This window comes from Sciurus vulgaris (assembly GCF_902686455.1).
Source record: "Sciurus vulgaris genome assembly, chromosome: 5".
In the NCBI taxonomy this organism is placed as follows: domain Eukaryota; kingdom Metazoa; phylum Chordata; class Mammalia; order Rodentia; family Sciuridae; genus Sciurus; species Sciurus vulgaris.
This window is the reverse complement of record NC_136465.1, coordinates 50,741,573-51,029,930: the sequence shown is the minus strand read 5'-3', so window position 1 is coordinate 51,029,930 and position 288,358 is coordinate 50,741,573. Positions and strand designations below refer to the sequence as shown.

The following is a 288,358-nucleotide window of genomic DNA, read 5'->3' as shown; positions in this document are numbered from 1 at the left end:
CTCAAAGTATTCCATAAAATAGAAGAGGAGGGAACCCTCCCAAACTCATTCTATGAAGCCAATATCACCCTGATACCTAACCCAGACAGAGACACATCAAGGAAAGAAAATTTCAGACCAATATCCTTAATGAACATCGATGCAAAAATTCTCAACAAAATTTTAGCAAATCGCATACAAAAATATATTAAAAAGATAGTGCACCATGATCAAGTGGGTTTTATCCCAGGAATACAAGTTTGGTTCAACATCAGGAAATCAATAAATGTCATTCACCATATCAGCAGACTAAAAGTTAAGAATCACATGATTATTTCAATAGATGCAGAAAAAGCATTTGATAAAATACAGCATCCCTTCATGCTCAAAACACTAGAGAAAATTGGGGTAGTGGGAACATTCCTTAACATTGTAAAGGCCATGTACGCTAAGCCCAAGGCCAATATCATTCTAAATGGTGAAAAACTGAAAGCATTCCCCCTAAAAACTGGAACAAGACAGGGATGCCCTCTTTCACCACTTCTATTCAATATCATTCTTGAGACTCTAGCCAGAGCAATTAGACAAACCAAAGAAATTAAAGGGATACGAATTGGAAAAGAGGAACTATCCTCTTTTCCAAACTATCCCTGTTTGCTGATGACATGATTATATATTTAGAGGAACCTGGAAATTCCACCAGAAAACTCTTAGAACTCATAAGTGAATTCAGTAAAGTAGCAGGTTACAAGATCAATGCCTATAAATCCAATGCATTTTTATACATAAGTGATGAATCTTCAGAAAGAGAAATTAGGAAAACTACCCCATTCACAACAGCATCGAAAAAAATAAAATACTTGGGACTCAATCTCACAAAAGAGGTGAAAGACCTCTACAATGAGAACTACAGAACACTAAAGAAAGAAATTGAAGAAAACCTTAGAAGATGGAAAGATCTCCCTTGTTCTTGAATAGGCAGAATTAATATTGTCAAAATGGCCATACTACCAAAAGTGCTATACAGATTCAATGCAATTCCAATTAAAATCCCAATGATGTACCTTACAGAAATAGAGCAAGCAATTATGAAATTCATCTGGAAGAATAAGAAACCCAGAATAGCTAAAGCAATCCTCAGTAGAAAGAGCGAAGCAGAGGGTATCGCAACACCAGATCTTCAACTCTATTACAAAGCAATAGTAACAAAAACAGCATGGTATTGGCACCAAAATAGACAGGTAGATCAATGGTACAGAATAGAGGACATGGACACAAACCCAAATAAATACGATTTTCTCATACTAGACAAAGGTGCCAAAAATATGCAATGGAGAAAAGATAGCCTCTTCAACAAATGGTGCTGGGGAAACTGGAAATCCATATGCAACAGAATGAAACTAAATCCCTATCTCTCACCCTGCACAAAACTCAACTCAAAATGGATCAAGGACCTCGGAATCAGACCAGAGACTCTGCATCTTATAGAGGAAAAAGTAGGTCCAAATCTTCAACTTGTTGGCTTGGGATCAGACTTCCTTAACAGGACTCCCATAGCACAAGAAATAAAAGCAAGAATCAACAACTGAGAGAGATTCAAACTAAAAAGCTTTCTCTCAGCAAAGGAAACTATCAGTAATGTGAAGAGAGAGCCTACAGAGTGGGAGAATATCTTTGCCACTCATACTTCAGATAGAGCACTAATTTCCAGAATATATAAAGAACTCAAAAAAACTCTACACCAAGAATACAAATAACCCAATCAACAAATGGGCTAAGGAAATGAACAGACACTTCACAGAAGAAGATGTACAAGCAATCAACAGATATATGAAAAAATGTTTAACATCTCTAGTAATAAGAGAAATGCAAATCAAAACTACCCTAAGATTCCATCTCGCCTCAATTAGAATGGCGATTATCAAGAACACAAGCAACAATAGGTGTTGGAGAGGATGTGGGGAAAAAGGTACACTCATACATTGCTGGTGGGGTTGCAAATTAGTGCAGCCACTCTGGAAAGCAGTATGGAGATTCCTCAGAAAGCTTGGAATGGAACCACCATTTGACCCAGCTATCCCACTCCTTGGCCTATACCCAAAGGACTTAAAATCAGCATACTACAGAGATACAGCCACGTCAATGTTCATAGCTGCTCAATTCACCATAGCCAGATTGTGGAACCAACCTAGATGCCCTTCAGTTGATGAATGGATAAAGAAACTGTGGCATATATATATATACAATGGAATATTACTCTGCCATGAAGAATGATAAAATTATGGCATTTGCAGGCAAATGGATGAAATTGGAGAATATCATGCTAAGTGAGATAAGCCAATCTCAAAAAACTAAAGGACGAATGATCTCGCTGAGAAGCGGATGAGGATATATAATGGGGGGTAGTAGGGGTTAGCGTTAGGGTTAGGTTTAGGGTTAGGGATAAGGAGGGTGGTAAGAATGGAGGAAGGAAAGACTGTTTAGAGGGAAAAGATGGGTGGGAGGGGTGGGGGGAAGGGAAAAAATAACAGAATGAATCAAACAACATTGCCCTATGTAAATTTATGATTTTTAATTAAAATAAATTTTAAAAAATATCACTGAAAAAAATAAATTTAACTTTAGTATTGCTGTAAATGGATATTTATCTTTCACTTTACTTTTTGTTGTCTGTATGTCTTATGACCTCTTTGCTTCTTTGTTTCTCCTTCTCTATCCTATTTTGCATTAAGTGAAAATTTCCAGGGTAACAGCTTAATTCCTTTAATGATTTTTATATTATATTTTTATATTATATATAATATAACATTTTATATTATATATTATATATTATATAATATTATAATATAGGTTTTTTATATTATATTTTTATATTATATATTATATTTTTAAGTTATATTTTCTTAATAGTTGGTCTAAGGCTTACAATATACACTAACTTTTCATAATCTACTTGAGACTTTTATTAACTTTGTTCTGGTAAGATAGAAATTCTACTCCTATATTAGTGTATCTTTCTCCCCTACTCCCCATACAGACATCTTTTCTTGGCAGCCTTATTCTGCATGCTAGTCAGCTTTCCATCACTATAGCAAATACCAGAGACAATCAACTTATAAAGAGAAAAGAGTTGTTATTGTTGTTGTTGTTTGGTCTCATAGTTTTGGATGCGTCAGCTGGTTGGTCCATTGTTCTTTGGACTGTGGCAAGGCAACACATCATGGGGGAAGAACATGGCAGGGCAAACTACTTGCTTCAAGGCCTGGAAGTAAAAAAGGAAGAGAGGAAGGGTCTGGATTCCCACAACCCCTTTCAAGGGCACCAAGCCAAGATGGAGTGATTCTTGCTTAATTTTCGTGTAACCACACCAAACAAAATTGTTTATGTAACTTCCCAAGAAGTTGGGAAAGAGAGACAAACAGGCTAGCTCTCTTTCCAAACAGGCTAGGGCTAGCTGGCAAGGTAAGGAAGTCTCCTTAGCTTTATCCTTTACAAGAAAAATAACTACAATTTAAAAAAGTCTAAATTTTGTTCCTCATTTCTGCCTTCCTCAGTCCTTTTATGCTTAAAAAGTCAAACTCTTATGCAAATTCCAGAATCACAAATAAAAACCAGTAAGACCTTTAAATTAAATTTATCATAAATTTGGTTTTTTGAGAAACCAAAGGAAATTGCTGAAAGTCAACTCCTATGATCTGCAAAAATGGTGATTTTTTTTTGTGGTCCAGCTGAATTTATTGTATGTTCTAGTAATATACATTTAATGTTCAGTTTTTGTTGAAAAATTTTTTTCAGGTGCATATTATATGTAAGAGATTGGAACAGAAGAAGTTTACTAAGACAAAAAATGATGATGCTTAACCTATACACTTTAAAATCCAGAAGATTCTAAAGCTCACAGGAATATAAAATTCATCCAGGGTTTTTTTGTTTTGTTTTGTTTTCTTTTCTTTTCTTTTCTTTTTTTCCCCTAATGCCAAGATCATGATATCAGAGACTCTAGTTTTACCAAACACCTACAGTAGGAGTTTTCATACTATCCTTTCTCAAACACAACTTTAAACAGAGAAGTACATTAATGATGAACATGTCTGGGAGTGAAAGAATGGACATTTTTTTAAGCTGTCTGTTTTATCTCAACTCCCTAAGGTTTCCCTCCCAGTAATGGGAACAAAGCCCTTAAAGCTGTTCCAGGAAACAGCCCCAAACAGAGAGTAAAAGAGTAAATTGAGCCTGATAGCCAGATAGTGCTCAAACAGGAGGATTACCAGAAACTATTGACCAGAATCTACACCCTGTTGTAAAACATTGTGAAACATGTTGTCAGCAAACCCAGACCCCCTTTGAAATTTCCTGGCAGCTTTGTTCCCCCTTTTCCCCCTTTCATGTGTGACCCCTCCCGATGTGTGGTTTCTGCCTTTATAAACCTACAAGATTTTCTGCTAGGGACTCGACTCCTCGAGCTGGGTCCCAGTGCGCTGGAATAAACACCTCTTGCGGTTTGCATCAAGTGATGCCTCCTGCGGTTGATTGGGGTTGCCGTCCATCCATGGGACAGAGTTGGGGTTTCCTTTTTGGGGGCCTTACAGGAGGTAAGATAGGTAGACATAAAAAGAGAGTCATTTCTCTCTATGAAGCTCTGAGAAATTCCCAGGATATAGAAGCTCTTATGTATTCCAGATCCTCCCAGAAACAATCAGGGAGGGAATGAATTTTGGTGGAGGCAGGTAGAAAAAAGAGTCAACTTTGTAGGGTTGATAAGACTTCCCTTTGCACTTAAGCCAAATTCTTTTTTCCTCCAACTTAGTAATATTCCTTTTTTCAAAAGTGATCCAGAAACAAGATCTTAGCCTAACCCACTGGCTCAACTTGGTATGGGTGTTGCAAATGACCAAACTTCATATTTTCTAAGTAGAAAGTTTAGATAACTTCTTCTAATTAATTGTAGTACAAAACTTTCTGTATAAAGTACTGGCTTGTCTTAAAACTAGGTCTGGGTTGTTCAGAACTTAATACATTGTCTTTTTTTCTACTGTCCTTCATCTTCTTGGTGTTATCTCATAGTGTTAGTCAGATTTCCTTTACTGTAATGAAATACCTGAGATAATAAACTTAAAAAGATAAAACGTTTATTTTGACTCAAGCTCTAAAGATATTTGTGGAAAGACAGTTTTATCTAGCAGAATCAGGTGGTTCCCTGTCTAGTTTCTCTGAGAGAATGGCTCTTCTAACTCCACCCTATCCTGTCCTTCACAGAAGAAGCTCCTCTCAGTCTTGGCCCCCTTTACCTGTGTCTATAAATAAAAGACAGTTGGGCTACTCCAGGTTGTTGTTGTTGTTTGAGGCCAAAGTTAGTATGGCCAGACAGGTCATGCCCCTTCTCATTTAAAAAGAGTACTGGTTCTTGTGTGTTTATGGAGTAGATAAGTTTTTGGGTAATTGAGTGATATACAGCCAACATCCTCCTCCAGCAGTTAACCCTCTTCTCATTCATGTAAGACGTGGCAGGGAGGACCCCCACATGGTCAATTTTCTCAATTGTTTTGGGCCTTTGGCAAGGCAGTACCCCATAGTATAAGCATGTGGCAGTGTTGCAAGTTGCTCAGCTCAGGACAACTGGGAAGCAAATAAAAAGCAGAAGAGACCAGTGTTCCACATTCTCTTTGGAGTAACCTAATACTTCCCACTAGACTCTACCTCTAAATACTCCACCACCTTCCAATAGCACCAAGTTGAGGACAAAACCTTTAATTCATGGGCTTTAAAAGAACATTCCAGATGGAAAGCATAGCACTCACCTTAATTTCACAACCACAAACATCACAGCTATATCCTGGGCATAACAAAATCAATGCACTACAGTATCCAAATTGGAGCTCCTGTCTGGAGCACAGCTTCCTTTCTAGTCAGTCAGTTTAGAAGATGGAAATAATCCTGTCCATCTCACTGAGGCATACTTTCAGTAAGGCCATAGGTCTTTTGGATAATAAGACTCTTTTTTTTTAAGTTGTCAATGAACCTTTATTTATTTATTTTCAGTGCTGAGAATCAAACCCAGTGCCTCACACATGCAAGGGAAGTACTCTACCACTGAGCCACAACCTCAGCCCAGGAATATTCTTAATAAAAGTTAATCGGGAGATTAACACTGTTGTTTTTCAATGTGTGACCATAGATTAAAAAATAATAATAAAATTAAAATCGCAAGGTTTTTTTCCTATGACACACTGGAAGTTTAAGAAAGCATTTGAAGACAGGGAAAACAAAAAGAAAGAGAAAAATTCTCAAGGGCAAAAGCCAGTAAATGAAACAAAATGTAAAGACCCCAAATACCCATAGGTGAGCAGGTAATGAAGCTACCATTTGCTCTGAAGTGGCGTCTGTAAATCCTGGTCCTGGAATAAGAGAGAAATCTTGCAGACGTCTCACTCATTCACACATACGTAAAAGCAGAACTTGAGTTTAGAGCTGGAATTCACCATATGTCAGTGACACAGGGGAAAAAAAAAAAAAGCTTCAAAGGGAGAATTCAGCTTAAAATGAGCAGCATGCACAGAGTTGAGACTCCCTCTCCTGTCCCCAGTACCTAAAAAAAAAAACCAAAAGCATGTCTTTGTATCTTTTCTGGGTATATCCCATTGAAATTCCCATAGGCAAAATTCTAAGTAATATAAAGAACTATTTTAAAAATCACAGACGTACAAGAAAACAAGCCTTAAGTAAGAATCAAAAGAATAAACTACCAAATAAAACTTGTAAAATTTTACTTCTTAAGATAGCTGTCAGATACCGATTCTGAAAGATATTACACATATTTAAATAGAGAAATAAAGAAGATTTTTTGTTAAGTATGATGAAGGAACAACTGATTTCCAAAATGACCCGAAAGATATGAAAAAGAATCAAAATGTCTAGAAAAGGAAAACATGAAAATCAAAATTAGAAATTTGATGAATAGTTTAGATTAGAATTAGGCAATGAAATAACGTGAAAAATATTTAAAATATAGCCCAGACAGAAAATAAGAAAAAATATTGAGTCATGGAGGATAGGAAAGGATAAAAAGAAGAGAGTTGATGTGACATTTGAAGAGAAAATAACTAGAATTTTCTAGAATTTATGAGAGTATCAAATTCAGGAATTAAACAGAAATCCACGCTACAGTGAAAATGCTGACCCCTAAAGAAAAAAGTTTTAAAAGCAAGCAGGGAGAAAAGGTGGACTGCAAACAAAGAAATGACAAACTAAATGTAAACTTATCTATAGCAATAGTGGACGTCTCAGAAGATGGTGGAATAGCATCTTCAAAGTGCTTAGTGAAAACTATAGTCAACCTACAATTGCAAACCCAGCAAAACTACCTTTCAAAAATAGGATGAAGCAGGTGTTGTGGTACACACCTGTCATCCCAGAGACTTGGGACTGAGGCAAGAGCATCACAAGTTCAAAGCCAGCCTCTTCAAGTTAGTAAGGCCCTAAGCAACTCGGTGAGACCCTGTCTCAAAAGTAAAAGCTAAAAGAGGTGGGGATGTAGCTCAGTAGTTAAGTGCCCCTGGATTCAATCCTCAGTACCAAAAAACAAAACAACAACAAAAACCCAGAATGACATAAAGACATTTTAAACAAAGACAAACCAAAACCCAAGAGTTAACTAAGTGACCCTCACTGTAACTTCTAAAAAGAAGTTACAAGTGAAAGAAGAATAGTGATCACATAAGGAAGATCGCAGATGAAAGAAGAAATATTGTGCAAAGAAAAAGGACATAAGGGTTGGGATTGTGGCTCAGTGGTAGAGCGCTTGCCTAGCACACGTGAGGCACTGGGTTTGATCCCCAGCACCACATAAAAATAAACACGTAACATAAAGGTAATGTGTCCATCTACAACTAAAAACATATTAAAAAAAAAAGAAAAAGGACATAAACATGGATTGATGAAAACAAACATTATTTATCTTGATTACTGAGGGGTTTTTTTAGTGCTTTCTTAAATTTTGTGCCCAAGACACATTCACTTTACCATCACTTGAAGAAGTATCTTGCCATTCAATGTGAATCGTTTTACATTGCCACTCTATATTCAAAGGGTCTCCTCCTCCTATCTCCATCCTCAGTTGACTAGAGTTTGGCTCAATATTTTGGAATAATAAACTTTTGGAGTTTTCTTGGAGGAAGAAAGGAGATCTGGGTCTAGTGATTGTTGTTATACAGACATTCAGAAAATTTCCTTCTTTTATCCTCACATGGGTTATGTTTATAAATACTCAAGTACTTTCAATTCCTGAGCCTTTCTGGGTTATGCAATGTCAACTGACTTCTTCCAGGGCTTTCTCCACTGCCAGCCTAGGTTTCAGCATTTTTTGGGGTTAGTCAAGTCAGTTATCACCTGTCTCTCTCTCTCTCTCTCTCTCTCTCTCTCTCTCTCTCTCTCTCTCTCTCTGTCTCTTGGTTTTCAAAATCGCGTACTTTTCTTCTATGCCCTTGTGAACATCTATTGCTTCAAATTCCTTTTCCTAAATGCAAATTAAAACTGCTCTGAGATTTCACCTCCCTCCCATCAGAATGGCAATTATCAAGAATACAAATAACAATAAATGTTGGCAAGGATTGGGGGGAAAGGTACTCTCATACATTGCTTGTGGGACTGCAGATGGGTGTAACCACTCTGGAAAGCAATATGAAGATTCCTTAAAAAGTAGGAATGGAAATACCATTTGACCAAATATCTCACTCCTTGGTATATATCCAAAGGAGTTAAAATCAGGACACAACAGTGACACAGCCACATCAATGTTTATAGCAGCACAATTCATGATAGCTAAGCTGTGGAACCAACCTACGTGTCCATCAACAGATGAATGGATAAAGAAAATGTAGTTTATATGCACAATGGAATATTACTCAGCTGCAAAGAAGAATGACTTTATGACATTCACCAGTAAATGGATGGATCTGGAGACTATGATGCCAAGTGAAATAAGTCAATCCCCCAAAACCAAAAGTCTAATGTTCTCTCTGATATGTGGATGCTAACACACAATGGGATGGCGGTGGGGGGAGAATGAAAGTTTAATGGATTAGACAAATGGGAATGAAGGGAAGGGAGAGGGATAGGGATAGGGATAGGAAAGACAGTGGAATGAATCTGACATAACTTTCCTATGTTCATACATAAATACACCGCAGTGAAACTCAACATCATGTACATCCACAAGACTGGGATCCTAATTATAATAAGACATATTCCATGTTTGTATAAATACATCAAAATAGTTCTACTTTCATATATAATTAAAAGGAACAAATAAAATTAAAATAAGAAAGAGAGAAAAAAGAAAAACCAAATTCCTTTTTCTGTCATGTAAACGGAATTTTGGTTGGATGATGGGGTTTTTCCCAATCTGCCATATTTAACTTCTAGTCCATCTCATATCTTTACCAGAGATTTCCCCAGCAGACTTTCCCTTTTATCTCAACTGTCAGAACTAAGTTACACACCCCATCTCAAACTGACTCAAACAAAGAACAGCACTGTCATGCTGACTTGGGGTGGCATGAATGTTTGAGATCTACCACAGTCGTCCCTTCTATGGTTTGAATGTAGTTTGTCACCCTAGGTCCGTGTGTTGGGAACTTGATCCTCAGGGTGACAGGATGGAGAAGAACTGGATCCTTTAACAGGTGAGGCCAAGTGGGAGAACTGAGGTCATCAGGGGAGTATCCTCAGAAGGAATTATGAAACCCTGGTTTTTCCTCTGGCTTTCTTTTTGATGATGTGATTGATTTGCCACAACTGAGAGGGCCCTGACAAAAGCCATGCCTTTGAGCTTCCAAAACTATGAACTGAATAAAACTCTTTTCTTTACAAAAAGATTGCCTCAGGTATTTCATTATAGTCATGCAAAACTGACTACTAGGTGGTCACCTTCAAAAACCTTAATTAGGGCTTAGAGATTCAAACTCCAAACCACTACTCAAATGAGAAGATAACTTCTTAAAGGCAATGGTCATATTGTTTTGTACCTTTAGTAATGGCTGTAGATGGTTGACTGAGGGAGTAATCTATTACATAAATACCAGATATGGAGACCATATTTATGGATAAAATGTTATAAAGGCAAAAGTTATAAAGGCAAAATGGAACTGAGACAAGAACAGGAATAGTGGGAAAAGAAAGTTTAAAGTCTGTGTTTATACTACCTGATTTGCAATTGGCTAACCAGGAAGAGTGACCCTTCCTTTTTGTGTGAAGAAGCATTTTAAATGTCAAGGAGCTAAAAACAGGATTATGGTAGCTCTCAAACTAAACACTAATCAAATTATTTCAAGGCCTGTACTCTTAAGGTCATGTTTATATAACAATGGCCACATTGCAGTAGGCTAAAAAGTTTGGGCTGTTTAGTTTACTGTGGTCTTATATTCACACCTGAGACATTCATTTGGAAACTCCAGTTCTATTCTGCAAGGCAGTAAAAGTGCTTGCTTCTAAAAAATTTAATCAAGTGATGTTTGAGTCTGAAATTAAAACTGAACACAATCATGACTTTGGCTTAATATGCAATATTAAAGAGAACATCAATTTACTAAATAGGATAAAAGTCATAAGCATTGTATTTAAGGAAGAAAGAATTTGAGGTCATGAACCTCTCTGACATCTTCCCCCCTCCTCATAGTACTGGGTGTTAAACCCAGGGACTATGCATGCTAAGCAAGCACTCTACTACTGATCTACATCCCCTGCTAGAGGACTCATTTTTATCTTCCCTTTGCAATGTTTTCTGAGAGCAATGAAAGTTTTTTTTTTTTATTTTATCCCTTTATTTTCTTTTTTGAATGTTTAAAAATATGAGAATTGTACATATTTATTACATATAGTGAGATGTTTCAATACATGTATTCAGCATTTATCAATTTTTGTATTGTGAACATTCATTAAATGTACTCTTAAATGCATGTGTTGGCATAGATGTGGATGTGTAAGTATCTAAACTTATCTAAAACTGTTAGTTGAACTTATTCATGCAGAATTCCAAAAAGTCACTAGCCATTTGGAACTGAAAGAATGGACATTTTTTTAAGCTATCTGAGGTCACTCTCCCAGTTATCTTAACTCCCTAAGGTCACCCTCCCAGTCATCTCAACTCCCTAAGGTCACCCTCCCAGGAATGGGAACAAAGCCCTTAAAGCTGTTCCAAGAAACAGCCCCAAACAGAGAATAAAAGGGTAAATTGAGCCAGATAGCCAGATAGTGATCAAACAGTAGGATTACCAGAAACTATTGACCAGAATCTACGCCCTGTTGTAAAACATTGTGAAACATGTTGTATGTTATCAGCAAACCCAGACCCCCTTTGAAATTTCCCGGCAGCTTTGTCCCCCTTTTCCCTTTCATGTGCGACCCCTCCCGATGTGTGGTTTCTGCCTTTATAAACCTACAAGATTTTCTGCTAGGGACTCGACTCCTGGACTCCTGCGTGAGTCATGAGTCGGGTCCCAGCGCGCTGGAATAAACACCTCTTGCGGTTTGCATCAAGTGACGCCTCCTGCGGTTGATTGGGGTTGCTGTCCATCCATGGGACAGAGTTGGGGTTTCCTTTTTGGGGGCCTTACATTTGGGGGCTTGCCTGGGATAAGATGGCCCCCCCTCATCTGCGGAGTCGACCTTGGAGGTAAGAAGGGGTACCCCGAAGTTGTCTGTCTTTGTCTTGTGTTTTGTTAGTTGGTCTGCTTCTCTGAGCGCGCTTTCGGTTTCGGTGGCAACCGTTCGGTCACTCGTGAGAGTGGCCGGACAGTGGTCGGTAGACGTGCCTGGGGGGCCACAGGTTGCAGCCCTGGGGGACGCCCTAAGGGTGGAGGAGAGCCAGGGACGCCTGGTAGTCTCCGTCGGTAAGGGCGCTGATGGGGTTCAATTGGTGGATCAGAGATTGGCGCCCGTCTGTATCTGGTTCTGTTGTGTGTTTGTGGCGGAGGTGGAGGAAGGGTTGGAACAACTGCGGGGTTCTCGGCCCGGGCTACTCTCGGGTGGACCCCAAAGGTTCCTTCTCTGGACTCCCCCTCCCGATAGCCCTGAAGGGTAACTTAGCAAAGTAGCTTCAGTCTCAAAAGTAATGAAAAATAAGGTCTCATAATTTTCTTTAACATCCAACCTGTCCGGATGAGATGGCTAAAATGCCTTAGACACAGAGTTTCTGTTAAAACCTGTTAGATCCTTCCAGATCTCAGTCAAGGCTTACATTGAAATATAAATAAAAGAAGCCTAAAGGCTCAGTAGGAGACCGGTCTCAAACCCAGGGAAAGAAAAGGTAAAAAGAGTCTTTAAAACTCCAGCAAAGTAAATGCTATATTTCTAATTATATGTTTTTTTGAGCTCATGATTTTTTGATCAGTTCTATTTTTTATTCAACTAGAGTTTTTGAACATCTGTTACATTGCAATGGAGATTCACCTATAAAGTTACAAGGGCTTGATTTTGTGTTATTTGTATGTTGTGCTGTCTGATGTCATGTTTTGTCTGTATCAAAACTGAGCGCTCCTAAAATTAAAATTTAAAAATGGATCCAGATACTTTTAATTCACGTGATTTAAAAAGGTTCAAATTGGGTAAACTAATAAAAGTAAAATGTCTTTGAAAATAACTCACAAGTCTCTAGGTGGTCAAGCTAATAAAATATTGATGTTAATAAAGTGTCTAGTATCAATTGTTTCTAGGACTTTTCTTCAACAGGAAAGAGACAGCAAATACTGTACAGGACACTTGTCTGATATCTTGGTTTTTACAGAATAAGTGAATTAGAGTTAACATGTATGGGATTACTCTAATGTGTTTGTAGAGACATCTGATTAATTTACAAAGTTAAAATGCTAATTGTTAAATAACATTGAGTACTTTTAACTCCTTAAATTCCATGGGGTATCATACTTAAACATATTGGTGTTTTCATAGGTTGGTAAATAAAAGGGTTTAAACTTGCTTTGTGTCATCACTAAACTAAAAACAAGGTTACTAAGAGTTATGTCCTAACAAGTGCAATTCTATATACAAAGGGTCCCAAAAGTTTCAACTGTATTTCAATTAGAGTACTATAAACAACAGAATATTTAATCTTATTAAAATAGAGTAATTTATCTAAATTCAGAAATTTCATAAGAGTTGTTTCAGAATGTGAACAAAAAGGGGTCAACAAATAGGAAAGAGAAAATAAAAGGTTCTGGGTATGGAAATATATTTAGTAAAAGGAAAAAGGAAATGTTTCTGGGTAAGAAAGTGCTTGAGTGATGAAATACATGAGGGTCTAAGTCTGTGTAAGTAAAGGGCAAGTTTCAATAAGTTTGTGGGTAACTAAGTTGGTTATATGTATGTGAGACAGCTAAAAATATTTAAGGTTTTTCCTCAGGTGAAATACTAACATTCTGATGTAAACCAAAGTTTAATCTATATGGTAAAATGACATGATAAAATGACAAGAATTTGAAACACTAATTTACTCTTAACTTTGTGTCTATTAAGTTTTATTCTTTAGAACAATTTGTCTTAAAAATTGGGGTGTATACAATTATGGTTAAACAACTATTATAGAGTATTGTACTTTGTTACAGAGTCTACATTTCTCTTTAAAAATTCAATTTGGTAAGATAAAAGTGTCAAGGTATTTGTGAAATGGTCACTAGTTGTATATTAAATGTGTTCATATTTTTCAGGACCACAAGTTTTTAAAGCAAGGAATTTATTAAGCTCTGCTATCCTCCAGATTAAACTTGTCTGTAATGGTAATCTTAAACTTATAAAGAGTAAATTTTATTGGGGATTTATTTCTATCATTTAATGTTCTATTATAGGACCTGCTATCAATAGGGTATGTGTAAAATTTGTTACTTTTTACACTGGGATAAAGAATTTCAAATGTAAATGTATTTATAAACATTAGAGTCTGATTTGTTTAAAGGTTAATATTGTGAAACATGAAAGAAACATGAAAACATTTTGCCACTTAATCACAAAAGGAAAGTTAAAAGCTCTCTCAGCCTTTCTTTGATTCATGTTTTAGATACTATGTTAAATTGTGTTAATTATAAAGTTTATATAGACTCAGGAAACAGTATATGTAAACTACTTAATGATATTTAAGGAAGAAGCAGAGATCAACATCAGAATTAGAACACTTAAGATCTGTAAAGAGCCCTGCCTTACCTGAGATAAGGCTCTGCCTCCCACCTTACTGTGTAAGGCCCCCCAAAAAGGAAACCCCAACTCTGTCCCATGGATGGACGGAACCCCAATCAACCGCAGGAGGCGTCACTTGATGCAAACCGCAAGAGGTGTTTATTCCAGCGCGCTGGGACCCAACTCGAGGAGTCGAGTCCCTAGCAGAAAATCTTGTAGGTTTATAAAGGCAGAAACCACACATTGGGAGGGGTCGCACATGAAAGGGGGAAAAGGGGGAACAAAGCTGCCAGAAAATTTCAAAGGGGGTCTGGGTTTGCTGACAACATGTTTCACAATGTTTTACAACAGGCTGTAGATTCTGGTCAATAGTTTCTGGTAATCCTACTGTTTGAGCACTATCTGGCTATCAGGCTCAATTTACTCTTTTACTCTCTGTTTGGGAACAGAGAACAGCTTTAAGGGCTTTGTTCCCATTACTGGGAGGGAAACCTTAGGGAGTTGAGATAAAACAGACAGCTTAAAAAAATGTCCATTCTTTCAACTGCATGTTAGAGTGACTCCAAAATAAGTCAGACTTCAGCTTATTTAAAGTTATAGTCAAAAGATTGGTTCTTGTTGTAAAAGTACTGTGATCTCAAATAGGGGATAGAATGTAGTTCTCAATCGAAATTCAAGATAGCTATTATACAAGCTGAATATATTTTTACTCTTGCTAATTTCATTTTGTAAAACTGTTACCTGTTAATGTTTTGCAGAAGTAGCTGCTCCAAGAACACACAACCTAGGTAACTTGTGATAATAAGCCATCGCCTATAGAATAGATAGTGGTAACTTCCAGTACTAATGCAGACTCCAGTTAGATAAAAGGGTAAATAACTGTAAAGTTATGGACATTAAAGTTAAAGCCCATTACTCTTAATTTATGACTGGTGAGACTGGCTTGCTGGATAATTAAGATCAAACTTAGAAATTGGAGTTAAATACAGAGGTCAAGAAAAGCCCATATTTGGGTCTTGCCCTCAACGTTAGCCTGAACCCAGGGAATAAGAGAACTTCTCTAAGGAGCGTTGCAACTCTGGGTCACACAACTTCCTGATCAAGGAGATTGTTGAGACTAGAGGACGAAAAATTATCCAGTGCATCTGCTGCAGAGGAGGGTCATGGAAAAGGGGAAACATCCCTTGATGTTTCTAAAGGAAGTCACCTCATCAAGAGACCCTGCCTAACCAAAGTCACTGGTGGAGCTAAGGAGCCGCTCTTAAGTTCTGTACGAGTGACCCCTGTGGGAACTCAGCTGACTCTTTAACAAGACAGGAACCAGGTCAATTTGACCAGCTTGATCTTAGATACCCAGCAAAACAGTTAAAACCAAAATATAGCCATTCTTGAGCATTTAAAGGAAATAATAATTAAATGTAACTTAAGATGTACACTTGTATTAGCCCACTAGAATAAAGGCTGGAAGCTACAAATAAGAGAAAGATTCTTCAGCAAATGTGCCTGATAACTATCAAGAGAAACTGCCAGAGTCAGAAGTTTTTAGTCAGTTTAAGGCCTGCAGACCTTCCTAAGCTACACAGGTAGACTTAATCTATGTTTGCCAGTATGATTATCTATTTCTAAGTAACAGAAGTATAGAGATCTCTACTAAACACAGGTTATACCAATAAAGGGATATTTTACAAAATCAGATGACATTAAGTAGCTTAACTATATTTTCTGGGGACATCTATGACAATGTTAAAGTCCCCAAATAAAGGCCTTGTTCTCTCCAGCCTTTGCTAGGCCTAAAAGATGGAGACGGTTGGCAAGTCACCGGAGAAGTCCGTTTTATTACAAGATGAGGCTTACATATATACTCTTGGGGCTTCCGGGTTAAGGGAGAAAGTGACGTGTGGGTTTCTGATTGGTCCGGCTTGCCGCCGGCGGGAAAATAGGTGGCGGGAAGCCGAGACTTATGGGAAGAAGAAGCCGCTCAGGGGCCATCTTTGGTGTGGATCGGACTGCATATGGAACCTTACAAGGCCTAGTTATGGGAACAATTTCTCAGTTCTTCCACCTCCTGGTGAGAGATTAACTTCTGTCATGATACTCAGTGGCATGTTTCAGATGCTGCAACATTTACTTTGTGCTAATCTCATTTCAGTACTCATGTCTTTTTGTTCTTCTATCATAGAAGCAGCCACCCCAGATGACTTTACAACCTGCTCTTCCCCAACCAGGCTTCTTCCTGGGACCCCTCGATTGACCCGATTTTTTAAAAAAGAGGGAACTCCAAACTGCTTGCCCCTCGCTGCCCCCATTCAGCTTCTTAGCAGCCAGAATGACCGACGCCCCTTTTCATTTCCTTAACAAGCAGTTATGGGTTCCTAAAGCTAAAGGGGGAATGAAGCCAGAATTGGGAATAGGTAATTAGTGCAGAAATAGGGGATCGGGTCAAATCGAGGAAATGGCCATAAAATCATCTGCGTCTGTGAGTTGGAGACTGCCCCTGGAAGAATGGAATGTCAAGGATCTCCAGAGGCCATTGATTACCAAATTTACCTGCCTTTATCAAGGACTGCAAACAAGGGGCTGCTAATTGGTGGCCCGCCCCCTCGGCTCTTGCCTGCCTGAAATCGCCTAGTCACCTTCATCAGGGAAAGAATAAGTGCTGTACAGGTACTAATGCTCAGGCAATAATACCAGTCCCTCCGCCAAGGAAATAGTTTTGGAGAAGAGTATATAGAGACAGAAGTTCCATGATTAGAAATTACCAGAAAAGAAAATGGGGAAATGAAAGAATGGACATTTTTTTAAGCTGTCTGAGGTCACCCTCCCAGTTATCTTAACTCCCTAAGGTCACCCTCCCAGGAATGGGAACAAAGCCCTTAAAGCTGTTCCAAGAAACAGCCCCAAACAGAGAATAAAAGGGTAAATTGAGCCAGATAGCCAGATAGTGATCAAACAGAATGATTACCAGAAACTATTGACCAGAATCTATGCCCTGTTGTAAAACATTGTGAAACATGTTGTATGTTATCAGCAAACCCAGACCCCCTTTGAAATTTCCCGGCAGCTTTGTCCCCCTTTTCCCTTTCATGTGCGACCCCTCCCGATGTGTGGTTTCTGCCTTTATAAACCTACAAGATTTTCTGCTAAGGACTCGACTCCTGGAGTTGGGTCCCAGCGCGCTGGAATAAACACCTCTTGCAGTTTGCATCAAGTGACGCCTCCTGCGGTTGATTGGGGTTGCCGTCCATCCATGGGACAGAGTTGGGGTTTCCTTTTGGGGGGCCTTACAGAACATCTGAAGATGCTTGGCCACAAATTTTTGAAAAATGAAGATATGTAAAATCATGGAGTGGTTTTAAAAAATTGAATAATGGATTACTTTTAAATTACACAAAAATAAATAGTGCAAGTAGTTTAGTGCTTTTTTTCTGTGAATGTCCTGTATGATAACATTGATGATACAATTTACTTTCCTACACATATCAATTTTTACTGTGTTATGTATGTGTGAAAGATAACAAATATCTAATATGACTTCCGTTCCCAGAAAAGGTTCGAGTTTAGACAGAGCTGGAGAAGCTGAGAGTGAGGTGCTCTGGGCAGGCAGAGAGGCCATGTCTCCAGGGGGCTGGTCTAATTGGTGTGTGGTGTGGTGTGGGAATGGACAGCCCTAACGTTGGAGGAGAGAATTCCCACCTGCCCTGACCACAGCCCCTCCCACCTCCCCCAGCAATTGTGAATTTTTGGTCCCTAACACAACTACACCTGAAAAATATCTATGTTGAATTGTTGAGACTGGCAATGATGGGGCCAGGATTTCCTTCTCCCACAGACAATAATGCTCTTGCACCAACCAACTGAGACAGTACAGAAGCTGTGCCCAAGAGGGCCCATCCCTTTCTGGCTCCATGGCCCAGGGATGCACATGGATACAAACAAGATCGAGCAATTTCTGGAGGCCATGCTGTGCCCTTCCAAGTACCCCAAAACTGGCAGCTTGGAACCCTGAGTGTAACACAGCTGGGCTGGTCGTATTTGCCAAGTTTCCTTCCTACGTCAGGAATTAAAATCCAGCACTCAGTGATAATCTAGAGAAGGGGTTCCTAAAAGTTCTGAAAAGTTTTAGACAATTAGTTGACATCCCTCCTTCTGTAAGGCCCCCCAAAAGGAAACCCCAACTCTGTCCCATGGGTCCACGGCAACCCCAATCAACCGCAGGAGGCGTCACTTGATGCAAACCGCAAGAGGTGTTTATTCCAGCGCACTGGGACCCAACTAGAGTCGAGTCCCTAGCAGAATATCTTGTAGGTTTATAAAGGCAGAGACCACACATCGAGAGGGGTCGCACATGAAAGGGAAAAGGGGAACAAAGCTACCGGGAAATTTCAAAGGGGGTCTGGGTTTGCTGATAATATACAACATGTTTCACAATGTTTTACAACAGGGTGTAGATTCTGGTGTCTTAACTGCCTGAATACTATTTTGCTTCAATTACTCTTTTACTCTCTGTTTGGGGCTGTTTCCTGGAACAGCTTTAAGGGCTTTGTTTCCAATACTAGGAGGGAAACCTTAGGGAGTTGAGATAAAACAGACAGCTTAAAAAAATGACCATTCTTTCACTTCCAGAAGTCCAGTTCTGAAGATCATATCAGAGCATCTCCTAGGTGACATTACTGGATGGCAATAAGCCAACCCTGGCTAAGTGTACCCTGTTGACAAAACTCCACATAGTATAGGTGGTGTGTAAGAAGTACAGGGATTCGGCATCTCGGGAACTTCAGGAAGTGCACTGATACTTGAGGAATGGCTATGCTCAAGAAGAATTTGCCTTCACTTGTCCAGATGATAAGAGATCAAACTGGACTATAAGCAAACTCAGGGCCCTGAGGTTAAGCCCTTCTGGGACTCCCTTACCCCCTGCCTTTTTCTTCCACATGGCCAGTGGGCAGAAATCCTGCAGCCCTTATGCAGGGATAGGTGATGGAGAACGATAGGGATATGGGTTAGGTTGTTATTATGGGTTGGAGTTTCAGTACTAAAATACAAACTGGAAACAAACAAAACAAAACTGAGTTTATGACATCTCTTATGGAGACTTGACTCTGTTTCACAGAAGAATATAGGGAATCAAAACATTTAAAGCTAATGGGTGAACTATCTAAGAAAAGAAGAAAACTAAGTTACATTCTTCTGCTATTTAAAAATAATCGGAATGATAAATAAAAATCTTTTTAAAAATTAAAGGCAAAAAACTGTTGATGGTCGAAAATAAATGATCTGATATTCTCAAGATTTTCCTGTTTGTAATTAAAACAGATGACAGTAACATAAAACCAGTCCACTGATATCATGTATCCCATCATGCATCATGAAAGAAATGTATGGGGGAAAACAATTTGGTAGTGATACCGCTGTTTACCGGTGCCAAGTTCTGCTCCCTCTAACGTTGAAGTTTGAACACTAGAGAAGCACGCCAAGGCAAGCATATTAAGCAGCTTTTATTTAAAAGTAGCAATAATACAGACTTCTCCCAAGGGGGAGAAGGTGGCCTTGGCTGATGTTCTAAAGTCCCAAGAAGTGAGTGCACCCTACATCTTTTATAGGTTAAGGTCTCTTTTGTTCTCCAGTTCTCTCCCCACTTATCTCTCCTTCCTGCCTAGGTGACTAGGCCTGGTTTTGCATGTGAGGTGCATAAAGTGAAGAGCGAATGGGCAGAGGGAGGGCCAAAGTGATTCAGCCAGGCAAGGGCCCAGGGGGCATCAATTAGCTGCTCCTTGCCTGAAGTCCCTGACAAGCCCAGGTACATTTGGTTATCAATGGGGTCTGCAGATCCTTGACATTCCATTCTCTCAGGGTTTTTATAGACTAGGATGGGAGGGGGGTCTTGTTGAGTGACAGGTGGGTGTGAAGGGTCAGTGGAACTTTCCATCCACCTTGCTGCGAACTTTCTGGTCACCTTTGGAGGGCTGGTCTTTGTTCTAGCTGCTCAGCTGTGCCCCCTACGGTCGCCTAATTTCCGACCTAACAGGTATTTTATAGGAGACGGCCTGTGCACCGCTCGTATGAGCTGCTTGCATAAGAACTTCCTATGGGCTGACAGGACAAGTAAGGGGATGTTCCAGTGGGGTGGTTAATGAGAGGTGGGAAGCAGAGGTTACACTTTAACTCTTGTTTTTTCCGTAAGTACCCCTGTAGGGCAGGAAAGCCACTTATGGTAAGAATTTAAAATGGCTGCATATATGCTAAGCCTTGAACCTAACATACTGCAATAATCTTAATGCTATCACAAAACTTTTTGGGGGTTATTTCTTGTGGTGTTTCCAAAAGCTTGGTTGGTCCTTGTCCCCAATGCCAATTTAATAACGAGGAAATGATTTTGAGAAAAAAGATAAAGAAGGTTTATGCTCTGCTAGTTAGGGAGAAGCACAGGGGCATTTCTGTCCCAGAAACTGTGAATCTCCCCATAAAGGAGAAGAGAGGTTTTTAAAGAACAGCTAGGTTTTACATTCTAGGTGTTCCCTGTAGGGGGATTGTGATTCACTTGTTAATTTAGGGGAGGGAGAAGAGGAAAAAACTTGTCCATTTTACGATAAGCCTCAGGGGTACAGCAGCAAGGGCTATACTCAAAGAATAAGGTGGACTACTGTTACATTGGCATCAGGGGGTGGGGGTGGGGGGGTGGAGGGGTGTTACTGGAGATGGAACCCAGAGCCTCGCAGGTGCTAAGCATATGCCCACCAAGCTACACTCGCAGCCGGTGAAAACCTGTTTCACAGAAGCATTTAGAGCAGTGGCACTAGGAAAATAAATGGCAGGGCTGCTGTATTGTAAAGTTAGTAATGGTGTTGTTTTTAGGAACCACAGATACTAGAATGCAAACAAGAATGAACAAGTTTTTAGCTGATTCATTTTATTTTGGAGAGTGACTTTAAAGGAGGTATTATTTTTTTATGTGATTAAGGAGAAAATTTATTCTTTCAAAAACTATAAATACCAAGCCTTTCCTGCCACCTACTGACTGCTGGTTGAAATTTTTAAAAAATTTTTGAAGACATGAAGTGTAAAGAACACCATAAACATCAATGTGCATACCACACAGCTTAAGAAATAAAATGTCACCAATAAAGTTCAAAATCTCTTGTATACCTTTCTGAATCTCGCTCCTCTGCAGAAATAGTTATTACTTTGAATGATTTTATCATCCTGATGTGTTTGTTTCTTCATAATTTTTCTACATATGTATCTCTCTAAGCAATACTGACATAGTTCTGCATGTTGTTAGTTTATATCAGTTATACTGTTCTGTGTGGAATTTTCAGTGTGAAATCTTCTGTAAGTTACTTTTTAGACCAACATTACCAGATTCATCCATGTTAACCAGGGTAGTCATTTTCATTGCCTTTTAGAATTTCATTTAATGAATATGCCTTAATATATGTGTCCATATTTCTTCTTATGGACATTTAAGAAGCTTCCAATTTTTTCCTAATATAAATAATGCTTCACTATATTCTAGAATATGTCCCCATGTGTAACTGTCAAATTTCTTAGTTAGCAGCCATGTCATTACTTTGTCGTAATGTTCACGGCATCTCCAGTGTTTCTTCTCATTGTCAAATTATGCTCCAAAATGATTATAACAATTTATGCTCTAACCAGCAATGCATGAAGAATCCCCTTATTCCATATCCTAACTCCCACTTGATATTGCCAGCTTTCCAAGTGTTTGTAGTTCTGATGGGGATGCAATGATATCACCAAGATTTTTATGTCCTCAGCAAACTTTTTTCATAGAATCTGCGAATCAATTGGAGGAGAACCTTTGCTATGAAGGCTTTCTATGCACAAATGTGTTTTATTTAGGTCACCCTGAAAAAAGTTTTATAATTTACTCTTTTAATATCTTGCACATCTTTTGTTGGTCTCATTTTTTAGGTATTTTATATTTTCATATTATGGTAAGTATGTTGTTTTAAAATGACATTTCCTGATTTTTGATACTCTGGACTATATTAATGCAACTGATTTTTATATTGATTTTTGTGTCCAGCAGCATTGTTAAATTTCTTTTATTGATCTCCGATACTTTATTTATAGCTTCTTTCAGATTTTCTATGAAGATAGGAGTATTTTCCATGAATTTTGATCCTTTTTTTCAAATTCAAAGCTAGTTCAGGGTATTTGAAAGACAGGTACTGGAATATGATGGCTATCTAAATACAAATAAGTTTAAAGCCCTAAAAGGCGATAAAACTGTAACTTTGGGGTTATCTCTTCTACCGGACATGCATTCATAACCCAAAAATCCACAAGTTAGCATGTAACTTCAAAGACTGTTAGTTCTGATTAGTAGTTACTAGTAATCAAACAAAAGGCACAGTTTCTCAGACAATTAATTAGTCTTTGAATGGGCCTGTTAGATAATGCTCTGATATGACATGAAAGGGACTTTCTGTCATATTTGCCTCAACTCCATGTTTTGGATAATTTTTCTTAACAATTTTTCTAACTGCCAAATTCCTATTATGTGCTAAGCACCCTTCTATGGGGGTGAGATAGTCCTTGTTTTCAGGAATCTTGAAGTCTAATAGAGACAGCCACATGAATACCAAGTTCAATAACCTACTACAGGTACTACAATCAAGAGTTTCCACAGAGGATGTGAAAAGGGGAAGTAGTCAGATCTACTAGGAGACCAAAAGTGTCAAAAACATTTCCCTGGTGCTGGGTAGGGGAGGTCATTCCAGTTAGGTAGAACAGTCAGTCATTTTACTTGTTATAACCACTGCTTATGGCCTTTAATTACAAATGGTCCTGAATTGTCACTTAGCTGTTTTTTTAATATCATCATTTCAGTAATATTATTTGCTTAGAGTAGGGAAATCCTAGGCAGAGATTTCCTTATACTTTTTGGCAAAATGTTAAGAGGCAGTGAGTAGCCAATGGTATTTATAAAAATCAGAACTATTGACATTTGGAACACAGGTTCATATCCCAACCCTATCGTTTGCTAGCTATTAGACCTTGGGTAAGTTAATGAGCCTCTCTCTGTAAGTCTTTGTGTGAAAGCGTCACAAATCCATCCATCACTAGCACCATGAAGTATAAGTGAAGAACAGTATTTATTTGGAAACTCCCAGGCAGAAAGCAGAATCCAGAGATCCCCTGTCCTTTTGTATCCTGCAGGTAAGAGAGCTAGGTTGGATTAGAGATAGCTGGACACACCATGAAAGTGCCCCAGTAGAAAGACTCCAGTCCCATAATAACACTCCATGTGCAGGAGGGACAAAAGGAATATTTATGGGAAAGTCATAATTATAGGAACTTCCTAGATGAGGAAATGACCTTTTTAGAATGAAGGGCTTCCAGATATAACCCATGATTTCAGCCTGTCAGACCTGCTGGGTCAGTGTTTGGGGAAGCATACCAATATGCCTCCAGAGCCATCTAGATTTGACTCTTCCCATCTCATTTATGATATTAGAGCATTAATATGCAAGCCTATCTTACGAGGTTATTGTGAGGCTTAAGTGTAGTGTAGGTACTTTATAAATGGCAATTGTGTGACCCATTTTACCTCAGTAAGCTTCAATAAGGCCATGTCGCTTTTATTTCTCAAAGGAATCACTCAAATTCACCAAGTCCACATGAACCAATTATTTCTTTCTTGGTTCTTCCTTGTAAAGCAGGAACCTAGATGCAGACAGGCCTTCTGAAACTAAGGGATACTGCAACCTGCCATTGTTACAGAGCTGGGGCCTTCCAGGGAACTGAGGCAATGCAAAGACTCCCCTTCAAACCCTGTTCTTAAGACCAAGTCAGAAAGATTTCAGACACGTTGCTAAGAGTAACAGGCATGAGTTTATTGAAGGGATAGGAAAAAGGAAAAAGGGCATTCCTTTTTTTTTTAATTTATTTTTATTGTAAACAAATGGGATACATGTTGTTTCTGTTTGTACAAGGAGTAACAGCATACCATTTGTGTAATCATACATTTACATAGGGTAATGATGTTTGATTCATCCCGTTATTTTTCCCTCCCCCCCACCCCTCTCACCTCTCTTTTCCCTCTACACAGTCCCTCCTTTCTCCATTCTTGCCCCCCTCCCACCCCCGCATTATATGTCATCATCTGCTTATCAGTGAGCTCATTCATCTTTTGGATTTTTGAGATTGGCTTATCTCACTTAACATGATATTTTCCAATTTCATCCATTTGCCTGCAAATGCCATAATTTTATTATTCTTTATAGCTGAGTAATATTCCATTGTGTGTGTGCGTGTGTGTGTGTGTGTGTGTGTGTGTGTGTGTGTGTGTGTGTATCACAGTTTATTTATCCATTCATCAATTGAAGGGCATCTAGGTTGGTTCCACAGTCTGGCTATTGTGAATTGAGCAGCTATGAACATTGTTGTGGCTGTATCTCTGTAGTATGCTGATTTTAAGTCCTTTGGGTATAGGCCAAGGAGTGGGATAGCTGGGTCAAATGGTAGGTCCATTCCAAGTTTTCTAAGGAACCTCCACACTGCTTTCCAGAGTGGCTGCATTAATTTGCAGCCCCACCAGCAATGTATGAGTGTACCTTTTTCCCCACATCCTCTCCAACACCTATTGTTGCTTGTGTTCTTGATAATCGCCATTCTAATTGGGGTGAGATGGAATCTTAGTGTAGTTTTGATTTGCATTTCTCTTATTAATAAAGATGGTGAACATTTTTCCATATATTTATTGATTGCTTGTAGATTTTCTTCTGTGAAGTGTCTGTTCATATCCTTAGCCCATTTGTTGATTGGGTTATTTGTATTCTTGGTGTAGAGTTCTTTGAGTTCTTTATAGATTCTGGAAATTAGTGCTCTATCTGAAGTATGAGTGGCAAAGATATTCTCCCACTCTGTAGGCTCTCTCTTCGCATTGCTGATAGTTTCCTTTGCTGAGAGAAAGCTATTTAGTTTGAATCTATCCCAGTTATTGATTCTTGCTTTTATTTCTTGTGCTATGGGAGTCCTGTTAAGGAAGTCTGATCCCAAGCCAACAAGTTGAAGATTTGGACCTACTTTTTCTGCTATAAGATGCAGGGCCTCTGGTCTGATTTCAAGGTCCTTGATCCATTGTGAGTTGAGTTTTGTGCAGGGTGAGAGATAGGGGTTTAGTTTCATTCTGTTGCATATGGATTTCCAGTTTTCCCAGCACTATTTGTTGAAGAGGTTATCTTTTCTCCATTGCATATTTTTGGCACCTTTGTCTAGTATGAGAAAAATTATATTGATTTGGGTTTGTGTCCATGTCCTCTATTCTGTACCATTGATCTACCTGTCTATTTTGGTGCCAATATCATGCTGTTTTTGTTACTATTGCTTTGTAGTAGAAGTTCTGGTATTGCGATACCTCCTATTTCATTCTTCCTGCTAAGGATTGCTTTAGCTATTCTGGGTTTATTATTCTTCCAGATGAATTTCATGATTGCTTGCTCTATTTCTGTAAGGTACATCATTGGGAGTTTAATTGGAATTGCATTGAATCTGTATAGCACTTTTGGTAGTATGGCCATTTTGACAATATTAATTCTGCCTATCCAAGAACATGGGAGATCTTTCCATCTTCTAAGGTCTTCCTCAATTTCTTTCTTCAATGTTTTGTAGTTTTCATTGTAGAGATCTTTTACCTCTTTGGTTAGATTGATTCCCAAGTATTTTATTTTTTTTGAGGCTATTGCAAATGGGGTTGTTTTCCTCATTTCCCTTTCAGCTGTTTCATCGCTTGCGTATAAAAATGCTTTAGATTTATGCATGTTGATTTTATAGCCTGCTATTTTGCTGAATTCATTGATGAGGCCTAGAAGTTTTCTGGAGGAGGTTTTCAGATCCTCTAAATATAGAATCATGTCATCAGCAAATAGTGACAGCTTAAGTTCCTCTTTTCCTATTTGTATCCCTTTAATTTCTTTGGTCTGCCTAATTACTCTGGCTAGAGTTTCGAGGACAATGTTGAATAGAAGTGGTGAAAGAGGACATCCCTATCTTGTTCCTGTTTTTAAAGGGAATGGTTTCAGTTTTTCTCCATTAAGAATGATGTTGGCCATGGGCTTAGCATAAATAGCCTTTACAATGTTCAGGTATGTTCCTACTATCCCTATTTTTTCTAGTGTGTTCGGCGTGAAGGGGTTGTATTTTGTCAAACGCTTTTTCTGCGTCAATTGAAATAACCATATGATTCTTATCCTTAAGTCTACTGACATGATGGATTACATTTATTGATTTATTGATGTTGAACCATCCTTGCATTCCAGGAATGAACCCCACTTGATCGTGGTGCACAATTTTCTTAATATGTTTTTGGATACGGTTTGCCAATATTTTGTTAAGGATCTTTGCATCTATATTCATCAAGGATATTGGTCTAAAATTTTCTTTCCTTGATGTGTCTTTTCCTGGTTTGGGTATGAGAGTGATATTAGCTTCATAGAATGAGTTCGGTAGGGTATCCTCCTTTTCTATTTCCTGGAATACTTTGAGAAGTATTGGAATGAGTTCTTCTTTGAAGGTCTTGTAGAACTCAGCTGAGAAACCATCTGGTCCTGGGCTTTTCTTGGATGGTAGATATTTAATGACTTCTTCTAAAAAGGGGCATTCTTAAGAGTGGATCCTCTTAGAGTGGAGAGGGACAGTGCGCCTCTCTTGTGCTCAGTTTTACTGGGGATCCTAGAGAAGTTTTCTAGAGAGTCTGCCCTGGTCCTCCTCTTGACTTTTGACTGACAGAAAGATGACGTAAGACTTTCAAGTACCCACTGCCATCACAACTCTAGGTCACTTTGGCCCATGCTGCCCAGTTCTAATTAGATTCTTTTTTATTCCCTTTTCTTTTTTTTTTTTTCTTTTTTTCTTTTTTTCTTTTTTTTTTTTTTTTTTTTTTTTTTGTACCAAAGATTGAACCCCGGGGTGCTTAACCTCTGAGCCACATCCCCAGCCCTTTTTGTATTTTATTTTGAGACAAGTTCTTGCCAACTTAGAACCTTGCTAAATTGCTGAGGCTGGCTTTGAACTTGCAATCCTCTTGCCTCAGCCTACCGAGTCACTGGGATTACAGACATGCACCACCATCTAATTAGATTCTTAACCATATATTAGAACATATATTTTATGGTCAGGAGGAATTATCCTTATTTCCTTGAGTTTCAAGATCTGGTCTATGAAAAAGTCACAAAAGTTTCTCCCTTCAGGGTAACTTGGGCTCCTCCTATTGACATTATTTGGAGCCTGCATTTCTCCTGCAGATAACAGGTAGTGTGCTGAGAAATGTGACATAGCCTGTTCATTTTGGCCAGGGCTGTAGGTAAATTGCTTCTTGGAAAAGAAAGCATAAGGGGGTCATCACAACAGATCCATTTTACAGAATTATTCTCTTAACCTCATGTTCCCACCATTCTCATCTGTCTGTCCCCTAACACCATGAAAACAGGCTGCAATCAGGGATGGACACTGTCCCTGCTGAAGGAGTTTTGTGCTAAAGACCTGTTGCTGGGAAAAGACATATCCAAAGCAACATGGCCCCTGCTCTTCTGTGGCCCACACAGCAAGTACAAATGCCCATAATAGCTACAGTGCTCCTTAACAGGGACAAATGCTCAGCTGCAGCTTCATCTTGGTCAAGGCCTCAATATACATTTTCATCTACATTCATGCTCAGCTATTATTGCCTGAACACATCCACTGTGAGTTGAGGAGGATGCAGCACCCTGCCTCTCATCAAGGCAGATGCTCCATTTCTTCATATTGAATTTCTCTGCAGGCCCCCTGCCTGTAGAGGGCTCTCAGTCCCTCAGAAAGTCCTGACCATGGTGACTCTCCACAGAGCTGTCCGTGGTATTTCAAAATTGTCAAGGTCATGAAAAACAAAGAAAGGGTGAGAAATTGCTAGACTGGAGGAGACTAATTGGAACAAGTTATCTAGATCTCTATTAAGATGTTGAAGAGAGAAAGAAAGAAGTAACCTCATTCAGTGTATATGCAGCTATTTACAATATGTCTTAGTGTTATTAGAGGGATATCAAATGACTTAGCTCTAAGTGTGATAGTAAAATATTAGATAGTGATTGCTTTAATTTTTCTTGTTATATTAGAGCAATGTGTTCAGGAGTCCCATGATGGGCAAACCCATAAATGTCCATGGATTTTGAATCAGATGAGACCTATACCCTCTAAACATTTTATACAACCTACTGCTTCCATGTGTTTCCCAAGGAAAACCAAGGGGAAGTAGTGACTTTCTGGATATGAAAAATAGGCATTCCAAAAGTAGGGATAGAATCAGTGGGTTTCAAATAAATTATGACTCTCCTTTGAGTCAATGGCCATGACTCTCAGTACAATTATTCTAAGCTAGAAGCTGATCAGTTATTGAACATTCCTCCACATTCCTGGGAGACTTTAGGTAAGAAATACACATTTCCTATATCTTGTCACCTGGCAGGATACTATGATTTGCCTGCTTTAGCAGACCAAATGGTTTGTTCTTTACGGTTCTCTCAAGATAGAGAACACGAACCAGTTAACCACCAAGAGTCCTACCTTAGATAGTGGAAGGGAGAAGGGATTGGAGTAGGCACACTGTAAATTCCTCTGAGTACTATATCCCAAAATGTATTCAATTTTAATTTTTTTAATTAATTAATAATTTTTCTTACCACACGTCCCACATGAGCTAGAGAAAGGGTTCCTATAGGAGGGATGGGCTGGCTGCAAAATAAAAGATTTGAAATTTAATTATCAGAAATAATAACAGAAGGACTGGGGATATAACTCAGTTGGTAGAGTGCTTGCCTTGCAAGCATAAGGCCCAGGGTTCAATCCCCAGCACCACAAAAAAAAAAAAAAAAAAAAAAAAAAAAAAAAAAAAAAAAAAAAAGAAAGAAAGAAAAGAAATAACAACAGAAGACAGAGTTATTTTTAAGGCAGGGACATGACCAATTGAGCCATCCATAAGGGTCTGGCTCTAACAAAGGAAGGAGCTGTGCTTACTTTATTTATATCAATACAGGTCAAAAGGGTAGGACCTTTTCAGCAAAAACAGAATGGCGGGTGGAGGTAAGTAAGCCATTTGGCTCTAGCAGGTCACTCCTACATCCAATGATTGTACTTGAATTTCAGTGGTGAGCTAACACAGGATAACCACTTGACTCAGGTAGTCTTGATCAGTTATGATAACTGAGAGTTCCTAAGACCAGATTTTCCTGGTTAATGGCCCAGTTACACTTGATTCTCATACAAGTCATGGGTGGTTTCCTGCAGATTTTTTTTATAATATGGCAAGGACAGGGGGATTGAACCCAGGGGAACTTTACTACTGAGCTACATCCCCAGCCTTTTTTATTTTTTATTTTGAGGCAGGGTCTTGCTGAGTTGCTTATAGCCTTGTTAAATTGCTGAGGCTGGCTTTGAACTTGTGATCCTCCTACCTCAGCCTCCTGAGTCACTGGGATTACAGGTGTGTATCACTATGCCTGGCATGCACAGTTAAGTTGAATGGCTAAGTTGGGAGGTCTTTCAGTCAAGGTTCTCTGTTTTAAGCAAACAAATCAATTTTGGTGAACTTTAGCAGAAAAGAATTTACCACATTTCATCAGTTCTTATATGTACTTTTTTTTTTTTTTTTTTCCACTTTTAACATCTTTTAAAGTCAGGAGTATCTTCCATTAGGTGGTGCCTTATAATTGCTATTGGTCATGAAACAGTGATGACCTTGTTGTCAATGTCTGAACATAGGCAAACTTGCATGGTTTTCTGCCAGGGTCCAGCCCTAGCGGTCAGGGGTCCTAGGAGCGGTGGAGAAACAGCAGAGACACCAAGTGTTCTGAGGCTGAATCTGTATATTTCTTTTTCTGCCAGCCTTTTTATACATTTTTTCTTTAATAATGATTATATCATTTTATGGTTTATTCAAAGTAAAAAAAAACTTCAAAAGTACAATCTATGCTTCTTCTCAAAGTACATATTCTTTCTGTGTGATAGCTTAGATCAAAACAACCTTATTTCCCAGCTAGATTAAAACAAACTTGTCCCCCAGCTAAATTGAGGGCACCATGATCTGTTAACTTTCAATTTCCAAAACAAATACTTCACTAGTTTTTCTAAGAAATTGCCCTTACCAGGAACTCCAGTGTTTAACAGTAAAAAGCTTTTACTATTATTTAAAAAGGGCAGAGAAATCAAATCATAGTTAATAGTTAGCCTATTCTATTTCATTTAATGGCAGACTACAATTTCATTTTGATTCTCAAAGAATTAGACTAACATAGGAAAAACACAAATTATATTTATGATTAACCTAAATTTTTTTTAATATATAGTATCTCTAGAATCAGTTATTAAAACTAGGAAAGCAACAAAGGCTAAACACTGCATCCATGCTCAGAGGACTGCCTCTTTATCCATCTATATTTAGAAAACCTTATACTAAAGTAATCATAGGCTCCTTTTAGCTCAAGCATAGCTACAATTGTTTATTTTCATATATTTTATCTATGTATTACTACTAAATTTTTATTGTGTACTATTTTGTGTCCCAATACAGTAAAACCTTCCCAATGTTTTCCCAATGTTTCTAATGATATATTGATTATTAATATTAAAAGGCAACTACACATGGAGACATGCCATGCCTATGGCCCCCAAGAGGAAGGATGATTTTTCAGCAGAACCATGTCAAGTGTTTAGTCCTCTACTCCAACAGAACCGTGTCAAGTGTCGGAGTGGTAGGAAATAGATGTGGCAGTTTTCTCATTGCATGACAGAAAACTGCAACCCTGGACATTTGTGTCAAGAAATCACTTTAAGAACCATTTGAGGAAAAAACATCAGCCCTAATTTTTGTCTGGGAATCTTCTATTAACACCTTATTGTAAAATCAAGAAAGTGTTAGCATCTCATCTTGAAAACCTGTATCAGGACCTAGAAGGAACTTCAGAGAACAATAAAGTGTGCTTTTGTAATAAATGCTCTGTCACCTAAGCTCTTAGTGACCTAGAGAACAATATTATGTGGAAAAACATTGTTCTAGGAAAATGTAGAATAAAAGTGCAGAGTGCAAGTTCCTGCGAGACCAAAGAAAGTGGCAGATAGATCCAGGATTGAACCAAGTGCAGTTTATTGGGGACTGACAAAAGTGTGGTCAAGGGAGGAAGCCAGGTCAGTGCATCTCCACCATTTGAGTCAGAGGGAGAGGACTCAGTGGTCAGGACAAAAGTGACTGGGTATCCAAACTGCAGTGTACCTGGGTTATCCCAAGTTAATATCAAAGATGTTCAGCACATAACTGACTGCTAATGTCATCAGGGTCCAGGCATAAAGTTCTACTTACTACTCTAATGGTTTTGTTTTTCCACAGCATGCTGGGAAATGAGATGGGGAAAACAGATGAGGACTATGCAGGAGCAATCATGGCACTTACAATTGAAGATGGCTGCAGTCAGGTTACACTGAATCTCTAAAATATACCAAGAAATATAAAAAGTCAGACTGGATGAGAAATTTTAGAAACACCTACGGACAGCTTATTTTTATAATATTTTCCTTTTTATGTTTCTACAAGTGACAAATGATAAGGAATTATGTCTAAATGAGTCTAAAAATATCACTTTTAATGAGTATATAAATTTAAAATTCTTGGTAGAAAGAAAGCATTGTGTCATTATCAAACGGGCAGCCATTTTTCTTTCAAAACGGTACCTGAAATGATACTCCTATGATGGTAAAATTGACCAAAATGAACTGCAATTGACTGCTCAAGTCTTCCTCTGGAAGCTGCAAGCAATTGAACAGACAGAATGATCCTGCCAGTACAATTATGTGTAGAACTAGTAAAACTGTCTTCAGTCAAACTTTATATATAATTCTATAATCTTATACATAATTTATAATACATTTTAATGTGTTTCAGTTTACCTATGTAAACAATCATATCATCTGTCCTAAAAGTCTTGATTTTCTTATAGTATTATGCCTTTAAAATATCTTGTTTTTTATTTTATAGGAGAAAAAGTGCAAAAATTGAAATTTTGAATCATTAAAATTGATTAATTGATCCTGCAATCTGGGCTAGGTTGTCAGCATCTGAACTTTTAATAAGTGCTCCCAAGTAATTCTGATATACATCAAAGTCTAAGAACAAAATCCTGGTACAATACATTTATAATTCTTCTTCTTGATTAATAACTAACATTTTTTTCAGAAATGAAATTCTGATTCTAAAATTCATATGAAATTTCAAGGAATATAATATAATCTTGAAAAAGAATTAAGTTGAGGTACTCATACTTCCTAATATTAAAACTTACCACAAATTTACAGTAATCAAAATACTGCAGTATAGACATAATGATAGACATATGAATTAATGGCATAAAATTCAGAATCTAGGCATAAACACATAATCTGTAATCACTTTTTTTTTCTTTTTTGACAAGAGTACTAAGACCATTCAATAAGAGAAAAGAATAGAGCTGGGCACTATGGTGTGTACCTGTAATTCCAGATACTCAGAAGACTAAGGCAAGAAGATTGCAAGTTTAAGGCCAGCCTTGGCAAGTTAGAAAGACCCTATCTCAAATTTAAAAAACAAAAAAAATTACTGAAGATTTAGTTCAGTGGTAAAGCACTTGTGGGTTCAATCTCCAGTGCTAAAAACAGAAAGAGAAAGAATAGTCTTATACAAATGGTGCTGGTACCACTGGGAGTCCACAAACAAAAGAATTAATTTTGAGCACATACCTCACACCACAAACCAAAATTAATTAAAAATGGATCATAGAGATAAATGTAAGTTTATAAAACTATAAAATAAGGAATAGTGATAAAGTTCATGCTTAGCATGTGTGAGGCCCCAGCACAAAAAGGAAAGAAAACAAAAAAGAAATTACAAAAAGAAGAGTGAACTAAATCCAAAGTTGGTAGTGGTAGAAAAAAGGAAATAATAAATATTAGAACATATATAAATGAAAAAAAAACTACAAAAATAAAACATCTTAGTTTTGTTTTTTTTTTTCAAAAAGATAAGCAAAATTAGAGATCTTTAGCTAGATGAACTGAGTTTTGTTTTTTGTTTTTTTTTTTTTTTTTTCTTGAAATGAGATCTTGCTATTCTGGCCAGGGTGGTCTCAAACTCATGGGCTTAAGTGATCCTCCTGCCTCAGGCTCCTGAATAGCTGGGACTACAGGCATGAGTCACCATGCATAACTAAGACAGTTTTATTTGAAAGAAGACTCAAATAAAATAAAAAATGAAAGAGGAGACATTACAACTGATATACAAAGGATCTTTTTAAAATAATATTATGAATAATTTCACGTGAACAAAATGGATAATCTGGTATTCAGCAGTTAAATTCATAGAAATGTACAAACTACCAAGACTGAAACATAAGGAAATAGAAAATCTGAACAGAGTAAGGAATTTGAATCAGTAATAAAAACGTCTCCCATCAAAGAAAAGCCCAGGCGCTGGTGATTTAACTGCTGAAATCTACCAAACATTTAAAGAAAAAAACATCAACCACCCCAAACTCTTCCAAAAATTTGAAGAATAGGAAATAATTCCAGACTCATTTCACAAAGACAACATATTCTGATACCAAAGCCAAACAAGGACATAAGAAAAGAAAATTTAGGCCAATATCCCTGATGAAAATACATGCAAAAATTCTAAACAAAATACTAGTAAATCAAATTAAATAGCATACCAAAGAATATCCACTATGACCTATGGGAATTTATCACTGAGGTCAACTTACACAAATTGATAATGTAATGATACACCACATTAACATAATGAAGGACAAAATCATATGGTTATCTTAATAAGAAGAAAGCATTTGATAAAATTTGACATCACTTCAGGATAAAAAACTATCAATAAGTTAGGTATAGAAGGAATGTAACTCAAGATAAAAGGCCATATATGAAAAATCCCATAGCTAACAATATACTCAATAACAAGTATTATTCTTTGCCTGGTATATGACCCAAACTTCATTCTCAAAGAGTCTGATCTTACCATAGTTTATTATGGTTTGGATGTGAGGTGTCCCCCAAAAGCTCACATGTGAGACAATGCAAGACGGTTCCGAGGAAAAATTATTGGGTTGTGAGAGTCTTAACCCAATCAATGATTAAATCACCTGATAGGGATTAACTGAGTGGTAACTGGAGTGGTAGGGTGTGGCTGGAGGAGGTGGGAATTGGGACGTGGTTTTGGGTATATATTTGTATCTGGGAGTGAACTCTCCCTCTGCTTCCTGATCACCAGGATATGAGCTGTTTCCCTCCGCCAGCCATGATGTTCAGCCTTACCTCACACCCCACGGAATGGAGCCTGGTCTTCTGTGGACTGAGACTCTGAAACCGTGAGCCCCCAAATAAACTTTTCCTCCTCTACAATTGTTTCAGTCCAGTCTGATTCTTTAGTCACAGCAGCAAAAAAGCTGACTGAAACAGTCTGCCTGGATTAAGTTGTAGTTTCTCTTTGATCTTAATGACAGGGCATGGCAATACTAAGAGATTCTCTAAGGGGTCTCCTGTAGTACAGTCACACTTATCTCCATGGTGGAGTAGCAGTCTAATTTTCCCTGGTAATCTGGATCAGTCACCTCAGTTGACACCATAGCTCCATTCTTGGCCTGTTGACTCGGATGCATGGAAAGCCTTAAGTTGTCAGGCAGCAGTCATAACTTCCAATCAATTAAATCATTGTTGTGTTTCCCTCTGGAACTAAGGCATCTAGACCAACTGAGCATAAAGTTGGAGGAACGGGAAGCAAAAATTTTGCAAGTAGATCACCAGGAGTAGTGGTGAGTGGTGCCACTCCCATTTCCATCCTTTGATTTCTGGACCTTTGAATCCTGGTCCAGAACTCAGAGGAAAAGTATCTTATATTGGACAAGATTTAACGTACATACAGCCTCAGGAGAACCTTAACGTGTCCCTACAAGGTAATATCACTGAGTTGGCTCTGTAACTGCATCTTCCAAAGGCACCACTCTATCAAGTTCGCTACTTCAGGATGGTGGGAAAGTAAGCCCAGTGCCATAAGTATGAGCCCATCGCCCAGCACTTCTTTAGTTGTGAATTGAATCCTTTGGCCAGAAGCAATGCTGTATGAAATACCATGAGATGGACAAGGCATTTCTGTAAGTTCCTAGATAGTCATTTTGGCAGAGGTATTACATGCAGGGAAGACATATCACATCTGTATCTAGAGTAGGTCTCTACCCCGTTAAAGATAAAATATTGTACCTTCCATGATAAAGATGATATTGAAAGTAATCAGCCTGCCACTATGTATCTTACTGAATACCCTGAGTAAGAGTGATACATGTGGGGCTCAGTGTTGGTCTCTGTTCCTGGCAGATTGGGCACTCTGCTGTGGCCATAACCAGGTCAGCCTTGGTGAGTGGGAGCCTATGTTTTTAAACTCTAATACCAATCATAGTTTTAAAAGTCACAGTCACAAACACCATAACCTCAAATGTTGAAGTCCTGAAAGATCAAAATCCTTAATATCCAAAATCCCCAAATCACAATCCTAAAAGATTAAAATTTTGAATGTTAAAATTCTGAAATCTGGAATCCTCCAAAATGCAGTTCTCACTGGAAAAAAAGTGGGTAGAAAGGAGTAGAAAGTTAAATTCTTAGGAAGAAATTAGTGTATTTTCAATTACATGTAGAATAGTTACATCATGTTAGGTGGAATGAATATCTAGAAACCTTGTAAAGTATAAAAACTTTTGGAGAGTTTTCTTTCATCTTATGCATTTTTTGGTAAAATTGATTCCATGAAAGTGCATGTTCTCACAAAACTGATTTTGTATATAAACATTGTGTACGTATGCAAAGAGGAAATGTCCTTTTGTGTCTCCAGAGAGATAAACTCTCTTGAGATCTCAGCTCTTTGAGATACTACTTATGTGGTGATGACCCACTATGTTTTTTGATTGATCTCATAAAAAAACTTAGGTTGTTCATCACAGTATTTCAGATGACTTCATTTATGAAGTTGAGTACACGCAATTACTATTTCCACATTTTGCTTTTTGACATTTCTTTATAAATAGTTGGTCTGCTCACAACTGTAATACCTATACAACTGTCATTAACATGCCTGAGTGCTTATGCTTAGAAAAATATGTTATTATTGACTATTTTATTATAGAATGTGGTTCGTGAAGGTTTCTGTCATGTTTTTATGTTCCTCAAATAAATTCCCTTTTAAAAACATAAATAATCGCTGGGTGTGATGGTGCACACCTTTAATCTCAGCAAATTGAGACTGAGGCAGGAAGACTTAAAGTTTGAGGTCAGCCTTGGAAACTTGGTATGACCCTGTCTCAAAACAAAAAATAAATAAACAAAAAAGAATGGGATATAAGTCAGTGATAAAGCTCTCCTGAGCTTTAATCAATTTTCTGAGCTCTCAATCCCCAGTACTGAAAAAAAAAAATTAAATAATTGTCTTTTAAAGACTTTTAAAATTATTTTTTCCAGAATTAAAATATTCAAGATTTTGATTTTTCAGAATTTCAATACTTGGGATTATGGCAATGGGATCATGTTTTTAAGGATTATGGTCCAAACCTACTTAAGCCCATGTATAACTTCCATCCCTGTTACCATAGCTACTTTGTTCATGGGCCTGATGGCAGGTTAAGGAAAGAGGCTGACTTATATCCACAGAATGGTCATCCTATCCACTTGATTATTACAATCCTCCTCTGTTGAGGTCACCATTTGGTAAGCATTCACATGGGACAAAAATATCTTCACATAGTTACCCATTCAGAGAGGTCTATTCAAAAAGCTCTTTCCTAAATTTGTCATCAATTTTCTAATCATGTTCCTTCCATGTTACTGACCATCCAGCCATGCCATTTTCTGTTGCACACAAATTAGTATATAATTACATGGCTGACCATGTCTTCTAAACAAAGTGCCCAACCACGTAACTGCCTGAAGTTCCGTCCACTGGGAGGATTTCCCTTCACTATGTCCTTCATAGATGTCCCAGAAAGAGGCTGCTTTGTGCAGCTGTTCACTCTCAGGTGGTGCCTTCATACCTTGCAGACCCATCTGTAAACCAAATTCAATTCTTCTGTCAGCCCATGAGACCATAGATTTAAGCTGGGAAAGAGAAGGCAGCATAGCAGTAGTAAGCACTGTGGGCATTTGGGCCACTCATTTATATAATTTATAGTGCCTTCTGAATCTACTTGAACATACCACTTGCATTTGGAGAGGTATTGCTGTACATAGTTAACTTTATGGCTTGGGGTAGGCATCAGGTAACACCTATTCATAATAGGAACTCAGGTCACATGGTAACTTGGTGGCCTTGCGGTCAGTTTCTTCTAGGACCCAGTAGCAGATCAAGAACTATCTCTAAAAAGAAACATAATTACCTACAGATGTGGGCAGGGTCTTGCTCCAAAATCATAGAGGTCTGCACTGTGATTCAACTATAGGAATCTTCCAAAGGCTCCAAAAAGCATCCCTATCTGCAAGTGAAACCTCAAGCACTATTGTATCTGCTGTGTCTTACAGCCTAGGTGGCAAAGTAGCTTGCACAGCAGTCCAGATCTATTGTAGACCTTTTTTCTGTTCCAGGACCCACTCAAAAATAGAGGATTTGGGGACCATTGATTGAATGAACCTGTTTAACACACTCGTGAAGAATATGTTGCCTTTGAAGTTCAAATAGGACTACTGGGTATTATGACTCTTACTTGGTTGTAGGAAGGGTCAAATGAAACAACTAACTCCACTTTAGAAGGAGTTACTTCCTTTCCCTTCCCTCCCTCCCTCCCTTCCTCCCTTCCTCCCTTCCTCCCTTCCTTCCTTCCTCCTCCCCCCCTCCTTCCCCTCCTCTCCCTACCACTCACTTACTCCTTCCTTTTTTCCTTCCTTCTCCCTAGTGTCTTGTGGTCAATGGTTAAGTTATTGACTTGAGATTCCTGTTTTCCTTCTTTTCTTCTCCTTCTCCTTCTTTTTTGTTTCTCTGTAATGGGGTTTGAACCCAAGTTTACTCCACCATTGAGCTAATACCCCAGTTCTTTTAATTTTATTTTTAAATTTTGAGGCAGAAATGAAATTGTTCAGGCTGGCCTTTAACTTTTGATCTTCCTGCCTCAGCCTTCCAAGTTGCTAGGATTACAGGTGTACTCCACTATGCCTGACCTCTTATTTTTTAAAGCAGATATTTTTTAAAATTTTTTTAATTTATAAATTTCCTTCTAAGCACTGCTTTAGCTGTATTTCTTAACTTCTTATATTTCATTTTCATTTTATCTATGTGTTTTCTAATGTCTCTTGTGATTTCTTTGATCCATTGGTTGTTTATGTTTGTAATTTCCACATGCTTGTGAATTTATCAAATTTATTTGTATTGGTTTCTAATCTTATTTCATTGTGGAGAAAATATATTGTATGATGTCAATACTTTAAATATTGTTGAGATTTGTCTTATGACCCAGTATACACTCTATCCTGGGGAATGTTCTATGTGACTTGAAAATAATATGTATTCTGTTATGGTTTGGTGCAGTTATTTATTGACATCTGCTAGTTCATTTTTTTAGTGTAAAGGCTCCTATATTTTTATTAATTTCCTCCTTACTAGTTCCAACCAGGTGGAGGTTCTATGTTGAATTGTCTATTTCTCCATTTCCGTCAGTTTTTGTTTAACGTATCTTAGGACTTTGCTGTTAGGCTCCTATGTGTTTATAAGTTTTTCTCTCTTTCTGGATTGACTCTTTTAGCAAGCAAACTTTCCATATTTTTTATATTAATTTTTAATTTGTTCTAATTAGTTGTACATGACAGTAGAATACATTTTTATATTTTGATAAATCGTACATAAATGAAGTATAATTTCTCATTTTTCTGATTGTACATATTGTAAAATTGCATCAGTCATATAGTCATATATGTATATGAGGTAATACAGTCCATTTTTCCTGATATTAGCATACCCACTTCAGATGTTTTATTTGCTGTTTGCATAGTGTATCATTTCCATCCTTTTACTTCAAAGCTATTTTTATCTTAATTCTAAAGTATGTCTCCTGTAGACAGCACATAGTTGGAGCTTATTTTTCTTATCCAATCTGACAATCTCTGCCTTTGATTAGATTTTAAAAATCTATTCACATTAGATGCTATTATTGATATAGCTGGATTTACATCTGCCATTGTTTTTATTTTGTTTTGTTTTGTTGTTGTTTTCTACATCTCACGTCAAGTTTCTCTATTCCTCCACTGCTTCCGTTTACATTAAATGAATACTTCTAGTTTAAGATGTCAATTCTTCTAATTATTTGCCTTACTACACTTTGGACTTATTTTCTAAGTGTTGCTATTGGGCTTACCATATTTATCTTATTTTCTTTAATTCAATTTACCAGTGAGATCTGAAAGTACTACTTCAGTATAGCTCTATTATTCTTTCTTTTTGTGCTATTATTAACATACATGTTACATCTATATATGTTACAAACCTAACAATACACTGTTATAATTATTACTGCACATAATTTTATCTCTTCTAAGGAAGTTCAGAAAAGAAAGCAAGTATATATTAATAATTTGTATTATTAACCTTTTTTAAACTATTTTTTCTGTACAGTTTTTCCTGTGGAATCGAATTATTTCTTTAATTTAGTGGAGGCTGATTCCCACTCACTTCATTGTCAAATGAATTTATATTTCTCTATGCCATAGGCCTAACAATACAATTATATACACAGTCTTATATAACTGCCTTTTGAATCAGAAGAAAAGTTAAGAGAAAAAAATTGTTATAATGTCTTTTACAACTAATTACATAATTAGCTTTACTGACTGAAGGGTCATGGAAAATAATATTCCTAAAAGACAGCTCCCCAAGACAAATGGAGGGACAGTGTGGCTCAGGAGGAGGGAGGGGAAATGGGCCAAACATTAAACCTCTCCCAGCGCACCCTTTCCTAATAACAATGGACCCTAAACTTAGACCTTCCCCCATCAAAAAATTAGCCCTAAATGGAGGCACAGCAAATATTGAAACTCTGGGAAACAATGGATCCCAGAATAAGAACAGTGAGCTTCAACATTTTTACAACCACCCTCCTAAGTTAAAGTTTTAACCTGTACAACCAGACCCTGATGGTCGAAACTGCACGCACACAGCTTCCAATGATTACATCATTGTACCTTATGAAACCAAAATCCCCTCTGTAACTGGGGCCCATTTTCCCCATCCAGAAAATGGGTCCCAACGGTGTCCGAGTCCGCAAAGGAATAAAGGCTTCTCTGAATCTGTCAAGGTCTACCTCCCGGCCTTTTGCACTTACACTGACCATCTTGACTTTCTTGATTCAAATTGCTCTTGGAAGTGCTCAGTGGCAGAGTACTTACCTGGCATGCATGAGATCTTGGGTTCAATCCCAAGACTGCAACAATAAATACATAAAATAAGATAAAATAACTCTTGGGAATCACTTGCTTTCAGCCTGAAAAGATTTCTCTAGTATTTATTTTAGGTGGGTGGGCTACCAACAGATTCTCAGTTTTTGTTTTCTGAGTATCTTCATTTTTTTTTTTTTTTTTTTTTGTCAAGCAATCTATTTCTTCTTTTAGTTCTGTCCATTTTTACTTCATATATTGGATGATCTATTATTAGGTACAAAAATGTTTATAATTACTATGCCTTTTGCGGCATTGAACATTTTATTAACATATAATGACCTACTTTTTCTCTTGTAAACTTTTTTGATTTAAAGTCTATATTTTGTCTGATGTTAACATAGCTACCCCAGTTCATCTTTCTTGCTGTTTGCAAGAAATATCTTCTTCCATCTTTTCTCTTTAGAGCTATTTGTGCCTTTGGATCTAAAGTGGGTCTCTTGTAGAGAGTAGATAGTAGGGTCTTGTTTTGTTTTTAATCACTTCTTTCAATCTCCATATTTTGATTAAAGAGTTGTGGGAGCGGCTCTTCCAGAGCAAAGACAAGGCAACAAGTCTCACTTATTGCGCATGCCAACTCTGACATGACTGTGTTGTGACTCTGTTGTAACTAAGTTATGCATAACGCTGTCACAACTTTTTTGCGACTTTAGAGCATCAAGAAATACCCTATCAAAATGTGTATTATTTTATATTGGAGATAAAGAGCTTGCAAAAAGTATATAAGGTGACACCTTCCTGCATATTAGCCTTTGGAAAAAACTGTTATGTCTGTGCTAGCATTAAATAAACACTGCTTCCTGTTGAATTCCCCCATGCCCTGTCTCTCTGTGTGCGAATCCCACCACAGAGTTCAATCTATTTTTACTTAATATAATTACTGATAAGAAAGGACTTCTATTATTTTGATATTTATTTTCTATATGCCTTATAGTTTCCCCCCTCACAAATAAGTGACCTAATATTACATCTCAAAGACCTAGAAAAAGAACAAATCAACACCCAAAATGACAGAAGACAGGAAATAATTAAAATCAGAAATGAAATCAATGAAATTGAAACAAAAGAAACAACTGAAAAAATTGACAAAACAAAAGGTTCATTCTTTGAAAAAATAAATAAAATTGATAAACCCATAGCCACACTGAGAAAAAGAGAAAAATCAAATTACTAAAATATGTGATGAAAAAGGAAATATCACAATGTACACCATCAAAATATAGAAGATAATTAGAAACTATTTTGAAAATTTATACTCAAACACAGTAGAAAATCTTGAAGACATCCACAAATTTCTGGAGATATATGACCTACCTAAACTGAAGCAGGAGGACATACATAATTTAAACAGATCTATTACAAGTAATAAAATAGAAAAGGCCATCAAAACCTACCAATCCAGAAAAGCCCAGGACAAGATGGATTCTCAGCCAAGTTCTACAACACCTTCAAAGAAGAATTAACACCAATACATCTCAAAGTATTCCATGAGATAGAAAAGGAGAGATCCTTTTAAAACTCATTCTATGAGGCTAATATCACCCTGATGTCAAAACCAGAAAAAGACACATCAAAGAAAGAAAATTGCAGACCAATATTACTGATGAACATCAATACAAAAATTCTTAATAAAATTCTGGCAAATAACATACAAAAGCATATTAAAAAGACAGTGCACCACAACCAAGTAGGGTTCATCCCAGAGGTGCAAGGTTGGTTCATCATCTAGAAATCAATAAATGTAATTCATCACATCAATAGACTTAAAATCAAGAATCATACAATCATTTCAATAGATGCAGAAGAAGAATTTAACAAAATACATCACCCCTTCATGTTCAAAACACTGGAAAAATTAGGGATAGTAGGAATATACCTTAACATCATAAAAGTTATATATACTAAACCCAATGCCAACATCATTCTAAATGGAGAAAAAGAGAGAGTGAATCCCTCTAAGAACTGGAACAAGACTAGGATGCCCTCTTTCACCACTTCTTTTCAACATTGTCCTTGAAACTCTAGCCAGAGCAATGAGACAGGAGAAAGAAAGGTATGCGAATAGGAAAAGAAAGACTCAACTATCATTATTTGCTGGTGACATGATTCTAAATTTAGAAGATCCAGAAATTTCCACCAGAAAACTTCTAAAACTCATAAATGAATTCAGCAAAGTAGCAGGTTATAAAATCAACACTCATAAATCAAACTCCTTCCTATACTTCAGTGACAAATCCACTGAAAGAAATTAGAAAAACTACCCCTCTGACAATAACTTAAAAAAAAAAATACTTGGGAATCAATCTAACAAAAGAGGTAAAAGACCTCTACAATGAAAATTACAGAACATTAAAGAAAGAAATTGAAGAAGACCTTAGAAGATGGAAATATCTCCCATGCTCCTGGATAGGCAGCATTAATATTGTCAAAATGACCATACTACCAAAAGCATTATACAGATTTAAGGCAAGTCCAATTAAAGTCCCAATGACATTCTTCATAGAATTAGAAAAAGCAATCATGAAATTCATTTGGAAAAATAAAAAACTCAGAATAGCCAAAGCAATTCTTATCAAGAAGAGTGAAGCAAGTAGCATCACAATACCAGACCTTAAACTAGACTATAGAGCAATAGTAATAAAAACTGCATGGTATTGGCACCAAAACAGACACATAGACCAATGACACAAAACAGAAGACACAGAGACAAACCTACATAAATACAGTTTTCTTATACTAGACAAAGTCACCAAAAACATTCACTGGAGAAAAGATAACCTATTCAATAAAAGGTGCTGGGAAAACTGGAAATCCACATGTAACAAAACGAAACTAAACTACTATCTCTCACCCTACATGAAACTCAACTTAAAGTAGACCAAAGACTTAGACACTAGACCAGAGACCCTGCTCCTAATAGAAGAAAAGGTAGGCCCAAATCTTCACCATGTCGGCTTAGGATCTGTCTTCCTTAACAGAACTCCCACAATGCAAGAAGTAAAATCAAGAATCAATAAACGGGATGGAGTCAAACTAAAAAGCTTTTTCTCAGCAAAGGAAACAATCAATAATGTGAAGAGAGAGCCTACAGAATTGGAGAAAATTATTACCATATGCACCTCAGATAGAGCATTCATCTCCAGGATATAAAGAACTCAAAAAACTTAACACCAAAAATGCAAATAACCCAGTCAATAAATGGGCTAAGGAACTGAGCAATCACTTCACAGAAGAAGAAATACAATCCATAACGAACATGAAAATAGTGTTCATCATCTCTAGCAACTAGAGAAATTCAAATCAAAAACTACCCTAAGAGCTGGGGATATAGCTCAGTTGGTAGAGTGCTTGCCTTGCAAGCACAAGACCCTGGGTTCAAATCCCCAGCTCTGGAAAACAAAACAAAACAAAAAGCACAACTGTGTAGAGACATGCTTACAGCTGTTTGGGGAGGAGGATGCATGCGCGCAGGAGGATGTACCCACCTCCTGGCATGTCGCCTCTTCCCCCGCCCTTACACACGTGTGCTTGTAGCCCTGGCTGCGCTTGCGCTGCGGCCCCAGCAACCTCGCATGTGAGGCATAGGATGATGGAGCATGTGGGAACCTCGGGCTGGGGGGGGGGCACGCTATGCAAGACTGGTACTTCAGCCCACAAGACCTGCACTTGGACTGGGAAGATGCCACCAGTATCTTGTCCCACAAGGCAAAGAGAGGCCTTAACCATCCTGGAAGGTAGAGCTGGTGTTGGCACCAAAGTGTCTACTTGGGGAGAGAAGCAAGCAAGGAAGCAAGCAAGGAAGCACCACTAAAGAAAAATAAAGAAGTCGTTCATTCCCAGTCCACCTCTGATTCTTTCCCTTGGTCTCGTTGCTGCAGGCGGCAACACAACTACCCTAAGATTTCTAAGATTTCATTTCACTCCGGTCAGAATGGCAATTATCATACTACAGTAAAGCAGTCACATCAATGTTTATAGCAGCCCAATTCACAATAGCTAGATTGTGGAACCAACCTAGATGCCCTTTAAAAGATGAGTGGATAAAGAAACTGACATATATACACAATGGAATATTATTCAGCCACGAAGAAGAAGAATATTATGGCATTTGCATAGAAATGAATGGAATTGGAGAATATCATGCTAAGTGAAATAAGCCAGTCCTAAAAAAACCAAAGGCCAAATGTTTTCCTTGATAAGTGGATGATAATATATAATGGAGGTGGAGGGTCAGGGGAGAGAAGAATGGAGGAACTTTAGATTACACAGAGGGAAATGAGGGTGGGTATGAAAAATGGTGGAATGAGACAGATATCATTACCCTATGTACATGTATGATTACACAAATGGTATAAATCTACATTGTGTACAACCACAGAAACAAAATGATATACCCCATTTGTGTACAATGAATCAAAATGCAGTCTATAAAAATAAAAATAAATCCACTCATAATACTGCAAAAAGAAGCTTCTGTGACTTTCATTAATATTATAATAACTCTAATACTCTAGTCTGTCTTCTGAACTTCTAACTTAAAAATAAATTTATTGATATTAAAAAAAAGAATACAAGAAAAAACAAATGTTGGTGAGGATGTGGGGAAAAAAACATACATTCATACATTGCTGGTGTGACTGCAAATTAGTGTGACCACTTTGGAAAGCAGTATGGAGATTCTTAAGAAGACTTGGAATGGAACCATCATTTGATCCAGCTATCTCACTTCTCAATTTATACCCAAAGGACTTAAAATCAGTATATTACAATAATGCAGGACATTAATGTTTATAGCAGCTCAATAGGTAAAATATGGAACCAACCTAGGTGCCCTTCAACAGATGAATGGATAAAGAAAAGTGATATATATATATATATATATAAAATAAATGTGATATATATAATATATATTATATATAATATATATGTATATGTATGATGGAATATTACTCAACCTTAAAGAAGAATGAAATTATGTCATTTGTGGTAAATGGATGGAACCGGAGAATATCATGCTATGTGAAATATGACAATCCCAAAAAACCAAAAGCCAAGTGTTTTCTCTGATATGTGGATGCTAATTCACAAAGCGGGTGGGGCGGCTAAGGAAGAATAGAGTTACTTTAGATTATATAGAGTGGAGTGAAGGGAGGGGAGAGGATATGGGGGTAGGATGTACTGAATGAATCAGATATTATTACCCTATGTGCAAATATAACTCTACAACCAGTGGTATGTATAACCCGAAGAATCATGTATAACCAGAAGAATGAGAAATTATACTCATTATACATGATGTATCAAAGTGCATTCTACTGTCATGTCTAACTAATTAAAACAAATTTAAAAATAAAAAAGATGATTTTCTTTTATCTGTTAGGTTTTATTACTTGGGGAAACTAAGTCTTAAAGGAATTAGGGTTTGTACCTGTTTCAAAGTTTTAAGTGATTACTTTGTACCTGGTTAAACAAACAACTGTTATTTAGGTTATAATAGTATAGTTGGCACCCAAAATATATGTGACTAGGTATATGTATGCACCTGAGAATTGTATCTGTCTAAGCCTTGTCTAAGTGTTATGAAAAAGTTTATAAAATGAAAGTTTATATAAGTTTGCTGGAAGATAACCAATAAGTGCTCTCTTTTATACATTGTATCTGACATAGAAGGGCTAATTGTCATTTGAAGACCTGTCTTATATCTGTCTGCTTTAACTAAGTCAATTTCTGATCATTAACACTGTTTCCTAAGTGTATATGATTTAAGGTTATCATTTGATTTTTGTTAACCCATACAGACCTGTGATTATTTTTACTGTATACTCTGATTCTAAATTGTACTTTAAAAAAGTTAAACTTGGTTAGATGTAAAGCTTAGGAGAGCACTTTGCCAAGTGGTATTATTCAAACTAAAATTATCTGTAGGAAAAGTCTTGGATTTGTATAGAAATAACAAATTTGGTTGGTGTTTATTCATGTCATTTGACATTTTCTACCTGGAAAAAGTAACCTGTTGTCAATAAGTTATATATAAAGTTCTGTGTCACTCTTCACACTGGAATTGGAATTTAAATGCATTTTTGGAAGATAAGGAGATCCTGCTCTGTTTCAAGATGATACTGTAAAACATGGAAGCATTCTGCCACTTTTTCTACAAAAAGAAAGTTGAAAGCTCTCTTGGCCTTTCTTTGATTCATGTTTCAGGCATAATGCTGTGTTATTTGTGAAGAGCCCCGCTGAATCTGAGATAAGGCTCTGCCTCCCTTCTTCTCCATGTTAAAATGGCTCCAAAATAGGCTAGACTTCAGCTAATTTAACTGTGTTCAAAAGATTGATTTTTGTTGTAAAGATTACTGTGATCTCAAACAGGGAATATAATATATAAGTAAAGGTTCAAGATTATAAAAGTCATTTTTCTTGATTCATGCTATTACACAAACTGAATATGTTTTTGCTCTGTTAATTTCATTTTATATATTCCTTGTAAACTTTATAACTGTTGCCTATTAGTGTTTTTGAGGGGTACTGCTTCTAAAAAAAAAAAAAAAAAAAAAAAAACCTGGGTTAATTTGAGATAAAATAAAAAGCTATTACCTACTGGACAGATAGTATAAGATAGTATATAATGCTGACTTCCAGTACTAATACTAACCCCAATTAAATGAAAGTGGTATCTGTAAAATTATAGATATTGAAGTTATAAACTGTTACTCTCTCTTTAAGACTGGTGAAACTGGTTTGCTGGGTGTTTAAACCAAAAACTTGAAGACCAAAGTCAAGGAAGTAAAAGGGCCAAGGAAAAACCGGTCAGCAGTTTGGATCTTGCTGTCTAAGGTCAGCCAGGAAGCAGAGAATGATGGGACCCCTAACTGGGCCCTGCAACTCTGGTGAGTCACCTGATCTGCTGATCAGCAAGATCCAGAGGACCCTAGAGAACAGGAAACCAACTCAGTTTCACATTCTGCAAAGAGGAGGGTCATTGGAAATGGAAATATTCCTTCCAACAGAAGACACATGTGGTCAACCAGACCCCAGCCTATCCTGGCAAGTGGCACCACAGGTAGAGAAACACTAAAGGGGCCAGGAGACTTCACACATGTCACCAGGAGTGATCTCTGAGGAATCTCAGCTGACTTTTAAGAGGAGATAGGAACAAGATCAGTTTTGACCAACTTGGTCTTTAACACCTGGCAGGAGAGTATAGCCTAAAAGCACAGTCCTATGTGGACATTTAAAAGGAAAAGCAATGTTTTTTTTTAAAAAATGTAACTTAAGATGTACATTTGTAATAATTGTAAGGGATCCCACGGAAACTACGCGGGACATGGGAAATCACAAAAGGGAGTTTATTAAGCAAACAGAGTGTCTCCCTGCAGGGTAAGAGAGAAAATGAGAGGAAAAGAAAGGGAACAAGAAAGAGCTTGCGCTAGAGAGAGTGGAAAAGTGAGGAGGATAGAGAAAGTGAGTAGGAGAGAGAGAAGCATGAGAAAAGATGGCAGGGTAGCTACCATGAAGCAGTTGAATTCCGCCAGGCTAACAGGGGACCAATATCGGAGAAGGATACTTGCAAGCTGGCTGATGAACCAATAGCTAGCCAGGATGTTCACAGATTGACAAGTGGTTGGGAGGCGGGGAAAATGGCTGCACCAGAAAGATCAGGGGGAGCAGCTTTGTACATTACAATAATGATCACAAGAGTTGCAAATTTGTCCTGAATTAATTTGAATCTGAGACTTACCAATCTTCCTAAACTCCTACACTGATGAACTTGATCTGTTTTTCACTGATAAGATTATGAGTTACTGTCCTCATCATTTTTCAGAGACCAAGTGAAATACTAACTGTTTTCGTGCTAATAATTTACAAAAAAGTAAAGCTTTGTTGTCCTTATTGTTGTCTTAGAATGATCCCTATACATGCCTTGTCCAGTCTCTTGCCATCTGTCACTGTGGACCTCTGGACTACTCTGATGCTAAATGATCTTCACTGTCTACATCCCACCTGATAAGAGAACAAAAATTTTGGTTTACTTCCCCCCAACTTCGCCCCCTTTCAGCAAGAAGCAGTTTGGAGATGTCATTGCCCATTTTTCCACAGAAATGGAATGCAGAAATTGACAGGGGGGCAACATAACAGTGGTCCACTTTATGCTTTATGCTTTTGCTGCTCTGCCACTGCAACTTATTTTTAAAATGGACATATTTCTTTCTCTTCCTCTCTCCTAGGTCCTCCCTAATTTCTCCCCTCCCTAATCTCAGGGGAAACAGGATTACCTTTCTACCCCATTCTAGGCAGAGTTATCTGTCCCTGAAGACACACCCCACCATGGTAATCTGGATGGTACCAGATGATCTCAGAAGTGACTATCTCCCTAATTAACAAGTGAATTACAACTCCAACAGAGTACATATGGGATGTAACCTTTGGGTCACCTCTTTACAAGCTCCCTGCTCCTGTTGATGGGCCAGAATCAAGATTTTGGGACAGGAGTCCCATGTGTTTCTCCTTTGCGAGCAAAGCAATAAACATTTTTCCTTTTTCTCAAAACTGTGTACTCATTATTGGATTGGCATCCCAAGAAGGGTCTTTGTTTTACAATTTACAATGAGGGTAACTTAATCATTTGAGACTTTAGCAGAAGTGTTGGTTTGGGCAGTCAGAAAAAAAAAGTTGTAAAAGTCTAAAAGTTATTATTGCTGAGAAAGGATGAAAAGTTTCCAACCTGGCACTCATTGCTTATCTTCTTCTCTGGGGTCCATTGTCACTGGGAAAAGATTAATGTTTACCTTCTTCCTAGGGATTGTCATTTTCCATATCTTTCAGTTTTGATGGATATAGAATTTTTGCTTGACAGCTTTTACCTTTTAGCATTTTGAATATATCAGTCCACTTCTGGCCTCCAAAGTTTCTGATTAGAAATCTGCTGATAATTTTATAATTATGTAGGTATGTAATTGTAAGCACAAATGACAGAGGCAGGAAGCAGACCTCAGGTCAGCAAGCTTTTCTTGATTTAGTGGCAGAGTCAGTCAGACAAACACCTGATATGGCTCATTTTGGGGGCAGAAAACAGTGATGGGCTAAAGCAAATTTCTGAGTTTTATTGGCTTCATTTAGGATGGGACAGAGGGTAGTAGTATCTGGGGTTCGTAGTATTGGGATCAGCTGATCCATTAGGGTGGGACATAAGTGTGAATAGGGAATTTCCTGGGGCTTATCATATTGAGGCCAGCTGACCCTTTAGGGTGGGGGGTTAGGTGCCAGTCAGGGGTGAATTCCTTTTCTGTTCTTCCCATTTTCCCTTTCTGCCTTCCCTCAGCTTAGGCCTGGGCTTTTAAATGACAAAAGCTTTAATTTTACCCCAGACAAGGCAGGTGGGGGGAAATTGCAGACACTGGAAATGTCCTGGGATCTATTTTCCATATCCTTCAGTAATTATAAAATTTTATAATAATTATGTAAGATTTCTCACATGTGATGAGTTGTTTTTCTCTTGTTCTTTAAAGATTATCTCTTTGTTTTTGTCTGTTGACAGTTTGACTGAAAAGCACCCAGATACCACTCCTGACGCTGGGACTCACACAAGAGATCTTATTAAGTGGACAGACAGTCTCCTTGCAGGGTGTGTGTGTGTGTGTGTGTGTGTGTGCGTGTGTGAGAGAGAGAGAGAGTGAGTGTGAGAGAAAGAGAGAGAACGAGAGTGAGCCAGAGTGCACGCAACAGTGAGAGCTAGAGAGAGAGAGAGAGAGAATGGCGGGGGAGCTATTCTTAAGTAGTGAAATTTCGTGGGGTAATAACAACAGACCAATGGCTGGCGAGGAGGTTTGCCAGCTAACAGCCTGAAACAATGACTGCTGAGAATGTTCGCAGTCTGACGAGTGGATCAATGGCTGACTAGGATGTTTGGCAGACTGAAGATCTGGCCTGTACAATGGTGTAGGGGGAGCAGCATACAGGCAGCAGCAAAATGGCAGATCTGATCCCATTATCGACTATGATATATTTTAATGTGGGTCTCTGAGTTTATTCTACTTGAAGTTTCCTGAGGCTCTTGGATGTTTATATTCATGTCTTTCATCAAAACTGGGATATTTTCCGTCATTATTTCTTCAAATAATCTGTCCCTTTCATTTTCTCTTCTTCTGAAACTCCCACATGTATGTATTGGTTCCCTTGGAGGTATCCTACACATCTCTTAGACTCTATTCCTTTTCCTTTAATATTTTTTCTTTCTGTCCTTCAGACTTGATCATTTCAATTGTCTTTTGTTCAAATTTGCTGATTCTTTCTTCTGCCTACTCAGATTTCCCTTTGAATTCCTCTACTGAATTTTTCATTTCAGTTATACTTTTCAGGGTCAGAATTTCTTTCTGGTTTCTCTTTAGGTTTTCTATCTCTTTATTGATATTTCCATTTTGTTTATATATTATTTTCTTGACTTTCCCACATCTGCTTCTGCTAGGTTCTTGTCTCCAATGCCAATTCAATAATGAGGACATGATTTTGAGAAAAAGAAAAAAAAAAAGTCTTATTGTTTTGCTAGCAAAGGAGAAGCACAGGGAACTCCTGTCCCAGAGGCTGAGATTCTGCCCATTAGGGAGAACAGAGTTTTTAAAGAAGGGATTCATTCCAGGTGTTCCCTGTGGGGGTTTGTGATTCACTTGTTAATTTGGGAGATAGTGTAAGGCCCCCAAAAAGGAAACCCCAACTCCGTCCCATGGATGGACGGCAACCCCAATCAACCGCAGGAGGCGTCACTTGATGCAAACCGCAAGAGGTGTTTATTCCAGCGCGCTGGGACCCGACTCATGACTCACGCAGGAGTCCAGGAGTCGAGTCCCTAGCAGAAAATCTTGTAGGTTTATAAAGGAAGAAACCACACATCGGGAGGGGTCGCACATGAAAGGGAAAAGGGGGACAAAGCTGCCGGGAAATTTCAAAGGGGGTCTGGGTTTGCTGATAACATACAACATGTTTCACAATGTTTTACAACAGGGTGTAGATTCTGGTCAATAGTTTCTGGTAATCATACTGTTTGAGCACTATCTGGCTATCTGGCTCAATTACCCTTTTATTCTCTGTTTGGGCTGTTCCTGGAACAGCTTTAAGGGCTTTGTTCCCATTCCTGGGAGGGTGAACTTAGGGAGTTGAGATGACTGGGAGGGTGACCTTAGGGAGTTGAGATAACTGGGAGGGTGACCTTAGGGAGTTAAGATAACTGGGAGGGTGACCTCAGACAGCTTAAAAATGTCCATCTTTCAATAGCCATTTCTTAGATTTTCTGGGTGCCATCCCTGAAGTCCTAACTTGGTTCCTGTGGTGGGTATAAAGGTAATTCTGTTCCTGCCCTCAGTTTAGGGTGGGAGAGAGAGAGCTGAGAAAAAGAAAACATGTCCATTTAAAAATAAGCCTCTTGTTTTTTTATTTTTATTTTTGGCAGTGCTAAGGATTAAACCCCCTGATCTTACACTTGCTATGCAAGCATTCTGCCACTGAGCTATCAGGTAGAACCATAAGACTGGGATCCTAATTAGAATAAAATGTACTCCATGTTTGCATAAATATGTCATAATATACTTTACTGTCAAGTATAAGTAAAAAGAACAAAAAATTGGTGTTAATAATATGAAAATATCAGTAAAATTCAAACTAAAAAATAAAATGATTAAAAATCTAAAATTCATGCTATGTGTATTTCCTTTTAAATCTTTTTTTAGTTGTTGATGGATTTTTATTTTATTTGTATGTGGTGTTGAGATTCAAACCCAGTGCCTCACATGTGATAGGCAAGTGCTCTACCACTGAGCCACATCCCCAACCCCTTCATGTTATGTATATTTCATAATAACAAAATAAAGTAAAGATAATGCTAGCTTCAATATAAGAAACATTTTCTTATTTTTTCCTCTCTTAAAAATATTTAAAATTGCCCAGTGTGGTGGCATACACCTGTAATCCCAGCAACTTGGGAGGCCGAGGCAAGAGGATCATAAGTTCAAAACAACGAGCCTCAGCAACTTACTGAGGCACTGAGCAACTCAGGAGAAACTGTCTCTAAATAAAATACAAAAAAGAGCTGGGGATGATGCCAACTATTTTTGTTTGTGTGGTGAGATATTTTCCTGGTGCTTCCTAGGACTCTGCCATTTTCCCAGACTCATCCTCCTTCCCCCCCCCCCCCACCCCCTTTTCTTTTTATTCTCTGGTAAAAAGCTGGGGATTGAACCCAGCTTTACCACTGAGCTATATCCTCAGTTCTTTTTTTTATTTTATTTTGAGATAGGGTCCTGCTGAATTGCTGAGGCTGACCTTGAATTTATGATCCTTCTGCTTCAGCCTCCAAAGTGGCTGGGATTATGGGAGTACATCAGTGCACCTGGTTTACTTTTTTTTTTTTTCCTTTGGGTGGGCGATGGGTACCAGGGATTGAACTCAGGGTCACTCAACCACTGAGCCACATCCCCAGACGTATTTTGTATTTTATTTAGAGACAGGGTCTCACTGAGTTTCTTTGTGCCTCACTTTTGCTGAGGCTGGCTTTGAACTTGTGATCCTCTTGCCTCAGCCTCCTAAGTTACTTTCATTTTTGAAAGTTTTGCTACATATAATATTCCTCTTTGACAAAAATTTTCTCTTAGCATTTTAAGTATGTCATTTGACTGCCTTCTGGACTATAAGCCACCATCCTTTAATCTTGTTGAGGTTCTCATGTATAAAACTAGTCATTCTTCAGATGTTTTCAAATTTTTCTGTTTTTTAACATTTTTATTACATGCCTGGGTGTGGATCCCTGTATTTATCTTACTTGGTGTTCTTTGTGTTTCTTTAGTGCTTTGTGTATGTGTATTTCATCAAACTTGGGAATGTTCCAGTTATTGTTTCTTTGATTTTCTCCTGCTCCTTCCTCTCTCCATTTTCCCCATCCCCTTTCTTCTTTTGGTACTCACTTGTTCTTTTTTTGCGGTGCTGGGGATTGAACCCAGGGCCTTGTGCTTGCCAAGGCAAGTATTCTATCAACTGAGCTATCTCCCCAGCTGGCAGTACTACACTTATTCTTATGTTGGTGTGTTTTAATAACGCTACACATTTCTGAGGCTCAATTCATTTTTCTTTTTTCCTCTCTTTTCTTCAGATAACATGATCTCTATCTTCAAGTTTGCCGATTTGTATTCTATCAATTCAAACTACTGTTGCAGTCCACTAATGAATGTTTTTTTTCTGGGTAATAACAACTCTAGAATTTCCATTTTTTTCCCTCTTATCTCATTTTTTGGCGGGGGGCGGGGGCGGGGTGGTGGTGGTATTGAGGATTAAGCCCAGGGGCACTTAACCACTGAGCCACATCCCCAGCCCTTTTTATTTTTTATTGGAGACAGGGTCTTGTTAAGTTGCTCAAGGTCTTGCTAAGTTGCTGAGCTTGGCCTTGAACTGGCCATCCTCTTGCCTCAGCTTCCCAAGTCACTAGCAATATAGGTATGTGCCACCATTCCTGGGCCCTCGCCTTTCTTTTTAATAGTAAGGTTTATTTATTTATGGAATAACATCAACAATGAAAATAAATGAGTTATATTTCCATGAATACACATAGATAAAATGTTAAAACATGTTGAGTGAAAAGTTTTAAAAGATATACCCAATTGTATAACATGTAAAGCATACAATTATATAATTTTCTATATTTATATATTTTTATATATTTGCCTACTTAATGTTTGCTGCTATGCTCTTACCACAATAAAAAAAAAATTATGTTCAGTATGCATAACAGGTGTAAGATTGGTATACAATTATTTTTTAATTTAAAACTTCAATTTTAGAATGACAGTTTGAAGTAAAATTTATAGTTCTGTAATAAAGAAATGTTTCTTTATAAAAGAGTGGCAACTGATTCTATTTTTATCTAGACACCTGTTTTGAAGAACCTAAGTAGACTATTTGCTTAAAAGTGAACATAAAATGGATGACCACTTACCAAAGATGTTATAGAAGGGAATTCCACAGGGTTTGGAGATGAATGTTTAAGAATTTCTAAGCCACTTTGACTCTAAAACCCTATGAGATTCTCCATTTCTCTCAGCAGTTCAAAGAAACAACTACTTCTTGCCATTTCTTCCAAATTGTTACATGTAAATGGATATTTTAGTATCTTACTATATGTACTTAAATTTCAAGTTTCAAAATATGCTGCGATTCACATTGCTCTTCTAATTTATTTCAGGTTGAGATTTCTTCCCTAGTTTTTTTCATAACGAGTTCCACTATACTTGAACAGGACTTATTTTATCCTAAATGTTCTACTTTTTTTGGCAATGTTATAAACAATGTATGAAATGAATTTTAAAAACATTCAACAAATTGGGCACAACAGAACACACCTGTAATCCCAACTATTTGTGATGCTGTGGCAGGGGGATCACAAATCTGAGATCAGCAATGGGCAAATTTAGGTTCAATCCCCCGTCGGGCAAAAGAAGAAAAACCAACAAAATGTTTGTTACATCTCAAATTCAAAAATAAGCACCTACATTTCAAACTGTATTAAACTATGACATTTCATTTAAATGCAAGCAGTTGTACACATGCTGCTTGTTCAGTTAGATACAAATGGGGATTTATCTGTCATGAAAAGACAATAGCTTTGAATTAATAATGCTAAATAATTATCATTACCCACATTTATAATCTAACCTAGATTCTTGGTTTTGGAGACAGACACACACAGTGATTGTCTTTTATGTAGAAGACAATTTAGGTTAAAGATACACTTTGAAAATATTTACCCACATTTTCCAAGAATTGCTAGAGATGAAATATAAAAAGAAACTATTTGAAGACTTTGAAGGTTCTAAAAACAATTGTGTTCCATGAGTAACCAATGAAAGTGCTTTCATTCATTATAGTTCTAAACATTGTTATCAGGCTATGTAAGTAATCTAAACATTATTTTCTATTTTTGATGCTGATTCATGAAGTATCAAGTCTCCATGAATCAAACTGTCACCTACAGGTAGCATGGCAGTGAATTACAATGAAAATCAATTCTACCAAAAACACTTTTTAACATTCTTGTTTTATATCTTTAATACTGTCTTAAAGGTTCTGTTACTCTTCAACTATCTCAGTGTGCTTTGAAGTATAAAAGTAATAATTTAGTTGGAATAGTTAGTCTAAATCTAAATAATTTCTATAGCAATATTTGTTTTTCCAGAACATATTTTCATTTCAAATATATGTAAAATTTCTCACAAGTCGAACACAACTTATGGTTTGAACAGAAACTGCTGTGTTTAAGTCTCAACATTCAGTAAAACAAACACTACGTATCAGGTTGCTTCTGAATATAAATCACTCATTTGAGTAAGATGTAATTTCTAACATGTTACAAGTGAAAAATTAATTTTTTATGTGAAGTCTTAACCAAAATCAATTAGTCAGGTGCAAGGTTACCATATTATGATACAAACTCTATCAACATATTTGGTAAGACATTTGGATGAAGATAGAACTACTGTTATAGGGAATTGGGTATCCTTTCATCAAGGGACAGGTCCTAATTTTTACTTCAATGGTAACAAATGCTTTACTTAAAGTATGAAAGAAAATATATTTCTTTCATAACTGGGCACTGTGGTGCACAATGCAGTTCTGGTGGCTCCCAGAGACTGGGAGGCTGAGACGTAAGGATCAAAAGTTCAAAGCCAGCCTCAGCACTTTAGCAAGGGCCTAAGAAATGTAGTGAGACCCTGTCTCAAAATTAAAAAAAAAAAAAATGTGGGGGGTGCTTCTGATGTGGCTTAGTCATTAAGCACCCCTGGGTCCAATCCCTGGTCTGAAAAAAAAAGGAAAGAAAGAAAAAAAATGTTTCTTCCACCCGAGAATATATTCTGATTTATAATACTGGGGAAAAAATGAAGGGGTTCATTTTTTAATAACTCACCTTTATATTTATTGATTAGATACAGAATGACTCTTCATTTCCTATTCTGAAGACAGTCAAATCTTTTCAACTGATTTGCCAATTTATCCTTGACAAGTGATTCAGAAAGATAAATGAACCTTCTGACTTTACAGATATGAATGTTTGTATACAAACATAGAGAGGTTATACCCTATGATCTAATCCATACTTCTGATTTAAAATATAACTAAGTTTTCTCAATAAAGAGCATTACTTTTTAAAATTGAAACTTAAATCATCTTCACTGTTCTCACTCTCTGTGCTTTTTATTTTTACATTATTTCTATAAATATTCAAACAAAAATCTCCAATCTTGAAACCAACTTACAATGGCAGTCTGAGGCTTTTTTTTTTAATAACTTTTAAAATATTTTTTAAAATGTAAAACTCTGAAATTACAAACGAAAAATTACAATTTTACAGTATATATCTAATTTATTTTTAAAAAAATATTCTGAATTGTTTTTATACAAGTAATCAAGTGCTATTTTTTCCAAATGAAACTCCTATATAAGCTAAAAGAGGATGTGTGGTCTTGCCCCATTAAAAATCAATACATATTTCATTGTTTTATGCTGGTACTTCAACGATTTCAAAGAAGTCATTTGGTAGGATCACATAACCTCTTTCTGATATGTCATCTTTCTCTTTCTGGAAATGTACAACCTCCTTTAGTTTTTCAAGCTGTCGTTCCTGTCTTCTGCATCGCTGCTGGGCAGTCTTGAGCTTCTTCCTGAGCTTTTCAACTTGTTGTTCTAGTTGATGAATCCTTTTCCGCTGGTGCATTGTATCCTCCACAGTATAGTTGTGGTCACAGAAAACTGAGAGATTATCAGGGGTCTGAAGAGGTGGCATTAGTAACCCAATAGCAGCATCAACCTGGGAAATGGGAGGTGTTAAAGGAGGCGGGGGAAGCTGTTCTTGTGGCTCCAGAAGATCTTCCTTCTAAAACAAAAATGCAGAACAAGTGTGAATTTAGTAACTAAAAATAACAGCTTAAAAGAATTAAACTGTGGAATTTTGGGAATACTAGACGACTGTGATTGGTTATACAGAAACATTCCAAAATAAGAACATAGCTTTAATCTTAACTTTTCTACTTAAAATTAAAGTGGGATGCAGGCAAGAGATAAAAGAATTAATCAGATTTAATTAAATGTGAGGCACTTAAAACAGAGGGTAAAAATAACTTTAAAAAATTCATCAACACATCAACATATAAGTAGAATTATAGAGTGATTTTAAGGAAGTAATAAAGTTAGATAGACTTCCTTAGGGGAGGCTATTTAACTTTAATAAACTCCATTTTGTGTCTTTTAAAAAGTACATCACTGTTAAGAGTGGTTATTTACAAGCAATAGGTTCTAGGTACATTTGTTTTCTTAACCCTTTCCTGAGTTTTCCAAATTTTCTACAATGAACACATTAAACACGTTAATTTATAAATAGAAAAAAGCTCAATAGTTTGAAACACATAGTACCTTGTCATGTGGCTCAGTACAAAGAAATATCGTGGGTACAGCATTCTCTTTCAGTAACTTGTTGTTGCACTCCCTCTTAAAGCAGTCTGGAGTAAAATGTTCTGAACAAATACTGCTGTACTTGGTGGGCTTAAAGTTTTTTCTTCTGACAGCTGCCTCCCACTTTTCACAAAGACTGGGTCGAGTAAGAGGAAACCTAAGAAGACATAATTCAGTTCTCTACCTTTTTAAAAATAAACAAAGGCACCCAAACTTTCTTGCTTAGTAAAGAACTATCTTATATTGGTGTTGACAAACTAAGGAATACTTGCTTAAAGATCAGCTCCACTTACATATTTATCTCACTGATTAATATTTAACTTTCTATATTAATGACACAAAAAAGTTCAAATAAAATATATGCTATAGAACAAAACTGAACTCACTTTTTTTACTAATAATTTTTCTGTGTGTTGCATAGAAAAACGAAAATGGTATATATACATCTAATGTCCTAGGGGGAAAGAGACTTCTAGTTCTATTAGAATCAGTCTGACAGAAAAATATGAAGAGGCTAAATTTGAACTAATTGAGTTATAGGCAGAATATATGAAAAGTAAAGGAAATTATTTTGATTTATCTCTTAGTCAACAGACATGTGACCATTAGGCCCAGGTAAAGGGAGATAGAATTCAAACTGGAAGGGTTAGAAAAAAGTCAAAATAAGATGTTTCAAATCTATATTACAGTTTCTCTTCCATGTAAGGTATGCTAGAGTTTGTGCTATTATCATGAAGATCTAACCAATCTTTCCAAGAGTCCCTTTTCTTGGCACAGCAAGCTCTCCACCTACTGCTACTATTTAGAAGCTTGGAGAAGAGGTGTCTTTGAAACTCCCTGCTAGAAATGGTGTCCAGAAGAACAAACTAAGGTAGCAATCACTTATAAAATTCAGTACACAGGGCCTCCTGGCCCAAGGATTACAAATTTTTTTTTTTTTTTTTTTTTTTTTTGCGGTGCTGGGGATCGAACCCAAGGCCTTGTGCTTGCAAGGCAAGCACTCTACCGACTGAGCTATATCCCCAGCCCAAGGATTACAAATTTTAGATTGTGAGATTCTGTGAAGCTCTTTCCCATCTACTTGCTCCCAAACTGTTCTCTGTTCTTCTACATTAAGGGTTAGCCCTTCTGATTCATTCAACTTTTTTTTTTTTTTTTCTGATGGTGGTGGTACTGGGGATGGAACCCAAGAGCATTCAGCTTCTGAGTTATATCCCCATCCAATTAAAATTTTTATTTTGATACAGGGTCTCCCTAAATTGCTCAGGTTGCCCTCAAACTTGCTATTCTCCTGCCTCAGCCTCTGGAGTTGTTGGGATCACTGATGTGCACTCCAGTGCCCAAGCTCAAACCTTTCTAACATCTAGCAGAAACACAGTATTTCAGGTAAGTGTTGTCATTCTTAACTATTTTCCATACTTTTCAGATTCCCTCTGCAATATTGTAAGAAATGTGGGATGGGAAGGTGGGGAGCTGAATGCATATTCCTGTCATCATCTCTTGACCTATTTCTAAAAGTACATCAATATTCAGAAATTACAGTAACTCCAATTACGTACACAACATCAGGATATTCTAAACTGTCATAATGGCTCAACCCCTTTTCTAAGAGGAAATGTCAACACCCTGAAGATCTCTTTATGCTCTGTATAGTCTTATTTGCGTAGAGTGCAGTTCGAGTTACATAAAACATATAAATATGCATTCAAAATCCCTATCAAACATAAATGATTCCTCATCAAAAAAAAAATTTGAAAGAGTATTTAAAAATTTGCTTTTGTATTACTTGGCTATGAAATACTTGTGTAATTTACCATTGGATCTGATTTCTCAGCTATCACTTTCAGAGTCAGGCATTCTGGCAAAGGAACTCTGATGGAAATCTACTAAAATTTGTAAACACTAAATTTGGTTAATTGAAAACACTGTGTCACGCTGTGTACATCACTTGATTATTAATTTCAATCTTGTAATTTTCCTTTTTTCACGAGAGTATTTTTCACTGTAGCTCTCAAGCTGCGTAACTACAGGATAAAACAGCCATGAAAGCTGTGGGGCAGGTCCCTAACGGCTCACATTGGCCTTTATTATGGCACCTGAGTATTGTTGTCTATATTATCATTATTGTGTGCTGAAAGGTAACAACTCAATGGTTGCACAGGAAGGCTTCCTTTTAAAATCTAGAGATCCTTAAAGGGTGAGTCCTGGAAATGGGTCAAAAAATCCTCACCGATATCCTGGCCAAAACAATCAATAATTGCTATAATGCAAGCCTCCTAACCACCTCAGTTAAGAAAAACTGCGACTGCTTGGTGTTCTTCAAGGTCTTTGTTTCTATTTGATGTTTTGCACCCAGGGTCGGTTCCTAAAGCGCGAATGACCGCCTCGGCAACGCGCCCGAAAGCCCCGAGGCTCCAAAAGGAGCCCCACCTCAGGCACGCCCACCCACGCCAGGCCCGGGAGACCCCAACAGAGCCCCGCGCCCCGCCCCCGCCTCTCTTGTCAGGTCTCGCGCGGACACGCGCCTAGCTCCGCCCCCAGCCCGACCGGCCGCGCGCGCCCCCAACCCCAGCTGGGACCGGCCCCGCGAGACGCTCTGGTTCCATACTTGTGGAAAGAAACAGGTTTATCCTTATCATATCGGTTCTTGCAGCCGTAGGCGGAACAGGACTGCACCATCCTTCCGGTCCTCAGTCACTTCACCTAAGCCGCCCCAGAAGGAAAGTGAAAGGGCTCACAGTGTCGCTGAGCTCGGTTTTGACACTCTCGCTTCTTCTGGAGTTTTGGTCAACAGTTACAATGATGAAAGCCTCACTCGGGGACGACTACCGTGCCCGTTTTGTTGTTTGCATTAGCAGAAGGACCACAGCCATCGCCCGTCTCCCATCTCCAAGATGGCGGAGGCAGCTTCAACCTCACCTCTCGCGAGGAGTTCGTCCTACTGTCTCTGATTAGCCCGGCGGTCAGAGGTAACGTTTCCTGGGAGGCAGAACATTGGCTGAGGCCAGGCGTGACCTGCGGCCTGTTCTGCGTTGCGGAAGTGGGCGGGGCTCCCAAGCTTTTGCAGGAAGGGAGGGGCCTTTGGGGGGAGGAGGCGAGGAAAGGGGCTGTGATTCCAGGTTCTGACTTCCGCTGATGATGGTGTGGGGTTGGGTTAATTTATCCTTTTTCTGAGGAGGCTTAGGGTGGGGATCAAGTGCGGCCTTTTGTGTCCGGTGGTCTCAAGAAAACAGGTGTAAAATTGAAGTCGTTATCGTATTACGCCCATTTCTTTAAAAAAAGCAGGGGTAGACCCTTTATGAATTGTAAAACTTGCTGACCCCTTTCCCAGACTGCTGATTTTTATTCCATTACCTGTCCAGGCAACACAGCGCTCTGTGAGAGCCCAGGTGACCGATTTTTAGAAATGAAAGAAGACACACACATGCTGTATCTTCTCAGCTGCCGAAGCAGAAGCGCTCTTTGATGACTTCTTTGCTGTGATCTCCGTATGCTGTGATGAAAATTGAGAGCTGCTGATGCTCTTTCCACATAGAGGTTTCACCTCCTGATTCCTTGTTTCTCTCTTTTATGTAGGTATAAGTCTGGAAAACGAACTGTTGAATGACTCTTGTAATACACTTTTAAGTTGCCTTAAATGTTAATGTTTCCCTTAGGGTTCCATCTTATGCCCTTCTCCATATCTGAGTAGCTTGCTCTTTAAATTCAGTGAAATGCCATGATTTCCTAAAATTTTTACTTCCTAGGTAAATCTGTTCTCCCTTTTGAATTTTATTTGTGAGTTATTTATTCCACAGCTGCCTGCACCAGAAACTCTAGAATCATTTAGGATCTGCCTTTCCCCTACCCCTAATCCCTGAGGACTAGGTTAATTTTAAATTAAAATAAAATGAATCTGTCAGATCCATCTTGTTTCATCTCATGATATTCCTGACCAGGACTTCCTGATCTTTTACCCTTGCTGCCACCTCTTGATTATCCTAATGTCCAACTTTGCCTCTTGCCATTCTGTCATCCATAGAAACTATCACTCTTGCACATGTGTCCTTCAGGGACTCCCCTGTACTTCATAAAATCCATACTTCTTATGGTAAGTTGCATAGCCCTTTAGGAGCAAGTACTTTTACTTTACTGCCACCTCATCCTGCTTGTCTCTCATATAGCTCTGTGTTTTAAGGGCAGGCTCTTTTGTGACTTCCTTAAAATAGGCTGTTTACTTCCCTGACCACTTTTAAGGTATGGCCTAAGGGTTATCTGCTCCAACAAACTTTATTTACCCTCTCTTCCTGCCCTTTCCAACTAATGTTCCTCTCTTGCTCCAATGAAATCTTGTACTTAACTTCTGTAAACAATTAAGAACTACATTTTAATGTCTGTGTTGTCTTCCTCATCAGAACTGAGAAGCTGTTGAGGATAGGTTTTGTGTCTAACCTAACCCGTAACCCCAACAGTTTGTAGTGTCTGTCTGAAATTAATTATTCCAAAAACGTTGGTTTAATCAAATGTATCTAAAATTTAAGCTGTGTATCTAAAAATAGTTTTGGAACCATAGCTCTGTACCATAGTACTAGAATAATTTTTGTTAGCATTTCCTGAAGTATTGAGACAGGTGGAAATCTCTATGTGGTCCACTGTGCAATAAATAATAGAATGTGATAATAGATGATGAGCTGAAAAAGTACATTTTACCTTTAGTTCATCAGTTGATTTAATAAATTTGAATATCTGTGTTTTATGCAGGCTTCTAGGAGCTTGGAATACATAAGTGCACAGAACAGTGAATTCTGCCCTTATGGGGCTAATAGTCTACCTGGGGCAAGGGGAGATAGAAACATGTGACCACATAATATGTTACAGTGTGAAAGGTGCAGTCTTGGGGTGAAGAAGTTGCAATTTTAAATACAGGGAAAGGATAGGCCTAATAAGGAGATGACTGTTGAGCAAAGATTTGAAATTGGTGTGAGAGTTAGCTAGGAGAGTATCTGGGGAAAGTATCTTGCAGTCCGAGAGAATGGGTAAGGAAAAGCTCCTGAGGCTCAGTGTTCTTGGCCTGTTCAGAGAACAGCAGGGGTTTGTGTAACTGGAGTAGAGTTGAGATGAGGGGACAAACAGGAGATAAAGTTATGGAGGAAGCAAAGGTACAGCAGCATGTAGGGCCTTATAGGCAGGTGCAAGGACTTTGAACTTTGTTCTGAGGAAAATAGGCTCCCCCCCCACTTTTTTCATGGTGCTGAGGGTTGAGCAAAGGGTCCTGTACAGGCTAAGCAGGCACTCTACTACTGAGCTATACACCCTGCCCCAAGGTAGGCTTTTGAACTGAGGGGTAACAGTCTTTAAAAGATCACTCTGCTATATTCATGTAGATAGGAGGGGAGCAGTTGAGAGGCTGGAAGACTGGCATTTGTGGTAATGTAGGTGTGAGATGATGGTGGCTTAGATGTGGGTAGTAGCAGTGAAGGAGTAAAGTGGTCTTTCCTTGTCTCTTCATGGTTTTTCATTCATTTATTAATCTTTATTGAGCACCTGCTGTACTACAAGCATTATGCTGTATCTGGTAATCTAGTAGTGAGAAAAGCTAACAGTCTCCATGTTCACAGAGTTTATATTCTAGTGAGAAGACACAACAAAAATGTAAATAAAATAACATTGTGTTAGGTTACCTGAATACATCAGAATGTTCTAAGAGTGAATAAGGGGAGGGGTGACAAGGGTCACTACCTACTTTACCTAGGGTAGTGTGTGTGAGGAGGACATTTAACCTGAGAACCAGAGGATGGAATGAATGAAAGCATGAAGGTGAGGAGGCTAGAGGGAGCATTCCAGGCTAGAAGTGTGTGTTGAGACCCTGATTTGGTTCAGGCAGTACTGACAGTAAAGAGTTCTGTTTTCTAGGAACAAAATAGGCTGTGGTGGTAGGGCCCAGGGAGCCAGTGGAGAGGACAACATAAAGTAAAGTTATTGGTTTGGATGTTAAGTGCAATGGGAAGCCACTGAACCATTTTAGGCAGGGGAGATGTGATCTAATAAGCATTTTTAAAAAGGTCATTGTTCATTGTGAGAAGAGTTGGGACAACAGTGTGAGTGAGGTGACCAGTTAAGAAATTTGCATGTGAGCACAAGATGGTATTAACTTGCATCAAGGTGGTGTCAGAGGAGATAGAGTGGTAGGGTTCAAGATATATGTAGGTGATAGAAATGCTTGCTAATTGATGGTTATCAGAGTTAGGAAGAGAAGAATCAAGATATCAAGGGGGATGAGCTTGAGTGTCTAGTTTGAGCGTTTGGCTGGAGCCTCTAGATGGGTGGATGGTGATACAAAAGCAATTATTTGAGTTGCAAATGGCCTCATAAAAAAAAAAAAAAAGAACTTGGGGAGGAATGATTTGGTAATTGGCTGTGGCATTGTAGGACTGGGGAGTATCAGAAGAGAAGTATCAGGCAGTTCTAGAAGTTGAGAATGCCTGCCACTGAAGGGCACAAGGACCACCAGCCAGTGTAAAGTGCTTAGTTTCATGATTGTTACTGGAGTGAAACAAAGCAATTTGGTTATTGTTTGATTGTATTTCCCTTAGTCAAGTTCTCTTCATTCCCTATTCTTATTTTCTGTCTTCTAGCTATCCATAACTTAAAAATTAAATACACAATTTTATTCTGTTGAATAAAATTACATTCTAATGTAAGGTAAGCTTATGAATATGGGGAATTATATATAATTTTAGAAGTATTTGTTGAACTGAATATTGATTTTTTGGTAAAGCATAGATCAAATGCCTTTTTCTTATATAACTTCTTAGTACTCAAGGGGTACTGTAGGGAGGTGTTTTTAGTTTTTTAAGATGACTGTCCTGCCTTTTAAATAAGTTGGATGGAGACAGAACAAATGTCCATTAACATTGGAATGAATAAATTGTGGTACAGCTCACATGGAATAATATACAGCAATCAAAATAAGCTGCAACCCACAACAGTGTGGGTGATTCTTACATATATAATGTTGAAGACACACAAGAAAAAAATATGTGATTCTTTTTATAAAGTTAAAAAATATATGGGTAAAACTATAGTCAGGAGAGGTTACTTCTGGGGAAAGAGGCAATGAAGAGTGATGGCCAGACAGATTGTTCACTAATTCATCATTGACTCTCATGGTTTAAACATTTTTTGGTGTTTTTTATTCTTAATGAAACAGCTTATTAAAGGGCTATAAGACATGCAAAATTTGTTCATATGCTCATTTGATCTCATTTGATCCTTCAGTAAAGATCAGAAATCAGTATATGTCTTAGCTTTGTAGCTTTTAAGGGAAAGAAAATAGGAATAAACTAAAGAATGCTTGTTAGAATTCTTATTTTTTTGTCCTAAGAGGCCAATAACTGAATTCATGTACTAATAGAATGCCATGTAGGAAAAAAAGATAACCCTTGACATTAAAAGGCTGTTTTTTTTTCACATTTATTATAAATAGATAAGTTCTGTCTGAAGTCTTTTTTTTTTTTTTTTTTTTTTGAGTCTCGCTAAGTTGCTTAGGGCCTCTCACTAAGTTGCTGAGGCTGGCTTTGAACTTGTGATCCTCCTGCTTCAGCCTCCCCAGCTGCTGGAATGACAGGCACGTGCCACCACGCCTGGCTGAAGAAAAATAGTTTCTTTCCAACTGCTGTGAATTGAATGTGTGTCCCCAAAATTCACATGTTGAAGCCTAATCCCCAATATGGTGGTATTTAAAGGCGGGGCCTTCAGAGGTATGTGGGTAATGAGGGTGGAAACCTTATGAATGAGGCTAGGGCCCTTATAAGAACAGCCAGCAAAAAGGTGGTCCCTCACTGTCATCTGAAGATAAAACAAGAAGTGAGCCCTCACCGAAATCCAGCCATGCTGGCACCTTGATCTTGCACTAAACCACCCAATCTGTGATATTTTTGATAAGAGCATTCAGGCTCTCTGGACCTCATTTTTTTTCCATCTGTAGAATAAGGCTGTGGTACTAAATGAGGAGGTTTAAATCAGGAATCCACAAATAGTCAGGCCCTTTGAATCTCCTGAAAATTAATGCAGAATTATATGTTTGAGGATCCAGCTTGATATGACTACAGACATCTTGGTCATAACAGTCATTTTGCTTCCAGATGACTCTGGCACACATTTCAAACTATAGGATAAAGTTGTTGAGATCCTTAGCCTAGCGTTTTGTACTGGTTCCTGATGCCCAAACTGTTTCTTAACAACACTTGATAATGTTAAGTTTTTGAGATAGCCCGAGTACATTCCCTTTACTGAAGATGTCTTCCTCCTTCCTTGGAGTGCAGGGATCTGTCCACTGCAGCCACGCAAGACATGCCTCTGCCCCTAGATCACCACTGACTGCTTTGTGCAGTCCTGTATCTGTCTGCCTCTTTTTTTGGTCTTTGGGTACCTTGCACCTATGGCAGGCCATCCTCATACACCAGGTTTTTCTGGTGAGCTATTCATAGTATTCATCTGACTTTCAAAAGAAAACACTATAAAAGCTAGCCAGTTGTAAAAACTATTACAACTCTAATATTCTAAGGTTAGTAAAACAAAGATTAGGGTAATAGGTAGATAAAAATCCTAGGTTTTCTGCACAATTATTAGAACTCTTACTATTTTGATCTGAATATTAAGTATTTTTATATTTTTTCTTTAAATTGTTAGATTGTTAAAATCTAAACTGTTAGATATCAGTGACTTTGAAATATCTTTACCTCTTAACTCTCTTCCATCACATATTCTCTCAGAGGTCTAGAGTCTGAGAGAATAAACATTAGAAAGGACCGAGTAGATGAGGACTTGGGTGGATGAGGATGATACTGGCAGATGAAACTCCATATTTGTGTACAGTCAAGGACTGAATGCTTACAACAAGTACTGAGGCCATGAAAGTAGGCTGGTTCTGATAGCAACAAAAGTTTAAGGATACCTCTGAGTACTGCCTCCTGTTAGTAGCTTTTAAACTACTTTTAAAATTTAAAAATATCTAAACAAAATTAATTAAAAATGTGATGAGATGTTAGATGTCCACTAGAGATAAAGCCATCATAGAGTTGGTTACCCACAGCTAGGAAGTGTGGGGGCCTGGTGGGGGGGAAGATTATTCCATCATATAGGGTTATTACTTAATATTTTTATCATATAATTCGAAGTAGCTAGGGAAGGATTATGAACATTTGCAGAGAGATGATAAATGTTTCAGATAGATAACCTAAATATACTGAATTGATTAGTACACAATGTATAAATGTTCTGAAACATCACACTGTATGTACTCTATAAAGATGAAAAATTATTGTCAGCTCAAAAGAAGTTAACTTTATAAAGGGGGAAAATTTTCCCTTTTTGTATTTCATAAATACAGAGTTGAGTTGTCCTTAAGGCAGGTGTTAAGTTCCAAGGTCTGTACTTAAAAGAAAAAAATCATGTATGGCCAAAATTAACATTGAATAAGTGCTTTAAATTGCCGTTAAAACAGTATACATAGTTTTTTGGATGTAACCCCATAGAAGAATGTTTATGTACAAAAGTAAAATGTGCACAGTGGTGTATGGAATATAATAAAGAGTATATATGGAAAATATTTTTAAAAAGCCATAGCAACCATTATAATCAAAGCTCAAGAGTTCTGAATTTTAAAGCAAGTAATATTAAAGAAATGGAAAAAGTACACCTTTTAAAAATTTTTAGATATGCTGCTTTTATTCAAAACAATAAAATGCTTAACAAACTCTAAAATCATGAAGTTTTAACCAAACCACCAATACTTTGTACCAACTCTGTGAGGTAGGTATCTTCATAGCCACAAGGGATCAGTACATGTCCTCTCTTCCCTTGTTCCTCTCAAACACTGAGAACTATATGAGTTGAAACCACTGTTCTAGTGGGCTGTTAGAACAGTTGTTTCCCCTGTCTTATTCCCCACAGAGCTGCCCAAGTTGTGATCTGCTCCTGGGGTTGGACCATCTGATTTTGTGACAGTTATTAATATTGTTAAAAATATCCAAACTGTTGCTTTGATTTATAAGATCTAACTCTGAATTACAGAAGTATTTCTATAATGTTTAAAACATTGATTAACTCTACTTGCTTCAAATTCTCTCTTGGATCCCTTCTGTTTTTGCCATCAGTAATCAGTAGAGATGACATAATAAACAGGTCTAAAAATGTCAACATTCCCTTTTCAGTTTAATAATGACTTCAGACCATGGAGTGTTTTTGTAATGTAGCAAATTTGGTATAACACATCTGTACCAAGAAAGTAATAATTCCAAATATAATAATAAAATTGTTGTAACCAGAAATGTGACACTTGGAGCAGAACACATGCACAGAAAATAAAATCCTTTCATAAAATGATATTGCTGTTGCCCCATACCAAATTTGTAATAGGTAGGAAATGCATTTTCAGTCTGATGTAACAAACTCCTACTCATTAGCTTCTCAAGTTGGAGAGTGAGCTAAAATGTTCTTCTGCAATATATGCTCTCAGACATTTGATTTGGAAGTATAGAATTTTCAGCAAGTCTTTGATGTGTCATCTTTCTAGACCTTTTCTCTTAGGAGCACTTATCTCACTCAAATGAAGAACTAAAGTATTATGAAAGACTTCACAAGGATCCTGTTTTTCCTCCTGATTTCTCTTCTTCATAATAGTCTTCATGTCTATCTAAATATCTGCCAGTTCTTTACTTATCTGCTGCAGAACTTCAGGCAAAACAATAACAATAGTCAACAGCATGGGATTTTATCTTTGTAAAGGTGATGCCTTGCCTTTCTCACAGAATTTTCCTAAGGATAAAATGAAAACTGTGTGAGAAATTGCTTTAATCATGTGCTATGTCCAAGCATTATTGTTTCTATGGCAAGCAACAGCTTTGTCCTAGGTCCAAATAAACTAGTAAACACAAATTGAAATTTTATTCAGAATCTTATTATTTGATGGCTAATCTGATTAGCTTGAGAGAATGTGACAGGTTTTTATCTCCCTATATATACATATGTTTACTAAAATTAAAGGATAAGATTAGTGACTGCAGTGGCAAAGGTAACACTGACTCCTGGTCATCAACTGGTCATGAATGATGACAGCTGAAGTAAGGATCTTGTAATACTTGTGGTATGACTCTTCTCAGACAAAACTGCAGAGAAGGGCATTAGAAAAAAAATAAATAAATAAATAAGAGAACGTCCCTGTCCAGTCACTTCACAATTGCTCATTCTGCACAAGACATGGTGAATGTGGGCTGTATGCTGCCACGTAGGTAACAGTATTATAAAAATTTTCTGACAACAGACAACCAAGTTTTTCCATTCTGTTGCTAGCTAAACAAAGATGGTTAGCATGTTCCTAGTATCTTCCTAAGGACTTTGATGGTAATAGACAAGAAGATCCATTTTCCTCAGAAATATATCACACTCTGTTTACAGGATCAGCTGGTTCCTAAAGAAAATTTCCCTTTACAAGTTATCTTTCTATTCCTAAAAATGACCAAACTTGTTTAAATGTTTTGTGACCATCAAGTGTGCTAACTAGAGATAAGTGCTTCTCATCTTTTTAATTCTATTGATTAAAGTGTTCCATAAACCAAAATATGAAGTAAAATTATAAAGTTCAAGTTTCTTTCAGTTTTAGCTGATAACAAAGAATTATACCAGAATGGAAAAGCAGAACTGCTCCAAATGTACAAAGCTAGCACTAAAAGAAACACTGACTTTTCTCCACTATTGTACAATATTTTATTGTAACAAAATATTTAGATTACTTTCACAGCTACATATTATTGTATGAGTACCCACTGAGGAGGATAAATTGGATAAACTGTACATTTGACAATATTGTACTATATATCCAATTAATGTAATTAATTTTGGGAAAAAATATATCAAAGTATCCCTTTTTAATATAATTCCATATTTTTCCAGAGACTTTATAGACAACATATTATCAAGATAACAACTGTAATCATAATTAAGATCTTAACGTTAGAACTTGCAACATGTAAAAATTCCAGTTATATATTGCTAAGCATTTGTCAAATGATAATCAAACATCTGTCTTATGATGGTTTTTTTAAACTTGTAAGATAATATTTGGATGATTTACACTGCCTTAGGTCCTTCTGTTTGATTTTACACGTTAGCTCAAATTCTAACAAACTTTTTTTTATCTAGTTAGCCTTTGGGTTATCACTTCTCGATACATAATAGAGATGTAGATAAGCAACAAAAAGATGACAAAGAAATCATCTAGAAAACCTAGAATTCCAAACAAGGCTTCAGGTACAAAATCTAGAGGTGATATTAGATAGAAAAAAGCTCCCATCAAACAAAGTATTATCCTAATGCGGAACATCCAGAAAAGACCCCCAACTGAAAACATTTCCCTGAATGCATGTCTCAGTAAAGTAGGTAGATCCATGATTCTTTCCATAATCTGGTAGGAGGAAAAACAGATATTAAGATTTAGCATCTAAAATGACAAGGTAATAAATAATTTTCTTGCAATGTGCAAACTCAGTTAAAATGAATTAAGGAGTTTCACATGATTGAATACCATGTTTTCTAATTATGTGTTTCATTTAAAAATCATTCTTTAATTACTAGGTTCTTATAAAATAGGTCTTAATTGCAGAAAACTGAAAAGTAACTAGTGTCAACAAGGCTAAAATATAGAATATATAGGTTGAACATTCCTTATTTAAAAATCTGACATCCAAAATGCTCCAAAATCCAAAATGCTCTGAAATCTGAGACACTTCAAAAGCTGAAATGTCTTCATGGACACCCAAAAGAATTTTGGATTTCAGAGCATTTCAGATAAGGAATATTCAACCTTAGTCATGCAAAACTCAGGTTATTTCTATTTTGAGTTAGTAAAATAAACCAAACCAAGAAACTAGTGTACTGGATCGGTCAGAGTCTTATGCTCGAGTGTTAGCTTTACAGTTTGAATTCTATTAATTATTAGCTAGGTGAACTTGGGGACAGTTGTTTAACTTACTAGAGATAATTCAACTAAGTGAACATTTAGTAATTAAGAGTAATCCCTGGGCTGGGGTGGTGGCCCAGTGGTAGAGCACTGGCACGTTCGAGTTACTGGGTTCAATCATCACAACCACATAATGAAGTTGTTATGTTCATCTACAACTAAAAATATTTTTATAAAAGGTAATTTCCCAGGGATGGGATTGTGGCTCAATGGTAGAGCACTTGCCTAGAACGAGTAAGGCACTGGGTTTGATGCTCAGCACCACATAAAAATAAACAAAAGTATAGTGTCCATCTACAACTTTTTAAAAAAGTTAAAAAATGTTTTTAAAAAAGTAATCCTCAAAGATTATTAAGAACTAAAATAGATTGTATATGAATCTTTGTAAATTACCAAACAACATCTTAAGTATTTTACATTAAAGACACACAGAGTTCAATGGTTGTTTAATAGCTGTGAAACTGATTTCTTCCAGTGAAATCATTTCTTCTGTTTATTCCTCTGCCTATAGTTCAGTTATTTGGATCTGTATAAAAATCTAACTCTGCCTATATATTTAACAAGTGCCAGATATGCTGAGAGGACAAAGGAGAGAGAAATGCAAAGACTGAGTGAGGAGAAAACAGCTTGATCTCATCTTAGTCCAATTAGAAAGGCTATTATCAAGAACACAAACAATAATGATGTTGGCATGGATGTGCGGAAAAAGGCACACTTTTACTGGTGGTGTTGCAAATTGGTGCAGTCACTCTGGAAAGCAGTGTGGAGAATCCTCAGAAAGCTTGGAATGGATCCACCTTTTGACCCAGTTATCCCACTCCTCGGTTTATACCCAAGGACTTAAAATAATTAGTGTACCACAGTAACATAGCCACATCAATGTTTATAGCAGCTCAATTTACAATAGCTAGATTGTGGAACCAACCTAGATGCCCTTCAACAGATGAATGGATAAAGAAACTGTGGTATATTTACACAATGGAATATTATTCAGCCATAAAGAGTAATAATAATAATGGCATTTGCAGAGAAATGGATGGAACTGGAGAATATTATGCTAAGTGAAATAAGCCAATCCCCAAAAACCAAAGGCCAAATGTTTTCCCTGATAAGTGGATGATGATATATAATGGGAGTTGGGGGTTTGGGGGGTGAGAGAAGAATGGAGGAACTTTAGATTACATAGAGGAAAATGAGAAAGGGGGTACAAAAAATGGTGGAATGAGACAGACATCATTACCCTATGTACATGTATGATTACATGAATGGCATGAATCTACATAGTGCACAACCATAGAAACGAAGTGATGTACCCCATTTGTGTACAATGAATCAAAATGCAGTCTGTAAAAATTAAAAAAAAAACAACCCTCCACTAGACAAAATCTTCTTGTCACTCCTTTTGGAAAACTAGTCACAGAACACAAATGATCTTTTTAGAATGACTTCCTATGTTAATTTTCTCTTTTCTATGGAAGAAACGTTAAATTTTTTTTTTTTTTTTTTTTTTTTTTTGGTGCTGGGGATCGAACCCAGGGCCTTATGCTTGCAAGGCAAGCGCTCTACCAACTGAGCTATATCCCCAGTGCTTAAAAAAAAAAAAAAAAAAAGCTACATAGTTTTCACGAAGTCTGTGATAAACTATTTTAAATATTCTCATGACCAGCCAGTATGTCTTCTGAATAGCTTTCTATCATTTATCAGAGATATTTTGTTCAATTCTGAGTTGGTATCATTTATACAAAATCTGTAATAATTAGGCAAGAAATATGAAATGGTTTACAAGAAACACTTGTATATCAAGTATAATCTTAACTCCAACTTTGGAGGAGGTAGAATATCAAAGAGCTGTCTTTACTATAACTTGATCATAGAATATGCCTTTTCATTAAATATCTGACTCCTACAAAAATAACTAAGCAATGATATGTTTCACATTTAAAAATATGAATAAAAATCTCAAAATGATTTTTAAGTTCAGTGATAATTTAGGGTTTGAAACAGGATGTATTTTCAAAGAATCATTCTATAGATATCCCTGAAGGGTATGTGAAAAAAAAAAAATGTTGGATCAAAATAGCAGAAGAGTCTTCTAAATAATTATGGAGGACAACAATGTTTAAATTTAGTTTTTCTTATTGCTCAAACACCCAAAAATGGTACATGACATTGCAGGAGAAAGAACAAGCGCGCATCAAAGCACACATTTAATACTGAACCACTTTAATAGCTTAATATTTTTGGCTGGGAGCAACAGTATCAATTCTTATCATGATGATAAATCAGTTTATTCAAGGATCTACATCCCAGACACTGAACATGGCACTGGGAATATAGTAGTAAATAAGTATAGTTCTTGCCTTCATGAAACTTTTAATCTACCTAAAGGAATAAACAAGATTAGAGTACTCTTGGTGATAATGCCGTGAATAAAATGTACAGACAACATGCACAGGCAAAACTAGAGAATACAGTTGGTGGTCAGGGGAAGCCTCTCCGAGGACAGCCTGTTTAAGACACTTCTCATCCAAGGGATGAGAAGGTAGCCATGAATAGAGTGTAGGGACAAGTATTTCAAGGAGAAGAAATGTCATGTGTGAATGTCTTAAAGTGGGAAGAACCAGGAGTATATTCTGAGGGCTGACGGGAGGCCTGTGTAGCTGAAGTATGGTAAATGAGAGGAAGTGGCATAAGAGGTTAGGGAGGGAAGACCAGATCAACCAGAGCCTTGTAAACCACAGAAAGGGGTGGAAACAGTACTCCAAAAAATAGAAAGTTTTAAAACACAGGAACACCATGATCTGAAAATACTATTTAGGCTGCTGAGCAGAGAATAAAGAAGTAAGGAGGCCCCTGCAGTTATCCAAAGCAGGAAATCATGGTGGCTTGCACTAGTATGATAGGTACAAGTGATTGAAGAAGTAGACAGGACTTTTTTTTTTTTTTTTTTTTTTAATAAAGTGGGAATGAACCCAGGGATGCTATGCCAGGCACTACAAACCCAGCACACTCCCCACTTTTTTGTTTTGAGACAGGGTATCGCTAAGTTGCTGTTATAGTTTAGATATGAAAAAAAGGTTAAAAACTCATATATGGGACAATGCAAAAAGTTTAGAGATGAAATGAGTTATAAGAATATTAACCTAATTAATATTGGGTTATAAAAATATTAACCTAATCAGTACATTAACCCCCTAATAGGGAAGTAGGGTGTGGCTGGAAGAGGTGGGTCACTGGGGTGTGCCTTCAGGGTATATATTTTGTTCCAAGTGTGTAGTATGTGTGTGTGTCTCTCTCTCTCTCTCTCTCTCTCTCTGCTTCCTTGTGCCATGTTCTGAGCTGCTTTCCTCTACCACACTCTTCTGCCATGATGCTCTGCTTCACCTAGGGCCCAGAGCAATGGAGCTGGCTGTGACCCGAGACCTCTGAAACTGTGAGCACCAAATGAACTTTTCCTCTAAAATTGTTCTTCTCAGATCTCTTGGTTGCAGCAGCAAAAAGGCTGACTAAAACTATTGCCCAGGCTGGCCTTGAACTTGTGCTCTTCCTTGCCTTAGCCTCCTGAGTAGCTCTGATTGCAGGCTTGCATTATCACATCAGTGGTGAATCAGGACATTGTTATGAATCAAAAATAATAGGACTCCCCAAAAAGAGGAAAAGAAATGATGGAACTTATTTATAGATCAGACCAGAAGAATGGAGATTAAAGGAAATCAAGATTGAAAAAGAATGAGTCAAGGAAGGTATCAGTTCAATATGACACATGTGAAGTTTGAAATACCTATGTAACATTCAGGTAGAAATGTCAGCTAAATAGTTAGATAAACAGAGTCTGGAGCTCTCTCAGAAGAGAGGTCTATGGGCTGGGGTTGTGGCTCAGTGGTAAAGCACTTGCCTGGCATGTGTGTGAGTTCGACTCTCAGCACCACATATAAATAAATGAATAAAGATAAAGGTTATCAATATCTAAAAAATATTAAAAAAAAAAAAAGAAGAAGAGAGATCTGGGCTTCCCACATAAGTCCACACTTGACATATGCTAGTTTTTTTTTTGTTTGTTTGTTTTTGTTTTTGTTTTTGTGGTGCTGGGGAGTGAACCCAGGGCCTTGTGCCTGCGAGGCAAGCTACATACCCAGCCCCATATGCTAGTTTTTGAAGTACATGCTCAGTCATATATATACTGATAGAATCATTTGTTAGATTTTGATAAAACCAGAATGAGTCAGTATAATGCAAAAGTTTTCAATTTACCAAATGCTTTTTTGGAGGGAAGGAACTATAGAATTGATGTGTTCTTTAAAAAATTGTTTTTGAAAAATGAAACAAAAATAAATGATATTTTAGAATAGCTAAGAAGATACATAAACTCCAAAACCAGAGATATTTAAGGGAACATTTCAAACAAAGGACTAGGGTAAATAAAATAGAATAAAACCCAAGTATAAAACCCTCTCTAGAAGTTTTCACTTGTAAGTTTTCTGATAAGCTGTGATTTAGAATTCCATAGAGGTCAAGAATTTTCTAGTGTCCTCTGATTTTTTTCTTTCCATCGTTCTTTTTCTTTTTCGCTAGTTTCTCTTTCATGAAGATGTGTATGACACTTTTTGTTTGTTTTTTTATGAAAGCAAACCATGGCCTTTGGAAAAGCTATAACTAAGTGGTTAACAATGATGAAGGTAAAACCTTGTCACAACACAATAAAATTTTTCATAGTCAAAGAATACTTGTCAGTAAATTTCACTTTACAAAAAGTATACTGGTTCCCTCTAAACTTGTACCTGCTGTAACATTACTTACAGATCTGGGCTGCCCTGAGAATCTCCGGTTATAATCATTAATATCTTGATGTAATCTTACAACATCCTGAGACTGATCATCTTCATCAAATACTGTTAGGAGTAAAGTTACCTGTACGTTACAGGAAAAAAAGCTGTTATACCTTCTGTATTATTACTTTTTTTCACTTTGTTATTATTCAATAGAATAGAAAAAGGTTCTGAATTTATATTTCACTCATTTATTTTAATAAAAGGCAACATGGAGGGGGACAAGTAAGTTATTATTGCCTTATAATAAAATCTAATGCAAATGCAAGTAAGATGAAATAGGTACCATATCCAAACACTGGACCTAGTATTATCCTGTCCACACCAGGGATAAGTTCAGTAGTTCTCAATTTGAGCAAATCCTCACTTGAGGATGTGAGGATGATAAGAAAACATTCAGGAGTAAAGTGACATAAAATATATATATTTTTTGTCATATATTTATGTTATAAAACATATTTTATACATATATATAGGTGTGTATATATATATATATATATATATATATATATATATATACCTATTGAAAAAATATATACACCTATCACATTAAGAGGGAAAAACTAGGCCTTTCTGCTTTGGTATTAAAGTAATGATTCCATATTCTCACTGGTATTTGTTATATCTTTGCTACCATAATAGAGAGATTAAGTTATTGCAAGGACCAACTCTCTAACACCAAAATCTGCTACAATAAAAAAAAAAAAAAAAATTTTTTTTTTTTTTTTTTTTTGTGGGGATCGAAGAATTTCTTTTTAAAAATATATTTTTAATTTAAGTTGACACATAGTAGTTAGACATATTTATGGGATGCAGTATGAATTTCAGTACATATATAAAATGGGTAATACTAATATCAGGGTAATTAGCAGACCTACTGCCTCAGATAGTTAACATTTCTTTAGGTTAGGAACATTCAAGATACTCTTTACAAGCTATTCTGAAATATTCAAGTAACTGTTGTCAGTCACAGTTATCCCACTGTCCTTGAAAACATTAGAGGTTATTCCTCCTACATAACTGAACCTCTACCGGTTAATCATAGTTTCTCTGTTCTTTCCTACCCTGTACCCTTCTTAGGCTCCGGTAATCACTATTGTCTATTTTTTTGAAATCAAATTTTAGCTTCTACATGTAAGTAAGAATATGTGGTATTTGTCTTTCTGTGCCAGATTTCATTTAACAAAATATTCTCCAGTTCCATCTGTGTTGCTGCAAATGACAGGATTTCATTATTTTTTATGGCTGAATAATATTCTGTTGTGTATATGAACCACATAAAAAATGTAATTCTTGGTGCTATTATAGAACCACATTTCATCCTGCTACCTTCATGGTTTTGAGAAGAAGGAGCCACAAATGTCCTGGGACCACATTGGGATAATTTGAAGATGACAGATCTTGAAAAATAAATTCAAAAATACAACAACCTATAGAAAATGGTCATTGATGAGTTATGTGATGAGATAAAAATGGGAAGGAGTAGGAACAGATTTAAATCATCTCATCTCAGCTGTTGTTTTTATCTTTCCTGAGTTCAAGCTGTTAAACCAGGGTTTCTCACTGCCTAGATGCTTTCCAAATACCTAAGCAAAGGAGTGACTAAGCTCAGAAGGGGGTAGGAATACAGATAATGCCATCTCTTCCTTCACAGATATGTTAATAAAAATGCATTCTTTCAATAAACATCAAATTGGGCACCTACTGTTGGCCAGCCACTGTATTAGTGCAACCTGTACAAAAAAGATGAAGACGATACAGACCTTCCCCTGGGTGATTTCAGGACTCTAAATAAAAGATCTGTTCCACAGCTTGTTCTACGGTACCGTGGGAGGTGTTATAAGGATGCTTTGAGAGTAAGGACTTTTGGCCTGGGTGTCTACAAAGATTAAAACTTAAAGCTAAACCATGGAATATGGGTAGAACTGTTTGTGTGCTAATGTACAGAGAGAAGTGATGAGTGTGTTCCAGTCAGAGGCAAAGAACCTGTACATTATTTCTATGATCATTTACTAAAAGAGCCCCATGAGAGAGGAGGTGGAGCAGTACCAGTCATCTGTCTTGTGTCTAGGATGAATCACTCTACAATTAGGAAACCAATAGCTATTACACACCTTCATCTCTACCTTATTAGCCTTTAGTGAATTTATGGGTGGTACAAAAGATACCACTGCTAACATACATATGTCCTATGAAAAGTTGTGGGTACAGTCAAAGAGAGGGACAGGTGGTGGAATGAAATCTTTAATGTAAGACCTACTACCTGGTCTCTATGTTCCTGGAAAATGGCAAAAGATGGTAAGAAGTGGTATTGGCAAATTAGCTCAGTGTTGACTGCCTTGTGTCATACATCAAATTAGCCAGAGAGGCAATATGAAAAAAATCAGTTTTCCTCCTGATTATTTGAGAAAATAAACTGTAAATGAGACAGAATTTGGAACTATAGAAACAAGAAAGAAGACCTGGACCTCCCTCTCTGCTCAAAACAAACAAAAAACCCCAATAGTGATGGGGGAAATGGACAGCAAGAATAAAGGCTGAAAGGCATACGTGTGTGTGCGTGTGTGTGTGTGTGTGTGTGTGTGTGTGTATACACACAGACACATAAACAATGCACACTGTATGTATTTGTTACAAAAAGTTCAAGATCAGACAAAACTAAAAATTTTATACATGCATGCTGAAGTAAGAAAACTATTTACAAAATCAAGGGAATGCCTACCATAAAAGTAAAATAGTAGCTACTTCTACACAAGGAGTGGGTGGGGGTTTGGAAGGAGGCCTAGGGGTGCTTCTGGGGATGTTGGCTAGTTTCTAGTTTTCCGTCTAATAATAATTGCTGGAGTGTTGCTTTGTAATAATTTAATGAGCTGTACTTCTTTGTATTGTATGCATGTTTTTAATGGCTTTTATATTTCACAAAGAATTTTTGAAAAATTATTGCTGCTTCTATCGTTTTATATTATTTTTTGGTCTCTTGGATTTATGCCTTTATAAAATTCTCTGTACTGTTTTAGTGGGGTTTCAAGAGGGAGAAAAGTGAAAGTGTCCATTCAACTAGACATCCTTACTTGGAAGTTCTCTATCCTTTTTAGGACTTTGTTTTGCATACTGGAAGACTTATAAAGAAAATGCTATTTTTTAAATGTTCATAATTGTTACCAGAAAATTATATATTTTAAATGAAAAATAAATATAAAGGAAATTATGAAAGCTATATAATTGATAGACTAAACTGTATAAAAAACTAAGAACTTTAGTTTTTCAGAATTGTTCACTTGTTTCTGCAGCTTATTAAAGAAATGGAGAAAACTGGCACATTTCATCTGTGCTAACATTTTAGTCTTCAAATTTACACTTATAAAAACTTACTGCGTCCTTTTAGAGGTGGATTCTACACTCACTGTAATTGTCTAATGTGTAAATATTGTTACATATTAAACATTGAAATGAAAAATATGAAAAAATTGTTATACAACATTTAAAGATATTGGGACCTAAATTAAAAAAGGGCAGATTAAGTGTAAGTAAAAAAAGAAAAGAGTTTTTTCCATAAGTATATATAGGAGATATATGCTTAAGCATGATTAGCTAATTCAGATATTTCTTTACTGGCATTACAATAAAGACTTATGATTTGGGCAAGATTCAGTTTTCACAACTGTAGGATTTCAAATAGAATGCCCTTTTTTGTGGATCTTAATGATGTGTTCTTTTGTTAATCAAGTAAAATTACAGCAGCTTTGGATAAATGAAGTTCTGCTAAAAAATAAAAAGAATTCAAAATTTAAATACAAAAACAAAGTTTGTAAAATGGAAGTATCATAAATGATGCTTTCTGGATATAAAGTATTACCGTTTGTCTACAGATTGGACAACTTATTGCCCCAAGCCATGAACCGTATCTCCAGTATGCAATAATGCAGGTACCTAATGGAAAAAAGAAAACGTTAATACTGATGTTTTAAAGTCCATATATCCTGAGAAAGCTTCAAATATTTAACAGTGTCACCTAATTTAAAAATAGTTTTTAGGGGCTGGAAGTATAGCTGGGGTAGAGTGCCTGCCCAGCAGCGTCTATGTTAGCCCCTGTCTTCCATCCAGAGTTTTACTCCATCCTACCAACTCTACACAAATTCAAACATAATAATAATTCCCAGCCATTAAAAAGTATTTTTATTTAAAGTATTAGTTAAGCAACATTTTTATTTACTCAAAGCCAAATATTAACTGCTTCCATATTGTAAATAGACTTCACAGAAAATACTTTATTTCCTATCTAAAATAAATAAAACAGTAAACATCACTGTAAATAAGACAATCAACAAATCACAGCAAAAACTGTTCCAAATTTGACATGTATGTTACAAAAACACAACTTTCATTTTTTAAGAGTTTAGATAACCATATTCTGGAAGTATTAATAGTAACTAAGTAGTATAAGCAAGGAATCAAAAGCAAATATTATATGCTCTCTGCCCTAAGAAAGTTTAAAATCCAGTTCGATAATTGAATCAACTCTTTACGATATGAATTTGTTTTTTCTGCTTGAAGATATTCAAGAGCAGCAAAACAGGTAAAGATGGGCAACATTGCCTAAAGCAAGTTTATGTGACCTCAAAAAGTGGTAGGAGAGTTAAGTGGATAAGTACTAATCTTTAGGCCAACTGATCTTTGCAGAATACCTGTAATCTTGACCCTCTCAAAGTCCCATAGGCAAATCTGAACAAGGTGCTAAATGAGGTAGGATGGAATAAAACAAACAAACAAACAAACAAAAAAAAAAACAGGTAGAAAAAAGTCAGAAAGGACATGGACATTCATCTTGAGATCTCCACTGATGACCTACATAACTTCTCAGATCCATTTTTCACCAAGTTTCCTTTAAAATAGCTGGGAACCCCCCAAATGCAGCTCTCTTGAAATGGCCCATCTTCTCTCTTGAAAGCATATTTCTTGCTTTCCTAAATAAATCTCTGCCTCTACAAATATGTGCTGAAATTCTTTTCCATCATATAGTATGTCAAGGACCCCACTGAGTCAAGTCCCTGCTCTGAGAACTCTTTGGGACCCTCTTTTCAGAGACATTTCTTTTCCCATGACACTAAGTGTGAATAAGTCTCCCTTCTACCTCCAAAATCTTCCCTGTATTCTTACTCTCACCTTAGCAACTAGCTTAGACCTCCTGTGTTCCTTATTGTTATTCCTCCAGATCAGAATTCAGAATAAGCAATGGTAACTCTATTGAGGAGCAAAGTGATGTATTTAAATATGTTAGAAGATACCTAAATCTTTTTAAAATTTTTGTTGTGGTACTGGGGATTCAACCCAAGGGGCACTCTATCACTGACCTACATCCCTAGCTTTTCTAAAAAAATTTTTGAGACATGGTCTTACTAAATTGCTAAGTCTGGCTTCAAACTTAAAATCCTCCTGCCTCAGCCTCCCAAGTACTGGGGTTACAGGTGAGGGACACCAAGTCTGGCAGAAGGTAGCTAAATCTTGAGCTGGTTAACATTAAATAAAAAGAAGTACAGAGAGGGATGCATTAGAGAGTAACTTGCAGAGAAGAAAGGATCCAAATTGAACTTTGTGAGATACATATGATTTAGATAGGCAGAAAACATGAGAGAGGACAGTTTGGGTTTTATGAACAGCAAGAGATGCTAGGGGCATGGTCAATGTGAGCATTATGGTGAGCAAACAGATAAGCAGAGGCTGTCCCAAATGTACATTAGAGAGCCTGTGGGGAACAAGTTCACCAATTTAAAGATGAGTTTAAAAGCTGAACAATCATCTGATATCTCTACCCTCACAGAATGCTGTATTAGATAACATTTTTAAGTACTTTGAGCAATCTGATTTTCAAATAGAAACTATATGAAAACAAAATTCATTAATCTGTTAGTACTATTACCATTTTTTACAATGTCATCTTTTTTTATCTACTTTTTCACCGAACAAGTCAATGTGTTTCAACATAATGTTAAACTCATTTAAGCTCATAGCTTTTTCACAAATTAGGATGTTAGGTGTCCTTGTTTTACAAATTATGTCATGGCCACCTACCTGCACTGAAAAACTGTAGCCTAGAAAATCAAACACTCCATTCATTTAAATCTGCTATTAAATGCTTGATGTTTTCCTTTTCCTCAACTCTCCCCGTCACATAAAAATGTTTTCATGTGAATAGAGTGGTGAGAGAGATGACTCAGCTTTCATCTGGGTCACAATATCTCTGAATCTGTTTATTTATAAAGTGATGAGATCTCATAAGCCTGCTGCATCATTAAATAAAATAATGTGTGTTACAAATGAAAGTAAGTTGACATCTGTTGCTATTTATTCTTAGTGCACTAAAATGTAACAGGTGTATTTTTTTTATGTAGGAATTCAGCCAAAGTGCTCCTGTAATACATAGTATTAATATACTTGAACTCCTACCCAAAGAAATATATTTGTTTATTGGGGAGTTGAGTAAGTAGGTTTTCTTTTCTTCTTTAAATCTTTGAGCCTACAGACACTAAATCAAAGTGCTTAAGAAGTACAGCAGGGTATCAGAAGCAATCTACCCTAATACCATAGACCCAGAGGTAAAACCAATTACACAACACAAGCCACCTTTCATTTGACAGGGTTATCTATTCAGTGAATTAGCTATACCTGGCTTGGCAAACAATTCATCTTGTTTCCCTGATTGTTAACACCTTCCTGGAGGACTGTGCTAGAGGATGAATGAGGACATATCCAGACTCAAAAGCGAAGAGTGTCAAATTGATTAGGAATATCTACCAAAGGTTTGAGAGGAGAAAGCTTTCTGCTGTCTCTGATGGCTATTAATATTTCCCCATCTGATCATCCATTATTTTGCTGCTCAAATTAGCATTTCCAACAGATAACTACAAAACTAAAAAAACAGATACAAATGCTTTATAATTCGTTAGGTACTTAGTGAAGAGGTTGATATTAATGGATGATGCAAGATGGGATGAGGACGAGGTACATAGAAAACCCAGCATTGCATGATTGGTATTTAAATATTTAAGTCATTCTCCTCAGCATAAATAATAATGTATTTAAGAATTCTATGCTTTTGGGGCTGGGGGCTGCAGCTTAGTGGTAGAGTGCTTGTCTTGTATGTGCAAGGCACTGGATTTGATCCTCAGCACCACGTAAAAATAAATAAGTAAAGATATTATGTCCATCTACAACTAAAAAAAAATAAATAATTCTATCCTTTTTATCAAATATGATAAAAAAGGGAGAAAAACAATTTATAGGATCATTGTATATGAATATTTGGTACATTTTGGGAATAATTAAGACTCCACCTTGCTAGGCATGGTGACACATGCCTATAATTCCAGCTATTCAGGAGGCTGAGGCAGGAAAATTACAAATTCTAGGTCAGCTTTGGTAACTTAAAGAGTCACTGTCCCCCCACCAAAAAAAAAAAAAAAAGAATTTTGATATGTCTGAGGTGATAAGGTAGAGTGCTTGTGATTTAGTGCTTTACCTGTTATGCACTTTTATTTAGTGTATATACAAAGGTTAAAAATAAAAACCCTAGTTATTCAACTTCACAAGAAACACAAAGCAGTACTATTAACAAAAAAAAAAAAAAAAATAGGACTAATGATTAGATAAATCTAAGTAGACAGTTCTTGGAGTGTTCACCATCATGTAAACCATCAATCACATATAGAACTGAGCACAGGACTTAAAGATAGACCAAGGTTTAAGACCTCACGAGCCTTCTAGAGAATTAAGTAAAATAATGTGGGTTACAAATGCACATAAGGTGATTATCTGTTGCTATTATTCTTCATTCACTGTAACAGAACACAGCTCTGTTGCTTAGCAGTTAGGATACCCTTTATAAAGTTTCTTACTGTCTGAAGCCTTCATTTTCTCATTTATGACGAAGTATGTCCTGTACATGTGGGCATCCCTCCAATCTTGTATAGCTATAACAAGCAATGATAATATGATGTGTCATTATTCTCTATGAAATCTTTTTGGAGGGTCAAAAAACCAGTGATGAAGAAAGCATCAATGTGAGTTTAGTACTCCCACTGTTTTAGATTTCTCATTGTCCTTCTCCAACTTTCCTGAGGTCAAAAAGAGAGGTAAACTAAGAACTTTGTACTAACTGAGAGTAAGTAGAGATAGTAGAGCTAAGAGAAGGTCTTGGACAGGGTTCTTAAGAGAAAAACGTTTCTGCCCTGGGTAGGATGAAAAATGAAACTACTAAGAATGAAGAACAAGTTGAGATTCAGTGACTCCTCAATGCTATTGACATACTTGAATTACTATGCAAAGAAAAGGATTGACTGAGAAGCTGAACAATTATTTTTTTAACCTTTGAACCCACAAATGCTAAATTATATTCTAAATAGAAAAAATATACATATATTGTTGATTATTCAGATGCTAAATACACTTGGATGACAAGTACAGCAGGATATCAGAGGCAATTTTATTACTTAGGAAATGTAAAATGTGACAAACGGGAAATCAGGGATCCAGCCTATGTATACATATAGGTCTTTGATTTAAATAGTTACTTCTACCAAGTATAGCATTGTTTGCTTACCACAAAAAAGATGTCCACAGTTTGTTTCAACAGGTAAGGAAGCTTGATGTAAACAGATTGGACAGTACATGTCAGTGTAGAATTGTTGTCGAGCAGCAGCAGGTGCATCCTGATAAGAAGATATGTGTACATACTTATATACAGAGCATTCAAAATTGTTCATGTTAAATTAGATTTAAGAATACTGTCGAGCCAGGTGTGGTGGCACACGCTTGTAATCCAGCTAATTGGGAGGCTGAGACAAGAGGACTGCAAGTTCAAGGCTAATCTCAACAATTTAGCAAGAACCTGTCTCCTAATAAAAAACTAAAAAGAGCAGGAGGTATAGTTCAGTGGTAGAGTACTTGCTTAGCATGTGCAAGGCTTTGGGTTCTATTCCCCAGCACTGAGGGAAAACAGAAAGAAAGAACACTGTCAATAGTGCATAATCCTCATCAATTTTTAGATATGAAATAGTTTAAGGTCTCTTATAAATCTGACAAGTTATGAAGCTATATTGTTGTTCTGGTTAAGCTGTAAGCTATCTACCTTCCCTCCTGAACACAATTAAAGAAATAAATCTAGATTAACTTAAGCATTTCTCTTTTAGCCTTTCCAAATAAGTTATTTTGAATAGAACAAGGCTGAGCTAATATATAAGCTGAAGAGTAAGGAATGTCAGGCTGGAGATGTAGTTTTAAGGCACCTGTTTAGCATCCATGACGCCTTGGATTCCATCTCCGGTACCTTTTTCCAAAAGGAGAAAAAGAAGTGTCAAAATATTTTCTAAGGATTAGCTTTCTTTCATTTTTAACCGTTTTTTTTTTTTTTCGGTTTTAATAGCTGTCTTCCTGACAAAGAGTTGCACAATGCATATATGCTATACCTTACACAAGATCAGAGTTAAACTTTCAGAAAAGAATATTTCCTCATTTTGGAAGAAGAAACATTTAAGATCACTGGTAACTTGAACTCAGACCTTCACATAGTTGTGTTGTGATCGAACAGGAGTGTTGAATTGCCAGAATAAGAAGAATCCAGATATCAAAGATCCCACTAGAAAAGAGTGCCATGAATGCAAGGACTTCATCTGTAAGACCCACTGTAGTACCTCAGGACTTGGGAAAGTGTCCAGTATTGGTATGAAATGCTTATCTTGTAAAACATTTATCAAAACCTGTTTTATACCACTCAGCACATACCTTATAAACAAAGTAGCTGGCATTAAAACATCTAACTTTAAAAATATCAAATGTATTAAAAATGAGTTAATGATAATGAACCAAAGATCCTTGTTTCCCAATATTATAAACCATAATTTAAATTTCACATTTCCTCTAAGTTACTCTAAATTTTAAATCTCTGCTAAGTTATCAGAATATTCTGTAATTTAAGGTCACACCCAGATACTGACTGTAATTATTCATGCCAGTTTTAATAGTACAAAAAGAAAAATGTAAGCACTTAATGTTCTCCTTTCCATCATTTCTCATTTTTTTTTTAGATATTGACCAAAAAAAAAAAAAAAAAAAAAAACAGTGCTTTTTCAAAAGTTCAATAGAACTTTCTGTAATAATAGAAAACTTTATCTGTGCTACCCACTTTGGCAGCCGCTAGCCACATGTGCCTATTGTGCCTAAAGTACTGAATTTTTTTTTTTTTTTTTTGCAGTGCTGGGGATTGAACCCAGGGCCTTGTGCTTTTGAGGAAGCACTCTACCAACTGAGTAATCTACCCAACCCTAAAGTACTGAATTTTAAATTTTATTTAAATTAAGTTTAAATAGCCACAAGTGGCTAGTGGCTATTACGTTGGACAATACAGAATAGGCTAAGTCATTAACTTTGTTCTAGTTCCAAGAGGAATAATGCCATGCCTGAGGAAGCTGGGAAGTGGACAAATGGGTCTGTGGTACAAAGAAATCCAGAAGATTCACTTCTATTTGGGAATCCAGTATAGCTGAACCCATTAATGTAACTGCTAGTGTGAATTTAAGTAAACCTTAGTAATCTAATGTGTTAATACAAATGATAATAATTGCCATACTTAGCATGTTTATAAATCATAAAACATTATCCCAACATGAATTATTGATAACAATTGCTTCGGAACAGAGTGCTACTAATATGCTTAATCTATTCTCGAATTGATGAAGTTTCACGAGGGTATGAATTTTTGTCTGTTTAGTTTTTAGTTCACAATTGAATTCCCAATGCCTACAACAATGTCGGAGATATGATAGAAGTTTGAAATATATTTGGTGAATGGATAAATTATAAGCCTTCATTGGAACTAAAGTTTGGGTAGGAAAGCAATCAAAACTTTATCTTTCTTTCTTTCTTTCTTTTTTGGTACTGGGGATCAAACCCAGAGGTGCTTTACCACTGAGCTACATCCTTTTCATTTTTCATTTGAGACAGGTTTTCACTATGTTGCCTAGAATAGCTCAGAACTTAGGATCCTCCTGGCTCAGTCTCCTGATCACAGGCATGTGCTATCAAGCCCAGCTAAATTTTTTATTTTTGACGTTAGTAATATAGGTATGAAGGTATATAATATCCCACTTATTTGGACCTCCATAACCATATTGTTTCTGGTTCTTAAGAGATTTCTGGTCAAAAGTAGAGGCCAAGAAGAAGTTTTCTTCTTTTTCTAACTAGTTCTGTTAACTGTGATCACTGGAAAAACAGGAGCGGGACAAACATTTCTTTGAAGGTCTTAGGGTGTATGTGTTTTAGAAAATAGCTTTCTACTACATTTCAGTTAAGGCCAATTACAGTGATTATTTCTATACAAATAAATAATAGAAAAACCATTCTCTCTTAAAGCAAGTTAATAAAAAACAAAACAGGTAAACACCTGAATAGATTAAGACTAGGCCAGTATTCTTAATCTGAAAACATACAATCTATAGAACAATTGAAGGCAATCTGAAGCAGGAAAGAAGCCCATGTTTCATCACGACTATACATCTAAGAGGAATTACAATATCTACTCCTTACATAAACATGCATGTTACACAACAGTACCTGTTCTGTTTGAAGTTGTTCGCGAAGTACCCTTACTAGCTCTTGGTTTTCTGGATGAATGTTCTGATGTACATTTCTGTTGAACAGAATATAATAAACCTTGAATATAAAATATTGTCGGATTAATCCATTTACTTTTTGGGTCTAATTTTTAACTTAGAACTATTGGTAGTTTAATAAATGTAATTGATCATATAGAGCTGCACTATAATTCTAGGACTATACATTCCAGGCTATTCTGTGCTGAGTTCTTCCCCAAATCAGTTACCATTGGCTGATTTCGGGTTTAGGTGGCAAATGATAAAACCCCTACCTTTGGGATTTCTTGTAACTCCAAGTTCACAGATAATATAAAGAACAATTAACACGTTTATTTCTTTTGTAAAATTCCTTCAAAATAAACAGCTGTATAACTCCATGTATTATTCAGCATTTAATACTTTTCCATATCTAATTAAGGCTTTTTCCTAATTTTTCACATTTGAGGAAACTAAAACTTAACATATCACTAATATCTTAACATTAACAAGTAAAATGGAGATTCAAAGGCAAGACTTTGATGGCTAATGATATGAGACCACTGAAAATTAGAGGTGGAGGTAAGGCTGGGAGGGTGAGGGAGGGTCATGATTTACATCTGAATCACAGTGCAGCTTCATTTGGTTGAAAACTTTTTTCCCTAAACTTAAACACCTTGAACAAAAATATTCTAATTATATAGTTACAAGCTTACTCTTTAGAAGACCCTTTACTTACTGGGTAAACCATATCAAACAGGACTCTAATCTCATGGAATAGGGAAAGTTCAATCCACCTTATAATTACTCAATTTTTATTAAAAATGCAAATTTTAGAAAAGAAAGCTGACAAAATATAACCATTACTTCAGTGCAAGCAATTTAAAGTCAAGTAACTAAAAAGAAGTGTAACATAAATGTAATGAAATTGCTTGAACTGTGTTTAGAACCCTTAAATTTTGGTAGATTCTTTATTTCATAATGAGTCACATTCTTTTGACTCAAATGCATATGAAAGCAATCAGTCAACTAACAATCTATCCCAGCACAGGAATCATTTCACTTAAATACCAGTGAACATCTAGTTAAACAGCATTTCTCTATTCTTTGAGAGTGGAAAACCATTCCATTTTCATTGGAAAAAAATATTGATGACTTTTCAGAGTACAGACATGAACCAGATGCCTGGCTTCTTTTCATATCAGGAAGATGTAAGAATTCTTAAATCTAGTAGTAGAATACTTGAAAAGTCAAAGTATAGCCAAAGAACAAGAACAGACAGACCAAGCTGCTGAATAGTACCCGGAATTCAAGAATTTAAATGTGATTGACAACTATGAGTGCAGAACCAAAAATTTAGAAAACCATGGGATAATGAACAGTGTGAATCAAAGCATATAAATGTATAAGACACTTTTCACTGGCTTCTGATATGTCAACAAATGGTGGCTGATAGAGACAGTTTGAGAAGGAAGGACAAGCAGGGTATGGTGGTGCACACCTGTGATTCCAGTAACTCAGAAAGCTGAGTCAGGAGGATCACAAGTTTGAGGCCAACCTCAGCAATTTAGTGAGGCTCTAAGCAACTTAGTGAGACCCTGTCTCAAAATAAAAAGCTGGGGATATAGCTCAGTAGTAAAGTACTCCACCTTGATTTTATCCCCACTACCCACTACCAAAACAAACAAACAAACAAACAAACAAAAAAAAAAAACAAAAAAAAAGGAAGGGCAAATAGAAAAGAAATTAATTACAGCTACAAAACAACTGCTTAGAGGAAAAAAAGACAAATGAATGGAAAGATCCTACTGGAAGACTTACTTGCTAAGATGAAAATACTACCTAAAGGATTGGTCTACAGATATAATTCAGTCCCTATCAAAAACCTAATGGCATATTTTGAAGAAATTGAAAAGCTTATCCTAAAATTCATATGGAATTTCAAGAGACTCCAAACATCCAAAACAATTCTTAAAAAGAAAAAAATTAGAGGACACATACTTCTTGATTTGAGAATTTACTACAAAGGTACAGTAATAAAAACAGGGTGATACTGTCATAAGGACATATAAACCGATGGACTAGAAAACAGACCCCAGAAATAAACTCTCACATATAGTCTAAATATCTGTGTCCGACCCTCCTTACCATTTATATGTTGAAACCATAATCCCCAGTGAAAACATATTTGGAGATGGGACCTTTGGGAGGTAATTAGGTCATAAGAGTGACACCCACAGTTAAACTACTTATAAACCAAGAGGTGGTATTGTGCCAGACACAGACCCAACAACACTTAGTATGAATCTTGAGTGTCCCCAAAAGGCGTGGTCCCCAGGATAGCCTTAGTGGGAGGTGGTGGAAACTTTAGGAGGTGGAGCCTAGAGGGAGATCTACTGGGAGTGTGCCGCCCTTGAAGGGGATTTGGACTCCAGTCCCTACCTCTGATTTTTCTTTGTAGATTTGCTCCTTCCATGATTTGCTGCCTTGCCATTGTTCCCAAAGGAGTAGGGCCAATCAGTCATGAACTAGAGCCTCCAAACTCTGAGCCCAAATAAAGTTTTCTCTTTATATGATGATTAGCTCAGGTATTTTGTTATAAAGGCAGAAAACTGACTAACACCCCTTAATCTTGAACTTCCCAGTTTCTGGAATTGTGAGAAGAAATGTTTGTTGTTCAGAAATGTTTGTTATTCAGTTATTTTTTAGTTTATTTTTTTAGCAGGCCAAACTGGGACAAAGGTCAATTGATTTTTGACAAGGGGGCCAAGACTATTTAATAGGGAAAATAGTCTTTCAACAAATAGTGCTGGAAAAACTAGATATCCACATGCAAAAGAATGAAATTGGACCCTTATCTAAAATCATATATCAAGATGATTTCAAAATGGACCAACAGATTAAACTTAGCAGTTAAACTTAAGAGGAAAAAAAAAGAAGATCTTCATAAATCGTCAAAACTTTGGATTTGGCAATGATTTCATAAATATAAGACCAAAAAAAAGCAACAAAAAGAAAAAAATAGATGAATTGGACTTAATCAAAATCAAAAACTCTTGTGCATCAAAGGATGCTATCAAGAGAATAAAAAAAAAAAATCCACAGAACGGAAAATATTTGTAAAGCATATACCTAACAATAACACCAGAATATATAAAGTATACTTATAACTCAAAGACAAAAAAGTAAACAACCCTATTCAATAGTGGGTAAAAGACATAAATGGACATTTCTCCAAAGAAAACATACAAATAGCCAATGAGCATGTGAAATTATGTTCAACACTGGTATTCATTAGGGAAATGGAAATCAAAACCACAATGAGATACAACTTTATCTTGCATGACGATGATTATTATTAAAAAATGATAATTTAAAAAGGAAGGAAAGAAAACCCCAGAAAATAAATGTTGGCAAGGGATGTTGAGAAGCTGGAGTCCTTGTACATTGCTGGTAAAAATGTAAAATAAGACAAACCACAGTGGAAAACAGTTTACTAAAGTTAAACAGACCAGTTTAGGCAACACAGCAAGACCTTGTCTCAAAAGATAAAAACATAAATAAATGTTAAACACAGAATTATCACATGACCAGGAATTCCAAATGAAATCAGGGATTCAACCAGGTACTTGTACATCAGTATTTCTAGCAGCATTATTCACAATAGCCAAAAGGTAGGAATAACTCAAATATCCCAATGTCCATAAATAGATGAATAAATAAAAAGTGGCATATTCATACAATGAAATATTATTTAGCATAAAAAGGAATGAAATTCTTATATATGTTATAAGGTAAATGGACTTTAAAAACATTATGCAAGTGAAATTAGCCAGACAAAAAAGGACAAATATTTTGTAATTCTACTTTATGAATTACCTAAAATAGGGTAAATTCATTGAGACACAAAGTAGAATATAGGCTACCAGAGACTAAGAAAAGGCAAATAGGAAGATACTGTTGTTTAAATGGTTAACAACTTCTGTTTGGGATAATGTAAATTTTTGAAGTGGACAGTGATGATGTTTATACAGCACTGTGAATGTACTTAATGTCAATGACTTATACACTTAAAAATGGTTAAAATGGTAATTTTTATGTTATGTATAATTTACCCCAATATAAAAAAAATTATTGTAATGATTAAAAACATGGGGCAAAAGGCTCCTTTACCTAAAGTATAAACTACACCCTTCTCCAACCCATCACTAATTAGTTACCTCAGTGGTAGAAATAGGATTACAACTGCAATTAAATTTGAATCTGGAGAACTGGACAGGAACTTAAACTGACCTCCTACTCAATCATATGACAGATGCAAGCCAATGTCTAAGTAACTGGGAGCACCCTACATAATTTCAAAGTACTTCTTAAATTGAGCCAAAATATCATTTATCTTTACCAATTGGCTTTGGTCCTATCCATGAAGCCACACAGAGGAAATCTAATTCTTTTTTGTAGTTTTTTGAGATGGAATCTCATTTGTTGCCCAGACTGGTCTTGAACTCCTAGGCTCAAGTGATTTTCCTGCCTCAGCCGGAGTACCAGAACTGTAGAAACACAATATTGCCCTTGCTTCATTCTTTAACAAAACAAGCCCTCTTCATATTTAGGAGACAGTTTTATGTCCAACAGTTTCTTTCCCTAAGCTAGATATCCCCAGCTCCTTCTGGTGTTTTGTGATTTTCTTCCTGTAGCATTCACTATTTTGACAATTTCCCTGAACATTCTCCAGTTTAAATAATTGTCCCAAATTGAATATTACCCAGGTGTGACCTTTAGCTGGCTATTTTTTTCTCCATATTTTTGTATTGGTACATCATACTTGCACCTAATGGTGGGATTTGTTGTCACATATTAGTATATTCATACAATGTAACAATACAATTTGGCAAATATCAATCCAAGGCACTTCCCTCTCCCACCCCAACCCCCACTGGCTGGTCTCACTCCTCTATTCATCTCCCTTTAGCTGGTTATTTTTATAAATGTATCCTTTACTGTTAAGTTTCTGGCATCTACAATATATAATTGCCTTATTAAACAAAATTTTAGTTTAGGCTTCATATCATTCCAGTCTGCAGGGGAAAACTTCTATTATACAAGTAATAACTGTTCATAGTAGAGAAATTAGAAAAGTGGAAATGATATTTAATAATAAGGTTAATCCTATAAAATAGTATTTTAAGTGGGCTAATGTAATTATGGATTTGGGATACTCCTCTGCTCCCCATTCCTTTTTCAAATAATTCATCTTAATTGAAACACCGTATCCTTTGACCAAAATTTCTTAAATTTCATTAAGTCCCCACCTCTATTTTTTTCTTTTTTAGTACTGGTGATTGAACCCAGGAGTGCTTTGCCACTGAGCCACATCCCCAGCCCTTTTTTATTTTGGGACAGGGTCTCACTAAGCTGCTTAAAACGTCACTAAGTTGCTGAGGCTGGCTTTGAACTTTTGATCCTCCTGCCTTAGTCTCCTGAGTTGCTGCGATTACAGGCATGCCTCACCATCCCTGGCCTTTTGCCCAATATTTATCTGGCCCTTATCCCTTCTGCTTCTATGATTTCAACTTTTTTAGACTCCACACATAAATAAGATCACACAGTATTTGTCTTCCTATATTTGGCTTATTTCAGTTTGCATAATGTCCACTAGATTCATATAGACTGTTGCAAATGATAGGAAATCCATTCTTTTTAAAGCTGAATAGTATTCGATTTTGTGTGTGTATGTGTGTGTATGTTTGTCTCTCTATATATGTTTTAAATATACATATATTTATATTTATATAAATTTATCTAATAGTCACTTAGCCTGATTTCATCGCTTAGACACTATAAACCAATACTGCAATGAACATAACACAGATATCTCTTTGAAATATTGACAATATCCTGTCAATATATAGCCAGAAGTGTTATTGCTATACCATGTAATTCTAATTTTAATGTTTTGAGGAACTTCTATATTGTTTTCCACAGTGATTACACCATTTTACATTCCTACTAACAATGTGCAAGGGTTGCTGTCTTTTGTCTTTTTGATAAGTCATTCTAACAGATGGGAGGTGATATCTCATTGTAGTTTTATTTATAATTTTTCATTGTAGTGTTAGATTGCATTTCCCTGATGATGAGTAAGGTTGAACATTTTTCACTTACCTGTTAGCAATTTGAATGTCTTTTGAGAAATATCTTTGTCTTATTTATTCATTCATTCATTCATTTATTGTACTAGAGATTGAACCTAGAACCTCACGTTAGGAAAATGAACCTAGAACCTCACACACGCTGGGAAAAAAGATTTACTATTGAGCCACATCCCCACCCCTTTTCATTTTTCTTGCTAAGTTACCAAGGCTGGCCTTGAACTTGGGATCCTCCTGCCTCAGTCTCCCAAGAAGCTGGGATCACAGGTAGTGACACTGCACCTGGATGAACTAATTTTTATATATGTGAGAAAAGGGTCCAATTTCAATTTCATTCCTGGGCAAGTGAATATACAATTTTCCCATTCTTTATTGAAGAGACTTACCTTTTCCTGCTTGCTCTTGGCAACTTTATCAAAGATCAACTGATGATAAATGAATTTATTCCTGGATTCTTTTTTTCTTTTCAATTGGTCTATGATATCTCAGTTTTTAACAAGAGTACCATGCTGTTTTGATTACTATTGGTTTACAGTAAATTTTGAAGTCAGATAGCTTTGTTCTTTTAGCTCAAGACTGCTTTGACTATTTGGGATATTTTCTGAGTCCACACAAATTTTATGATTTTAATAGTGCTGTGAAAAAATGACATCGGAGTTTTGATAGGAATTACACTGAATGTGTAGATTGCTTTAGGTAGTATGGACACTTTAACAATATTAATTCTAATACATGGACATAGGATATTCCACTTATTTGTATCTTTTTCGACAACTTCATTAATGTTCTAAAGTTTTCATTATACGGATCTTTTGTCTTATGATTTTTAAAATTTAATGCTATTGAAAAGGGGATTGTTTTTCTCATTTCCTTTTTGGATAGTTCACTGTGCAGTATTAGAAATGTTGTGATGTTTGTATGTTGATTTTGTATCCTGCAAGTTTATTGCATTTGTTATTAGAATTTTCTGGTGGAGTAGTTTAAGGGTTTTCCATATATAAAATTGTCATCTGCAAACAAAAATTTACTTCTTTCTTTACTATTTGGGTGATTTTTTTCTTTTTCTTGTCTAATAACTCTGGCCAGGAGTTCCAGTACCACACTAGACAGAAGTGACAAAAGTGGACATCCTTGTCTTATTCTTTGCTGTAAGCTTTTCATTATTGAGTATAGTACTTGTGACCTTGTCATATGTAGTCTAATTTATTCAGTTTTTAATCATGAAAAGACACTGAATGTTGTCAAATATTTTTCCTGCCTATCTTGAGGTGATCATGTGATTTTTGTCTTTCATTGTTAATATGTTGTTATCACATTGATTTATATATGCTGAACCATCCTTGCATCTCAGAGATAAATCCCACCTGATCATGGTGTATGATTCTTTTCATGTGCTGTTGAATTTGGTTTGCTAGTATTTTATTGATAATTTTTGCATATATGTTCATCAAAGAAATTGGTTGGTAATTTTCTTTTCCATAAAGTACTTTTTGAAGGGCTGGTACTGGGAATTGAACCCAGGGTCTTGTACTCCCACATGTTCTGCAAGCATTCCATCACGGAGATACATCCTTGCCCTCCTGAAATGTCTTTATGTGGCTTTGGTATCATGGTAATGTTGGCCTCAGAGAATAAGTTATGTTCCCTTCTCTTTGAGTTTTTAGAAAAATTTGAGAAAGACTAGTGATAATTCTTTAAATGTTTGGTGGGACTGTATAATTTCCTTTTTAATGCTGAATATTATTCCATTATATGTATATGCCATACTTTGCTTAACCATTCATTTGTTGATGGGCCATTGTGTTGCTTACACTTTTTAGTTACTGTAAATAATGCTACTATGAACATAAATATTCAAAAGTCTCTGAGTCCCTCCTTTTGGAACTGCTGGATCATATGGTTATCCCATTTTTAATTTTTTGAGGACCTGTCATATTGTTTTCTATAATGGCTATTCCATTTTACGCTCCTGCCAACAGTGCACAATGGTTCCAATTTTTCTACATCCTATCACATGCTATTTTGAGTATTTTTGATGGGTAAGCCATACTTATGGATGTGAGGTAGTATCTCACTGAATTTTGATTTTGTATTTCCCAACAATTAATAATGGGGAACATCTTTTCATGTGCTTATTGGCCATTTACATATCTTCTTTGGAGAAATTTCAATTCAAATCCTTTTCCCATTTATTAATTGGGTTTTCTTTTTATTACTGAGTTATTAATTCTTTATTCTAGTTACAAGTGCTTTCACAGAGATAAGATTTACATATATTTTCTCCCATTCTTGTGGGTTATCTTTTCACTTTATTGATGATATCTTTTGACGCATAAAAGTTCTTAATTTTGATGAAGTCTGGGTGTAATTTATCTTTTGTTGCCCATGCTTTTGGTACCACATCTAAGATCCTATGCCAAAACCAAGGTTGTGATTTACTTACTCTTAGGTTTTCTTCCAAAAGTACTGTATTAGTCTGTTTTATACTGCTGTAACAAAATACCTGAGGCTAGATACTTTATAAAGAAAAGAGGTTTATATAGCTTATAATTTTGGTGGAAGTGGTGAGGATACTCCTAGTCACACTGCATCATAGTAAATGACCTTATGACAGGAGTGCATGAGAGAGAGAGAGAGAGAGAGAGAGAGAGAGAGGGGGGGGGGGGGCAGAGAGTGCGCGCAGGCATGCATGCTATCTCAAATGGTGAGACAGGAAGCCAGAGATCAGAGAGGGGCAGGTCTTGCTCTTTAACAACTCTTCTTTTGGGAACTAACTGGGGGTCCAACTAGAATTACATTAATTTCTTCTAAGAGCAGTGCCCTTGATGACCTAAAATCTTCCACTAGACCCTAACTCTTAAAGGTTCCACATCACTTTCCAATATCACCACTCTGAAGATCAAACTTCTAATACATGAACCCTTCCAGGGCAAACTGATCACAAGCATTATAGTTTTAGCTCTTATGTTTAAATCTTCGACCCATTTTGAGTTAATTTGGTGTGGTATGGGAACAGTTTCATTCTTTTGCATGTGGCTACCCAATTGTTTCAGCACCATTTGTTGAATTTTTTCTCCACTGAGTGGTAATGGCACACCTGTCAAAGGTTAGTTGATGTACAAGTTGACCATTTCTAAATCCTCATTCTGTTGTACCAGCCTCCTGGCTGATAATTTAATAAGCCTGCTTCTTATGTATTCTTTAACTTAATTACTATTAAAAATGAATGTAATAGGCCCAAGGATAGAGTCTTTCAGTAATACACAGTATCCTCCGATTTGGTTTATATTAAAACATTAGTCAGTATTCTTAAGAACAACTTACACACCAGTTATGAATTCACATATATCTGCTATCACCAAGGCATCATTTCCTCATTAGATCCACAACTTTATCATCAAGTAACACTATGGAGTATCACTCCATAAAATAATCTACTGAAATCAAAGTTATATTATCCTATTAAGAGATTATAAATGCAGAGGTAAAAGAATAAATCACCATTTTTTCCCTAAGTGTCCACATAATGTGTCGTATAATCCTTTCTACAAATATGCTTTACAGAAAACATATTTGCAATTGGGGGATTAAAAAATCTACAAAAATCCAGTGTCTACATATTGGTATATAGACATCTCAGGCCTTTAAAAATTATTCCTGATTCTACAACAGGTCACTAATTAAGGTTAATTAATTGATTCTAATCTTAATTTACTCTATAGTGTCCAAAGCTTTATTTTTTTCTCTTTTTTTGGCTCAGCTTTTTCATTTAAAATCTGAAAACATTTTGCACTTATTATCTATATTCATACTAGTTGGTAGATTCAAATCTGAAAATTAATTTTTTCAAACTATTATATTCCCATAGGATGGGTGATGAATTTAAATATTATCTGGTAAGTCAGGAAATATATGTTAGCATTCAGAACCCAGTGGAAAATAAAATACTTTAGCAAATATACACAATCATTGAGATCAGTTACTTGTTTTTTTGTATTAAGTATTACATATTATAAGGAGTCAAAGAGTCAGTGATCCTTGGAAATATATAATATTTCAATTCATTTTTCTTTCAATCTCACCTGAAAAGTGCATATACCAGGGTAGCAATCAAAGTGAAACTGACCACAACTGCCACAAGTACTTGGTCACTTACTCCTTCTATAACTGAATCATCGTCCAGTTTCAAACTTTGGACTTCACCTTGATATCTGGCCATTCCAGGTCTAAAATATGAAGAAACAAGACAAAAGTACAAATGACACAGTGCAAATGAAATATACCAATAAAAGTAATGTAAGTGTAGCTGACTTCTAACATAATTCGTATTGGTGGCATTCCCTTAATGTAAGCTACATTAACCTCAATTCTAGTGAAGATTCCCCCCCCTAGTGAATTCTTTAAAATTTGTCAGAAACATTGTTTTGGGGAGTACAAAATGCTATTTCCTTTAAAGAAAACAACTACTATAATTTATCATCCATTTACATATCTATTAGACCTTTCTTTTTCTTTTTTTTTTTTTTTTTGGTATAGGGGACTGAACCCAGGGTTCACTGAGCTCCATCCCTGGCCCTTTTTTTATTTTTTGAGACAGGGTCTCCTTAACTTACTTAGGGCCTAAGTTGCTAAGGTTGTCCTCAAGCTTGTGATCCTTCTGATTCAACTTCCAGAGTTGCTGGGATTCTAGGTGTGTGCCATTATGCCCAGGGTTTAGACAAAAATTTTTTGAATATAGCTTCCAGCTTCAAGCTTAGCCCCTTTAAGAAAAAAAAAAATATATTTTTTTTTGTCCAACTACTCTTATCTTTATCCTGAATACCAAAGAATTTCTCCAAGTTTATCAGATTACTCTTCTCCCTCACAGCATTAAATATATGTCTTATGGAATTTACCATGTATGGATGAAAAAGGAAATATATTGTAGCCTTTTATAAATATTCCTGTATTACCTATATTGTGCTCTGTACACAGGACAACCTAATAAATATCCACATAAATAAAAGTCATTTATACTAACAGTGTACTTTGAAACGTAAAAGGCTATAGGAAATTTGTATTTGTATTAAGATTACTTGAATTAATGAAAATTCTGATGCTTGAAAGACTATTAATCTCACTTGAAAATAACCTCAGTTTACTGTTCAGAACTCTGAACTGCCAGGAATATGGAATTACTGTGAGGCTGCATTTCCTTATGAAGAGAAAAGGGAGGAAATGAAACTCTCTTTCCCATACTCTAGGAAAAAAATGGTAGTATCCAATTCTATAGGTATGAGAGGAGACAACCCAACCAATCAGAGTCCAAATATCACAGGTAATGTGTATTTTTTTCAGAAGACAAAACTGTAAAGTTCAAAGTCTTATACTTAAAGGGAAATGAAGGAAATATTCAATTAAATATATGTAATAGAACTCAAATTTCTACATTTATATAACTTATTACATTGGAAAGAGTTTTTTATCCAGTATAATAAAAAATCAGGTGAGTCTCTGTTACGAGGAAATTTTTGAGTGTGAAAGTCTAAAACCTTTGAAATGAATCTGAACTGGATACTAAGAAGGAAAGTACCTCTCATGGAAGAAAACTAAGCAGAAAAAAAAAGATCAAAGGCTGGTTGCATAAGCTTTACACTTAATAATAACCTGATAATCAGGGATCTCTAATGACAGATTTCAAATGCCCTTTATGAAGGTGCATACCAAGAAACTCAGAGAAAGAGCTCTAATTTCAGTATTTTCATTCAAAAGAGTCAGATTAACTGCTAGCTGAAACTGGGGGGTAGGGAGGAACCTCCAATAATATAAGGATAGGCTACCTGGTCAACAAATTTTTTAATTAGGTTTCCTCTTTTTAAGTTAGAAATGCAATGGCTGTGTCAAAAGTCCTAGAGGCAGCAAAACCTACTTGTATCTGTTCAAAGATAATCAAAATGCTATCTCTGTCAAGATTCCTGGTCTCTAATTACTGAATTTAATTACTTCAGAGTTGTGAGAATTAAACCAAATTAAACAGAGGCAAAAGTGCTTTGCAAGTGCACCAACAGACACATTGTTATTATATTATTCATATTTTCTTCCATGTTTTAACATTTAGGCAGCCTACTACTTATTAGTTAAAAAAAAGAAGCTTGCTTAGCATATGTAAAGCCCTAAATTCAATCCCTGGGACCACAAAAAGGAAATAGAAAAAGATGTGTTACTTTTGTTTCCCTGTCTTTGGATGTGCAATCAGTGACAATGTGATTAAATTCTACTGTACAAAATATATATATATATATTCTGTCCATAATTTGACTTCTATGCAATTACACTCTTAAGATATTGCTTCCTACATACTTCCAACAGCTCAGGTATCCCACATATTTTAGGTATTACATGCCCATATAATATTATTTGCATCATTTACAGCAGGTTCCAACATTGTTGAGAGAACAAAAAAAGTTCACTTGTGTGACATGGAAATCTACTAATGGTGTTAGGTCTATGTTGAGGGACTATATAGTACTTATGCCACAGCTTAATCAGAGTTAAAAAGGAATCAAGGGCTCAAAAATGAGGTATTATAAGGTACTATACTACAACCTCAGTTTAGAAAGGGGATGGTCTTATTTAAGAAAACGGGATAAACTACAAAAAGATCACATATTCCTACTCAAGGAGGTGATATAATAACTCAATCTTTCTTTTTTTTTTTTCTTTTTTTTTTTTTTTTGCAGTGCTGGGGATTGAACCCAGGGCCTTGTGCTTTCAAGGCAAGCACTCTACCAACTGAGCTATATCCCCAGCACATAATAACTCAATCTTGAAGATGAATTCCAAAGTCAACCTGGATTATAGTTCTCTAATTTCTGTTTTTCATAGTTAATGCTGGTTGGGAACAGTAAACTGAGGTTGATTCCACCTGCTACCACAGGTTCTTAATTGCAGCCCATTTTGCTGCTTGGACATTAATAGCATGGATTTTAATTTCAGTTCTGCTAAGGAGACCCCACCATCTCTCAGGACCTCTCCACTTCTGCAAAAAGTTAAAGCTGGGCTAGATGGTTTCTTCAGCTTTTTTCACCACCACATTTTTCAGTTTTCAAAGTAGGAAAAAGTCATGGGGCGAGGGCTGTAGCTCAATGGTACAGCATGAATGTCATGAATGAGGTCTTGGGTTCTAACCCTAACACCAAAAAAAAAAAAAAAAAGAAAAAAAAGTTGGGCAAGATAAAAACCCAAGTTGAAAGTGGTTTTATGCATTGGGGGTGCTGGAAGGGGAGAGCCAGACCATCATCTTCCCCAGGATACAGTTCTATAGTTTAAATCCTTTTCAAGTATGTCTTACTTTAACAATAAAATCTGTCTCTTCCACTGAGATGCAAATTAGACCTCCAAGTTCTTTCCATACCCCCCCCCCCCATTTTTCCCATTTTTTTTGTCTTTTCGGTACCAGGGATTGAACTCAGGGGCACTGGACCACTGAGTGACATCCCCAGTCCAGAGACAGGGTCTCACTGAGTTGCTTAGTGCCTTGCTTTGCTGAGGCTGGCTTTAAACTCGATATTCTCGCGCCTCACTTTCCCAAGCCACTGGGATTACAGGCATGTGTCACTGCACCCAGCTCCATACCCATTCTTAACACCTAGTTAGTTACTCTATTTCTTGTTGCTGTTTTCCAAGACATCCCTGAATGGCAAATGGAGGCACCCATATGGACTGCAGGGCATGTCAATTGCTAAGACCTCTGTGTTATGAAGTCCTTTCATTCAGAACCCTTGAGCAGTGTCTTACTTGTTATAGGGGCCACTAAATGTTGTTTACTTGAAACCCAGAAACAAGGTTATTAAATGTATAGAACATAACATTTAATTTAATTCATGGGATCCTGTGACATATTAAAATAAAGTTAATAGTATTCTGTTTTTGAGTTTTTACAAAAACAAAACAAAATACTTGGAAGGTATAACTGACAGAAGTCTGAAGACAACTGGCTTTGCTACTGCCTAGTTAGCTAAATCTTACTGAGGAGTAGCTTAATGTAGCAAAAGAAGCATAAGCTTTGGAGCCAGACAACTGAGTACTTATGTAAAGTTTGAGTCTCAGCTTACTCATATGTAAAAAATGTATAAAATTAGGTTGAATCACATCAAATTGCCATTTTGGACAGAAACTAAAAAGTGTAACCTTGTGAAATTTACTATGAGAATATAAAGATAAAGCACTTAACATATTGCTGGGCACAACTCAGCAAATGAAAGATATAACATTTTGATTACCATTAGTAACTGTCAAGGAAACAGTAGAACTATGATAAAAGTTGTGCCGTGTAATATTGCAATAGCTGTACCATTTAGCATCTCAAACTCTCTTTAATTAAGGTTCTAATTATCTGTTCTCTGGGAAGATTGCATGAATTTGGGAACACCACCATATAGACCACCACCATGTATGTTCACATCAATCTGATAAACATCTACAGATAACAACTAGGATTCGATCCCCAGCACCAAAAAAAAAAAAAAAAAGAAAAAAGAAAAAAGAAAAACATCAGATAACAACTAGCCTCCACTTAGCCATAATAAGAAGACAGTTAAGACAAGTTCCATTCACCTCTCTTGGGTCTTTTCTCTGAGCTTCAGGGAAAGGAGAGGAAAATAAAAACCAAAACCAAAAACCAACCAAACCAACCACAATTATAAGGGAAAATGGGAAATTCTAGGACTTCTTGGAGCAAAGGAGAAACTCAGGGTCTTTTTACTAATGTTCATATAGAAATTTGATGGCCTCATGGCTTCTGCAATTACTCATTGAAAAAGCTTTTAATAAAACTTCCATTAAGTCTTAAGTGGAGCTTAAATAAAATCTCAAGAACACTGCAACATCATACAGTAAAGCAATGTGGGTAAGCAGTCAAGCCTGAAAAGGAAGGCTTTAGATCAACTGTGTCAAAGCCTTGAAAACCTGAACATTGGGAGTAAAGGTGCTTACTACAATATCACAGTCCCTCTGGCAAGGAACAGGACCAGTGCATAGAGTCAGCACAATGTATATTTACTGTGTTTATTTACTTGTCTAAAAGGGCATAGTCACTTACAGTGACTGGTAATCTACAGGAACAACATAGAATGGAATGAAGGAACTCTGGTTTGACAAAGCTTCAGAGGCATCAAAAGAGGAACCAAAAGCAAAAGAGATTCACATTTTAATTTCTAAACAGATAATTTTCCCCCTTTGTGTAAGGAAGAACGTTTGTAAGAAAGACCCTGAAAAGACTTCAGGTGGAGCTGAGTGTGGGAGCAGGATTGTTATTCCAAAGGCTGGAGAGGGTGAGGCAGGAGGTAGCAAGTTCAAAGCCAGCCTCAGCAACTGAGTGAGGCCCTAAGGAACTTAGCAAGATGCTGTCTGAAAATAAAAAATAAGAAGGGGCTGGGGATGTGGCTCAGTGGTTAAGCACATCTGAGTTCAATCCCTGGTACCCAAACAAAAACAAACAAAAGCAAAAAACAAAAACAAAAACAAAAAAATACTTCAAGTGGCAAGTAGTATCTTCTTACATTCACAAAATAATGATAAATCACCATGTGTGAGTAGTTAGCTTGTAATCTGTGAGCCATTATTAAAAACTCAATACCAGTTTGGCACTTCTCAGTGCTGAGAATATCTACTCCCCCGCTTGCAGTACTGGGGATTGAACTCACTGCCTACACATGCTAAGCAAGGGCTCTACCACTGAGCTACGCTTCATTAATGGGAACGGGGTGGGGTGTGGACTACAGGAACCTCAAAATAAAAATGTGCCTAGGAAGTTAATTTTGCACCACTAGAAATAAAAGTTTTGCATTAAGTAGTTATGCCCACACTATGAATCCGCCATTCTTCCAGGACTTCAAGGTTGGTTGTCTTAGAAACCCCAGCACCTTTGCATGGAATCCAGGTATGTTTATAACAATTGTTCTGAGCAGCCTCAAACCACAACAAAATGCACATCAACAGTAGAATGGATACACTGCTAAAATCACACAATGGAATACCAGACAGTGATGAAAATTACCTTATATAACAAATTTAATATTAATTGAAGGTCACAAAATAACAGAATATGGTTCTATTCATTTAAGTTCAAAATCAGGCAAAGGAAAACTATATCGCACGCATACATAGGTGGAAAAATTACTGGGAAGGAATTACGCTAAGAACACACAGGGTATGAGCGAAAGGACTCCTGGGGAGCCGGCAATCTGAGTGTTTCATTCATTAGGCCTTAAACATGTATGTCGTATGCAAGTTTCTGCACATACTAAATCGCTCTAAAATGTATCGGTGAGCCTAAAGAGGCTGGTGCGTCTAAAACGGCGAGAACGCGACAGTGGTCCACCTCTTCTCTAAGGGTAGCCTACTCTCAACAGCAGAAGAAACAGGGCCTCAGCACTGATGCAGTCCTTAAGGACTGGGGAACTAGCGTCCACCCTCTCCTACTTCAAGTAAAGTTTTCGGGGAGTCGAGGCTCCAATAGAGAAGACTGGCTCTCCTCAGCGCAGGCCAAACCCACTTAAAACCACCCAGACGCCCTCCACCTAGCCGGTCCACTGTCGCCGGGCGGCTCGGGACCCGGCCCTGTTTCCCTGGCCCGCAGGCAGAGACTTCCGCGCGCAGCCCAGAGGCTACCCCGCGCATCCGCGGGCCTGGGTTCGGGGGCGTGGCCGGCGACGCACTCGCGGCCGAGGAGTGGGGGCGCGTACCTCTCCACCGCAGAGGGACTACCTCGCCAATTCCTGGTGATAGAGATTAAAGATTATTTCCGGGGAGTGCCCCCGCCACCCCTCCAGGGCAACCACAAGCTGTCCCTTTTTTAATTTGAAGTGCGGGCGCAGGCGCACGCGCACATCTGAGCTTCCGTGAGGGCGCGAGCCGGCGGCGCGGCAAGGAAGACCCGCGCCGCAAGCCCGGGCGCGTGCGCGTCGGGCACGCTGCGGCCGGCGTCGGGGCGCGCGGGCGGAGTGCAATTCGATTGTGCGCAGTGGCTCGCCGCCGCGGCGCTCGCCGGCTGCGGAGTTCGCTGGAGGCGGTGTAGGCGGCCGGGGGCGGGGACGCGGGGTGGCGGGCGTGGCCGTGGGCTCGCGGCGGCGCGCAGTCCCGAGTGAAAGGAGAAGGAGGGGCACGAGGGTGACGGTGCGGGACCCATTGCCAGTGCCGGCGAGTGTACGCGGCCAGGGCGCACGAAGGAGGTGGGCCAGAGGCCCGGTCGGCTGCCCGGACCCTCCGGACCAACCCCAGGCCAAGCGGCGGCGGTTTCTGGCTAGGTGGGGAGGCGCTGCCAAGCCCCAGCAGAGGAAGATGTTCAACGTGGAATCTGTGGAGCGGGTGGAGCTGTGCGAGAGTCTTCTCACTTGGGTATGTGGTGACGGCGGGCCGATGGAAGACCCCCCTCTTAGGGCCGCCTTTCCGGGGTACCCTCACGCTTTTCCCGGGGGTCGAGCGCCGAGGGCGGCGGTGCCGTCACATCCGGGGCCTGGGGCGGGCGGAGCTGAGGACGCTGGTACGGGCCGCGACTGCACCGCGGCCCGGCCGGGGTCAACGGGGCGCGAACCGGATGGTGACAGGCGCCGCCCAGGGTCCGAGAGAAACTTGCCCTGCTAAGGTGTTGGCTGTTCTTCGAGTGGAAACCGGCCCGGTGGAAGCTAATGACGGGGTGCTGGCGACACTGTAATTAGGATTGTTTGCAGCAGCGGCGGCGCTGGCGTTCTACTCTCGAGCTTCTTGGGACACCAAAGCGGTGCCCCGGCAGTCTGTAGAGGCTCTCGGGACCCCTGGTTATGACGCTTCTCGCCTTTGTTTTAACGTTCACGAAGTATAGAGTGTAGCCCCTTGAGCGATGAGCCCTGCCCACTGGAATATAAAAGAAATATTTCTAAGCGAGTTAGGAGAAATATGAAGAGGAACCAGGGGCAGAGTATTCAAAATGCCAGAAGCATTGAGCTATTAGAAAGTAAGCGATGTGCAGGTACTTATAAAAGGTATCAAGATAATTTAAGTAAAAGTGTGAGGTATTTGGGGAATCAGCAGGGGAATGCAAAGACATTTTGGGGCAACCTTGTGGGATTGTAATTTGAAATTATTCCAGTAAAAGTGTTGGGTTTGATGTCAACAGTGCCTGTAGTAGCTCCTTCAAGAGCTGGACAGTAAACTTACATGTTTCATATTCTGGTGGTGGCTACAGGGGTATGCAGAACCATAGGATAGACCAAGTATCCCTTTCGGGAGCATTTGTTTTACTTGTTGCTGAAGATGTTAAATGTCCTTTCTACAAGAACACAAATGTATTTATGGAGGCTACTATAGTATTTGTATTAATTTCATTTATTTATATATTCTTTGGGTGCTGGAGATTGAACCCAGGGCCTCCTGCATGCTGAGCATGGGCTCTATCACTTAGCTACAGCCCTTAGCCCTTTGTGTTAATTTTAAAGGTAAAACACATATTAAGGAATTCTGTTGTGGTGCCTTGGGTTACAAGTTAAGATTCCTGGAGTATATACATTCCTATTTCCTGTGCAGGGGCATTTTGCTGAAAAGGTTGGAGAAGCATCTCCTTGAGTTAGTTTTAACAAGTGAATGAAAGTAATGTCTGAGGTTTTTATAATTTGGCTACATCATGAATCAAATTATGTCTTTCTAGAGTCCAGAATATATACAATGGTAGAATATGATGTATTGATAGTTTTTTATTAAACCATTCTCGAGTTTTCAGATTGTTTTTAATAATATTTAGTTAACATACAACTAATGGTTACAATTTCAGGCAAAAAGATAGGCTTCACTGCTGAGTTTTAGAAAAGAGGATTTTGATAAGTTACATGATGTGGGCAAGATTTGATTAGGCAGGGAAGAGATAGATAAAGGAAAGAATTAGTAGATTCTTTGATTCGGTGGAAGAAATAGATTTGCAAAGGTTGTAAACAGAAGGGTGAAGATCTTCAGAATTTCAGTTGTTGGATTTGTACAAGTCACTACTCAGTACAGCCTCCCATAATGTTAGAAAAAGAAGCAAGAAGACAGATGAGGAAGCTAATTGCATCTGAAGTGGTGCTACATTGTTTAAAATCTAGAAAGAAAAGTTATGAAAATAGAGATGTATTTGAATAGCATCTGCAAAAAATAATTAATAATAATAATGGTGCAGTTATTTGAGTGAGAATCCTTATAAAAAGAGGAAAGGCAGCAAATTTGAAGGGCTTCTAACAAAACCATACAATTTAAGAGAATTGTCAGGTATTGTGGAGCACACCTGTAATCTCAGCAGCTTGGGAGGCTGAGACAGGAGTATCCCAGATTCAAAGCCAGCCTCAGCAATTTAGCAAGGCCATAAGCAAATTAGTGAGACCCTGTCTCAAAATTAAAAAATAAAAAAACAGGCTGAGAATGTGACTCAGTGATAAAGCACCTCTGGATTCAATCCCCAGTCTCCCCCACCACTCCCAAACAAAAAAAATCTGTTTAGAATTGGATACAGTGTTAGAAATAGGAATAATCCACCTTATCAGCTGCAGGGAGGTCACAGAATTTGGTATTATAGACTTTCTGAAATGTCACTGGAAGCCTCATCAAAGAAAAGATCTGCAGAAGATTAGAGATTATGGATGACAAAACCACATAGGTGCTATTTTCAGATTCACAAACATTTTAAAATATTGTTTATTAAAATGTTTCAAAGTAGAGTTTTAATTCTGGATTCTCTTTTGTCTGTTATTATAAAAAGATTAAACATGTGAACAGTGTTTGGGGCAGCTGAACTTGTAGGTTTAGTCTAATAGCACTTCTATCTGGAGGTCAAATGCTGAACACAATTCCAAAACCAAATATAAAGGAAAATGTACACAATAATACTCTAAAGAAAGAACGACCATTTGGAATAATTAAACTTCTAGACAACTTGATTTTGTGTGTGTGTGTGTGTGTGTGTTTTAGCACACTGTAGTCTAGAAGGTGGCTGCAACACTTAGCAAATTCAGATAGTTGTCAGTGATAGAGAAATCCCAAGAACTGACAGTGCAGCCTGGTGATTCAGTCTTTGGGCTGACAACCTTGTGTATCTCCAGAACCTGCATGTTCAGTTATTGAAGATCAGATTTATGGTCCTTAATAGCAAATATGAGATTATTTTAATTATGTAGCATATAATTTGAGACAGGAGAGATATATGTAATATATTTGAGAAATTCTTCCACTCAACGTAAAGTAAAAGCTCAGACTTTTATAAAGGATATAAAGGAATGACTTTTAGTCACCTATGCAGAATACACTCCTGTGAAACTGAATCTTGTTGCTTCAAATGCTGGATAAGTCGCCATTGTATCAGAGAACCCAAGAACTGCATGTTTCAAATTTTTGTTGAAAGAGGAATGTTTATGAAAAGACAAAGTATCATCCTACCAGTGGACAACATCTTAAGCTTAAATTCCAAATTGGTTTATGCAGTCAAGCAAGCTCAGCAGGGTGTGCTTAAAAATTTCTGCTGTACCTCCTCTCCCTTCTCTCTGAGTCAAATGTATTCCTACCGGTTAGAAACAACAACAAAACAAAAACCTCTCCTGCCTATTTTACTTGTCAAACCTAATTTCTTGAAAGGTACATGAATTGTATTTCTCTAGGTTTTATGTATTATTTCATAATGCTGGGGATTGCACCCGATGCTTGCACATTGTAAGCACACTCTCTGCTATTGACCCTCATCCCCATCCCTTTTCCCAGGCTTTAAAAACTGCTAAGAAAGACATTGTTGATGTTAAGAAGTTAAATGAAAAGAGAATCATCATATAGGCTTGCCTCACTTCTGGGAAATCCAGAAACCTGAACATATCCTTATTGTTTTCATGTTATTATTTAGAAGCCTATAAAATGCCTACTAGTGTATAGGATTAGGAAGGGTATCTCTTCCATTCCATTGTCTCTCCTCTGCCAACTCCAGCCTACCTAGAACTTTGATCTTTGATGAGAGTAAAGAAATTTCTGATGTGAAGAAGAATTAAAGTACTCAAAGAGAGGGTCGGTAAAGCATGGTAGTTCAGAATATAGCTTCTAATCTTAGCCTGCCTAAGTTTGAATCCTGGTTTTAATTCATAATGCATTTATGTGTTTCAGTGCATTCATATTCATCATTAATATTACCAACTCCAGAAACAGATCTCATGCATTAGCATTGAATCAGCATTACCTGGAATATTTTTTACTGCTTTTCCCAGGGCCAGAGTTGCTAATTCTGTAGGTCTAGGGCCTGAGATTTTGCATTTCTTACAAGTTCCCAGGTGATATGTCCTTAGTGACCTGGCAACCGCATTTTGAGAACCATTGCTCTGGAGCAGGGTTTTTTTTAACCTTATTGCCATTTGACATTTTGGATTGGATAATGCTTTGTTGTGGGCACTCCCCTGTGCATTGTAGGGTATTTAATAGTAACATTGATTACTAAATGTTACTAGTACCCACCTAGCTGTAATTGCCAAAAATGTCTCCTAGGGAACAAAATCACCCTTGGTTGAGAACCACTGCTCTAGAGGTGTTATTACCAGGTGATCTTATGCTTTATTTCTCTTGCATTTGTGGAGGTAAAGGAGGGGGAACGTGGTGGAATTAAATGTAGTTATCTTTCAATTTTACTGTACTGCTATCCTGAAATGACCTACAGATGTTAGCATAGAACTGGAGGTGATAGTTTTTTTTTTTTTTTTTTTTTGAGGATTCAGACTGAATTTTAATAACTACCCTTGTCAAAGTGTTTTGGCTTTTTTTGTGCATGAATTACAAATGGATCACAAAGTACATGGGACTGGAAGTGTTCTAACTTAACATTTTTCTTCTCACAACATGGGCCACAAAGATACTAATAATTGAAAGAAGAGGAAGGCTGCTAAATCAGAATCTTACAAACTTTTAAAAAACTTTTTTCAAGGAAAAGCAAACTGTATGTCCTATCAGATAGGTTTTTAAAAAACATGTAGATGATCCACATACCATAAACTTCATCCTTTTAAGGGGTACAATTCATTGGTTTTATTATAGAGAAAATAATCGAGTGTTCCATCTTAAAAATCAAAATGGAAATTTAGCTTTCAATGAATCCTAAGAGAAAAACAGATCAAGTCTTAGAATTAGATCTCTTGTTTTTAAAAATTACTTGGTTTATTGAATTGTTTCTTCTGATTGGCCACAGGCAGTTTTCTCATCTTGTGTCCTAGGTGGGGATAGAGCTGAATAATAGCATTTGCTTGCAAAAGACCCTTGGGTTCCCTTCCCAGCCCACAGGGGTTTAGAGAAAAGAATAATCTTATATCCTTGAGAGCTTTAGATAAGAGGGTTCCAAATATTAAGCCAGTGTCCAGCTATTTAAGATTATTTGATGAGCTTGTTAACATTCCTAGCACTGGGCACTGTGGCTCATACCTGTAATCCCAACTACTTGAGAGGCAGGAAGATCACAAGTTTGAGCCATCCTGGGCAATTTAGAGAAACCCTGTCTCAAAATTTGGAAAAAAAATTTTTTTAAAAGTTGGGGGGAATGGATCTCAGTGGTAGAGTGCCCTGGACTCAATCCCCAGTACCAAAAAAAAAAAAAAAAAAAAAAAAAAGATTTTCAGGCTCCAGTGCGGGTGTGCACACACACATTCTGATTTAGTAGCCAGGACTAAGAAGTGTGCATTTTTAAAATGAAAATGTCCCAGGTAATTCTCATGTATACCAAGTTTGGGGACCATTACTTTACATTTCAGAATATCTAATGCATACTTGTTTTCTCATTCATGCCTCAAACAACACACCCCTCTAGAAGGTATTTTTCCCCAATCTTTACATGGAAAAACTGAGATGAAATATCTAAGATTATATACCAATTTAGAAGTAAAGTTGGGGATTAAAATTAGTTCACTAAATTTGAAGAAATATTCGCACTGTAGGCTCATTCTGTGTGGGACATTTTGGTAATGTTAGTGTCAAAGAGATAAATGAGATGTGGTCCTCACTGTTGCCCCACTTTCCTTCTAAACCTATAAAAAAGACTTTTTTTAAGTGGGCTATTAATTTATCAATGCTAAAATGCAAGCAAGTACTAATTTATTTTTGTCATTAATACATTATGTAATGTCTGATAATGTGGTAATGGAGGAAAGTTTAAAATCAGTTCCTGCAGATGATATATATTTGTTTCATTTATTCATTTGCTTTTTTTTTTTTTTTTTTTTTTTAGATTAGGTCTATATCACCCCCAGGCTGGCCTCGAACTTGCAGTTCTCCTGCTTCAGCCAGCTACATAACTGGGACTAGAGGCATGTACAACTGTGCCTGGCTCATTTACTAATATTTTATTAGTGCATGCATTAGATTGGGAGCTTCTCGCCATCCTCCCAAATATTTGCCTAAGTAAAAACTACCTTCTCTGAGGATCTTTAAGATAAGTCCCTTGGCCTCTGCCATTTAACCATTATTACTCACGGACTCTTCTTTGTAAAATTTGAAGAAGCTATGACTCTATTGTTAATAGTTCTGTTTTAAAAGGTATTATAGATGGTGAAAGGCAGAGAAGTAGAATTCTTTCACTATTAGTAAGAGTAAATTGCTACAGTATTTCAGTTTTAGTCAGGATTTTCATGCTGTGAACAAAGGACCTGACTAGAAAAATTTTAGAGAAGGATTTTCTCTAAAATTTATTTTGGTGCTTATGGTTTTAGAGGTCTCATTCCATAGATGGCCAACTCCTTTCCTCAGGGCCTGAGTCAAGGCAGAATCATGGTGGAAGGATGTGGTAGAGGAATGCAGCTTAATACTTTACCAGCAAGAAACAGCTCTGCTCAACAAGGATGAAATATAAAACCCAAGGGCACGCCCCAAGAACCCACTCCTCCAGCCACACCCTACCTGCCTATAGTTACCACTAAGTTAATCACTACCAGGGGATTAATGCACTGATTGGGTTAAACCTTTTAAAACCCAATCATTTTATCTCTAAACTTTCTCGAATTATTTCACACATGAACTTTTAGGGGACACCTAATACCTAAACCATAACATTTCGCCCCTGACCCCCGAAAGCTCATGCCTGTCTCACAATGCAAAATATACAGTCCATTTTCAAGAGTTTCCATAGTCTTAGCAGTTTTAGCATTGCTCAAAGGCCCAAGTCCACAATTCCACTGAGACTCAAGACAAACTCTCAGTATGAGCTCCTGTAAAAATCAAAAACAAGTCACACATATCTAATATATGAAAGTACAGAGTAATCTTTTCCATTCAGAAAAATAGGAGCATAGAAAGAAGAGATGGTACCAAAGCAAGACCAAAATTCAGTTTGTCGGACAAGTCCTATAGCTTCATGTCTAGCATCTGGGGCACGGGGCATTCTAATGTTCTCTCCAAAGGGCTTGTATAACTCCACCCCTATGACTTTGCTCTTTGCAGCCCATATGGCCTCTTTTGGCTTGTCTTTGCTCAATTCCTGCAGTTTTCCTTGATAGATGTCCCATAGTACTGGTATTTCTGAATCTTGGGAGGGTCTCTTCTAGCTCACGACCTAAGTTGGGAGGGAGTGGGTAACTGTTGGGAGTTGTGGGCTGGCTGTGAAATAAAAGCTTGAAAGTAGTATTACAAAATAAACACAGAAGACAAGAAAAATACTAAAAGCAAGGGTGGAATGGGTGGATCAGACCTTATGGGTCTGACCCTAACAAAGAGAAAAACCTGTGCTTGTTTTATTTATAGTGGTACAGACCAAAGGGGAACAGTAGGAGCTCCTTCAGGAAAAAATAAGATAGGTATGCGGGGAGAAAAAGGTTGTTTGGAGCTTGGCAGCTTATGCCCATCTTCAGACAACTGTGTTTAAACCTGGGACTATGAGTTAAGGCTGGGTGCCAGCCTGATCTGGGCTTTCTCAAACTGGGAATTTTACCCAGGAGTTCCCAGAAAAGCAGCTTTCCTGCCTTAATGGCCTAAAAAATACCCATAGTTTATACACAGCTTCCACAGGCTCCACTGCTGCTTCAGGTTCCCACTCACATTTCTACGCCTTGCCCTATAGGTATAGACCGCAGGGACTCTGACCCTACCACACTGCCTTGGCCTTCCAGACCTTCTTTTGAAATCTTGGTGGAAGCCTCCATGACCCCCAAATTCTTGCATCCTGCAGTCCTGCAGAACCAGAACCATGTGGTAAATGCCAAGATCTGCTGCCATCTTGAGCAGCAGCCAAGCCTCCAAGGACGATGGCTGCAGCAACCTCTGAGTGCCTGAGTAACTGGGCATGTTGAAAAAACTTACTAGACCCTCTTGTGCAAGTAGGATGCCCCACTGGTTTCTGCTCAAAGGAATTTTTAGTTTTACACTCTTGAGCCTGAGATGGGTGTGTTCTTGCCAATTCCTGAGACGCCCTCAAGCCACCTTTGATATCATCTCTGGGCAGTCTTTATTTAGCATTTCTTTAGTTACTATAATGTCTTTTTAAAAATTTTATTTTATTTTATTTTTAGTTGTAAAGGGACACAATACCTTTATTTGTTTTATGTGGTGCTGAGGATCCAACCCGGCACGCCACACATGTGAGGAAAGCACTCTACCACTGAGCTGCAACCTCAGCCCTGTGACTGTAATGTCTTTAACAACACACACATTCCTTAACCCCAGTTTTAATCAGTTTTCTGACCAAACTGCAAGTTCTTCAAATCTTTCTGCTTTGTTTTCTGTTCCTGATTATCAAAATAAATTGGCTAAAAGCTGTCAGCAATAACCATGCTATCCCCTGAATGCTATGCTGCCTAGAAATTTCTTCCACCATATTAAGAAGTCCGTCACCTTTAAATTCAGCCCCACAGAAAGTCTCAGGACATGGGCAAAACGCAGACAACTTCTTAGCCAAAAGGCAACACAAATGACTTCTAGTCCAATTTCTATTAGAGTTCTCCTTTTCCTCTGAAACCTCTTGAGCTCCATGTTTACTGTGCACAGGCTTTTCAGCATTCTGGTTTTCTGAGCTCCCACCATAATCGATTGCCCTTTAAGCTCCACTTACAACAGTCTAAAACTTTTCTAGCATGCAATGCTAAACTTTGCTAAACTTTTCAAAGTTCTTCCCACAAATTCCAGAAAGCTCCAAAAGCTTCTGAATCACAATCAGGTTAGTCACAACAATGACCCCACTCCTGGTACCAATTTCTGCTTTAGTCATCTCATCCCCTGCTGTGAACAAAAGACCTGACAAGAACAATTTTAAGGAGGTAAAGTTTATTTTGTGGCTCACAGTTTCAGAGCTCTCATTCCATAGATGATCAACTCTGTTCCTTGGGGCTTGAGGTGAGGCAGAACATCATGGCAGAAGGGTGTGGTGTAGTAAAGCAGCTCAGGTCATGATCAGGTAGTAGAGCGAGCTCGCTGTGCTCAACAACAACAAAATATAAACCCCAAAGGCATGCCCCCAATTTCTCACCTCTTCCAACCCCACCCTACCTGCCTACAGTTATCACCAAGTTAATCTTTATCAGGGGATTAATGCCCCAATTATGTTAAACCTCTCATAACACAATCATTTCATCTCTAAAGTTTGTTGCATTGTCTTACTCATGAGCTTTTGGAGGACACTTAATATCTAAACCATAACATTTATTTATCAAAAACCTTAAACTGTGCTGCTGAGTGTAGTGATATGTAACTATAACCTGTGCTGCTTGGAAGACTGAGGCGAAGGATTGTGAATCCATCCTGGGCAGCATTGTGAGACTCTACCTCAAAAACACAAAACATGCAAAACTTTAGAATGGGCATATTTTTGACCTAGCAATTTTGGTTTTTTTAACCTAGTAAATAAATATGGTCACCTGAGTTTCATTTCCTGTATTTCCATTATTGCTTCCTAGTTTATCCTCATCTGTGTTAATATCTAAATCTTACTAAAATGCATCTAGTATCATCTTTATACAGTTTAAATCTCATGACTTCACTTTTCTGCTTAAAATCCTTTGCTTACTACCCATTGCTCTTAGGATAAAGTTCTACTATGGCTCACAGAGCTTTTGATGATAGAGTTTCTTTCTTTATTCCTGAGATTTGCTATTTCTGTGTTCCATCTTTTCTTACAGTTTGAGAACTTCACTCTTTATGCCCAGTTCATACTAGGCTTTTAATTTCTACATTGTATCACACTTTTACTTATAAACTGCTTGCTGTTTACACTTCCTATAATACTGTTGCACTAAATTATAAGGTCTAAAAAGAGGATGGCCTATGTCGATTCCTAGTGATTTATTTTCTTCTAAATCCACATTGGACTACTGGATATAGTCATTGTTGGCTCAACTACTTTTTCTTACATTTCTTAGCCACATCCTGTGGACAGTATGAAGTTAGTTCATATTCACAATATATTTGAAATGAAAGTGAACTGAATGCCTAACCTAACCTATATAAAGATAGGTTATATCTATCTTTATAAAGATAGATATAACCATCTATATAAAGATACTTTGGCAATAAGTAATAGAAACCTAAACCTGTCCAGCCATAACCAAGAAAGAAATTTATCTCACACAATAGGAGATTTAAGGTTTTTTAATTCAGGGGTTCAGTTTTTACCCCAAGCATCTAGTTCTTTCTCTTCCTCCTCTCTGCTTTCTGTTACCTTCACCTCATTGTAAGACTAATTGCTTTAGTATTCAAAAGATGACTGCTAGCAATAATTGAGGCAACACAGACTTGCTCATGTCAATAGAATGACTTTTCTCTCCCAGAAACATCTCTGTGTATCTATTTATTCCAAATTGTGTTTACCCTGTTTTTCCCTTAGTCACTGATAAAGGGGCTAAAGGTACCATGATTTTCTTAGATTGATTGGGGTTAGAAGGGATGTTGGGAAGTTGGCCAGTCTACCACAGTTTCTGTCTTAACAAAATTAAAATAATAATCTATAGGAACGTTCCCATAAAGGAAGAAGTTTCCAGTTGTTTTCTTTTAAAAGATGAGGTAATCACCCCCTCAAAAAAAAAGCTCAAGAAATCTTTTATGGTTAATCATAGAATCTTTTTTTCCTTCAGATCCAGACATTTAATGTGGATACACCATGCCAGACCGTGGAAGATTTAACGAATGGGGTTGTGATGGCCCAGGTTCTCCAAAAGATGTAAGAATAATCTTTATGTATGTTGTTACGCATATGTATTAGATTGAAAACATGAATTAAAAAAATGAGTGTTTATTGGTAAGCTTTCTGTCACTGTGACAAAACACTTGAGAATCGATTTATAAGGAGGAAAGATTTATTTTGGTTCACAGTTTTAGAGGTTTGAGTCCATGGTTGGTTTTCCTTTTGCTGTTGGGCCTGCAGTGAGGCAGCACATCATGGTGGGACTACAAGGTAGAGAAAGCTGCTCACTTCATGGTGGCCAAGAAGCAAAAGACAGACAAAGGGGCAGGGCACCATCCCCAAGGACCTAACTTCTTCAAGTAGGCTTCCACCTTGTAAAATGTTTCTACCTCCTTCCAATAGTGCCATAGTCCAGGGACCAATCCTTTAACACAATGGCCTTTTGGGGAGAACATTTCAGATCTAAATTATATTAAAGTATTTACATAATGTGTTGCATGTGGAGTGAGAACTGTAAGCAACAATGATAATTTTTTGTTGGGGGAAGTACCAGAGATTGAACTCGGGCATTTAATCACTAAGCCATATCCCTAGCCCTATTTTGTATTTTATTTAGAGACAGGGTCTCACTGAGTTGCTTAGTGCCTTGCTTTTGCTGAGGCTAGCTTTCAACTTGTGATCCTTCTGCCTCAGCCTCCTGAGCCACTGGGATTACAGGAACAATAATTTTGATGGCATGTACTTATATAGTACATATTAGGTATAGATTGATTTGTTGTAAATTTCATTAGGACTATAATTGTTATAATACTCCAGTTCATATTGGTGACCAGATCTTGCCATCGTTGAAGGATCTAAGAGACTTAATTTCCTCTTTCTCTAGGATTTTACTTAATTGTTATCCCTGAGGCCTTCTCTGTTCACTCATATAAAAGAACAATAGCCATTTCCCTATATTCTCTATTGTCCTTGACCTTTTATTATTCTCTGAAGTATGTAATATCTGATATACCATATTTGGTTGTTCTCACACACACACACACACACACACACAGTGTACGTGCATCAAGGAGCTTGTCTTTTCACTGTTGTGGCCTAGTAACTAGAACAATGTCAAGTTTTTGATTGAACCATGTGAAAATACCTTTTTTTTTTTCTCCTCATCTGAAGTGCCAGGGATTGGACCTGGGGCCCTTGCGCATGCTAGGCAAGTGCTCTCCCAAATGAGCTATTTCTTTTTTCTCTTTTAATTTATTTTTATTGTAAACAAATGAGATGCATGTTGTTTCCATTTGTACATGGAGTAACAGCATACCATTTGCGTAATCATACATTTACATGGGGTAATGATGTTTGAATCATTCTGTTATTTCCCCCCCACCCCTCTTTTCCCACTATACAGTCCCTCCTTCCTCCTTTCTTGCACCCCTCCCACCCCACATTATGTGTCATCACCCGCTTATCAGTGAGATCATTTGTCCTTTGGATTTTTGAGATTGGCTTATCTCACTTAGCATGATGTTCTCCAATTTCATCCATTTACCTGCAAATGCCATAATTTTATTATTCTTTATAGCTGAGTAATATTCCATATGTATATGTATACATATATATATATATATATATATACACCACAGTTTCTTTATCCATTCATCAATTGAAGGACATCTAGGTTGGGTTCCACAGTCTGGCTATTGTGAATTGAGCAGCTATGAACATTGATGTGGCTGTATCTCTGAAGTATGCTGAGTTTAAGTCCTTTGGGTATAGGCCGAGGAGTGGGATAGCTGGGTCAAATGGTGGGTCCATTCCAAGTTTTCTAAGGAATCTCCACACTGCTTTCCAGAGTGGCTGCACTAATTTTCAGCCCCACCAGCAATGTATGAGTGTACCTTTCTCCCCACATCCTCTCCAACACCTATTGTTGCTTGTATTCTTGATAATCGCCATTCTAATTGGGGTGAGAGGGAATCTTAGGGTAGTTTTGATTTGCATTTCTCTTATTACTAAAGATGGTGAACATTTTTTCATATGTTTGTTGATTGCTTGAAGATCTTCTGTGAAGCGTCTGTTCATATCCTTAGCCCATTTGTTGATTGGGTTATTTGTATTCTTCATGTAGAGTTTTTGAGTTCTTTATATATTCTGGAAATTAGTGCTCTATCTGAAGTATGAGTGGCAAAGATATTCTCCCACTCTGTAGGCTCTCTCTTCGCATTGCTGATAGTTTCCTTTGCTGAGAGAAAGCTATTTAGTTTGAATCTATCCCAGTTATTGATTCTTGCTTTTATTTCTTGTGCTGTGGGAGTTTTGTTAAGGAAGTCTGATCCTAAAGCCAACAAGTTGAAGATTTGGACCTACTTTTTCTTCTATAAGATGCGGGGTCTCTGGTCTTGATTTCAAAGTCCTTGATCCATTGTGAGTTGATTTTTGTGCAGGGTGAGAGATAGGGGTTTAGTTTCATTCTGTTGCATATGGATTTCCAATTCTCCCAGCACCATTTGTTGAAGAGGCTATCTTTTCTCCATTGCATATTTTTGGTGCCTTAGTCTAGTATGAGAAAATTGTGTTTATTTGGGTTTGTGTCCGTGTCCTCTATTCTGTACCATTGATCTACCTGTCTATTTTGGTGCCAATACCTTGCTGTTTTTGTTACTGTTGCTTTTTAGTATAGTTGAAGTTCTGGTATTGTGATACCCCCTGCTTCACTCTTCCTGCTAAGGATTGCTTTAGCTATTCTGGGTTTCTTATTCTTCCAGATGAATTTCACGATTGCTTGCTCTATTTCTGTAAGGTACATCATTGGGAGTTTCATTGGAATTGCATTGAATCTGTATAGCACTTTTGGTAGTATGGCCATTTTGACAATATTAATTCTGCCTATCCAAGAACATGGGAGATCTTTCCATCTTCTAAGGTCTTCCTCAATTTCTTTCTTCAATGTTTTGTAGTTTTCATTGTAGAGATCTTTTACCTCTTTGGTTAGATTGATTCCCAAGTAATTTAATTTTTTGAGGCTATTGCAAATTGAGTTGTTTTCTTCATTTCCCTTTCAGCTGTTTCATCGCTTGCGTATAAAAATGCTTTAGATTTATGTGTATTGATTTTATAGCCTGCTATTTTGCTGAATTCATTGATGAGGTCTAGAAATTTTCTGGAGGAGTTTTTTGGATCCTCTAAATATAGAATCATGTCATCAGCAAATAGTGACAGCTTAAGTTCCTCTTTTCCTATTCGTATCCCTTTAATTTCTTTAGTCTGCCTAATTGCTCTGGCTAGAGTTTCTAGGACAATGTTGAAAAGAAGTGGTGAAAGAACCGGGCTGGGGAGATAGCTCAGCTGGTAGAGTGCTTGCCTCTCAAGCAGAAGGCCTTGAGTTCGATCCCCAGTACCGCTTAAAAAAAGTGGTGAAAGAGGACCTCCCTGTCTTGTTCCCATTTTTAAAGGGAATGGTTTCAGTTTTTCTCCATTAAGAATGATGTTGGCCATGGGCTTAGCATAAATAGCCTTTACAATGCTCAGGTATGTTCCTACTATCCCTATTTTTTCTAGTGCCAAACGAGCTATTTCTTCAGCTCTGAAATTACCCTTTTTTTATGAATCAAAATAGATTTGAGCAACCTCTCCAGGTTTAGTTTGTTATTGTGAATACTCATGATTGTTGAGTGACTTAATGAATGGAATATTTGTTTGGGATACATAAAAAATATCTGATTCTTCTATATTACTTGCAATATAATAGTTGTAAAACTTATATGAATGTCAACTTTTGACCTAGGACTTTTTAAAATAAAACTTTAGGGGCTGGGGCTGTAGCTCAGTGGCAGATTGCTTGCCTAGCATGTGTGAGACACTGGGTTCCATCCTTAGCACCACACAAAAATAAACGTGTAAAATAAAGGCATGCTGTCCATCTACAACTACAAAAATTTTTTTTAGAAAACAAAATAAAGCTTTATGTGTGATTTGGGGATACTTTTATATTTGGAAGCCCTAAGTACTTGTGAGCCTAGAATTTCCTGTGGTTCTGTTGAGAATCAGAATCATCATTAAGTGAATTCTTGGTGTAAATTTCCTTTGTAGTAAGCTAAAGAGTTGTGCATCTGAGAAGCAACTCAAATGCCTACATTTCAGAGAATATCTTTGTAGCTTTATTTGAAAACTGTAGCCTGTTTTCACTTTCTTCTATAACATGCATAGCACATTTCTCTCCAGATATACAAGCACAGTTCTTATTTTCATGTTCACTGCTGAGGGGTACCCTAATACAATTTAGTTTTCTGATGGGTGAGAGTTCCACAGAACTTGTTTTGTTTTGGTACCGGAGATTGAACCCAGGGGTGCTTAATCACTGAACCACATCTTCAGCCCTTTTTTATATTTTATTTAGAGACAGGGTCTCTCTGAGTTGCTTAGGGCCTTGCTGAGTCACTGAGGCTGGCTTTGAACTCTTGAACCTGCTGCCTCAGCCTTAGCTGCTGGGATTATTGGTATGTACCACCATGCCTGGCTGGCTCACAGAATTTCTTATTAAAAATTATTTATGGATGTGTGGACCTAAGTGAACTTTCCCGATATGTGTCAGTAAATGGATTTTTTGCCTCCACTAATTTGTTGGGATTTCAGTCACCTGTAGAAATCAGAAGAAAGAATAAATAGGTGTGTTTTATCAAACAAGATGTACAGAATAAGACAAGGATGTCTACTCTAGCCATATCTATTCAAAGTAGTACTAGCAGTCCTGACTAAACAGTAAAGAAACATGTGAGTGGTTTGTTGACTACATGATATTATGTGTAGAAAACTCTTAAGACTTCACCAAAAAACTGTTAGAACTAATAAATGAATTCAGTAAAGTTGCAGAATACAAATATCAGTTATTCTCTTTTACATGAATTATCTGAAAAAGAAATCAAGAAGCAATCTCATTTATAATAGCAAAAACAAAAACTTAATCAAGGAGGTGGAAGAGTTGTACACTGAAAACTATAAAGCATTCATGGAAGAAGTTGAAGAAGGTTCAGATAAATGGAAGATAGTGTATTCATGGATTGAAAGGATTAATATTGTTAAAATGTCCATCATAGATGGTCCCAAAGCAATCTGAGGTTTTTGGTCTCATCAAAACCCCAATATCATTTTCACAGAAAATAGAAAAAAAAAAAATCCCAAGATTCATATGGAACTACAGAAAACTTCTGAATAGTGAAAGCAGTCATAAGATAAATAAAGCTGGAGGCATCACACTATCTGATTTGAAGCTGTAGTAATTAAAATAACATGATACTGTCATTAAAAATAGACACATTGACCAGTGGAACAGGATAAAGAGCCCAAAGTTGAACCTTCACAGCTGCAGATGGTTGATTTTTCCACACAGGTGCCAGAATTACTCAATGGGGAAAGGACATTCTCTTCAATAAAGAGTGTTGGGAAAACTGATATCCACATACACAATAATTGGACCCTTAATTCTCACACCATATACAAAAGTCAATTCAAAATTGAAGACTTATAACATAAGATCTGCAACTGTAAAAATACTAGAAGAAAACAAAAAAAAAAGGTATGATATTGGTTAGGGCAATATAATAATAATAATAATAATAATAATAATAATAATAATAATAATTGATTTTGACCCCCAACGCTCAAGGCAACAAAAACGAACATAGGCAAATGAAATTGCATCAAACTAAAATCTCCTGCATAACAAAGGAAATAGTTCACAGAGGGAAAAGACAAACCTATAGAGCAAGCTATACTTCTGATGGGGGTAAATATCCAAAATACATAAGGAACTCAACTCAATAACAAGAAAACAAATCAGTTTAAAATTGGGCAAAGGGCTTGAATAGGCATCTCTCTAACAAAGTCACACAAATGGCCAGCAGGTTGTGTGTGTGTGTGTAAATCCTCAGTTTGACTAATCTCAGGGAAATGCAATTTAAAGCCACAATGAGGTATTACCTGTTAGAATGTCTGTTACCAAAAAGATGAAAGAGAGTGTTAGTAAAGATGTACAACAAAGGGAATCCTTGCATACTGTCGGTGGGAATGTAAATTCATTCAGCTGTTATGGAAAATGGTATGGAGGTTCCTAAAAAAATTTTAAATGAACTTTCATAAGATCCAGCAATCTCATTTCAGAGTATATATCTAAAAGAAATGAAATTAGTATGAAGAGACACCTGGATTCCCATGTTCATTGTAGCATTACTCATAACAGCCAAGATAGGAATCAACCAGGTGTCCATGAATGGATGAATAGATAAAGAAAATGTGTATTTGCACAGTGACATACCCTTTCATCTTTATAAAGAAGGAAATCTTATCTTGTGCAGCAGTGTGAATGAATCTGTGGGACATTGTGCTTAGTGAAATAAGCCAGGCACGGAAAGACAAATACTGCATGATTTCACTTACATGGGGACTCTATAAAGCATTTGCATTCACAGAAGCAGTGTGATAGTTGAATGATGGTTGGGGACAAGGGAACCAGAAGTTGCTGATCAGAGGGTACAAAGCTTCATTTAGACAGGAGAAATGTTTTTTAATGTTTATTGCACAGCACATTGTAGTTAATAATGTATATATCAGAATTGATAACAGTAAATTTCAAATGTTCATACCACAAAAAGTATTTGAATAGATAGATGTTAATTAACTTGGTTTGGCCAGTCCACATTTTGTATGTAAATATATATACATCTACGTGCATGTATATATATATATATATATATATATAGCATTACTTTGTACCCTGTAAATATATACATTGTAATTTGTCTATTTATATTTAACATTTAAAAAAATTTTTTTAGATGTTGATATACCTTTATTTTATTCATTTAATGTGGTGCTGAGAATTGAACCCAGTGCCTCACACATACTAGGCAAGCATGCCACTACTGAGCCACAAACCCAACCCAATAATTAACATTAAAAATGAAACAGAATCATAATGTACATTGGTCTATAGTGACTGTTTTTACCTACCAAAGTTTTGTGGGCATATTTCTCAGCAATATTTAGTTTTCTACTTAATTTTTCCAAATGTCTCTCATTTTCCCCCCTATTTTAGAGATATATGACATACAGAAACATGTACTATAAAAAGGGGTAAATTTGTACATTACTATAGGTTATGTATGTGTGTCCCCTTGTTACCACCACCCTAATAGAGAAAATTTTACTACCCTAATGGCTCCCTCATAGTCCATATACCTTACTCCAGAAGATAGCTATGATTCTGATGTCTGCACTATTATAGGTTCTGTCTGTTCTTGAACAGCTTATTAAATGGAATCATGCAGTGCCCATTCTTGTGTGTTTGTTTTTTCATTCATCATCTATGAGATACATTCACATGTTTGGATAACATCTACTTTATTTTAAATCATTGTACAATAAGCCCAACCTTATCATCATTGAATTACTTCTTTGTCAGTTGATATTTAATGAATGGCTACTTTGTGTCCAGCACTGGTGATACAAGAATGAGCTACACAGACATGGTATCCACCCCTGCAGAATTTATAACATGGAGAAAAATATTAATTGAACTCTAAAACAAAATGGCAACAGATGCTACAGAGACCACCTATACAGTGTTATTAAACTTCTAAAAGTATGAATATTTATCTTAGTCTAGGAAGTCATGAACATTTTTATGTGAGTAAATAAAGATAAATTAATTCTGAAAGATAGTAAGAAATTTAGCAGAGTAATGTGCATATGCAGAGTCCCTGCAGGTTGATGAAATATGGTAAACACTACTATGGGAAGAAAGATTTGGTTGGCAATATGCAGGGGGTATTGTGCAAAATAAACTGTAGCCAGACCATATAGTCATGTGTCTTTATTCTACGGATGACAGAAGGAATTTAGGGGCTTTTATGGGGAGGACATGGGGGTTAACATAATTGGATTTAAATTTATATTTTGGCTGCTGGTATAAAATTAACTGGAAGGGTTCAGGGTGATGAGGGATGATTAATTGGAAAGAAATTTGTAGTAATTCAGAAGGAAGATGAAAGTACCTTGGAGTAGGAGGTGGCAAAGGAGATGTAGACAGATGAATTCAAATGATACATAAAACCAGCAGATTTCATAGTTCGTATTGGGTAGTGAGTAAAAGGGAGGTGTCAGTTGACTTTTATGTTTCTGACATGCAAATACACAGAAGAGGGTACAAGTCCCTGATGTGGGAACACTGAAAGAGGATCTGTTCTGAAGGAGTGCTGGACATGTTATGAGTTTAATTTGGGGAACACTAATCCTGAGTGGTATTGAGACATCAAGAGAAAATGCCATGTTGGCAATTGGCTATACAGGTCTAAGTTAAGAATTCTTGAGTCTAAAGTAGTGATATCTATGTGGGCCTCTGAACTGAAAACATAAATGCATATTAAATCAACAAGGGGAGATTATTAGGGTAAAAAGAAAAAAGTTATTGGTTAGAGTATAGACCTAACAGGAACCAGAGTAGGGGAAAAATCTAGAGTATGGGAGCTGGTAAGAGGATTTTACTGAAAATACCAATCCTCCTTCATTTTGTCTGAGCTAATGAGTAGAAATAATACCATTTTGTAGTCTTTTTATTCAAACATTAATAGATCTAAATATGCTGATTATCAGAATAATTTTTTCTCTCCAGTCTTTTAAATCATTTTCTATTTATTTTACTACAGTTTCTTAAAGTTTTAAAAAATGAGCAGAAAATTAAATGATTTTCTATATTCGGTCTTCCCCCATCCCACTATGAGCATACCACACTGGAGTGATATATTTATTACAGTGAGTGAACCAACATTGTCACATTATCATCACCCAAAGACCATAATTTAAATTTGGTTCACTCTTAGTATTGTACATAATATGGGTTTTGACAAATGCATCTTATATAGTTAGTCTACTATATATAGTATAATGCAGAAAAATTTTCCTGCCTTAAATATCCTCCATGTTCTGCCTTTTCATCTTTATCCCCGAACCCTTGGCAACCCTGATCTTTTTCTGACTCCATAGTTTTGCCTTTTCCAGAATATCTTATAGTTGAAATAATATAGTCTATGACCTTTTTAGATTGACTTATTTCAGTTGGAATATATATTTAAGGTTCTTCTGTGTCTTTTTGAGGATTGATAACTCATTTCTTTTTAGAGTTTTAGTCTTTTTTTCTGTCACAATTTCATTGAGATGAAATTGACAATAAATTTGTGTATGTGTGTATGTATGCTCTGGGGTTTGTACACATGACCTACCATTGTGTTACACCCCAGCACCAATTTGTATGTTTTAAAAGTGTATAATTTGATAAATTTTGACCAGTGTTGATTCCTGTGAAACTATCCCACAATCAAGATAATGAATTCTATCACTTCCAAAATTGGCCTCATGCCCCTTTGTTACCTCCCCTTTCCTGTCATTCTTTTTCCATCTCCAATCTACCACTGATTTATTTTCTGTCCCTATAGGTTAATTTACACTTTCTAGAATTTCATATTAATGGGCACACACACTATTTTCTTTTTTTGGAGAAAGGAGGTGTAGCTCTTCCAGGTAATGTAATTATTTTGAGGTTCATTCATGCCTATGTTAATAATTTGTATGAATATCTTATGATTGACTATGCCACAATTCATTCATCTGTTAGTAAACATGCAGATTATTTCCAGTTTGGGGTTTTTACAGTTAAAGGTGCTTGAACATTAGTGTACAAATCATTGTATGAACATATACTTTCATTTCCCTTGGATGAATTCTACCTAGGAATCATATGATATAGATCATACGGCAAGGGTGTATTTAGTATTTGAGAAACTTCCAAACTCTTTCAAAAGTGAATTTATAATTTACATTTACATAGGCAGTTGAAGAGTTTCCATTGCTTTAGTCTCACCAACACTTGATAAGGTCAGTCTTTAATTTTAGTCATTACAGTGACTGGCAGTTTCAATTTGCATTTCTATAATGATTAATGTTGAGTATCTTTTCATGTTTGTCATTCATATATCTTCCATGATGAACTGTCTGATATAATTGTTTGTTTATTTTTTGCAATACTGGGATACTTTACCATTGAGTTATATCTCTAACCCATTTTATTTTGAGACAGGGTCTCACCAAGTTGCCAAGGCTGTCTGCAAACTTGTAATCCTTCTGCCACAGCCTTCTCAGTTTGCTGGATTACAGGCATGCACCACCAAGCCCAGCTGTTTTCTTAAATTTAGAATTCATGTACTGTAAACAAAAGTCCTTTACCAGATGTACTTTTTTTCCTTTTTCCTTTTTTTTTTTTTTTTGTTGTTGTTATGTATTCATTTATTTTGTGTTACTGGATAGAACCCAGGGGTGCTTATCCTGTTTGCCCTGCCCTTCTTTTTCTTTTTCTTTTTTTCTTTTTTTTTTTTTTTTTTAATTTGAGAGTCTCAGTAAGTTTGCCAAGCAGGCTTCGAACTTTCAATTGTCTTGCTTAAGCCTCTCAAAATAATGGTATTACAGATGTATACCACTAATGCCCTGCTCTCAGATACACATTTAAAAATGTATAATATTTTAAATGTATTTAAAATGTAAAATATTTAAAATGTAAATAATGTAAAATTTAATGTATTAAAATGTAAAATATTTTAAAATATTTTCTTCCAGTCTGTGTTTCCCTTTTCATTTCTGTAGTGTCATTTGAGGAACAAACATTTTAATTTGATAGTCCTACTTTGATAGTCCTATTTTGTAGTTTGATTTTTTATTGTATTAAATCTTCCCAAACCCATATCATTAAGATTTTTCTCTTTGTTTTCCTTGGATGTTGCATAGTTTTAGTACTTAAATTTAGATCTGTGATAAATTTTGCATAAGGTATAAAGTGTTAAGGATAGAGTACTTATTTATTTGCATTTGTTGTTGAAGTATATTGCAAAGATTCCCACATTCAGAACTTTTGTTGTTAAACTGCTAATGATTTGACAGACCTCCATGGATGATTAGATTTTTGTTCACTTAAATATTTTCCTCTAAAACTTAAGAGTCACAGAAAACTATCCTTTTACATTTGTGCATCAACAAATACAACAAACACAAGTGAATTTTTTTAAAAGTCTTTAGGGAACTGTGATTGTTTGGATAATATTATCTAAACCATTTATAGATTTAACTTGAGTGTTTATGCCAGAAAACCTGTGATTTTTGGTAATTCTAGAGTGCCCAAATATTTTACCCTGATCTCACTTTGGTTTTCTTTGCCTTCTTGCTCTGGAAGAAATCTGGTTTTCCCCTAACAACATTGCTTCTGCAGACTTCACAAGGAATGACTGTATTTCTCTCATAGGCTTCCTAATACCACTTTACTCTATGGCGGTGCTCCTAAATTTGACTTCTAGATCACTTCCCAATTTTCCTCGAAAACCCTGTAATTTTGAATTTTGAACATCATCTCCTACCCCTTATTGTTCCTGTAATTCTGTTTCATTTCCATTTTGGATCCTGGCTTACTGTCTCTCTTTCCAATATTACGTTTGTCTAAATTCTTGATGATTCCAATATTCACCTACACATGATCCTTCATATCCTTGCCTGTCAGCTGCTTCTTCATTTATCTTCGGTCCAGTTTCAGCTATCAGTTCCCATAGTCATGCCCTATACCTCATGATATAATAACATATAATCCCTCCATAACCTTAGTTTTACTATCTGCTGTTCTCTTAGCACTACTTCTTGCCCTTCCATTTTATTTGCTCTGGAACCAAGATTCCAATCATTACATTGTTTCCTACCAGAAGGAACACTGTCCTTCATCTCCATGGGGTGTGTGCATGTTGGTGCTCTCTTTCTCTCTCTCTTTCTCATTCATTCAGCTGAGACTCCTTGGTCAGTCATGATCATGCCCTTGTACATTTCAGCTTCTTTGTCCCTCCCATTTATTTGTATTTATTTTACAAAACCACAGTTCTGGTTCTTATGTTTTGCCTCTTCTACTGTTCACCAGTGCTACTGAACCTGACTGTGGGGTGGGGGCATGGGGAACAACACAAACATACTGATGGATCTGTTTCTTACCATGAAATCTTAAGTGTTACCCACAGTTGTACTCTATTTTTCTAGTTCTTCCACTCTCCTGCTCTTCTATGTGGCTGCTTTACGGTTACTTCAAATCTTTAGTCTTATCTCTCATCATCATCATCCTCATCTGATCTTACAAGATAGGATTCTACTTCTGAGAAAGTTGAAACAAAGAAAATTTCCATAGGAAAGATGACTACATTTACCCACTTACCAGCATCTCTTTGATTTTTGCCTTGCTGCTTGTTACCACACATGATCTATAATGTTGAGCAGTGGATTCTCTGTTAAAGGTAGGACCTGCATTTTGTATATTGGACCCCACTCTCTCTCACCTACCCAAGATCATCACTTTACCCATTCTCCCCCCCTTTCCCAACCTTATCAATTTTCTCTCGTCACTGGATCATATCCATTACCATGCAAGCAAACTCTTGATTTCTTTTATCTTTAAAAATATTTTTCCTGTTCTTCTGGCAGACATTATTCCATTTCTTCTCCCATTTGTAGCAAAACTCCTTTAAAAATAGTGTGTACCCAACTGTCTGAATTCTTTCCCTCTTTTCCTACCACTGTATTAAAACTGCAGTTGTTATGGCTTCCAATTATCTACATACTGCTAATTGTAGTGGTCTAATCTCAGTCCTTATCTTAAACTGTCAGCACTGTTTGTTTTTGCAGTACTGTGGATTGAACTCATGCTTGGCAAGTTCTCTCCCACTGAGCTATATCCCCAGCTCTTTCAGCATCATTTGATAACACTCATCATACTTTTTATCATCTTGTAACACTTTTTAGATTTGGCTTCCAGGATGCTATAGTGATTGTTGTTGTTTTTAGTAAGTTATATTTGCTGCTTAGAACCTTACATTGGTGTCCCATTTCACTCAGAGTAAGAGCACAAAAACTTATGATCGTATTTAAAATCCTAAGTGATACAGGGTACTTATTACCACTCTGACCTCATTCACTAGCATTCTTTCCCATAGAGGCTGCATTGTTCATTCTCAGGCCCATTGGGCATCTTCTACTTTGGGGCTTTTGCATGGCCTTTCCCGTGGTCTTCACTGACATTTGTCCACTTCTCAGTGTAACTACCCTGACCACCTTTTTCTTTTTTAAAATATTTTTTTAGTTGTACATGGACAGAATATTTTTATTTTATTTCTATGTGGTGCTGAATATCGAACCCAGTGTCTTACACGTGCAAGGCCAAGTGCTCTACCACTGAGCCACAACCCCAGCCCCATCACCATGTTAAATGTTGGCACTGCCCTTGTACTTCATATCCCCTTATCCTGTTTTGTAGATGTTAAGAAAATGTTTGCTGAAGAAGTGAATATGGAGTATACAATTTGACATGATTAAAAGGAAGCACCTTTATCTTCTTTTAGTGAATTTATTTTCTTTTAGTGAACCTTCAAGGATTAACTATTCTTGTTTTCCATCAACAATTTTAGGGATGCCAATTGGGTATCCTATAGTTTAGTTTAATTCTAATATTACCTGAAGTAGGACAGACTTGACAAATTAATGTCGTCCTCCAATTCTGAGTTAATGCAGACCTCACATGTGAAAGTTAAGACCTCAGAGCCACAAGACAACCACCACTTCAGATGGCAACTAGGAATAGAGTTCTCAGTGCACCTGTACTTTATCCTGGCCAACTACAAATTCAGTTGGTCCCATGCCCTCCTCCCCAAAGTTTGATAATTTATTATAGTAACTCAACTCAGGAAAGCACTATACTTAACAATTGCAATCTTATTAGGAAGGGCATAACCCAAGAATGACACATAGGCAAGCAAGTGTACTGCAGAGCTTCCATAACTCTCTGGGTGCATCCTCCCTGTATATCAGTGTGTTACCAACCCAGACACTACCAGAACTCTGTTGTTTACAGTTTTTATTTAGTTTTATTACACCTGGCATGTTTGAAATCATTGGTGATGTAATCGACCTCAATCTCCTTCCAAAGGTCAGGACTGAAAGTCCCAACCTCTATAATCATGTGACTGTTTCCTCTGGGACCAACCCCAGTTCTGATGCTATTGTGAATTGCCTTATTACATAAACTCTGATGTGATTAAAAGGTTCTGATGAATTATAAGAAACTCCTGGCACTTAGGAAGTTCCAAGGATTTTAGAAGATCAGGCTAGGAAAAAGGATAAAGATTATATATTTAGGGGAAAGGGTGCTAGGGATTGAACCCAGGAGCGCTTTACCACTAAGCTACATCCCTAATTCTATTTTTTTATTTGAGACAGGGTCTTGCTGAGTTGTTGAGGCTGGCCTCAAACTTCTGATCCTCCTGTCTCAGCCTCCTGAGTGTCTGGGATTAACAAGTCTGTGCCATCGTGCCCAACTCAAAATATATTTTTGTTATACCAGAACCACATGCCAGTTGAAAGAGTAAGGTCAAAATGAGCAAGATGTGCCCCTAAGCGCCATCAATTTTTGTTTTCAAAGCTCAAAAGGATGGAAAAAAACGGATAAAACCAAATAAGATAAAGATTAAGTGTTGGACAATGGTGAAATGTCTCAAATGGATACTTTGTTTTCATAGTACTTACTCTAAGCTGTCTGTACTTGGAGTCTATCCCTTATGTGCTTATTACTTATTTTGGCTCACCGCTAAGGTAATTTCTGTATGTGAAATTTATTTATTTTTTATTAATTTGTTTTTAGTTTTACAGACTGCATTTTGACTCATTGTACACAAATGGGGTACAACTTTTTTTTCTATCGTTGTACACAATGTAGATTCACACCGTTCATGTAAACATACATATACATAGGGTAATACTGTCTGTTTCATTCTGTTATCTTTCCATCTCCCACCCCCTCCCACCCCATTTTCCTTTACACCATCCAGAGTTCCTCATTATTCCCACCACCTGCCACCCCCCCTTGATCTATATCGTCATCCACTTATCAGAGAAAACATTCAGCCTTTGGTTTTTTGGACTTGTCCTATTTCACTTAGCATGATTTTCCAACTCCATCCATTTACCAGCAAATGCTATAATTTTATTCTTTATGGCTGAGTAATATTCCATTGTGTATATGTACCAGTTTCTTTATCCATTCATCGATTGAAGGGCATCTTGGTTGGTTCCACAATCTAGCTATTGTGAATTGAGCTGCTATGAACATTGATGTGGCTGCATCACTGTAGTATGCTGATTTTAAGTCCTTTGGGTATAAACCGAGGAGTGGGATAGCTGGGTCAAATGGTGGGTCCATTCCAAGTTTTCTGAGGAATCTCCATGCTGCTACCCAGAGTGGTTGCACCAATTTGCAACTCAATCAGCAATGTATGAGTGTGCCTTTTCCCCACATCCACGCCAACACTTATTATTGCTTGTGTTCTTGATAATAGCCATTCTAATTGGAGTTAGATGAAATCTTGGGATGGTTTTAATTTGCATTTCTCTAATTACTAGAGTGATGAGCCCTTTTTCATATATTTCTTGATCACCTGTATATCATCTTCTGTGAAGTGTCTGCACAGTTCCTGAGCCCATATATTGATTGGGTTCTTTGTATTTTTGGTATAAAGAACTTTAGGTTCTTCATAAACTTTGGAGATTAGTGCTATGTCTGAAGTGTATGTGGAAAAGATTTTCTTCTACTCTGTAGGCTCTCTTTTCACATTATTGATTGTTTCCTTTGCTGAGAAAAAGCTTTTTAGTTTGAATCTATCCCATTTATTGATTCTTGCTGTTATTTCTTGCACTATGGAGGTCTTGTTAAGGAAGTCTGGTTCTAAGCCAACATGATGGAGATTCGGGCCTGCTTTTTCTTCTGTTTAGTGAAGGGTCTTAGGACTAATTCCTAGATCAAGGATCTAGAATCCATTTTGAGTTGAGTTTTATGCAGGGTGAGAAATAAGGGTTTAATTTCATTTTACTGCATATGGATTTCCAGTTTTACCAGCACCATTTGTTGAAGAGGCTATCTTTTCTCCATTGTAAGTTTTTGGTATCTTTGTCTAGTATGAGATAACTGTACTTATGTGGGTGTGTCTCTGTGTACCATTGGTCTACCTATCTAGTTTGGTGCCAATATCATTTGTTACTATTGCTCTATAGTAGAGTTAAAGGTCTGGTATTGTGATACCTCCTGCATAACTCTTCCTGCCCAGGATTGCTTTGGCTATTCTGGGTCTTTCTTCTTCCAGATTCATTTCATGATTGCTTTCTCTATTTCTATAGAAATGTCATTGGGATTTAATTGGAATTGTGTTAAATCTGTATAGCGCTTTTGGAAGTATGATCATTTTGATAATATTCTGCCTCTCCAAGAACATGGGAGATCTTTCCATCTTCTAAGGTCTTCTTCAATTTCTTTCTTTAATGTTCTGTAGTTTTTATTGTGGAGATCTTTTACCTCTTTGGTTAGATTGATTCCCAAGTATTTTATTTTTTTGAGGCTATTGTGAGTGGAGTTGTTTTCCTCATTTCCCTTTCAGATATTTCATCGCTTATGAATAAAAATGCTTTAGGTTTATATGTGTTGTTTATATCCTGCTATTTTGCTGAATTCATTTATGAGGTCTAGAAGTCTTCTGGTGGAATTTTTTGGTTCTTGTAAATATAGAATCATGTCATCAGCAAATAATGACAGCTTGAGTTCTTCTTTTCCTATTTGTATTCCTTTAATTTCTTTGGTCTATCTAATTACTCTGGCTAGTATTTGAAGGATGATGTTGAATAGAAGTGGTGAAAGAGGGCATTTCTGTCTTGTTCCAGTATTTAAAGGGAATGCTTTCAGTTTTTCTCTATTAAGAAAGATACTGGCTGTGGGCTTGCATAAATAGCCTTTACAATGTTGAGGTATGTTCCTACTAACCCTATTTTTTCTAGTGTTTTGAGCATGAAAGGATGTGTATTTTGTCGAATGCTTTCTCTGCATCAATTGAAATAATCATGTGATTCTTAACCTTAAGTCTATTGATGTGATGAATTACATTTATTGATTTCCGGATGTTGAACCAACCTTGCATCCTTGGGATGAACCCCACTTGATCGTTGTGAGCAATCTTCTTAATATGTTTTGGATATGGTTTGCCAGGATTTTGTTAAGGATTTTTGCATCTATTTCATCAAGGATATTAGTCTAAAATTGTCTTCCCTTGATGTATCTTTGTCTGGTTTGGGTATGAGGGTGATACTAGCTTCATAGAATGAGTTTGGAAGGGTTCCCTCCTCTTCTATTTCCTGGAATACTTTGAGAAGTATTGGAATGAGTTCTTTGAAGTTCTTGTAGAACTTGGCTGAGAATCCATCTGGTCCTAGACTTTTTTAGTTGGTAGGCTATTGATGGCTTCTTCTATTTCATTGCTTGAAATTGATCTGTTTAAATTGTGTATGTCCTCCTGGTTCAGTTTGGGAGGATCATATGTCTCTAGAAATTTGTCAATGTCTTTGATATTTTCTATTTTGTTGGAGAATAGATTTTCAAAGTAACTTCTTCTTATGTTAGGTATTTCAGTGGTGTCTGTCATATTTCCTTTTCATCATGAATTTTAGTAATTTGAGTTTTCTCTCTCTTTCTCTTTGTATTTAAGGGATTGTCTATTTTGTTTACTTTTTCAAAGAACCAACTTTTTGTTTTGTAAATTTTTGAATTGTTTCTTTTGTTTCAATTTCATTTATTTTTAGCTCTGATTTTAATTATTTCCGGTCTACTTTTGGTGTTGTTCTGATCTTCTTTAGGGCTTTGAGCTGTAAAGTTAGGTCATTTAGTTGTTTTTATTTTTTTCTTAAATGCACTCCATGCAATGAATCTTCCTCTTAGTACTGCTTTCATACTGTCCCAGAGATTTTGATATGTTATATCATTATTCTCATTTATCTCTAAGAATTTTTTTTTCTCCTCCCTGATGTTTTCTGGTATCCATGCTTCTTTCAGTAGCATATTGTTTAGTCTCTAGGTGTTGGAGTAATTTCTGTTTATTTCATCATTAATTTCTAGTTTCATTCCATTATGATCTGATAGAACACAAGGTAGTATCTATTTTTTTTGCATTTACTAAGGGCTTCTTGTGGTAACATATGGTTTATTTTAGAGAAGGAGCCGTGCTGCTGAGAAGAAAGTGTATTTGCTTTTTGATGGATGTATATTCTATATATGTCTGTTAAGTCTAAGTTATTGATTGTGTTATTGAGTTCTATGGTTTCTTTGGTTGGATTTTGTTTGGAAGATCTATCTAGTGGTGACAGCAGTGCGTTAAAGTCACCCAGAATTATTGTGTTGTGGTCTATGTGATTCTTGAAATTGAGAAGGATTTGTTTGATGTACAGGGATGCACCATTGTTTGGAGCATAAATATTTACTATCGTTATGTCTTCCTGATTTATGGTTCCCTTAAGCAGTATGAAATGTCCTTCTTTATCCCTTTTGACTTGCTTGAAGTTCACTTTATCTGAAATAAGGATGGAAACCCCCACTTTTTTACTGAGTCCGTGTGCATGGTAGGTTTTTTCCCATCCTTTCACCTTTAGTCTGTGGACGTCCTTTCTATGAGATGAGTCTCTTGAAGGTAGCATATTGTTGGGTCTTTCTTTTAATGCATTCTGCCAGTCTAGTCTTTTGATTGATGAGTTTAGGCCTTAACATTCAGGGTTATTATTGAGATATAATTTGTATTCCCAGTCATTTGGGCTTATGTTTGGTTTTTATCTTGATTTCTCCTTTGATTGGTTTTACCTCTAAGGTAGTTCCTCCCTTCACTGACCTCCATTGTTGTCTTTCATTTCCTCCTCATGGAAATTTTGCTGAGAATATTCTGTAGCACAGGCTTTCTATTTGTAAATTCTTTTAACTTGTTTATTATGGAAGAATTTTATTTCGTCTTCAAATCTGAAGGTTAGGTTTGCTGGGTATAGGATTCTTGGTTGGCAACCATGTTCTTTCAGAGCTTGAAATATGTTGTTCCAGGCCCTTCTAGCTTTTAGGGTCTGGGTTGAGAAATCTGCTGATATCCATATTGGTTTCCCCCCATGTAATCTGATGCTTTTCTCTCGCAGCCTTCGAAATCCTTATCTTTTTATTTTGTATGTTAGGCATTTTCATATAATGTGCCTTGGTGTGAATCTGTTGTAATTTTGTGCATTTGGTGTTCTGTAAGCTCTTGTTTTTGATTTTCCATTTCATTCTTCAGGTTTGGGAAATTTTCTGATATTGTTTCATTGAACAGGTTGTTCATTCCTTTGGTTTCTTCTCTGTGCCTTCCTCAATCCTGATAATTCTTAAATTTGATCTTTTCATGATGTCCCATAGTTCTTGGTGGTTCCTTTCATGGTTCTTACCATCTTCTCTGTTTGGGCAACTTTATTTTCAAGATTAAATATTTTGTCTTCATTGTCTGAGGTTCTGTATTCCAAGTGATCTAGTCTATTGGTGATGCTTTCCATTAATTTTTTTTTTTTTTTTTTTTTTAGAATCTCTGTCTCTTTGTTGAAATGATCTTTTGCTTCCTGCAGTTGCTCTTTCAGCTGCTTATTGGAGTGATCATTCATTACCTGATTTGCTGTCTTACCTCATTTTTTGCTTCACGAATCATTTTAATTATATATATTCTGAACTCTTTTCTGACATTTCTTCTACCATGCTGTCACTGAGTTCTGTTAATGTAGAATCTAGGTTTGTTGGATAATTTACCTACCTTGTTCTTTCATGTTCTTCATGTTTTTCCCCTCTTGCAGTACAGATCTAGGGTATTACACTTTCTCCCTATAGGTTTATAGGGACCCTATAGGTTTCCAAACTCTTGGGTCTTTTCTCTGAGCTTCAGGGAAAGGAGAGGAAAATAAAAACCAAAACCAAAAACCAACCCAAACCACCACAATTATAAGGGAAAATGGGAAATTCTAGGACTTCTTGGAGCAAAGGAGAAACTCAGGGTCTTTTTACTAATGTTCATATAGAAATTTGATGGCCTCATGGCTTCTGCAATTACTCATTGAAAAAGCTTTTAATAAAACTTCCATTAAGTCTTAAGTGGAGCTTAAATAAAATCTCAAGAACACTGCAACATCATACAGTAAAGCAATGTGGGTAAGCAGTCAAGCCTGAAAAGGAAGGCTTTAGATCAACTGTGTCAAAGCCTTGAAAACCTGAACATTGGGAGTAAAGGTGCTTACTACAATATCACAGTCCCTCTGGCAAGGAACAGGACCAGTGCATAGAGTCAGCACAATGTATATTTACTGTGTTATTACTTGTCTAAAGGGCATAGTCACTTACAGTGACTGGTAATCTACAGGAACAACATAGAATGGAATGAAGGAACTCTGGTTTGACAAAGCTTCAGAGGCATCAAAAGAGGAACCAAAAGCAAAAGAGATTCACATTTTAATTTCTAAACAGATAATTTTCCCCCTTTGTGTAAGGAAGAACGTTTGTAAGAAAGACCCTGAAAAGACTTCAGGTGGAGCTGAGTGTGGGAGCAGGATTGTTATTCCAAAGGCTGGAGAGGGTGAGGCAGGAGGTAGCAAGTTCAAAGCCAGCCTCAGCAACTGAGTGAGGCCCTAAGAAACTTAGCAAGAGCTGTCTGAAAATAAAAAATAAGAAGGGGCTGGGGATGTGGCTCAGTGGTTAAGCACATCTGAGTTCAATCCCTGGTACCCAAACAAAAAAAACAAAAGCAAAACAAAAAACAAAAACAAAAACAAAAAATACTTCAAGTGGCAAGTAGTATCTTCTTACATTCACAAAATAATGATAAATCACCATGTGTGAGTAGTTAGCTTGTAATCTGTGAGCCATTATTAAAAACTCAATACCAGTTTGGCACTTCTCAGTGCTGAGAATATCTACCCCGCTTGCAGTACTGGGGATTGAACTCACTGCCTACACATGCTAAGCAAGGGCTCTACCACTGAGCTACGCTTCATTAATGGGAACGGGGTGGGGTGTGGACTACAGGAACCTCAAATAAAAATGTGCCTAGGAAGTTAATTTTGCACCACTAGAAATAAAAGTTTTGCATTAAGTAGTTATGCCCACACTATGAATCCGCCATTCTTCCAGGACTTCAAGGTTGGTTGTCTTAGAAACCCCAGCACCTTTGCATGGAATCCAGGTATGTTTATAACAATTGTTCTGAGCAGCCTCAAACCACAACAAAATGCACATCAACAGTAGAATGGATACACTGCTAAAATCACACAATGGAATACCAGACAGTGATGAAAATTACCTTATATAACAAATTTAATATTAATTGAAGGTCACAAAATAACAGAATATGGTTCTATTCATTTAAGTTCAAAATCAGGCAAAGGAAAACTATATCGCACGCATACATAGGTGGAAAAATTACTGGGAAGGAATTACGCTAAGAACACACAGGGTATGAGCGAAAGGACTCCTGGGGAGCCGGCAATCTGAGTGTTTCATTCATTAGGCCTTAAACATGTATGTCGTATGCAAGTTTCTGCACATACTAAATCGCTCTAAAATGTATCGGTGAGCCTAAAGAGGCTGGTGCGTCTAAAACGGCGAGAACGCGACAGTGGTCCACCTCTTCTCTAAGGGTAGCCTACTCTCAACAGCAGAAGAAACAGGGCCTCAGCACTGATGCAGTCCTTAAGGACTGGGGAACTAGCGTCCACCCTCTCCTACTTCAAGTAAAGTTTTCGGGGAGTCGAGGCTCCAATAGAGAAGACTGGCTCTCCTCAGCGCAGGCCAAACCCACTTAAAACCACCCAGACGCCCTCCACCTAGCCGGTCACTGTCGCCGGGCGGCTCGGGACCCGGCCCTGTTTCCCTGGCCCGCAGGCAGAGACTTCCGCGCGCAGCCCAGAGGCTACCCCGCGCATCCGCGGGCCTGGGTTCGGGGGCGTGGCCGGCGACGCACTCGCGGCCGAGGAGTGGGGCGCGTACCTCTCCACCGCAGAGGGACTACCTCGCCAATTCCTGGTGATAGAGATTAAAGATTATTTCCGGGGAGTGCCCCGCCACCCTCCAGGGCAACCACAAGCTGTCCCTTTTTTAATTTGAAGTGCGGGCGCAGGCGCACGCGCACATCTGAGCTTCCGTGAGGGCGCGAGCCGGCGGCGCGGCAAGGAAGACCCGCGCCGCAAGCCCGGGCGCGTGCGCGTCGGGCACGCTGCGGCCGGCGTCGGGGCGCGCGGGCGGAGTGCAATTCGATTGTGCGCAGTGGCTCGCCGCCGCGGCGCTCGCCGGCTGCGGAGCTGGAGGCGGTGTAGGCGGCCGGGGGCGGGGACGCGGGGTGGCGGGCGTGGCCGTGGGCTCGCGGCGGCGCGCAGTCCCGAGTGAAAGGAGAAGGAGGGGCACGAGGGTGACGGTGCGGGACCCATTGCCAGTGCCGGCGAGTGTACGCGGCCAGGGCGCACGAAGGAGGTGGGCCAGAGGCCCGGTCGGCTGCCCGGACCCTCCGGACCAACCCCAGGCCAAGCGGCGGCGGTTTCTGGCTAGGTGGGGAGGCGCTGCCAAGCCCCAGCAGAGGAAGATGTTCAACGTGGAATCTGTGGAGCGGGTGGAGCTGTGCGAGAGTCTTCTCACTTGGGTATGTGGTGACGGCGGGCCGATGGAAGACCCCCCTCTTAGGGCCGCCTTTCCGGGGTACCCTCACGCTTTTCCCGGGGGTCGAGCGCCGAGGGCGGCGGTGCCGTCACATCCGGGGCCTGGGGCGGGCGGAGCTGAGGACGCTGGTACGGGCCGCGACTGCACCGCGGCCCGGCCGGGGTCACGGGGCGCGAACCGGATGGTGACAGGCGCCGCCCAGGGTCCGAGAGAAACTTGCCCTGCTAAGGTGTTGGCTGTTCTTCGAGTGGAAACCGGCCCGGTGGAAGCTAATGACGGGGTGCTGGCGACACTGTAATTAGGATTGTTTGCAGCAGCGGCGGCGCTGGCGTTCTACTCTCGAGCTTCTTGGGACACCAAAGCGGTGCCCCGGCAGTCTGTAGAGGCTCTCGGGACCCCTGGTTATGACGCTTCTCGCCTTTGTTTTAACGTTCACGAAGTATAGAGTGTAGCCCCTTGAGCGATGAGCCCTGCCCACTGGAATATAAAAGAAATATTTCTAAGCGAGTTAGGAGAAATATGAAGAGGAACCAGGGGCAGAGTATTCAAAATGCCAGAAGCATTGAGCTATTAGAAAGTAAGCGATGTGCAGGTACTTATAAAAGGTATCAAGATAATTTAAGTAAAAGTGTGAGGTATTTGGGGAATCAGCAGGGGAATGCAAAGACATTTTGGGGCAACCTTGTGGGATTGTAATTTGAAATTATTCCAGTAAAAGTGTTGGGTTTGATGTCAACAGTGCCTGTAGTAGCTCCTTCAAGAGCTGGACAGTAAACTTACATGTTTCATATTCTGGTGGTGGCTACAGGGGTATGCAGAACCATAGGATAGACCAAGTATCCCTTTCGGGAGCATTTGTTTTACTTGTTGCTGAAGATGTTAAATGTCCTTTCTACAAGAACACAAATGTATTTATGGAGGCTACTATAGTATTTGTATTAATTTCATTTATTTAATATCTTTGGGTGCTGGAGATTGAACCCAGGGCCTCCTGCATGCTGAGCATGGGCTCTATCACTTAGCTACAGCCCTTAGCCCTTTGTGTTAATTTTAAAGGTAAAACACATATTAAGGAATTCTGTTGTGGTGCCTTGGGTTACAAGTTAAGATTCCTGGAGTATATACATTCCTATTTCCTGTGCAGGGGCATTTTGCTGAAAAGGTTGGAGAAGCATCTCCTTGAGTTAGTTTTAACAAGTGAATGAAAGTAATGTCTGAGGTTTTTATAATTTGGCTACATCATGAATCAAATTATGTCTTTCTAGAGTCCAGAATATATACAATGGTAGAATATGATGTATTGATAGTTTTTTATTAAACCATTCTCGAGTTTTCAGATTGTTTTTAATAATATTTAGTTAACATACAACTAATGGTTACAATTTCAGGCAAAAAGATAGGCTTCACTGCTGAGTTTTAGAAAAGAGGATTTTGATAAGTTACATGATGTGGGCAAGATTTGATTAGGCAGGGAAGAGATAGATAAAGGAAAGAATTAGTAGATTCTTTGATTCGGTGGAAGAAATAGATTTGCAAAGGTTGTAAACAGAAGGGTGAAGATCTTCAGAATTTCAGTTGTTGGATCTGTACAAGTCACTACTCAGTACAGCCTCCCATAATGTTAGAAAAAGAAGCAAGAAGACAGATGAGGAAGCTAATTGCATCTGAAGTGGTGCTACATTGTTTAAAATCTAGAAAGAAAAGTTATGAAAATAGAGATGTATTTGAATAGCATCTGCAAAAATAATTAATAATAATAATGGTGCAGTTATTTGAGTGAGAATCCTTATAAAAAGAGGAAAGGCAGCAAATTTGAAGGGCTTCTAACAAAACCATACAATTTAAGAGAATTGTCAGGTATTGTGGAGCACACCTGTAATCTCAGCAGCTTGGGAGGCTGAGACAGGAGTATCCCAGATTCAAAGCCAGCCTCAGCAATTTAGCAAGGCCATAAGCAAATTAGTGAGACCCTGTCTCAAAATTAAAAAATAAAAAAACAGGCTGAGATGTGACTCAGTGATAAAGCACCTCTGGATTCAATCCCCAGTCTCCCCCACCACTCCCAAACAAAAAAAATCTGTTTAGAATTGGATACAGTGTTAGAAATAGGAATAATCCACCTTATCAGCTGCAGGGAGGTCACGGAATTTGGTATTATAGACTTTCTGAAATGTCACTGGAAGCCTCATCAAAGAAAAGATCTGCAGAAGATTAGAGATTATGGATGACAAAACCACATAGGTGCTATTTTCAGATTCACAAACATTTTAAAATATTGTTTATTAAAATGTTTCAAAGTAGAGTTTTAATTCTGGATTCTCTTTTGTCTGTTATTATAAAAAGATTAAACATGTGAACAGTGTTTGGGGCAGCTGAACTTGTAGGTTTAGTCTAACAGCACTTCTATCTGGAGGTCAAATGCTGAACACAATTCCAAAACCAAATATAAAGGAAAATGTACACAATAATACTCTAAAGAAAGAACGACCATTTGGAATAATTAAACTTCTAGACAACTTGATTTTGTGTGTGTGTGTGTGTGTGTGTTTTAGCACACTGTAGTCTAGAAGGTGGCTGCAACACTTAGCAAATTCAGATAGTTGTCAGTGATAGAGAAATCCCAAGAACTGACAGTGCAGCCTGGTGATTCAGTCTTTGGGCTGACAACCTTGTGTATCTCCAGAACCTGCATGTTCAGTTATTGAAGATCAGATTTATGGTCCTTAATAGCAAATATGAGATTATTTTAATTATGTAGCATATAATTTGAGACAGGAGAGATATATGTAAATATTTGAGAAATTCTTCCACTCAACGTAAAGTAAAAGCTCAGACTTTTATAAAGGATATAAAGGAATGACTTTTAGTCACCTATGCAGAATACACTCCTGTGAAACTGAATCTTGTTGCTTCAAATGCTGGATAAGTCGCCATTGTATCAGAGAACCCAAGAACTGCATGTTTCAAATTTTTGTTGAAAGAGGAATGTTTATGAAAAGACAAAGTATCATCCTACCAGTGGACAACATCTTAAGCTTAAATTCCAAATTGGTTTATGCAGTCAAGCAAGCTCAGCAGGGTGTGCTTAAAAATTTCTGCTGTACCTCCTCTCCCTTCTCTCTGAGTCAAATGTATTCCTACCGGTTAGAAACAACAACAAAACAAAAACCTCTCCTGCCTATTTTACTTGTCAAACCTAATTTCTTGAAAGGTACATGAATTGTATTTCTCTAGGTTTTATGTATTATTTCATAATGCTGGGGATTGCACCCGATGCTTGCACATTGTAAGCACACTCTCTGCTATTGACCCTCATCCCCATCCCTTTTCCCAGGCTTTAAAAACTGCTAAGAAAGACATTGTTGATGTTAAGAAGTTAAATGAAAAGAGAATCATCATATAGGCTTGCCTCACTTCTGGGAAATCCAGAAACCTGAACATATCCTTATTGTTTTCATGTTATTATTTAGAAGCCTAAAATGCCTACTAGTGTATAGGATTAGGAAGGGTATCTCTTCCATTCCATTGTCTCTCCTCTGCCAACTCCAGCCTACCTAGAACTTTGATCTTTGATGAGAGTAAAGAAATTTCTGATGTGAAGAAGAATTAAAGTACTCAAAGAGAGGGTCGGTAAAGCATGGTAGTTCAGAATATAGCTTCTAATCTTAGCCTGCCTAAGTTTGAATCCTGGTTTTAATTCATAATGCATTTATGTGTTTCAGTGCATTCATATTCATCATTAATATTACCAACTCCAGAAACAGATCTCATGCATTAGCATTGAATCAGCATTACCTGGAATATTTTTTACTGCTTTTCCCAGGGCCAGAGTTGCTAATTCTGTAGGTCTAGGGCCTGAGATTTTGCATTTCTTACAAGTTCCCAGGTGATATGTCCTTAGTGACCTGGCAACCGCATTTTGAGAACCATTGCTCTGGAGCAGGGTTTTTTTTAACCTTATTGCCATTTGACATTTTGGATTGGATAATGCTTTGTTGTGGGCACTCCCCTGTGCATTGTAGGGTATTTAATAGTAACATTGATTACTAAATGTTACTAGTACCCACCTAGCTGTAATTGCCAAAAATGTCTCCTAGGGAACAAAATCACCCTTGGTTGAGAACCACTGCTCTAGAGGTGTTATTACCAGGTGATCTTATGCTTTATTTCTCTTGCATTTGTGGAGGTAAAGGAGGGGGAACGTGGTGGAATTAAATGTAGTTATCTTTCAATTTTACTGTACTGCTATCCTGAAATGACCTACAGATGTTAGCATAGAACTGGAGGTGATAGTTTTTTTTTTTTTTTTTTTTGAGGATTCAGACTGAATTTTAATAACTACCCTTGTCAAAGTGTTTTGGCTTTTTTTGTGCATGAATTACAAATGGATCACAAAGTACATGGGACTGGAAGTGTTCTAACTTAACATTTTTCTTCTCACAACATGGGCCACAAAGATACTAATAATTGAAAGAAGAGGAAGGCTGCTAAATCAGAATCTTACAAACTTTTAAAAAACTTTTTTCAAGGAAAAGCAAACTGTATGTCCTATCAGATAGGTTTTTAAAAAACATGTAGATGATCCACATACCATAAACTTCATCCTTTTAAGGGGTACAATTCATTGGTTTTATTATAGAGAAAATAATCGAGTGTTCCATCTTAAAAATCAAAATGGAAATTTAGCTTTCAATGAATCCTAAGAGAAAACAGATCAAGTCTTAGAATTAGATCTCTTGTTTTTAAAAATTACTTGGTTTATTGAATTGTTTCTTCTGATTGGCCACAGGCAGTTTTCTCATCTTGTGTCCTAGGTGGGGATAGAGCTGAATAATAGCATTTGCTTGCAAAAGACCCTTGGGTTCCCTTCCCAGCCCACAGGGGTTTAGAGAAAAGAATAATCTTATATCCTTGAGAGCTTTAGATAAGAGGGTTCCAAATATTAAGCCAGTGTCCAGCTATTTAAGATTATTTGATGAGCTTGTTAACATTCCTAGCACTGGGCACTGTGGCTCATACCTGTAATCCCAACTACTTGAGAGGCAGGAAGATCACAAGTTTGAGCCATCCTGGGCAATTTAGAGAAACCCTGTCTCAAAATTTGGAAAAAAAATTTTTTTAAAAGTTGGGGGGAATGGATCTCAGTGGTAGAGTGCCCTGGACTCAATCCCCAGTACCAAAAAAAAAAAAAAAAAGATTTTCAGGCTCCAGTGCGGGTGTGCACACACACATTCTGATTTAGTAGCCAGGACTAAGACGTGTGCATTTTTTAAAATGAAAATGTCCCAGGTAATCTCATGTATACCAAGTTTGGGGACCATTACTTTACATTTCAGAATATCTAATGCCATACTTGTTTTCTCATTCATGCCTCAAACAACACACCCCTCTAGAAGGTATTTTTCCCCAATCTTTACATGGAAAAACTGAGATGAAATATCTAAGATTATATACCAATTTAGAAGTAAAGTTGGGGGATTAAAATTAGTTCACTAAATTGAAGAAATATTCGCACTGTAGGCTCATTCTGTGTGGGACATTTTGGTAATGTTAGTGTCAAAGAGATAAATGAGATGTGGTCCTCACTGTTGCCCCACTTTCCTTCTAAACCTATAAAAAGACTTTTTTTAAGTGGGCTATTAATTTATCAATGCTAAATGCAAGCAAGTACTAATTTATTTTTGGTCATTAAACATTATGTAATGTCTGATAATGTGGTAATGGAGAGGAAGTTTAAAATCAGTTCCTGCAGATGATATATATTTGTTTCATTTATTCATTTGCTTTTTTTTTTTTTTTTTTTTTTTTAGATTAGGTCTATATCACCCCCAGGCTGGCCTCGAACTTGCAGTTCTCTCCTGCTTCAGCCAGCTACATAACTGGGACTAGAGGCATGTAACAACTGTGCCTGGCTCATTTTACTAATATTTTATTAGTGCATGCATTAGATATGGGAGCTTCTCGCCATCCTCCCAAATATTTGCCTAAGTAAAAACTACCCTTCTCTGAGGATCTTTAAGATAAGTCCCTTGGCCTCTGCCATTTAACCATTATACTCACGGACTCTTCTTTGTAAAATTTGAAGAAGCTATGACTCTATTGTTAATAGTTCTGTTTTAAAAGGTATTATAGATGGTGAAAGGCAGAGAAGTAGAATTCTTCACTATTAGTAAGAGTAAATTGCTACAGTATTTCAGTTTTAGTCAGGATTTCATGCTGTGAACAAAGGACCTGACTAGAAAAATTTTAGAGAAGGATTTTCTCTAAAATTTATTTTGGTGCTTATGGTTTAGAGGTCTCATTCCATAGATGGCCAACTCCTTTCCTCAGGGCCTGAGTCAAGGCAGAATCATGGTGGAAGGATGTGGTAGAGGAATGCAGCTTAATACTTTACCAGCAAGAAACAGCTCTGCTCAACAAGGATGAAATATAAAACCCAAGGGCACGCCCAAGAACCCACTCCTCCAGCCACACCCTACCTGCCTATAGTTACCACTAAGGTTAATCACTACCAGGGGATTAATGCACTGATTGGGTTAAACCTTTTAAAACCCAATCATTTATCTCTAAACTTTCTCGAATTATTTCACACATGAACTTTTAGGGGACACCTAATACCTAAACCATAACATTTCGCCCCTGACCCCCGAAAGCTCATGCCTGTCTCACAATGCAAAATATACAGTCCATTTTCAAGAGTTTCCATAGTCTTAGCAGTTTTAGCATTGCTCAAAGGCCAATTCCACAATTCCACTGAGACTCAAGACAAACTCTCAGTATGAGCTCCTGTAAAAATCAAAAACAAGTCACACATATCTAATATATGAAAGTACAGAGTAATCTTTTCCATTCAGAAAAATAGGAGCATAGAAAGAAGAGATGGTACCAAAGCAAGACCAAATTCAGTTTGTCGGACAAGTCCTATAGCTTCATGTCTAGCATCTGGGGCACGGGGCATTCTAATGTTCTCTCCAAAGGGCTGTATAACTCCACCCCTATGACTTTGCTCTTTGCAGCCCATATGGCCTCTTTTGGCTTGTCTTTGCTCAATTCCTGCAGTTTTTCCTTGATAGATGTCCCATAGTACTGGTATTTCTGAATCTTGGGAGGGTCTCTTCTAGCTCACGACCTAAGTTGGGAGGGAGTGGGTAACTGTTGGGAGTTGTGGGCTGGCTGTGAAATAAAAGCTTGAAGTAGTATTACAAAAATAAACACAGAAGACAAGAAAAATACTAAAAGCAAGGGTGGAATGGGTGGATCAGACCTTATGGGTCTGACCCTAACAAAGAGAAAAACCTGTGCTTGTTTTATTTATAGTGGTACAGACCAAAGGGGAACAGTAGGAGCTCCTTCAGGAAAAAATAAGATAGGTATGCGGGGAGAAAAAGGTTGTTTGGAGCTTGGCAGCTTATGCCCATCTTCAGACAACTGTGTTTAAACCTGGGACATGAGTTAAGGCTGGGTGCCAGCCTGATCTGGGCTTTCTCAAACTGGGAATTTTACCCAGGAGTTCCCAGAAAAGCAGCTTTCCTGCCTTAATGGCCTAAAAAATACCCATAGTTTATACACAGCTCCACAGGCTCCACCTGCTGCTTCAGGTTCCCACTCACATTTCTACGCCTTGCCCTATAGGTATAGACCGCAGGGACTCTGACCCTACCACACTGCCTGGCCTTCCAGACCTTCTTTGGAAATCTTGGTGGAAGCCTCCATGACCCCCAAATTCTTGCATCCTGCAGTCCTGCAGAACCAGAACCATGTGGTAAATGCCAAGATCTGCTGCCATCTTGAGCAGCAGCCAAGCCTCCAAGGACGATGGCTGCAGCAACCTATGAGTGCCTGAGTAACTGGGCATGTTGAAAAAACTTACTAGACCCTCTTGTGCAAGTAGGATGCCCCACTGGGTTCTGCTCAAAGGAATTTTTAGTTTTACACTCTTGAGCCTGAGATGGGTGTGTTCTTGCCCAATTCCTGAGACGCCCTCAAGCCACCTTTGATATCATCTCTGGGCAGTCTTTATTTAGCATTTCTTTAGTTACTATAATGTCTTTTTAAAAATTTTATTTTATTTTATTTTTAGTTGTAAAGGGACACAATACCTTTATTTGTTTTATGTGGTGCTGAGGATCCAACCCGGCACGCCACACATGTGAGGAAAGCACTCTACCACTGAGCTGCAACCTCAGCCCTGTGACTGTAATGTCTTTAACAACACACACATTCCTTAACCCCAGTTTTAATCAGTTTTCTGACCAAACTGCAAGTTCTTCAAATCTTTCTGCTTTGTTTTCTGTTCCTGATTATCAAAATAAATTGGCTAAAAGCTGTCAGCAATAACCATGCTATCCCCTGAATGCTATGCTGCCTAGAAATTTCTTCCACCATATTAAGAAGTCCGTCACCTTTAAATTCAGCCCCACAGAAAGTCTCAGGACATGGGCAAAACGCAGACAACTTCTTAGCCAAAAGGCAACACAAATGACTTCTAGTCCAATTTCTATTAGAGTTCTCCTTTTCCTCTGAAACCTCTTGAGCTCCATGTTTACTGTGCACAGGCTTTTCAGCATTCTGGTTTTCTGAGCTCCCACCATAATCGATTGCCCTTTAAGCTCCACTTACAACAGTCTAAAACTTTTCTAGCATGCAATGCTAAACTTTGCTAAACTTTTCAAAGTTCTTCCCACAAATTCCAGAAAGCTCCAAAGCTTCTGAATCCACAATCAGGTTAGTCACAACAATGACCCCACTCCTGGTACCAATTCTGCTTTAGTCATCTCATCCCCTGCTGTGAACAAAAGACCTGACAAGAACAATTTAAGGAGGTAAAGTTTATTTTGTGGCTCACAGTTTCAGAGCTCTCATTCCATAGATGATCAACTCTGTTCCTTGGGGCTTGAGGTGAGGCAGAACATCATGGCAGAAGGGTGTGGTGTAGTAAAGCAGCTCAGGTCATGATCAGGTAGTAGAGCGAGCTCGCTGTGCTCAACAACAACAAAATATAAAACCCCAAAGGCATGCCCCCAATTTCTCACCTCTTCCAACCCCACCCCTACCTGCCTACAGTTATCACCAAGTTAATCTTTATCAGGGGATTAATGCCCCAATTATGTTAAACCTCTCATAACACAATCATTTCATCTCTAAAGTTTGTTGCATTGTCTTACTCATGAGCTTTTGGAGGACACTTAATATCTAACCATAACATTTATTTATCAAAACCTTAAACTGTGCTGCTGAGTGTAGTGATATGTAACTATAACCTGTGCTGCTTGGAAGACTGAGGCGAAGGATTGTGAATCCATCCTGGGCAGCATTGTGAGACTCTACCTCAAAAACACAAAACATGCAAAACTTTAGAATGGGCATATTTTTGACCTAGCAATTTTGGTTTTTTTAACCTAGTAAATAAATATGGTCACCTGAGTTTCATTTCCTGTATTTCCATTATTGCTTCCTAGTTTATCCTCATCTGTGTTAATATCTAAATCTTACTAAAATGCATCTAGTATCATCTTTATACAGTTTAAATCTCATGACTTCACTTTTCTGCTTAAAATCCTTTGCTTACTACCCATTGTCTTAGGATAAAGTTCTACTATGGCTCACAGAGCTTTTGATGATAGAGTTTCTTTCTTTATTCCTGAGATTTGCTATTTCTGTGTTCCATCTTTTCTTACAGTTTGAGAACTTCACTCTTTATGCCCAGTTCATACTAGGCTTTTAATTTCTACATTGTATCACACTTTTACTTATAAACTGCTTGCTGTTTACACTTCCTATAATACTGTTGCACTAAATTATAAGGTCTAAAAGAGGATGGCCTATGTCGATTCCTAGTGATTTATTTTCTTCTAAATCCACATTGGACTACTGGATATAGTCATTGTTGGCTCAACTACTTTTTCTTACATTTCTTAGCCACATCCTGTGGACAGTATGAAGTTAGTTCATATTCACCATATATTTGAAATGAAAGTGAACTGAATGCCTAACCTAACCTATATAAAGATAGGTTATATCTATCTTTATAAAGATAGATATAACCATCTATATAAAGATACTTTGGCAATAAGTAATAGAAACCTAAACCTGTCCAGCCATAACCAAGAAAGAAATTTATCTCACACAATAGGAGATTTAAGGTTTTTTAATTCAGGGGTTCAGTTTTTACCCCAAGCATCTAGTTCTTTCTCTTCCTCCTCTCTGCTTTCTGTTACCTTCACCTCATTGTAAGACTAATTGCTTTAGTATTCAAAAAGATGACTGCTAGCAATAATTGAGGCAACACAGACTTGCTCATGTCAATAGAATGACTTTTCTCTCCAGAAACATCTCTGTGTATCTATTTATTCCAAATTGTGTTTACCCTGTTTTTCCCTTAGTCACTGATAAAGGGGCTAAAGGTACCATGATTTTTCTTAGATTGATTGGGGTTAGAAGGGATGTTGGGAATGTTGGCCAGTCTACCACAGTTTCTGTCTTAACAAAATTAAATAATAATCTATAGGAACGTTCCCATAAAGGAGAAGTTTCCAGTTGTTTTCTTTTAAAAGATGAGGTAATCACCCCCTCAAAAAAAGCTCAAGAAATCTTTTATGGTTAATCATAGAATCTTTTTTTCCTTCAGATCCAGACATTTAATGTGGATACACCATGCCAGACCGTGGAAGATTTAACGAATGGGGTTGTGATGGCCCAGGTTCTCCCAAAGATGTAAGAATAATCTTTATGTATGTTGTTACGCATATGTATTAGATTGAAAACATGAATTAAAAAAATGAGTGTTTATTGGTAAGCTTTCTGTCACTGTGACAAAACACTTGAGAATCGATTTATAAGGAGGAAAGATTTATTTTGGTTCACAGTTTTAGAGGTTTGAGTCCATGGTTGGTTTTCCTTTTGCTGTTGGGCCTGCAGTGAGGCAGCACATCATGGTGGGACTACAAGGTAGAGAAAGCTGCTCACTTCATGGTGGCCAAGAAGCAAAAGACAGACAAAGGGGCAGGGCACCATCCCCAAGGACCTAACTTCTTCAAGTAGGCTTCCACCTTGTAAAATGTTTCTACCCTCCTTCCAATAGTGCCATAGTCCAGGGACCAATCCTTAACCACAATGGCCTTTTGGGAGAACATTTCAGATCTAAATTATTTAAAGTATTTTACATAATGTGTTGCATGTGGAGTGAGAACTGTAAGCAACAATGTAATTTTTTGTTGGGGGGAAGTACCAGAGATTGAACTCGGGCATTAATCACTAAGCAATATCCCTAGCCCTATTTGTATTTTATTTAGAGACAGGGTCTCACTGAGTTGCTTAGTGCCTTGCTTTTGCTGAGGCTAGCTTTCAACTTGTGATCCTTCTGCCTCAGCCTCCTGAGCCACTGGGATTACAGGAACAATAATTTTGATGGCATGTACTTATATAGTACATATTAGGTATAGATTGATTTTGTTGTAAATTTCATTAGGACTATAATTGTTATAATACTCCAGTTCATATTGGTGACCAGATCTTGCCATCGTTGAAGGATCTAAGAGACTTAATTTCCTCTTTCTCTAGGATTTTACTTAATTGTTATCCCTGAGGCCTTCTCTGTTCACTCATATAAAAGAACAATAGCCATTTCCCTATATTCTCTATTGTCCTTGACCTTTTATTATTCTCTGAAGTATGTAATATCTGATATACCATATTTGGTTGTTCTCACACACACACACACACAACACACACAGTGTACGTGCATCAAGGAGCTTGTCTTTTCACTGTTGTGGCCTAGTAACTAGAACAATGTCAAGTTTTTGATTGAACCATGTGAAAATACCTTTTTTTTTTTCTCCTCATCTGAAGTGCCAGGGATTGGACCTGGGGCCCTTGCGCATGCTAGGCAAGTGCTCTCCCAAATGAGCTATTTCTTTTTTCTCTTTTAATTTATTTTTATTGTAAACAAATGAGATGCATGTTGTTTCCATTTGTACATGGAGTAACAGCATACCATTTGCGTAATCATACATTTACATGGGTAATGATGTTTGAATCATTCTGTTATTTCCCCCCCACCCCTCTTTTCCCACTATACAGTCCCTCCTTCCTCCTTTCTTGCACCCCTCCCACCCCACATTATGTGTCATCACCCGCTTATCAGTGAGATCATTTGTCCTTTGGATTTTGAGATTGGCTTATCTCACTTAGCATGATGTTCTCCAATTTCATCCATTTACCTGCAAATGCCATAATTTTATTATTCTTTATAGCTGAGTAATATTCCATATGTATATGTATACATATATATATATATAATATATACACCACAGTTTCTTTATCCATTCATCAATTGAAGGACATCTAGGTTGGGTTCCACAGTCTGGCTATTGTGAATTGAGCAGCTATGAACATTGATGTGGCTGTATCTCTGAAGTATGCTGAGTTTAAGTCCTTTGGGTATAGGCCGAGGAGTGGGATAGCTGGGTCAAATGGTGGGTCCATTCCAAGTTTTCTAAGGAATCTCCACACTGCTTTCCAGAGTGGCTGCACTAATTTTCAGCCCCACCAGCAATGTATGAGTGTACCTTTCTCCCCACATCCTCTCCAACACCTATTGTTGCTTGTATTCTTGATAATCGCCATTCTAATTGGGGTGAGAGGAATCTTAGGGTAGTTTGATTTGCATTTCTCTTATACTAAAGATGGTGAACATTTTTTCATATGTTTGTTGATTGCTTGAAGATCTTCTGTGAAGCGTCTGTTCATATCCTTAGCCCATTTGTTGATTGGGTATTTGTATTCTTCATGTAGAGTTTTTGAGTTCTTTATATATTCTGGAAATTAGTGCTCTATCTGAAGTATGAGTGGCAAAGATATTCTCCCACTCTGTAGGCTCTCTCTTCGCATTGCTGATAGTTTCCTTTGCTGAGAGAAAGCTATTTAGTTTGAATCTATCCCAGTTATTGATTCTGCTTTTATTTCTTGTGCCTGTGGGAGTTTTGTTAAGGAAGTCTGATCCTAAAGCCAACAAGTTGAAGATTTGGACCTACTTTTTCTTCTATAAGATGCGGGGTCTCTGGTCTTGATTTCAAAGTCCTTGATCCATTGTGAGTTGATTTTTGTGCAGGGTGAGAGATAGGTGTTTAGTTTCATTCTGTTGCATATGGATTTCCAATTCTCCCAGCACCATTTGTTGAAGAGCTATCTTTCTCCATTGCATATTTTTGGTGCCTTAGTCTAGTATGAGAAAATTGTGTTATTTGGGTTTGTGTCCGTGTCCTCTATTCTGTACCATTGATCTACCTGTCTATTTTGGTGCCAATACCTTGCTGTTTTGTTACTGTTGCTTTTTTAGTATAGTTGAAGTTCTGGTATTGTGATACCCCCTGCTTCACTCTTCCTGCTAAGGATTGCTTAGCTATTCTGGGTTTCTTATTCTTCCAGATGAATTTCACCGATTGCTTGCTCTATTCTGTAAGGTAATCATTGGGAGTTTCATTGGAATTGCATTGAATCTGTATAGCACTTTTGGTAGTATGGCCATTTTGACAATATTAATTCTGACTATCCAAGAACATGGGAGATCTTCCATCTTCTAAGGTCTTCCTCAGTTTCTTCCTTCAATGTTTTGTAGTTTTCATTGTAGAGATCTTTTACCTCTTTGGTTAGATTGATTCCCAAGTAATTTAATTTTTTGAGGCTATTGCAAATTGAGTTGTTTTTCTTCATTTCCCTTTCAGCTGTTTCATCGCTTGCGTATAAAAATGCTTTAGATTTATGTGTATGATTTTATAGCCTGCTATTTTGCTGAATTCATTGATGAGGTCTAGAAATGTTTCTGGAGGAGTTTTTTTGGATCTCTAAATATAGAATCATGTCATCAGCAAATAGTGACAGCTTAAGTTCCTCTTTTCCTATTCGTATCCCTTTAATTTCTTTAGTCTGCCTAATTGCTCTGGCTAGAGTTTCTAGGACAATGTTGAAAGAAGTGGTGAAAGAACCGGGCTGGGGAGATAGCTCAGCTGGTAGAGTGCTTGCCTCTCAAGCAGAAGGCCTTGAGTTCGATCCCCAGTACCGCTTAAAAAAAAAAAAAAAAAAAAAAAAAGTGGTGAAGAGGACCTCCCTGTCTTGTCCCATTTTTAAAGGGAATGGTTTCAGTTTTTCTCCATTAAGATGATGTGGCCATGGGCTTAGCATAAATAGCCTTTACAATGCTCAGGTATGTTCCTACTATCCCTATTTTTTCTAGTGCCAAACGAGCTATTTCTTCAGCTCTGAAATTACCCTTTTTTTATGAATCAAAATAGATTTGAGCAACCTCTCCAGGTTTTAGTTTGTTATTGTGAATACTCATGATTGTTGAGTGACTTAATGAATGGAATATTTGTTTGGGATCATAAAAAATATCTGATTCTTCTATATACTTGGCAATATAATAGTTGTAAAACTTATATGAATGTCAACTTTTGACCTAGGACTTTTTAAAATAAAACTTTAGGGGCTGGGGCTGTAGCTCAGTGGCAGATTGCTTGCCTAGCATGTGTGAGACACTGGGTTCCATCCTTAGCACCACACAAAAATAAACGTGTAAAATAAAGGCATGCTGTCCATCTACAACTACAAAAATTTTTTTTAGAAAACAAAATAAAGCTTTATGTGTGATTTGGGGATACTTTTATATTTGGAAGCCCTAAGTACTGTGAGCCTAGAATTTCCTGTGGTTCTGTTGAGAATCAGAATCATCATTAAGTGAATTCTTGGTGTAAATTTCCTTTGTAGTAAGCTAAAGAGTTGTGCATCTGAGAAAGCAACTCAAATGCCTACATTTCAGAGAATATCTTTGTAGCTTTATTTGAAAACTGTAGCTGTTTTCACTTTCTTCTATAACATGCATAGCACATTCTCTCAGATATACAAGCACAGTTCTTATTTTCATGTTCACTGCTGAGGGGTACCCTAATACCAATTTTAGTTTTCTGATGGGTGAGAGTTCCACAGAACTTGTTTTGTTTTGGTACCGGAGATTGAACCCAGGGGTGCTTAATCACGAACACCTCTTCAGCCCTTTTTTATATTTATTATTTAGAGACGGGTCTCTCTGAGTTGCTTAGGGCCTGCTGAGTCACTGAGGCGGCTTTGACCTCTTGACCCTGCTGCCTCAGCCTTAGCTGCTGGGATTATGGTAGTACCACCATGCCTGGCTGGCTCACAGAATTTCTTATTAAAAATTATTATGGATGTGTGGACCCTAAGTGAACTTTCCCGATATGTGTCAGTAAATGGATTTTTTGCCTCCACTAATTTGTTGGGATTTCAGTCACCTGTAGAAATCAGAAGAAAGAATAAATAGGTGTGTTTTATCAAACAAGATGTACAGAATAAGACAAGGATGTCTACTCTAGCCATATCTATTCAAAGTAGTACTAGCAGTCCTGACTAAACAGTAAAGAAACATGTGAGTGGTTTGTTGACTACATGATATTATGTGTAGAAAACTCTTAAGACTTCACCAAAAAACTGTTAGAACTAATAAATGAATTCAGTAAAGTTGCAGAATACAAATATCAGTTATTCTCTTTTACATGAATTATCTGAAAAAGAAATCAAGAAGCAATCTCATTTATAATAGCAAAAACAAAAACTTAATCAGGAGGTGGAGAGTTGTACACTGAAACTATAAAGCATTCATGGAGAAGTTGAAGAAGGTTCAGATAAATGGAAGATAGTGTATTCATGGATTGAAAGGATTAATATTGTTAAAATGTCCATCATAGATGGTCCCAAAGCAATCTGAGGTTTTTGGTCTCATCAAAACCCCAATATCATTTTTCACAGAAATAGAAAAAAAAAATCCCAAGATTCATATGGAACTACAGAAAACTTCTGAATAGTGAAAGCAGTCATAAGATAAATAAAGCTGGAGGCATCACACTATCTGATTTGAAGCTGTAGTAATTAAAATAACATGATACTGTCATTAAAAATAGACACATTGACCAGTGGAACAGGATAAAGAGCCCAAAGTTGAACCTTCACAGCTGCAGATGGTTGATTTTTCCACACAGGTGCCAGAATTACTCAATGGGGAAAGGACATTCTCTTCAATAAAGAGTGTTGGGAAAACTGATATCCACATACACAATAATTGGACCCTTAATTCTCACACCATATACAAAAGTCAATTCAAAATTGAAGACTTATAACATAAGATCTGCAACTGTAAAAATACTAGAAGAAAACAAAAAAAAAAGGTATGATATTGGTTAGGGCAATAATAATATATATATAATAATAATAATAATAATAATTGATTTTGACCCCCAACGCTCAAGGCAACAAAAACGAACATAGGCAAATGAATTGCATCAAACTAAAATCTCCTGCATAACAAAGGAAATAGTTCACAGAGGGAAAAGACAAACCTATAGAGCAAGCTATACTTCTGATGGGGGTAAATATCCAAAATACATAAGGAACTCAACTCAATAACAAGAAAACAAATCAGTTTAAAATTGGGCAAAGGGCTTGAATAGGCATCTCTCTAACAAAGTCACAAATGGCCAGCAGGTTGTGTGTGTGTGTGTAAATCCTCAGTTTGACTAATATCAGGGAAATGCAATTTAAAGCCACAATGAGGTATTACCTGTTAGAATGTCTGTTACCAAAAAGATGAAAGAGAGTGTTAGTAAAGATGTACAACAAAGGGAATCCTTGCATACTGTCGGTGGGAATGTAAATTCATTCAGCTGTTATGGAAAATGGTATGGAGGTTCCTAAAAAAATTTTAAATGAACTTTCATAAGATCCAGCAATCTCATTTCAGAGTATATATCTAAAAGAAATGAAATTAGTATGAAGAGACACTTGGATTCCCATGTTCATTGTAGCATTATTCATAACAGCCAAGATAGGAATCAACCAGGTGTCCATGAATGGATGAATAGATAAAGAAAATGTGTATTTGCACAGTGACATACCCTTTCATCTTTATAAAGAAGGAAATCTTATCTTGTGCAGCAGTGTGAATGAATCTGTGGGACATTGTGCTTAGTGAAATAAGCCAGGCACGGAAAGACAAATACTGCATGATTTCACTTACATGGGGACTCTATAAAGCATTTGCATTCACAGAAGCAGTGTGATAGTTGAATGATGGTTGGGGACAAGGGAACCAGAAGTTGCTGATCAGAGGGTACAAAGCTTCATTTAGACAGGAGAAATGTTTTTTAATGTTTATTGCACAGCACATTGTAGTTAATAATGTATATATCAGAATTGATAACAGTAAATTTCAAATGTTCATACCACAAAAAGTATTTGAATAGATAGATGTTAATTAACTTGGTTTGGTCAGTCCACATTTTGTATGTAAATATATATACATCTACGTGCATGTATATATATATTATATATTATAGCATTACTTTGTACCCTGTAAATATATACATTGTAATTTGTCTATTTATATTTAACATTTAAAAAAATTTTTTTAGATGTTGATATACCTTTATTTTATTCATTTAATGTGGTGCTGAGAATTGAACCCAGTGCCTCACACATACTAGGCAAGCATGCCACTACTGAGCCACAAACCCAACCCAATAATTAACATTAAAAATGAAACAGAATCATAATGTACATTGGTCTATAGTGACTGTTTTTACCTACCAAAGTTTTGTGGGCATATTTCTCAGCAATATTTAGTTTTCTACTTAATTTTTCCAAATGTCTCTCATTTTCCCCCCTATTTTAGAGATATATGACATACAGAAACATGTACTATAAAAAGGGGTAAATTTGTACATTACTATAGGTTATGTATGTGTGTCCCCTTGTTACCACCACCCTAATAGAGAAAATTTTACCCTAATGGCTCCCTCATAGTCCATATACCTTACTCCAGAAGATAGCTATGATTCTGATGTCTGCACTATTATAGGTTCTGTCTGTTCTTGAACAGCTTATTAAATGGAATCATGCAGTGCCCATTCTTGTGTGTTTGTTTTTTCATTCATCATCTATGAGATACATTCACATGTTTGGATAACATCTACTTTATTTTAAATCATTGTACAATAAGCCCAACCTTATCATCATTGAATTACTTCTTTGTCAGTTGATATTTAATGAATGGCTACTTTGTGTCCAGCACTGGTGATACAAGAATGAGCTACACAGACATGGTATCCACCCCTGCAGAATTTATAACATGGAGAAAAATATTAATTGAACTCTAAAACAAAATGGCAACAGATGCTACAGAGACCACCTATACAGTGTTATTAAACTTCTAAAAGTATGAATATTTATCTTAGTCTAGGAAGTCATGAACATTTTTATGTGAGTAAATAAAGATAAATTAATTCTGAAAGATAGTAAGAAATTTAGCAGAGTAATGTGCATATGCAGAGTCCCTGCAGGTTGATGAAATATGGTAAACACTACTATGGGAAGAAAGATTTGGTTGGCAATATGCAGGGGGTATTGTGCAAAATAAACTGTAGCCAGCATATAGTCATGTGTCTTTATTCTACGGATGACAGAAGGAATTTAGGGGCTTTTATGGGGAGGACATGGGGGTTAACATAATTGGATTTAAATTTATATTTTGGCTGCTGGTATAAAATTAACTGGAAGGGTTCAGGGTGATGAGGGATGATTAATTGGAAAGAAAATTTGTAGTAATTCAGAAGGAAGATGAAAGTACCTTGGAGTAGGAGGTGGCAAAGGAGATGTAGACAGATGAATCAAATGATACTAAAACCAGCAGATTTCATAGTTCGTATTGGGTAGTGAGTAAAGGGAGGTGTCAGTTGACTTTTATGTTCTGACATGCAAATACACAGAAGAGGGGTACAAGTCCCTGATGTGGGAACCACTGAAAGAGGATCTGTTCTGAAGGAGTGCTGGACAATGTTATGAGTTTAATTTGGGGAACACTAATCCTGAGTGGTATTGAGACATCAAGAGAAAATGCCATGTTGGCAATTGGCTATACAGGTCTAAGTTAAGAATTCTTGAGTCTAAAGTAGTGATATCTATGTGGGCCTCTGAACTGAAAACATAAATGCATATTAAATCAACAAGGGGAGATTATTAGGGTAAAAAGAAAAAAGTTATTGGTTAGAGTATAGACCTAACAGGACCCGAGAGTGGGGAAAATCCGAGAGTATGGGGCTGGTACGAGGATTTTACTGAAATACCAATCCTCCTTCATTTTGTCTGAGCTAATGAGTAGAAATATATACCATTTTGTAGTCTTTTTATTCAAAACATTAATAGATCTAAATATGCTGATTATCAGAATAATTTTTCTCTCCAGTCTTTTAAATCATTTTCTATTTATTTTACTACAGTTCTTAAAGTTTTAAAAAATGAGCAGAAATTAAATGATTTTCTATATTCGGTCCTTCCCCCATCCCCTATGAGCATCACACCACTGGAGTGATATATTTATTACAGTGAGTGACCCAACATTGTCACATTATCATCACCCAAAGACCAGATTTAAAATTTGGTTCACTCTAGTATTGTACATAATATGGGTTTTGACAAATGCATCTTATATGTTAGTCTACTATATATAGTATATGCAGAAAAATTTCCTGCCTTAAATATCCTCCATGTTTCTGCCTTTCATCTTTATCCCCGAACCCTTGGCAACCCTGATCTTTTTCTGACTCCATAGTTTGTTGCCTTTTCCAGAATATCTTATAGTTGAAATAATATAGTCTATGACCTTTTAGATTGACTTATTTCAGTTGGAATATATATTTAAGGTTCTTCTGTGTCTTTTTGAGGATTGATAACTCATTTCTTTTTAGAGTTTTAGTCTTTTTTTCTGTCACAATTTCATTGAGATGAAATTGACAATAATTTGTGTATGTGTTGTATGTATGCTCTGGGGTTTGTACACATGACCTACCATTGTGTTACACCCCAGCACCCAATTTGTATGTTTTAAAAGTGTATAATTTGATAAATTTTGACCAGTGTTGATTCCTGTGAAACTATCCCACAATCAAGATAATGAATTCTATCACTTCCAAAATTGGCCTCATGCCCCCTTTGTTACCTCCCCTTTCCTGTCATTCTTTTTCCATCTCCCATCTACCACTGATTTATTTTCTGTCCCTATAGGTTAATTTACACTTTCTAGAATTTCATATTAATGGGCACACACACTATTTCTTTTTTTTGGAGAAAGGAGGTGTACGTCTTCCAGGTAATGTAATTATTTTGAGGTTCATTCATGCCTATGTTAATAATTTGTATGATATCTTATGATTGACTATGCCACAATTCATTCATCTGTTAGTAAACATGCAGATTTTCCAGTTTGGGGTTTTACAGTTAAAGGTGCTTGAACATTAGTGTACAAATCATTGTATGAACATATACTTTCATTTCCCTTGGATGAATTCTACCTAGGAATCATATGATATAGATCATACGGCAAGGGTGTATTTAGTATTTGAGAAACTTCCAAACTCTTTCAAAAGTGAATTTATAATTTACATTTACATAGGCAGTTGAAGAGTTTCCATTGCTTTAGTCCTCACCAACACTTGATAAGGTCAGTCTTTATTTTAGTCATTACAGTGACTGGCAGTTTCAATTTGCATTTCTATAATGATTAATGTTGAGTATCTTTCATGTTTGTCATTCATATATCTTCCATGATGAACTGTCTGATATAATTGTTTGTTTATTTTTTGCAATACTGGGATACTTTACCATTGAGTTATATCTCTAACCCATTTTATTTTGAGACAGGGTCTCACCAAGTTGCCAAGGCTGTCTGCAAACTTGTAATCCTTCTGCCACAGCCTTCTCAGTTGCTGGGATTACAGGCATGCACCACCAAGCCCAGCTGTTTTCTTAAATTTAGAATTCATGTACTGTAAACAAAAGTCCTTTACCAGATGTACTTTTTTTCCTTTTTCCTTTTTTTTTTTTTTTTTGTTGTTGTTATGTATTCATTTATTTTGTGTTACTGGGATAGAACCCAGGGGTGCTTTATCCTGTTTGCCCTGCCCTTCTTTTTCTTTTTCTTTTTTTCTTTTTTTTTTTTTTTTAATTTTGAGAGTCTCAGTAAGTTTGCCAAGGCAGGCTTCGAACTTTCAATTGTCTTGCTTAAGCCTCTCAAAATAATGGTATTACAGATGTATACCACTAATGCCCTGCTCTCAGATACACATTTAAAAATGTATAATATTTTAAATGTATTTAAAATGTAAAATATTTAAAATGTAAATAATGTAAAATTTAATGTATTTAAAATGTAAAATATTTTAAAATATTTTCTTCCAGTCTGTGGTTTCCCTTTTCATTTCTGTAGTGTCATTTGAGGAACAAACATTTTAATTTTGATAGTCCTACTTTGATAGTCCTATTTTGTAGTTTGATTTTTTTATTGTATTAAATCTTTCCCAAACCCATATCATTAAGATTTTTCTCTTTGTTTTCCTTGGATGTTGCATAGTTTTAGTACTTAAATTTAGATCTGTGATAAATTTTGCATAAGGTATAAAGTGTTAAGGATAGAGTACTTATTTATTTGCATTTGTTGTTGAAGTATATTGCAAAGATTCCCACATTCAGAACTTTTGGTTGTTAAACTGCTAATGATTTGACAGACCTCCATGGATGATTAGATTTTTGTTCACATTAAATATTTCCTCTAAAACTTAAGAGTCACAGAAAACTATCCTTTTACATTTGTGCATCAACAAATACAACAAACACAAGTGAATTTTTTAAAAGTCTTTAGGGAACTGTGATTGTTTGGATAATATTATCTAAACCATTTATAGATTTAACTTGAGTGTTTTATGCCAGAAAACCTGTGATTTTTGTAATTCTAGAGTGCCCAAAATATTTTACCCTGATCTCACTTTGGTTTTCTTTGCCTTCTTGCTCTGGAAGAAATCTGGTTTCCCCTAACACATTGCTTCTGCAGACTTCACAAGGAATGACTGTATTTCTCTCATAGGCTTCCTAATACCACTTTACTCTATGGCGGTGCTCCTAAATTTGACTTCTAGATCACTTTCCCAATTTTCTCGAAAACCCTGTAATTTTGAATTTTGAACATCATCTCCTACCCCTTATTGTTCCTGTAATTCTGTTTCATTTCCATTTTGGATCCTGGCTTACTGTCTCTCTTTCCAATATTACGTTTGTCTAAATTCTTGATGATTCCAATATTCACCTACACATGATCCTTCATATCCTTGCCTGTCAGCTGCTTCTTCATTTATCTTCGGTCCAGTTTCAGCTATCAGTTCCCATAGTCATGCCCTATACCTCATGATATAAATAACATATAATCCCTCCATAACCTTAGTTTACTATCTGCTGTTCTCTTAGCACTACTTCTTGCCCTTCCATTTTATTTGCTCTGGAACCAAGATTCCAATCATTACATTGTTTCCTACCAGAAGGAACACTGTCCTTCATCTCCATGGGGTGTGTGCATGTTGGTGCTCTCTTTCTCTCTCTCTTTCTCATTCATTCAGCTGAGACTCCTTGGTCAGTCATGATCATGCCCTTGTACATTTCAGCTTCTTTGTCCCTCCCATTTATTTGTATTTATTTTACAAAACCACAGTTCTGGTTCTTATGTTTTGCCTCTTCTACTGTTCACCAGTGCTACTGAACCTGACTGTGGGGTGGGGGCATGGGGAACAACACAAACATACTGATGGATCTGTTTCTTACCATGAAATCTTAAGTGTTACCCACAGTTGTACTCTATTTTTCTAGTTCTTCCACTCTCCTGCTCTTCTATTGGCTGCTTTACGGTTACTTCAAATCTTTAGTCTTATCTCTCATCATCATCATCCTCATCTGATCTTACAAGATAGGATTCTACTTCTGAGAAAGTTGAAACAAAGAAAAATTTCCATAGGAAAGATGACTACATTTACCCACTTACCAGCATCTCTTTGATTTTTGCCTTGCTGCTTGTTACCACACATGATCTATAATGTTGAGCAGTGGATTCTCTGTTAAAGGTAGGACCTGCATTTTGTATATTGGACCCCACTCTCTCTCACCTACCCAAGATCATCACTTTACCCATTCTCCCCCCCTTTCCCAACCTTATCAATTTTCTCTTCATCACTGGATCATATCCATTACCATGCAAGCAAACTCTTGATTTCTTTTATCTTTAAAAATATTTTTCCTGTTCTTCTGGCAGACATTATTCCATTTCTTCTCCCATTTGTAGCAAAACTCCTTTAAAAAATAGTGTGTACCCAACTGTCTGAATTCTTTCCCTCTTTTCCTACCACTGTATTAAAACTGCAGTTGTTATGGCTTCCAATTATCTACATACTGCTAATTGTAGTGGTCTAATCTCAGTCCTTATCTTAAACTGTCAGCACTGTTTGTTTTTGCAGTACTGTGGATTGAACTCATGCTTGGCAAGTTCTCTCCCACTGAGCTATATCCCCAGCTCTTTCAGCATCATTTGATAACACTCATCATACTTTTTATCATCTTGTAACACTTTTTAGATTTGGCTTCCAGGATGCTATAGTGATTGTTGTTGTTTTTAGTAAGTTATATTTGCTGCTTAGAACCTTACATTGGTGTCCCATTTCACTCAGAGTAAGAGCACAAAAACTTATGATCGTATTTAAAATCCTAAGTGATACAGGGTACTTATTACCACTCTGACCTCATTCACTAGCATTCTTTCCCATAGAGGCTGCATTGTTCATTCTCAGGCCCATTGGGCATCTTCTACTTTGGGGCTTTTGCATGGCCTTTCCCGTGGTCTTCACTGACATTTGTCCACTTCTCAGTGTAACTACCCTGACCACCATGTTTTCTTTTTTTAAAATATTTTTTTAGTTGTACATGGACAGAATATTTTTATTTTATTTCTATGTGGTGCTGAATATCGAACCCAGTGTCTTACACGTGCAAGGCCAAGTGCTCTACCACTGAGCCACAACCCCAGCCCCATCACCATGTTAAATGTTGGCACTGCCCTTGTACTTCATATCCCCTTATCCTGTTTTGTAGATGTTAAGAAAATGTTTGCTGAAGAAGTGAATATGGAGTATACAATTTGACATGATTAAAAGGAAGCACCTTTATCTTCTTTTAGTGAATCTTTATTTTCTTTTAGTGAACCTTCAAGGATTAACTATTCTTGTTTTCCATCAACAATTTTAGGGATGCCAATTGGGTATCCTATAGTTTAGTTTAATTCTAATATTACCTGAAGTAGGACAGACTTGACAAATTAATGTCCTCCAATTCTGAGTTAATGCAGACCTCACATGTGAAAGTTAAGACCTCAGAGCCACAAGACAACCACCACTTCAGATGGCAACTAGGAATAGAGTTCTCAGTGCACCTGTACTTTATCCTGGCCAACTACAAATTCAGTTGGTCCCATGCCCTCCTCCCCAAAGTTTGATAATTTATTATAGTAACTCAACTCAGGAAAGCACTATACTTAACAATTGCAATCTTATTAGGAAGGGCATAACCCAAGAATGACACATAGGCAAGCAAGTGTACTGCAGAGCTTCCATAACTCTCTGGGTGCATCCTCCCTGTATAGCAGTGTGTTACCAACCCAGATACTACCAGAACTCTGTTGTTTACAGTTTTTATTTAGTTTTATTACACCTGGCATGTTTGAAATCATTGGTGATGTAATCGACCTCAATCTCCTTCCAAAGGTCAGGACTGAAAGTCCCAACCTCTATAATCATGTGACTGTTTCCTCTGGGACCAACCCCAGTTCTGATGCTATTGTGAATTGCCTTATTAACATAAACTCTGATGTGATTAAAAGGTTCTGATGAATTATAAGAAACTCCTGGCACTTAGGAAGTTCCAAGGATTTTAGAAGATCAGGCTAGGAAAAAGGATAAAGATTATATATTTAGGGGAAAGGGTGCTAGGGATTGAACCCAGGAGCGCTTTACCACTAAGCTACATCCCTAATTCTATTTTTTTATTTTGAGACAGGGTCTTGCTGAGTTGTTGAGGCTGGCCTCAAACTTCTGATCCTCCTGTCTCAGCCTCCTGAGTGTCTGGGATTAACAAGTCTGTGCCATCGTGCCCAACTCAAAATATATTTTTTGTTATACCAGAACCACATGCCAGTTGAAAGAGTAAGGTCAAAATGAGCAAGATGTGCCCCTAAGCGCCATCAATTTTTGTTTTCAAAGCTCAAAAGGATGGAAAAAAACGGATAAAACCAAATAAGATAAAGATTAAGTGTTGGACAATGGTGAAATGTCTCATAAATGGATACTTTTGTTTTCATAGTACTTACTCTAAGCTGTCTGTACTTGGAGTCTATCCCTTATGTGCTTATTACTTATTTTGGCTCACCGCTAAGGTAATTTCTGTATGTGAAATTTATTTATTTTTTTATTAATTTGTTTTTAGTTTTACAGACTGCATTTTGACTCATTGTACACAAATGGGGTACAACTTTTTTTTCTATCGTTGTACACAATGTAGATTCACACCGTTCATGTAAACATACATATACATAGGGTAATACTGTCTGTTTCATTCTGTTATCTTTCCATCTCCCACCCCCTCCCACCCCATTTTCCTTTACACCATCCAGAGTTCCTCATTATTCCCACCACCTGCCACCCCCCCTTGATCTATATCGTCATCCACTTATCAGAGAAAACATTCAGCCTTTGGTTTTTTGGACTTGTCCTATTTCACTTAGCATGATATTTTCCAACTCCATCCATTTACCAGCAAATGCTATAATTTTATTCTTTATGGCTGAGTAATATTCCATTGTGTATATGTACCAGTTTCTTTATCCATTCATCGATTGAAGGGCATCTTGGTTGGTTCCACAATCTAGCTATTGTGAATTGAGCTGCTATGAACATTGATGTGGCTGCATCACTGTAGTATGCTGATTTTAAGTCCTTTGGGTATAAACCGAGGAGTGGGATAGCTGGGTCAAATGGTGGGTCCATTCCAAGTTTTCTGAGGAATCTCCATGCTGCTACCCAGAGTGGTTGCACCAATTTGCAACTCAATCAGCAATGTATGAGTGTGCCTTTTCCCCATATCCACGCCAACACTTATTATTGCTTGTGTTCTTGATAATAGCCATTCTAATTGGAGTTAGATGAAATCTTGGGATGGTTTTAATTTGCATTTCTCTAATTACTAGAGATGATGAGCCCTTTTTCATATATTTCTTGATCACCTGTATATCATCTTCTGTGAAGTGTCTGCACAGTTCCTGAGCCCATATATTGATTGGGTTCTTTGTATTTTTGGTATAAAGAACTTTAGGTTCTTCATAAACTTTGGAGATTAGTGCTATGTCTGAAGTGTATGTGGAAAAGATTTTCTTCTACTCTGTAGGCTCTCTTTTCACATTATTGATTGTTTCCTTTGCTGAGAAAAAGCTTTTTAGTTTGAATCTATCCCATTTATTGATTCTTGCTGTTATTTCTTGCACTATGGAGGTCTTGTTAAGGAAGTCTGGTTCTAAGCCAACATGATGGAGATTCGGGCCTGCTTTTTCTTCTGTTTAGTGAAGGGTCTTAGGACTAATTCCTAGATCAAGGATCTAGAGTCCATTTTGAGTTGAGTTTTATGCAGGGTGAGAAATAAGGGTTTAATTTCATTTTACTGCATATGGATTTCCAGTTTTACCAGCACCATTTGTTGAAGAGGCTATCTTTTCTCCATTGTAAGTTTTTGGTATCTTTGTCTAGTATGAGATAACTGTACTTATGTGGGTGTGTCTCTGTGTACCATTGGTCTACCTATCTAGTTTGGTGCCAATATCATTTGTTACTATTGCTCTATAGTAGAGTTAAAGGTCTGGTATTGTGATACCTCCTGCATAACTCTTCCTGCCCAGGATTGCTTTGGCTATTCTGGGTCTTTCTTCTTCCAGATTCATTTCATGATTGCTTTCTCTATTTCTATAAGAAATGTCATTGGGATTTTAATTGGAATTGTGTTAAATCTGTATAGCGCTTTTGGAAGTATGATCATTTTGATAATATTCTGCCTCTCCAAGAACATGGGAGATCTTTCCATCTTCTAAGGTCTTCTTCAATTTCTTTCTTTAATGTTCTGTAGTTTTTATTGTGGAGATCTTTTACCTCTTTGGTTAGATTGATTCCCAAGTATTTTATTTTTTTCGAGGCTATTGTGAGTGGAGTTGTTTTCCTCATTTCCCTTTCAGATATTTCATCGCTTATGAATAAAAATGCTTTAGGTTTATATGTGTTGATTTTATATCCTGCTATTTTGCTGAATTCATTTATGAGGTCTAGAAGTCTTCTGGTGGAATTTTTTGGTTCTTGTAAATATAGAATCATGTCATCAGCAAATAATGACAGCTTGAGTTCTTCTTTTCCTATTTGTATTCCTTTAATTTCTTTGGTCTATCTAATTACTCTGGCTAGTATTTGAAGGATGATGTTGAATAGAAGTGGTGAAAGAGGGCATTTCTGTCTTGTTCCAGTATTTAAAGGGAATGCTTTCAGTTTTTCTCTATTAAGAAAGATACTGGCTGTGGGCTTGCATAAATAGCCTTTACAATGTTGAGGTATGTTCCTACTAACCCTATTTTTTCTAGTGTTTTGAGCATGAAAGGATGTTGTATTTTGTCGAATGCTTTCTCTGCATCAATTGAAATAATCATGTGATTCTTAACCTTAAGTCTATTGATGTGATGAATTACATTTATTGATTTCCGGATGTTGAACCAACCTTGCATCCTTGGGATGAACCCCACTTGATCGTTGTGAGCAATCTTCTTAATATGTTTTTGGATATGGTTTGCCAGGATTTTGTTAAGGATTTTTGCATCTATTTTCATCAAGGATATTGGTCTAAAATTGTCTTCCCTTGATGTATCTTTGTCTGGTTTGGGTATGAGGGTGATACTAGCTTCATAGAATGAGTTTGGAAGGGTTCCCTCCTCTTCTATTTCCTGGAATACTTTGAGAAGTATTGGAATGAGTTCTTTGAAGTTCTTGTAGAACTTGGCTGAGAATCCATCTGGTCCTAGACTTTTTTTAGTTGGTAGGCTATTGATGGCTTCTTCTATTTCATTGCTTGAAATTGATCTGTTTAAATTGTGTATGTCCTCCTGGTTCAGTTTGGGAGGATCATATGTCTCTAGAAATTTGTCAATGTCTTTGATATTTTCTATTTTGTTGGAGAATAGATTTTCAAAGTAACTTCTTCTTATGTTAGGTATTTCAGTGGTGTCTGTCATATTTCCTTTTCATCATGAATTTTAGTAATTTGAGTTTTCTCTCTCTTTCTCTTTGTATGTTTAAGGGATTGTCTATTTTGTTTACTTTTTCAAAGAACCAACTTTTTGTTTTGTAAAATTTTTGAATTGTTTCTTTTGTTTCAATTTCATTTATTTTTAGCTCTGATTTTAATTATTTCCGGTCTACTTTTGGTGTTGTTCTGATCTTCTTTAGGGCTTTGAGCTGTAAAGTTAGGTCATTTAGTTGTTTTTATTTTTTTCTTAAATGCACTCCATGCAATGAATCTTCCTCTTAGTACTGCTTTCATACTGTCCCAGAGATTTTGATATGTTATATCATTATTCTCATTTATCTCTAAGAATTTTTTTTTCTCCTCCCTGATGTTTTCTGGTATCCATGCTTCTTTCAGTAGCATATTGTTTAGTCTCTAGGTGTTGGAGTAATTTCTGTTTATTTCATCATTAATTTCTAGTTTCATTCCATTATGATCTGATAGAACACAAGGTAGTATCTCTATTTTTTTTGCATTTACTAAGGGCTTCTTTGTGGTATAACATATGGTTTATTTTAGAGAAGGAGCCGTGTGCTGCTGAGAAGAAAGTGTATTTGCTTTTTGATGGATGTATATTCTATATATGTCTGTTAAGTCTAAGTTATTGATTGTGTTATTGAGTTCTATGGTTTCTTTGGTTGGATTTTGTTTGGAAGATCTATCTAGTGGTGACAGCAGTGCGTTAAAGTCACCCAGAATTATTGTGTTGTGGTCTATGTGATTCTTGAAATTGAGAAGGATTTGTTTGATGTACAGGGATGCACCATTGTTTGGAGCATAAATATTTACTATCGTTATGTCTTCCTGATTTATGGTTCCCTTAAGCAGTATGAAATGTCCTTCTTTATCCCTTTTGACTTGGCTTGAAGTTCACTTTATCTGAAATAAGGATGGAAACGCCCACTTTTTTACTGAGTCCGTGTGCATGGTAGGTTTTTTCCCATCCTTTCACCTTTAGTCTGTGGACGTCCTTTTCTATGAGATGAGTCTCTTGAAGGTAGCATATTGTTGGGTCTTTCTTTTTAATGCATTCTGCCAGTCTATGTCTTTTGATTGATGAGTTTAGGCCATTAACATTCAGGGTTATTATTGAGATATAATTTGTATTCCCAGTCATTTGGGCTTATGTTTGGTTTTTATCTTGATTTCTCCTTTGATTGGTTTTACCTCTAAGGTAGTTCCTCCCTTCACTGACCTCCATTGTTGTCTTTCATTTCCTCCTCATGGAATATTTTGCTGAGAATATTCTGTAGCACAGGCTTTCTATTTGTAAATTCTTTTAACTTGTTTATTATGGAAGAATTTTATTTCGTCTTCAAATCTGAAGGTTAGGTTTGCTGGGTATAGGATTCTTGGTTGGCAACCATGTTCTTTCAGAGCTTGAAATATGTTGTTCCAGGCCCTTCTAGCTTTTAGGGTCTGGGTTGAGAAATCTGCTGATATCCATATTGGTTTCCCCCCATATGTAATCTGATGCTTTTCTCTCGCAGCCTTCGAAATCCTTATCTTTTTTATTTTGTATGTTAGGCATTTTCATTATAATGTGCCTTGGTGTGAATCTGTTGTAATTTTGTGCATTTGGTGTTCTGTAAGCCTCTTGTTTTTGATTTTCCATTTCATTCTTCAGGTTTGGGAAATTTTCTGATATTGTTTCATTGAACAGGTTGTTCATTCCTTTGGTTTCTTTCTCTGTGCCTTCCTCAATCCTGATAATTCTTAAATTTGATCTTTTCATGATGTCCCATAGTTCTTGGTGGTTCCTTTCATGGTTCTTACCATCTTCTCTGTTTGGGCAACTTTATTTTCAAGATTAAATATTTTGTCTTCATTGTCTGAGGTTCTGTATTCCAAGTGATCTAGTCTATTGGTGATGCTTTCCATTAATTTTTTTTTTTTTTTTTTTTTTAGAATCTCTGTCTCTTTGTTGAAATGATCTTTTGCTTCCTGCAGTTGCTCTTTCAGCTGCTTATTGGAGTGATCATTCATTACCTGATTTGCTGTCTTACCTCATTTTTTGCTTCACGAATCATTTTAATTATATATATTCTGAACTTCTTTTCTGACATTTCTTCTACCATGCTGTCACTGAGTTCTGTTAATGTAGAATCTAGGTTTGTTTGGATAATTTACCTACCTTGTTCTTTCATGTTCTTCATGTATTTTCCCCTCTTGCAGTACAGATCTAGGGTATTACACTTTCTCCCTATAGGTTTATAGGGACCCTATAGGTTTCCAAAACTTTTTCTTTAAGGGGGAGATCAATATTAGCAGCACCCAATACAGACAGTATGCAGCCCTAAAGCAAATTGTCCCTATTTGACTATAAAAAGATAATATATTTCTGGAGTTATATTAAGGAATAAAATCAATAGACTTTTCCCTTCATCCTAACGTATGACTATTGTATAATAAGGACAGATAAGTAAATGTGTTACTGATAAAATTTAAGGAAATGATTTTTGGTTTTGTTTTTTTCTCGACAGGAGTCAGATCATAGGAAGAAGCTAAAGATACTTTGTTATTGTTATTTACATATTTGCAGAACTATAATCCATTTAGAATTTTGAGAAAATTACCTTTATTTATGTGATCCTAGACTGACTCCATTAAGTAAGGAGCACTTAGAAAACATTGCTGAAATTGTAAACTACTCAACGAAACAGATGTTATAGCTAGAGGCCTTCATTTGGAGTCAAAGCTTATTATTAGGGAAAGTCACATTGAACTTAACATTTTAGGCTACTATTTTGGGTATGTTCTGCCTAAGTAAATTTTGGAAGCTTATTAAATTAGTGTTACCACATTCCAAAAACTTACTGAGAACTTGATTTGTGCCAAACACAAGGTATCAGATGTTATGGCTGTGAACTGCAAGTGCCAGCCCATAATTAATGTTGAATGTCATGAGTAACATTGGTCTTTTTCTGCTTATGACCTAGTTTACTGAGCTTTAAGGAAATAACGAACCATGAGACCTTGGCGTTTTTTGCTAAACCAGTTATGTGTTGAATTCTACTGATCTTTTTAACAAAATGATTGTACTCTCAGCTCTGCCATTTAACTATTATTGAACCTGGGAAACTTAATTTTTCAATGGACTAATTATCTGATTAGACATTTCTTCAAAGAGGACAATACAATGGGCCAATACCCATGAATAGATGCTTACCATAATTAGCCATCACAGAAACACAAATCGAAAGCATGAGATACCATGTCACCACTAGTTTTACTATAACTAAATAGACAAATAAGTGTTGGCAGGATTGTTTGGAAATTGGAACCCTCATACATTGCTGGCGGGATTGTAAAATAGTGTAGCTATTTTGGAAAACCAGTCGTGGTTCTGATGTTAAACAATTATCAGGGGACCCAGCAGTTCTACCCTTAGCCATATATCCAGGCAAAACGTATGCCATACCAAAATGGGTATGTGAGTGTCAAAGCATCATTATTCATAATAGCCAAAAAGTGAAACAACCCAAATGTAATTAGCTGATGAATCCCAAAGGCAGAATGTTTTCTCTGATATGTGGATGCTAACCCACAACATAGGAAGGGAAGATTAGAATTTCATTGGACTAGACAAGGGGGAATGAAGGGAAGGGCTCCTGGGTTGAATCCCTGGTATAGAAAAAAAAAAAAAAAGAAAGAAAAAGGCTTCAAAAAGAAACAATTGATTTCTACAAAAGTAACAGTTTTGGGTTATATATTTATTACCTAAATAATTTTTTCATAATGAAAATTAAAAATGCTAAGTAGCTATTGCTTCATTTGAAGTTAATTTGAATAAAATTTTGTACTGATTGTATTTATTGTTTTAAGTTACACTAAAAGTTGAAATGTAGATTTATTCTGATATTTCTGTCTCATTACTTTTTTTTTCCCCCTTTTTGTAGGGGCGGGGAGTTTGAATAGAGACAGTTGTATTATGGAAAGATCATGGACTTAGCATTTGTTAGGCTAAGACAAACACAGGCATCCACAGTGTTCTTGGGCAAATGATTTAATTTCTTAGAACATCAATTTGAAAACTTTAAAATGAGGCACATGCTGAATTTGAGAAGTTTTAGGGTTTTTTTTTCTTCCTAGTTGTTAGATATATGGGAGATTTTCGTAGGAAAAATAAAATTAAAAAATAAGTACAAGTATATTTAGATTCTAAACTTGTTTAAATGTATTCACATTAATGTTATCTTAGATTTTAAGCCTTTCACAAACATGTTTAGATTCTGTATAACTTCTAAACATAAAATAGGTTCTCATTTATAAATGATTTGAAGAAACCAAAGTTTAACGACATTTTGGGTGGTCTTTGAAGCATTAGGCAATAGAGATCATTAAAACTATTAACTGAAAAGTTTATTTTACCTTTATTTGTTTAGTCTTTTTAAAAATTGTCATTGATTTTGACTGTTTTTTAGATATTTGTGTGGCATCTACTATTCTAGTATATTCAACTAATTCTTTAGAATATACTAACTTATATTACCATTTTTTGTCTTTTAGGGTTTTTTTAAATAATAAAATACATATTTTTATAACAGCTAATAACAGTCAAATTGATTTTAGAAAAATATGCTATAATTATACATGGCCTGAATTATTTAATGACTGATGTGTGTGAAATACATTTTTATGTCTCAAATAATGGTATGAGATGGGATTCTCTTGTCTGTTTTTTTAAGTATGATTAGCTACATGATTTAATATACTAGCATTTCTTTATTTGCAGAGATCCTGCATATTTTGATGAAAATTGGCTAAACAGAATCAAAACTGAAGTGGGAGATAATTGGAGGCTAAAGGTATTTCTTTTTGTTTTACCATCTGTTGATTCTTTAAATGTTTGTGTTTGATATTTGTTGTTGTTGTTGTTGTTTTATCTAATAACATTCAGTGAGCTTTAAACACTTAGGTATCCTGTAGTGAAATAATCTAGAATTAAAGATAGGAGTCAGTAATGCATGGTGGGTAAGAGCAAACATGCTTTGGAGACAGAGTACTTGTGTTCTCAGGTCTACCACTACTTTCTGTGGGGAAGTGTTGTAACCTTTCTGTGTCTCTCCCCATTGTAAAATAAGGATTGTAATGAGATCTGTCTCACAGAGATGAGTTACTGTATACTTAGAATAGCATGCAGGGCCTAGGGTTGTAGCTCAGTGGTAGAGTGCTTGCCTATCACATGTGAGGCACTGGGTTCAATCCTCAGAACCACATAAAAATAAATAAAACAAAGGTATCATGTCCACCTACAACTAAAAAAAAAAAAAAAAAAAAAGAATAGCGCATAGTACATGTGTTAGTTGCCAGTGGTGATGGTTGTGTTAATAATGAGAAGATATTGATCATTATTAACTGTGTTCCAAACACTCAAAGAATTTCATTTTCATATCTTTCCCAGTATCCCTAAATTCCAGTGTTTCTCAATCTTATTAGACCAAACCCACAATATCAACTATAGTTTACTTTGTAACTGACCCACCTGAATGTTCGTATATAGGCAAGCAACTTTTTACCCATACTTTATATACTGATGTTTTTATTTTTTCAGATGTTGGTTGCAAATCCACTAAATTATTTTAACTTTATATTTTTAAATAATTATATACTCACAGGAAGTTGAAAAAAAGATGTTCTTTTTATCCAGTTTTTTTTTTACCTTATTAAAATACTGAGTTTATTTCACATGTATATTTTTGTCTCCCCACCATTTCCATGTCTGACCACCACTACTACTATGTCCTATCATAACATTCCATACATACTTAAAAACCAAGCAAAGGGTGGAGTTCCATCTTTAAAACTAAACAGGCATTTTGGACAACACATTCTTGCCAATGGAACCTGGACAACATTTATCAAACACGGTAGGGAAAGTTCTCACTTTGCATTATAAAAAGGACAGCCAGATATCAACTGTTACAGAAATGAAAGAAGACGGAAATTTTTAACAAACTGTTTAAACTATTTTCTTAAAGAGACTTCCTCCACTGCCAGAGATCTTGAATAGCCTCCTGGTCAGTCATCCGGAAGCAATTCTTCACATAATTGACGAACTTGGCTTCCACTTTGGGAAGAGAACCACCTTTCTCTATACTTGCTTGCATTTTTGCTTTAATGTCTTCTATAGAACTAGGTCCTTTTGGTGTTTTAGGAGTTTTTTCCTGTTTTTTTAAGGATTCTTGACCTTTTGATCTTGGTGTTGATGGTTTTGAGTCTTTTCCATTCTGGTTTGATTTTTGTGCATTTTTGGCTGGAGTATCTCGTACAGATTTCTTCACTGGAGCTTTTTCTTCAGTTTCCTCATCATCAAAATCATCATCATCATCATCATCTTCATCAGCAGCAAGTTTTACTTTTTTCTGGGGAACCTTGCTACCACCTCCAGGGGCAGATCACTTTCCAGACACACTAAGAGTTTTACATCCTCCTCCTCTTCATCTTCTGATTCTGCATCTTCCTCCACAGCTACTAAGTGCTGCCCACTAATATGCACAGGCCCTGAACCACACTTCAACCTTAAGACCACAGGTGGTGTGATTTCAAAGCCCCCAAGGGAAACCGTTGGCTGTACAGACATTTTCAATGTTGCCAATGTTACTTTAATAGGGCTGCCTTCATAATTCATTGCCTCTGCTTCAACAATGTGCAATTCATCCTTTGCACCAGCCCCTAAACTGACCGCTCTTAAGGATAACTGGTGTACATTTTCATCATTATCCACCTTAAAGTGATAATCTTTGTCAGCCTTTAGTTCACAACCGAAAAGATAGTTCTGGGGCCTCAGGGGGCTCATGTCCATGTCCATCGAATCTTCCATGGGGTGGTAGCACTCACTTAGGTGGGAGAGAAGGTGGACGGAAAATAGGCTGCTGCCCTAGAGAAGAGACGCGCAGGATGGAATCACGCCAGGGACTTTATCCAGTTTTTCCACTGGTAACATCATCTTTAACTATAATGCATTATCAAAATAGGGGTCTTTATGTGGTGTACATTTCATTTAGATTTTACCAGTGTTACGTGTACTTCTTTCTGTTTATATATACAATTCTTTGTCACTGTCCCATGGCATAGCTTCTTTCACTAAAATCACAGGGTACAGAATTATGCTATCACCAGAGGCTACCTGGTGCTGCCTTTAAATCCACATTCATACCACCAGCACATCTGAGCCCTTGCAACCACCAAATTCTTCTGTTTTTCCTGTAATTTTGTTACCGTGCATTGATTTTTATGACCCAGTAATATTCTGGTAGTTTGAAAAACCTGGAACTATTTCTTTTTAGTATACACCAGTATATACTGGTGGAGACTCAGAAATGCAAATGATTAAACTTGTAAAGCCCCTGGTCTGTGTGGATTTTTTTTTTTCTTTCTTCATTCATATATTCATTCACTCATTTGTTTATGAACAAAGGCATGATGGAATGATGAGGTCTTGCTCTGTTGTTCAGACTGGTCTTGAACTTTTGAAGTGGTCCTCCCACCTCAGCTTCCTGAGTACCTGGGATTACAAATGCATACCCAGTAAGCCCAGCCCTGGTTTGTTTTTATATTTCCCTCCAGAAGCACATGTTTGATTAACAAATGTTGATTGCTTAAGCATTAGGACTGCCAAAATCTAATACCTTCTTTTTTCTAAGCAAGGGATGGAAACTGTTTAATGGCTCTGTTTTAATTTCAGAACAGCCTTTCAAGATCAGGTAATTAGGGGAGATAGCTCAGTTGGTAGAGTGCTTGCCTTGTATGCACAAGGACCTGGGTTCGATCCCCAGTACTGCAAAAAAAAAAAAGTAAGTCCTTTTTGGGGCTGGGGATATAGCTCAGTTGGTAGAGTGCTTGCCTTGCAAGCATAAAGCCTTGGGTTCAAATCCCCAGCACCGCAAAAAAAAAAAAAAAAAAAATCAGGCAATAAAATAAGTATTATATAATGCTATAGTGTGTTCAAAACAATTTATGCATGTTTAAAATAATGCTGCTAATTCTTTTGTTTGCTTGCTGCTTAACCGTATGCCCCCATGTGCACAGAAACACATACATGCTCAGATGCACCATAGTATAGTGTCATGAGTATGTGGCAATAGTATTTGGACAGATAAAAATACAGTTATATAGATAAAAATGTTTATCATGTTCTTAATGTTTAGAACTGAAATTTGTTTTCCATATTTTACCTTTGGTTATACTTCCTCAATTTTATGATGCCATTGAGTAAAAATATATATACCTTTTTGTGATTGAGGAAAAGCTACTCTTTTAAATGAACATATTCATTTTTAATATATTCTAATTTTAAATGTTAATATATGAGAAAAAGGATCATCTTAGAATAGGACTAAAAAAAATAAAGCATTTTCCATATCTCCAAATTTTTCCTGAAGAACAAGCATGCTAATCTTAATTTTGAGATTTGTTGTTGTTTTTAATAAATAAGTTTTCAGTTTATTTTTTTCCTTAAAAATAAATGTCTTCAACCACTGGGTAGCCCTTAATTAATTCAATCTCTTTTCTCAAAACTATAAATATGTAGTTTTATTAAAACAAAAATTGACCATGTAGGTGAAGTTTACATTTAAACAAAATTTTCACAGAAATCTAATATAGACCTAAAAAGATTTTATAATATAGTTCTAAATACAGTGTGGATGATGTCAAAATACTAATAGATCTCATGATTCAAGGCAGAGCATTTTGGGTATCAGTTAATTCTTAAGTTTTTTTTCCCCCCCAAGTATTTTTGTTTTGTGTTTTAAAGTGAACCACTGTTGAGATATAAAAGTTAATCTTTTCCTAAGACCAAGTCTTTTGAAATCAGTTGACCCTTGAATTGACTCAGTGAAACTTGTGCTGTCAGTGAATGAAAGCCGCATAGTTTCAGAGTTCAAAGTTCAAAAATCAGTTTCCAGTAGTTCCTCTAATAGTTTCCATCGTAAGAGTGTGGGCCACCCACTTTCTCTACTCTCCTATCTTTTTACTTCCCTTGGCCTCCCTACCCTCGAGTATGTCAGCTTGGATGGACAAGCTGATATTTATAACTTCATAATTGGAAAAGAAAGGGTCTTTTGTTTAATTTCAAGAATTATCACCTCTAAGACAGAATGTTTTGCCTAACTCTTCAATAAAATACTCTCCCATCTCAGTCAGTTTCCATCTCCAAAATGGCAGCTTTGGTAACTTATGAACTGGCTTAGTCCTTTGTGGGGAACAACAGTAAGCTCAGGTGAAGAACTCTTTGGCTCATAGGTTTCAGGCATTCACAGCTTTTAAATATTCTATCATAACTCCTCATTTATGGTGCCAAGTATGGTAAAATACTTACCTTTTCAAATCATTAGTTAGTTGTCAAATCATTAGTTAGTTGTTCTTTCCATTGTTTCACTGTTTCCCCAGTCAGGCCTCAAATTTTAAACCACAATGATCCTATTCATTTCTCTTTTTCCCCACTCTATCCTTCCACCCCCAGATACTACACCATTAATAGCCAAAAACAGCACACATGCTGCACTATGAAAATGTGGAGTTAAGCAGGCATGGTGGTATGTACCTGAATTCCAACGGCTTGGGTGGCAGAGGCAGAAGGATTGCAAGTTTGAGGCCGGCCCTAAGCAACTTACTGAGACACTCTCTGAAAATTAAAAGGACTGATGTAGATCAGAGGTAAAGCACCCCTGAGTTCAACCCCCAGTACCAAAAAAAAAAAAAAAAAAAAGGCAAAGTTAGCACTGCTGGGAAGAGGGCTATGACTTGTGGAGATGTTCTTGAATTGACCTTCATGGAAGGCCCTTTGCTTTTCTCAGTAAAGTACAGAATGGGTTGGTTTGAAATACTTCACCCCCTCTCCTCCCTGGGATGGGTGTGCAAACTGTTCAGCTTGGAACAACTTTAAAGTGCTTGGGCTGCTGCAGGGCACAAAATTCATACTGGTTCTTCAAAGGACATCTCAAAGCTACCTCATGGTGTCAAGACTAGTAGAACTCCTTCTCTTCCCACTTGAAACTCAGTCAGAAGTGACAGGGATTGGAACTTAGGAGTTAATTCTTGTCATCTTTTTTTGTTGTGGGAATGCCATCAAGTCAGCCTTTACTCACATAATGATCTGGCAGCCTGTGGGCACTTGATATTGGCTTCCTTGGCAGGGACCAGTTCAGCCTCATCAATTTTTTTCAACTCAAGTCTGTAGTTCCATTATTCAGCTCCAGCTCTAAACCCTGGGCAGTGCCTTTTCTTTCTTCTTTAGTTTGCTCTCTTCTCCGTTATCTTCAGAGTCAGAATCACCTTTGCACTTGTTTCCCTCTAGTTTATCTATTTGGGGCTGTTTTCTGTGACCATAGAAACTCAACAATGAGTTCAAGGGAATCTAGGTTCTCTTCTGGCTCCATATGTTGTCCTCATCTGAGAAAACTTTCTATTTTAGGAGGTACTTCATTTTGCCCTTTACAACTTGGCCATAGAGAACTTCCCCCCCCCACATATTCCAATTCCTCCTCTTTTAGCACCACCTCTACTCCCCCCGCCCCTCAAAGTGCCACTAACATTCTGTTATGAAGTATAACACTGCTCAGAGCAGCTCTGAGTCTGAAAGGAATCAGTGCTGTACTACTAGTGTGGCTCGTTGGGCCAGTTGGGAGAGTGCTGCCCAGGAATGGAACAAATAGGGTGGCTACAGTCAAGCCCCTCACTGAAGCTGCAGCATACTGCAGGCCTTGCCAGCAGCCCTCAGCTTAGCCAAACAAGAAGCTTGCACTCTGTGCTGCCCTACCCATCTGCTCCTTGTAGATGTGGCTTAATTCAGCCTGTTTCAGTTATATATAGAACATCTTCAATTATAGGTCAAGAGTCCTTAATCCAAAATTTGAAACTCTTTTCTGATCCCAAGCCTTTCAGACAGTGGATGCTCAACCTGTACTAATAATGTTGGCAAGGATCAACTAGATTAATGGGATAATCAACAGAATCATATCATACATACATTTCATTTTAACATAAATTTAACTGTATGAGTTGGGTAAAAAAGGAAAAGAATTTTACAATTTGCAGTAAACATAGCAGTGATACTCTTCCTGTTATTTTTCCCAAATAACCTATTGGCCAGAGAACTTAAGCTCTGGAATGAGTAAACACTGGGAGACATCTCTATTGCTTCCTCCTATTTCATTTTTTTGGGTATTTCATAGAGTAAAAGCTCTTGCAGTTCTCAGTGTTACTCTATTCTAATGTTTCAAAATAAAAATTTTTTAAACTGCCTTATAAATATTTACTTTGAAAAGCTAAAGAAACAGCTATCTTTTCCAACAGTGAGGGAATTTGGAGACATTATACTCAGTGGATTAAGAGATCTTCAAGGGTAACTTTGACTATAGTTTTAGCTTCATGCTCTAAATTTAGAACCTAAACCTTCTTGTAAGTTGCTGCTCCACTTTGCTAGGGAAAATAGCACTAAACTTGAATCTTCATTAACAACAGCAATTTTTTCTTTACCTGTAGAAAATCTGAATAATCCAATGTTACTGTTAGTTTTATTTACCTACCTGGCATTCACTATCAGTGTGATTATTACATTGAAACTTCAACTAAATTAGAAATTTTATTTTTTAATTTTTGTTTTCTTGCTGTACTATGGACTGAACCCAGGACTCCCAACAAGTTAGGCAAGCACTCTACAACTGAGCTATATCCCCAGCCCATTTTTTAATTTGAAACAGGATTTCTTTAAATTACCTTAAACTTGGAATCCTGTCTCAACCTCCTGATTATCTGGGATTACAGTTGTGAGCCACCATGCTCAGCCTTAATTTGTTTTATGAATTTCTTAGACCAATAAATTAAGCTATCAATAGTCCTGTATTGATGATGGTAATTCAAATATGCTGTTAAATTTTATGTTTTTCATATATGTTGAGTATCCCTTATCTGAAATGTTTGCAATCAGAAGTGGTTTATATTTCAGAGTGTTCTGGATTTTGGAATATTTGCAGTAGATTTTGCCAGTTGAATATCTCTAATCTGAAATCAGAAATGCTCTAAAATCCAAACTACGACTAGTGATGTGACTTTCCAAAAGTTTCAGATTTGGGAAAATTTAAAATTTCAGATTTTTGGATTAGGAATGCTTAACTTGTATATGCTTTATGATTAACTAGAATGATGTTTGGCTTAGAAATTTTTTGTTAAGCTATATTTTGGTCTTTGCTTGCCTTTGACCAGGTTGTTCTCTCTCTTTATACAGATTAGCAATTTAAAGAAAATTTTAAAAGGAATCCTGGATTACAATCATGAGGTAAGGACTTTTTTCTGAATCTACTTGGAAGTATTACTATAGGACAGTTTAATTTTATAATAGTTTTAAATAAGGAAAATTTGTTTTTAAATTTAGTAATCCATTTGTTTTTTCTTATTTAGTTTCTAGGATATTGGTTCCAACAACCATCTGTTACATGCTAAACAGATGAATAATCTTCATTGTGTTATGGGTAGTTTGTAGATGATTACTAATTTATGTTAGATTTTGCTTTCTGCTGTTAATTCTCCCTTTTCCCCTAACTTGTGAAAATGGTTTAGAGCCCGTGCACTAGCACATTTAACTCATTGCCCACTTGTGTTTTATTACTTGGCAAAACCCTGGCCCTAGATGAACTTACTTTATCCTCTGAATCTGTATCAGAATAGTCAGACTTTGCTGGGAAAAATTTCAGAGTGAAACTAAATAATTTCACTTTAAATTTCACGATCACAGATGCCAAATGGACACAACATTACCTAGAAACCTGCGTTATTTGCCTATTTTTTCCCCCTGCAAACTTACATGTGTTCATGGTTATATTTGTAACCATAACATCAGTCTTCCCCATTTCAGTAAGTATGACACTTCATCCACCCTAGAACACAAGCCCCAAACCTTGAAATCACCTTACAACCTTAACAGTTCATCCTCCACCCCCACCAGTTACTGAGGATAAACAAAGGGTTCTTTACCACTGAGCTATATCCCCATCCCTTTTTATTTTTTATTTTGAGACAGGGTCTTGCTAAGTTGCTGATGTTGACCTTAAACTCAGCAATCCTCCTGATTATAGATGTATGCCACTATGCCCAACCCTTCCTTCATTTAATATCATCTGCAAGATCTACTAAACCTTCAAACTAGAGTTTTTTCCAGCTCTCCCACCATGACCCTATACCAAAGCATCATTAACTTGTGCTTAGATTACTAAAAAGCCTAATTGGTAACTGATTTTACCATTACACTTTGATAGTCTGGTCTCCACTTTCAAGCCAGTATAGATTTTAAAAATATAAATTAGAGTATGTCAGTTTCCTCCTTAAAGTCTTAGGTGGTTTACTATTGCCTTAAAGATGGAATCCACATTTCTTACTATACACCACCAGATGCTACATGATCCTCTAACCACTTCTTACACTACTTTCTCCTCACCAGTAATACTACAGCCACTTTCATCCACCTGTTCCTCTGATATGCCAAACCTCTGTGTGCCTCAGTTCCATCACACCTGGTTCTCTTGATGTATGTCATGTTCTTCCCTCAGCTTTTGTCATTATCAGTACATACTTATTTGAACCTGTTCCCACTTCCCAGAGATGCTTTCCTTGAGCATGTGCTATCTCAGCTGGGGCAGCAGTTACTTCAACCCCTTATTCAGTCTCAGTTCCCTGTTTATTCCCTTCGATCCTTGCCATATCTGTTTTTTTTTTTTTTTTTTTATTTGTTGATTTACTTGGTTATCTGACCCTCATGTTAGTCATGAAGTGAGGTTGGGACCAGACCTGATGTAGTCATTGTTATATCCCCCTAGAATAGTACTATCATTTAGTTAGTATTCTAGATTTCCCATCCTCTCAAATTATATTTATAATTAGTGAAGCACTCCTATAATTCCAGCTACTGGGAAGGCTAAGGTGGGAGGATAGCAAATTTGAGACCAACCTCAGCAACTTAGAGAGATCCTGTCTCAAAATAAAAAGGGCTGGGGATGTAATTCAGTTGTAGAGTGCTGCTGGGTTCAATCCCCAGTACCATAAATAAGTTAATAATTATTTATAAAAATATTAATAAATACTATAAATGTTTATATATTTGGAAATATATAGATGACTACTATAAAATTAATAGTATTTATTTATGTGAAATAAATACAAATTTCCAAGAAAAATAGGACGTTTATAATGTGTAACAGTATATATAGGGTTTATGTTAGACATCTTGACAGATGTGTGTGGGAGTGGTTTTTTGTTTTTTTTTTGTTTTTGATTGACTAGAAGTTACTGTTACTTCTTAAGGGTACTAAGAAGAAATATTTATTAGATCTTTTAGGCTTAGAGGGTGTCATTGTTTTTGTTCTGAGTACTGGGCCTATTTTGTGACGTATAAATGGTAATTTTCAATAAAATTTTACAGTGAAAAAGGTAAAAGAGAAAATTTATGTCAAAGATCATGATGATGTTTCAGGAACTAAATTACCAAGTGTTATTGTGAGACAGGTATTATTTGTAGTGCTGCACTCTTACCAGATGTTAGAAGTTCTGTTATCCCCATCTTACATGTGAAAAACTGGTCAGGTTATCTACCCATACATATCTCTTTCTGTTCATCTATGTTGTATTTCTTTTTTCATACCCCCAACTATTCTACCTCCACTCCACAAAATTTTCCTTGGCAATATTTGGTCCTTGAGTCTATCTGAGTCACTCTGGTTTCAGTGAGCATAATCCAGTCATGCTCTTCATGTTCAGAGAGTAGAAAAATCCAAATCTCTGAAGTTGGCCCAATTATATTCAGTACTAAATGATCATGAGAAAAATGGGAGAGTGTGTAAATCTAATATCAGATGTTTACTTACTTTGTGCTTGTACAACCACTTAGTAAGCATACTTTGTGGTTCATTACCAGTCCCCATTTATTCTCAAAACCCAGTGTTGTCTTTCTTCTTACCACCTACTGTAATTTTTAAATGTATATTTCTTTGTGCATTTACTTATTTATTTCATGCTTTCTACCCCTTACATAAACACTTCAAAGACAAAATACTTGTCTGTATTTAAAGGCCTTGTAAATATATATGGCTTTTTTTTTTTTTTTTAATAGCTTTTGACAAAGTAATTTTAGCTTTAGAATTCTAGTTTACCCTCTAAGCTAGGTGTGGTGGCACACACCTGTAATCCCAGGCTGAGGTAGGAGTCATCAAGAGTTCAAAGCCAGGATTAGCAACAGTGAGGTGCAAGCAACTCAGTGAGACCCTGTCTCTAAGAGACAAAAAGGGCTGGGGATGTGGCTCAGTGGTTGAGTGCCCCTGAGTTCAATCTCCAGTAATCTGCCCCACACCACTACCACCAAAAAAAAAATTCTGAGGCAAGAGGATCACTTGAGCCCAAGAGTTAGAGGCCAACTTGGACAATAGAGTGAGATCCTATTGCAATAAAATGAAATAAAACTACTTAGGTCTGTCTACCTCATCATTGTTTCATTGTAGGCAAAAATTGAAAATAACCCAAATGTCTTAATAATAAGATGATGTTCTGTAAGTACTTTACAACCATAAAACTTCATATTTATAAAAACTAATATGAAATATAAGATTATATGTCATACCAGTTTTATAGAAAAAAATATAAATGCACTTATAAAGTGTATATACAGGTCCATAGTCTCTAATCATTTAGACTTGATTCATTTTGAAACCCAGGGTTTTTTAGACTTTAGAAAGGTAATATGAACCTGATGCAGTGGTGCACATGTCAGGAGGTTGAGGCAGAAGGATCACAAGTTTGAGGCCAGCCTCAGCAATTTAGCAAGACCCTGTCTCAAAATGAAAAGCACTGGAGATTTAACTCAGTAGTAAAGTGCCCCTGAGTTCAATTCCCAGTACCTCCTCCCCCCAAATGAAAAGGTAACATACAAAACAATGTATTGTGTAAATACCCCCAGGCAGATGTGCCTATCATATTATATTGATATTTCTTGCAGTGAAACTCAAGGTTTTTCACTCTAAACGGAATAAACAAAAATAATAAATAAACTTGTTCTTTTATTACCTTTCACCCTCATCCTGGGAAGTACCTTTGTCCTGTCCTACCTTATATTCCATTGATTGAATCATATGTATTTCTCATTCCTGGTTTATTTTCTTTTTCTAGTAAAGTACATTTTTCACTAGCATCTTCTGAAGAGTACATGATAGATACTTTTTTAGGTCATGCACATTTTAAAATAATGTTTCTTGAGGGTTGAGTTGGCTATGGAATTTTAGTTGAAAAAGTCTTAAGAATTGAAGTAACTTGCAGTGCTACTTTTGAAATCTCTCATGTGGATTCTCGTTCCTTGGCAACTTTTTGATTTTATAGAAATTTTTAGGATCTTTTTAAAAAATCTCCCAAGTTTTGGGATGGTGTGCTTTGGTGTGAGGAGTATTTTTGGCAGGGAAAGAGGTTTATTTAAAAATAATTATGATGCTTGGTGCTTTCCAAGCTATTCAAACTAACTACCTACTAGTCTGAGTTTTAGAAATTTTTCTGATATAAATATATTTTTTTAATTCATATTTTTCCAATTGATTTTCTGTATTCACTTTCCAGCCTTTGAGCCTTCTGGATTAATTCTTTAATTAGCTAGCCATTTCTCTTGAGTTTTTGCTCTACTTTCTGAGATAATCACACCTTTCTTCCAGTTTGCCCGTTGAAGCTTTCATTTATATTATCTCATTTTTAATTCCCATGATCCCTTTGCTATTTTTGAAATGAAACTTATATCTTGTTCTTACTTTATGAATGTAATACTTTTTCTCATCTTTCTGTATTTATCATATATTAATTTTACTTCCATCTTTTATTTACTCTATTCATTTTTTTTTTTTTTTTTTTTTTTTTTGCGGTGCTGAGGATTGAACCCAGGGCCTTGTGTTTGCAAGGCAAGCACTCTACCAACTGAGCTAAATCTCTAGCCCTCTATTCATTTCTTAATCCATCTGCTCAGATTCCTCCCAATATGTATTGCAGCATATTTTTGTATAAATTTCTAGAGAGTGATTTTCCTATTCATTTAATTCAGTTTGTTTTCATTATCATTTAGAGTAAACTCCAATTCTTAAAGTAACTGTCAAGGAAGTAAATGATCTCCCTCCCACCCTGTTCTACCCAGCTACAGTGACCTTGCTATTGCTGGAGTTCATCAAGTACACTCCTATCTTAATACTTTGCCCTAAACTAACGTGTGTGGTGTGTTCCCCCACATTTTGTTATATGATTTACTGGTTTATTCTAGATCTCTGTTTATTTTTTTTGTCTTTGGAAAGTTGTTATTTTATTGTAGGGGGGTGTTTTGGTTTTTGTTTTCTTGGTTTTGGTACTGGGGATGGAACCCAGGGTCCCACACAGGCTAAGCACATACTCTACCATTGAGCTGTATTCCCAGCTCCTCTGCTCAGATTTTGTCTTAACAGAGGCTTTCCTTGACCACTTATCTAAAATAGTAGCACCCCTTCTGCACAACACCCTTCAGTTTTTCTCTATAAAATAAACATATATTCAGATAAGTACATGACATACATATGTGTTAATTTAACAGTTATAAAGTGAACAGTCTTATAACAGGTCTGTGGAACATTGTCACCACCTTAGAAGGCCGCTGTGTTCACCTTCCTTCACAACCACTTTTTTTCATCTCCTATCCACAGCAAATCATGATCCAGAGTTTGTAAAATAAAATTTAAAATCCATTCTTTGTCTATTATCAAGAATACAAATAATAAATGTTGACAAGGATGTGGGGGAAAAGGTACATTCATACACAAATATAGTATAGTCACTCTAGAAAGCAGTATGGAGATTGCTCAGAAAACTAGGGATGGAGCCAGCATATGACCCAGCTATCCCACTCCTTGGTATATATCCAAAATACCTAAAATCAACCTACTGTAGAGATACAACCACATCAGCTTTTATCACAGCATAATTCACAATAGATAAGCTATGAACAAGCCTAGGTACTTGTCAGCAAATAAATGGATAAAGGAAATATGGTGACCTAGGCACTGTGGCACATGCCTATAATCCTAGCAGCTGGGGAGACGCAGCTGGAGGATTTCGAGTTCAAAACTAGCCTCAGCAACTTAGACCCTGAGCAACTCAATGAAACCCTGTCTCTAAATAAAATCCAAAAAATCACTGGGGTTGTGACTAAATGGTTAAGTGCCCCTGGGTTCAATATCTGGTACCAAAAAAGAAAAAGAAAGAGAGAGAGAGAGAGAGAGAGAGAGAGAGACAGAGAGGGAGAGGAGAGAGAGGGAGAGAGAGACAGAGAAGAGAGAGAGAGAGAGAGAGAGAGAGGAGAAAGAAAGAAAGGGGTGGGGAGAAAAGAAAGAAAATATGGTATATACATATAGTGGAGTTACACTCAGCCATAAAGAATGAAAGAAAGAAAGAAAGAAGGGGGGGGGGGGAGAAAAGAAAGAAAATATGGTATATACATATAGTGGAGTTACACTCAGCCATAAAGAATAATGAAATTATGGCATCTGCTAGTAAATATAGAAATATATAAACTGTAGACCATCATACTAAATGAAATAAACCAGACCCAGAAAGTCAAGGATCAAATGTTTTCTCTTACATGCAGAAACTAGCCCAAAATGGGGGGGGGGGGGGATAAAGAGGAGGGCAGAAATCTATGAAAATAGAAGAGCGATCAGTGGATTAAAGGAAGAAGATCGAGTGGGAGGGAGGTGCAATGGGAAAAGGGAAGAACAGTGAAATGAATCTGATCAAACTTTCCTGTCTACATATGAATATGCCACAGCAAACTTCACTTTTGTAAATATCCATAATGTACTAATTTTAAAAAAACTGTAAGAGAAAGATCAGTAGAGTTGAGGAAAGGCAACAGGAGGAGAGAAGAAGAGAGGGAAAGTAGAAGTACTAGGGACTGAATTGGAGCAAATTATATTCCATGCTTATATAATTGTGTCAAAATTAACACCAATATTAGTATATCTATAATGAACTAACAAAAATGATTGCATCAGTTTTTAAAAAGTCTATTCTTATCTTGATAGTTTTATCACTTGTGTATATGTCTAATGATAGGGTTTAAATTCATTATTTTCTTCTTCCTGCTTTTTTCTGAGTTTGTTTTTAATCTGTTTTTCATATTGGAGACTTTTTTCAAATGTCTTAATATTTCTTGAGTGTTTGTTGTTTTTAAAAAAAAGCACTGTAAAAAGCTAATAGGAATCTGAGTGAGGGAGCTTTTTTGTGGTAAATTTCACTGTCAGGTTATCAGGCAGGACCTTCCCATTTGTTTTTTTTAATGTCATCTTGCTTAGGGCCAGTCAATTTCCCAGTAAAGGAGTATTCCATTTTCCTTCCTGATTGAGGTATCTTTGCTACCAGCACTTAGGGAGCCAAATGGAGTGAATCTGGCTATAGGGAATCTTACTGTTGGTGCGTGAATTTTTGCTTAATCTCAGCTTTTTTGGTGTCCCCTAGTTCAGAACCTTTTGTTTATAGTTCATCAGAAAGCAAACATCCCGTTCTCCTTGGAAAGAATCAGTAGTACAGAGCTTTTCTCAGTGTGCATATCACATGCCAAATTAGTGACTAAGTTGCTTAAGTTATCAAGATTGTTGTAACTTAGGTATGTGAAATAAAAATAAATTGGGAGTGAGACTGAGCAGCTCTGTCTTCGGCAATCAGTTTCTAGCAATTAAAAACCAAATCTATCAAATATTTTATTTGGTAATATAAATGTGAATGCAATTTGTAATCTTTTGTTTCCATTTAGATTTTAGGACAACAGATTAATGACTTTACCCTTCCTGATGTGAACCTCATTGGGGAGCATTCTGATGCTGCAGAGCTTGGAAGGATGCTCCAGCTCATTTTAGGCTGTGCTGTGAACTGTGAACAGAAGCAAGGTAATTTATTTGAAGTTAGTGTATGCATTTAAAATACTGAAAGAAAGTAATATATATTGTATATTTTTATATAAACCACAGTACAAACAATAACATCTTTCAAAGGTCACCTGTTTTCTACAATTTTTTGCTAATTTGGTTGTTTGTGTGTGTGTGTGTGTTTAGCTTAAGCAAGTTTTGCAAGTTACCGTAAATTTGGTTGTGGTGCTTTTCTTTCTGTTTCTGGGAGTCCTCCTAATTTTTTAAATTGTTTCATTGTTGTTTATTTTTTATTTCTGTGGTGCTGGGATTGAAACCTGGGCCTTGTGCATGCTACGTATGTGCTCTACCACTGAGCTGCATACCCATCCTGAGTAGAATGTTTCTTAATGTATTTCAACTGCATTGGATATGCTGACATTTATTGTTAATTGGACAAGGTTCACATATTAGTTTGGAAAGAAATGAGCACAGATGTATAGCAGTTCATTTGGTTCCCATGTCTACCTTTCCAACATAATCTATCATAACAGATGCCTTAGATCCCCCTGACCCAGGACATACTGCAGTTTGAAACATTTACAAATTTGTCTTTGCTGTGGGGGAAAAGAGGAGAGAAGAGTATCATAACATGTTGTTCCTAAATGATAAAAATAGATTTGAAATTGTGTTCCCTTCCTCTAATGTGGTAGATTTCTTCCCCAAGAAATCACTTACTCAAATTTTAAATGTTGCTTTGACTGTCTTCTAATGGAAAGAATATTACATATTATCAAGATGGTTTCATTCTACTTACTTATAAGTGATTATAAAACTTTTAGAAACACTGTGGGATTTTTTTTATTAATATACTCTAGCAAGAAAACTTGAAATTCAAGGACCTTTGGGGATTGTTTTCACAAAAATGAACAAAGACTTTAAAATAAATTAATGATTAAATTAGTGAGAAAAATCTCACCATGTAAATCTGAATTATCTTTGATTTTTGTTTCCTTTGTATTGTAATCTATAAACTATCCAATTTTAATTTCCAAGAGGTTAATTGATCAAATATATTTTATCATTGTTATCAAAATATTGGTCAATTTATTAACTAATGAATTTTGTAAAATGGCAGTTTAGAAAACATCTCTGTACTTGAGATTAAGAGCGTGGGCTGTAATGCCTAATCAACCTGGGTTCAAATTTGATTCCACTTTCAGAAACTAGAGGGATATTGGGCAAATCACTTAATCTCTGTATTTTAGTTTCTAAGTAAAATGAAAATTTAGTACCTACCTTATAAGGTTATTCTGGGGACTCAGTGAAATAATGTGCATAAAACAGTATAGGGTATACACAATGACTCAAATATTAGTTACATGGAAACTCTTTTTTTCTCTTTTGCAATACTAGGGCATGAAGCCAGGACCTTGTCATGCTAGGAAAGCGCTACTGAGCTATATCCCCATCCCTTTTTGTTTCTTTAATTTTTATCTTTTGAGACAATGTATCACTGAGTTGCCCAGGCTGTCCTTGAACTTGGGATTCTTCTGCCTTAGTTTTTCAAGTAGATGAGATTACAGGCGTACACCACCATGCCCAATGAAACAATATTTTAGATAGTATTTTAAGACATTAATTTTGGTTCAGTTTTCTATTGTGTGTTTTGTAGACTTTCAGGTTACTACAATTTTTTTAATGACAGTTATCATAAGGTGGTATTTAATGGTGGTGTTTAATGATTTATATTCTCTGAATATGTGGAACATTAATTAGTATAACCACTTATTTACACACATTAAAGACTATTCTTAATTTAGGTTGCAGATTTTGTTAGAAAATATAGTACTTCTATGTGTATAGCAATTCTAAGATGACAGATGTGTTCTTTGCTGAAGATACTTGAAGACCAGCTATGATATGTAGATAACAATCTTTAAAAAAATTCTTCCAAATTGCTCATCTGATCTTAAGTAACTTTTCTGTCCCCTTATTAATATCTACTTACCTTCATGGAAATCACTTGTTTTCTAAGAATTACTGTTCAGATTTATCATACATAAAGTAAATAAATAATACCCTCTTTTCTAATTGATTTATGTCACAAAAGTTTATTGAACTGATACATTAGGGACTAGGAACACAGTGCTAGATACAGCAGACAGTACCTGCCCATTTGGAATGAGAGCAGAGGGAAGAGGCATTAAATAATAACATCAGAATGCTGGTCAGTTCTCTGAAGGTAAAGTATGACCAGGAAAAACCTGGACATGGGTTAAGGAAGCTTTAAGTAAAGCTGTGGAGGATAATGGGTTAAGAATAATCTAAAGTAGTAGAAACTGAATGTAAGAAAGATACCTTTGAAGGATTTAAAAACTCCACAAAACTACATTGAAGTATATGAGGAACAGATAAAGAGAAATGAAGCCAAGGAATAGGTAGATGAGGGGCTATTCTAAATGATGATAATCACAATATTTTTCTTGCTCCCCTTTGGTAATGCCAAAGAGATCTCTATTAACTTGTTCTTTGTACTTTTTTCATGTTCTTGTAATAAGTTCGATAACAGTCAACTTTGTTTTCTTGAAGCAATGACTACTTTTATTGGTCTCTGATTTAAATTTTTTAAACAATGAATATCTCTCTAGCCCCATTCCTGTTAGATTTTATCATGACATACTCATGGTAAATTTGCTTGTTCTGTTTAGCTGAAATATTCTGTATAATCACATACAATCAGTTTACCCCCTGAAACTGTATAAATGATAAAAAAAATTGTGAGCAGGATTTTAACATCTCACTGATTCAGATTTAGGGCATTCTTTGCTCTTAGGAACACAGTAGAAAGCTAGCAATCAGATAAACGAGTTTCAGAATTACTAAGGCTTAGCTGTCTCTATATGTATGGTATACAATACAAAGGTTACTGAAGTGGCTCTGCCATTTACTATCTGACTCACTTTGAACAAGATCTCAGCCTGCTTCCATGTCTGCAAACTGAATATGCAAAATCTTCTACTCAAAGAAATGAAAGAGCTTTGTGCTGAAACACTGCAGTTAAGAACTGAAGAGCAGCTGCTGAGAGCTTTGACTCTGTGTGCTATCTTGACTAACTTCTCTAATTAGGACAAATCAAATTGTGAATTTGAAAAAGCAAAAATTAGTAGAGACACTGATAACATTAGTATCTCCTGTCTCTCTGATACTCTACTATTCACTAGCAGAACAAAAAAAATGTTTTTTATAGATTAGGAAACTGGGATTCCTAAATATTATGTGACTCGTCCAAGATTTCTTACTTGTGAGAAGCAAAACAAGAACAAACACTCATGTTTCTTTCACATTTAAACTTAGTACTTTTTGTAATAACCTTGCTGAAATTTTGGACATCTCAGATTTTAGTGTAAATTCGCTTATGTGATGAACCTATTCTCCAGCATTGCCTCATAGATGTGTACCTAATAACTACATATAATTGTATTTTGACCTTTAAAGATTTGTAAATGATTAAAAATTGTACATTAATGTAATTTTCATCATCATTTTATCATTTAGCATTTTACGGTGTTCGCGGGGAAGGGCCTTGACGTGGCAACACCGCTTCTTAACTAACGCTTCCCCTCTCACACCTACTAACTTCCTAACCCCCATCCCACTTTCTTTACTTCCAGTAGGCTGCCATTGAATCTCCCTTCGCCATTATCAGTGCCACTACTTCTTCTCTTCCATGTTCACAGTCTTGCATTTTGAGAGCGGGTCAGTCCATCCTAATTAAATTAGTTTTTGTAGTTTGATGCCATCAAGCAGACTATCTAAAAGCACTCCCTTGCTATATCCCAAAACTCAGAGTGATTGTCATTGAGAAAACAGAACAAAACATTGAACTCAGACCAAAAGAATTCCTTACTGAACAAAAAGTAATTAAGTTATGATATATTACTCCTCTTGGATTGTGTATATTTGTATAATCAAACATTTGGGTACAAGTATCCTTATAAGAGTACTTCCTTAAAAACAAATTTTTGATAAACTAAAAGCTTTGGCATTTATACCAGAATGTCATAATTTAATAGTGTTTTTTTTTTTTTTTTTGTGGTGTTGGGGATCGAACCCAGGGCCCTGTGCTTGTAAGGCAAGCACTTTACCAACTGAGCTATCTCCCCAGCCCTAATAATGTTTTAAAAGTACTTTTTTAAAAAACAAGTTACCTGTCAGGCAGAGGATTACAGTTTGGCACTCCAAATATGAGGGTTTTTATAAATGGATTTTTGGATTTTATTTTTGAAACCTATGGTCTTTGAATTTCTACTTTTGATAGCTACCTAATGTTTGTAGTATTGAGGGAGCACAGTGATGCAAAGTTCACAAGATTAGGAGTTAGATTCATGTTCAAGTCTTGGTTCTACACTTTTGAGCGGGGTGCTAGAGATGTAACCCAGGACCTCATGCATGCTAAGTGCTTACTGTACCACCGAGATACATTGCCTGCCTCCACACTTTTTAAACCTTGGTTGAAGTTTATTTATCCTTAAATAATAACTTTTATAAGTTTTCAGTTTTTCATCTGCAACAAGAGTATATTAACATACTTTGCAGGGTTGTTGAGAAGTGTTAGAGATAAACTACACATAAAGTCCTTAATACATGAGTCTGATCAAAAGATTACCTTGACAATTTGACAAGACCCCTTCATATTCTACTTCTAGTGGTGAGAAGATTTTTTTGTATTTGCTTTTTTTGTGTGTATGGATTGGAGGGGCAAGTTAAAATATTTCTTATCAAAATATATTTGCCAACAAAATATGTTTGTTGGAATCCACCTATTAATTTTTTTTATGTTTAATACCACTTACCACATTGTTGTATTTGGAAATAATGAAAACTATTTCCATGGCTTTTAAGAAGAAAGCATTATTTCAACATTGTGGTACTAATAGCTAAATAGACCTTTCTTTTTCTTGAGTAGTAAGGATAAGATTGATGAGGTTGCTACTTAATTATATTAGAAATGTTCAACATTGTTTTAAGGCCTAGGATTATACAGTGTGCATTTCTTTGTTTTTCCCCTTATACGCATTTATTTTGTTTCTATTGATCTTTTATAGATATATATAAAGGTGGGATTTACTGTGATATATTTATATATGCACAGTAGCATGCTTTTGTTAGTTTAATTCTGTCCTGCCCTTTCCTGTCCCTCTCCCCTTTGTCTTGCTCTCCTCCTTCTACTCCACTGATCTTCCCTATATACAATATTTAACTATATACTATTAGATTCTGTCTTAAATTCAAATTAATTCTTTGCTAAGCATGTCTCAGTTTCACTAAGTATTCATTAAGTATTTCTTTTGTGTAGTAGAAAATACTACAGTAGGAATTAAACACAATTCAGTGCTTTTGATGTTACATAAGAATAAAACACAGACGTCAGTTTTTTAAAACTATATAGCAAAGAATAATGTGAAAGATAACTTTTTAGATTTTAGTAAATGTAAAAAAAATAATAAATAAAAGCCTTAGACTTTGTGGTTTCAATGATTTACATTGGCAGCACACCATGCTGATGCTTCATTTCCCTATAGCTGTAGCATCAGCTTTATAAGAAATGATGAAAGGAGAGAAGATATCTTCAGGAAAGATAAATACTCTGATGTCAGGCTTTGTTTTACCTGTGGCACATATGTGAGCACATTAAGCATGTATGAGGAATTCATAGGAAGAATCAAAATAAGAAACTTAAGAATTTGTGAAGTGTTAGCCTTTATCCCTTTGACTGTCTTTCCCTTGAACAGTGACATTCCAGATTGTTCTTGTTTGCAGAGTACATCCAAGCCATTATGATGATGGAGGAATCTGTTCAACATGTTGTCATGACAGCCATTCAAGAGGTACGTTGGAGCTTTGTGCTTACAGTTTGAAAAATTAAAGGATCAAACATGATGAGTTTAAGTATTAGAACTAGAGATTTTTTTTTATTTGTTCTAATTGGTTATACATGACAGTATGCAGTTTGATACATTGTACACAGATGGAGCATAACTTCTCTTTCTTCTGTGTATGGTGCTGAGTCACACCACTAGTGTAATAATACATGTATATAGGGTAATAATGTCTGTCTCATTCTACCGTCCTTCCCGTCCTCACCACCCCACCCATCCCATTACTCCTCTCTGCATAATCCAAAGTTCCTTCATTCTTCTCTACACATGCCCCACTATGGATCAGCATCCACTTATCAGCCTTTAGTTTTTTGGGACTGCCTTATTTCACTTAGAATGATATTCTCTAATTCCATCCATTTACCTACAAATGTCATAATTTCATTCTTCTTTAAGGCTAATATTCTATTGTATACCACGTTTTCTTTATCCATTCATCTGTTGAAGGCCATCTAGGTTGGTTCCATAGTTTAGCTATGGTGAATTGAGCTGCTGTAAACATTGATGTGGCTGCCTCACTGTAGTATCCTGATTTTTAAGTCCTTTGGATATAAACCAAGGAGTGGGTCTGGGTCAAATGGTGGTCCCATTCCAAGTTTTCTTAGGAATCTCCATACTGCTTTCCATAGTGGTTGCACCAATCTCCAGTCCCAACAGAATGTGTGAGTGTACCTTTCTCTCCACATCCTCACCGGTGCTTATTGTTGCTTGCATTCTTGATCATTCGCATTTTGACTGGAGTGAAATGAAATCTTAGAGTAGTTTTGATTTGGATTTCTCTAATTACAAGAGATGATGAACTTTTTTTCATATGTTTGTTGATCAATTGTATTTCTTTTTCTGTGAAGTGTCTGTTCAGTTCCTTAGCCCATTTATTGATTAGGCTGTTTGGTTTTTTGGTGTTAAGTTTTTGAGTTCTTTATATATCCTGGAAATTAGTGCTCTATCTCAGGTGAATGTGTTAAAGATTTTCTCCTGTTCTGTAGGTACTCTATTCATGTAATTGATTGTTTCCTTTGCTGAGAAGAAGCTTTTTAGTTTGAATCCATCTCATTTATTGATTCTTAATTTTACTTCTTGCACTTTAGCCGTCTTGTTGAGGAAGTCAGGTCCTAAGCTGACATAATGAAGATTTGGTCCTGCTTTTTCTTCTGTTAGGCATAGGATCTGTGTTCTAGTGCCTAAGTCTTTGATCCACTTCAAGTTGATTTTTGTGCAGGGTTGAGACATGGAGGTTTAATTTCACTTTGTTACATATGGATTTCCAGTTTTCCCAGCATTATTTGTTGAATAGGCTGTCTTTTCTCCAATATGTGTTTTTGGTGCCTTCTTCTAGTATGAGATAACTGTATTTATGTGGGTTTGTCTCTCTGACTTCTGTTTTGTACCATTGATCTTCATGTCTATTTTGGTGGCAGTGCCATGCTGTTTTTGTTACTATTGCTCTGTAGGATAATTTAAGTTGTGGTAGTGTGATGCCCTTCTTTCACTCTTATTGCTAAGGTTTGCTTTGGCTATTCTGGATCTTTATTTTTCCAAATGAATTTCATGATTGGTTTTTCTACTTGTATGAAGAATGTCATTGACATTTTAATAGGAATTGTATCGAATCTTTATAACACATTTGGTAGTATGACCATTTTGACCATTTTTTTTTTTTTTTTTTTTTTTTTTTTTTTTTGCGGTGCTGGGGATTGAACCCAGGGCCCTGTGCTTGCAAGGCAAGCACTTTACCAACTGAGCCTTCTCCCCAGCCCCCATTTTGACAATATTAATTCTGCCTATCCAAGAGCATGGAAAAATCTTTCCATCTTCTAAGGTTTTCTTGAATTTCTTTCTTGACCGTTCTATAGTTTTCATTGTACAGGTCTTTCAACTCTTTTGTTAGATTGATTCCCAACTATTTTATTTTTTTGAGACTATTGTTAATGGAGAGTTTTCCTAATTTCTCTTGCAATGGATTTATCACTTATGTGTAGAAATGGATTTGATTTATGGGTATTGGTTTTATATCCTGCTACTTTGCTGAATTCATTTATGAATTCTAGAAGTTTTCTGGTAGGATTTTTTTTCGAACTTCTCACTATAGTATAATGTCATAGGCAAATAGTGATAGTTTGTGTTCTTCTTTTCCTATTCGTATCCCTTTAATTTCTTTCATCTGTCTGATTTCTCCGGCTAGATGATGTTGATTAGAAGTGCTGAAAGAGGAAATCCTTGTCTTGTTCCAGTTCTTAAAGGGAATGCTTTGAATTTTTCTCCATTGAATGATGTTGGCCTTGGGCTTAGCATAGATAGCTTAGCATAGATAGCTTTTACAATGTTGAGATATGTTCCTACTATCCCTAGTTTTTCTAGTGTGTTGAACATGAAGAGGTGCTGTATTTTGTCATGCTTTTTCTGTGTCTTTTGAGATAATCATGATTCCTGTCTTTCAGTCTGTTGGTGTAATGTATTATGTTTACTCATTTCTGTATGTTGAACCCACATTGCATCCCTGGGATGAGCCACACTTGATCATGGTGCATTATCCGGCTGGGGATATAACTCAGTTGGTAGAGTGCCTGCCTCACAAGCACAAAGACCCTGGGTTCAATCCCCAGTACCACAAAAAAAAAAAAAAAAAAAAAAAAAAAGAATATACATGTTGGTTGCACTATCTTTTTAATATGTTTTTGTATGTGATTTGCCAGAATTTTATTGAGAATTTTTGCATCTATGTTCATCAGGGATATTGGTCTGAAGTTTCCTTCTTTGATTTGTCTTTGTCTGTTATTGGTATCAAGATGATACTAGCCTCCTAGAATGAGTTTGGAAGGGTTCCCTTCTTTTCTATTTCATGGAATAATTTGAGGAGTATTGGTATTAATTCTTCTTTGAGGGTCTTGTAGAACTTGACTGAGAATCCCTCCGGTCCTGGGCTTTTCTTGGTTGGTAGGTTTTTGGTGGTGTCTTCTATTTCATTGCTTGAAATTGATCTGTTTAAATTGTGTATGTCCGCCTACATCAGTTTGGGTAGATCATATGTCTCTAGAAATTTGTCAGTGTCTTCAAGTTTTTCTATTTTATTTGAGTATAAACTTTCAAAATAGTTTCCAATTATCTTCTGTATTTCAGTCTTGTACATTGTGATATTTATTTTTTCATCATGTATTTTAGTAATTTGAGGTTTTTCTCACTTTGTGTGGCTAAGGGTTTATCAATTTTATTTATTTTTTTCAAAGAACCAGCTTTTTGTTTTGCCAATTTGTTCAGTTGTTCTTTTGTTTTGATTTTATTGATTTCAGCTCTGATTTTAATTATTTTCTGTCTTCTGCTGCTTTTTTTTTTTTTTTTTTTTTTTTAATGTTTTTTAGTTGTAGGTGGACACAGTATCTTTGTTTTATTTTTATGTGGTGCTGAGGATCAAACCCGGGGCCTCACACATGCTAGGTGAGTGCTCTACTGCTGAGCCACAACCCCAGCCCCCTTCTGCTTTTGATGTTGATTTTTTTTTCCTAGGACTTTGAGATGTAATGTTAGGTAATTTATTTGTTGACTTTTCATTCTTTTAATGTATGAGCTCCATGCAGTGAACTTTCCTCTTAGAATTGCCTTTATAGTGTACCAGAGATGATTTTTTTTTTTTTTTTTTTTTTTTTTTTGCAGTATTGAACCCAGGGCCTTGTGCTTGACAGGCAAATGCTCTACAAACTCCACTATATCCCTAGCCCTCAGATATTTTTAATATGTTGTATCGGTCTTCTCATTTACCTCTATTTTTAAATTTCCTCCCTGATTTCTTCTGCTATCCCTTCCTCATTCAGTAGCATGCTATTTAATCTTAAGGTGATGGACTGGCTTCTATTTTTTATTTTTATTATCATTGATTTCTTGTTTCATTCTGTATGGTCTGATAGAATATAAGATAGTATTTTTATTTTTATGTATTTGCTAAGAGTTGTTTTGTGGCCTAATATATGGTCTATTTTAGAGAAGGATCCATGTACTGCTGAGAAGAAAGTGTATTCACTCCATAATGGATGAAATACTGTATATATGTCTGTTAAGTTGAAATCATTGGTTGTATTTTTCAATTCTATAGTTTCTTTGTTTAGTTTTTGTCTTGAAGTTCTGTCCATTGGTGAGAGAGGTGTGTTAAAGTCACCCAGTATTATTGTGTTGTAATCTTTTTGACTCTTGAAATTAAGAAGGGTTTGTTTGATGTACATAGATGCTCCATTGTTTGAGGCATATATATTTATGATTGTTATGTCTTGGTGTGTGATTCCCTTAAGCAGTATGAAATGTCTTTCTTTATGCCTTTTGACTAACTTTGGTTTGGAGTCCATTTTGTTCTGACATGAAGATGGAAACCCCTGCTTGTTTACACTGTCCACGTTAGTGATAGGTTTTTTCCCAACCTTTCACCTTCAGTCTGTGATGTCTTTTCCTAGGAGGTCAGTCTCTTGAAGACAGAATATTGTTGAGTCTATTTTTTTAAATCCAATCTGCCAGTCTTTGTCTTTTGATTGATGAGTTTAGGCCATTAACATTCAGGGTTATTATTGAGAGATGATTTGTATTCCTGGTCATTTTGGTTTTTTTTTTTTTTTTTGCAGTACTGGGGATCGAACTCAGGGCCTTGTGTTTGTGAGGCAAGCACTCTACCAGCTGAGCTATCTCCCCAGCCTTATTTTTGGTTTTTAGCTTGACTTAGCTTATCCTTTGATTGACTTTTCCTTTAGTTCCTCCCTTTTCTGGTTTTCACTGGGTTTTTTTGTTTTTGTTTTTTTTTTTTTTTTTTTTTTTTTTTTTCATTTCCTCCTCATGGAATACTTTGCTGAGAATGTTCTGTAGTGCACGCTTTCTAGTTGTGAATTCTTTTAACTTTTGTTTATCCTGGAAGGTTTTTATTGCATCTTCAAATCTGAAGCTTAATTTTACTGGATATAAAATTCTCAGTTGGCATTTTCTTTCAGAGTTTGATATGTGTTGTTCCAGGACCTCCTGGTATTGAGGGTCTGGGTTGAGAAATCAGCTGAGATCTGAATTGTTTTCCCCTTATATGTAATTTGATTTTTTTTTTTTCTCCCAGCCTTTAAAATTCTGTTTTTATTCTGTGTGTTAATCATTCTCATTAAAATATGTCTTGGTGTGGGTCTGCTGTAATCTTGTACATTTGGGGTCCTGTAAACCTCTGTATTTGATTTTCCATTTCATTCTTTAGATTTGGGAAGTTTTCTGATATTATGTCATTGAAAAGATTGTGCATTTCTTTGATTTTTATCTCCATGCCTTCATCTATTCCTATAAATCTTAAGTTTGATCTCTTCATGTTATCCCATATTTCTTGGAAGTTCTATTCATTGTTTCTGACCATCTTCTCTGTGTGACTGATTTCATTTTTTTTTTTAAATTTAAATGCACTTTATTTTTAGACAACCTACATTACATGTTTTCTTAAAAAACAATGCCTCCACTCCAAATAAACCACAGTCAAAATAAATGTGCTCAAGATGACATCAGTTCCATTTGTCTTAAGTCCTGGTGTTGTGTGGATGATAAGCAGCTGCCAGTTATGATGACAGATGATAAATCCAAAGTAACTGCCAAATTTGTTAACATTTTTCCATTTCTAAACTGTCCTTAAAGAAAATCATATATGTGGTTGCACCATCCTCACTGTGGTCCAGGAGAATGACCATGCCATCTGGATTCATGTTTTCACCAATAAAAAACTGGTAGTTTTTGAAATTAGCGAGGATGTGCTTGATTTGCTCTGCAGTCCCTGTCATAAAAGGTTTTACTCTCTCTGGTCTCTGTTCTTCGAGTTTGCCTTTGATTGATTTCATGTAGTCTTTGATGTACTACTTGTATGCTTCTTTTGTGAAGTTGATTTCCTGCAAGTGATGGTTCATGACAGTGTCAACACCAGTGATTACTGTACTTTCGGTACCTTTGCCCTTGGTACCCTCTGTCCTACTGACCACCTTGCCCTCCACCTCCAGGCAGAGCCCATCCATGATCTCCCCAGTCTTGTAAATGTCGGAGAACACCTCATCATGGCTGATGAGGTCCTGGTAGATAATCATTATGGCCACTGGAGGGAGACAGTGGCAGCGCCACCTTAGCAGAACCCCAGAGCTCAGAGCAAGCACAGCGTAGCCAGAGCATCACTGGGGGCGGGGGAGATGGGAGCGGGTGGAAAAGGCCGATTCTGCTTCTCCCTGTCTCTCCTCGACTTTATTTTCAAGAGTATATATTTTGTCTTCATTGTCTGAGGTTCTGTCTTCCAAATGGTCTAGTCTGTTGGTGGTGCTTTCCATTGAAGTTTTTAATGTGGTTTATTGTTTCCTTCATTTCAAGGATTTCTGTTTTTTTGTTTTGTTTTTAATAATCTTTGCCTCTTTATTGAAGTAATTTTTCACTTTCTGTATTTTCTCTCCAATATCATCATTTATTTTGAAGATCAATCTATGTATTTTCTAAACTCCTCTGATATTTCTTCTACTCTGTTGTCTATGGATTCTACTGTTGGAATATCTTGGTTTGTTTGAGATGCTTTGTTCCCTTATTTTTCATGTTGTTTGTGTGTCTTTTCATCAAGTGGTATGGATCTGAGGCAGTACAGATTGTACCCTGAAGTCTTATAGTGTCCCTGAAGTCTTCCAATACCTATCTTGCAGGTACTGTGATAATGGACTTCCAGGCAGCAGCAGGCAGCAGGTGATCTGCTGGAGTCTGCAGGTGGTCTGCAGGCTATAAGGGGACAGGGTGGTGGCTGATGGGCAGGCAAGAGTCAGGCAAATGGCCAGAAGTAGAGATTTAAAAAGCAATTTTTCCTACTCATTTTTAGAGAACTTTTTTTTTTTTTTTTTTTTTTTGCGGTGCTGGGGTTTGAACTCAGGGTCTTATACATCCTAAGCATGATTTTGCCACAGAGCTTTACCCCAGACCAAGACCTTTTTTCTTTACATTTTTGACAGAGCCTGTTTGTTTGTTTGTTTCTCTCTCTCTCTCTCTCTCTCTTTCTCTTTTTTTTTTGGTACCAGGAATTGAACTCAAGAGCAATCACTGAAGCACATGCCCAGCCCTTTTAAAAATATTTTATTTAGAGACAGGGTCTTGCTGAGTTGCTTAGAGTCTCTGAGTTGCTGAGGCTGTGAACTTGTGATCCTCCTGCCTCAGCCTCCTGGCTGGGATTATAGGTGTGCACCATCATGCCTGACCAAGTCTGTTTCTTTTTTTTTTTAATCATACTTATATAAAATTCTCATATCTATTTAGGTCTTAACCATTTATTTTGCAAATATAGATGGCAGCTATTTCTAATTTTTAAAAATGCCCTTAATGAAGTAGGAATAGTAGACTAATTCCTAAAGATAATAATAAAAAATCATATCTGTGTTAAACCAGCAGTCTGCCTCATACTTAACCATTGGTTTTCCTTTTTGACAAAAACTGGGTCCTCAACTCCAACTACACTCAAAGCAATTCCTATTTGAATATTTATTTTAACTGGAAAACATAAAAGTACAAAGAAATTAACTGGACTAACACGTAGTTAATCTCAGGATGTGAGGATGTTTTAGCCATGAAAGCAATGAAATAAGCTCTGAAAGGAAATAGAAAACTGTATAAAAGACATGACTATGCAAATAACAGAAAAATATAAAAGGCAAATATGAAAAAATGCCAAATGCTAATTTTGATAGTTTTTTTTTTTCTTTTTAATTTTTTGCAATGCCTTCTGATACCAACAACTCAGAGTTGGGCCACATTTCTCAGGTGAAGGACATACCTGTTCCCAAGACTGCCCTCACTTCAGAGAACAGCCCAACATTCAGGGCCACCGTTATATTTGACCATCTGGGTTCAAATTCAGGCGTTACGACTATCCTTAAATTTTGTAATTCACTGGAGTTAACTCAGCTCAGGAATGATAATATATGACAAATAGATATGAATAAAATCAAATTAATTTCTGAATTTTTAAGTTTCTATTAAGCCAAAAAGTTCATAGGATGGGCTCTAGGAGAGTCTCAAATGAAAGTTTCTGTTGTCCTTTCTCCAAGGATTCAGGATATGTCACCTTTCTAGCACATCATTGTGTGACAATACGCAGATTATTGTCAACCAAGGATGCTTGCCTGAGCTTTTGTGTTCAGTCTTCATTGGGGTCTCATTACATAGTGTTATTGATTGAATAACTGAGCGTGAGTCTGAAATCAGTTTCCAGTCCCCATCTCTCCAGAGATCAGGCTGATATCAAGTGGCTTAAAATCCCAACCTTCTAGTCACATGGTGGATCTTCTGGATGTCTAGCCTCCATCTGTAATCATCCTCTTAGATTGCCACAAATATAAAGACTCCTATCAGTAAGAAATCCCAGCAGTTTAGGTACTACCTCCCAGAAAGTAGGGGCAAAGACTAGCCAAATTCTTTATTACATAGAACCTTTCAAAAAAGCAAAGCCTTGGGCTGGGTTGTGGCTCAGTGATAGTGTTTTCCTAGCATGTATGAGGTACTGGGTTCCATTCTCAGCACTGCATGTAAATAAATAAATAAAGATTCATCAACAACTAATAAAAATAAAAAACTAAAAAAAGCAAAGCCTTTAAAAATGTTCATCAACGCAGCTGTAGTAGTGTGAGCAGCTGGTATAGTTCAAGCTTCTTGGGAAGATTGGGGCCAGATGATGACCTGAGCCCAGGAGTTGGAGACTAGCTTGGGCATCATAACAAGACCCCATCTCGAAAGATAAATAATAAAAAATTGATTAGTTTGACTAATCATTCAGAACTGATGTTAGGAGTATAAACTCACAAATCTTTTAGAAAATGTTATTTCTGTAGATTTGGTCATAAATGTTATAATACCAAAATGATGATTACCCAAGCAAGATATTATTTCTCTCAAGTGGTCATGGATTTTTATGGAGACTCTACAATCATCAGGGACCCAGCATTCTTCCAATATGTTTGACTTAATAAGGTCTATACCATCCATAATATATGATACCCACCTAGTGATTCAACTGTGTCTTTTCAAGCTTCAGCTCTCACATTTCCAACCAGCAGGAAGGACCAAAGGAGGGGTTTTGTATTTCCTTGACATAAACCTGCAGGAGTTTTCCCCTTCAGTAACCAGATATCACTTACATAGCCAAAACAGGGAGACTGTGAAATCTGGCCCTTACTCTGGATGCTAATAGACCCAAGTCAAAATGTGTGACTTCTGTTGCTAAGAAAAAGTAGGAAAAAGAAAAGGGGGCCACTAGCAATTCTGTCTTACTTATCAATCGTATAATTCCATGTTAGGGATTTATCCTAACGAAATGTGATATGTAAAGACATGTAAAAATAATAATAATAATAATAAGCATTTCCAGTACCTGTTATGTGATAGTGCTGATGCTTAATATATAAATTTGCATCTGTTAACATACTTAAAATTCACTACAATTGGGTTTGCGTGTAGTTCAGTGGTAGAACATTTACCTAGAATGCATGAGGCCCTGGGTTTAATCCCCACTACTGTCCCCCCCCAAAAAAGTTTATAAGAATAAAATTCACTATAATTGAATTTGTATTTAATAGTGGGTAGGATGGCAAGTTTTGTGTTACATACATTTCGTCACAAAAAAATGGAAAAATAATCTTACTACAAATCTTGTGAGGTATGTTGTTATTTGTCCCCATTTTATAAAAGAAAACTGAAACAGAGAGAGTTTGAGTAACTAGCTCAGGTTCACACAGGAAATAGTGGCAGAGTTAGAACTCAGATCTCAGCAGTCTGAATCTAGGGCCCAGGCTTATAACAGTTGTGCCTTATTGCCTAAAATAGTTATTTCAGTATTATTTCCTAGTACTAAAACATTAGAAATAACTACTCAACAATAGGGTAATTGATAAATAAATTATGGTATATTGGCACATTATGTAGGCATTGAAGCATATTTTTTAAAATAATGACATAAATGGGTATCATAGTTCAGGTTAAAAATGGTAGACTAAAAGCTGGGCATGGTGCAACCCCAGCAATTGGGAAACTGCAGCAGGAGTATTGCAAGTTTGAGACCAGCCTTAGCAAGTTAGTGAGATCCTGTTTTAAAAAATTAAAAGGGCAAATTAGTGAGATCCTGTTTTAAAAAATTAAAAGGGCTGGGGATGTAGCTCAGTTGTAAAGTGTTCCTGGGTTCAGTCTCTAGGGTCATTAAAAAAAAATATATTAACTTCTCTCCTAATGGTTGAGTATTCTTTACTCTTTTCTATATTGTTTAATTTTTCTGTAATAGCAGATATTATAACAAGGAATACATTTTAAATTAAAAGCTGCGACCATGTTATTTTCATTCTATGAATCTATTCCAAGAAATTATTTTAAAATGCAGACCAAGATTGAGCACATGTTTATCAAACTACTTTATATTAATAGAAATGTAAGAGCAGTATATATTCATTGGTACACTAGTATTTAAATTGTGATACCTTCATCCAAAGGAAAATTATATATTAGATTAAAATGTGTTTAAAAGGATATCTTATGATTGGGAAAAAATTTAAAATGTAGAATGAAAAAACATATAAAATTATACATACAGTGGGATTACAATTAAATTTTTTAAATAAATTACATTTATTATATACATACTCTTTTTATTCATTTAGTAAATACTACTTACTGAGTACACAATATGCACCAGGCACTCTAATAGATACTAGGAATATAACTGTGAAAGAGATAGACATGTCTCTTGCCCGTCAAAGGAAAAGAGAATTCAAATACAGTAAGAAAAGTTACATGATGCCACACACACACACACACACACACACACACACAAAATACAGGAACCCTTTTTGGGAGTATCTAATTCAGTTTGAGGACATTAGGTAAGGCTTCTTGAGAGGAAGTGAGTCTGAGCACTGAAGGATGAGAATGAGATAAGGAGGTACAAAATGTTTTTTCTAAAGTCCAGAAGGCAAAACCAAGACCAAGACCTAGACCTACCTGACATGGGTTGGAGCCATTGAAAGAACAATGCCTATAACAAACATTGTGAGAAAGTACTCAGAAATGAAACGACACGCAAAATTATTAAGGCACTGTGCACTTTTGTTAAGAGCTATAATTTTGGAAATGAATGAATAAATTCTAAGGAGAAAATACATTGAGGCCAGTATTTGAGAAAATCTGTGCAATGAGGATGGATTGGGGGAAAACAATGCTGGAAAAACGGAGATCATTTAAAAGACCTTAGTACATACCAGTTAAAACAGATGGAAGCCTACACTAGCTTATGGCAGTCAGTGATAGAAGTGAATGAAAATTAGTTAGACATGTTGACCAGTTGAACCTCAGAAGAACGCTTTTCCCTTTGGGCATGTTGTGTTTTTATGCTTTCTATTCAGGTGCTACTGACTTTTTTTTTTTTTTTTCCAACTGTAGTGAAATACACATATAATTTCCCATTAGTAACATTTAGCACATTCACAGTGTTGTACAAATATTACCACTATTTAGTTCAGAACTTTTTCATCACCTCAAAAGGAAACCTAGTACCCATGAAGCAGCCTCTTCATTAAGCAGAGACTTCTTCCAGCCCTGCTGTCTCTATAAACATGCCTATTCTGGTTATTTTTTATGAATGGAATCATATCACTTGTGGCCATTTGTGTTTGGTTTCTTTTATTTAACGTGTTTTCAAGATTTGTTCTAGTATATATATCCTTACTTTTCCTTTTTATGACTAACTGTCCTTCCATTGTTTGGATAATACCACATTTTGTTTATCTACTCATTGGTTGATGGACATTTGAGTTATCCCCCACACCCATGGCTGTTGTTAATAATGCTGCTGTGGACATGATTGCAAGTTTATTTTGAATACATTTTCAAATCTTTCGTATGTATGCAGATGGTCCCTGACTTAAAATGGTTCATTAGGGTTTGTTGATTTTAAGATGGCATATAGAAACTGTCCTTCAGGTATTATATTTTCATCTTTTCCTGGGGTAGAGATATGATATTACCCTCTTGTGATGCTGGGCAGCAGTGCAGTCTGCTCCCAGTCAGCCACAGGGCAAAGAGTGGATACTCTGTACTCTGTTGCCAAGTTCAGGTGTTCAGTAGATTAAGAAATTAAGTGAATTTTTGATGTAATAGAATGTGGTTTATTGGGACAGAACCCCAGTGGAAGTTGAGTATCTGTATCCAGAAATGGAATTGCTGGGTCATATAATAATTTTATGTTTAATTCTATGAGGAACTGCGAAAGTGTTTTCTACAATAACTGTATCATTTTGCATTTCCACCAGCAATGCAGAAGGGTTCTAATTTCTTTACATGTTGGTCAACCTTTGGTTGTCCACCTTTTTAATAATAGCCATCATAATGTGCATGAATAGTATCTTATTATTTTGCTTTCTATTTCCATAATGACTGATTATATTGAGCATTTTTTCATGTGTTTGTTGACTGTTTCTGTAGTATCTTTTGGGAGAAATGTCTATTTAACTAAATGATAGTCTTTTAGCTATTTAAATGCTAATAAGCCCCAAGAAAGAGAAAGACAGAAGTTGAGATATAAACAAGAGGACTGATAAATGGAACAGGGTCTCTCAGAAGCTGGAAGGGATGGAATTGAGAGCACAAGTGGCAGGATTAGACTTGAATGGGAAGAATAGCCCATGTGTTGTAACAGACATGAAGAAGGGTGGGATGAGCATGAGTGGTGCTAATTTTTTAAGTTAGGGTATAAGAAATTGGATAAATGCTTCTCTGGAAGCAGACTGCTGACTAGGAAAACATAACTACTTTTCTAGTGGTTTTAAAACCCAGTGGAGATTGGAAACTATCAGTAGTAATACCAGTTTTGTGGATTTTTTCAGGTTTTTTTATTCTCTCAGTACTTACTTGTCAGAGTATAGGTGGTTGGATTGGTCTTTAGTTGGATTGATCTTAGATTGAGATTTTCTTGGTAAGAAGAATGTTGAGAATATTGATGAAAGTCATTGAAGCAGTGAGCCATGAAATCAATGTAAACTAGAGAAGATAATTGATTAAACAAAAGATGAACCATGGATTCAAAAGTGGGGAAAGGGAGAATCCCCAAAATAATATGACAATGTTAGTAGAAGTGTGGTTTCTAAGCAAAGAAAGAAAGAGTGAGTACAAGAATGATGGGCTATGACTGAAAACAAGGAGAGACAAGAAGAGGGGTAGGGCCTGGGAGCTCAGTGAAGCTGTGGAACAGGTCCACCAGAACAACTGAATGACAAACTGACTGTGTTCTGAGTGGCATACTTAGCTTTTTATCGAGAGGTGTTACAATTTAAAGGTACCATGAGAGGTGTTATGATAAGGATTAAACTGTAACAAGGTGCACAAAGGAGAAAAACTGAAAGAAAATATTTTCTGCTCCCTCCTCCTACCCACCTGAATTAGATTATTTTCTGATATCCTGCCACAGCCTTTATCACACCATACTGTATTTACTGATTTATGTTTGTTTCTTGAATTCTGCTAGACCCCTGGTTATCACACACAGCTAATTCTTAAATATGTCAAAATTATAAAAGTGATTCTAGATGGTAGAATTTTTTTCATCATATTTTTTTCTGCTCTACAATGAGTACCATTTTTTTCAATTGGAAGAAAAGTCTTCTTAAAAATCTTACTCTTAATATTCTCAATTAAAACATAAAAATTGAAGCTTTTTTTTTTTCTTCTCACTTTTCTTGAGCTCCTGCCCCCACCCCAAATTGTGTTGAGGGACATTCACTCTCTTTTCATCAGGGAGTTGGAGCAGTGATTCTCAAGCTGCAGATCACCTGGAGGACTTACTGAACAGTCCTCAGCCTGACCCCAGATGTTCTGACTCAGTGAACCTGAGTGGATTCCAAGAATTCAAATTTCTGACAAGAAACCAGGCAGTGCTAATACTGTTGGTCTGGGGATCTCATGTTGAGAAGTACTGATGTTAATGAACATAACATTTCAGTTACCTAGAGAGCAGAGTGAAGGATGAAGTCACACGATCTCTTGATAGAACATTCCCACATTTCTAATTATCTCTTCCCTTTTTTATTCTTTAGAATATGAAAAAGAAACCATAGAAAACTGGGGCCATCTGAGTCTGCCCCTTATATTTGTCATGATCAGAATTTTACCCCTTTCTGTCCCAGCCTCTCAGACATGCTTTGAATCTTCTCTTTGCAACGCAAGGCTGAGAAAAGCAAAGATATAGGGGGATATGGGTATGTGCATGTGAGTGTTATATTGACACTGTTCACATTTATTTTTTAGAAATAATAGGTGTTTAATACCACTATTTTACTTTTTTAAAATTTCTAGCCACATTTTAAACTTAACTATTTGTCTTTTCAGTGATAAGAAATGTTATACTTGATTCTTTATTTTTATTGTAAACAAATGGGATACATGTTGTTTCTGTTTGTACATGGAGTAACAGCATATCATTTGCATATTCATACATTTACGTAGAGTAATGATGTTTGATTCATTCCGTTATTTTTTTTCTTCCCCCCGCCACTATACTTGATTCTTATGGCTGAGACTTACAGTGAAAATGAGCACCCAAATTCAGACCTCTAATATTAAATGAAGGCCTTATACTGGAGTAAAGAATTCCAAACTCTGAAGTATTATTTATAGGAAAGTGTTCAATTTACTTTTGTGTTTTCATTTTAATTTTTATATTTCAGTAGTGGCTAGGTATTTATTTATTATGTAAGTATATTATGTAGAATGTCTTTTTTGCCTCACATTTATAATCATTTAAATCTTAATTTCAGCTAATGAGTAAAGAGTCTCCTGTCTCTTCTGGGAATGATGCCTATGTTGATCTTGATCGCCAGGTATGTAATTTTGCCTTTTTTGTATTCATGCAAAATCAAAAACGGTAAACTTTAGATATTAATGAGAAGACTGTTTTAGTTGAAATTGCTTATGGACTATATTTGTATAATTTTTTATACTTTACCTAAAATTTAAGAACTTAAAATGTTTTGTGAATTGACACAATTTGTAATTCTAATTAAAGTAGTATTGCATAACCCACTAGAAATTATTTTCCTTAGCTTATTGTAATTCCTGTTTTCTAGTCATAATTTTTTCTTTTCCCACTAGTGATAGCTTTGTGTCACATTTAACAAAATAGATGGAAAATAAGCATGCATTTACTTGTATGATTTATGCTTAGGCTGTTCCAGAGAATCTCTTCCCATGCATAAACAGAATGCTAAGTTATAGTTTGTAATAGTAATGGGACACAACTTGAAGATGTTTGAATACTAAGTTATAGTATAGATGTTTGAATCTATAGTATAGATGTTTGAATGCTAAGTTATAGTTTGTAATAGTAATGGGACACAACTTGAAGATGCTTTAGAATAAGAAAAATCTTTTGTTTTTTTAAAAAAGGGTGCAGTACAAATTAGCATAAAGGTTTTTAATATGATTGAAAAACTTGTGTTGAAATTCACTATTTTAACAGTTGAAACCCCCATTCCTCATGAGATGTTTTGCTAAGGTAAAACTTTTCAGTTCTTAATATAATCAACATTACCAAGATCCAAATAGTCCATATAGGAGATGTGTAAGAAAACTTGACATGGAGGAAGTGCCAAGTTCAGAGAATAGAAAAGATAAAACTTAGGAATAAAAGAAATTCAAAGCTAGAAGGGCCTTCTCTTCAGTCTTACAGGATGGTTTTTGATTCCCCCTTATACTTTTCCTCAAGAAATAAAAGAGAATATTTTAATTCTGTATTGCATAAAATAATTATTGTCTCCATCTTATATTGAAATAATTACCACATTTTTGTTTCTAACCAGTTGAAGAAAACTACAGAGGAATTAAATGAAGCTTTGTCAGCAAAAGAAGAAATTGCTCAAAGATGTCATGAATTAGATATGCAGGTAGGCAGTCTGTTCCATGTACAACCAAATGTTTCTGTGTACTACTATGTAGTACAGTTTGACTATAATACACATGTAGTTAAATGAAAAAGAAAAAGAAAAAACATGTTTCTGGTTAAGGATAATAGACTCAACAAAGATATTCATTTTCTTTTTTGCAACTCCTGTAAATTTATAGTATTTACAAGTGAATTAAAATGGTATGAACCCATGAGGAAGAAAGAGTAGTGATACCAGTACTCATGAGCCTTCATGTTGTGCTAATAAATCGACTTTCAGGAGGGTTGGGGAGATTTTTAAAGCCTGATTTGTAGTATTTGCCAATTTCCATAGTGTAAACACTTCCAATGACTGATTTCAAGTTTCTGATGGTTTAATAGCCATCTTGCAAGATCTTGGATATTTAATAGTCACCTTGAGTATAGCCAGCTCCAACACACATTCTTCATCAATATCTGAAAGCCAAAAGGCAGTTGAAAAAGTGTTAAATGGATAAAAGGAGCAAAGAATGCAGTGGCCAAGGGTATTTGTGAGGGATAAGGAGGAGCTGCTATGTAGCAGAATCCCAGAAAGACCAGATGTCAGAAGACTGCTGTGAGGCTCTAACTGGAAATTTAAAAGGGTTAAACTCCTTGAATTATGTTACCCACTCCACAAGTTGCTATGATCTAGCGTAAGTGGTATCTAAAGTTGATAGATCAAGAAATAATGGTATATATCATATTATTTAGAGATATAAGCAACAACCCAAAACAGAAACTTAGGAATAGTGAAAATTAGTCTCTGGGGAATAGGAAATTCAATAGGAAACTATGAGTTTCATTATAAGCCCCTTTGTCATGTTTTTTCTTAAATCATGTTTAAGTTTTTTAAAAATTAGTCTCCTTTTTTTCTGTACATATGTAAGGATTTCTGCCATGGATACTGAATTAATATGTTTTAGTAGCATTAGCTTGTTGTAGTTTATTGATTTATTTACTTTTGCAGTATAGGATCAATCTGAGGGCCTCACACCTGCTTGGTAAACACTGTACCACTGAGCTATATCCCCAGCCCCATAGTTGGTCTGGTAATTCTAATATTATAGTTTTTTGTTCAACACTTAGCCTTCATATAAATTTATCACATACCAGGTTTTATGTTAATTCTCAGAAAAATTGAAAAAAATCTGTGATATATATTATGGTCAATCTCTGGCCACCATGCAGTTAAAATTGGAATGCAGTAGCAAAAAGGTGAGTTTTCAGATGTACAGGCTTCAGTATTTATTTTAAGTACAAAAATAGAAAGAGTAGAAATGAATGAAATAGATCAGAGTTTTAAGAGTAAAGCCTAGAAAGACTGTGATTTTGGAAATTCAACAAATTATAGAACTGACATTTCATATTCTTTCATTTAACCAACCACATTTATCAAGCACCCACTATATGTCTTATACTGTTCTTGTTGCTTTAGATAAAATAAAGATGGGGGAGCAGAAACAGATAAAACACTCCTCCTCAAGGTTCTTCTATTCTAAGACAGCTGATAAGCTGATAAAAATACAATATGTTATGTGATGATAAGCATTCTACAGAAAATTAAAGCAGGGAATGTAAAATAAGGAATACAGAGTTGGGAAAATTTAATTATTAATTGAGTTCAACACAGGCCCACCTTAAGAGGGTGATGAGTTAGTAAAATCCCAAAGAGATTAGGGGAGCAAGCCTACCATATTTCCAGGGGAGGAGAAAACAAGCTAAGGGCCATGGAAAGTGCAAAGGACCTGAGGTAGGAGTGAACTGGTGTTTTAAAGAGACAGTAAGATAAAGATGGTAACAGAAGAAGGGATAGTGGGAGAAAATAGGAAAAGGAAGCCAGTCTGGAGAGGCCTTAGTATATGTCTTTATAAAGTGGCATGGGTAGCCATTGAAGGATTTCAAGCGAAGTAGTCATGGAATCTGAGTTGGGTTTTACTCTTAATTAGCTCAGAGACCAACTAAGAGGCCACTGCAATAAGGCAAAAAATTATATTAGCTTTGATCTGTATGTTAAAGATGATGAGAGGTGACCACAACAGATTTTGAGGTAGAGCAAATGTTAAATTTGCTGACAAATTGGATTTGAGTGTGTGTGTGAGAGAGAGAGAGATGTATTAAGGATGATGACTCAGCAATTGGAAGGAGGGAGTTGGCATTTAGTAAAATGGAAAAGACCACTGACAAACTTGACAAACTAGGTGGTAGTGGGTATTAATCAAGAGGTCCATTTAGGAGCCAGGCATGGTGTCACACACCTGTAATCCCAGCTACGCGGGAGGCTGAAGGAGGATTTTAAGTTTGAGGACAGCCTGGACAACTTAGACCCTGTCTCAAAATAAAATTTTTAAAAAAGAGCTAGGGATGTAACTCAGTACTAGAACACTTGCCTAGCATGCAGTAAGGTGCTGGGTTCAATCCCCGGTACCACATACACACATGCACACACACACAATTTCCATTTGGGCAAAGATTATTTTGAATAAGACCTCAAAAGCACAAGCAACAGCAACAAAAATGGACAAACAGGACTATATCAAACTGAAAAGGTTCTGCACAGAAAAGAAAACAAGCAGAAGGAAAAGACAACCTATGAATCAGGAGAAAATATTTGCAAACTATTCATCCAAGAAGGCATTAATAGAATATATGTGGAACTCAATTCAACAGCAATAATGATAGTAATAATAATAACAACAACAATAATAATCTGATTACAAAATAGGCAAAAGATCCAAATAGACTTCTCACGAAAAAAAAAAAAAATACAAATGGTCAACAAGTTTATACAAAATACTCAACATCAATGCAAATCAAGATCACAGTGAAATATTACCTTACTCCAGTAAAAATGGCTGTTATCAAAAAGACAAAAGATAGCCAAGTGTGGTGGTGCACTCCTGGAATCCCAGCAACTCAGAAGGCTTAGGCAGAAGGATCACAAGTTCAAAGCCAACCTCAGCAAAATAACAAGGCCCAAAAGCAAGTTAGTGAGACCCTTCTCAAAATAAAAAGGCCTGGGGTTGTGGCTCAGTGATTAATTGTACCTGGGTCTAATCCCCAGGTACAAACAAAAGATAAAAAAGTAAAACTACTGCATGATCCAGCAATCAGATTACTTGGGTATATGTTCAAAGGAAATGAAATGAGCTACACTAGTTATGAGCAGCCAAGAAATGGAAACCATATAAGTGTCCATCAACAGATGAATAAATAAAGAAAATGCAGTACATATACACAACAGAATACTAGTCAGCCATAAAAAGGATGAAATCCTGTCATTTATGGCAACATGAATGGAACTGGAAATCATTATATTAAGCAAAATGAGCCAAGTACAGAAAGACAAATACCACATGATTGCATGTGAAAACTAAAATAGTTGATCCCAGAGGGTGGGAAGGGAGGAGAAGATAGAGAAAGGTTGGTTAATGATATAAAATAAACAATTATATAGGAGGTTTAAGTTCTAGTATTCTCTAGCACAATAGGGTGACTATAGTCAACAATAATTCATTGTATATTTCAAAATAGCTAGAAGAAAGAATTTTGAATCTTTCCAGTATAAAGAAATGAAAAATGTTTGCCATGGTACATATGCTCATTTCCCTAGTTTGTCCATTGTGTGTTCATGTGCCAAATATCACACTGCTGCCCATTAATATGTACAATTATTATGTGTTAATGTAAAAGAAAGATTTTTAAAAGTTCTATTTGGAAAATCTTATTCGTAGATTCCTAGTATACACACAAGTAGAAATGATTCCAGTTCAGGGTTACAGACTAGAAATAGAAATATATGAGTTGTCAAAAAATAGATGGAATTTATAGCCATGAAACTGAAAGCCATCACTATATTTAGATAAGCTCTAGGCACTCTATTAGTCAGGGAAATGGAGAAGAATCAAATAAACAGAATGAGAATCTGAAAGAGTGAAGCCAAATGATGTAAATGCTTCAAGAAGGATAACCAAATAAATCAAATGTTGACTTAGTGACTTGTAGGTCACTAATGATCCTGATAAACAGTGAAGTGATAGGGCCAGCTAGAACAAGTTAAAGAGAAAATTGATAGATAATAAATAAATAAACAAACAAACCTGTCAAAATAAAAAAAGAAGAAAATGGGGGACTGCAACAGGGCTGGGGATACAGCTCAGGGGTAGAGTACCTGTCATGTACAACACCCTGGGTTCAATTTCTAGCACCACACATATACAGTTAAAAAATAAAAAGAAAAAAAAAAAAAAGAATGGAAGAATGGAAAAAATAAGACAAAAACAGCACGCAACTTCTATTTTTTACTGGGGATTGAACCCACTGGCACTTTACCACTGAACTACATTCCCAGCCCTATTTAAAATATTTTGAGATAGGGTCTAATTTGCTTAGATCCTTCCTAAGTTGCTGAGGCTGACCTCAATCTTGAGATCCTCCTGTTTTCAGATTCCAAGTTGCTGGGATTATAATAGATGTACATCACTATTCCCAGCTTTTTATGACCATAAACCCCCTTCAGTTCCCAGGTCCTCATTCTGAAACTATAGATTGACTAGTATCTTCTAGAATTGTATTAAGAGGGGTCACACAGTGTGCATTCTCTTTTGGTCTGGTTTTGTTTGTTTGTTTTCAGTATTTCATGTTGTCAGTATCAATGGTTAATTCATTTTTATTGTCAAGTATTTATCTGTGTAGTGGATATAATATAATTTATTTATCGATTTACTTGTCAATAAATGTTTGGGTTATTTCCATTGTTTCTCTATTACAATGAAGCTAGCAAAACCCTTTTTAAGTCATTGTGTGGGTATATGCTTTTACTTCTCTTGAGTAAATACCTAGGAGTGGAATGGCTAGATAAGTCACATGGTAGTTATATGTTTAAGAAACAGCTGAGCTGTTTTCCAAAGTGTTTGAAATAATTTATAGTCTCATCAGTGATTCCATTTATTTTCACCTTCACCAAAACTTGGTACAGTCTTTGTGATTTTAGCCAGTTTAGTTATATTTTAGTGTGAATTTTCATTTCCTTGGTGACTCATGGTGATTATCTTTCTGTGTGTTTATTTGCCCTCTGTCTTTGGCAAAATATCTTTTCAAATAACAGAATAAAGCCAGATGTCATGGTATGTGGCTGTAGGCCAAGCTACTAGGAAGACTGAGGTAGGAGGTTTGCTTGAGCCCAGAAGGTTGAGGTGCCTGAATAGTGTAGTCAGACCCACATCTCAAAATAAGTAAATAAATAAATGAAATTAAATAAAGAATTCTTGCCTAATACTGTTCTATGTGAAAAATATTCCAAAATAATGCACATTTTAAGTGGAAATTAACTGTACTTCTTTAAAATAGTGTTTGGTTCATAATAGTAATTTACAGGAGATTGAGCTGATGCAGTGTAATTGGAGAAAATAATTACTGTCTTCCATATTTCAACAGGTTGCCGCATTGCAAGAGGAGAAAAGTAGTTTGTTAGCAGAAAATCAGATATTAATGGAAAGACTCAATCAATCTGATTCCATAGAAGATCCCAACAGTCCAGCAGGAAGAAGGCATTTGCAACTGCAAACTCAATTAGAACAGCTACAAGAAGAAACATTCAGGTAAAAGACCACTCATTAAAATCTAATTTTAAAACATTTTATAACCGTCACTTAAAGGTTAGGAATATAGTATTACGACTTCTGGTTAACTGCAGACTCAGACCAAGGTAGCTGTGTAATAAACAACTTCACCACGTCTTCCCATACAAGTTATTGATGTAATTTCACATCTAGGAAGAATTGTATTAAAGCTACCCCTTAATATTTCTTCATGACAGAATGTTCCACTGTGAGTAAAAGAAAGAAACCAAACACCAGCCCTGCATCCCACACATCTGTCCTACCTGCACACACCCTATAATGTTGTAGCAAGCAAAGTCAGACCACAAACAAATCAGAGGAAGACAGGAAAAATGCTAGTGAAGGGGCATAAAAGTGAGTTGGGAGCCAGGTAAGATAGCATGCTCCTATAGTCTCAGCTAATGGAGAGGCTTAGGCAGGACAGTCACTTGAGCCCAGGAGATTGAGACCAGCACAGGCAACATAATGAGACTACTTTCTCAAAAAAGAAAAGAAAAAAAATAGGCAAGGTGAGTTAGCAATCATCAGAAAGATTAAATTCATCCAAAATCTAAAATTACTTTAAAAATAAAAAAAAAATAACTGGACAGAGTAAACCACAGACTGCAGGATAGGAATTTTAAAGTAAATGCATCTTCTTAAAGAGTCAGGTGCCCTTGCCTTGCAAGCACAAGGCCCTGGGTTCGATCCCCAGCACCCAAAAAAAAAAAAAAAAGTCAGGTGCCTTAAAAAGATACAGAAGGAAACTTTAAAGAGAGACAGTACACATTGGCACACAGTTTAAAGAGATAATACAAAGGCCAGTGCATGATTTAAGAGGTGGACGTATTTTAAAATATAAGCTGATTTAGGGCTGGGGATATAGCTCAGTTGGTAGAGTGCTTGCCTTGCAAGCACAAGACCCTGGGTTCAATCCCCAGCACCGGAAAAAAAAATAATAAGTAAATAAAGATAAGCTGATTTTAAAGAATAGGTACAACTTAAAGGAACCATCTTTCAAACACATCTTCTGGAGGAATAAAAGGTCAAAAGGGAAGAAGAGGGGCCCTTTGGCACTTGGGCGTTGAAAGGGAAAAGAGAAAAAAGGAAAATTGATATCCTTTAAGATGAAATAGAACTACAAAATTGAAAGACTTAGGAGCATGATGAAAACATTTTGTTATGGTTTACTAAAAAATATATTATACCTATTTCTTACCTGGCTATAGATTTCCATTGCTAAAACAGAAAAATTAAACATTACTTTTTTTTTCTTTTTGGTACCAAGTATTCAACTCAAGGTTGCTTAACCACTGAGCCAAATCCCCAACCCGTTTTATATGTATATTTTTTGAGACGGGCTTGCTAAAGTTACTTAGGGCATTACTAAATTGCTGAGACTGGCCTTGAACTTGCTATCCTTCTGCCTCAACCTTCTAAACCACTGGGTTTATGGGCATGTGCAACCCCACCTGGCTTAAACATTAATTTGACTTTTATTTTCCAAGTAGCTCAATTTAGTAACATATTTACTGTCCTTCCTTATTCTAAATGAGATATTTCTGGATTTTTTTCTTCTTTTTTTGGCTAACAGAAAATAAAAAGCTTTCCTTAGTCCTTTTGGAAACCTTTAAAACAATCCATTTCTTATAGTCTTTATTAGCAATTCAAAATGTGATCTGAGGACACTGAAGGTTCTTTGAGACTATTTTTAGAATGCATAGGCTCTCTCTTTTCTGACCATATATTTGTGCAAAACTGAATTCTCATCATATACTTCAGTGAAAAACATCACAACAGATGATTTTAGAAATAGTTATTAGAACCCAACTATCTTCTGTTAAACGATATATTAGAATTTCAGTTATAGAAATAGTTCCAACCTTCCATTTTTTTGTTTCATAAAAGTCATTTTTTTCATAAACAATGCTTTTTATATTAACAATGGTTTATTACTGTTATTTTCAATTGAACTAAGTAAATTTAAAAGCAATAGATAAAACTTACATAATTAAAGTTTCTTTTTTAAAAAATATTTTTAGTTGTAGATGGACACAATACCTTTATTTAATTATTTTTATGTGGTGCTGAGGATTGAACCCAGTGCCTCATACATGCTAGGCAAGTACTGCTCTACTACTAAGCTATAGCCCCAGCCCCTAATTAAAGGTTCTTTAGGGTTCTCAGTAATTCTAAGAATATGAAGGAGTCCTAAAACCAAAATGTTTATCTTGACCTTTATCTTGAACTCCTAAAACAAAATCCATGAATAGTAAAATATAACTTTATCCTTTTGTTTCTAAATTGGGACTAATTTTGCAGTTATAGTTTAGGGGAATTATATTTTCATTGTTAAGGAAATGATATTTAATGCTTTATTGTTCCAGAATACATATTCGTACTATTACATCTTGAAATGCCTTAACAACTCAAATATTTGATCAGTATTATATTTCTCAGGGGTTTTTGGTTGTTGTTGTTGCTAAATATCCTTGTAAAGTCAGACATGTTTGTCAAATCTTTCTTAGCTAACAAGAGGTATAGTAAACATACACCAGTGACACAAATGAAGAACTAAATATATAAAAATGTATGGTATGATAAATAACATTTTCTAATCAATAGGGTAAGTATAGATTGTTTGTTAATGGCTTGGCATAGGTATTTTGGCAGAAGTTAGATTCCAACATTGCATCATATGCAAAATGAATTTAAAACTTTAATGTTAGAAATGAAACCATTAGAAGTACTAACAGAAAATTTAGGGTTAAAAGAAAAAAACTTTCTAAGCATACACCAAAAGTAGAAATTGTGAAGTTTCCAATCAGTTGAGATGCATAAAAATTAAGACTTCTGCACTTAATTTTTAAATACATAAAGTTAAAAGTCACTAATTGCATAAAATACTTGCAGCAGGAGAGACAAAGAGCATTATAAATCAAAGGAAGGATGTATGTTAAATAAGCAAGTCTACATAATTACAAGTAAAAATTGTATTAATGATGTTTTTTTGGGGGAAAATGTGAACAGAAATCAGAATCAAAGATGTGCCCCAAAAATGTTAAACAGTAGGTGTCTGGATTCATATGTGTTATTTATTTTCTTTGCATTTCTGTATTTTGCAAAATTTCAGCAAGAAACATATATTAATTTCATAATTAAAAGATAAAACCTTAGAGGTAGGAGTGTGACTCAGTGGTAGAGTGGTTGCCTACTATACCTAAGTATAAGACCCAGTATTGGGGGGAAACATTCCTTGCTGTCTAGCTTTCTGATAGTGGAATGGAATGGCCACAAGTTGTCACTTTTCTCAAGCCTGAACACTATAATCAGCTTTCATGATAGGTACAATTTAGGAAAACAGCTTTTAGCCACAGAAGTCAGAGATATGTTCAAGAAGAGTTTATTCTCATGTTTTATATTTTTATCTTCTTATAGCATTCCAAAGAGAATTATGAGACAGTAAATAGTGCTTTCTTGATCTGTTTTGTTCTAATTACAGACTAGAAGCAGCCAAAGATGATTATCGAATACGCTGTGAAGAGTTAGAAAAGGAAATCTCTGAACTTCGGCAACAGAATGATGAATTAACCACTTTGGCAGATGAAGCTCAGTCTCTAAAAGATGAAATAGATGTTCTTAGGTAAACAGTCTTTGCTATGGAATTTCAGACCCATCACTTCTGTCAGATTGTAACAAACTCCAGGTTCTCTTAGTACACAGGCAGTGTGTTTTAAGAGTCATACCATCTGGGTCATATCCTACAGCTGCCCATTTATTTAACCTCTATATAACCTCTGTATTTTCTCCACTTTAAAATGGAAGTAATATACTTAACCACTTCAGATTTATATGAGTAATTAAATGAGCTTATATTTGTAATCCCTTGAAATGCACTCTGGCAAATCAGTCCTATATGAGTGTTAAGTAGAAATTAATCTGACCATCATTTTGCACTTGTATAGCTCTGAAACATTTCTTCTTGTTACTCCTGTTCTTTAATTCTGAGCCCTCCAGGCACTTGGTCTTCCCTTTTCTTAGAAGGGCACATGTTGGAAGTCTTCATTTCCTTGCTAGATATTTTCATGTTCACTTCAATTATTCTCTTATTGGTACCTCACCACCTGCCACCTTCGTGGTCTGCCATTTTATTTCTTGCATCATCTTCAGTCCTTTGTTGAATCATTATTCTAGTCATTTTTGTTTTCAACTTCAGTTCTTTGAATACAGAGAATGAACAGAGAAAATTACATAGTGATATCATTTTGTCTGACTATGAATGGTCTTTACTCTTCACTTGTTATATCTGCAGTAATTTGGGAAAAAAGTTTCTTACTCCTGGCCCACCATTCTGCTATCCACCAGTACTTAACCCTGTATCCCATTTCTCTCATAGTTGTTAGTTTTTATAACTCTTTTCACCTGCTTGCCAGCCCCCATGCCTCTTTCATGCTTTAGTTGAATGACCTTGTCTCCTACTGCTCAGAAAAAAAGAGACCATGAACTGTTGAACTCTCCATGCCCTCTGTCTGTTACCTGTTGAGTGTATTCTTCCTCCTGCCCAACACTGATTCATTTTCCAGCATGTCGGTCTCAAACCTTCATGCCTGTCTCAAACCTTCATGCCTATGCAGGGTCTGTGTTATATCAGTTATCATTTCTCTTTGCATCTTGAATCTCCCTTCTTCACAAACACACACACACACACACACACACACACACACACGCAGTTCTCTCTAATCTTAAAAAGAAAGATTTACGGGCTGGGGAGATAGCTCAGCTGGTAGAGTGCTTGCCTCGCAAGCACAAGGCCCTGAGTTCAATCCCCAGTACTGCAAAAAAAAAAAAAAAAGAAAGATTTGCTATTCTCTCCTTTCTTCCAAAACTAAAATTACATAAGAAAAATTGATTCTCTCAGCTGGGATCATAGTTCATTATTGCAACTCTCAGCCTAGTACACATGAGACCTTGGGTTCATTCCCCACCACCGCACACACAGACACACACCCACACACATATATACACATAAATTACATTCTCTCTTCAGTCCCCATAATTTGCCACTATCTACTGTCTTTTCCACTGAAACCTCTTTCCTATGATCATTCGTGACTCATGCTTCACAACTTACTTCACTATTGCACAAATGTGATTTTGGTAGCCGCCCCCTGCTGCTCTCCTTGAATTATATAACATTCTCAACAGCATATTTTTCTGTAATTTTGATCATTTAAAAAAATCTGAGCAAAAAATTATCCTGAAATCACTTTTGGTGTCATAATTTCATTAGAATGTGTTGTTGCCTGATAATGCCTGATGATCTTTCTTGGTTTAACATTGTCTAAAGAGCTTTACAGCTGTGTGTGTTTTTCTGATTTTTAATTTCCGTCTTATTCTAGACATTCTTCTGATAAAGTATCTAAACTAGAAGGTCAAGTGGAATCTTATAAAAAGAAGCTGGAAGACCTTGGTGATTTGAGGCGGCAGGTTAAACTCTTAGAAGAGAAGAATACTATGTATATGCAGAATACTGTCAGTCTAGAGGAAGAGTTAAGAAAGGCCAATGCAGCACGAAGTCAACTTGAGACATATAAAAGACAGGTAAAAGAACAGAAACAACTTTCCTCATGATGGTTTTAAACAAGCTGTCTTCCAGGACACATAGTTTATCAAAACCACTGACTTTGTTTTTATAGTTTTTAACCTTTTCCTTATTATATTTATTCATATTTAAAGAACTTTGAACATAATTCTTATCCAGAGGATTTTGACTGGTCTCTAAAGCAATTTACTCCCCCCGCCCTTTGTAATTTCTAAAATTTAATATGAAATACTTAAGACCTACACAATAGAGCTAGGTGTGATGGTATGCTTCTGTAGTCCCAACTACTAAGGAGGCTGATGTAGGAGAATCATTTGAGGGCAGCCTAGGTAACACAGTGAGACTGCCTTAAGATAGGTGCAGTGGCAGATACCTCTAATTCCAGAGGCTCTGGAGGCTGAGGCAGAAGGATCCCAAGTGCAAAGCCAGCCTCAGCAACTTGGCAAAGCCCTAAGCAACTGTGTAAGACCATATCTCAAAATAAAATATAAAAGGGCTGGGGATATGTGCCAGTTAAGCACTTGTGGGTTCAATCCCTAGTACCAAAAAAAAAAAAAAAAAAAAACACAACAGCAAAAGTACAATACAGGAAATACATGCTTAAAATTATAACACTTTATCCCTTTTTACAGTAACTACTGTTTTGTGGTTTTCATTCCATGCATCTTTTTATATTTTTGCTGCATATCTGTTTATTTCTCAAAATTTATTACATTTGTACAGTTTCCAAAACTAAATAAATGATTCAGTGAAAATACTCTTCTGTAAGGCACCATGGCACACTTATAATCCCACCTACCTGGGAGACTGAAGCAGAAGGATCACAGGTTCAAGGCCAGCCTTGGCAACTTAGCAAGACCCTATTTCAGGATGCAAAATTAAAAGGGCTAGGGATGTAACTCAGTGGTAGAGTACTCCTGGCTTCAAAGCCCAGTACCAAAAAAAGAAAATGCTCTTCTGTATTTGACTTTTTTTTCCCCTCAGTATATTTATGGGATTCACACATGTTGATAAGCATAGCTTTATACTGTTCATTGTTATTGCTGTATAGTATTCCATTGAGTGACTATTCCAAAATTTATCCACTTTACTTTTTTTTTTTTTTGGTACTGGGAATTGAACTCAGGGTCACTCAACCACTGAGCCACATCCCTAGCCCTGTTTTGTGTTTTATTTAAAGACAGGGTCTCACTGAGTTACTTAGTGCCTCACCATTGCTAAGGCTGGCTTTGAACCCATGATCCTCCCACCTCAGTCTCCCGAGCTACTGGGACTACAGGCATGTACTACCCTACCCAGTTTATACACTTTCCATTTGAAGGGCATGTATTCTCACTGACACACACACACGTGCACACACACACACACAAAGAAATGCCACTATGAATCATACTGATCATGTCTGCCTTTGTGCACATGTGGAGGTTCCATAGCTTTATAAGTTTTTTTTTCTTTTTCTTTTTTTTTTTTTTGTTCTGATGCCAGGGGTTGAACCTAGGAACACATAACCACTGAGCCACATCCCAGCCCATTTAATTCTTATTTTGAGACAGGGTCTTGCTAAGTTGTTTAAGGTCTCACTGAGTTGCTGGGGCCAGCCTCAAACTTGGGATCTTCCTGCCTCAGACACCCTAATATCTGGGATTATAAGCATGCACCACCATGCCCAGTTTTATAGAATTTCGTAGCGCATCATCAATGTAATAGATATTCCAAACTGTTCTTCGAAGTGATTATATTACCAACAAAAAGTTCATATGGATTCCTTTGCTCCATCTCATCACCGTCACATAGTGTTGTCAAACTTTAAATTTTGATTGGATGAATATAAATTCGTGTCTTCTTATGATTATACTTGGCATTAGGCAGATGACAAATATATGAACTGACCATATTTCTTTTGGAATTGCCTATTTTTATCTTTTACCCATTTTAAATATTTAATTCTTTTTCTTACTCATTTAACTTTTTAAATTTTCTGGTGCTAGGGATTGATCTCAGGGATACTTTGCACTGAGCTTCATCCTCAGCCATTTTTATTTTTTATTTTAAGAAAGGGTCTCACTGAGTTGCTGCAGTTGGCTTCAAACTTACAATCCTCCTGTGATTTATAAAACTTTTTATATGTTCTTTATATTAATTTTTCATTACTTTATTTTCATTGTTAATTTCCTACAGATATTTGACTTAGTATTTTTTTAAGAGTCCTTTTTTAATGTAATGAGCTTTAAATATCTTTTTCTTTATGACTTATACTTTTTATCTTAAGAAATTATTTTCTGTATAAGGATGGAAGTCTAATCTCTTATTTTCATTACAAAGATTTAAAGTTTGTTTTGCATATTTAGATTTATAATCCATTTGGAATTAATTTTTTCCTAGGGTGTGAGAAGGAATCCATTTAATATTTTTGTGTGTGTGGATATGTAATGGTCCATTCTTCCCCAGTGTCCTACAGTTCTATCTTACATATTTAAAGTTTTCATTTTGCATACAGGTTTATTTCTGGCACTCTCTTCTGTTCTCTTGGTCTATTTGTTCATTTCCATGCTACTACTACACTGTCTAATGTTTGTAGCTTTTTAGTAATTTTGATGTTTGGTAGAGAAGACTCTTTTATGTGTTCTTTTCCAAAACTGTCTGTTCTTGGACCTTTGTTTTCTTTAATTCAAAAACCCTTGGGATTGAAATTCCATTGAGTCAGTTGATTGATTTAGAAAGAACTGACATCTTTGTGACAGAAAGTATTCCTATCTATGAATATATCTCTCTTTCCATTTATTTAGGTCTTCAACGTCTTTCATTTTAAGTTTTATCATGTTCTAAAGATCATGCACATATTTTGCTATATTTACTCATAGGTATTTATGGTTTTGGTTGTTTGTATAAATGTAGTTAGTTAATGGAAGATATCATTTTCCATTTGTTGCTGATTTATACTGGCCTTGCAAAATTCTCATATTACTTATGATAATATCTCATTAAAGGTGATATAGTGAACAAATTCGTTTTGTTTCTTTATACTCCATACCCTTTTTTCTCCTTTATCAGCATAATTGGCCTTTAATACAACTTTATGTAAAAGAAATAGTAGTGGGAAATCATTTCATATTTTTTTATTATGTCCAGAGTGCTGTTTTTAATTATAATTATTGGCATATTTTAACTATACAAAATAATGGGTCTCTTTATTTTTTCTTTCTTCTTCTGGAACTGGAGACTTAACCCAGTGGCTTTTTTGCACTGAGTTACATCTCCAGCCTTTTTTTTTTTTGGAGACAGGGTCTTGCTAAGTTGCTGAGGCTGATCTCAAGATTTGCAGTCCTCCTGACTCAGCCTCCCAGGTCACTGGATTATAGGTGTGTGCCACTGCACAAGGCTAAATTACGGGTTACATTGTAACATTTTCATATATGCATGTAATATACTTTGATTGTATATACTTTTCCCATTACCCTCTTTTCCTCCCTTCTCCTACTATCTTCCTCCTTCTTTCTCTAATAGTCCCCCTTCTATGTTCATGTCATCTCTTTTTCCTCTAGATTCCACATATGAAAAAAAACATGGAATACTTATCTTTGAGTTTGGCTTGTTTCACTTAACTTGCTGATCTCCAGTTTGGTCTGTTTTCCTGCAAATGACATGATTTTATTTTCCTCTATGGCTGAATAACACTCCACTGTGTGTATATACCATATTTGGTTTTTTTTATTCACTTGGCTATTGTTAATAGTGCCATCATAATCGTGACTATGGAGATATCTCTATTCTATGCTGACTTTTATTATTCTGAGTATTTACCTAGGAGTGATGTAGACCCTGGGAATGTTATATGGTTCTTCTGTTTTTAGTTATTTTGTGAAATTTTTAGTGGTTACACTAATTTACTTTTCCACCAACAGCATATAAGGATTCCTATTCCCCACATCCTCACTCATATCTTGTTGTTTTTTTTTATTATTTTTTCCTTGATAATAACCATTCTGTCTAGAGTAAGATAGTGACTCATTGTCATTTTTTTAAACATTTTTTAGTTGTAGATGAACACAATATCCTTATTTATTTTTATGCAGTGCTGAGGATTGCTTCATGTGTGAGGCAAGTGCTCCACCATTGAGCTACAACCCCAGCGCTCAATATAGTTTTGATTTGCATTTTCCTGATAACTAAATATTTTGAATATTTCATGTATTTTTGAACCATTTGTACTTCTTTTGGAAAATGTCTGTTCAGCGCATTTGCCCATTTGTTGATCGGACTAACTTGTTAGTTTGTGTTAAATTTTTTTGAGTTCTTCATATATTCTGGATATTAATCCTATGTTAGATGAACAGTTGGCAAAGATTTTCTTCCTTTCTGTAGGTAGTTGCTTTACTCTGTTGATTGTTTGCTGTGCAGAAGTTTTTCATTTGATATAATCCCATTTGTTAATTCTTGCTACTATTTCCTGAGCTATTAGAGTCCTGTTCAGAAAATCATTGCCTATAATAATATCTTCAAGCGTTTTACCTGTTTTCTTCTAACATTTTTAGAGTTTCAAGTCTTACATAAAGGTCTTTGATCCATTTGAAGCGATTTTTGAATAGGTTAAGAGATAGAGATCTAGTTTTTCAGTTACCAACAGGTCACTGTTTTTGATACAATAGCTCTGTTATATTATGAAGTCAGTATGGTGATTTCACTAGCATTGTTCTTTTTGTTTAGGATTTGCTCGTGTATTTGGGGTGTATTTGGGGTCTTTCGTGCTTCCATGTGAATTTTAGGATTGTTTTTTCTAGTTCTGTGAAGAATGTCATTGGTTATTTGATGGATATTGCATTGAATCTGTCCATTGCTTCCTGTAGTATGGCCATTTTACCAGTAATAATTCTCTCAGTCCGTGAAAGGAGAGGTCTTTCCTTTTTCAGTGTGTCCTCCAATTTCTTTCTTCAGTATTTTATAATTTTTTTCCTTGTTAGAGGTCTTCCCCTCCATGGTTAGGTTTATTCACAGGTATTTTATTTTATTTGAGACTATTGTAAATAGGGTTGTTTTCTCAATTTTTTTCCTTTTAATTTCTTTCTTTTAATTTCTCAGTGAATTCATCATTGATGTCCGGGAAAGCTACCAACTCCCATGTCGATTTTGTATCCTGCTTCTTTGCTGAATTTATCAGAAACTTCTGGTGAATTCCTTAGGGTTTTCTAGGTACAGTCATTATCTTCTGCAAACAGGGATGTTTGCATTCATTTTATTTGTTTCTCTTATCTAATTGGTCTTGCTGAAGTTTACAGTACAAGCACTGCCCATGGGTGGTAAACACCTCTAATTCTATCAACTCTGAAGGCTGAGGCAGGAGGATGGGAAGCTCAAGGACAGTCTTGGCAACTTTGAGACCCTGTCTGAAAATTTAAAAAATTAAGAAGGGCTGGGGATATAGCTCAATGGTAGATTACCCCTGAGTTTAATCCCCAGTACTACACACACAGAATAAACTTTCCAGGACTGTGTTGACTAAGGATGGTAAGAGTGAATGCCCTGTCTTGTTCCTGGTTTTAGAGAAATGCTTTCAGTTTTTCCCCATTAAATGTGATACTGGCTATTGGTTTGTCGTATGTTGAGGAATGATCCTTCTATACCTCATTTTATTTGGGGTTTTTATCATGAAGGGATGTTGAATTTTAATTTTTTGTTTTTAGTTGTAGATGGCCATAATATCTTTATTTTATTTATTTATACGGTGCTGAGAATGGAACCCAGTGCCTCACACATGCAAGGCAAGCACCCTACCACTGAGCGACAGTCCCAGACCAGGAATGTTGAATTTTGTCAAAGGATTTTTCTGCATCTTATAGAAATGATTATGTAATTTTTATCCTTGATTATGTTTATGTTTGTATTACATTTATTGATTTGTGTATGTTGAACAAATCTTGCATCCCTGAAATGAAATCAACTGGGTCATGCTCTAGGATATTTTTAATGTGATGTTGAATTCACTTTGAAAGTATTTTATTGAGGATTTTTGCATCCATATTTATCAAGGATATTGGCCTTTAATTTTCTTTGTGTATAGGTGTGTGTGTTCTTATCAGGTTTTGTAATACTGGAACATTTATAGAATGAGTTCCAAAGAGTTCCTTTCCTTTCTGTTATTGGAATAGTTTTAAGAAGCTTTAGAATTAGTTTTTCTCTTCTCTTCTTTTCTTTTTTTTCCTCTCCTTTCCTTTTTTTTTTTTATCCTTAATACAGATTTTATTTTTTGGAATTAGTTTTTCTTTAAAAGTCTGGTAAAATTTAGCATTGAATATACATCTTGTCCTGGGCTTTTCTTTGTTGGAAGACTTTTTTATTACTGCTTCAATTTCATTGCCTATTACTTGTCTATTTAGATTTTTTATATTCTCTTGTTCAAGTTTGGTAGATCAAATATATCTATAAATTGTTTCTTCTGGGTTTTCTAATTTATTGGCAATGCAAGTTTTCAAAATATTATCTCATGATCCTATGGATTTTAGCGTAATCCATTGTAATATCCCACTTTTTTGTCTCAACTTCTGTTTGTTTGAGTCTTCTCTCTTGGTTAGTTTGGTTAAGCGTTTGTCAGTATCGTTTGTCTTCTCAACTAGCCAACTCTTTGCTTCATTAATCATTCATATTTTTCTTTTAGTCTCTCTTATTTCTGCTGATTCTTACTATTTCTTTCCTTCTACTGATTTGGGTGATTTTTTTTTTCCCCCTTATTCTTCTGAGGCATCATTAGATTATATCTTAGATCTCTGTTTTACTAATTTAAGTATTTATAGCTATAAGCTGCCCTTATATAACTGCTTTTACTATATCCCATGTGTTCTGGTAGGTTGGGTGTCCATTATCATTTGATTCTAGGAATTTTTAAATTTCTCCCCAGTTATCCAAAAGTAGAGTATTTTGTATCCATGTGTTTATATAATTCCTGAAGTTTCTCTTGATTTTATTTTCTGTTTCATTCTGTTGAGGTCTGATAAAGATGTAAGAAATTATTTTATTTGTGTGAGTGTATGTGTATATTTGTTAGGACTTGCTTTATGCCTAAAATCTGTTTTGAAAAATGCTCTGTGTGCTGATGAAAAATATGTGTATCCTATAGCTATTAGATGGAATATTCTGTAGATGGCTGTTAAGTCTATGTGATCTATAGTGTAATTTAATTATGATGTTTCTTTGCTCATTTTTTGCCTGGATGGCCTATCCATTGATGAAAATGGGGTATTGAAGTCATGCACTATTATATTGGGACCTCTCTACCCCTTTGTGTCTTGTAATTTTTTTTTAAATAGGATGCACCAGTGTTCAGTGCATATACATTTACAGTGTATACATTTACATTTATATTTTTCTTGACTGATTGTACCCTTATCAGTATATTGTGATCTTTGCTTTTTTCTGACCAATTTTGGCTTCGTTTATTTTGTCAGATATGAGGATAGCTACTATGCTTGCTTTCGCATTGCATTTGATTTGGATTATCCCTCTCCGTCTTTACTTTCAGCCTGTATATGCCTTTGTGAGTTTCAAACAGTTGGGTCTTGCTTTTTAATTCATTCAGCTAGTCTGCCTCTTTGGATTGGATAATTTAGATTGTTTACATTCAGGGTTGTTATTGTAAGACAAATTACCAGTTCTTGCTCTTTTGCTATTGTTGTTTCAGATGTTTTGAATCTCTTATTTGTCTTAGAGGTTTACTGAAACAATCATGTTTGATTCTGTCCCTCTTCTTGTTTGCTCTTTTGATTATGTTTATCTTGCTTCCTCATCTGGTTGTAGGATTCCTTTGAGTATCTTCTGTGATGCTGGTTTAGTGGTCTTGAATTCTTCTAGTTAATGCTTATCTTAAAAAGCGTTTATTTCCTTTTCGATTTTGAAGGATATCCTTGCTGAATACAGTAATCTTATTTTCTTCAGGGTTTGAAATACACAATTCCATGCCTTCCTGACCCTTAGAATTTCTGCTAAGAAATCTCTTATTCTGATGGACTTGCGTTTATAGGTGTCTTGGTGCTTCTCTTACATCTTTTAATATTCTTTCTTTGTTCTGACCTTTTGGCAGTTCATCTATAATAAGTCATGAAAAGGTTCTTTTCTGGTCATGTTTATTTGGGGTTCTAAATGCCTCTAGTACCTGGTTGTCCACATCATTGCTAAGATTTTGAAAAATTTCTCCTATTACTTCACTGAATAAAATGCCATTTAACTGTAGCTGGACTCCCTCTTCTGTCACTTTAATTGCTTACTTTAGCTTTTCCCAGATAAGGCAAAGAATAAAAATTCAAACATAATTTGTCTGTTAACTGGCTGTGGTTGCAGATTTACAAGTTATACTTTTTAAAACCCAAAGTACATGATTTATCTTGCCAGCTGAAGAATTTTTGTTATAGCCCACCCTTTTACTGCCTCACTACCTTTTAGAGCCCAAAGCAGTTAATAACTACTTAACTCCTATTGAACTGGTACTGGCAACTTCTTCATGAATTCCCACTTTAGCTTAGCTATGTGATTGGATACCCACCCCAGCATTTCTTTCTTTTTTTCTTTTTCTTTGGTGGTGGGGTTTTGTTTTATTTATTTTTTTATTTTTTTATTTTTCCCTCAATATATAACGGGTTTTAGATTTCTGATTAGCTGTATTGCTGGAAATGAAAATCCTGTGCATTCTTTTATAATTTTGAACAGTGTTAGTCTAAATAATTCTGATTTGGGAATCTGCAGTATTTTGGCTGATTCTTGTTTCTGGTTTTCTCCATTGTATTCAGCTGCTGGGTCATATGCATTCATTTGCATATTCATAGGGAGGGGGTTTTTCATAGACCTGGAGAAAGAAAATGATTTTTTTCTTTTTATGGGAGAGGGAATTGGTTTCTGGGGATCAAACCCAGGGCCCCACACATGCTAAGCATATGCTCTACCACTAAGCTACACCTTTAGCCCCAATAATGATAATTTCTAATGTTTCAAGTAATAAAAATTAATGGTATCTTTCTGTATCAGGTAGTAGAACTTCAAAATAGATTATCTGAAGAATCAAAGAAAGCAGATAAATTAGACTTTGAATATAAGCGGCTAAAAGAAAAAGTTGATAGTCTTCAAAAGGAAAAGGATGTAAGTATATATATTAGGCACTTTGATTTTGACCACTGATAAAATTAAGACCCTGATCTTTAATTCATGTTTTGACTACATTAATTCCTTCTGTTCATGAATTTAAAAATTAGAGATTCTATTTATGTTTAAATTACAAAAGATTCAAAAGATTCCATTTGTTTTGGAAATAGATCTAAAATAAAAGATGAATTATTTTACTTCCATATTAATTTCTTTAATATATATTTATCTTTTCTACCACTGTTGCCTCTTAAAGTGTTTTGCTCTTTCTATAAATTTGTGTAGTTTTTCTGCTTTCTATGTGATTGATTTATAGAACATTTATTTTTCAGTATGTTTTGAATCTTTTAAAGATATTTTCACTTTTCATGATTTATGAATACCTGGTCTTTATTCTTTGATCTTTTATGTTTAATGAAAAGGATGTTAAGAAATTAGTTCCTTATAGTTGAGGATGAAGTAGGTAGCTCTGTTTCTTATGTTTAACTGTGTTGCATATTGCCTTGCAATAGTAGACATTCAGTATTATTAAATGAAAAAAATTTGTTTTAATCTTTTTATCTTTCTGTGATCGTTCCATAAAAGACCATAATGTAAAGTATGTCTGGTTCACTGTTGTTTATCATTTTATTAGGTAAGGCAAAGACCACTAATAAATAAATTCATAAAGCTTGAAACTAACCTTCATTGTTTATATATCCTTCCAGAGATTAAGAACAGAAAGGGATTCTCTGAAGGAAACCATTGAAGAGCTTCGTTGTGTACAGGCTCAGGAAGGACAGCTTACCACTCAAGGTAAAACATATTGGTAATCCAAACAAGATGATTTATTTCTGATGATTAGTAAAAATATTAGGTTCACTTTAAGATGAAAATAAAAGATTGGTTAGAGGCAATAAAATTGATACAAAGTTTTTAACTCTAACCCAGGCTTATGGAAAATAGGCTATAGTTGTGGGACCAGATTTACTTGCCTATGTTTAAAGCAGTTTGCCGGCATTTGAGTTTTATTAGGTCAAAAGCATTTCTTTTTTTTCTTCATACCTTTAAAAAAGACTTTATATTTAGAGTACTTTTAGGTTCACAATAAAAGCAAAAAGAAGGCACATGTTTCCCATAGATTCTTGTGCCCACAAACATACATAACCTCTCTCATAAGCAACATCCCCCACCAGAGTGTGGTACATTTGTTTCATTTGATAAACATACATTTTTATCACCAGGAGGACATAGTGCACGTTAGGGTTAATTCATATGGGTCTGAATAAATATATAATGATGTATCCACCGTTATATTCCACATACATCGTATTTCCACTGCTTTGAAATTTAGTCTCTGCACTCCCCCCTATTCAGTGCCCACTAACCTTGGGTAACCACTAGTCTTACTGATCTTTTTACTGTCTCCATAGGTTTATTTTATACAATATCATAGAGTTGGAATCACCTCGTATGTAGTCTTTCCAGATTGGTTTCTTTGGTTGTTGTTGTTTTTAGATGTACATGACTGTAGAGGATATTTTGACATAGTATACATACATGGAGTACAACTCATTCTAATTAGGATCCCATTCTTGTGGTCGTACATAATGTGGAAGTCATCTTTGTTAACCTGGAAACTTACTCCAAAAAACTTCCCATGTTCTATTTAAAAGTATAGCAAACATTCTGAGTCTGTGTTTTTTGTTTGTTTTACCTCACCTGAGAAAAGTTGAGTGGATTGTAATCCATTAAGGGACTTTTCTCCAAAATCTATTTTTTCTCTTATGAGATGATCAACACTCAACTCACTCTACCACTACTCTCATTCTGACAGTGGGGAACTGTGGAAGATTGATAACTTGAATGGCTTTGGTTTGTTTACTCCCACCCTAATAACCAGTTCCTCCTTGCCTGCTTAGTTACCTGAAATGGGAATTTTTATTTTCCTGTGACTACCCTTATTCTTAATTCTATTTCTTCTAAAAACCTGTATATCTACTTTGTTCTCTTTACCTTCTAACCTGCTGTAGTCTCTCTTAACTAACTCTCTCATCTGGCCTCCTTTTTTCAACTTATCTAGCCTGCCTATCAACTATTTTAACCATTTTCTCCCTACTACTGCCTTCCCTTATCTTCTTGACCTGTTTTTAGTCCAAGCTTGTCAAACTTTAGGCAGCCTAAAGATTCCCCCCACATTCCAAATTACGAAAACCAACTAAAGAAAATTATATCTTTCTTGATTATTTTCACCAAAAATTCATCATTTCTTATTATAATTGAATCTTCATTGCTTGTATGGCAGTTCTTTCACGTGTCTCTAATCAGTTCTCCTTGAGTTTTTCCAAAATTTTGTCCCTAGTCTGAACCTTAACCCTTTTAGTCTTAGCTCCTGTATCATCATGTATACTTTTATAGTTTTCTGTTTGCTGCCTAAAAGCCTATGTATTTTAACCTTCTTTATGTACATATCCTTTGACCTAACAATTTTGCTCTAAAAATTTAATGAATTAAAACATTATTTCTAATAGTGAAGTTTAGAAACAACCTAAAAATTCAGAATTGTAGGAATGGCATTCTCATTTGGCCGTATACTATAGAGCCATTAAAAGGAATAAGGTATATCTTGTATGTGCCTGAGAGATGTGTGTCACATCAGTAAGTTAGAAAAGTAGGTGACAACATTCTTGATAACTCCCTCAGCAAACTAGGAATAGAATGAAACTTACTCAGCCTAGTTAGAGGGTACCCAGGAAAAACCTATAGGTAACCTCATACTTAATGATGAGAAACTGAATGTTTTTCCCCTCAAATGAGGACAAGGATGTTCACTCTTATCACTTTTATTTAGCATGGTGTGAGAGGTTCTAGTGAGTGCAGTCTGGCAAAAGAATGAGATAGAAAACCTCTAAGATGGAAAAGGAGGATTTAAAAAAAAAAAACAGATTTGGTGGGCACAGTGGCACACACCTGTAGCTTGGGCTAAGGCAGCAGGATTGCAAGTTCAAAGCCAGCCTCAGCAACTTAGTGAGGTCCTGTCTCAAAATATATATATATTTTTTAAAGGGCTGGCATTGTGGCTTAGTGGTTAAGTGCCCCTGGATTCGATCCCCCAAACCAAAAAAAAAAAAAGAAAAGAAAGAAATCTAAGAAATGTGGTCAGCATGATCTCAAGATAAAAGATCAGTATAGAAACACCAATTATATTTCTGTATACTACCGATGAATATTCTGAAAGTGAAATTACAGTGATATTTAAAAGAATTGAAATTCAGGACTGGAAGTATAACTCATTGGTAGAGCACTTGCCTAGCATATGTGAGGCCCTGGGTTCAATTCCACAGGATTGCAAAAGAAAAAAATAAAGAGAGAAAAAGGAAAAAAGTGCCAGGCATGGTGGTATATGCTTGAACCCCAGCAATCCATACAACTCAGGTGGCTGAAGCAGGAGGATCACAAAATAAAATTTGTCTTAAAATAAAATTCGAATAAGGGCTGGCAGTATAGCTCAGAGGCAGAATGTTTATTGGTCCAATCCACAAAAAGAAGAGAAAAAAGAAATAAATTAAAATACTTAGAATAAGTTTAAGAAAGAAATGCAAGGCCTTGTACACTGAAAACTAAAAGCATTGCTGAGATAAATTAAAATAAAGTCTAAATAAATGAGGAGACTTCTCATATTCAAGTATTAGAAGATTCAGTACAGTTAAGATTACAGCTCTCCTCATACTGGTCCAAGGATTCATTGTAATCCCAATCAAATCTCTGGATTATTTTTTTGTAAAAATTGACAAACTGATCCTAAAATTGATATGAAAATACAGAGGAGCCAGCATGAAGAACTTCTACAACTTTACTTAAAATTTTGCTGTAAAACTACTTTAATAGAAGCAGCATGGTACCTGTGTAAGAATAGACATAGTGATCAATGTAATTTACCACATTAACAAAATGAAGGTGAAAACAACTGTATATGGTCATGTAAGCTGATACAGAAAAGGCCTTTTTGTGTGTGTCTACGTGTGGTAATGGGGATTTACCCCAACGCCTTGCACATATTAGGCAAACACCCTACCACTGAGGTATACCCCTAATCCTTTTTATTTTATCATGAGACAGGGTCTTGCTAAATTGCCCAGACTGTCCTTGAAATTGGAATCCTCTTGCCCCAGCCTCCTAAGTAACTGAGATGATGGGCATGCACCACCATACCTGGCCCAGAAAAGGCATTTTACAAAACTCAACATCCATTTATAATGTTAAAATCTCAGTATAACTAGGAAGAGAAGAAAACTTCCTTAATCTGATTTTTAAAAATATGAAAAACCTATAGCTAACATTATACTCAATAGTGAAAGACTAAAAGCTTTCCCTCCAAGGTCAGGAATGATACTCATTATCATCAGTTCTATTTAACATAATACTAGAATTTCTAACAAGGGCAATGGGATAAAGGGAATGGAGGAGGAGTTTTAAGAGAAAATTAAATGTTTAGAGGAATATCTTGATGACATTTAATTTGGCAGTGATTCCCTGGAATTGATAGCAAAAGCATAGAAAACAAAAGAAAAAAATAGATGAGTAGGACTTGTATCAGAATTGAAAGCTTTTCCGCATCAAAGGACACTGTCAACCAAGTGAAATTAACCACAAAATAGTAGAAAATATTTGCAAATCATATATTTCATAAGGAATTAATATCTAGACTATATAAAGAGTTTCTGTAAATCAATAGCAGTAAACACAAAATACAACATGGTGGCACAGGGGTGTAATCTCAGCTACTCAGAAGACTGAGGCAATGGGATTACAAGTTAAAGGCTGGCTAGAACAACTTAGGGAGACCCTGTCTCAAAACAAAAAAATGGGTTAGGGTTATATCTCAGTGGTAGGCACCTGCCTAATATGTTTATGCTAGACCCTGAGTAAATGCTTGCCTGGCATGCATGAAACCCTGGGTTTGATCCTCAGCACCTCATACAAAACAAAACTAGAACCACTTAATACCAGTTTGGGTAGCTAATACTCTCCCCCTAGAAAAGAAAAAGAAGTGCTGACGAGAATATGGAGAAATTGGAACTCTTGTACATTGTTGGTAGGAATGATCAGTGCTGTGAAAACCAGTTTGTTGGCTCTTGAGAAAGTTAAACAAAACTACCATATGATTTAGCAACTCCATTCCTAAGTGTATACACAAAAGAATTGAAAATGTTGGACCAACCAAAGGCTTGTGCACAAGTGTTCATAGCAACAGCATTTACAGTCACCAAAAAGTGGAAGCAAAGCAAGTACACATTGATGGATGATTGGATAAACAAAATGTATTTGTATTCAATGGAATATTATTTGCCCACAAAAGGAAGGAAATTCTGATAAATGCCAAAATATGAATGAATCTTTAAAGCATTATTTTAAGTAAACCAGACACAAAAAGATAAATATCGTATGATTCTACTTATATGGGGTATTTAGAGTGGGCAAATCACTGAGACAGAAAGTAGAATAGAGATTACCAGGGACCAGGAAAGAGAGGAATGGAGAGTTATGGCCTAATGTTTTTCAGCATTTCTGATTGAGTGATAAAAAGTTTTGAAAATAGGCGGTGGTAATGGCCACACATTGTGAACTATGCATGCTACATAGTTGTACACTTAAAAAGGTAAAATACTGCAAGACTACTGCATTGTGGTCTTAAACTTGAGTAAAATGGTGATTTTTATCTGTTAAAATTAATGCTTAAGGTAGGGTTTCTTGTAAAAATTGTATTACTTAACTAAAGGATGTACTTGTGCTTTCTATTAACCTTGTATTTACATCTTTGTTTATAGGATTAATGCCTCTGAGCAGTCAGGAGTCTTCAGACAGCTTAGCGGCAGAGATTATTACACCTGAAATCAGGTAAAGAGATTGTGATGTTCACAGTCAAACTGCATCATATTTCTGGAGAAAACTGATTGCTCTACAATTAAAAAGGACCAGTTATTTTTCATTACTAGTACTTAGAATCTGAATTCAGTGTTGAATTTCTGTGTTTTCAACATGTTAGAAGCTTTCTTCAACTGGTCCAACCGATAACTGATTTTTTCATTTCAATAGGGCAGTCTTTCACACAGAGTAAACTAATATATCCTGTTTGGATTCCCTCAACAAGCATTTAGCAGTGTTGGCCAAAGACAAAGATTATGCTTAGCTATCAGCCTGCAAAATATTTTATCTAATAACTACTTGGAATGGTCTGGTAAAGATATAATGCTATAGAGAGGAGGAAATATCTCCCTATCTCTACCTACTCTTCCCTCAATAATTCCTTACCTTTTTATTTAGCCAAAGCATTTTTTAAAGTTCCATTTATTTTAGCATATGCATATGAATGAGAAATGGGTTTGGGTGAAGGCCTCAGTTTCCAGAAGGAAAATGACTAGTTCTGTATATTGTCTTTACCCTTTCTGAGCCTTTTTAAAATGGACACTGACCTTGATTCTTCAGGGGTAGGTGTGGTGGCACACAGTTGTAAAATCAGCTACTTGGGAGACTGAAGCAGGATGATTGATAGTTTGAGACCATCCTGGGCAACTTACTGAGACCCTTTTTCAAAATAAAAAAAGCTGGGGATGAAGCTAAGTGGTGGAGGGCCCCTGTGTTCAATTCCTAGTACTGAGGGGAAAAAAAAATCTTTGGGATTATTAAATGGAATAATGACTGTGTAAAAGTTTTATAAACTTTAAAAGTTGAAATAAAATATTCATTGAATAAATAGTTTAATTTATTATTATTGATATTTATTTAAGAAGTATAAACAAAAGAAGTATACATTCAACATCATGTCTAGAAACATCTTTACTGCTTCCTAATATGTTACTTTATAAATGAACCAATAAAATTAGTTGAATGGATGAATATTTATTATTTAAGAATATTTATAAATAAATGGCTAGGTCCCCCCCAAAAAAAATTTTTTTAAGGACACATATTAGTAATAGGGTGGCTTCCTAAATTAAAAAAAAGAAGAATTATAAAGATTCAACGAGGGTTTTTTTGCATTTACTAGATAAAATTAAAATATGCTCTGTGTTCAGAAGAACTATCAAGAAAATGAAATGATTAACAGTGATCAAAAGATTGTAACTTAAGTCATAGAGGGTTATTTGGTACTTTTTATTGATGTTGAAAGTGTGAAAAATTGGAAAACTTAAAGTAGGGATGAAAGATTAATGTGGAACAACTTTTTTTTTCTTTTTAGCAAATTAACAAAAGGTCTCATGTAAAAGTGTGCTTATCTTTTAACTGAAAAATTGCATTTCTGAGAATTAATCCTAAGGAATATTTTTGTACACAAAAGTATATCCTATTAACATGTTAAAACTCAAAGTTGATAATCTGCCCAATAACTGGGCATTAATTAAATAACTGATTTACTTATATATTTTAATACTATGTCATTTAAAATACTAAAGTATAATTAATAATAAGGATTGTGAACTTTTAAACTGTAAATAGCAGGTACTAGTGCAACATGTGTTGTGTGTTACTATTTTTTTAAGAATATGTGCATATATGTATACAGATATAGAAGGCTGTATTTCAACCATAGTTCTTTTGCATCAAAGCATTAAAGAGAATTATAGTTTCTTTTATCTTTTATTCTGTACAATAAGTGTGTTTGCTTTGTAATTGAAAAATATAAAGTTATTGTTGCCCATATGCAAAATATTTCACATTCTATATAATTTCTTGAATTAAGTGACAAGTTTGACTCATCTTTTCAGTAACAAAAGTAAAAATACTTCATAAGATTTATGGTGTTTACAAAGTAAGAGCTTATTTTAATATGTATCCTCATTTTGATTTGGTTTTTTAGTTTTTCATGAGAAGCACAGCTTTTCATAGTATCTAGCATCTGATAGCACTCTTTTTATGAGCCCCTCTAAAGAAGACCCTGTGTAAAGAAAAAAGAACTATATAGTCAATAAACATTTTCATATGAATTATTTATTTAATTATATCAGCTCCGAAGTAAATGTGGCTACAAGTTCAGTGTGACTGTTGCTTTTAACATTCCTCTTTATAAGCTTTTTGCCTTAGCACAAAGAACCCAAAACCATGCAGTCCAATAACCTGACTTTAATAATTCAACTTGATACAAAGCTACGCTTTCTGTAGGAATGGGCGTGCTGAATTTCTTGAAAACAGTCCTCCAAATGATTATAATGTAAGAGCCTGGCTTTAGAGATCATGTTTTCTTATGAGAACCAAAGAACAAATAAATTTGTTCACAGCTTAAACATTTAAATCAGAAGGAAAACAGGATTTAAATTGCCTTCATTATAAGACATGATATATAGAGACTCTATTATCTTAAGATTTTTCATTCTTAAAAGAATTTAAGATCTGAAATGCAATGCCTTAACAGTTACAAAGAAGCTTAATTCATTTGCAGGTACTTTCTCACTTCCATTCTATGCATTGAGTGTAACTATGCATGCTGGAATTTTATACCTATATCATATTAATATACCAGATAATCAGTTTTCATTTTGCTCATTCAGGGAGAAACTTATTCGTCTTCAGCATGAGAATAGAATGCTAAAAATTAATCAAGAGGGTTCAGACAATGAAAAAATTGCCTTATTGCAGAGCCTTTTAGATGATGCAAATCTACGCAAGAATGAACTGGAGACAGAGAACAGGTAGAGTATATATAGGTGGCAGCATCCAGCCACAGGCTCTCCTATTTGTGTTGATTTTGATTCCCTTAAACAAAGGGAATTTGGAATCATATTTTGAAAAGGGGTCATATGCTTATGATATTTCCTTTGAAGAATACTTTATTTGTCCACTTAGAATAGTCTTGCCAAAAAGTATTGTACATCTTTGTATTAGCATTATCTTCTTGATTTTTTCAAGCAAAATTATGCTACAGTTCTACCATTTATCCTTTCTAATCACTAGTTAAAATTAAAAAAAAGAAAAGAAAACTAATTATTAATTCAGCCTTTTACAACAATTTCAATTCATAGTTCATAATCAGGTTAATAAAGTTTTTTTTTCATGGGCTGATATTTCAAAGGTTCCATTGGCATGGAGTTGAATTAACAAAGCATTATTTTTTTCTGATATGTTATTTATTGTGACATTAAAAGGAAGTCATTTCTCTAATGAGCAATTCAGTTATTTTGAGAATTTAGAATCTGTAAATTTAACAAGAAAAATCAAATATAAATTTTCAGAGTCAGAGTAAAATCAGTAGTTTCCTCTAACAAGGGTTACCTTTATTTTTTTCTTGTAACTATCTTTGGGTTCTTTTCCTTTTAGGAAATGTTTCTTAAATAACAAACACGTTGTTTTTCTTTTTCTTACTGCTATGATATGCTGTCTTTGGGGATATTTTATATTTCTATATAATTTATATCATTTCATAGTTTGCCTGATATTACAAATTCTGTGTTTATTGTGCCTGATTGCTTTGGCCTTTTGCAAGTGAGTCAATCTTGTGAGTCAGTTTTATATATCCTACCCTTCTTTTCATAGCTTTAAGTTTTAATGCTACTGATGCAGGAACAGGTAACAATATAAATTGGCATAAATTCCAGAGTGATTATAAGAGCACCATTAAATGCAAAGAGAAGGAAAACATTTTTACATCAACTCTAATGCTGTAAACATAGAAACAGAAATGCACAGGCATTTTACTACAGTAAACAACACTTCTCAGAGCTGCCTGTGCAAAATGCTGTAAACATAGAAACATAGAAAATGAGTGGTGTTTTTTGTTGTTGTTTGTTTGTTTGTTTGTTTTTTGGTTTTTTTTTTTTTTTTTTAAGTATTAGAAAAAGTAGAAAATACAGTAAGTTGAGGAAGAATTATAGAAAACAACTTGCAATCAGTAGTCCCTGAGGTGGAAGTAACTCATGTTTGCCTATTAATCCTTTGCCTCTGAGCTGTATTAACTATGGTCAGAACAACTTCTCCTTACCCTAACTTTTCCCCCTATTAGAAAAATACCCACAACTTCTTTCATAGTGCTTTGTATTGTTTTTCATGAGCTTTTCAATTATTGCTCTTTTTCTCATTAGAAACAGGACAGCTATTGTCTCTTACACCATCCTTATATATGTATACAACTGATTATCTCCTAAGATCCTAGGTTATTAACAGCTGTTTACAACCTAGTGTTATGTTTGTTTCTTAACTTAAAAAACTGATGACAATGTACCTTTAGATTATGACCACCAGTGATCCGTGATAATAACAACTAATATTTTTTAAGCACCTCTTTGTTCCAAACTTTGTGCTAAGTGTTTTAAATGTGTTCTTTCTTATTTTAACAAAAGTTTTACAGAAGAGGGAGCTTTGACTCAGACTTAGGCTTCCTGGCTTCACAGCCCTTGTACCTAACTGGTACCCACTCCCTTGACATTTTATCTTCTAGAATTTTTGTAGAACTTTTATTTTCTTTCCTGTTCTGTTTTCCTCCTAAGTGAATTAATCTAAATTTGGTCTTCCTGAGTTTATAAATATTTACCTTATCTCTAAGTTGATCTCTTAATAGATTACAGCATTAGACTGGGGGACAGGAACCCTGAGTTTTAGTCCCACTGTGTCTTGTTGGTTTATTTCACACTGGTTTAGTTAGGGGTACCATTTTACTCCTAGATAGATGTTCCTTATTTCTCATATGCTTCTCCATTCATTAGTATCTAGTGCTGAAGTCACTCAGTGAGTGTCATCTTTATCAGCCAGCCATCTTCATAACAAGATTTGTTTATAAGCCCCAAATTTTCTGCACATGCCTCATTAATTTCAGTTACTTTCGATAGAGGAGAATAGAATTCATTGGCAGTTTTCATACTTTCCAAAACACCAAACTCATCTTGTTTTATCAATTTGGTCCCAACCTTCAGACTGACTACAGTAAACAACACTTCTCAGAGCTGCCTGTGCAAAATTGCTGATTTGCACTATTCCAGTACCATTTCTGGTATTATCCATTTGTGTTTTTCTGAACTTATGCACAAAAGCAGAGCAGACCTCATGTGCAGGACCCCATGTGCAGCATCCAGCGGGCCCAGCCCTTAGCCACAGTGCCATGTTTGAAAGACTGCTAAGTGTCACCACATGTCTCATCTTTTAATCTTAACCTTTAAATATAATTGGTTGGCACCCCATATGTCAGCTGTTGGTAGGCCATGTTTATAGTAGGCCTCCAAAGTCCTTTCCAGTGAGTCAGCTTTTTTTTTTTTTTTTTTTTTTTTTTTTTATCTGTATTCCTGTTGTTGATGAAACAATATTAGGAGAGGGATGAAACGATGAGAGTGGAGCCATAACAAAATTGCCCAGGGAGCTTTCTCAAAGTACCCATGATTTTGTTTCCTTACTCTTCTGAGAAGATTATCTATGTATTCAGTAATTAAACTTTGATTAAAAAGTTAACTAAATTCCTGAAGGAAGAAAGAAGGTAGAGACAATTCACATTCATAAAATATCTGCTATGTGCCAGGACTGTGCCTAACACACTGTATATGTTATCTCAGTTCATCCTCTAGACAACTCCATGAGTGAAGTAGGCATTATAATCCTTTTATTTATAGATGTTCTTTTTCATGTATATTCATATATATATATATATATTTATATTTGTGTTGCATGCTTCATATGTTAACAGTTATATTTACTTGTCCATTCCCATTGTTGGGCATTTACCTTGTTTTCAAATCCCCCAAGGAACATGTTGGTACAAACTGATTATACTTTATGACATTTACAATGGTCTCTACCTAGTAGTAGGCTTACAATGTTAATTAATGAAATAATCTCAAAAGTGGCTAAGACAAAAGTTAAAATCATCTTCTAATTTGAAACATTTTTCCCATTTGTTTTCTGAAAAGACTGAACAAAATTACAGTGTATTGATAATGTATTTATGAACTTGTGTTCAATCTAGATTTTCAGGTAACTTGATACCTTAAAACTTGGATGAAAAATATTTTAATAAACTTTCTGGCTGTTTGAATTCCAACTACTCATTGCCCTCTTTTGCCCTTAATTTGAGGCAGTCTGGCTTCTACACCCATTTTATTAAAGTATTTCTTACTAAAATAACCTGTTTTTTTTTTTTTTTTTTTTTTGGTGCTGGCGATCGAACCCAGGGCCTTGTGCTTACAAGGCAAGCACTCTACCGACTGAGCTATCCCCCCAGCCCCTAACCTGTCATTTTTTAAATGACTAATCCAGGAGGAATATTCAAGACTTCATCTTTTCTCATCTCTCTTTACTATATTCAGTGCTGCTTATTTCCTTTTCCTCCAAACTTTTTAAAAAAAATTCAGTAACATCCCACTCGTTTCTCCTCTAATACTCTTGATTTTTCTTCACAGTAAAGTTTTCTTCCCTATCGCTTGGCTGATATGCCACTGGACATCTTTGTTCCTCATTACTACTCTATTTCACATTCTTTCTACACAGTACCATTTATGATTTTAGTTAACCTCAGATGGCTCTCAAGTATGCAACCTCAACTTGCATGCACTTTTCTCTACACTTTAGGTTCCAGGTATAATGCTGTTTGACAGACTTTTCTAAGCACATTTTCAACAAATACAAAATCAGATGCCTTCTACTTCTTTTTTCAGACAGTTCTCCTGTCTTTCCTTTCTCAGTAAATTTCAGAGTCCTAAGTGTTATTTTAAATTCCTGTATTCTTTTGCCATTTCTCCTTTTAGTTTAGTTCCTTCTCTCTTCCTTGTATTTCAGGCATATTTTAATCTTCTCCCAGTCTTCAGGCCTGTCTTTGACCTTTCAAATAATATCTCTACTCTAAAACCAATGTGATCTTTTTAAAATGCTGTCAGATTTTTGAAATCCTTCAGTATCACCCAAGACCTAGGGAACCAAGCTTGCTACTGAAGTATACATCATAATGAGCTAGATAATTTATGAAGCCCTGGAATCAGTATTATTAAAGTTTGGGTTTGTTTTGGGTTATTCCAATTTCAGCCAAATTTTAGATAAATTTCATATACTTGGCATTTAAACACAGTACCTTGTTTTTTGTTTGTTTCTGTTTTTTATATTTTATTTTGAGAAGGGTCTTAGAATCTTGCTAAGTTGTCTAGGCAGACCTCAAACTTGTGAACCTCCTGCCTCAGCCTCCTGAGTAGCTGGGATTACAGGCATACACCACTGTGCCAGGTTCATTTTTTGGTGCTTTTGTTGAATATCCTGTCTCAAACCCCCTTTCCCTTAACCACATGGGAATTTCATTTATTGTTCTAGTCTGAATTCAAGTCAAACCTATCTTAATTACTCCATGGAATTCTTGCTTCTTTGAATAATCATCATTTCTTTTATATATTCCTGTGTACTATTTTGAAGTATTTATTTCATTGTATTTTATTTGCTTACCTTTTGATGTCTACTGCACTATATATTCCTTTTCAAAGATCTTTTCATGTTAATGCTGAGAACAGCGCCTGCCACATAGTCTTCATAAACATACTGAACTAAATTTCAGATAAATAACTATGCATAAGCACTTTGGTTTTAAAAAATGTGTCTACCAAAATACTGTATTAGAAATCATCCTAGAAATTTCAAGCACCTCCGGAACACTATAAGACAGGTAGTTCTCATCAAACTTTGTAGATGAGAAACAGACTCAGGGAGGCCAGGCCACAGGCCCAATGTGATATAATCTGAGTGGGGACTTCTAGGATGGCCACCCTGGAGAATCCCCAGAGAACTTAAAATGAAAATCCTCAAAAGAGAGCTCAAAGAAAGTAGCAGCAGCATAAGCTCCAGCTGTCCTGCCTACTTGAACTCCTGTTCTGGTGAGACTGCGACATCCTCAAGCCTGGAGAGCAGGCCTCAGGCATTCACACAGCTGGCACTCTGATGGCCAGCTGTATGCCTGGGACGAGTCACCTCACTGCTTTTATACTGGAGGCACCATGGATTGTCATAAATTTACTCTTTTTCTTTTTGTTTTTTTAAACTTATCTGTATTAACTTTTTGGTAATTGCCTTTGCTAGTGTTTTTATTTAATTAATATAGATAGGTTATATGTTTTGCCAAAAAGAAAAAAAAAATCACGCAGTAGAAAAAATAATGTGAAAAGTAAACTTTCCCAATGACATGAGACTGCTACTAAACTACCATATAGTATTACTATAACATTTGCTTTAGTTTGCTAATAATACTTTGTGTAACTAATATGACAACCAAAGGAATAGTAGCATAAATAAGTCTGTACTTAAAAAATTAATGTACATTTTTTTCTAGGCTGGTGAATCAAAGACTTCTGGAAGTACAGTCACAAGTTGAAGAACTGCAGAAATCTTTACAAGATCAAGGCTCAAAAGCAGAAGATGTAAGTTTTAATATATACCAGCCATGGTCCAGAAGTTTTACAAAGCTAAGAAAAGTTGTATACCTGATGGTCTCTCTCAAAATAAGTTAGCAGTAGATTGGTTATGGAAAAGAAACTGTTACTCTTTTTTATTAACTTATGAAAAAGACTAGATAGTACTTAATTATCTATTTCAGATTCACTTTGCTGAGAATTAGTTCATTTCTGGTTACCAAATAAGGAATTGAGACTTTATGTTTATGCTCAACTCAGCATTCAAATGTCAAGAATAGGGTTCCCCCCCTCTGGTCAAAAAATAAATAAATAAATATAAATATATTTTTTTAAGTAGAAAATTTTAATGTAAATTAGATACTTAAGAAAATAATGCCATCCCTTAGAAGTCAATTTTCCCTGAATTTGTGAATCCCTCCTACTGCTTTTGAGACAGGGTAGTACCCTGTTGCCTATGATGAACTTGCACTCTTCTTGCTTCAGGCTCCAGAGTAGCTGGGTATACAGGTGTGCACCACTGAGCCTGCTTTAAATATTTCTTTAGCACTCTGCATATTGCATATCTCTGCCTATAAGATTGACACGTTCCCTGTGGAATGTGGTATATGTATTGAGCCAAAGAGGATGCCTTTCTTCACCTCAACATGCTAACCATATATCAGAGTACTTTGGTAACAAATAGTTCATCATTCTCTGGCAAACGCATAGCTAGTAGCTGGGTATAGTAGCATATGCCTGTAATTCTAGTAACCCAGGATGCTGAGACAGGAGGATTGCAAATTCAAGGCCAGCCTCAGCAACTTAACGAGACCCTTTCTCAAAAATAAAAAGGGCTAGGGATATAGCTCAGTGGTAAAGTGCCCCTGGTTTAACCCCCAGTACCAAGGAAAAAAAAAAGAGAGACAGAGACAGACTGATTAGATCATAAATGACAAGTCTTTTCCATTTAATCAGCAGTATACAATAGAACTAAAGCTTATAAAGTATTCAGAAATAGTGTTGAGGAAATCTAAGTTTTATTTATTTAACTAGTCTTTGCCTCAGCCAGCTGTTTTGTTTTTTCCTGTTGCGTTATTTGCTATAAGTTTAGCCTTTGGTTATTGTTTGCATTGATACAGTCATTTGAAGGGATCAACTTCAAAAGTATATATTCAGCCACTTGCCCTTATTAACATAAGAGGGTATTAAAACAAAAGTAATCAAAGAGAGGAAGTTAAGTAAATACTTAAAATCTGAGAATACTAGATATCTAATATTCCAGAAGGACTTAATTTTATCAGTTTCTACATATATACATCTAGTCTAGATTGGCAACATGCCCTTCTTTATGATTAGCAATTTTAGTTTATCTCTTAAATATTGTCTTGGTAGCCATCTTAGTTTCCCAAATTGATTGTCAACTCCTGTCGTTGTCACCAGCATTTAAATTATGACTTGATTAAAATGGAACTAGTTTGAAGTGTCATACTTATTGGAGTAGGGAGTGTGCTGGTGATTGAACCCAGTGCTTCCTATGTGCTAAGCAAGCTCTCTGCCACTGAGCTGTAACCCCAGCCCAGTGTCACGCTTTTAAAGGAGGCATGTTTTTATCCAGAATGTTAGATCACAAAGAGCAAACCACCATTGGTATACTAAAACAGTATTAAGCCTAATTAAGAATATCTTTGAAATAAACCATGGGTTGTAACATTTTCTATTCATTGATATCTCTAGGTCCCTTACTGGGATAAATGGAAAAATTTGTTCTGGTCTCTAAAACTTAAAGGATACTTTTGTGTACTTGTTTTGATCAGGAGGAGAAGGGCATATCATAAACTGAAAGTAAATATGGCAAACTATCGATGCCAGCTAAACTTTAGTATTCAAAGATGACCATTGTAAACCAAAAATAAAGGAGTTTATTATTTAAACATAACTTGGCATAGCCTGGCTAGGTAATCAAATCTAACTAAATATGCTGTGGCCCATTACTTTAAGAGAACATTTCAGTAGTGAATTGCCAGTCCTACCAAATACTATTTGCATAAATTGATCTATTTATTTGACTGCCCAGATGGTAATGAGACTTCTTGCTTTAAATTAAGCAAAAATTCCCTCTAAACTCTTTTCTGTATGTAGAAAAGATTCAAATGGAAAACTATCTCTATTTTAAAACTCTGCCTTCAAGCCGGGCATGGTGGTGCATGCCTCTAATTCTAGGTGCTGGGTAGGCTGAGGCAGGAGGATCTTGAGTTCAAAGCCAGCCTCAGCAAGTGAAGTGCAAAGCCTTCAGTGAGACCCTGTCTCTAAATAAAATACAAAATAAGGCTGGGGATGTGGCTCAGTGGTTGAGTGCCCCTGAGTTCAATCCCTGGTACCACCCCCCAAATAAAAAAAAAACATCTCAACCTTCAAATGGCTTAGAAAAATGAAGAGTACAATACAGGGTATCTGATTTTTTTGCCCCCGCACAGTTGATGTTTTGCCTTATGTTTCTCTTCACTAACTCACAGTGTTACATCTCAGGAATGTGTGTCACATAGAGCAACCTGCCAGATGGAATTGAACCCCTCTGAGGAACAACAGCATAGTTTCCACCTGTGTCTGTAGTCAAAACACAGTTCGTTCATGTGACCTTAAGTCAGAGTAGGATGGTTTGCATATTTTTATTATTATTTTTATGTCATTTGTTTTTAGCATGGAAGCAGAAAAGCATTGTTATATCCAGTCATATGGATAATTTGAGCTAGCCACAGTATATAAAACTCCAGAGAACAAGACAGGATGAGGAGAACATAGAAGAAAGAAAAATGTACATTTCTGAAAAAAATGCATATCTTTTACTTCTGTTCATGAATTACTAAATCGTTCCTTCTATTGGCTGCTGTGTTTGCTTCATACTAATATGTCCTCTCTGTCTCTTGGCATGGTTTCTGCTCAAGGCTATTGTAAGTATGGCTTCCTGTTCATTTCTATATATTGAGCAGTTTTTAGATTTATATCTGTTATTTAACATCATAGTTGATGTTGAAATTTTAAATAAAGGCAATTATATGCAAAATGGATATATGATATTACTTGCCTTATATGTTTATGTCCTTTATAGTTAAGATACTTAAAGAATATCCAGATCTTAAAAAGTCAAATCATAGAGAAATCTACCCTTTTTTTCCCCATAATTCTTGCTATGTCCATTATTATAATTAATTCATTTATATAAATTATCTTGACACTAGCATCATATTGCAATCTGGCTTCCTCCTGCTACACATTTTGATAATAACAGTCTTCAGTTTGGAAAGACACTGTACATAGAAGGCATAGAAGGGATGGTCATACATGGGTTTTGGGGTCTTGCAGACCTGGGTTTTAGTTTTGAATCTATTACTTGAAAGCTTCTAGATATTCTTCAGCCTCATCTTTTTCAACTTTAAGATGGGGCTAATATTACAATGTTGTGAGGTTTACATAAGATAATTGTATATGACACCCTTTAGTGCAGTGCCTTGTGTATTAGCTATCTCTTTAATTATTTTATTATCCATTATCTCAGTTCAAGTTAATTTTACTAGAGTCTAATCAAAACATAATTACAAAATTAAAGTTAAGGGTTTTTTTTAAATAATTCAATTTTTATTACTCTGTGCCAGAGAGAACAATTAATAATCAAAATGCTAATAGGATTGTTATCTTTCTGTGTATTTGAGGAATGTAGTGATACAGGACATACTGAGAAAAGAAGTGCATTTGAAATGTTCCTAAGTTGTATTAAAGTGGACTTGAATAAACAATTATGATGGTGACCATTATTAAATAATGCAACTGAAAATTGAAGAACTTAGTGTAAGGGGTTGTTCTTTCCTCATTGCTACTGTTGATCAATTGGACAATTTGTATAAGTATGTATTAATTGGGTTTGGCTGAATTAATTATATAATTATTTATTTTGAAATGTTTTATAAAATTTATTAATATATACCCTTTTAAGTGATTCTATATATAGAATGCTTTTATTGTTTATTTTTAGGTCAATTTTTATCTCCAGGTTTTCAGGAGACTTTTCAGAAAAAGGGAAAAGAGAGACCTTTTAAAAAACAAAATACCCAAAGCCAAATTCTCCACAACATACTAAAATCTGTACATACTATCATCCTTCACATTTCCCATGCCCTTACATAAATTATATGTAGCCTGTGCATATTCACAAGTCAGTAAGTATGGGAAATGCTCAGAGACTTCATCATGATGCAAGGGAAACAATACAACAGATAAAATGTTTTTTGGGAAGGCTCTTATATTATTAGTGTCTTACCTGTATATTGAGTCTATCAGAAATATTAATAGTCATTAATTTGACTGTAAATAAAGGATTCAGATAAAGTTTCTGGAAATTTATACTGATTGTTACCACTTATTGCTTCTCTGTCTTTATTAAAGAGAATTAAGCTGTGACATATAATGTTTTGAGTCTCTGATCAAAGAAATCACTAAGGGTTCACTCAAAGTTACTACTGTTAATTTTTAAAAAATTTGTTAGTTAAAGTACTAAACTAATTTTTATTTTTATTTTCAGTCAGTACTTCTAAAAAAGAAGCTTGAAGAACATTTGTAAGTATAAAAGCTGTTGAGGTTTATTATATTGTGGAACAAAAGTGCTTTGTGTTGTGGGATCTAGAGGTTCTCGGCAGTGGCACAGTTGGTCCTTGAAGATATAGAAAATTCTTTTAACACGTTAGTAGTGCCTACAAGGTTATCTACGCCAAGAATCCTCAAGTCAGGATAGTAACTACTTTAGAATTGTTTTCTCCTGTGAGACTTCAGGCTTTCATATCTTCATGGTGGCATTTATAATCATAGTTAGGAGTATGAGACACTAAATTAAGGATCAGAAAACTTCTGTGAAAGGCAGGATAGTAATTACCTTAGGCTGTGTAAGTGCTGGTGTCTGTCAACAGCCACTCAGCAATTATTTATAATTTGAAAGCAGCCATGGACAATACTAAACTAGTGGTTGTGATTGTGCTCCAATAAAACTTCATATATAAAGACAGGCAGCCAGCTGAGTGCACACAAACTCAGAGTTAATCTTAGTGATTAACTCTGAAGTATGACCAGTGAAATATTCCTTTTTAAGTAAATTTTTTTGAAGTCTAAACCTTAGACATCAGATTTTCACATATTTCCTTGAATCACAAATATATCTAAGTAGGTCTCCCCCTACCCACTATCAAGTATCAGAGATGGTTTACCACTGAGCTACATCTCCAGCCCTTTTTGTGTTTTATTTTGAAGCTGACCTGGAACTTGCAATTCTCCTGCCTCGGCCCTCTGAGTCACAAATGTTATGGCGAGATCGTAATAAATCACCCAGTCAGTCTTAAAGCAGGAGATGGAACCATCTTTACTCACCAGCTGGCGGTTCGAATTCACCAGCTGGCAGGACACAGGAAGGCTGCAAGTCTACACCCTTCCACCCCTTCCAGGGGTTATAGTACACCTTTTATATCATAAGTAAAGCATGTCAGTACATTAATTGCAAGCGGCTGTTGCAATGAGTCAGAGAATACTTGCTAACATTTAAACAAATGTTAACATTTTATGTAGTTAGGGTACACTGCCCAAGAAAAATGTAACCCAGAGGGAGAAAAATCTTACACTGTATAAGAATTGCCTTTTTGCCAAACATGCTATGCTAGGCAACTCTTGATGGGTACAGAGGTGGGGTGTTCCCATGGGAGAAGCATTTCCTGTGTAACATGGAGTCTCAGGGTAAAATGGAGTCTGTTTGGTCATCATATAGCCTGACCCACAACAGTACCACACCTGGCTTTTGAGTAGGACTTTTTAATCTAAAAGAAGAAATAAGTTTTAAAATATTAATATTTTCTCATACAGAAGAAATCTTCATCCATCTTTATCTGAGATTGGCCATGTCAGGAATATTTCATAGTTTTTCTCACACCTAGTAACAACTTTAATCCTTTCTCTTTTCTAACAAAACTCCTTAACAAACATTGAATATAGGGGTGACCATGAATTGGTAGCCTATGGAGTGTTATAATGTTTCACTATGCAGAACTGCTACAGAGGTACTTTTGACTTGTTCTACTATAATTGTAAAGAAATTCTGTTTGTCTGGAAGTTTAGCTCATGTTACCCAATTTGTTTTCTTTTGTTTTGTCTTAATGTGGGATATTCTTAGCACCTGAGACTTGTTAGAAAGTCTAAGAATAGGCAGATTTATGATGACTAGAAGAATAAAAAATATTACTTCTCAGCCTATTTGAGATTACCTAGAATGAGAATTTAGTACTGGATTCTTTTTTTTTTTTTTTTTTAATCCTATTCTTTTATGACTAAAACTGGAATACCTTATCATTTCATAAAACTAGTCTCTAACCATTGTTCTGTGTTCATTCATTTGCATGGTAAAAAACTTCATCAGAAAGGATGTATTTAGTGAAGATGGAGCCAATACTAGTTTTCCTATGGCTGCCATAACAAATTAATGCAAAATGATTGGATTAAAAAACAAATTATTTTTCAATTATAGAGACTACATGTATGAAGAAATCAAGGTGTCAGCAGTTGGGTTCCTTTTAGAGATTTTTAGGCAGAAGCTCTTCCTTGCCTGTCTTCTATCTACTTAAGCGCCAGCATTTCTTGGTGCTCCTTAAGTTGTGGATATATAGCTTTAATTTCTGTCTTTACGTACAGTTTTTTCTCTGTAGTTCCCTCATCCTGAGGGGAATACCTTCTAAGACCTCTAGCGGATCCCTGAAACTACAAATAGTTCTAAAGCCCATATATATATAATGTTGTTTAAAATATATATATATATATATATATATACACATATCTATGATAAAGTTTAATTAGTAAATTCGGCCAAGTAAGAAATTAGCAACAATGTTAAATTATAAAATGGAACAATTATAACATTATACTGTTGCATTGTCAGTGGATCTGATAACCAAGATGGTTACCAAATGACAAATAGCTGGGTATTATACACAGTGTGGATATACTGGACAAAGGGATGATTCACTTGCCAGGCAGGACATAGCAGGATTACTACTCAGGACAACATACAGTTTAAAACGTGTGAATTTTTTTATAGAATTTTCCATGAAATACTACTATAAGGACTACTATAAGTTTGTCTTTACATAATCTCCCTATAAGAACACCAGGGATTGGAGTTAGGGCCCACCCTCATTCAGTAGGACCTCTCTTAACTAAATTTACCAAGAGCCCTTCCAAATAATGCCACATTCACAGTAGAAGGCATTGGAACTTCAGATTATCTTTTTGGGTAAAACAGTTCAACCCACCACAGGGCCTCTATATGTGTCAAAAGATAGTCCATCTGGTACAAATTTAAAGCTACAGTGGAGATCATTTTAAACACAAAATCAAATTAGTAAAAATTTTAGATCAGACATAGTATTGCTAAAGATATTAAGCAATGATAATTCTCATTCACTGCTGTAGGAGTACACATTAGTAACAGTAAACTTGAACATGCACTTACTCTTTGAGATACCAGTTCCACTATATATATAATATTCTATACAAGTATATATATTCTATATATACATAACTATATATATACATTCCTAGATACATTGTTGTCCATGTGTACCAGGAGTCATGTCCATGAAATATGTGGAAGAATAAATATTACTTGTATTCATAGAAAAGTAGAAACAATACAAATGTCCACCAATTGGAAAATTATAGAATGAGATATATTCAAACAGTAGAATACCATTAGAGCAGTAAAAATGTATAAACTAGGACTGACATCAACTCAGTAAAATTTCAGTGAAAAATCTAAAAAGTCAGAACAATATGTGATTAAGTACAAAATTGACCAAAATAAGCAATGTGTTGCTTAGGAATTCCACAAAGGCAATAAAACCATAATGAAAATAATGAGAATGATTAAAATTCTGAATTTTGGAAAGAGAGAATACATATGACTTCTAAGGGTTTTGGATGATTTTTGGTTTTTAACCTAATAACATTGAGCTTAGTTTTAGTTTTTTATTCTTTAAACTCTGCATATTCTTATTGTATATGGTATACCTTCAAAATGCTATTCATTGAGAAAGAAAAGCTTTATTACAGTATTATGTGTGGGAAATATCAGAAATAGTCATAACAAAGTACACAGTTTTTATCAGTGATTTTCTGTGTCTTCCAATTTTTGCAGCCTTGCTTTTCCTATTCGTATAGTGCCACGCTAAACACTATAAAGGGAGAGTTTATACATAGTATACAAATACTAGGTAAAAAACTTGCTTTTGGGTAATTCTTTGTATTAGAATATAACCTATATTCAGTACAGTATACGTATACTAAGATCCTAAGTGTAGTTTGATGAATGTTTATATATATATGAAGGTAATTCTTATCTATATGTAGAATACGTCCAGCAATCCAAAACTTTACGGCATTTTCCCTCTCTGTTGATTGGTTACGTGAACAAATTAGCCATAATGATGATCTTTATCACCTTCCTTCAGATTTTGTTTTGTTTTGTTGTGGTTTTATTTGTTTTTCAGTTCTGGGATTAAATTCAGGGTGCTCTACCACTGAACTACATCCCCAGTCCTTTATATTTTATTTTGAGACAGGGTCTCTCTTGAGTTGCGTAGTCTGGCCTCAGTCTTAAAATACTCCTGCCTCAGCTTCCCAAGTTTCTGGGATTACAGACATGTGCCACTATGCCCAGCCCATTCATTAGTTTTGACACCTCTGAATTTCACATAAATGAAATTATACAGTATTAACCTTTGACTTCCTTTGTTCAATATTGTTCTGTGAAATCTGTTCATGTGGTTGCATATATCATAACTTCATTCTTTATTGATGTGTAGCATTCTTTCTGTTAATCCTTATTTTTAGAAATTCACTTTTTTTGCAATAAGATTTTTTATTGCAAAATCACTGCAAATTTTAAAAGTTAATTTTTATAATATCCTATTCCTGGAAAAAAAAAAAAGATCTCTATCCTCTTATACACATTCATGGAAAACAAATGACTACTATGTTAAATGAAAAAAAATTTGTTTCATTTTTACGTAGTTGTAAGATATTAATTCATGTTGATTTAGTCTTTTCATTTTTGTTTCATTGCACTTGTGTGCAATGCAAGTACATTCCAAGTATAAAGAATATAAATCTTTAAAGCAGATAAAGAAACACAGATACAGTAATAGGTGATACAGTGTCATATATTTTGTTGCAGAGAGAAGCTTCATGAAGCCAATAATGAATTGCAAAAGAAGAGAGCCATTATTGAAGATCTTGAGCCAAGATTTAACAACAGCTGTGAGTTTTTTCTAATTAACCTCACCCATATACTACTCAGTGATAATGAGTTTTTATAACTTGTTCTTTTAGAAATAAGCTATATTACCTATTCTTGCAATTAAAGAATTTCTCCATAGGAAATCTAGTGAAATCACAAACATCATTACCCTATGTACATGTATGATTACACAAATGGTGTGAATGTACATTGTGTACAACCATAGAAACGAAAGTTGTGCCCCATTTGTGTACAATGAATCAAAATGCAATTTGTAAAAAATAAAAATAAAATTAAAAAATAATAGTAATACTTTCCCCTATTTATAGAAAGAGTATATCATCTTTATGTCTTAAATTACTATACTTTTTTCTTTTTTTTATATTTTTTGTTCTAAAAAGTTATACATGACAGTACAATGCATTTTGACACATACATAAATGGAGTTTAACTTCTCATTCATCCGGTTGTACATTATGTAGAGTTATACACATTATATAATCATATATGCACATAGGTAATAATGTCCAATTCATTTTACTATCATTCCTACCCCCAACTAATTATACTTTTGAACTTTTCCTTAACTTTGTATTCTAATGAATATCAGATGAAGTTGGATATTTTTATAGCATGGTTGCATGTAAGTTAGCCAAACTTGTGTTTCCATTTGACATTTTTACATATAGATAGCTTGTCCTTATTCCTTTTTATGGAGGTGAGAAGATAGACTTTTACTTTTTCTTTTCTTTTTTTAATTAAAATATTTGTACCAACCATTTTAAGTGTACAGTTCAGTGAAATTCAGTACATTTACAGTGTTATGCAACTTTTACCACTACCTATCTTCAAAACTTTTTCATCATTCCAAACTGGAACTCCGTATGCATTAAATGATAACTTTCAATTGTTCCCTTTCTCTGGCCCTTGGTAACCACTATTTTACTTTCTGTCAGTTTGACTATTCTAGGTACTTCATATAAGTAGAATCATTATATTTATTCTTTTATGTCTGGCTTATTTCACTTTATGTTGTCACCATGTTGTAGAATGTATCAGAATTAAGGCCGACTATTATTACATTGTATGAATATACTACATTTTGTTTATTCATTCATCCATGAATGGACACTTTTTAATTTATACACTTCTATACTGGAGTTCTTGTTTATTTATAAGAAAAGTTTTTTGAAACCAGGAATGGAACCACCATATGACTCAGCTGTCCCACTCCTTGGTATTTATCCAAAAGAAAGAAAATCAGCTTACTGAGGTGCTATAGCCACATATAGCAGTACAGTATATACAATATATGTACATGTATAGCAGTACAATTCACAACATCCAAATTATGGAATCAGCTCAGATGCCCATCAATAGATTAATGAATTAAGAAAATGTCATATCTATACATAATGAAGTTTTACTTAGCCACGAAGAAGAATGTGGAAGCTAGAACAAAATAAGGGAAAGAAGGTGGGTGGTAAGTGGGTGGCTGGATCAAATATCATAAAGAATTGGGAGAATCAGTGGGGTAGAAAAAGGAGATCAGTAGGGAGAGAAGAGGGGTAGGAAAGGGAAGGAAATGTGAAAAAAATTTAGCAAAATCATTTTATATGCATATGTAAATATACTATAGGGAATTTCAACTTTAATATATGTAGAAAGCACTAATAAAAAGTAATGAATGAAAGATTAGGAGAGTAGAGGAAGGAGAATAGGGAGAGGGAGGAAGAGAGGAAAAGGGGGTGGAACAGGGACTAAAATGAGTAAATCAAATTCTGTGCATGAATGATTTGGTCAGAGTGAACCCAACAACTTTGTATAACTATAGTTCTAATAAAAAAGAAAAGCTTTCTGAGATTTATTTTTATACACATACATACACAGACATATATATGTTTATATAGATATTTTATAATTTTTTTTAAAAGAAAATCATGTACAGGCATAGACTAAACAGTTCCTCAGGGTTACTAGTTATTATTAATTTGTCATTAAAATATTTTTTAAATTGTTATAATCTAAACTTTTTCCCACTATCTCATCTGCAGCCTTAAAAATTGAAGAGTTACAAGAAGCATTACGGAAAAAAGAAGAGGAAATGAAGCAAATGGAAGAACGATATAAAAAATATTTAGAGAAAGCCAAAAGTGTAATTACTTTTTGATTATGATTCACTGAAGTCTTCAAATATAGTAAAATATGCTGACTGATCACATAGAGTTATCTGAACAAAATCTTTTATCAAAGAGCCTGACCAAGAAGTAATGATCGAGCTAGGGCGGTGGCACACACCTGTAATCCCAGCAGCTCAGGAAGCTAAGGCAGGAGGATTTCAAGTTTAAAGCCAGCCTCAGGAACAGTGAGGTGCTAAGCAATTCAGTGAGACCCTGTCTGTAAATAAAATAGAAAAAAAAGGGCTGGGGTTATATGGCTCAGTGATTGTGTGCCCCTGAGTTAAATCCCTGGTATCAAAAAAAAAAAAAAAAAAAAAAGAGAAGTAGTAGTGATCAAAATAGGTCACTCCACAGATTAATTACTAATTATCAAGAAGAAAACATACCTTACAGAAGAAAAAAGTAGCAATCACTATCAACCAGTTATCAAAACTAAGAACATATGGTGGGCTAGGGTTATGACTCAGTGGTAGAGTGCTTGCCTAGCACATGTAAGGCACTGGGTATGATCCTCAGTACCACATAAAATAAATAAAGATATTGTGTTCATCTACAACTAATAAAAAAATATTAATGTACACTTAATAAAATATTTAAATATATATTTAATAAAACATAAAAATTAAAATATATATATATATGAAAAGAACACATGGTGCTACAGCCAAGCCTAGGTGCATCCTTATAGAGTATATCATTGTCTATAATGTTTAACTAGAACTTGAGCAATCTTCTAGACCTCCACATAGAGGAAATTGGTTATTGGAATAAGCTAAAGAACACCACCGGGAAACCATTTGGTAAATCTAGAATTGGGATAAAAGTCAGTGTCATGAAAAACAGAAATAGGAGTGGAATGTGATGCTATTCTGATGTAAAAGAGCCCCACAGGAACTGCCAGATGAAATGCATTTATTTATCTTTGGGTCCTGGATTTGGGGCAGAGAAAGTCATTTATGAGGGACATTTTGGGTACACTTACGGAAATGTATAGTTGGATCAAACAGTAACAGTTCATAGAATTGTTAATTTTCTGAGATGATAATACTGTTGTGATTGTGTAGGATATCTTTAAAGATATGTACATTGAGTATTTCCCCTGATTTTTTTTAATAGTTGCTTTTTTAGATATCACATTTATTGAAACTGTTTACATTTTTCTTTTATTACATTTTGCAGGTTATCCGTACCTTAGATCCTAAACAGAACCAAGGAGCAGCACCAGAAATACAAGCTCTTAAAAATCAACTCCAGGAAAGAGAACGACTATTCTACTCATTAGAGGTAGTCCTATACCGTGCAATAAAAAGCTGATTTTTTTTGATTCTTTATTTTCTGGAAGCCTTGCTATATTGTGCAGTTGTGTCTGTGGACTTAGTGTTATAAGTGTTGTGTTTTTACTGAATTATTTTAGATCTTTACATATTTACCTGTGCTTGTTCTTCAGAAAGAGTATGAGAAAACGAAGAGTCAAAGAGAGATGGAGGAGAAATACATTGTTAGTGCCTGGTACAATATGGTAAGGAAATAGCATCTCAGAACATAACTCAGAGTTTTATGAATATGCAGTATTTATCACATGGCCTTTACTGTAAAGTAATTCTACCAAAAGAATCTGAAAGTAATTGCTATGCTAACAAACACTAACAATATCATTGCTGCCCTTGGGATTGAAAAGCAGATATGGTAACCCGCCAAAACAGGGTTAGGGCATTTTGAAAACATCATTATCCCAAGAAAAAAGAAAGATAAATGTATAAATGTCCGTTTAATTTCTGTTCATCCAGGTCACTTATTGTAGGGAAAGGAACATTAATAATATCTAACCACAGATGCACTCGTTCTTCTGTGCTATTTCAGTACCTTTGCAGAATGATGCTTACATTGATAGCTTTTCTCAAAAGGTTTAGAGAGTGTTCACCACAGTGTCAGACTTTGAACCACTGAAAGTTTTGGGAAAGTGAATATTACAACATCTCACACACACCTATACATACACACCTATAACTATATTGCAGAAGAAAATAAATGCTCACCAGCATCTGATCTGGATATGAATAGCTATTAATTTTACAAAAGGCAGCACTTTTTCCTATACATTTTCCCCAGGCATTTTGTCTTCCTTTTCTTTTTAAAAGAAGAAATCAGCAACTCAGGAGACTGAGACAGGAAGATCACAAGTTCAAGGCCAGCCTCAGCAACTTAACATGGCCCTCAGCACTTAAGGAGACCCTGTCTCAACATTTAAAAAGATTAAAAAAAATTTTTTTAAAGGCTGGGAATGTAGTTCAGTAGTAAAGTGCCCTGGGTTAAATTTCCAGAACAAAAAAAAAGATGAAGAAGACCAAAAAAAATTATTTTGGATTTATAATATTATTATTATTATTAACAAATATAATTTCTCAAAATGTAAATTTTAAAAAAGAAGCTAGACATCATGGGTCATACATATAATCTTGGCTACTAGGGAGACTGAGGCAAGAGGATCGCAAGTCCAAGGCCAGCTTGGGCAACCTGCAGAGGCCATATCTCAAAATTAAATTAAAAGCGCTGGAACTGGGCATAATGGCACATGCCTGTAATTCACCACCCTAGGAAGCTAAGGCAGGAAGATCTCAAGTTCAAGGCCAGCCTTAGCAACTCAGTGAGACTTTCAGCAACTTAATAGGACCCTGTCTCAAAAAGAACTGGAAATGTAGCACAGTGGTAAAGCACCACTGGGTTCATTCTCCAGTACCAAAATAATAATAATAAAAATGAAAGTTTTGGGAATGTAGCTCAATGGTAGACTGTTACCTAGAATGTGTAAGGCCCTATGTCCAATCCCCAGTATCACAAAGGAAAGAAACAATAAGCAGATTCTCTGGGAATTAATCCTTTCACTGTTCTCTTTATCTTCTCTGAAGCTTAGTTAGTTTTCTTATTCTTGTAGCTCAGCACTTCAAAGCTCATTAATAATTTCATATTTATAATTGATTTTTGTAACTTCACATATTGTTTCTTATGGAACCAAATTTATTCTGTGACGTGCCACTGAAGAATAGGCTTAGGGCCGGGGCTGTGGCTCAGTGGTAGAGTGCTTACCTAGTATGTGTGAGGCACTGAGTTTGATTCTTAGCACCACATATAATAAACAAATAAAATAAAGGTCTATCAACATCTAAAAAACAAAAATTAAAAAAAAAAAAGAATAGGCCTAGTTTTTAACTCTTCAGAGAATAAAAGAGTAACTCCAAATAGACTCAACAAAGGTTATGTTCAGATAAATAACCAGCAACAGCATCATGCTTATATTCGGAAAGTCCTGTATCTCAGACAACTTAAATGGAAATGAAGATGGTGAGTGCTGGAAAAAAGTATTAAATAGCTCAAAGAATAGCTTTGTGATAAATAGTGAGATCTTCAATATGTGTGAAGAATTTGAATAAATTGCTTGAAATGTGAAAGTGAAAAAATTAGAGTATTTTAAATAAAATGTAATTTCAGCATATGTAGCCAAAATTAATCAAAGATTGTCAATAGATCTTGTCAATTTTATTCAAATCTTAAATACTTTTATTTTGAGTTAGAAAATCTGGATTTTTTTCTGGGTTTTCTCACTGGGATAATGTGTTGTATGTTTGGGTATATATGATAGACTGAAATTATACTTAAAATGTAAAGCTACAATCAGATTTTTCCTAGAAGCTAAACTAGTAATAGGAAGACTTATCTTCTAGTCTTCTGTGTATTGTTATTTCTTTCTTGTCAAACTACTTATTCCCATCAGTTTTCCTATATCTAGTCATTGGTGAGATTAACCAACAGTTCTTCATTCTTAAGGTTTCTCTGGCTAAGGTTCTTTGTTTTGTTATCAGAGTCCTATGCCAGAGGCTTGACTCTGGAAGTCCTATCCAAATGGAAAAAGTAATGGTGAAAAACAGGAAAGGAACTTTAATCAGTATTACTATACCAGCAAGATAAGGGAAACATTTCCAGTTCTGTCTTTGGTGGATACTGACTTAAGCTTCCAAACTGTATAGACCAAGGGGCCTAGTAGTATGCCTAGTCAAGTAGTCTTGGTCAAATGATAGTCTGATTGATCATTACCTCAGGATTGGTCAGGTGGGACCTTGTTGGTGACAATAAAAAAGTTGCTGTTGGCTGGGGGGATAGTTTGATTCATCACAAGGTGGTTCCTGGATCTCAAGGGACTTATTCAGAGCAAAGAGGGCAGATGCAAAATGGAGGAAGAGATGCCAAGTTTTTCACTGTTTGCAGGCGCATGTGAAGCATCCTTGTTAATAATCAGTTTATAAAAAAGAATACCAACCAACATTGCTTTTCTCCTCATTTACTTGCAGATCTGCTGTTAGTAAAGTAGTGCTATAATTATCATTGTTATTCTTCCTCATTATGGGAGCATTCTGGAGGTCTCCTCCCTCCTTTTTAAGGTGCTCTGAGCCAGGCAATTGTGCCTTCTCTCTCTGTTCTAAGGTAGTAGGAGGTGATCCTTCTGTCTTCAAGAGAGACTCCCTTACTCTTTGTTGGGCCCTCTGTTTGGGCTCTCAGGAACATTTCTTAATTTGTTTTGGGAATACACGTCTGCTTTGAAGTGAAGAAAAACAGCTTGGTGGTATGTATAATGCCTAGTGTGCCTTTCCATCTCAAGAAATAAGTGCATCTGTGTTTTTCCTTTCTAAAAAAGCTGTGTGATTTCCATAACTCTTGTGAATCAACTGCTCCTAATCAATTGTACTTTATTTCTTGGAAAATCACTTTATGCATTTAATTTGAAAGGGAATTGTGATTAAATATGGGGAATATATTCCAAAAATTTGTCTCCATTATCTATTGTTTTGGTAATTGTGAATTGAGAAAATTAAGCCTTAATTTCTCCAAAAGAAGATTTCTACTTGTTAGAACTAAAACGCCTCTGTCAGATTTTAATCTGAGTAGAATTAATATTCCTAACTCTGCTTTATGTTGCAATGTTATAAATTCTGCATGATGAGATTTTTTTGTGTGTGTATGTGAGTGTATGCCAATATTTTTTCATTAACTATTATTTTTTTTTTTTATGTTCTAGGGAATGACTCTGCACAAAAAGGCTGCTGAAGATAGGCTGGCTAGTACAGGTTCAGGGCAGTCATTTCTAGCTAGGCAAAGACAAGCAACCAGCACAAGAAGATCTTATCCAGGCCATGTTCAACCAGCCACAGCAAGGTAGAAAAGTCTTGTCATTAGAAATAAAAAGCAACCTGCATCGAAAGCATACTTCTGTTACATATAATGACATTTCAGGAAATTCAGCCAGCTTACTTTTTGTTTCTCTTCTATGTCAATATTTAGTGTTTGTCATTTGAGGACTTTTCCTCTCTTAGATCTTTCTTTTAGTTTCTTTGTCCTTTATTTTGTAGTCTTTTAAGTTCCTTTTAATGTGCCAAAAATTTGTAAATGTCCAATTAAAAGTGTTGTATAATAGTGTAATACTTTTCTTTGTATGAAAATGTCCTCTTCCCCAATGGTGTAGGCTTTGTATGAATTAGATTTTCTGCCAATAATTGATATACAATTTATATTCTTTATTGTGCCTATGTGTTATCATGCTTTATAAGAATGTCTTTGTTTAAAGGGAATTAATCTTTTTATGATGTATTAATCTGTGTTTTCAATTGTTTTCCAAATGCACTTCAAATAACTTGCGTATTTACTACACAAAATAGTTGGCAAGTGCACTTTTTGCAAAGACTTACACATTGGCAGAGGTGCTAATCAGATCTTACTTGAGGCACCTGGCAGAATTAGAAGAGAAAAATGAATTTTCACATTGTTTTATAGGAAATTAAATTTGTTCAAAGATTTGGAGACAATTTTTAAATATGTAAAATTTCCTTATTTCCTGCTATCTTGTTTGCTGGCAGAAGTAAATGCATTGGTGAGGTTATTTTAGGAGAGATTAACAGAAGAAAAAAATGACACAGTATATTTTTTTTTCTTGCTTTGAAATATCTTAGGATCAAATTCTAGCCATTGCTTGACTTTATACTTTCAATTGCTCTCCATATCGGAAAGATTTATTTTTCATATACTTACAAGTAATACGTAGCCTTACCTTTTGGGCAGTTCGTTGATTTGTGCCTCATTTGTGTTACTTCTTCCTTTATATAAACCCTCTATTTCTCAATAATTTCTGATACTTAACATCTTAATATCATTCATTAAGATCAGTAAGTGACTTCTTCTATGTAATATTATCACAGATCTCTCTACATTTTTTCTTAAATCTATCTACTAGTCAGGAATTTGTTACTGAATAGATTTTCTTGGGTATTTGGTTGCCTCAAAGTGCTTACATTATAAACCACATTTTCTTTACCTTGATGAATGACTGTCAAGTAATCATTGTAAAGCACTTTTGTTTCTATAAGGTGCTATATAAATGCAAGATAGCATTCATTTGAAAATGAAATGCCTTCTGTTTAACTTTTTCCACATTAATTTGTATAAGTATTTGGTCCCAAATTGTATTTGACTTCCCCTCCAGCCTTTTTCTTGCACCATAGCACATTTTTCTTAAAGCAAAAATTTCTGAAATTAGATCAGGATTTTTTTGTTTGTTTTTAGACAGGTCACCTAATAGGAGGATATTATTTCATGTACTCTGTATTTGGAAGTTCAGGTTTCATTTAATTTCATGTATCAAATACAAGTAAGAAACTTTAAATGAAGTTCAGTTAGGACTTTAGAAACTATATTTAAGTGTTTGGTTTTTCAACCCTTCATCTTTTAAAAGAAAGGACCTCGTTCAGAAATCATTCTTGAAGATAGATATTAGAACATATACAGAAACAACACCATGCATTGTGCAGGTTTGTTTTGTTTTTCTTCTTTTTTTTTACATTATGTGCCTAAGTCTGACCATAGTTGAATGCTTGTGCCTCAGACGAGTATAAAGCAGCAAGAATCAGTAATAATGGAGAGAGCCAAGTGAATAGAATATATTGAAGGATTTTAGTCTACACAGCCTGGTCAATAGATCAAATCCTTTATTTATTTATTTATTTTTAAAGACAGGGTCTTGCTATGTTACCCTGGTCAGCCTCTAACCCTTGGGCTCAGGTAATCCTCTGTCCTTTGCCTTGGCCTCCAAAGTGCTGATACTACAGGTGTCGACAGGACAGCTGCTAATGTATCAGATTTTGACAACAGAATATTAAAAACCACTTGAGATGGTTCTCACCCCTACCTTTATTTCAGAAATAACATAAACATTCTACATTTTTTTTTGAGGTGGGGGTGGTATCAAGGGTTGAACTCAGGAGACCCCTGCCACTCAGCTACATTTCCAGCCCTTTTTATTTTTTATTTTGAGACAGGGTCTCACTAAGTTGCTTAGGGCATTGCTGAGTTTCTGAGACTGTGATCTCAGAAACTTGTGATCTTCCTGCCTCAGCCTCACATGTCACTGGAATTTACAGACATGTGCCACCCACCCAGCCCAGCCACTTTTAAAAACAAATTAGGACTAATAAACATACTGACTTGGAACCCTTAAAGATATGTTAATTGCTTTCATAAGTTTATCAACTTTTTAATGTATATTTTTCCTGTAATAAATAATTAAATTAAAAACAAATTAGGGGGTAGCTGGGGAGATAGCTCAGTTGGTAGAGTGCTTGCTTTATAAGCACAAGGCCCTGGGTTCGATCCCCAGCACCCCCCTCCCCCCAAAAAAAAAGGACATGAACACTAACATTGGCAATTAAAATTATTGGTATATTATTTATGCAAAATAAAGCAGATGAAAATGAGACCCTGAACTTCCCATTAAGTGAGTTCTATCTGTGAGGTGACAGTACTAATCTCTTACCCACCCAACTACCCAGATGTTTTTCTCAGAATGGGTTGGAAAGACATGAAACTTTTAGAAGGAAATTTTATTTCTGATTTTCTTCAGCATCTGTTATATAGCAGGCTTTTATAAGAAATGGTACCTAAATATAATTTAGGTTTCAGAAAGCCAATAATAAACATTAACTATGACAGTAGCAACTCATATTTCCTGTCCAGTTTTGGACAGAAATCTGACATTTCTATTTCTCAAGTCATTATCATTTTCTCAGGTGGTTTGTGGTGATGCATGGTCTTTCCAGATGTTAAGGGACTTTAGGAGGGCACGGTGGCACACACTTATAATCCCAGCGACTCAGGATGCTGAGGCAGGAGAATCACAAGTTCAAAGCCAGCCTCAGCAACTTAACAAGACCCCATCTCAAAAAAAAAAAAAAAAAAAAAAAAGGACAGGACAGGATGTGGCTCAGTGGCAGTGGTTGAGCACCCCTGGATTCAATCCCTGACACAAAAATAAAGAGAGACTTCAGGGGCTTGATCTAGGTGTGAGTTATGCTGAGCTATATTTTCTTGCATCCAGTAGCTTTGTGAAGCCATCATGTTTGTGTACATTGAGGAACTGCATTAGGTCAGTTTGAGCTGTCACCACAGCTTCCAAATTCTTATAAACAAAAGGCCTATTTTCTGTGCTCCTCCTAAGCAAGGTAAGAAAATACAAAGTAAATAACTAAAAAATATTAACATTTATGTTCCATAGTGTGTGTTTAAGTATGTGTTTATAATAGGAAACAAATCCAGTCAATATAATACTTTATATGTCTAAAATGAAAATCAATAGTACAGTTATACATATTTTCAAAGAACTTTCAAAATCTAGATCATATCTTTTTTACCATTTGTCTAACTACTTGATAATAACCAAAAAAGAAGTCCCTAAATGAAAGACCCAGATTCCAAAATTTATCAAGATTAAATTATTTCTATTAGCTATGTTAGCCTGGCAAAATTGGCTTAATGAGATGATTAGATTATAATAATGTGGTCTTTATTTTCTTGAAGTTTTATTTAGTTAATATAATTAAAACAATTGTACAAAATTAAGCTAAAGTTATTCAGTTAGAAATAAAGGTGCATTTCATTCTCACAAAGAAATGAAAATCTGTGCTGTGCAAATAGTTCAATAGTGAGGGATTGTTAAGTGAAAGATGAGTAAGATTGAAGAAAATATACATTTTATCTGTGAGCTACTTTACATTTTTTCAGTGACAGTTTAGTCTTGTTAATTAAGTAAACATAAAATAGTTTGGAGTGTCTCTTGTTCTCATGCAGGCATTCATCTATTGAAGTTTTAGTGGTAACACCATTTTTAAAACTTCAATTTTTATTCCCACCATGAGAATCACCTTAAAACAAAAATCTAAATTTCCAAAAATTCTCTGAATTCTCTGCATTTCATCTTTAGTTGTCCAGATCTCATATTCCAGGAATGTTACAGTTACATCCAGTTGGAAAATGTAAGATTGACTCAGCTAGTGGAAACCTAGCTAGTTTATAGCCATGTGGGCAAGAACATCTTTGAGCAAAGTGAGAGGATAATGCTTGGCATCTTGCTTTTTGCTCAGGTTGTAATAAGAACATTAATATCAAATGTCTTTTGTTGTCTACTCATTAAACTATGAAAGAATATTTTGAGTTTTTGTTTGTTGTATTGGTGCTGAGAATTGAATCCAGGACCTTGTGCATGTTAGGCAAATACTTAAACATTCAGTTGTACTCTATCCTATTTTGACTTTCTATTATTATGTGTAAAGGGATTTATTTTTTTGCCTCAAAAAGGTCATCAAACTAATTTAGCCTTGTACTTCTTAACAGTGACTGAAACTTACGTGATATCCTAAAATGAAAGAATGTACTGAAAAAATACAATGTACTACCAGACAAAAATTTAGAAAATAATTTTATCATTTAAAATTTTTTTTCTTTTATAAGTTAAAAGGGCTTCCCATTCAATATTCAATAAAGAAAATCTCTGCCAGGCATGGTAGAGGCAGCTGTAATACCAGCTACTCAGGAGGCTGAGGCAGGAGTATCACAAATTCAGGGCCAACCTGGACAATTCAGCAAGATTCTGTCCCAAAACTAAAAGAACTGGGTTTGTACTCTGTGCTAGAGAGCTTCCCTAGTAGCTCGATCCCTAGCACCACAAAAATTAAAAATAAAAATACAGATAATTTCTTTTCCTGTAATCCTATTAAAATGGTAGGTTATTTTAGTAGCTGACCAACCCAATTTCATTATATTTAGAAAGAAGTTTCAGAGCTTATTCTTAAAATAATTTGAGTATCATTTTTAAATTTCTTTTAGTTGTCAATGGACCTTTATTTTATTTATTTATTTATAATGGTGCTAAGGATCACCAAGGGCATCAAACATGCCAGGCAAACGCTCTACCACTGAGCCACACAGCCCCAGCCCTGATTTGAATATCTTATGTCATCAACTTTTTTATATTAGGCTAGTCTCAATGTATCTGTTATCTGATTTTTTTACTTTCTGTAAGAAATATTTAAGTAATTGTCATATGTTCACTTTATTGAAAAATTTAAAGATGTTTTATTGACCTATTTCTTATTAATAATGTTCTAAAGTTTTCAATACTGTTTAGTTCTCAAAAGCCTAGAGAACAAAATGATTTTCTACTGACACAGCTAATTTCTACCCCTCCTTATTCCCCCAAATTATGTATTACTATATAGCATCATTTTTATAAAATGAAGGACAGCACAAATGTGATGGCTTCCACTTCTAAAGCACTGATTATGTTCTTGGGAAGTACATACTGATAGTTCTTTTTATTTTTTAGTTGTACATAACATTAGAATTCATTCTGACATAATTTTTAAAAAATGGAATATAATTTGGTCTAATTCAGTGCTTCTGCTTTCCCTCCTCTCTAAGGCCCTCCCCATTCCCTTCCCTCTACTCTACTGATCTTTCTGTTATTTACTTGTAGTTTTGTTTTTTTTTTAATTAGTGCCTTGTCAACATATGTAAAGGTGAAATGCACTGTGTATATTCATATATGTACATAGGAAAGATAGGTCAGATTCACTCTACTGTTCTTCCCTTCTTCCATCCCTCCTTTCTCCCCCTCAATCCCTTCCTCTACTCTACTGATTTCGATGGAATCCCCCCTACGCTTTTTTTTTTTTTTTTTTAACTTTTTCCTTATTTTGGACAACATGTTGATTATTCTTCAGTTAATTATGCCTTTCATTAATCCAGTTCACATGTTTTTGAATAGAAAAACTCATAAACTCTAAATGTAATGTTGTATTTAAACATGAATATCCTTGGATTTTTCCCATTGCACTGAAAGAACAGAGAAGGGACATTATCTTGATGAACGAGTTTTGGAAATTGTGGAGAGTCCATAAGAGCTTCCTAATATAGATACGTACATACACACACAAACACACACACATAGATGTTAAGAATTACTTGCTGTCTCTTCAGTATTTTTTTTCTCATATTTTCTAATATTCTGTGAAGTTTGCATGTAGTATGCATGTGATGATAAAAATCAAAGGAAATAACAGATTTTTAAGGAAATCCATTCTAGAAAGTAGGATGGATATTGGGATAAAAATGGCCCAATTACTAACAAACGTAGAAGTACTAATACAACAAAAACTTACACTATCTTAACAAATGTTTCTGAAGTAATAGTTTACATAAAATCTGTCTTTATTGTGTAATTTGATAGAAGTTTAGACAAAAATTAATTTCATTTCTAATTGTCCTTCCCTTCATCAAGTATTAACCAGGCACATAATATAACTGTATATGTTTGTGATCAGTGGAGGGGAAAACACTTATTCTCATTTTGAGACCATTAAGCCATTACTAAGTCTAAGATAGTTATTTTAGACTATTAAAAATAGTATAATTTGATGAGATGAGAAAAAGATCTGTGGTGACTGAAAATCATGACCAACTTCCCAACAGTTATCTAGCTCTGCCATTTTTTTCTAGTTTACAAGCCATGGGCTTAATGTTATATCCTCCTTAATTATACATAGTAGTCCCACAAAAGATGATGTTTAATTAAAATGAAGGCCAAAGTAGACATTTCTAAAGACATTTAAAGTGAACCTTTATGTACCTAATACATTACCACCAGGCTGAAAATCAGGTATTTAGGGTCTGAGGATAAAGTCAGAGATGTCCAAAGCCTCAAAATTTTAGGCCCCAGGGGCAATCAAATCCTGAATGACATCTATTAGGAGCTGAAAAAAAGAAATATCATGAGAACTAACTCAAAAGTGATAGGGGCGGAAAAAAAAAAAAAAAAAAAACTTACCAAATCATGCTGAGGCTTTTGTGTAGACATAATGGAGGCTTCTGAGTAGGCTTTATCACTTGAGAGAGCTCTGAATTGACAAAAGAGAGTAATTAGTTTAGCAGGTATATTATAAAATTAATGAAAACCATGTTTGTATTTGATGTGTTTGTCAACCTATGGACAGTTGATTACTGTATATACATTCTGTAGTCTCTTTATTTTATGTATGTCAGTGTTAGAGACAAGTGTCTTAATATTATATACTATTATTCTGATCATTTATGTGTTATTTATACTTTACAGCACTTTACTAATATTAGGTAATTATTTGCCCTTTTCCCTTCTAATTTTTCTGTGGCATTTTCTATTAATATTTTAGTCAGGAATCTGAAGTTCTAAGTCTAGAAATCTGTAGCTGGGTTGGGTTACTGGGCATCGATTACTTTTTATATATCACATTAAAAAGCCTCTTTTAAAACATAACACCCTAAAACCAAAACATCTTAAATGCAAACACACTTAAAACGTTGTTTTCCAGAGTCTTATTAATATGAAAGTCTTCTGTTTAATCAGAAGACTTATCTTATTTGCCAGGTATAGTAATCCCAGCAATTTGGGAGGCTGAGGTAGGAGGATCACAAGTTCAAGGCCAGCCTCAGCAACTTAGCAATATCCTGTCTCAAAATAAAAAGGATTGGGGATGTATCTCAGTGATAAAGTGCCCCTGGGTTAAATCCCTAGTACTCACCCCACCAAAAAAAAACACAAATCTTCCCCTTTTGGGGAGGGAAGGGGCTGTCTCCTAATACAAATCTACAATGTCTCCCTAATTTTAATAGTTTTTTCATCATTTCAGATATCTAAAGGCAGGAGAAAGGAAGCCACTTTTTAGGAGCTGTCATATCAGAGAATCTGAAAAACAGTAGGGGAGACGTAATAGGAAAAAGCAGATGCTAAAGATGTCAGAATGCTAAAAAATATTCTTAGTTCTGCTGTAGCTTTTTTTTTTTTTTTTTTTTTTTTTTTTTTAATTGGCTGTTGTCTCAAATTCATATTTGGCAAGGTTTTCAGCTTACTCTCTTGAGGGTTTCTTTTAGGAGCCAACTCTTTTAGGAGCTTTTCTATTTGTAACATAAATATGTTAGTATTCAAATTGTAGTCCAGAAATACTGAAATATTTATTACATAAATATTGACACATGTTACTGCCAAAGAATAGGGAGATTTGCTCATAAGGACATTCGATTTTGTTCTGTCTTTTTTTTTAGAGATACATGTTTTTTAACAACCTTGAAAAAAATCAGCCCATTCTTTTAATCTATTTTCAATATATTCTTTTTCAAAAACAGATTCTGAGCACTTTATTTTTCCAAATGATATAATTAAATCATTCCATACCTTAATATCTTCAGGTTTTTCCCCCCTTCATATGTACTTTTTATAAATTGATGCATAGTTTTCCTTTAAGCAGAAATAGATAGGCATGCTTATTTTCAAGAAAATAATTATAAACTTCATTATATTCTCCTTGTGTTACTTTTAAATTTATATAGATCTAGTAAAGTTGTCAACAGTTTGTTTCTGCCCCTCTAACCATCTCCTTCAAGTCACATTTGACTCTTCCCACTCACAGGTACATTGATGTCAAAATATTTTGTTTTTTTCTTCTCAGCTTCCTGCTCTTATTAACTGGTACTATGAATCAAATTAAGTATTCTTTGTGAAACAACAATATACTGTTACAGAATGTGTCTTAGCTAATGAAAATATTTTAAGTAGCTATTAGTTTATTTGACTTGTTACTAAAGTGCTTAATATTGCTAAAAGTATCTGTTCTGACATCTTTGAATTTTTGAAGTGAAAATAAGGGACTTCTTAAAAATTTTTCCCCCTTCTTAATGGTGCTGGGAATAGACCCAGGCCTCAAGCATGCTATGTAAGCGTTCTCCCAATCATAATTCTTTTGAGTGGGCTTGGTGCTTAATTAATATCCTGTTAGGAAGTTTTGAGATGCTTTCCTCTTCCTTTTAAAGTTTTATAATCAGGCAAAAGAATTGATCTATAGTGTCAAATCCCAAGCAAGTTACAATGAAATTCTTTCCATAGTTCAAATACAGATGATTAAATGGTATATTTGTTTTATTTTCTTGGTGGCCTGACTTAGTATGTGTTCTAACTACAAAGACTCATGTTAGTTAAGGGAAATTTTCAATATGCTAGAAATATGGCATAACATTGTAGTATAGATACAGGAAATGACTGTACACAAATGGCAAAAAATTATTTGGGACCTTTTAATTTCTTTTAACAGTAGTCCTATTTTTTTTAATAGCCATAGTTACTTTTGATTCAAATGCACTAAAATATCACTGCTGTTTACAGGTTCTGTATAATTCATAATGCTTTGTACTCCAGAAAATAATTGCTAGATTTATCTTGTTTTGAAATTATCATGTTTTGACAGTTGCCCATCAAACTGAATTTTTGATTATGTATAAATGGTAAAATTCAAACATATTAATATTTTGCCTTATTTTGATTAGTAGATTCAAAATATAAAAATATTAAAGATTGGGGAATAAAAAGAGACTTTTTTCCCGTGTTGTATTTTTTAAATGTTTCAGATGAGTTAGAAAACACCTTAGTAAATTGGAGTTGGTGTTGTATTGATTACATTCCCAGCTCTAAAGCCTTATACTCATGTGTTTAGTATTTTTGATTGTTCTATGAATTGTTGTTATTTTCATATTGAACATTGTAGTTTCCATCTTGCATTTTAGCCTTTGCAAAAAGAGTATTGCTAGATAAATTCTTACTTGTGGTTAACTATTGAATTTATAATTTCACAATTTTGTTCTTTGTCATTATAATCGAAAATTATGCCCACATAGAACTCTAAATTTCTCACTCCACAAATGAAAGTATAATACAGATTGAACAATGTTGTAATTGAACATAACAGTGTCCAAGCATTTCTACCTGTTTACCAAGTTTACCAACAACTTCCTATGCATTGAAATTGGTAGATTTTCTCACTGTTTTTCTGAGGTGAATGACTTGTTAGAAAGCTTCAGTAAGAAATTTTAACTAAAATCACAAAAAACAAAGTCAAAAAAAACCATCAGAAGATGGATTTTAGTGTTTTTGAAATCTTATATTTCCTTTTGGTATCACTCATTTTAATTATACAACTGCCAACTTGTTATGGTATTAATTATATGTATGTGTTTATATGTATGCATATAATATATGTATATGTATATGGAGAATAAAGTTAAGATTTGGTCAAACTATATTTTCCCATTCAAGTACAAAAAATGTTTTCAAGGCTGCAAAAAGTGTACAGTTGTTAAACAAGTTGTAAATAAAGACTTGTATAAAAATTCAGCTTAGATTTTTTTTTCTGCTCTTGCAGATTGTGTCTTATCAATTTGAGGATTACATCACTGATCTTATTATAAATCCAGAATAGTCCTTGAGATTTTTCTTTAATAACTGATAGATTTTTTATTGATTTAGTTTGCTACTTAGTGCATATGAGCTAACTAACCTGAGTTCTCACCGATAAAAGTTAAACATAGCTTTTTTCCTTTTTAGGGTTTTGTTAACATGATCAGTTTCCCACAGTACAGCACTTTTTCATGGCAACGTAACTCACTATTTAAAGCCTTGTTGCTGAAACATCCTATTTAGACAATAAATACCCCATTTACTCACTTGTACACCCTTTTGTCCATTACTCTATCTTAAATATTATTGAAATTTGGCATCGTGTTATGTAAAATGTTGGTAGCAGAATGGAAATTGATTGCATTTACATTAAAACAATGAGCTAAGTAATTCCAAAATGAAGTTAACAGCAAGACAGACAAACTAGTACGCATATAACTAATATAGGGCACATTTGAATTTGTATTTAATGTGATATTTTAACGTTGGAAAAATGTAAGTTTTCTTCATTTCTAATCATGGAAGATTATTAGCATTTAAAGTTCCTAAATAGAGGGGCATCACCCAGCTGGAAGTCTGGTGGCCTTGAGTACATTTGTGCCACTGTTGTGGTTATCTGTTAACTATATCACAGACCACTCTGAAACTCAGTTGCTTCCTAAAACAATACATTATCTCTCAAAGGCCTGCAAACAGACTCAACTCTTCCATTGAGCCCTCCCCATTCAGTTGTGGTTAGATGATGTCTTGTTACAGGGCCAGGACCTTCTGGGAAACTGCTGCAACATGAACACCCCACCCCCCTTCAAACCGAGATACTTACAATCAAGTCAAAGATTTCAGACATGACACTCAGAGTAACAGGTATGAGTTTATTTGAAGGGATAGGAAAGGGAAAAGGCAACACTCTCAGAGAGGAGAGGTACAGTGTTCCTCTTCTGCCCTCCACTTTTATTGAGGGTACCAGGGAAATTTCCAAAGGGTCCCTCCCAGGTTCACCTCTTGACTTTTGGTTGACAGCAGGACAACATCAGACTTTCAAGTCCCCACTGCCATGACCACTCTAGGTCACTTTGACCCATGCTGATTATTTCTAATTGAAATCTGTTTTAAAGGGTTTTACGGTTAGGGAAAATTATCCTTATCTCCCTGAGTTCTGGGATCTGGTCTGTGTAAGGGTCACAAAAGTACACCTCTTCAGGGTACGCTGTGTCCCTCTTATTGACATTTTGGGCCTACTGTTCTGCAGATAACAGGTAGTTTACTGAGGAATGTAACATCCTGTCCATGTAAGACAGCAGAGTTGCAGGTAAATTGCTTCTTAGAAAAGAAAGCGTGTGGAGTCAGCACAAAGGGTACAGTTCATAGCATTATTCCCTTAACTTCATGTTCCCACCACTAACATCTATCTGTCCTCTATCACTAAGGCTAAAATCATTGGAGGAAGCACGCATTGGGCACTCCTAAAGGCTTGTCAGACAGTTCTCTACACAGCCACCTAACACAATTAGTTTAGATTTTCTCACAAGATAAAGTCTTAGGGCTGGGGATGTGGCTCAGTGCTAGAATGCTCGTGCCCAACCCCAGGGCTGCAAAATGCTCTTTATTGATCCCAAAGAAAGAACTTGGAGGACTCAGGGGTTTGGGACATTTTATTACTTACATGCTCCTTGCAACAACAGGCCAGGACAGACTAGAGGGCTACACTACATTTACAAGCAGGGGAAATATACAGGATAGGTTGCATACCCACTGTGCAGATGGATTTCTTCAGATGTTTGAGTACACTCTACAACCAAGGTCACTCTGCTTTCATTCTCCCCTAAAGATTGGAGATAAGGGAAGTAGCCACTTCCCCTTCTCCATCTTTCCTTACCATGTTCTTTTTTTTTATTTTTTATTTTTAGTTGTAGATGGACACAATACCTTTATTTTATTTATTTATTTTTATGTGGTGCTGAGGATTGAATTGAACCCAGTGCCTCACACATGCTAGGCAAGTGCTCTACCTGAGTCACAACTCCAGCCCTCCTTACCACATTCTTTATAGTCTTTCTTATCTCACTGTCCAGTGTGAGCTTTCCAAGGCACTAACTAGTGTTTACCCCAACAGCTTGCCTAGCATGTGCAAGGCCCTGAATTCCATCCCCAATACGACCAAAAAAAAAAAAAAAAAAAAAAGGAGGAGAGGAGGAGGAGGTGGGGAAGGGGGAAGAAGTTGTCTCGCATTTATTGCAAATTTATTACTTGCAATTATCTTCTGCCACAGCAAAAGTTCCAGGGGACCCAGGTAAATGCTTCTAAACTTCTTATGCCCTACCTTTGAGCCTACACAGCTTCTCTTAGCTTGTCTAAACTTTCACAAGATCAGATCAAAGGCTGACAGAATATACTCCCACTTTTCAGTGAAGGAATGACCAATTTACCACAGTGAACTCTAGATTCAAAAGGAAGGAAAATTTCTCCTACAAAGACCATACTTTTGAAGGGAAAATATTTCCCTATTTTCTAATTGCTATGCTGAGCACATTCACTGAGGTGTGCAACAATCAATCATGTACATAGCCAGTGTGAACAAAACCTGCAGCAGGTACTATATAGAAATTCTGTAAGTTTGAAATCACAATTACACTCATGTATTTGGATATATATCTAATTGTATGTAGCATGAGCTATAAATTATATATAAAAGGTTAGGTATCCTGGTATTAATTCTGGTACTGTATTTTAAGAAATTTTCCAAAATGTGAACATACATCTATGTGTAGTTACAAATTATTCATATTCCCAGCTGAAGTTTTCTCAGACCCCTTGGTAATCCCTCCAGCCCCTCCCACCTTGCTGCACCCATTCCTGCTTTTTAAAAATTGGTGCATTGTAATTATAATAGTGGGATTCATTGTGTCATATTCATTCGTGCATATAACAATTTGATCACTCTTATTCACCCATCCCCTTTACTAGGCAACTACTTATCTGCTTCCTGTCATAGATTATTTGGCATACTGTGTGATTTTAGGTAAATGGAACCTTGTAGCATGCGTTCATTTTTATCTGGTTTCTTTTACTTAGCATAATTATTTTGAGATCTGTCCATATTGTATGTATCAATAGTTCATTCCTTTTTATTGCATACCATTATACAAATGTTAATGCATTCACCAATTTTAAGACATTTGAGGTATTTTCAGTTTGGAGCTATTATAAATAAAGCTGTCACCAGGTGGGGTCTGAGACGTAGATCCTTCCAAAGGGAAGATGGAGACCTCAACTCAGCCCTGGTGCTTTCTTCACAATTGCTATGGAAAAAATTTCAAGGTGCATGAGAAAGTAAAGCACTGAAAAAGTTATTCAGTGGAAAAAAGCAATAGGGCAGTACAAAAACAAGGAAGAAATCTAAGCATTTGAGAGTGAGACATGCTTTTGGGGTTTGGGGCTCTAATTTTAAAAGAAACAACTGTGCGTGGGATGGAATGTGGGAACAACATCAGTATGGTGAACTCATTTCTTTGGTCATGGATCACAAAAAGTTTACAGGGATCTGTTCACTCCAGCATCTTCAGGTTGACATCGTTACTCTATCTAATAGACAATGTTTGGAATATGCCTAATCTAGGCTTCTTAAAATACTTCTCCCTTTGTTTAATCTGAAAATGCATTATAGGCTAATGTAAGCTTAACCAAAATGAGGCAGTTTTTATACAGAGTGAATTTACAATAACTAAGATTTGTGATTTCTCAGGAATTTGAAAGTGATTGTCCTGAAGGAAAAGTAAAAATGGAGAGTAGATCTGATCCATGAGGCTTTTAGGTTTACAGCTATAGTCTCTTTAACCTTTCCTTTTGTCTCCTTTCTACCCATCTTCTTCTATCCTACCTCACTATAAATATTTTTTAGTTTTTTCCTTTCTAGTTTTTTATCAGTTGTTAAGATAGGTGTGTTGAAATCTAACCACAATTATGGATTTTTCTATTACAATTTGTCAGTTCTTGCTTTTCTATTTTGAAGGTATTAGATCCTTAAATGTTTAGAATTATCTTTTTGATGTTTTGACATTTTATTATGAAATTATTCTGCTAATTTTGTTTCAACTAATATCTACTTCCATTATTATGATGCATACTCCAACTTTTTTCTCTTTTTTTAGATATACATCACAGTATATTTTGACATATTATGCATACGTGGAGTATGACTTACTCTAATTGGGATCCCATTTTTGTGGTTGTACATGATGTGGAGTTTCACTGGTGGCATATTCATCTATGAATATAGGAAAGTTATGTCCGATTCATTCCACTGTCTTTCCTATTCTTATTCCCCTCCTTCCCTTCATTTCCCTTTCTCTAATCCAATGAACTTCTATTCCGCCCCCCTCATCTTGTTATGTGTAAGCATCCACATATCAGAGAGAACATTCATCCAACCTTTGAATTTTTTGGATTTCACTTAGCATGATAGTCTCTAGATCTCCAACTGTCTTTTACTGGTGTTTGGTATGTTGTGTGTATATATGTATTTTTTATTTTGTATTTTTGTTTACTTTTCTACTTTTGTGTTTTTATATTTAAAGCAAATTTCTTGTGGGAAGCATGTAGTTTCTTTCTTTCTTTCTTTTTTAACCTAACCTCTGCCTTTTAATTGTGTGTTTAGGCTATTTTTAATACAATTATTGATATGGTTACGTTTGAATCACCATCTTGCTATTTGTCTTTTCATTGTTGTCTTTTTCTGTGTTCTTTTGGAGTAATTGAGTATTTTTTAGAATTCCATTTTATCCCCTTTGGTCACTTTTTGTTACAACTCTAGTATTATTTTAGTGGTTGTTGTATTACTTTAGGTTCATATTATACTTATTTAACTTATCACAGTATACTTTCAAGTGATACTATATCCATTTGAGTGTAGCATGAGAACCTTCAACAGTATATTTCTATTTCTTCTATGCTTTATGCTACTATATTTTGAATCTACATTTGTTACACACACATCTTTTGTTTTGCTTTAAACAGTTAATTATCTACCTTGCCCTACTACACTATTATATTTCAAGCAAACTGATAGTTCATTCTCAACACAGAAGTCATAGTGACCTGTTAAGGCCTAAGTAAGTTCTGTCAGTTCACTAGTCAGAATCCTATGATGACCACATCTCTTTGAAGAACAAAAACCAAAGTTCTAGGGGCTGGGGAGATAGCTCAGCTGTGGAGTGCTTGCCTCGCAAGCACAAGTCCCTGAGTTCAATCCCCAGTACCGGAAAAAAAAAAAAAAAAAAAAAAAACCAAAGTTCTATAAGGCCCTGTGTGTCTCTGACCTTCTTATTTACCCACTCCACTTCAGCCACATTGACCTTCAAGTTTCATAAACACACCAGTGGGGTAACCCATTTTTACCCTTTATATTTTTCTTCTCTGCTTTTTTGTCCTTAGCATTTATCATTAATATTCAACAAATATTACATGTTTATCTTTGTTTATATTCCTTACTAGAATAAAAGTACCTTAAGAGCAGGGATTTTTTCTTGTCAATGATTTTTTTTTTTTTTTAACTGCTGTATCACCAGCATAGAGAACAGTAGTAGTTCACAGGAGTCACAAAATGAATGTTTATTAAATTTTTAAACATGTGTCCATTGAATGCAACATTTTTATTTATAACAGTGAAAAGATAATATTAAATATTTGACAATGTATAAATTATGTACTATGTAAAGCATGACATCTAAAATAAATATGGAATCATTACTTTCTGTGAAAGAAATTGGCTATACGTTTGTCTAATAGTTATATTTCAACAGTTGTTTTCCAAGTGTTTAGACAGAACTGAGATGCCTTCATAAAGCAAAAGTTGTCTTAATTCCCATATAGAATTTCAAACAACTTTATGAAAGGTAAATTACAGAATTTTTCAGTAACAGTTTTCTTTTTTAATGAAGTACAGATTTATATAATTTTTTAGAAGAGTGATCACTCTCATATCAACCTACCATAATAGGTAATACCTACCTTTACTGCCTGGATCCCCTTCTACTTATGAGTATTGGTAACACCAATTCCACATTTCTCCTTTATGGTACTTATATAGTAAACACCAGTGTATTCTAAGGGGATGTCTCTACACATTCCCCTTTTTAACCACAGTCCCTATCTTCCTCCAGAGGTATCTACTAGCCTGACTCTATGATAATGATTTTCTTGCTTTGTTTAGTTTTTTACCATTAAGTAATAACAATATGGTGTAACCTTTCCTGGTACTAAACTTTGTTAAATGGAATTACATGGTATAATTTCTTTTGCTCAACATTTTATTTATACTATTGTAATACTGTGATGCAATAATATATTATTTTGGTTTTCATCCCCAACTCCTGGCCAGAGGTTCTACATGAAGGATATGGTTACCTACCTGCCCTCCCACCCTGCCCTAAATGATCCTGCCACCAAGACTCCTCCCATGACCTTGCCCTGTTCCCTGCCTGTCAAAAAGGCCCATCAAAAGTATCGAACTCCTTCCATGACCTGGCTCTGCTAAGGCTGCGTATAAAACCCAGACCCTCGTGGTGGCAAGCAGCCATTCCCCCCACCACCCCGGAAAGGAGCCACATCAGGCGTTTGATCAGTTGACTCCACCGCTGAATAAAGAAGAGCTTACTGATCCAAGGTGTGCTTCCTGCCTCCAGCCTCTATCATTTGTGCGGCCGTGTTCTTTCAATACAGCCGTTTTAATTTTCTAAGTGATAAAGATGACCTGTTAAAAAGCCCGGTTCAATATCATGTTAAGGGACAACTTTATTCTTTTGTTCGTTTGTTTTGGTTTTTGTTGTTGTTGGGGATTGAACCCAGGACCTTGTGCATATGAGGCAAGCACTCTACCAACTGAGTTATATCCCCAGCCCCCAGGGACAACTTTAAAAACTATTTAAAAAAAACTGTCTTTCATTAACATGATGTTGAATTAAAAATGAAAGCCAACAAGCCAAGTGCACATCTGTAATCTCAGCGACTCGGGAAGTCTGAGTTCAATCCCCAGTATAAAAATAATAATAATAATAATAATCAAACAACATGTGGAATAACTTCACTTATATAACAATAGCCGAGACTAAATGAGACATTGTTTACAGCCAGACACAGTGGCATACACCTGTAATCCCAGCAACTCAGGAAGCTGAGGAAGGAAGATCACAAGTTTGAGTCCAGCTTCAGTAACTTAATAAGAAAAATAATGCTGTCTCAAAAAATAATACTGTCCAGGGCTGGGGAGATAGCTCAATTGGTAGAGTGCTTGCCTCATAAGCACAAGGCCCTGGGTTCAATCCCCAGCACTGCAGAAAAAAAAAAAAAAAAAACTGTCCAGTATTTCTTAATTTTAATCTTGACAGCACTTCAGAATCACCCAGACCTGTTTTGCTGTTTGCATTGGCTATTGAACCCCATGGTGCTAAGCTGCTGAGGCTGGCTTTGAATGGCATGTTCCTATAATCCTAGTGAACTGGGAGGCTGAGGCAGGAGGATCACGAGTTCAAAGCCAGCCTCACCAATTTAGCAAGGTCCTAAGCAACTTAGTGAGACCCTGACTAAATAAAATATAAAAAAGGGTTGGGGATGTGGCTCAATGGTTAAGCACCCCTCGGTTGAATTCCTAATATCAAAAAGAGAGAAAAAGGAAAAGTTGATGGGAACGTAGTTTGTAGTTCTGTGGTACAGTGCCACTGGGTTCAATGCCTAGTTCTGGGGGGTAGGGGAATATTAAGAAACACTGGGCAAGCTTTGAAATAGGGGAGACAGAGGCCACAAAGCAACTCTTAGCAAATACAAAAAAACTGACATAATACCTTCCAATTTATCGGATCATAATGGAATGAAACTAGAAATCAACATGGCAAATTCCTACAAAAACTATACAGACACTGGTAGATTGAATTGAACAATACCTTTTTTTTTTTTTTTTTTCCATACCCAGGGGCCCTTAAGCACTGAGCCTTTTTTGTATTTCGTTTAAAGAAAGGTCTCCATGAGTTGTCCAGGGCTTCACTAAATTGCTGTGACTGACTTGTGATCCTCCTGTCTCAGCCTCCCAAACCACTGGGATTACAGGCATTACTGTGCCCAGCTGAACAATACACTTTTTATTTATTGTTTGTTCTATTTAGTTATACATGACAGCAGAATACATTTTGATTCATTGTGCACAAATGGAGTACAACTTTTCATTTCTCTGGCTGTACACAATGTAGGATCACACCATTTGAGAAATCATAAATGTATATAGGGTAACGATGTTTGTCCTTCCTTCCCCACCCCTCCCCTCCCATTATTTCCCTCTACAAAATCCAGTGTTCCTCCTTTCTTCCCTTACCCCTTCTGCCCCCTGTTACGTGTCATCCACTTGATCAGAGAAAGCATTTGGCCTTTGTTTTTTTGGGATTGGCTTATTTCACTTAGCATGATATTCTCCAACTCCATCCATTTACCTGCAAATGCCATAATTTTATTCTTTATGGATAAATAATATTCCATTGTGTATATATATCACAGTTTCTTTATTCTTTCATCTATTGAAGAGCATCTAGGTTGGTTCCACAATCTAGCTATTGTGATTTGAGCTGCTATAACCATTGATGTGGCTACATCACTGTAGTTTGCTGATTTTAAGTCCTTTGGGTATAAACGGAGGAGTGGGTAACTGGATCAAGTGGTGGTTCCATTCCAGATTTTCTGAGGAATTTCCATACTACTTTCCAGAGTAGCTTCACCAATTTGCAATTCCACCAGCAATGTATGAGTGTACCTTTTTCCCCACATCCTTTCCAACACATATTGTTGCTTGTATTCTTGATAATAACCATTCTAATTGGAGTGAGATGAAATCTTAGAGTAGTTTTGATTTGCATTTCTCTACTAGACATGTTGAACACCATATATTTGTTGATCACCTGTTTATCTTTTTCTGTGAAGTGTCTGCTCAATTCCTTAGCACATTTATTGATTGCATTATTTATATTTTTGGTGTTAAGTTTTTTGAGTTCTTTATAAATTCTAGAGATTAGTGCTCTATCTGAAGGGTGGTTGGTAAAGATTTTCTCCCACTCTGTAGGCTCTCTTTTCACATTATTGATTGAAATGTTGAGAAAAAGCTTTTTGTTTGAATCCATTCCATTTGTTGATTCTTATTTTTATTTCTGTGCTTTGGGAGTCTTGCTAAGGAAATCTAGTCCTAAGCCCACATGATGAAGATTTGGGCCTACTTTTTCTTCTATTTGATGCAGGGTCTCTGGTCTAATTCCTAGGTCCTAGATCCATTTTGAGTTGAGTTTTGTGCAGGGTGAGAGATAGGGTTTTAGTTTCATTTTACTGCATATGGATTTTCAGTTTTCCCAGTACCATTTGTTGAAGAGGCTATCTTTTATCCATTGTATATTTTTGGCACCTCATACTAAACACAGTATGAGGTAACTGTATTTATGTGGATTGGTCTCTGTATCTTCTATTTTGTACCATTAGTCTACATGTCTATTTTGGTGCCAACGACATGCCATTTTTGTTATTATTGCTCTGTAGTACAGTTTAATGTCTGGTATTGTTATACCTCCTGCTTCACTCTTCCTGCTAAGGATTGCTTTGGCTATTCTGGGTTTCCTTTTTCTCCAAATGAATTTCATGATAGCTTTTTCTATTTCTATGAGATATATCATTGGGATTTTAATTGGAATTTCTTTGAATCTGTATAATGCTTTTGGTAGTATGATCATTTTGACAATATTAATTCTACCTATCTAAGAACATGGGAGATCTTTCTATTTTCTAAGGTTTTCTTTAGTTTCTTTCATTAGTGTTTTGTTGTTTTCATTATAGAAGTCTTTGACCTCCTTTGTTAGATTGACTCCCAAGTTTTGTTTTTGTTTTTTCCAGGCTATTGTGAATGGGGTAGTTTTCCTAATTTCTCTTCCAGAGGATTCATCACTTATGAATAGGATGCGTTAGATTTATAAGCATTGACTTTGTATTCCGCAACTTGCTGAATTCATTTATTAGTTCTAGAAGTTTTCTGGTGTAGTTTTTTGTATCCTCTAAATATAAAATCATGTTGTCAGCAAATATGATAGTTTGTGTTGTTCTTTTCTTATTTGTATCCCTTTAATTTCTTTGGTCTATCTAATTGCTCTGGCTAGAGTTTCAAGAACAGTGTTGAATAGTAGTGATGAAAGAAAGCCTCCTTGTCTTGTTCCAGTTTTTAGAGGGAACGCTTTCAGTTTTCTCCATTTAGAATGATGTTAACCTTGAGCTTAGCATAGATGGCCTTTACAATGTCGAAGGATGTTCCTACTATCCCTAATTTTTCTCGTGTATTGAGCATGAAGTGGTGCTGTATTTTATCCAATGCTTTTTATGCATCTATTGAAATAATGATATGATTCTTGTCCTTAAGTCTATTGATGTGATGTATTATGTTTATTGAAACACTCTTTATAATATGTTTTTATATGTGATTTGACAGAATTTTGTTAAGAATTTTTGCATCTATGTTCATCAGGGATATTGGTCTAAAGTTTTCTTTCTTTGATGTGTCTTTCTCTGCTTTTGGTGTCTGGGTGATACTAGCTTCATAGAATGTGTTTGGAAGGGTTCCCTCCTTTTCTTTTTCATGGAATACTTTGAAGCATATTGGTATTAGTTCTTCTTTGAAGGTCTTGTAGAACTCGGCTGAGAATCCATCTGGTCCCAGGCTTTTCTTTGTTGATACACTTTTTCTTTTTTTTTTTTTTTAATATTTTGTTCTAATTTATTGTACATGACAGTAGAATGCATTTATACATTTTTGATAGATCACACATAAATGGAGTGATTTTTCTGATTATACATATTGTAGGATCACATCGGTCATTCAGTCATATATGTACATTAGGGAATAAAGTCTGTTTCACTCTACTATCATTCCTACCCCCACACCCTTTCCCCTCCCTTTACTCCCCTCTACCTAATATAAAATAACTCTGTTCTTTTTTATCCCCACTCCCCTTATTGTGAATTAGTATCTGCATATCTGAGAAAACATTCAGCTTTTGGTTTTTTAGGTTTGGCTTATTATTAGCATGATAATCTCTAACTCCATCCATTTACCAACAAAGGCCATAATTTCATTCTTTTTTAAAGCTGAGTAATATTCCATCATATATATATATGTATATGTATATGCATATATGTATATGTATATATATATACAGATATATATATATATATCACATTTTCTTTACTCATTCATCTGTTGAAGGGCATCTAGGTTGGTTCCATATTTTAGCTATGGTGAATTAAGCTGCTATAAACATTGATGTGGCTGCATCACTGTAGTATGCTAATTTTAAGTCCTTTGGGTATAGGCCAATGAGAGAGTGGGATAGCTGGGTCAAATGGTGGTTTCATTCCAAGTTTTCTGAAGAATTTCCATACTGCTTTCCACAGTGGCTGCATCATTTTGCATTCCCACCAGCAATGTATGAGTGTACCTTTTCCCCCACATCCTTGCCAACATTTATTGTTGCTTGTATTCTTGGTAGTTGCTATTTCGACTGGAATGAGATGAAATCTTACAGTAGTTTTGATTTGCATTTCTCTAATTGCTAGAGAAGTTGAACATTTTTTCATATATTTGTTGATCAACCATATATCTTCTGTGAAGTGTCTCTTCAGTTACATGGCCCATTTATTAATTGGGTTATTTGTTTTTTTGGTGTTAAGTTTTTTGAGTTCTTTATATATCCTAGAGATTAATGCTTTATCTTTGGTGCATGTGGTAAAGATTTTCTCCCAATCTGTAGACTCTCTCTTTACATTATTGATTGTCTCTTTTGCTAAAAATAAGCTTTTTAGTTTGAGTCCATCCCATTTATTGATTCTGGATTTATCTTCCTGCACTTTCGCGGTCTTGTCAGAATCCTAGCCCAACATTATAAAGTCAGATCCTAGCCCAACATGATAAAGATTTGGGCCTACTTTTTCTTCTGGTAGTAGCAGGGTCTCCGTTCTATTGCCTAGGTTGGTAGGCTTTTGATGATTTCTTCTATTTCATTGCTTGAAATTGATCTGTTTAAATTGTGTACACCCCCCTGATTCAGTTTGGGTGGATCATAGGTCTCTAGAAATTTGTCCATGCCTTTGAGATTTTCTGTTTTGTTGGATCATAGATTTTCAAAATACCTTCTAATTATCTTTTGTATTTCAGTGGTATCTGTTGTGATATTTCCTTTTTCCTCACGAATTTGAGCTTTCTCTCTCCTCTTCATTAGTGTGGCTAAAGGTTTATCGATTTTGTTTATTTTTTTCATAGAATCAACTTTTTGTTTTGTCAGTTTTCTCAGTTGTTTCTTTTGTTTCAGTTTCATTGATTTCAGCTCTGATTTTAATTCTTTCCTGTCTTCTACTTCTTTTGGTGTTGATCTGTTCTTCTTTTTCTAGGACTTTGAGATGTAATGTTAGGTCATTTATTTGTTGACTTTTTATTCTTTTATTGAATGAGCTCAATGCAATGAACTTTCCTCTTAGTACTGCTTTCATAGTGTCCCAGATATTTTCATGTTATATATTCTCGTTTACCTCTAAGAATTTTTTTATCTCCTCCCTGATGTCTTCTGCTCTCCATGCATCATTCAATAACATATTATTTAGTCTCCAGGTATTGGAGTAAGTTCCATTTTTTATTTTATTGTTGATTTCTAATTTTCTTCCATTATGATCTGATAGAATGCAACATCGTATCTTTATTTTTTATTTTTCTATTTGCTAAGTGTTGCTTTGTGGTATAACATATGCTCTATTTTGGAGAAGGCTCCATGCACTGCTGAGAAAAAAGTATATTCACTCATTGTGGAATATTCTATATATATCTGTAAAGTCTAAGTTATTGATTGTATTATTGAGTTTTATGGTTTCTTTGTTCAGTTTTTGTTTGGAAAATGTATCCAGTGATGAGAGAAGTGTGTTAAAATCACCCACTAATATTGTGTGTGGTCTAGTTGAATCTTGAAATTGAGAAGAATTTGATATACCTGGATGCACCATTGTTTGGGGCATATTTATGATCATTATGTCTTACTGATTTATGGTTCCCTTAAGCAGTATGAAATATCCTTCCTTAGTCCTTCTGACTAACTTTGGCTTGAAGTCTGCTGTATCTGATATGAGAATGGAAACCCCCACTTTTTTACTGAGTCCATGTGCATGGTATGTTTTCCCCCATCCTTTCACCCTTAGTCTGTGGATGTCTTTTTCTATGAGATGAGTCTCTTGAAGGCAGCATATTTTGGGTCTTTTTAAAAAATCCAGTCTGCCAGTCTTATGTCTTTTGATTGATGAGTGTAGGCCATTAACATTCAGGGTTATTATTGAGATATGATTTGTATTCCTGGTCATTTGGCTTACTTTTGGTTTTTAACTTGACTTGTTTTCGCCTTTGATTGGCTTTTCTTTTAGTGTGTTTCCTCCCTTTGCTGGTTTTCATTGCTTTTTTTCTTTTTTTTCATTCCCTCTCATGGAATATTTTGTTGAGAATGTTCTGTAGTGCAGGCTTTCTATTTGTAAATTCTTTTAACTTTCGTTTATTATGGAAGGATTTTATTTTAATCATCAAACCTGAAGCTTCGTTTTGCTGGGTATAAGATTCTTGGTTGGCATCCATGTTCTTGTAGAGCTTTAAATGTGTTGTTGCAAGCCTGCCTAGCTTTTAGGGTCTGGGCTGAGAAATCTGCTGATATGCATATTGATTTCTCCCTATATGTAATCTGATACTTTTCTCTCACAACCTTTAAAATTCTGTCTTTATTTTTTATGTTGGGCACTTTCATTATAATGTGCCTTGGTGTGGGTCTGTTGTAATTTTGTACATTTGGTATCCTATAAGCCTCTTGTATTTGATTTTCCATTTTATTATTCAGGTTTGGGAAATTTTCTGATATTATTTTATTGAATAGATTGTTCATTTCTTTGGTTTGTATCTCTGTGCCTTCCTCAATCCTAATAATTCTTAAATTTGGTCTTTTCATGTTGTCCCATGAGGTTGTGTTCATGATTTCTTTCCATCTTCTCTGTGTGGTCAAATTTAGTTTCAAGATTAAATATTTTGTCTTCATTGTCTGAGGTTCTGCCTTCCAAGTGATCTAGTCTGTTGGTGATGCTTTCTATTGAGTTTTTAATTTGGTTGTTTCCTTCATTTCAAGGATTTCTGTTTGTTTGTTTGTTTTTTCCAGAATCTCTCTTTGTTGAAAAAGTCTTTTTGCTTCCTGCATTTGCTCTTTTAACTGTTTATTGAAGTAATCATTTGCTGCCTGCATTTGATTTCTTATATCATCCTTTACTTTGCAGATCATTTTAATTATGTACATTCTGAACTCCTTTTCTGACATTTCTTCTACCGTGCTGTCAGTGGATTCTATTAATATAGCATCTTGGTTTGTTTGGGGCACTTTCTTCCCTTGTTTTTTCATGTTGTTTGTGGATCTTTCCCTCTAGCAGTATGGATCTGAGGTATTGCAGTTTGCTCCTATAGGTTTATAGTGTCCCTGCAGGTTTCCAATACCTGACTTTTAAGGGATAGATCAATATGAACAGCACCCAATACAAACAATATGCAGCCTTAAACCAAATAGCCCCTATTAAGATGTTAACAGTATTGTCATAATCAACAGAAATGATGAGTTTGATTATTATCTACAGCATAAACAAGAGGTTTGCAATAAGGTCTACAATTTCTAATGGTGAACATAAAGGACAGGGGAGTGGTGTAAGATGTAGTGTTAATGAGGTAAGAAGTGAGAATATAGAGGTGCTAGATTATAGGAAGTGTGAAAGTGGAATCAAAAGAAGTTGGTTGTTAGCATGAGAAAAAGGAGAAAGAGACTCTGAGGAGACAGACAAATAAGAGGAAATAGAGTGAGAGAAATTAAAAATTAAAACTACAAACAAATAAAATGTCTACAAGAAAACTGCAATAAACTGTTCAAACCTCCCAGTCTTCAGTAACCTGATGCATGAAAGGTACATGATTTCAAAGATGATGGGGATGTGAGAGTAGGAAATGAAAACAGAAAACAGAAAAAAGAAAAAAACGGGGAAAAATAAGTGAAGGAAAATCGAAGAATTGTTTCTGTTGGCGTTTAGTATCTTCTCTGCCTCCCTTCTCTTCTGAAAGACCGGTTGTCTGGAGTTTGCTTGTAACTCCAGCCTCAGGATGATGACGGTTACTAAGGTTGGAGGATTAGACGTGGAGGCGGAACTCCTGGAGGCGGGGTATAGCGATTGCCAGTCCCTCTGGAAGACTGCACCACAGAACTCTCCTTTGTTGTCTACTCATGTCACACAGGAGCCTGGTCTTAGACTCGGAATTCCCTCACTTGCGGACCCCATAATTCCTGGTCTACAATTTAGTTTCTAAATTGTGTCTCTCCTGCTTGCACCCTTTCGACTTCCCAGTCAGGAACCTCTCTCCCTGGAGGTTCTGAGGGCTGAGTGCCAGGACCTCTACACCTGTCACAGAAAGTTGTTATGTATTGGGAAAATCAGAACCAGTTGAAAACTGTGTGCCAGCCACATAGCTGCAGGCACTGGGCTGGTTGGTGGCCAGGGGTGGTTGGGAGCCTGGGGCTTGAGGAGCCAGAGGGCCCTGTTTGGTTGCCAAACCTGAGGGACAAGGTGTTCGGTGGAGTTGTGGACCAGGCTGATGTCGGGTTTCAACAAGTGCTCCTGAGGTATTTCTGGGATCCTGGTGGGTACCAGGCTGGTTGGTTGGATGAGCCAGGATCAAGATACCCTCACACCCTTCCACCTGCTATAACTGCCTGAGTCTTAGCTATTCAAAAAACTAGGCTGTCAGTTTAATGACTAATTAGGATTGCACTTTGTTACCAAGTATGCAATTGTGAAGACATCCTCAGGCCAAGTCTAATTGAATATTGCCAGTACAATTTGGAAGAAATAAATAAATGGCACATTTGATTTCCATAAATTATTTTAGAAAAAAATTTCATTTACATATTGCTAATACTTTAAAAGATTTTTAAATATTTTGAATCACAGTGAAATGAAGTTGGCAATAATTGAAATATTTTTTATTTTACTTATTTTGATTTTTACAGACTGCATTTTGATTCATTGTACACAAATGTGGTATAACTTTTCATTTCTGTGGTTATACACAATGCAGATTCACAACCATTCATATAATCATACATGTACATAGGGTAATGATGTCTGTCTCATTCCACTATCTTTCCTTCCCCCAGCATCTAGGTTGGTTCCACAATCTAGCTATTGTGATTTGAGGTGCTATAACCATTGATATGACTGAGTCACTGTAGTATGCTGATTTTAAGTCCTTTGTGTATAAATGGAGGAGTAGGATAACTGGGTCAAATGGTGGGTCCATTCCAGGTTTTCTGAGGAATCTCCATACTGCTTTCCAGAGTGGCTTCACCAATTCACAACTCCACCAGCAATGTATGAGCATGCCTTTTCCTCACATCCATACCAACACCTATTATTGCTTGTATTCTTGATAATAGCCATTCTGATTGGAGTGAGATGAACTCTTAGGGTGGTTTTAATTTGCATTCTCTAATTAGTAGAGATGATGAACACTTTTTCATGTATTTGTTGATCAACTGTTTATCTTCTTGTGTGAAGTAACTGCCCAGTTCCTTAGCCCATTTATTGATTGGGTTCTTTGTATTTTGGGTGTAAAGTGTATTAAGTTCTTTACAAATTTTAGAGATTGGTGCTCTATCTGAAGTGCGTGTGGCAAAGATTTTCTCCTACTCTGTAGACTCTTTTTTCACATTATTGATTGTTTCCTTTGTTGAGAAAAGCTTTTTAGTTTGAATCCATTCACTTTTTGATTCTTACTTTCATTTCTTGTGCTCTAGAAGTCTTTTTAAGAAAGTCTGGCCTAAGCCAACATGATGAAGATTCGGGCCTACTTTTTCTTCTGTTTGGTGCAGGACCTCCGGTCTTAATTCCTTGGTCCTTGATTTATTTTGAGTTGAGTTTTGCACAGGGTGAAAGATAGGTGTTTAGTTTCATTTTACTGCATATGATTTCCAGTTTTCCCGGTACCATTTGTTGAAGAGGCTATCTTTTATCCATTGTATGTTTTTGGCACCTTTGTCTAGTATGAGATAACTGTACTTATGTGGCTTTGTCTCTGTATCTTCTTTTCTGTTCCATTGGTCTACCTGTCTATTTTGGTGCCAGTACTATGCCATTTTTGTTACTATAACTGTAGTAAAGTTTAAGTATTGTGATGCCTCCTGCTTCACTCTTCTTATTAAGGATTGCTTTGACTATTCTGGGTCCTTATTTTTCCAAATGAATTTCATGATTGCTTTCTCTATTTCTATGAGGTACATCATTGGGATTTTAATTGGAATTGCCTTGAATCTGAATAATGCTTTTGGCAGTATGATCATTTTTACAATATTAATTCTGCATATCCAAGAACATGGGAGATCTTTCTATCTTCTAAGGTTTTCTTTAATGTCTTTCATTAGTGTTCTGTAGTTCTCATTGTAGAGGTCTTTCACTTCTTGTTAGATTGATTCCAAAATATTTTATTTTTTCAGGCTATTGTGAATGGGGTAGTTTTCCTAATTTCTCTTTTAGAGGATTCATCACTGATGTACAGAAATGCATTAGATTTATGACTGTTGATTTTATATCCTGTATTTTGCTGAATTCATTTATTAGTTTTAGAAGTTTTCTGGTGGAATTTTTTGGATCCTCTAAATATAGAATCATCTTGGCAAGTAGTGATACTTTGAGATCTTCTTTTTCTATTCATTTCCCTTTATTTATTTCATCTAATTGCTCTGGGTAGAGTTTCAAGGACTATTTTGAATAGAAGTGGTGAAAGAGGGCATCTCTGTCTAGTTCCAATTTTTAGAGGGAATGCTTTCAATTTTTCTTCATTTAGAATTCTGTTGACCTTGGGCTTAGCACGGATAACTTTCACAATGTTGAGGTATGTTCCTATTATCCCTAGTTTTTCTAGCATTTTGAACATGATACTGTATTTTGTCAAATGCTTTTTCTACATGTATTGAGATGATCATATGATTCTTATCTTGCACCTCTGTGCCTTC

The 288,358-nt window shown here is 36.0% G+C and overlaps 3 protein-coding genes, 1 long non-coding RNA gene and 2 pseudogenes across 10 annotated transcripts; 2 read left to right on the top strand and 4 right to left on the bottom strand.

Moving 5' to 3' along the window:
• Positions 1–56,407: 56,407 nt before the first annotated feature.
• THAP1 (THAP domain containing 1) lies at positions 56,408–61,027 on the bottom strand. Its single transcript, XM_079140633.1, has 3 exons — positions 60,704–61,027; positions 58,057–58,252; positions 56,408–57,520 (listed from the first exon to the last, which is right to left on the bottom strand). Exons 1-3 carry the CDS (start codon positions 60,772–60,774, stop codon positions 57,146–57,148), a joined length of 642 nt encoding a protein of 213 aa, XP_078996759.1. The 5' UTR covers positions 60,775–61,027; the 3' UTR covers positions 56,408–57,145.
• Positions 61,028–65,614: 4,587 nt separating this feature from the next.
• Positions 65,615–104,620, bottom strand: RNF170 (ring finger protein 170). 3 transcript variants are annotated; one of them, XM_079140628.1, is made up of 7 exons: positions 104,416–104,620; positions 97,774–97,917; positions 87,523–87,598; positions 84,515–84,623; positions 79,775–79,848; positions 75,890–76,000; positions 65,615–70,537 (listed from the first exon to the last, which is right to left on the bottom strand). In XM_079140628.1, the coding sequence occupies exons 2-7, from the start codon at positions 97,908–97,910 to the stop codon at positions 70,268–70,270; spliced, it is 777 nt and encodes a 258-aa protein (XP_078996754.1). In that variant the 5' UTR covers positions 97,911–97,917; positions 104,416–104,620; the 3' UTR covers positions 65,615–70,267. The 3 variants fall into 3 exon arrangements, with proteins under 3 accessions (XP_078996754.1, XP_078996756.1, XP_078996755.1); XM_079140630.1 differs by having other exon boundaries at positions 97,848–97,917; XM_079140629.1 differs by lacking the exon at positions 75,890–76,000.
• A 253-nt stretch (positions 104,621–104,873) lies between these two features.
• Positions 104,874–267,474, top strand: HOOK3 (hook microtubule tethering protein 3). Of its 3 annotated transcripts, XM_079140618.1 has the most exons (23): positions 104,874–105,067; positions 115,738–115,823; positions 171,437–171,509; positions 178,931–178,981; positions 186,494–186,626; positions 192,408–192,475; positions 207,325–207,387; positions 208,366–208,449; positions 213,903–214,066; positions 217,569–217,709; positions 219,466–219,667; positions 228,675–228,785; positions 229,496–229,583; positions 234,596–234,665; positions 237,314–237,454; positions 243,046–243,133; positions 247,680–247,714; positions 252,363–252,445; positions 254,480–254,580; positions 255,785–255,889; positions 256,053–256,124; positions 259,082–259,220; positions 259,674–259,802. In XM_079140618.1, the coding sequence occupies exons 1-22, from the start codon at positions 105,011–105,013 to the stop codon at positions 259,196–259,198; spliced, it is 2,133 nt and encodes a 710-aa protein (XP_078996744.1). In that variant the 5' UTR covers positions 104,874–105,010; the 3' UTR covers positions 259,199–259,220; positions 259,674–259,802. The 3 variants fall into 3 exon arrangements, with proteins under 3 accessions (XP_078996744.1, XP_078996742.1, XP_078996743.1); XM_079140616.1 differs by lacking the exon at positions 259,082–259,220 and having other exon boundaries at positions 259,674–267,474; XM_079140617.1 differs by lacking the exons at positions 104,874–105,067; positions 115,738–115,823; positions 259,082–259,220 and adding exons at positions 138,105–138,391; positions 149,036–149,121 and having other exon boundaries at positions 259,674–267,474.
• LOC306661595 lies at positions 171,524–174,506 on the top strand. Its single transcript, XR_013763906.1, has 3 exons — positions 171,524–171,762; positions 171,845–172,350; positions 173,630–174,506. It is a non-coding gene; the product is annotated as an uncharacterized lncRNA (long non-coding RNA).
• Positions 172,638–173,604, bottom strand: LOC306661590 (nucleophosmin-like; annotated as a pseudogene). The gene has a single exon. The product of its transcript is annotated as a nucleophosmin-like (transcript).
• LOC306661594 (translationally-controlled tumor protein-like) lies at positions 197,198–205,641 on the bottom strand (annotated as a pseudogene). Its single transcript has one exon. The product of its transcript is annotated as a translationally-controlled tumor protein-like (transcript).
• Positions 267,475–288,358: the final 20,884 nt, after the last annotated feature.

Excerpts from the sequence above, each read along its gene's own strand:
- THAP1 (XM_079140633.1), bottom strand. The coding sequence starts at position 60,774 with ATGGTGCAGTCCTGTTCCGCCTACGGCTGCAAGAACCGATATGATAAG. Across the intron at positions 58,253-60,703 it reads AAACCTGTTTCTTTCCACAA|GTTTCCTCTTACTCGACCCA; the intron begins GTATGGAACCAG and ends ATGTCTTCTTAG. Across the intron at positions 57,521-58,056 it reads GTACTGAGCCACATGACAAG|AAGGAAGATCTTCTGGAGCC; the intron begins GTACTATGTGTT and ends TTTTTGTTTTAG.
- RNF170 (XM_079140628.1), bottom strand. The coding sequence starts at position 97,910 with ATGGCCAGATATCAAGGTGAAGTCCAAAGTTTGAAACTGGACGATGAT. Across the intron at positions 87,599-97,773 it reads CTGGTATATGCACTTTTCAG|AAATGTACATCAGAACATTC; the intron begins GTGAGATTGAAA and ends TCTGTTCAACAG. Across the intron at positions 79,849-84,514 it reads CTGTGGACATCTTTTTTGTG|GTACCTGCATTATTGCATAC; the intron begins GTAAGCAAACAA and ends TTTTTCCATTAG.
- HOOK3 (XM_079140616.1), top strand. The coding sequence starts at position 105,011 with ATGTTCAACGTGGAATCTGTGGAGCGGGTGGAGCTGTGCGAGAGTCTT. Across the intron at positions 219,668-228,674 it reads TTGAGACATATAAAAGACAG|GTAGTAGAACTTCAAAATAG; the intron begins GTAAAAGAACAG and ends TTTCTGTATCAG. Across the intron at positions 234,666-237,313 it reads ATTATTACACCTGAAATCAG|GGAGAAACTTATTCGTCTTC; the intron begins GTAAAGAGATTG and ends TTGCTCATTCAG.